The sequence below is a fragment of the Trachinotus anak genome, unplaced genomic scaffold (assembly GCF_046630095.1).
Source record: "Trachinotus anak isolate AG129_WGS33_773 ecotype Australia unplaced genomic scaffold, CSIRO_AGI_Tana_v1 ptg000032l, whole genome shotgun sequence".
Lineage (NCBI taxonomy): Eukaryota > Metazoa > Chordata > Actinopteri > Carangiformes > Carangidae > Trachinotus > Trachinotus anak.
Window position 1 is genome coordinate 13,286,558 of NW_027273883.1, and position 239,334 is coordinate 13,525,891.

The 239,334-nt window shown below is 41.0% G+C and overlaps 25 protein-coding genes across 56 annotated transcripts in view; 15 read left to right on the plus strand and 10 right to left on the minus strand.

Annotated features, from left to right (window-relative positions):
• Positions 1-4,942, minus strand: part of rundc3b (RUN domain containing 3b) — an 11,293-nt gene extending 6,351 nt beyond the window's left edge. For both annotated transcript variants that reach the window (XM_071469227.1, XM_071469226.1), the window contains exon 1: positions 4,716-4,942. In XM_071469227.1, coding sequence (XP_071325328.1) covers positions 4,716-4,810 — 95 coding nt within the window. In that variant the 5' untranslated portion in view covers positions 4,811-4,942. The remainder of the gene's footprint in view (positions 1-4,715) is intronic.
• A 5,803-nt stretch (positions 4,943-10,745) lies between these two features.
• Positions 10,746-25,874, plus strand: abcb4 (ATP-binding cassette, sub-family B (MDR/TAP), member 4). Its single transcript, XM_071468441.1, has 28 exons — positions 10,746-10,877; positions 11,151-11,224; positions 11,917-12,001; positions 12,657-12,819; positions 12,932-12,980; positions 13,221-13,412; positions 13,506-13,677; positions 13,806-13,930; positions 14,622-14,793; positions 14,966-15,079; positions 16,367-16,477; positions 16,589-16,714; positions 17,432-17,635; positions 17,726-17,896; positions 18,072-18,233; positions 18,366-18,560; positions 18,649-18,795; positions 18,935-19,039; positions 19,631-19,708; positions 19,792-19,875; positions 20,005-20,208; positions 20,292-20,392; positions 20,544-20,684; positions 21,976-22,132; positions 22,233-22,430; positions 23,268-23,474; positions 24,278-24,424; positions 24,594-25,874. Exons 2-28 carry the CDS (start codon positions 11,160-11,162, stop codon positions 24,798-24,800), a joined length of 3,882 nt encoding a protein of 1,293 aa, XP_071324542.1. The 5' UTR covers positions 10,746-10,877; positions 11,151-11,159; the 3' UTR covers positions 24,801-25,874.
• A 3-nt stretch (positions 25,875-25,877) lies between these two features.
• On the minus strand, positions 25,878-35,058 carry crot (carnitine O-octanoyltransferase). Its single transcript, XM_071468442.1, has 17 exons — positions 34,930-35,058; positions 33,572-33,695; positions 32,655-32,779; positions 32,381-32,562; positions 32,158-32,282; positions 31,934-32,042; positions 30,788-30,881; positions 30,534-30,659; positions 30,328-30,429; positions 30,067-30,150; positions 29,861-29,968; positions 29,625-29,755; positions 29,421-29,544; positions 29,253-29,331; positions 28,656-28,749; positions 28,245-28,364; positions 25,878-27,919 (listed from the first exon to the last, which is right to left on the minus strand). Exons 2-17 carry the CDS (start codon positions 33,684-33,686, stop codon positions 27,799-27,801), a joined length of 1,839 nt encoding a protein of 612 aa, XP_071324543.1. The 5' UTR covers positions 33,687-33,695; positions 34,930-35,058; the 3' UTR covers positions 25,878-27,798.
• Positions 35,059-35,685: 627 nt separating this feature from the next.
• acbd7 (acyl-CoA binding domain containing 7) lies at positions 35,686-38,162 on the minus strand. Its single transcript, XM_071468443.1, has 4 exons — positions 38,015-38,162; positions 37,058-37,175; positions 36,900-36,962; positions 35,686-36,216 (listed from the first exon to the last, which is right to left on the minus strand). Exons 1-4 carry the CDS (start codon positions 38,024-38,026, stop codon positions 36,143-36,145), a joined length of 267 nt encoding a protein of 88 aa, XP_071324544.1. The 5' UTR covers positions 38,027-38,162; the 3' UTR covers positions 35,686-36,142.
• Positions 38,163-38,714: 552 nt separating this feature from the next.
• Positions 38,715-41,732, plus strand: rpp38 (ribonuclease P/MRP 38 subunit). 2 transcript variants are annotated; one of them, XM_071469649.1, is made up of 2 exons: positions 38,715-38,836; positions 39,713-41,732. In XM_071469649.1, exon 2 carries the CDS (start codon positions 39,720-39,722, stop codon positions 40,527-40,529), a length of 810 nt encoding a protein of 269 aa, XP_071325750.1. In that variant the 5' UTR covers positions 38,715-38,836; positions 39,713-39,719; the 3' UTR covers positions 40,530-41,732. The 2 variants fall into 2 exon arrangements, with proteins under 2 accessions (XP_071325750.1, XP_071325751.1); XM_071469650.1 differs by having other exon boundaries at positions 38,721-38,836; positions 39,718-40,677.
• Positions 41,562-49,819, minus strand: nmt2 (N-myristoyltransferase 2). Its single transcript, XM_071469648.1, has 12 exons — positions 49,569-49,819; positions 48,956-49,073; positions 47,674-47,815; positions 46,928-47,046; positions 46,744-46,835; positions 46,517-46,633; positions 46,233-46,403; positions 46,001-46,109; positions 45,722-45,892; positions 45,469-45,636; positions 45,111-45,248; positions 41,562-44,481 (listed from the first exon to the last, which is right to left on the minus strand). The coding sequence occupies exons 1-12, from the start codon at positions 49,679-49,681 to the stop codon at positions 44,461-44,463; spliced, it is 1,479 nt and encodes a 492-aa protein (XP_071325749.1). The 5' UTR covers positions 49,682-49,819; the 3' UTR covers positions 41,562-44,460.
• A 1,204-nt stretch (positions 49,820-51,023) lies between these two features.
• Positions 51,024-73,505, minus strand: fam171a1 (family with sequence similarity 171 member A1). Of its 2 annotated transcripts, none has more exons than XM_071469602.1 (9): positions 73,035-73,505; positions 66,472-66,699; positions 65,644-65,736; positions 62,521-62,679; positions 61,678-61,854; positions 57,139-57,255; positions 56,762-56,876; positions 55,791-55,908; positions 51,024-55,376 (listed from the first exon to the last, which is right to left on the minus strand). In XM_071469602.1, exons 1-9 carry the CDS (start codon positions 73,144-73,146, stop codon positions 53,817-53,819), a joined length of 2,679 nt encoding a protein of 892 aa, XP_071325703.1. In that variant the 5' UTR covers positions 73,147-73,505; the 3' UTR covers positions 51,024-53,816. The 2 variants fall into 2 exon arrangements, with proteins under 2 accessions (XP_071325703.1, XP_071325702.1); XM_071469601.1 differs by having other exon boundaries at positions 51,024-55,382; positions 73,035-73,502.
• Positions 73,506-75,532: 2,027 nt separating this feature from the next.
• On the plus strand, positions 75,533-77,184 carry LOC139613665 (H-2 class II histocompatibility antigen, A-U alpha chain-like). Its single transcript, XM_071470476.1, is given in 4 exon segments — positions 75,533-75,590; positions 75,789-76,052; positions 76,135-76,416; positions 76,516-77,184. Coding segments are annotated over 4 exon segments (726 nt in total). The 3' UTR covers positions 76,638-77,184.
• Positions 77,185-77,958: 774 nt separating this feature from the next.
• Positions 77,959-80,680, plus strand: LOC139612966 (H-2 class II histocompatibility antigen, E-S beta chain-like). Of its 2 annotated transcripts, XM_071469174.1 has the most exons (6): positions 77,959-78,043; positions 78,238-78,504; positions 78,937-79,218; positions 80,152-80,262; positions 80,444-80,469; positions 80,545-80,680. In XM_071469174.1, exons 1-6 carry the CDS (start codon positions 77,983-77,985, stop codon positions 80,569-80,571), a joined length of 774 nt encoding a protein of 257 aa, XP_071325275.1. In that variant the 5' UTR covers positions 77,959-77,982; the 3' UTR covers positions 80,572-80,680. The 2 variants fall into 2 exon arrangements, with proteins under 2 accessions (XP_071325275.1, XP_071325274.1); XM_071469173.1 differs by lacking the exons at positions 80,444-80,469; positions 80,545-80,680 and having other exon boundaries at positions 80,152-80,333.
• Positions 80,681-83,007: 2,327 nt separating this feature from the next.
• On the plus strand, positions 83,008-84,969 carry LOC139612967 (H-2 class II histocompatibility antigen, A-U alpha chain-like). The gene is made up of 4 exons (XM_071469176.1): positions 83,008-83,173; positions 83,378-83,641; positions 83,756-84,037; positions 84,147-84,969. Exons 1-4 carry the CDS (start codon positions 83,095-83,097, stop codon positions 84,266-84,268), a joined length of 747 nt encoding a protein of 248 aa, XP_071325277.1. The 5' UTR covers positions 83,008-83,094; the 3' UTR covers positions 84,269-84,969.
• Positions 84,970-85,990: 1,021 nt separating this feature from the next.
• On the plus strand, positions 85,991-90,326 carry LOC139612968 (H-2 class II histocompatibility antigen, E-S beta chain-like). The gene is made up of 5 exons (XM_071469177.1): positions 85,991-86,125; positions 87,529-87,789; positions 88,088-88,369; positions 88,509-88,622; positions 89,067-90,326. Exons 1-5 carry the CDS (start codon positions 86,068-86,070, stop codon positions 89,090-89,092), a joined length of 741 nt encoding a protein of 246 aa, XP_071325278.1. The 5' UTR covers positions 85,991-86,067; the 3' UTR covers positions 89,093-90,326.
• A 3,994-nt stretch (positions 90,327-94,320) lies between these two features.
• On the plus strand, positions 94,321-97,315 carry LOC139612964 (SPRY domain-containing SOCS box protein 1). The gene is made up of 3 exons (XM_071469163.1): positions 94,321-94,834; positions 95,919-96,728; positions 96,866-97,315. Exons 2-3 carry the CDS (start codon positions 95,984-95,986, stop codon positions 97,018-97,020), a joined length of 900 nt encoding a protein of 299 aa, XP_071325264.1. The 5' UTR covers positions 94,321-94,834; positions 95,919-95,983; the 3' UTR covers positions 97,021-97,315.
• Positions 97,316-97,962: 647 nt separating this feature from the next.
• On the plus strand, positions 97,963-109,696 carry msh5 (mutS homolog 5). Of its 9 annotated transcripts, none has more exons than XM_071469146.1 (27): positions 97,963-98,131; positions 99,094-99,195; positions 99,281-99,404; positions 99,567-99,647; positions 99,943-99,996; positions 100,111-100,232; positions 100,353-100,462; positions 100,789-100,824; positions 101,228-101,310; positions 101,407-101,452; positions 102,026-102,164; positions 102,357-102,419; positions 102,514-102,642; positions 102,948-103,020; positions 103,851-103,960; positions 104,157-104,237; positions 104,352-104,439; positions 104,564-104,631; positions 105,431-105,549; positions 105,626-105,752; positions 106,405-106,554; positions 106,801-106,875; positions 107,608-107,670; positions 108,749-108,895; positions 109,145-109,282; positions 109,376-109,449; positions 109,557-109,693. In XM_071469146.1, the coding sequence occupies exons 2-27, from the start codon at positions 99,106-99,108 to the stop codon at positions 109,675-109,677; spliced, it is 2,511 nt and encodes an 836-aa protein (XP_071325247.1). In that variant the 5' UTR covers positions 97,963-98,131; positions 99,094-99,105; the 3' UTR covers positions 109,678-109,693. The 9 variants fall into 9 exon arrangements, 8 of the variants coding, with proteins under 8 accessions (XP_071325247.1, XP_071325253.1, XP_071325249.1 ...); XM_071469152.1 differs by having other exon boundaries at positions 109,376-109,441; XM_071469148.1 differs by having other exon boundaries at positions 103,890-103,960.
• Positions 108,510-118,783, minus strand: LOC139612965 (transmembrane protein 200B-like). 8 transcript variants are annotated; one of them, XM_071469172.1, is made up of 5 exons: positions 117,413-118,783; positions 113,336-116,842; positions 112,773-112,867; positions 110,442-110,609; positions 108,510-110,293 (listed from the first exon to the last, which is right to left on the minus strand). In XM_071469172.1, the coding sequence occupies exons 3-5, from the start codon at positions 112,834-112,836 to the stop codon at positions 110,064-110,066; spliced, it is 462 nt and encodes a 153-aa protein (XP_071325273.1). In that variant the 5' UTR covers positions 112,837-112,867; positions 113,336-116,842; positions 117,413-118,783; the 3' UTR covers positions 108,510-110,063. The 8 variants fall into 8 exon arrangements, with proteins under 8 accessions (XP_071325273.1, XP_071325272.1, XP_071325270.1 ...); XM_071469171.1 differs by having other exon boundaries at positions 112,773-112,870; XM_071469169.1 differs by lacking the exon at positions 108,510-110,293 and having other exon boundaries at positions 110,479-110,609; positions 112,773-112,870; positions 117,482-118,783.
• A 1,260-nt stretch (positions 118,784-120,043) lies between these two features.
• Positions 120,044-135,253, minus strand: l3mbtl1b (L3MBTL histone methyl-lysine binding protein 1b). 4 transcript variants are annotated; one of them, XM_071469144.1, is made up of 22 exons: positions 135,231-135,253; positions 129,489-129,623; positions 128,939-129,134; positions 128,607-128,805; positions 128,378-128,507; positions 128,155-128,206; positions 127,520-127,614; positions 127,291-127,395; positions 127,035-127,170; positions 126,821-126,912; positions 126,552-126,703; positions 126,170-126,273; positions 125,691-125,776; positions 125,440-125,550; positions 125,232-125,346; positions 124,903-125,002; positions 124,058-124,252; positions 123,803-123,904; positions 123,630-123,694; positions 123,356-123,528; positions 123,046-123,108; positions 120,044-121,499 (listed from the first exon to the last, which is right to left on the minus strand). In XM_071469144.1, exons 2-22 carry the CDS (start codon positions 129,597-129,599, stop codon positions 121,371-121,373), a joined length of 2,511 nt encoding a protein of 836 aa, XP_071325245.1. In that variant the 5' UTR covers positions 129,600-129,623; positions 135,231-135,253; the 3' UTR covers positions 120,044-121,370. The 4 variants fall into 4 exon arrangements, with proteins under 4 accessions (XP_071325245.1, XP_071325246.1, XP_071325243.1 ...); XM_071469145.1 differs by lacking the exon at positions 135,231-135,253 and adding an exon at positions 131,105-131,245 and having other exon boundaries at positions 126,197-126,273; XM_071469142.1 differs by lacking the exon at positions 135,231-135,253 and adding an exon at positions 131,105-131,245.
• Positions 131,466-137,038, plus strand: LOC139612969 (putative transmembrane protein 244). The gene is made up of 6 exons (XM_071469178.1): positions 131,466-132,465; positions 132,850-132,935; positions 134,730-134,803; positions 134,892-135,017; positions 135,110-135,154; positions 135,249-137,038. Exons 1-6 carry the CDS (start codon positions 132,268-132,270, stop codon positions 135,341-135,343), a joined length of 624 nt encoding a protein of 207 aa, XP_071325279.1. The 5' UTR covers positions 131,466-132,267; the 3' UTR covers positions 135,344-137,038.
• sgk2b (serum/glucocorticoid regulated kinase 2b) lies at positions 137,026-141,006 on the minus strand. Its single transcript, XM_071469162.1, has 12 exons — positions 140,709-141,006; positions 140,265-140,340; positions 140,082-140,151; positions 139,944-139,969; positions 139,414-139,471; positions 139,224-139,307; positions 139,003-139,134; positions 138,577-138,689; positions 137,992-138,211; positions 137,745-137,900; positions 137,569-137,658; positions 137,026-137,475 (listed from the first exon to the last, which is right to left on the minus strand). Exons 1-12 carry the CDS (start codon positions 140,773-140,775, stop codon positions 137,314-137,316), a joined length of 1,254 nt encoding a protein of 417 aa, XP_071325263.1. The 5' UTR covers positions 140,776-141,006; the 3' UTR covers positions 137,026-137,313.
• A 4,071-nt stretch (positions 141,007-145,077) lies between these two features.
• On the plus strand, positions 145,078-159,403 carry ptpn3 (protein tyrosine phosphatase non-receptor type 3). 3 transcript variants are annotated; one of them, XM_071469139.1, is made up of 27 exons: positions 145,079-145,256; positions 145,976-146,045; positions 146,566-146,707; positions 147,697-147,831; positions 147,990-148,032; positions 148,223-148,304; positions 149,035-149,079; positions 149,187-149,239; positions 149,431-149,548; positions 149,665-149,752; positions 149,888-149,976; positions 150,056-150,119; positions 150,499-150,701; positions 150,795-150,920; positions 151,285-151,446; positions 152,015-152,108; positions 152,200-152,277; positions 152,433-152,489; positions 153,183-153,339; positions 153,452-153,627; positions 153,930-154,020; positions 154,277-154,338; positions 154,452-154,598; positions 155,323-155,451; positions 156,670-156,815; positions 156,958-157,093; positions 158,723-159,403. In XM_071469139.1, the coding sequence occupies exons 3-27, from the start codon at positions 146,639-146,641 to the stop codon at positions 158,795-158,797; spliced, it is 2,625 nt and encodes an 874-aa protein (XP_071325240.1). In that variant the 5' UTR covers positions 145,079-145,256; positions 145,976-146,045; positions 146,566-146,638; the 3' UTR covers positions 158,798-159,403. The 3 variants fall into 3 exon arrangements, with proteins under 3 accessions (XP_071325241.1, XP_071325240.1, XP_071325239.1); XM_071469138.1 differs by having other exon boundaries at positions 145,976-146,041; XM_071469140.1 differs by lacking the exon at positions 154,452-154,598 and having other exon boundaries at positions 145,078-145,256; positions 145,976-146,041.
• A 1,610-nt stretch (positions 159,404-161,013) lies between these two features.
• epb41l4b (erythrocyte membrane protein band 4.1 like 4B) lies at positions 161,014-180,280 on the plus strand. Of its 2 annotated transcripts, none has more exons than XM_071469160.1 (23): positions 161,014-162,139; positions 164,500-164,604; positions 164,691-164,733; positions 165,181-165,259; positions 165,530-165,574; positions 167,106-167,158; positions 168,059-168,179; positions 168,763-168,850; positions 168,943-169,031; positions 169,862-169,931; positions 170,041-170,210; positions 170,888-170,997; positions 171,507-171,540; positions 171,837-171,870; positions 172,007-172,110; positions 174,317-174,456; positions 175,383-175,504; positions 175,586-175,699; positions 175,795-175,850; positions 175,942-176,094; positions 176,281-176,401; positions 176,538-176,671; positions 178,046-180,279. In XM_071469160.1, exons 1-23 carry the CDS (start codon positions 161,858-161,860, stop codon positions 178,107-178,109), a joined length of 2,331 nt encoding a protein of 776 aa, XP_071325261.1. In that variant the 5' UTR covers positions 161,014-161,857; the 3' UTR covers positions 178,110-180,279. The 2 variants fall into 2 exon arrangements, with proteins under 2 accessions (XP_071325261.1, XP_071325262.1); XM_071469161.1 differs by having other exon boundaries at positions 161,016-161,368; positions 178,046-180,280.
• A 611-nt stretch (positions 180,281-180,891) lies between these two features.
• esrp1 (epithelial splicing regulatory protein 1) lies at positions 180,892-193,377 on the minus strand. Of its 5 annotated transcripts, none has more exons than XM_071469155.1 (16): positions 193,020-193,377; positions 192,386-192,544; positions 192,124-192,240; positions 191,662-191,773; positions 191,000-191,143; positions 190,510-190,564; positions 190,274-190,384; positions 190,001-190,133; positions 189,797-189,839; positions 188,669-188,988; positions 187,493-187,717; positions 187,151-187,403; positions 185,730-185,907; positions 184,228-184,369; positions 183,630-183,719; positions 180,892-182,186 (listed from the first exon to the last, which is right to left on the minus strand). In XM_071469155.1, the coding sequence occupies exons 1-16, from the start codon at positions 193,149-193,151 to the stop codon at positions 182,052-182,054; spliced, it is 2,349 nt and encodes a 782-aa protein (XP_071325256.1). In that variant the 5' UTR covers positions 193,152-193,377; the 3' UTR covers positions 180,892-182,051. The 5 variants fall into 5 exon arrangements, with proteins under 5 accessions (XP_071325256.1, XP_071325257.1, XP_071325259.1 ...); XM_071469156.1 differs by having other exon boundaries at positions 187,163-187,403; positions 193,020-193,376; XM_071469158.1 differs by having other exon boundaries at positions 183,597-183,719; positions 193,020-193,376.
• Positions 193,378-194,404: 1,027 nt separating this feature from the next.
• virma (vir like m6A methyltransferase associated) lies at positions 194,405-209,008 on the plus strand. Of its 2 annotated transcripts, none has more exons than XM_071469490.1 (27): positions 194,405-194,543; positions 194,984-195,096; positions 196,598-196,684; positions 198,120-198,168; positions 198,255-198,417; positions 198,561-198,680; positions 199,366-199,614; positions 200,174-200,904; positions 201,230-201,367; positions 201,456-201,682; positions 201,808-202,335; positions 202,451-202,605; positions 202,685-202,767; positions 203,341-203,434; positions 203,618-204,006; positions 204,103-204,258; positions 204,347-204,582; positions 204,663-204,912; positions 205,011-205,228; positions 205,366-205,498; positions 205,735-205,878; positions 205,960-206,114; positions 206,334-206,430; positions 207,306-207,472; positions 207,597-207,946; positions 208,355-208,501; positions 208,596-209,008. In XM_071469490.1, the coding sequence occupies exons 1-27, from the start codon at positions 194,481-194,483 to the stop codon at positions 208,823-208,825; spliced, it is 5,472 nt and encodes a 1,823-aa protein (XP_071325591.1). In that variant the 5' UTR covers positions 194,405-194,480; the 3' UTR covers positions 208,826-209,008. The 2 variants fall into 2 exon arrangements, with proteins under 2 accessions (XP_071325591.1, XP_071325592.1); XM_071469491.1 differs by having other exon boundaries at positions 199,366-199,584.
• A 228-nt stretch (positions 209,009-209,236) lies between these two features.
• Positions 209,237-212,956, minus strand: rnf41l (ring finger protein 41, like). The gene is made up of 7 exons (XM_071469493.1): positions 212,824-212,956; positions 212,476-212,733; positions 212,142-212,348; positions 211,843-211,982; positions 210,727-210,889; positions 210,502-210,622; positions 209,237-210,146 (listed from the first exon to the last, which is right to left on the minus strand). The coding sequence occupies exons 3-7, from the start codon at positions 212,345-212,347 to the stop codon at positions 209,742-209,744; spliced, it is 1,035 nt and encodes a 344-aa protein (XP_071325594.1). The 5' UTR covers position 212,348; positions 212,476-212,733; positions 212,824-212,956; the 3' UTR covers positions 209,237-209,741.
• Positions 212,957-213,833: 877 nt separating this feature from the next.
• Positions 213,834-227,064, plus strand: rad54b (RAD54 homolog B). 2 transcript variants are annotated; one of them, XM_071469876.1, is made up of 16 exons: positions 213,834-213,948; positions 214,769-214,919; positions 215,058-215,253; positions 220,980-221,228; positions 221,902-222,201; positions 222,549-222,711; positions 222,861-223,086; positions 223,552-223,638; positions 223,731-223,851; positions 223,931-224,070; positions 224,145-224,435; positions 224,608-224,771; positions 224,926-225,187; positions 226,085-226,151; positions 226,248-226,445; positions 226,531-227,064. In XM_071469876.1, exons 2-16 carry the CDS (start codon positions 214,773-214,775, stop codon positions 226,752-226,754), a joined length of 2,835 nt encoding a protein of 944 aa, XP_071325977.1. In that variant the 5' UTR covers positions 213,834-213,948; positions 214,769-214,772; the 3' UTR covers positions 226,755-227,064. The 2 variants fall into 2 exon arrangements, with proteins under 2 accessions (XP_071325977.1, XP_071325976.1); XM_071469875.1 differs by having other exon boundaries at positions 213,842-213,948; positions 214,766-214,919.
• LOC139613324 (fibrinogen silencer-binding protein) lies at positions 217,880-220,663 on the plus strand. Its single transcript, XM_071469878.1, has 2 exons — positions 217,880-218,581; positions 219,167-220,663. The coding sequence occupies exons 1-2, from the start codon at positions 218,175-218,177 to the stop codon at positions 219,720-219,722; spliced, it is 963 nt and encodes a 320-aa protein (XP_071325979.1). The 5' UTR covers positions 217,880-218,174; the 3' UTR covers positions 219,723-220,663.
• A 7,768-nt stretch (positions 227,065-234,832) lies between the features above and the next one.
• Positions 234,833-237,617, plus strand: gem (GTP binding protein overexpressed in skeletal muscle). Its single transcript, XM_071469879.1, has 4 exons — positions 234,833-235,692; positions 236,081-236,157; positions 236,323-236,527; positions 236,621-237,617. Exons 1-4 carry the CDS (start codon positions 235,338-235,340, stop codon positions 236,902-236,904), a joined length of 921 nt encoding a protein of 306 aa, XP_071325980.1. The 5' UTR covers positions 234,833-235,337; the 3' UTR covers positions 236,905-237,617.
• The last annotated feature ends 1,717 nt before the right edge of the window (positions 237,618-239,334 follow it).

Sequence of the window (239,334 nt, forward strand, 5' to 3'; positions counted from 1 at the left end):
TCTAAGCATCCACAATGATAAACTACTTTCTTTGTTGCTGTCTGATCACAGACGCAACAATGTTAAAGACAAACACGCACTCAAACTGGTAATGTACATTTTACCAAATGCACACGAGCACAAACAAATGAAAAAAAGAGGAATCATCCTAATAAACATAAACTCTGTGGTATTATTATCACCAATCACAAGCGAAAGGAAATAAACACATCTGGTCTCTATGGTTGTAATGAGTCTTTGATAAATCTCCTGTGATGAAACCAGTCGTAATGTGCAGCCCAGTACAATAGTCATGTGCACCAACCGACTGCTTAATCTGGTTTCAACTAATTAGGCAGGAAGGAGAGTTAATGGACGAGGCTGCAATGTGTGCCAGCGCGTGTGTGTGGCCTTGTTTTACTATATTTGTGGAAACTGAGAGCCCACTATACTTGTGGGGTCCAAAAGCTTTGTGGGGACCAAGATGATGGACCCCACAAGTGGTTATGGTTAGATTTAGGTTTTGGTTCAGGGTAGGGTACGGGTTAGGCATTCAACTGTGAAGCCTACAGTTAAGGTAAAGGTCTGGGAAATGCATTATCTTAATGATGGGTCCCACAAATGTAGTAAGACAAGAGTGCGTGCGTGTGTCTTAAAGTCAGTTAAATAATGTGACTTCATATCTCACTCCACTATCTCGTTGCTAGGCAGCAGGGTGACCACAGTGTGTGCTTCCTGTGAATGAAGCCAAAAACCAAAAAATGTCATCTTATTTCCATGAGTGAGGGTGATGTACTGTTGTTTGCATGTATGTTGTATTAGTCTTAGAAACTATGTCACTGAAGATAGTTTTTAACACAAAGGGTCAAACCAGTGGATCATTTCATTGCATTGCATCAACTGAATAAAGCATTCGCTGTAGGGTCAGACAGCCTCGGATCTGAAAACATCTTCAGTAATGACCACCCACGCAAAACCCGTTGCTAGGCAATTGACCACAATAATTGACATCAGCTTGTCCTCTTCTAAAAAATAGTGAATGATTTGTTTTCTGAAGTTCATGCTTCTGAATGAGAGAAGTGACTAACTTGTATATTTTAAACTCCACAACAAATGATTTTTTCTCACCAACAGTAAACAGGACGCTGCCTTACGGCATCGTTATTTTAGCTGATTTTATTTCCTGTCAGGATGGGCCTTCGTTACGGAGGACATTTTGACATGTCACAGCAGGCAAAGCATAGGTGTTAATAATGAAATTAATGATGGCTGAACGCCATTTAGGCTCACTGGGACGCTGTCGAACAGCGACACTAACACCTGTGCCTTTCCTCCTATGATAAGTAAGAAAAACTGATGTGAAAAAGACCAGTTGTGCAGTTGTGTTGAAACTGTGCTCAACTCTCAGTTAACCATGTTTCTTTCTGAAAACCATGTGCTTGGATAGATGTAATTACAAATCCTCTTTGAGAGCATTACTTCATGTTGCTGCTCTCTCTTCTGCCTTTAGCAGTCTGGAAAACATATACACACATATAGACATATGTATCTGTCCTTTTGTTTTTATCCTGATTCTGTTTTGTCAACTCATTTGTTTGAATGTTTTAACCTTGATTTAAAAGCATCAATTTAAAGCAGGGGCGGGGGCTGCAAATTAGTGTCAGCCAGACGCCCTACATACATTACATCTGTTGTACTGCTAATTTGTACATAACAGTGTTCTGTAAGGTCTCTGGTAAATAAACAAACAAATAAATACACAACAGCAGCAGCTTTTTACCACTGAAGCAGTGTTTTTTTAGGTTTCCTCTGTGGGATGGAAGAGGAAGATGCTGACTTGTCCGTTCAACACTCAGGGGGAGAGATCGTGGCGACTAACATCAATAAAGATCAATATTAATTTAAATAGCCCAATATCACAAATCACAACTTTGTCTCAAGGGGCTTTACAATCTGTACAGCACGCAATACCCTCTGTCCTTAAACCCTAAATTCAGATATAGACCCACAAAATCAAATCATTTTACCAGTGTCATATAAGAGAGGTCACACCCATTAGCACCATGAGCTCGGTGACGTCAGTAAATTCCCAGTACAGCTCTGCCCAGTGTCAACTTCAGAGGAGGTGTGATCAACCAGAGTAAGCGAAAACAGCTATGTGGGTGTGTTGTGTATTAATATACGGAGATATAGTCCAAAACAAATTACAGAAATATTGCAACAAAGCCTTTGAGAACTGTGTCTTAAATCATCGAAACTCCAGTGGAAGTATGTCTGGCAAACCACCAACACATCTCACAGCACATTGTGACACAAGGATGATGTATTGTGAAATAGTTCAGAAACATTTATCACAGCGTCGGAGCAAGTGAAGATACTTCCATGGCTAAAGACACGCTATAAATTCAGGCCATTTCCAAAAAACATCTGGGTCATTTACAAACAAAGTCAAACATTTCTTAGCTGACAACCTTCTGTGCCTTACTTATAATGAGGATGATTCAATTGTTCTATTAATTTTAACTGGTACAACAGAGTGTGTGTCCCAGACGTCTGACTGACAGTGTATACAAAAATAGCAACAGTGATATTTACGGTTAGAGCAAACACTAAAGCCTGCAGGGTTTATGATGAGGTATGAAGACGGTGTCTTCAATCACAGCTCCTCAGTGTTAAAAGTGAGCGATGAATCCACTTGTGAATAATGTTCCGCTTAATGTTTTGACCCCTAGTGGATCCCTTCAGCCGAAACAGAACAGAGCTTCTAGAGAAAATGAGATCAAAAAACAAGTGGCATCTTTTTAATGGCAGATGTTGCGTCATTATGTTGAAGGCTACTATGACAATAACGTCTTGTCTTCCCTTTCACACTCACTTCCAGCAATGATCTGTTATTTCTCTGTGGCAGCCTGCCGCTGAGCCAATCAATACGAACTCACACTGTGCGGACAAACACTGTTGAAATCCACTCAGCTCTAAATCATACTGAAGATCTAGTGAAGTTTCCAGAGACACTGAATAGTTCGCATCAAGCCGGAAAATATTTCACTCAGTGTTAAATATCATACGTATATACTTTAAACATAAAAGACCTGGAACAAGTCAATGCAGAATATATTTAAATAGATTTTTTTCTTTCGAGATTAATCATTTTATCTATAAAACACCAGAAAAATAGCATAAAATAATCAAAATATCCCAGAGCCCAAAGAGCTTGTTTAATCCAACTAACAGTCCAAAACCCAAAGATATTAGAAGAAAATCATCAAATCTTTACATTCGAGAAGCTGGGACCCCAGAGAATATTTGGTATTTTTAATTGAAAATAGTCACTGATTAAATATCTGTGGATTTACTAATCGACTAATAATTTCAGCTCTAAAGGATACTGTTAGACAGTGTGGAATAAGATGACTTTTAAGAGGTAGAAACTGCAGGTTTACTCTCCTTCACTTTTCTCAGTGAAATACTTCTGTCTTCTCTTCAGTCATTCTGCCAGTTTGCCATCCCTCCTCTCTCTTTTCTCTCCTCCACTTGTGCCAGTCGGCGATTAGATGGCTGATGTGGAGGCAGAGGGAGGCGGGAAAGGACCAGACTGATCAGCCAGGAGAGCTTTCCACTTCACATCTGGTTCAAGTTACGGAAATGAAGGGAGATGCACCACACACAGTCACACCTGACCACGCTGAATGTTGCAGTTTCATCCCCAAGAAACGACTGAGCAGGAGGTGCATTATCAGTTTGTTTTTTGATCTGTTACACTCACTTGGTGCCAAAATAGAAGAAAAAAAAAACGACACCTCCGTCTCTCCCCTTTTCTCTGACCCTTTCTACTTGTCTGTTTCAAACGCACCATAGGGACTGTCAGTCAGCACTGAAAGGACCACAAATCAATACTCAGAGCAGAGAGTTCTTCACTTCAGCTGACACAGAAACAAGGACAAACAGACAGGCCACATGTGTGTACACTACATTTCACCCAAGCTCCAGTATACTATACAAGTATACTTTGAATATTTGTTGTATATTCTACAAAACTGCCTGATTTATGCAGTGGTTTCTAGACTTCATATCTTTACAATTTTGTTTGAGGTTAAAAAAAAGTGAAAACAAACAAGCATTTAGTATTTCTTGACTTAAGTTATAGCTTACTCCTGTAAGTGTTTTTACACCAACGCTAAGAGAGATGCAACAGAAATTACAGAACATGAATATAAAAATGAGAAAAATATAATAAACAAAATTTTTTACAAATGGTTTTTTTGGTGACTTTGGACTCCTGGTCTCAGTATTTGTAATATCCTGACCCTAATTCAAACTAACTGAAGGTAATTAAAACTGAAATGTAACTGTGTGAATGTTTAATGGAGGGCTGTGGAGGCTGCTGGTGGTGGGGGTAAATGTCAATGTGTGAGAGTGAATTAAAGAGATCATTTTAATGTAGAAAAATACACGTGACAGGAGCATTTAGTTACCTGGGGGTCACCCAGCTGGTTAAATCCCATTTTGATCAACTACACACGGAACTACACTTTCATCTGTGCGCATGAGGTCATATTTTGAATTAAGGATGGAGTCGGGGTCGCAGTCCTGCTCCTTTAAAAGCAAACCTCGGACACACGCTTCCGTCTGAGATGATCAATTAAGAAATCTGCCGTCAGAAATTCAGCTGCAGACGCTGTTTCACCCCCCCCCCCCTTGTCATAAAAAGAGAGATCGGTGTGAGGAAATCCCACCTGCACACGGTGAGCAGGTTCCTCCTCTCCACCGCGGCGCTCCTGCCTGCTAGCCGCTTTCGGATGAGATGCAGCCCCACGCCGAGCGACGCCATCCGTGGCAGCGGCCGGAGGGCGGTGCGCTGCAGTCCCGGCTCCGCTCCCTCTGCGCCAGGCAGGGCAGGACCAGCCGTCTCCGTCAGCCTGCAGGAGCGCACGCTTCAACAGCCGGAGGAGGGGATGGGGAGAGGTTTGTGTCAAGTCAGACACATGGAGCAAGTGTTAAAGGGACTTCCTGGTGGAACTTTTAAAATAAGAGCTCAAACATGCCTCTGCTAACAACATCCGAAATATTAACAGTTGTTAAAACGTATTCCTGAATTAACACTGGTTAAAAAAAAAATAATTTGTGGTTTCGCATATGCCTCTTTTAGGTAGAGGCTGCTTATGTTGTTTTCTCTAAAAATGAATTGAGATTATGTCCCCTGTATCTTTTAAATTGACAGTTTTAGGGATATAGTGGTTTATTTGTTCATTTCTACATGTATTTATATCTTTTTCATTGAGAAACTAAAATTATTGAGTAATAATTATCTAATTTCTTTCACTTTTTGTACATTGTATAGACTTATTTATTTATCTGTTTATTCTGCTTAGACTTAAGACTATCGAGTGTTTCTACATGTTTCATGCACTAAATACTGAATTTTATTTAAATGTTTGGTCTAAACTGACGTGCTTTTATTTTGAAGCTAATTTCGTCCAAACGGTAGTGTGAGTCTGTAAATACAAGAAATTGTTACTGACAGTAGAGGCTGCTGTCATCAGTGTGAGGAATTAAATAAAGGTGTGTGTAGCTGCCCATCATCCATACACAGAGGATGATTCCGGTGTAAATGTAAAAAGCTGATTCATCCAACAAAATGAATGAAGCCTTTCTGTTTCTGTTTACCTCCTCTTGACATTCACATTCAAGAACACTGATGTTGAAAGCAAGCACATGAATTATAAGTGTATCCACATATGGTATTATAGGGTTTGAGTTATAGCTTTATCAAGAATTTACCCCTGTGTTAACAAAACATAATGCTATAATCTAAACCCCCAATCAGTAAACAGTAAGCAATTGGGGTTGTTTTTTTATGTGCATGTCAATTTAAAATGAGCTGTCTATCATTAAACAAGAGACTGACAGTGTTACCATGTTCCAGCCCTGTGGTTTGATTTTGGTCAGTTGTTGTTTACAGTGGCTGTGGACCACTGATTGTGCCCTTTGATCCTTTTAAATTCAGTGAGGTCATCATGAAGGAGAAGAGCGCCACCCAGTGCTCTCAAATAAAACGCCTGGGTTTATTCCAATATCAGATTCATGCATCATTTTCTCCTTAACTTGCATCTCCCCCTCCTCACTCCTTACCAAACCACAGCTGTATGAAAGTGGTTGCTATCGTCTGACATCTGAGTCTGTTCCTGTCATACAGCTCTGGACCCCTGAGAAGTGGACAGTAGCAAAGTACATGTAATCTGCTGTATCTAAGTCCACTTTTAAAGTGCCTGTGGGCTACTTGAGTATTTTCCGTTTTATACTTTAACTCCACCACATTTTGACAGGGAAATATTGTACTTTTCACTACAGCATAATGACAGTTACTTTTCACAAAGAGATGTTACGGCAAAAAAAAAAAAAAACAGCACATGCTTGTAAAACACGATAGTTTCCTAAAGATTACAGTGGTTTACAACCTTTCTTGCTTGTGAAACACGTGATTATGAAACTTGGACCCTTGTCACGTTTCATATGTCTGAGGTTTTAGCAGTTCCACCAAGGAGAGATTTCCCCTTTAAACCTCAAAGATGATTTAATTTAGATAATGCAAATTAAAAAAAAAAAAAAAAAAAAAAGCCCAAGGTTGTGAAGCCCCGGGCTATACTACCAAAACTCCATCTCAACCAGCTATACAAGTAAAATGCTACATTCACATTGGTACATCTAATTGTATCATATATATTTAGTATGTATGTAGTAGTTTAGTATTTTTTGACGCAGGACTGTTAAGTAAAAGGATCAGTGTCCTTCCACCACTGTTAATCAGGCAAAGTAAAGATGAAAACACCCATGTGGTCAGTGCACTATCTTTAAATTTGGAAAATACACTGCAGTGCAATGCGATCAGTCCTATACAAACATTTTCTTTTATTGTGAAACTTGTTTATTATTGTTGACACATTACAGAGGTGCCGACTGATGCTGTAGGTTGTAATATTGTTGTGTTTGAGTATATAAACTGACATGAACATTTTGAAAAAACAAAGTACGCAGAAATTCACACACCTGTTGAACAGAACAGAAGTGCCTTACGTTCACGAGGTTATGATCTAATGACAGGAAACACGTGCACTCTGTGAGACGTGAATCAAACCACAGACAGACCACAGGGGTGACAGTTCCCATGATGACTCTGTCAAAAGCACTCTTTACAGATAACACGTGAGACAGTTGCACTTATGATGACCTTTAACACATGAGATAGAGGTTTCGTTGAAGATAAAAATAAAAAAAACACAAAATGAATGTGAGGGATTCAAAACTAAACACCAGTACTACTTTAGTTACTCTAGAAGGAAAGTTACACAAAGGTGTGAGTGGGAGTAAATTATGATAGCATATAATAGGATGACAAGGTGAAATCTGTCTTTATGGTCCTATATCAATGAGTCACACGATGTCAGAGTTCAACAGGCGATTGCAATCATGGACATAGCATTGTTGAAAATATAAACTCCTTTTAAGGTTTCGCAAAATGAGGATTTTAATCACCTGCTCAGTGATGTCAGTGTCTCCCGCGTGGTTTCCAGCCGCGGTCTTGCCTTTGGCCCACACTGAGGCAGCATTATGACCTCATGAAATGTAGTAATTTGATCATTTGACACCTAACACACACACAAGATTCAGCAGTAATGTCTACTGTACAACACACGCTTTTCTTCTTCTTCAGACAGAAAGCGGAGACTTTTTGAGATATGTCTTGTCATTTTAGTCTCTTTAATAAAACAGAAACCCTCAATAATATTTTATTGCTCTGCCTTCAGAAAAACAACAACATAAAAGGACAGGCAATAAAGCACTTTATTTAATTAAAACATGGAGAGAATTTACAAACATTAAATGGATACTAAGTATCTGATTTCACAACATAATGTTCCTAAAATAACTATTACCAATAAATTATAATTACTGTTGATAATATTGTTACCAATAAATTATAGTGAGATTACAAACACAGTGAGTATCAAAGAAGTAACAGATCATTTTTTGTGTGTTATGTGACAGTTGCCCTCAAAACCATCATATCTGGTATTATTATCCTCAATAGCCCTGATTGGAGTCATATTGCCTTAAGTTTTAAAATTAATAGGAACACTTTTTTTTTCAACTTTCTTTTTGTAATGAAACACTGGACAATTTCACCTCTATTTGATCCACAAACAAATTTTAAATAAAACCACATGAGAAGTTTAGAGAGGAAATTTGATGGAACTATAACAACTCGTAGACATCTATATCATGACAAAGGCCCAAACCAGATGCTGCGAGCTTAGCTCTAAACAGTAGAGAGGGTCATCAGTTGATCTAACTCGCTTTTTACCCCCAGGCTATAAAAGCTGACCCGCCCGTAATCATCTTCTTATCACTTTGCACCAATCAGCAGCTCCATGACACAGAGCTCGTACAACCTATTGCTTTCATTGTTTGTGCCTGCTGATTTCCATCCCATAGTTTATTTATAATAACTTTGTTGCTCTTTGTTTAAGTATATCCCTTGAGGGGTATAAAACAGAGAAAAGTAAATATTACTAATGACATTCCTTGATCCAAACCAGCTTGTATTTAGTTACCAAATTAATTTGCCTCCAGATGTAGAAACTGGTCAAACCTGTGGATGACTGTACCAAATATATTTACTGCCTGCCTGAAGCTGCCTGTTTACTGTCTGTCACAGTTTTAGTTACTGTCCACGCCTTTTAAAACAACATTTAAGTATAGACAAACAGAAGATAATGGGATATACCTAATTCTTCTCCACAGCCTATTTTGAAAAGCTTGGGTCTGTTCTATTAGTTCTGGAGGGAGTGATCAAGTTACAGATCAACAGATCAAGTTACATATTAACATAGGAACCCTTCTTTGATATCACCTTACCAACTCTCTCATCCATTGAACTTGTAAGTCCATGTGTAGTTTCTGCCTGTTTTCCTTTCCTTTGGAGGATGCCAGAATTGCCTCCCAGAGGTAAACTGCCACCCACCCTCTTAACGCTTCCTTTAAATGATGCTCCAGTGGTCTAGTAAGGTTGAAGTCAGGGTATGATGGTGGCCACACCATGATTTTTTTCTCCCTTTATGCCCACAGTAGGCAAGACCTCAATGGTACTTTTTGCAGCAGGGATGGTGCGTCGTTTTGCATGAAAATGATTTTACTCCAGAAGGCATGGTTCTTCTTTTTATACCGTGGCAGGAAATGGTTAGCTGGGAACTCCACATATTTTGGCAGAGTACATTTTGACACCTTCAGGCACCCTAAAGGGACCTAGCAACTCACTCCCCATTATTCCAGCCCAAAACATCACCTCCTTGCTGACGTCGCAGCCTTGTTGGGACATGGTGGCCATCCACCAACCATCCAGAACTCCATCCATCTGGACCATCCAGTGTATCACGGCAATCATCAGTGAATAAAACAGTTTGAAAATTAGTCTTCATGTATTTCTGAGCCCACGTCAATCGTTTCTCCTTGTGGTCATTGGTTAAGGGCGGCCAAAATACAGCTTTATGCACAACTGCAAGCCTCTGGAGGATCCTGCATCGAGAGGTTCTTGGGACTCCAGAGGCACCAGCAGCTTCAAATCCGTGTTTTCTACTCACCAGTAGCACATTTGATGTATTTGCCTGACAGTAACTTTTCTTGATACGCCTTTATCTGAACAAACCCATCTGGGCTCTAAATCACACACAAATCTTTTTACAGTACGATCATCTCTCTCCAGTGTTTTCATACCTTTTGCAAGACATTGCACTATGTCACACGTTTCATATTGCATGAAACCTGTGACTCGCTTAATAATGTGGAACAACCTCCTTAAGTAGTTTCCCTTTAATTAGGCTCACCTGGCAAACCAATTGCCGAACCTGTCTGTGGAATTGATGCCAGTGATCTAAACAGACAGGAGAAACCGCACAATTGAAAACTTTCATTGAAAAACTAAAAACCAAATGTTTGTTTCACCGAAATCCTATTTGTGATGGATTTTCAGCTGTTTAACTCTGCATTTGACTGACTTTGAAATTACTGCAGAGTCCCCCCCCCCCCAGATTCTTTCCCACTCTGCAGAGGTGAGTGAAGTCCCGCTCCCATTGCGACTGAGTCTGGATGTTGAGATTCAGAGGAGTGAATCAACATCTTGCACAGACCTGAGACAGTACCTAATGGTAGTAGTAGTAGTATAGTATCTAATAAAGATCTGAATTCTTTATCTGTTTCATAATTATACTTACAACATTATTTGGAAAGTTTTGAGAAAACATATTTTAATTTTTAAAATGAAAAATAGTATCCACTTTTAAATACCTGTAAATCCCCTTCCTCTCTACAATTTGTGATATTTCCGTAATATTCTCTTGATTTCCTGCATCCTGAAAGGCTGTACTGTGACATAATGGATAGGAGGCAGTCTGTGCCTCTTTCTTGTTATTTTGTCCGGTTTTCATTTTGAGGTAACTGAGCTTCATCAGACTCACACTAGAAAAAACATTACCACTCATTTCAGACGGCGGGCCCTGTGCACAGACCCCTTGCACCCAGAATCCTCAGCCACACCCCGGACACAAAACTCGCAGACTCACATTTTCCAGTCAGTTTCCAGTGAACCGTCTGAGGCCAGAAGAGGGCGACCGCCGGGACCCGCAGTCTGGCTCAGGCTCGTCCCGTCACAGCGTAGCTGACAGGAGGCAACGTGAGGTGGGGAGAGGGGAGGAGGGGGAGAGGGGCGGGGAGGAGGAGGAGGAGGAGGAGGAGGGCGAGGAAGGACGGACCGGACTGCGTCTGTGTGCGTTTGATCTGCGCCTCTGTCCGAAAACAAGTCCGGCAGAGTGAGAGGGGTCTGGAGGAGCAACAGCAGAGAAACGGTGAGCCTTCACCTGGCTTTGAGGCTATTTCCGATCTATCTCTATCTCTCTCCTGGTCTATTTTTAAATAATACCCCTGCCCGTGTATGTCATGACCATGTTTACCCTGGTGATGCACTTTAACCGCTGATGGAGTCCACCAGCCTGGCCTCATAGGGTGTTTGAGCGTGTGAATAAGTCATTTTTTCCTCTGAGGTTTTATTTCAAGAAATACGTTTGTGAGCAGTTTAGATTTAACTGAGAAATGTGAACAGGTTTTTCTGGCTCTGACAGGATCCAGACATGGATGTGAAGGGCGAGATGGAAATGCTTTCCACAGGCAAACGCGAACAAAATGGGGATTTAAGGTAAATATATTTGTCCTAAATGTTTTTTTTTTTTGTTTTTTTTTTTGCCGTGAAGCACCATTGTGTTTGTCACATGTAACAGGTGTGATATAATTCAATGCTCCCTTTTTCAAAAAAATAAAATAAAAATAATAACTCAAATTGATGGTACTTGGATATAGTGTATTTGGATATTAATACTTCTGTACTTTTACTTTAGTTTAAGATCTGGGTACTTCTTTCAGGTGTCTCAGTTATTCTCTTATGAAAAAAAAAATAATTTAGACTAAATTTAGAATTTAGACTCATTTACTCAAGTACTGTACTAAAGTGTAGTTTGAGGTACTTGTACTTGAGCACTACTTTCTCCTCTTCTGCATTTCATAGGGAAATATCGTACTCTCTGCTCCACCACATTTTAACTGGTTTTTAAATGTTTTTTTTTTATTGTGAAGCACCATTGTGTTTGTCAGATGTAACAGGTGTGATATAATTCAGTGCTCCCTTTTAAAAAATAATAATAAAATAAAAAATAATAACTCAAATTGATGGTACTTGTATATAGTATATTTGGATATTAATACTTCTGTACTTTTACTTAAGTTTAAGATTTGGGTACTTCTTTCAGGTGTCTCAGTTATTCTCTTACGAAAAAAAAAAAGAATTTAGACTTTATATTTGACATCGTGCTTTTTTAACAATGACTCGTCTAGTGAGAGCAAGAAGAATGGCAAAAAGTCTAAGAAGAAGGAGAAAGAACAAGTGGAGAAGCTGCCCATGGTCGGCCCCATTGCTGTGGTAAGCTCAGACATCACACTGTGATCTCTTTCTCTCAGGAAAGTGTGTGTATGTGTGTATGTGTGTGTGAGTCATTATGCTTTCAAAGCAGTTAATGTAGCTTAATCATTCACTTTCTACAGTCTAATTATTTCCACTGTTTTACATTGCTATAAAGTGCAACAGAAGCGGCATGTGCTGAATGTATATATTTGTATATGTGTGTGTGTGTGTGTGTGTGTGTGTGTGTGTGTGTGTGTGTGTGTGTGTGCGTGTGTGTGTGTGCGTGCGCAAAGAACAGAAAACAGGAGGTGTCTTTGAGATTAGCCTGAAGTTAAAGGGTAAAGACTGATGTCAGTAGTTATGTAAGAGGTAGGATTTTACAAGCATAACAGCAAAGTGTGTGTGCATCAAGGTTTGTGTGAATGTGTGTGAAGTAAAAGGGGAAGCGCTGAGGGAGGATGCGAGTGCGGCACATCCTCCTGTTGTTTGGGTGGACTCCACCAGTCCCCTGCTGTGGCAATATAATAGCTGCTTAGAGTTTCAAGTTTTTTCCTGTTCTGATTTCATAATTCAAAATTCTCACACCCAGAAAATGATCAGGTGCATCCACCAGACACAGATACTGATTTCTGCTGCTCTCTCTCTCCACACTCTCTCTTTTATGTGTGTGTAGTTCAGGTTTGCCGACAGCTGGGACATTGTGATGATCCTCGTTGGGACGGTCATGGCCATGATCAACGGGGTAGTGCTTCCTCTCATGTGCGTCGTGTTTGGGGACATGACAGACAGCTTTGTAATGGACTCTGTAATGTCCCAGATCAACACCAGCAGCCCCAGTGAGTTTTCAGTTACAGGCATTGGCACACGTTAATTACAGTGACTGAAATAAATAATTAAGAAGCAATATAATGCCCTTTAACGATGTATTTCGTTACCTTGTGTCTTCAGATTTCACCTACCCACAAAGTAACAACACCCTGCAAGAAGACATGAAAGTGTAAGGCTTCATATGCTCAGCACAAACAGAGCAAAATGTTAGATATAACTCTGTTTTAATGTTGATGGTCATGTTTATTATGTTTGTAGAGTTTCATAATAACTGCATGAAGGTCAGACAATTTCAATCAAAATCAAAATTTGAGATGCAGCAGCTTTACTACAGAGATTACAGTTTTCCTCAGGCCAAAGCAGATCAAGTTTTAAAGTCATCTGTGTCACAATCTTTCTCCTTTCCCAGCTTTGCCATCTACTACTCCATCATGGGGGCTGTCGTGCTGGTGGCAGCCTACCTGCAGGTGTCCTTCTGGACACTGGCAGCCGGGCGGCAGGTCAAACGCATCCGCAAGTTGTTTTTCCACCGTATCATGCAGCAGGACATCGGCTGGTTCGATGTCAACGAGACGGGAGAGCTCAACACACGTCTCACAGAGTGGGTGACAGCGAAACCACATGTGCTTGTTCCATTCATAATTCATAAATGTTGAGGATCATTGGTGGAAATGTTTATACTTTGCATGTGTAGTGATGTGTATAAGATCCAAGAGGGTATTGGCGACAAGGCTGGGATGCTGATCCAGGCCTTCACCACCTTCATCTCATCCTTCATCATCGGCTTCATCAAAGGCTGGAAGCTCACTCTTGTCATCCTGGCTGTGAGCCCTGCACTGGGCATTTCAGCTGCACTTTTCAGCAAGGTAAGCTCACATTGTCTTTGTCCTTATTTCTGCCTGTCTCTTACTAACCATTTATTTTGATGTTGGTCATAAGGACACAGGCCTCTGCAGGCGATCTTAATAATATCATGTCCTTCTCGTGTGAATAGGTGCTGGCCTCCTTCACTAGTAAAGAGCAGACTGCATATGCCAAAGCTGGAGCTGTGGCAGAGGAGGTGCTCTCTGCCATCAGGACAGTGTTTGCCTTCAGTGGTCAGGACAGAGAGATCAAGAGGTGTGTACACTGTGTGATATAGCATAATGTGTGGGTGTATTTGCACCTGAACTGCACCTGTACTGTCACATTAAAACAGGTTCAGGTTCCCTCGAAAGGTGAGAAAAATATTCAGTTTTTCAGTTATACATAAATCTGTGGGTATAATCATAAGTATTATTATTATTTATTTGTATATCACATTTCATACAATGTGGATGGAATATAATGTGTTTCACAGAAGATGAAATGCAAAAAGTACAGGCATTAAAAACCAAGAGAAGCAGAAATTATATTAAAAAAGGTTAATGGATTAATAGTAAACAAATAACAGTTGGATGCGGATGGGGTAAAACACAGTTAAATCACACTGCTGGAATATCCAAATCCAAAGAGTAGCCCTAAAATTATAAATAAATGTTAATAATGTACAACTGTGAAGGAAAGAGGAGGAATGAATGTGCTTATTTCCTACTAAACTAGAACAACATCTCTGCAGGGAAACTAAATATTGCTCTCTAAAGTGATTATAGTCCCATGAAAAAGCACAGCCAAATGCTGCAACTGAATAAAACCCATAAAAAATATTGAATTTCTACAGACGCGAACGTTACATTTGTCTTTGCCAAAGGGCCCTGTTGTCATGGCAATCTAATTTCAGTGGTACAATATGTTTAATCCTAACTTTGCTTGTGTGTGTGTTGCACCTCAGATATCATAAAAACTTAGAGGATGCAAAGAGAATGGGAATAAAGAAGGCACTCTCTGCTAACATTGCCATGGGCTTCACCTTCTTGATGATCTACCTGTCCTATGCTCTGGCCTTCTGGTACGGCAGTACACTCGTCCTGAATAGGGAGTACACCATTGGGACTGTTCTTACTGTGAGTAAACACACTGTGACTGAATCTCTAATTATTTCCCCCTTTGAAATTAAAGAAGACTCTGAAAAAGGAGTTTGGTGCAGCTAACACTGATATGTGTTTGTGTGTGTGTGTGTGTGTGTGTGTGTGTGTGTGTGTGTGTGTGTGTGTGTGTGTGTGTGTGTGTCTTCAGGTGTTCTTCGTTGTGCTTATTGGAGCGTTTACGGTGGGACAGACCTCTCCCAACATCCAGACTTTTGCCAGCGCCCGTGGAGCTGCACATAAAGTGTACAGCATTATTGATCATGTAAGGAATGCAACACTTGCTACCCAAAACATCCTCATGTCCGCAGAAAATACCAGTGATTTTTTTAAAGATCTCTTTGCTGCTGGACAGTTGTCAGTTTGTATTACTAACATGTACCGCTGTACTCTGGCACTGTGGGAAGTCGCTTTGATGCAGCCGACAACCTGGAGTCAGTAATGAGATGTTGGATTTTGCTCTAATTGGAGGCCCTGCTGCGTGAATGAGGATTGCAGGTCATTTGGTTGATATTGCACAGCTGTAGCTCTCCCCTTCCTGAACTAACTCTAAATCTACTTCCACTGACTGAATTAAACTCATTTACTGAAAATAATTTCAACTTGATATATAATATAATATAATAATAACATGAGATTAAAATATATGTAAGTTTTTAATATTGCACTACTGTAACACACTGTACAATGTACAGAGGCTTCTTTGTCATGGAACTGACATCTGTGTCATTTTAAGTGGTCTCTATACTTGCATAAACATGTAGCATAACCAGTCTTGCCTCTAGCTATTCAGGGAAAGGCCTGTGTTTAGCTTACAGTGCACCTGTTAGTATTTCACTAGGACAACACACTCAAATTAGTTATACCCCAGTTATAAACACAAGACAGGATGCTACTAATGACTAAGTAGTACATCTGTTTGCACATGAACACAAATTAGCATTCACACAGCCTTGAGCAAAACTGAAAAAGTATGAAATCTCTTCTCAGGGCTCTTAGCTACTCCGCACTCCAAGCTCAAACCTGCAGGAGACCTTTGAGGTCATGATTCCTTTTCCTAGTGGACTTAAGATCTTTGGACACCGCGGACACCTTGGCTTACATATTTATTTTGATCTGTAACTTATTTATGGCTTTCATATTGTGTTGTGCCTTTGTCTTTGAATGTGAATTACTTTGTGACGTGAAACTTTACTGTCCAGTCTGAAATGCTGCAGGGTGAGGCCTTCAACAGAGACATAAAACAGTCTCAAATTCTGTGTCAACATGGAGCTCAACCTTTGTCAGAGTTTGAGAGAGAATAACGAACATGTGTGTTTATGTGTGTTCGTTCACTGAGAGAAGCAGTGAAAACACAAAGAGCTGTGGAAATAAACATTAGCCTTGTTAAATACGCTCACCCTAAGCTTTAGGGCTAACAGCCTTCCTCCCATTGTCTGTTTGAGGTTATGATAAGAATCAGGTCCTTTATCTCACTGTGGCCAAACCAACACACAAGGAGAGAGCTGAGTTTTAGAAGAAAGTGAAATATGATTGACTCTTGTCTCCACAGAACCCGATTATCGACAGCTATTCGGAGGCCGGCTTCAAGCCTGACTTCATCAGAGGAAACATAGAGTTCAAGAACATTCACTTCAGCTACCCCTCGAGACCGGACATCAAAGTACGTGCCCAACAGACACCTACAGACATTACACTATATTACATCAAACTGTATTAAAAAGCAACCTAATTATGTGTCAACTGTCATAACTGATACTGTTATCACTTGTAGATATTAAATGACATGTCTCTGAGCGTGAAGAGCGGACAGACCATTGCCTTAGTGGGCAGCAGCGGCTGTGGTAAAAGCACCACGATCCAGCTGCTGCAGAGATTCTACGATCCTCAGGAAGGATCTGTAAGTGATACCTCTGAAGCACTTCATTTTTTTAACTGACTGAAAAGAGTGCTCAACTGATTTAGCATTGCACTCCAATAACACCGATGGACAGTTTAAAAAACCAGGGATCGCAGTTGATTGCTATAAAGCCATAAAAGGCTTTATAGAACTTTGTTCGCACATGCAGTGGTGCTCCCCAACACCTGTCAACATAAAATATCATAAAATCAGTGGAGTTCCCCTTTAAGGTCTCTAATTGTTTTAGTTGATTTGTTTGATTTTTTTTATTTTCCTTGTTTTGCTTTTGGTAATTTTATAGGAGCAAATATCACATAAAGTGAGTGATAAAGTGTCTGTTTCCACCCATTTACTGCACCTCATATATACACTGTGTCACTGTTGGATAGTTCTCAAAACGCACCATCGTTTTTTCCTGCTTTAAAGCCATTGGTGTCCATTCATTTTACAGCAGTATGAAAGTAAGCTTGTAGAGACTTAAAGCTGCTGTGAACTGTGAATATTATGTCAATATAAAGCATACGGAAATTATAGTAAATGAACCATGGGACAATAGTAGTATGATGCCTTACAGTAAATGGACACAATGAGCTGCAAGAAACTGAATAAGGGTAATTCCCAAAATATGAAACTGTTCCGTTAACGAGAAGATAAGGAGATAATGTTTCAAATATGCAAGGCTGTGTGACTTAAATTAGGTACTGCGTCTCGTTGTAGGTTTGTATTGACGGTCACGACATCCGCTCTCTTAACATCCGCTACCTGAGGGAGATGATCGGAGTGGTGAGCCAGGAGCCCATCCTCTTTGCCACCACCATCGCTGAGAACATCAGATATGGCCGACCTGATGTGACGGAGCAGGAGATCAAACAAGCAGCCAGGGAGGCTAACGCTTATGACTTCATTATGAACCTTCCCGATGTACGAATGTAGTTATGGCTCCCTCTTGTTTGTGCTTATCAAGAACTCTGTTCACCACTTGCTAATACTGAGACTCTTATCATTGAGCAGAAGTTTGAGACGCAGGTTGGAGACAGAGGGACTCAGATGAGTGGGGGACAGAAGCAGAGGATTGCGATTGCTCGAGCTCTGGTCCGCAACCCTAAAATCCTTCTGCTGGATGAAGCCACATCTGCTCTTGATGCTGAGAGTGAGACCATTGTGCAGTCAGCGCTCGACAAGGTACAAACACACAGTCACATGCTCTGCCTCATTCACAGTTTCGGAGGTTTCTTTACACTTTGACACTGATGCAGGTAAGTACAGCTAACACACTAATATTAGAACCTGCCAATTGCAAAAAAGGTGTTATGTACATAATTTCCTTCTTGACTCAGGCACATATCTTTGTATGCAGGTCCGACTGGGTCGTACCACCATAGTTGTGGCTCACCGCCTCTCAACCATCAGAAACGCTGATGTCATCGCTGGTTTCCAGACAGGTGAAGTTGTAGAGCTGGGGACTCACAGCCAGCTGATGGAAAAACAGGGAGTCTACCACACACTGGTCACCATGCAGGTAACATACACACACACCATTTGACACATAATCAGGTTGGACTGGAATTCAATGGGGAACTGTGCAGATTCAAAATGGTCTGTCCTTGACGGTGTTTGTGTTTGTGGTTTCCTCCCCTCTCTCCCTCCACAGACCTTTCAGAAAATCGAGGAGGGGGAGGAGGCAGAACATGAGCCGTCTGCAGATGAGAAGAGCCCATTAGTCAAGTCCTTCTCTCAGTCCTCTCTGTACAGAAGGAAGTCCACGAGAGGCTCGTCCATGACTGCCTCAGAGGGAGAGAAAGAGGAGAAAGAAAAGTTCAAATATGACGAGGACAAGACAGAAGAAGTGAGCTGTGGTACAAGATCTCATTGGAACAAACAGACTTTGTAATATTTAGGAGATGTGACTCAGCTCTTTCTCCCGCTTTCTGCAGGATGAAAGTGTTCCCCCGGTTTCGTTCCTTAAAGTGATGCGTCTCAATACTTCTGAGTGGCCGTACATTGTAGTGGGGACCATCTGTGCCATCATCAACGGAGTAATGCAGCCACTGTTCGCTGTCATCTTCTCCAAGATCATCACTGTAGGTTACTCTTAGTATCTGTGTGCCATAAAGCTTATTTTAATGTCTCACACCAGGTACAATATTTGTCGGATTTTGTAGACCGCTACAAGTTGGGTGTTTTTTTTTTTAATAAACACTAGTCCCTTTTCCTTCTCAGGTGTTTGTGGAGCAAGATAAAGAGGTGGTCAGGCAAAAATCCACATTCTTTTCCCTCATGTTTGTTGCTATTGGAGGAGTATCCTTTGTCACCATGTTTCTACAGGTAGGCACGTATATACACACAGACGCATGCATGTTGACTCACACTAATTTCCCAGCTGTGTTCACTGGCCTCAAAGGAATAGTTTTACATTTTGGAAAACAAGCTTATTTGCTTTCTTACTGAGAGTTAGATGAGAAGATTGATACCACTCACATGTTTGTATGATGCAACCAGGCTAGCTGTTTCCCTCTGTTTCCAGTCTTTGTGCTAAGCTAAGCTAACTGGCTTCTGGCTGTTGCTAAATATTTACTGGATAGACATGGGAGTGGTATCAATCTTCTCATCTAACTCCCTACAGAGCAAATAAACACTAGTCCCTAAACGTTGAACTAAACTGTTGAACCTAACCATATGTGTCTAATACAAAAAATTACTTTAATTTTATTTCTGACCTAATACTAGTTTTAAAAAAAAAAAGTGGAATTGTTGATATGTATGATATTACGAGAGTATCACCTGCACACACGCATGCTTTAGACAGATGACAGTGTTGCAGGATAAACACATGCAGGTGATTTGACAGTTAGTTACAAACATTCATGTCAATGTCCAGGTGTGCTAATGTCTTCTGTCTGTAAATGTTTTTTACAGGGTTACTGTTTTGGTAAATCTGGAGAGATTCTGACCCTAAAACTGAGACTCGGAGCTTTTAAGTCCATGATGAGACAGGTGCGTGCAACAAACTGAAATTAGGTGCGCCGGTTTTGTATTATTAATAATCCAGAGGTTGTAATATGATTTCATTTTTGTAGGACCTCGGTTGGTATGATGACCCCAAAAACAGTGTTGGAGCACTCACTACGAGACTGGCCACAGATGCTGCCCAAGTACAAGGGGTAAGTCTCAGCAGCGGTTGTACACACACAACAAACAAAGCTATTTACCAAAGGCTGCCACCACCAAACGTCTAATGAAATCAGTGATCATGTTCTCTGCTTTGTTCCCCATCTTTCTCATTCCCTCAGGCTACAGGAGTACGTATGGCTACACTGGCCCAGAACTTTTCCAACATGGGCACCAGTGTGATCATCTCCTTTGTGTACGGCTGGGAGTTGACCCTGCTCATCCTGGCTGTGGTGCCCATCATGGCAGTGGCTGGAGCTGCGGAGATGAAGCTGCTCACCGGACACGCTGCCGAAGACAAGAAGGAGCTGGAGAAGGCTGGAAAGGTGAGGATTCAGTGCCAGAGTAAGACTCGCACGCAGTTTTCTTTTATTGCCGTTTGTTGAAACACTGTGTTGTGTCTCTGCAGATTGCTACAGAGGCCATCGAGAATATCCGTACTGTCGCCTCTCTCAACAGAGAACCCAAGTTTGAGTCTTTGTACCAGGAAAACCTCAGAGTGCCATATAAGTACGAGAAGTGACATTATTTTAACCACACAGATTCACCATCTCCATGGGATACATATATGAAATTGCTTTAAATTAAATTATAAATGTATTTTATCCCATTTGATTAATTTGAAGAGTGGTCTCCCACCTTTCTCTCACTCTCTGTACAGGAACTCCCAGAAAAAGGCCCACGTGTATGGTCTTACGTTTTCCTTCTCCCAGGCCATGATCTACTTTGCTTATGCAGGCTGTTTCCGATTTGGAGCTTGGCTCATCAAGGAGGGAAGGATGGATGTTGAGGGGGTATTCCTGTGAGTAAACATTGTCCTGTCTCTTAATCAGTGCATTAACATGTCAGAACAAGTTTTAGTTTATGACAGAGATGATGCCCAATAGCAGTTTGTGTGCACTGATAGGTTACAGTAGATAACATCAGACCAAAAATATTCCTGCTGGGAGGAGAGGCTGTTTATTTGGCTTTTAATCATTACCCTGGCCTGAGGCATGTGAGAAGCCACTCTCAATCCAGAGAACATGGTCACACAAGTAACCTGTACCTGTACACGTTTTAGTACGGTAATGTAATTCATTGTCGTTGTTGGGAGGAGCCACCTATCACACAAATAGATAGTCCAAAGTTCATTACACCTCAAGCTTCTGACCGACCATAAAACTATAAAACACAGAAATATTACCTCCTCAACCCCTGTAGCATTTTATACAAACCTTTACACTGGCAGTGTAAACCATCACATGTCTATTTGATATAATCATACAATAATATATATTAGATATATATATATATATATATATCTAATATATATAGATATATGTCATCAGTGTTGAAACAAGACTCATCCAACGGGAAACATGAATGTCTGCACAAATCTTGTGCCAATCCATGTGGAGGTATTTAGATATTTAACAGGATAAGTGAAAACTTTGACCTGTTGGTGGTACCAGGTGAAAAGTCAGTAGGATTCATCCTCTGGGGACGTCTGTACAAAATTTTAAGGCAATCTATGCAATTATTGTAATTCAAACTGATGGTCCAGCAGAGCAGCATTGCGTCTCTAGAGCCATGTTTAAAAAATGTTCAATCTAACCTGGAGGCGGGCTAAGCGTAACGTAATGGGAATGTTAGGTGGCTAAAATTTGAAAGCAAATCTGATCTGTGTCTTCTCACTAGCTAATCTATGCAGTTTGGCTTCATTAAAAAAAGAGAGTAAAAGAAAAAAAAACACAGCTGATGAAAGTTTGACAGCATATGAAATAGTCCACAAGTCCGATTATATGACATTACATTATGATGATGTCCTGTGCATCTTTGATATTTATTGTTTTTTTAAAGGTGTAAACACATCAGCTAGTTAATCATCTCACTTGTGCAAACTGAAGTGAGAAGGGTGACTTGGGTAAATACAGAGTGACAGTGGTCCATTAAACATACCCACATCTACAAACACACTGTACACACAAAGGTTAAGATGTCATTGCCTCATGTTAGCTTAGCCTTATGCAATCTCATTTAACACTCCACCGACTCTTAAATATGGAAGGTAAAACTGGTGCTTATGTAATTCATTTGACTTCCTCTCCCAGTGTTATTTCGGCTGTTCTGTACGGTGCCATGGCTGTAGGAGAGGCCAACTCCTTCGCTCCAAACTATGCTAAGGCCAAGTTGTCAGCCTCCCACCTCATGATGCTGATGAACAGAGAGCCCGCCATTGATAATCTTTCACAGCAAGGGGAGGCACCAGTACGTAACACAGAGCACCACACGCCAAACACAATAGTTCCAGTACAGCTCTTTATGCACATGCTGACGTATCACTCCTCTGTCTCGCCCAAAACTCCAGGACAAATTTGATGGTAACGTGCAGCTTGAGCATGTTAAATTCAACTACCCCTCACGAGCCGACCTGCCCATCCTCCAAGGGCTGAATCTGAAGGTGAGGAAGGGAGAGACGCTGGCCTTGGTGGGGAGCAGCGGCTGTGGAAAGAGCACCATTATCCAGCTGCTGGAGAGATTCTACGACCCCAGAGAAGGGAGAGTGGTGAGAAGACAAACACACGCCCATGCCTCTTCACCCACTGTCACTTAGCTAATAGTTAGCTGCCCAGAATGTTTATGGCTGCTTTATTGCACTGTACTGATGAGACAGGGACCTAGAGGCATGATGAGGCCTGTGTAGCGTGTGTGTTTTTATCTAGATAACACTAACCAGTTCATTTTATCATGATGGGATTACTGACAGTCCATTTGCTGAAAGTCCTGCGGGAGCGGACAGAATATCTCGTGGTCTCCCATGTTATCACAATAGTGTTATGACTACTTTCTTTGGCTACTCTTCAGGAAGAAAAAAAATCTGAAGTCATTCAATGAAATAAATGATCAGTATTTTTAAATCAACAATGGGTCACAAGATGACATGTATATGAAAGGGGTTTCTCTCAGTGACGAACTCACATTATTATCCTTCTCTGCAGTTCCCCTCAGCTCTACAGAGCATTTAAGCATATTTCAGCTCATTGTTTTTGTTTTGGTTCAGTCTCAATACTCTAATTAAACTGAGGCCACTTATTTTAACCTAAGGGGCACCTATTTTCAGCAGAAATGCCTTAAAAACCCCTCTGCACACTACCTTCTCAGCACCAAACAACAGGCAGACAAAGTTAGTGGTGAGCTGGTCGACATAGTGGGATACTTAGCAGCGTAAGAGCTAGATATTCCCCGCAGAAGGAGATAGAGAGAAAAGCAGAGCCAATAATGCTAACAGGTGACAAAATGTCGGACGTAATCAGATAAATAGAAGTCAGTCAAAAAAAACCAAAAAAACAATCAAGCTGAACCACTTCTGCAATAATAATTCTGGTGCTATTTACTCCTTCAGGTGCTGGACAGCGTTAATGTAAAAGACTTGAATATCCACTGGTTGAGATCCCAGATAGGCATCGTATCCCAGGAGCCTGTGCTGTTCGACTGCAGTTTAGCTGAAAACATCGCCTATGGAGACAACAGCCGCACTGTAACCATGGAGGAGATAGAGGCAGCGGCTAAAGCGGCCAACATTCACAACTTCATCGACAGCCTGCCACAGGTATAACCACTGTGCTGCCCTGGTGTTTCATCAATGCTCTATTGTCAGTGATGACTAAGCTAAAAATCAAATGAACAGGCTTTTTTTTTTTTTTTATTACCACATTTCTTTTTCATATTCATATCAGTTATTATCTTTACAACACCTCAAGGCCACCTTTGTCTCACAAAAAATATGGTGGTATGGTGTTTGTCCACATGCCAGTGATTGTACAACAGCAACAAATGCAACAAAGAGTTTCCATGTTTCATCCACACTAAAAACAACAGCAGTTTGGCTGTATTTGTCCAGGTTGAGAGATATCTGTCTCTGGGATGTCTCTATACAACAGGGGTCGTGGTGCTCACAGCATTAAAAAAATGACATTCAGGATTTCAAGAGAGATCTGTCTTTTCAGAAGAATTGTCCATGTTACTCTGAATATCCCACAGGACATGCTGTTAATAATTTACTAGGAAGTTTTTGGAATGAAATTTGTTATTTGGTTCTAATTATAGGTGAAATAATGTAGCTACATTGGGTCTGTTTACAATTCAACATATACTGTATGTAGAATAAGGTTTCAATGACTAAATTAGTCCATGATGAATGTTTACTCTGAATTGAACCGCTTATGAACTCAACTAAATCAATCACAGTGAAACAGTTTCAGACCTGTGTCTTTAGTTTCCATTACTTTCCAGGAGACTTCCTAGGAAATTTCAGAGATGTGTGGATTATAGGATCCTTCTGTCTGTATTTTGGTAACCTACAGTAGCACCATTACATGGCCTCTCTCTGTCTCTCTCTGTTTGCATGAGCAGAGGTACAACACTCAGGCAGGTGACAAGGGAACGCAGCTGTCAGGTGGACAGAAGCAGCGCATAGCCATAGCCCGAGCCATCCTGCGCAACCCTAAACTGTTGCTGCTGGACGAAGCCACCTCCGCACTCGACACTGAAAGCGAGAAGGTGAGTGACTCCTTCCCCCAAATGATGCTAGCACCAGTAAGACCGATGAGCAAGAAGAGGGGGTTTACAAAAACAAAAATGCATTAGTTTGCTGAAACTTCACTTGTATCAAATTACTTGTTAAAGCAGAAACAAGTAAAGTGTCACCGTTGTCTTGCTCTCTCTGCAGGTGGTGCAGGAGGCGCTGGACCAGGCCAGTAAGGGGAGGACGTGTATCGTGGTGGCCCACCGTCTGTCCACCATCCAAAACGCAGACCGCATCGCTGTCTTGCAGAAAGGCGTTGTGGTCGAAGAGGGAACACATCAACAGCTGCTGGCCAAGAAAGGAGTCTACCACATGTTGGTCACCACACAGATGGGCCACGGGAGGGAATGAGAGGACACAGGGAGCAATACTACACTGATTATTTTTAGGCTTTACGTTTCCAAGGCTGGATTAAACACCTGTGCCTTTGTGCCTGTGCAGACTGAGCAGCTTCAGTGAGACAGTCGGGGAGTGGATGTGCTGACTGCATCCTGGCTTGTTTTGGAGATGTAAAATTTCAGCCTTTCATCTTGTGGCTGTGGGCTCACTGGATCATGCAGTTTGGCCGTGTTAAAACAAGTCAAAAACCAAAGTCTAACTTCTGCACTGCTGTTCATTATTTGTCATTTTTTTAATTTTTCTTTTTCACAGAAGACATTTTGTCATGTCACAGTCAGAAAAGCACTGGTGTAAATAAAATTAATGATATAATTCAATTTAGCTGCACCACCTTCAGGGTCCTGGTATTGTCCACGGTGGCTCACTGTGTACACTTATTGGGACACGTAATTTTATTAGTAACACCTTTTCCTATATTGAGTAGGAAAAAACATCTGCTGTGAAAAAAGCCAAAGTGTATTGTACCCTCTCGTGTTCATGTGTTCGTTGTTCTTATCCTTGTTAGAAAAGATCCATTCAAGTTTGTACGTTGTAAACTGGGACGTTTTTGGCCAGTATTTTTTTGTCTGAGATGGAGCTATTGGATGCAAACAAACCTTGCAAACCACCCTAAGTGTTGCTGATTTTTCGTGCTCCTACTGTTAAGTGCAAAATACCTTTGACAAATACGGAGCGATAAAAGCTAAGATTACACTGAATTTATGATATTTCATCGTATGTGCCTTTGACACAGGAATCATCATCACAAATCACTTGAGTTCTACAGAAAATGTATTTAGGAAAATCTTTTGATGAATACATTATTGATTGTTTAGTTTAATAATATTTTCTACATACTGAGTTAATAATGGAGCTGAAGTGCCTGAACAATTTTACCTAGGAAAATGCACAGAGGTGTGCAGAAGTGATTTCACATTCATACATTGCGATGACTAAGAATCCAACTTTGTTTCTGTAAATGCAGAGAATTACTAACCTTTTTGGAGGACATGCTTATATATTAAAGTTTTATATGCAATTATTGAACCATTGACTCATTATAACATTTATTCATTTAAAGGATGGAAGTCTCTCAGCTTTGTCAGAGCATTCATACTGTAGGACACTTCACTACATTTCAAAAGTCACATACGTATATGTAGTGCCTATTTTCAACATTTATGATCAGCATTAAAAATATTAAGCTACTTTCTATTTGGGTATTTTAAAGACATTTACAAAAGTCAACAATCACAGTTACAGATTAGTGCAAGGCTTTAAATGCAGAAGAAATGTGGTCTTTAAGGCTCAGTGATGTTAGTCATCCTAATATACAACTGTGTGAATATTAAGCCATTTTAACATGATGTGAAAACACAACAAAAAAAACCTGCATAGTGTGCAGAACCCATAAGGTGCAGCGACCAAGTTATTAAGGTTTTGGTTCAAAGAAAGATGCAACAATGAGCAAAGCAACAGTTTCACTGATGTACTGAAGTAATGCAACACAATGAGCAGTACCTCAGTGGAAGGGAAGGCAACAGTAAGTTTTTAAAAACTGAACTGAAATTTGAATTTTAATCAAATTAACATAAATAAAATGTATATTTTTTTCTTTTTGTAAAGTACAACCTCGACCATGTATGTACACAAGTCAAAACTAATACCAAGGATACTTACTCAATTCTTAGCAAAAATGAATTTTAATTTCAGTCCTGCTTTTAAAAGTTGAGTACTGTTGTTGCATAATTCTGTGGATTTTCACAGCGAGACCAAAGCCTAAAACAAGGCCAATCAATCTTATTTAACTTCTATCCAACCTAGTTTTTGTAGGTTTTATTGGAATGCCCTTTATTATATACCAGCAAAGTCTAAGGCCAAGAGTCATAGCAGCCAGCAGTCATCTAATAGTGCACTAATGACTACTGAGTACTCATGGGTCAGAGGTCAACATGTTGCCGGGTGTCGAGGCTGGTGTGTGATCCCATCACAAGATGGTCTCTGGTTTCTACAATTATCCACCTTAGAACAGCCTCAGGCTACGTCCACACTTTTTGAAACGGCGTTTTCAAATGAAAATGTTTCCCGTCCAGACTAGCGTGTCCGAAATGAAACCACCGCACCTGAAAACGCAAAACATGACCATTCATGGACACTGAGCATGCGTGAGCCGGTGTAAACAGGAAACCCACTGTCTACTCTCAAGTGTACTCAACTGATTATTCGCTACTACAAAAAGAGGAAAGAAAAGGCAGTTGTAGCATTAATATACAGGATTTCAATGAACAACAGCTGCTAGCACAGACAAGAAAGTGAGTGAATTCATGTTTTCACTATTGGTAACCGAGGCTGATAAGAGCCAATCAGGGAGCGACCCGGTGTGTTATGTCATCGTTTCCATAAATCTCCCTTTTTGCTCGTCCATCCTACAGCACAACCCCGGAGTTTCCAAAGTAAAACGGAGCCAGCAGCGTTTTCAAGGATTGAAAACTCCGGAGTAGTATGGGCGGGAGGCGAAAAGGTAGCAGAAGTGATGCGTTTTAAAATGAAAACGTAGTAGTGTGGACGTAGCCTTGGTTTCTGTTAAATTGTTACCCACTGGGAGCAAACATCATCAGCACAGCTTAAATGTGGTATAAACCTGTCAACATTCTAACAAATACTAGAATCGTACAAATCTGATCATCAGGACAAATATATACACCCATTTACATTGAAAAAAATCTTATTTACTACAAGAAATGGAAAGCTTCATTGATTTTTTGAAATGCGAAAATCAGTGAATATCACATAGAGGTACTGATTCTTTGCATTGATCTGTGCTAAGAATAACCATGACTATCACCAGCTGTCGGTTATTAACTGAGGGTTTGTGAACTGTATGTGCACTGATGTTCAAATAGAGACAGAGGTAAAAGGTGAGTGTGTAAATTAGCCTGCATTAAGCTCCTGTGTCTCTTGGTGTGGGTACTTATAGCTGGGATGTGGTGGCCAGGTGGAGCATCTCATGCAAGGAGCTACAGAAGTTGTTGAACAGTGACGCAGCATCTGTTTGATAGCAGGATTTCCACGCCGAGATGGAGATCACAATCCTGGAGGGAAGAAAAATGAAATGAATGAAATTTCAGGGAAGAGGCACATAATGTCAAACATTTAACTGCTTGATGAATTTAAACCATGCTGTGGAATATCATCTGAATGCAACAGGTACAAATCAGGCCAATAAAAACAGCATTGTCAAAATACAAAACTGATTTCTTTATGATGCTTTTAATGGTTTATTTTATTATTCTTCTGCCAGAAGGTTATAGGATTTTGTAATAATTTAAGTGTTAACAGTCCACACAGAAATCATGAGCAAAAGGTTTTCAGAAGGCAATAGCTTTATGAAAATATGTTTATGTCTTGTCTGCTCACCTGTCGTCTCTGATGCGGTAGAAGAAGCCATAGCCATGGTGCACCATGGGAGCCACGGCCCCCAGAACTGTGGTGTAGCCCACCAGACTGGACGACAGTACAAAGTTTCCACCTCCACCACTACAGACACAAACACAACCCAGTTGCAGACTGACAGAACAACCTGGCAAGAACTTTTCAATCTGATGCAATGTCTTAAGCCTGCTCCAAACGATCTGTAATGCACTGCAAATTATAAAATTTACCATTTATCAATATGTCCATTTCGCTCCAGTAATATTTTTAACATACACATACACACACACACACACACACACACACACACACACACATATATTTATTTATATATTAAAAGTAGATCTTTGTGCAGGTTGGGACAGAAAAGTAGTTTTACAAAACAGTCTACTGTACCTCTTTGCGTAGAGGGGATCATTGAAGAGCTCTGGAGTTGGACGTCCCTCCTCTTTGGCGATAAGATACAGGCCAAGGAGATGCCTGTCAAAACCTGGCAACAGTGTCACAAAATACCATGAGCTGATATCAAAAACACAAAGTTATTGTACCATTCAAATAGAATGGGGACAAACATGTAAAAACTAGTCCTGCTACTAGTAGTCAAAAATAGTAGTCAAGTCTTTCACTAGCGATACAATGTGCAATACTTAAATTGACAGTTACTCTATACCTTTTGAGAATCCAGTTTTCCTCTAATTCTGATTTTTACCTTTGGTTTAACTCTTGTTTATGTTATTTTATCCTTTTCTGGTTTTTAATTATGACTATTTGAGTTTGTTGTGCTTTATCCTCTACTGTTTTCACAGTTTCACAACAGTTTCCAGTAAAAAGTGTTTTTTAGTGTTTTTAGTTTATTTTCATTGCACACCTACACACAGTGAGGATAGAAGAAAAATAATTTCCATTATTGGAATAATGAGAACTTCTTTGAAAGCTATCTGACTATTGAACAGTGATATGTAGAAATATCATCAGATTGTTAAATAAACAAACCTTTTCCTTCCTGGGCTTCAGCCATTAGTTTGTTGTGTTTATTGAAGGCCAGCAGCATGGCTTTCCTCTTGGCATTAACCTGAGAGAAAAGTGTTCATGCACCATGTCAAATAAGGACTGCATCCACCTATTTCCTTTGTGAGATTTATTACAGCCATACACACTCACATCACATGTTGGGTCCATCATCGCTTTACACCAGTTCACAGCCTCCTGAGTGCAGGGTCGCATCGTTTCCGTCCTGCCGTGATAGAACTTGCGAGTCATTGCTGTCTCATAGCAACTACCTGGCCTGAGACAGGAAAGAGGTCACTCACTTCATATACTGCAGATATCAATAAAGGCATGGGCAAATTTTTAACCGGTCCATACCTTTTGTGTATTCTGTAGAAGGCCAGCTGCATCGCCAGTTGAATAAAGGTGTCAGGATGCAACTTCTTCTGTTTGATGACTGCTTTCCCAAATGCAGTGAAGGCATAACACACAACCTGCAGATCCTGTGTCTGTAGAACCAGAGACAGAGTGGACAATCAAACAGCTGTGACAATGGACATGTCTTTTTGCATTAGGCTTTTTGTAGTATAGTTTGGTGTTTAATACTGGCTCACCGAGTCCAGGTATTGCTGTTTGGCGTGGCTGATGTCACTACGGACTTTCTTGTCCACAGTAAACACCAGTTCCTCAGGAAGGGGCATGGATCTAACTGCGTCTGAGCCCTAAAAAGCATGGACATTAAAGTGGAAGGACACATTTGAATATCAGTATAAAGAACTATTTAAGTTTATGAATAGAAGCAAGAAATAGTCATGTTTACCTTCCATTTGCCTTCTGCAGCTTTGATTTGCTGGTCAATATACCAACACATTGACACCAGTACCATGGCATCATATGGGGCATGCTGCAAAACAATTTAATTGTTTTTAATCAAGTTGTAGCACTGTAGAATTGTTTGCTTTTGGACAGGATCTATCCAAGACACCAAGATGAGCAGCATGGAAATCTTGAATCTCAAAATGTGTCTTATATATATACACACACATCATCAGTTTCTAGAATGACACACATACAAACTCACATCACAAACGGATCCAAAAGTGCCATCCGAAAACACGATTGAGTTGTACGACTTGTCTCCCCAGCGGATGGCAGGGTTGCCGGTAAGGGCTTCCCGGGTCATCTGTGTTCAGAATTATGAAGTCACAAAATAAGACGCACTGCTCTTTTCCTGTGGCCAGAACACTTACAAAGTCATAAATAAAGTCAAATGTGTGCAGCTAGTACATTTGTGTAGTTCTCTGGAGTGGAGTAGGGTTTCGTCTCGTCCAGAGATATGACGAACAGGCTGCTCTGGATGGTCTCCAGTATGGTCTTATTGTGTGGATCAATGCTTATTAGATGTTCCCTGGCCTGCAGAGAAAGTAAACAGATAAAGGCTGACAGTGCTGATCCTCAGTTATGCTTTTGTAATGTGAGAACTTTTTCACTCTGTGTTACACCATGTTCACCGCGATGTCTCCAAACCTGGTTTCCCTCACCTTCGCCCAACGAGTCCTCTCCTCTGAGGTGAGAGTAGCCACTCCGTCTCCCTCTGGCTCTCTCTCACAGTGCTCCTTCACATAGCTCAGCTGCCTGCACAGGTGAACACACACAAATACACACAAAATATAACAAAGTAACTTTGAACTGTGGGTGCTTTCAATCAGGCCAAATTAAATTTAAGACTCTTTAAGATCACATGCAATTGAACAGCTTAGCACAATTCATTACTAAAACTATCTTACTTTTAGTTTATACTATCTTCTGGCAGCCTATACTGCAAATTAAATTATCAAAGACTTAAAAGCCCTAAAGCCTGTCTAAGAAAAGTGAATACCAAGCTTTAGACTTTTCAAGACCTGTAGATATAATATTTTATGTATGACTGCAATATTGAAGATCTGGCAAACTACCCATGGAGACAGGAACAACAGCGGCAACATCCAGCGGCCCAAATATTGTTAGTAAATCACAAAATCAAAACTTTGTCTACTTTTCTTCATAAACCAAAGACTTTTCTTGTTCTTAGCTTCTATTCTGTATTAAGTGCATCTTGTAGGTGTAAAATTTATTCACTTGTTTATACAGCTGCATAGTCAAAGCTATTCTTGAAATATCAGCCTGGGCCTGAAAATGACAGACACACTGCACCTGCTGCCACCTCCACAAACTAATTATAGATTGTATTTTGGTTATTTATAGATGTTCCTATTGTTCCCTCAGGCCTGCTCTATTCTTCCCACAATAAAATCATTTTAATTGTCTGCTGGGGTCATATTTCATTTCATATCAGCCACATTCTGTGCCACAATAGATCTACACTGTCAAGTGTTTTTATTTAAACTGTTACTTGATTATTTCCACATATTAGGAGAGTAGATGTGCTGCGTGTCATAAGTAACTGCTGTCTCACTGAAATGATGCTGAGACACTGGTGAGGAAAACACACACTGTCCACCCCCTGAAGATAATGTAAATATTGCGCCCTCTTTTGTTTTATTAGTGGAGGACTAGCAGCTTTCACTTAGCAGTGTCAGTGGAAATGACTCCATGGCCCCGGACCCTCGACAGGAGGTTTGTTCTCTTGGGTACTAAGCTTCATCGTGGGATTTTAGTCTTGAGGGCTGTTTCTACTTGATAACTACCTGAGAAGTTCTGGAGGAGTGAGGATCTGTCCATCACAGAGTGCATCAAATGTGAAGATCCGTCCACGACACATCACGACCAAATGGGAGGGGCATGGACCCTCACGCTCTGTGACACAGTCGAAAATGCACATTATGTAACAGTGATATGTGAGCAGAGGAAATGGGCTAATGTTTATACAGGTGAGTCTAAAGGTTAGAGATAATAACCAAGTTTTTTCCACCTGTCTTGAAGTAGTTGCGAATGGTGTCCTTCTTCACCCCAGGTACTTTGCAGGTGCAGAACAACATTCTGAACTGGTCCATATCTAATGCTGTTTTGCCAGCTTTTTGAGGAGCCAATCTCTCCCTAAAACATCCAAAGTTACAAAAAAAATCCAATATAACATATTTATGTGATGTTGTGTAAAAACACAGCTTGTAAAAATGTGTGTGAGCATGTCTTACGTGCGGATCAGGTTCCAGTACTGTAGTGTGTGCCATGTGCTTATACTGGCCCTCTGCAGATGAATTCCCTCTGCAGGAGGCCAGTAGTGCTCCAGGTAGGGTGCTGGGCCACCAAAGTTCACATTCAGCTGAGAGGGGATGCGGACCTCCAGATAAGCTGTGTCTAACCACCATTCTTCCAACTAGGGAACAAAACAACAGCTAAGTTAAACACCTGGGACGAAAGAGGACAACTGTGAGACAAAAACAAGACATTTACAGCTGAATTACACACCCAATTCCTCTTTGTTTTGGCTCTCTGCAGTAGTTTCTGGTGCAGCTCTTTGCCAACACCCTCTTGGAATTTCCTCACAATGTCAGCTGTAGCCTTAAACTCTTTCTCTGATGCAAACGGATGAACTGATGGAAAACATGGCAATACAAAATAAATCACTCATCAGTGTTAAACTGTCAAGTAAGAACTTCTTTGTCATTGAGAACATGAAGCATCTTCTGCAGTAAAAACAGTGTCTTTTTATTCAGCCAATGCACATGTACAAAATACTTATATACAGTTATCATGTTATCATTAACACATGATCATACATGTATACTATAACACTTACTAACACACTTGCATGTGATGATAATATTCAAAATGTAAGACCTTTTAAGTTTGGTATAAATCAAAAGCAGAGATCTGAGGAGTCAGATCCAAACGAGCTGAGGTATACTGATACATGCTACTGCATAATTTTAATTGCAGTATTGATGTTACATTTTAATTTCAACATTAATACATCCTTTCATTTTCCAAAATTTACAAGGCCATCTTTTGCTCTGATCCACCAATTTCCAGGAGGGGTCAAGGTCAGTGAGAACATGATTATTTTCTTGTCTTAGCTATCGGCAAAGTCCACTAGGAACCAGTTTGAAGCCAAAGATAAGTTTTTCTAGGCTAAAGGGCAAATTTAGTTTAGTAATAGTAGAGTAATGTTTCACACACCATAGTGTGGTTTTGGTTTTTATTAAAAAGGAGTAGAAATATTTACATACAGACCAGTAGCAGCAGCAGTGAGCAGTTACTGTCCTGTCAAATTTTCTTATTTACAGTCTGTTTTAATAAATATTAGAATTTTGCATGCTAAACATTTACAACCTGAAACAGAGTAATTCTATGACACAGCCGGTTGCACAGAGCTACTATCCTACCTGAATCCAGGTACTTGGAAAGGCTGCTCTCTAGTGATGGCACAGGCAGGGGAGGCAGGCTGTTTTGGTACTGGAAGGTCTGCTCTGGCAGAGACTCTGTCAAATGATTGGCCATTTGTTCTCCCTGTAAAATAAATAAATATTGGACTGACATGAAGCTGAGGCTGACATTGTTTCGTATCACTGGTATGACAGGGTAAGACTCACGTAAAAGCAATTTTTGTTCATGTTTTTTTTTTTGGTGAACTTCCTACCACTTTTCATTGTAATGATACTGATCAAAGCACTTCTCAGAGCACTTTTCATTGTAATGATACTGATCAAATATTCAGGATTAGAGTGAAAGCAGATGAAGCTCAATTTTTCCTTTTTTGATTGAACGGGGAGGGGGTCCCTCAACAATTCGTCATCTGTCTATTGACTCCCTTGGATTTCTTTTTTTTAATAATTACATCCTTTCACCAAAACTGTACTGTTGTGCATATGATTCGTTGGCCCAGTTGCAATACCTTCGCGGCCCACCAGTGGGCCCCGGCCCACAGGTTGGGAACGTGGACGTATTATGGGACCCCTTATAATGCATCCATGGTTGGGGAATCCCCGTTTTAGAGAGAAAAAAAATCATATTCGTAGTAAATGATCCAGATCTATACCTTTAAGAGGTTCTTCCATTCTTCAGAGCTATTTGCATAATCCTGATGACTAACAAAGGGACACTAGTGAAAACATAACCTCCTGGCGTACGTGAGAATTGTTGGGTATAGCTCTACATCATACAGTCACTAATCATTCAAACCAAACAACAGTAATGTTAAAGCCTGAGCTACTTCCGCTGAGGTTTCTCTGTTTGCCCGGTTAAAGAGCTTTAAAATCACTATGAACAGTCTGGTTAGCATTTGAGGAAAACCACATAACAATATGTCTTTCGTTTTAATATCTCACAGTTGTTTTGTTAAGCATTTCTAAATATACCCATGCTGTGTTGATAACTGTATCAAAGCTATTTTAATTGATAAAGTCTGTTTACGACCACAGAAGTTGATCCGCTGTTAGTGTAACTTGACTATCAGCAGCCCAGTTCAACAGAAACAGAGACAAACTGCTCAACTGCTCAATTTCCGCAGATAACTAAGAGTTTTACTCGTTTATTATTGTGTCAAAGGGACTTCACCGTTTTCCAATAAACAAACTAACACTACCTAACACTAACATTAAACTGTGACAAATTAGCTCATCTCGGCTGCCGTTATCGGCTAATGCTACAAGAATAACAACAACAACAACAACAACTAATAGTAGGTTTAACTTGATTGAACAGTTCCTATATTTAGACACAGCACCTGTCAGGACCAGCTCACCTTCTTCAGGATATGTTGACTTCAGCTTGACGTCCAGGCACAACAGAGATATTGCGCTTCGGTCGTGTTGTTGCCCTCAGAGGCAGTTCCTCACCTTTACCCCACTGAACCGCTGCCCGAGTTCCCCAGGAAACGCCCCAATGCGCATGCGCGGAGAGGCATTTGACCCATAAACTATCTGATCCTAATGAAGTGAGTGAAATAACGAGGTCAGGCTGTCCGCAGTGTGAGAGAGGTGGAGTGATTCAGTGGCTGTAACAGCGACCAAACAGCGATGGAGTAAGAATTTGGTGAAAGTACAATGTATAATCAGGAAAAGCTACTTAAATTAGTGAAAGTACTAAATGGAGAACTGTCCCCCTGACTGTTTCACTATGATTATTACTACCTGTCTTTCTGTTATTTAGTCTACCCTCACTGATATAAATGGGCTTGAGAAAATAATGGAAACACTTGTCTGTTTAATGCAGTGTAGTTCAACAGCACCACAAACTACAGCTTCCAAAATGTTCTTGCAGTTGAATCAATGCCTCTCTAAAATAATTTCAACAAAAGCTAAACATGATAACCTTCATAAGGACAGGATTTAGAGCAGGAATCTTGCATTAGACTGCATCAGCTATAACTAGGCGTGCCTAATAAACTGCCAGTTGAGTGTATGTTAAATCATTACGTAACTGTCACTGATGAATAATAATGCAACTCTACTAAATGATGAATTCCCAAAAGAGAAGAATCACAAGTAATCGAAACAAAAACAGTCCATAAAGGTTTTATTTTCTAAAAGTGTGCAGTCATTTTGCTCACATTTGTGGGATTTAATCTGTCCTGTTTTGATTAAACTTCAAGAAACATACAAAAGTGCACAGGTATAAAGTATATTGCTGTGTACATGTGGATTACGAGCATAAACTACATAAAGGGCGTGACAATTAGCAAGTTTAATATCTTTACCCTTAGAGGATGCATAGATGTTTCTCAGTCCTATAAATTAATGGGAATAGTCTATGTAAAAAAAAGACATATCAAGGAGAAAGAAATCACAGCAAGTTAAAAAAAATCTAAAATTACACTTTATCCTGCATAATTATGGCCTCTGAAAGCAGAAGGCTACTTGTTAAATAGGCAGCAGCATTGTTTCAGTAATGAAGTTAGCAGTCTTTTGTTTGTTTGTTTTTTGCATTAATTCTGCCTATTCAGGTTATTGCAGGTCTTACATCCCATATTTGCTGATGATTTCCTTGGCAAGGCTGATGTAGGCTGACATGGCATCATCCTTGGACATTCCTGAAAGAGTGCAAATTACTTGAATAAAAAACACAGTGTCAGTTTTTTGCAGTTTTTAGCCATGCTAGTGACATGGCTCTAGGGAAGGCAGTGTCAGTCTTTCTGCCAGTCCACCACTTTACATCAATTGCCATAAAATCTGGTACAGATGTCCATGGTGCCCACTTTTCCCTTAGCGTCACCAGTGGGTGACGCTAAATGTCTGAAATGTCTCAACATCTGTTGGATTGATTGGAACAAAATACAGTACAGACAACTTTGGTGATCCTCTCATTAACATTTGTGGTCTCAACAACTGTTGGATAGATTGCCATTTAAATTTTCTACACATGTTCAAGCCCCCATCAGGATAAACTGTAATAACTTTGGTGAGCATCTAACTTTTCATAAAGCTCCATCATCAGGTCAAAATTATAGTTCTTCCATAACTTTGTTTATGACCAAATACTTTGAGACCACTCACATTTCTATCAACCTGTATTCTGTGTTTATTTCTAATTAGCAAATGTTAGCATGCTAAACTAAGATGGTGAGCATGGCATAAATATGATATGATGCAAATGCCGTGTCTAAGTGCGGCCTCACGGTGCCACTAGTATCTCTGTATACTCTTAGTTTTGTTTAAACTTGTACTGTGTAACAAGTCTCGCCTTTCCATTCCACAAGCATCTTGAACTTGTTACCTTTCCTGGAGTCCCAGGCGTCCCACTTGGCTTTTCCTTTTAAGTCCAACATTCCAGGCCGATCTACAATATCGTAAAAGCCCAATGAGTGGAGGAAATATTCAGAATTTAGGGAACATTGTATTGGAGTGATTCTGTTATCCTGCAGCAAGTCATACCAGTGTTAATGTCTCCAACAAGCGTCTGCTTGTAAAGCCCATAGAGGTCCAGCAGCTCCTGGTCTGTGGGCCTCGTCTTCACCTTCTTCACATCCTCTGCCAACTTCTCAAACTCTGCCTGCACGTTAAAGTGGTCAGAAAAGAAACAATCAAGTCAGTCTTTTTGTGTCTAATAAATTCTACATGACTACAGCAGTTACAGTTGGTAAGCAACGGATTTTTTTTTGCTCTTCACAAAGTCTGATGGGTGACCCAGGGTTAAGGTATTTGGTGCACTGGGGGTTTATAGTAATCACAGAATATGAGAATGTGCATATTAATTGGTTACAGACAACACTGAATAAATAATCTGAGGCTAGTATTCCAGTCATGGTGTGGAGCCCGGGAAACTCATTGTTGCACAGGCTGGAGATAAACAATGGGCTTTTATTCAACACTCCAGGGCTTTTGTGTCTACTTGAATAATCTACTTTTCAAAGGATCTGGGGCATTGCACAACAGATAATTATGGACCATAGAGGGACGTTTTTAGGATAAACCCTATGGACTCTCAGTATATGAATGTTACTCCGTCTTACCAAGATTAATCTCTGAATTTAAATTATTAGTCAAAACGGCTATTACATGGGCCAGTCAAATATTTGTAATCTTCTCGATTCAGTTAGAGCCCGATCAGGTTTGTTTTTCCTAATCCTGCATGACAAGCAAACTTTATGAAATAAGTTAAGTGCAGCTGCACATCTGAAGGACCACAGAACCAGAGGATGAAGATGTTCAGACCTGGTTTTCTTGCATGTGCCTCTCACAGACTGTCAAAGATGGATGACACCATATACAGTAGAGGGCGTGAACACCGGACCGCTACACCAGCTATATTCATTCCGGAGCGATAAGAGGAACCTCGGGTAATCGCTCTTTTATGAATAAAATGGAAACAAAAACAGTAAAACATTTTACCTGAAGAGACATTTTCGCAGATGCAGCCCGGTAGTCGAGATGAATGTGTTTCTCCTGCTTTGCGCAGCTGTAATTGCAGCACAGCTGATCAATGCGTTATTGTCGGCCAGGGATTGGCCTGCAGGGAGGGAGCAGAGAGCTGCAGAGGAGCTGATTGGCTGCCTGTCACCCTCACTGCGACACACACACACACACACACACACGCACACAATTATGATGTAGGGAAATGTACATTTCACTCTACCACATTTATCTGACTTGATCTGAGCTGTGCAGAGTATGAGTTCAAACACAAAAACGTATTTATCTTGGTGTCTTTACTTAAGCAGAGGATTCTTCCACCACAAAATAAAAGCACCAACATCAGCCACTTGTTCTGTTTCCTCTCATCGATTTTATTTGTTTTTATTTGTTTTATATATTTTTTTTAATTATCTTTAATATATATTTATCTAGTTATATTTTATTTTTTAATTACTATTATTTTCAATCATGTATTAATTCGTCAGCCATCTGTAAAGCTCTTTGAATTGCACTAAAATGTACAAAATATGCAATACAAATAAAGTTTAATCAGGTAGACTGTATTAGAAGGTAACTATATCTGGATAAAAAAATACCTTTAATTTATTTTTAATAGTAACGTTTACTACTGCCTATTGAACGCTGGTCGGCGCTGTTGGTGTTTTTAAATAAAGTTATTTAGATTCAAACAACATGGCGACTCGCTGTGGTACATCCATGCTGTTGGATTGAAGATGTGAAAACTGCAGGAATTTAAAAAAAGAAACGTGATTTTTTTTTTTCTGCTCGAAACATCAGGTAAAGTAACGTTGAATGTCATCTTGTTTGTCACGTCTGTGGTTGGTTTGTAATGTTATCACCGGTTTAATCAGAGAACGGAAGCTTCAATAGTCACAAAATGTTTTTCCATCCGACATTCACGGATCATAACTATTGATGGATTAATATGCACATCACTTAAATGTTGCAGCTGGTCAAGACGGGGCTGATTTAATTCAATCTATGATAATTTACCATAATGTGTTGATAATCTGAGAGTAGAAAGTACAATATTTCCCTCTGAAATGTTGTGTAACAGAAATGTAAAAGTAACTCAAAGTTTCTACAAATTGTACTAAAGCACAGTACCGAAGTAAGAGTACTTGTTTTCCACCGCTGTTGATAAACGTGCTGAGTCACAAATATAACACTAACATCTGTAATATTTTTATATTTGTTCCCTAACATGAACACATAACATACAAAACATTGTTTGTCAAATGTAGTTACAAAAAGAATTGTTACTAAGGAACTATACATTTTATACTTTTTGCCACAATATTAAGTTCCCCTTCCTATTTCATAACCATCATATTTTCTTGTGTATGTGCTGTAATGAGTTTTAATTATTTTGTCACTGATAGAATTCCTTGTATTGTTTGGTAAGCATTTTGTAAACATCTGTTCTTGAATAGAGTTAAACAAATATTCATTAATTATTACTATATGTTTTGAGCAGGTGCTCTCTGCAGGATATATCATGTAATGGAGACAAAATTATCCTAAAACTAACCTTTGGTGTTTCTGTACTACTATTTCCTGTAACCATTTTATATTGGCTGGGCTCCATGTGTAATGTAATTTTTTTTTTTTTTTTTTTTTTTTCACCAACTGATTTTGTTTTTATAATTTCAGAGCAGGTATGGCCAATTCAGGGAAGCCAGTTAAAAAGGAAATTAAAAGGCAGATTCCAGCCAAGACCTCCTTCACTTCACCCTTCACCCCAACATGGAGCGCACTCCCCCAAGAAGACATGCATTTCATCCTGAAAACCTTGACGGACAAGCTCATCTCCATGGGTCTTGAGAAGAAAGAGATGAAGGTGTATCGCCCGTGGAGGACAAAGAAAGACCGGAAAGCTGCTGCGGCCTCACCAGATCCGGTTCCCCAGGTGCAGGATACTCCCAAAAACGGCTGGACAGATGTGGCAGCCAGACGACAGCTGGCCATTGGCATCAATGAGGTTACAAAGGCTCTGGAGAGAAATGAGCTCAAACTGGTGCTGGTGTGCAAATCTGTCAAACCAAAGCACATGACCTATCACCTGATAGCGCTGAGTGCAACAAGAGGCGTGCCGGCCTGCCAGGTGCCTCGTCTGAGCCAGAGCGTGTCCGAGCCGCTGGGGCTGAAAAGTGTCCTTGCACTGGGATTCAGACACTGCGCCTCCAAGGATGAGGAGGTCTTCACTGATACTATTGATGCCATTAAACCCAGAGTGCCTTCACTGGATGTTGCATGGCTCCCAGGTGCAGCAGCCACTGTAACACCCAAGGACCCTGCTGACACGGAGGAGGAGGAGGAGGCAGGAGAGAAGAGAGGCCAGAAAAGGAAACCGGAGAGTGAATCTGAGGAGATCACGGGGTCTCCCTCCTCCTGCACTTTGCAGCCTCTTAAAGTGAAGAAAATAGTTGCAAACACTGAAAAGAAAGGAAAAAAGAAAGTTAAAACATAGGAGAAACACCATTCCTGTGTTTGTGTACGTCTTAGCCCAGTGGGTCCCAACACTCTTCATGTGACCACGTGAGACTGATTTTTCCTTTTCAGATTGCTTCATTTTAAGGAATTTTACAGGCCTGAACAATGTCCTTTTGTCTTTTTTGTCCATTAATCATCTTGTCAGAGTTTAAATTTATCTTGGGAACTCTTCTGACCTCCGTGTTAGGATTCACCCTTTGTCCTCTCTGACATTTCAGGCAGCCATTAGTTCATAATCATGTAACGGGTTTTGCGAAGCAGCTTACTAAGACTTGAAACTCGCTTGACGTAGGTTGTCCATTACAGTGAACTACAGCCGAAACACATATTTAATTAGTGAATCAATAGAACATTCTTTGGATCCAACTTCCCTACTGTGGGGATTAACTGCTTTTCTATGTCATTTTTAGAAAGTCAACTGAATATCCTTAGGTTTTGGGTCAATGGTAACATAATAACAAGCCATTTAAAGATGTCACAATGCGCTAAGAAATACTTGGTATTGCATTGCATGGTAAAGCAGCTGACTGACTTGCCAAGATGCCAATGCATTAATACAGAGAAATAAAATTTAGTAAAAACCAGGAGCAGACATGAGTCTACCACTTTTCTTAAGCAAGTAAGTCCCTTTTTTTTTTTTTACTCCTCACTCCACTGGCCTGAATGGAAACCAATGGCCGCAAAGACTGTAACAAGCATGGTGTGGTTTGGAGGATGATCCTTGATTAACTACTTGGTTAAAAATTGTAAGGACCATGACATGAGTTTAGAGTTTATTTATATAAGATGTAATTTAATTGACCAGAAAGAGGCACATAATGTTATTAAGATTTTTATGTGTCTGAATTAAACCTGTGTGAGATGATGGGATTTTAGGAAAAACTTTTTCATAATTATTGGTAAATATGACAGAAAAGGAAACTCATAGAAACAAGCGTTTCTGATCCGCTCTGTGTTTTTTTTGGTTCGAGTTTGTAATAAACACATGAAAAGAAGTGCATCACTCATGTTCCTTTTTATAGTGAGTTTATTCAATCAAACATCCATGCTGGTATAGCTGACGTGTGTATTGAAACAGATTGTTATTTGCATGGGGTCATGTCTAAATGATGCTGGTACAAGTTCTTCAGCTTTTTCACAGCTTACAATGGATCTGAATAAAAATATTGTTCTTCAGTTAGAGAAAGCTGTATGTCGTTTCAAAAGTACACCCCCCCTCACCCCATCCCAAAATCTTAAAAAAAAAAATCTTTTAAATAAGGCAGGTACTTCGGGTTGAGTTCTCACTAAAGGGTGTAGCTAGTAACATCAACGCTAAAATCAACACGGCAGAAAAACTGACATGCTCAAAGTTCATTCAAACAGCTGCAGGCAACACATCATGACAACATCCATGAGGCACACCGTTGACTCGGTAACCGATTATCAGTGTTAAAGTAATCCCGGTAACTTCTCATTCAACCTTTCAATGGTTAAAAAAAACAATTCTTTGAACCCTGAAGCACTCACTGTCCACTGGTTTCTCTTTTCTTGCTAATTTATAAAGAGATGAGAAGAAAATTACATCACATACAGAAAAATCAACGACAAAAATGGCAGCAGCCTTTACCTCTTAAGTTATGCAGAGTCACATGAACAAGAACATCGAACATAAAGTAAACTCAGAGCAAAGAGACCATTTAAAAATATTAGAACCCTTCTGAGTAAACCACCACGGAACAAATGGCCTGACAACAGTTTTTCGAGCATGGGTAACTGTCAAATACTCTAAACCCTCAAAAATCAGTTTTGAAGTTGCCTATATTACTGGAAATTTTAGGGAAATACTGGAAAGAAAAAGGATGAGAATTATGTCTTAAGACATTTTGCAAAGCACAATTATAAATATCAGAACAGTTCCACGCATTTAGCTGCACAACACACTAAAAAAAAAAACCTACAGTATATTTTTCAGACACACAAAATACAGTACCATTACAAAAAACAAATTGAGAGAAGTCAATAAAAACGGACCTGGAAAAACAGGAAAAGCTCACATTTCAAACTGATGTGGTTACTGATACAGGCTTGTGTTGTTTCAGCCACTGTACTCTGACTGCATGCTGTTGTAAATGACTACTTAAGACCCTTTGAGTGTTGTGCTCACGTCTCTTGGTTTTATTTAACTGACAGTCTGATTAAGAACACATCTAACATCCTATTACAGGCGAGTGGGTGGATGGTTACCTACACATATCATAAATGCTTACAACCACAGTGTTGTTACTTCTGCGGTTTTCGAGAGACAGCTTATTTTCTGCTTTGCAACTGGGTACTTAAAGTAGGAAGTGATACATTACTTGCCAGCGATCTGAGTGGCAATGACTAAATTAGAAAAGTAAAAATAACTTTGGCTGTTTTAAACGTGACTGAACTGGGCACATGTACTCTTTCAAAGCAAATCAGCCATTTCTACACTATAAAACTATCTCTTGACAGAAATACTGACCATTTTCAAAACATTCTTGTACAAAACGAATTTCAAATTTACTTGACTATGGTTTAATTGGTGTCTTTTTTTTGTGTGTGTGTATGTGTCTCTCCCAGCCTTTGGTACTATAATTCTCACTGCCCTGCTTGTGCAGTGAGCACATCTTCCTGAATTTAATTAATTTCTTTTTCCCTCTTATTCAACAGCCTTGTTAAGTGGACAGCACACAACTGACATGCAATGAATGTATCAGTGAATATAACCAAATAACACACTGTTTGAGTGCTTGACTGTTAAAAAAAAAACCTGTTCTACAAACAGATTTATAATGTGAAAACAGCCCATACCTTTGTTAAAAAAAAAAAAAAAAAGTTATGTACCACATTATGTACCACAACCCATCTGTTTTGAAACCTGGGCTAACTGACCCTTTAAGGACCCTTTTGCTTGTTTAAGAACTCATAAATTGTGCTTCATCGATGCAATACATTCTTCATCAAAAACCATTTAAACCCACACTGTCTGAACAAACTCAGTGACATCTACACTACTTATGAGGAAAATACTTTGGATCAGCCCTCCCAAACCCCAAACTCACACTACAGGAATAAATATGATCTGGCTTTAAATATACAGGTAACTATATATTTTGAACAAAAACATGTATATCAATGCACCGGTTGGATGAGTCCTTCTTTTGCTTGTGTATGTTTTATTTAACAGGGTTTGTGTTTCTATGTGTGTACAAATGTTTGTTGTTTGTGATTTAAAAGTTAGGATATTCGTCTCCAGAGCGCTTGAGGGGGAAAAAAAAAATCTCTTTATATGTCAGCTATCAAAAGAAACACCTTGTCAGCATTTCTAATTCTACTGAGGCTCCAAAACAGCCAGCAGAGACACTTCAGAACACAATGATATCAGAACAGATGGGAATAATAATTGTTTGGACAGAATGAACATTATTAGAAAAGTTGCTAATTATATCTAGCCATGTTTACTTGCTGATTATCATTTACATTACTTCCATGTCAGTGAAATTAAATGACACGTCCATCCCTTGAAACAAAGTGTCTGATGAGGAAAAGCTAAACAAAATTCACAAATGTCAAGGCATCCTCTTGAATGTCAAATTGGTGTGTTTTTAAATGTGAGTGTTCATGTCAGGAGCATTGTACTGTATGAGTATCTCAGGCATAGCATGACTTCATGACTTCACATTCAGGATGTTGATGATTTAAGAGTTTTCACCTCCAGGTGAACTGAGAATGTTCTTGATGACACAAGTGCCGGGTGAACCGCCTCCCGGTCACCAGGTTGGTTTTACGGTTGTAGTTCTCATTGTCTAGCTTGGGCTACCTGTATGTCCAGGTAAAGAATAGGCAGAGGTCGCTGAAAACCTCTCAATCAGTATTTTGTGGAGCAGCCATGAAGAGACCTGCTACTGAAGGACAAGGCCAACCTGAAACAGAGATTCACCTGTTGTTAGATGTTTGACAAAAAGAACACAAACATTTTGGAATCTATGTTGGAGCATGTTGCGCCAACTTACATTTACATTTAGTCATTTGGCAGACGCTTTTATCCAAAGCGACTTACAAGTGAAGGACATCAGTAAGCTTCAGTGCAGTAGGAAACCTTGGTGTAAGTATTAAGTACTATATCTATTTAATAAGTGCGAGAATGTATAAGGAAGTGAAACTTCTCCTAGATTCAAACTAGTTATAATATGAGTGCTTACAACAAGAATAACAGATACGCATGACTGCTAATATATTACTGCTACATCAATGCCTGTCAAATAGTTACTTTTATTCAATGTACGATGCATGATTGCTCACAACTGAGCATTTATGGACTGGGACATGAACTTAACCCCTTTTTTATACAATATTATAAATTAACTTGCCTATAGCATTTTAGTCCACTTATTTTTAGACTTATTTTAAAGTCTGTGGCATAACAAGCACCAGCTTCATATAAAACTGAAACGTTAACTACAGACAACTTGCACTACTACATAATATATACTAAATATGTCATCAAGGATGGAGACTGATCGCTGATGTGGTGACAAAGCATGCTGCTGACCTTGTCAGGGTCCATAGGGGGACACTTCCAGTTGTAGAGGTAATACTGCAGATTTCCATCTCCTATGCCAAATTTGAGCTTCTCCAGGAACACCTTATTCTCCATTAGATCCAAGGCATTGAACACATCAAAACCTTTCTGTTAAACAAACAGAATAAAACATCACAAACTGAATGTCATAATGAGTTACACAGTAGCAAGAAAATAATTCATATATACCTTAAGACAAATTCTTTGATTTTTTTTATAGAAGGCCTGGATCATGCATCTTACTATTGAATTTAAAAGGTAAAACTTTTAATAACCATTTACATTTCTTGGTAGTGGCATATGTTCCACAACAAGAGAGTAACATTACCAGTTTAGCCAGGATCAGTGCATCATTCATTAAGTCCAGTAGCGGGGTTTGTGTATGAACGTTGTAAAAAGAATAAGCAGCCTTCAGGCTCCTGTGGAGAGGGTGATGCATCACAGTCGAGGGCAGAGTGTAGAAACTAGTGAAATCTGTTAGTATACCACCAGCACCCTGAGAAGAGAGAGAGATCAGCTGTTTAGAAGAATCAACAGACGGACACTGAGTTAGTGTGAGGACAGAGCCTGATTCCACATACCTCTACTACATATGTGTCAATTATGTTGTCCTGTGGCAAAAACCAGTGAGCCACCTCCTCTTCTCCCATAGAAGGTGCAAGTTGGAAACGTTTCAGGTATTTCTGTAGCAGCTCAGTGACCTGGCGGATGTCACGCCTCTCCATCAGCCGCAGACCTGGAGTCTTGGTGCTCTGTATGAGGTGTGGAGAGAGAGAGAGAGAGAAAAAGTCACTTTAAGTTCCTGCCATTTATAAAATTTGTAAAGAGAGATCCCAGATTGACAGGTGTTGTGTGTTTACATCTGGTAATCTGTAGAGTTTCATGGTTCTTTGCAGCGTCATGTTTCTGCTCAGGTGGGAGAATTTAACTTCCACAAGCTTTCTGGGGTTCAAAGAACGATGCCAATACCTAAACAGAAAAAAGAGGGGAAGAAAATCAGAGAAAAAGCATTCAGAGAGTATTGGTTTATATTGGTTGGACTTTCTGACACAGTGTTCTGTGTGTTTCATGTTTGCATACTGCAAAGTATACCTGCATGTGGACACAGGTTTGGGCAGTACGACTCCTGCTGTGTATACAGCCTGAAATATTCCTTCTAAGTTCACCCTCCGTGTGATCTCTCTGATTAGCACAGGAGCAACACGCTTTGAACGCAGCTTCTTATGGACACACAGGAAGTTGATTTCTACCATCCTCTTCAGCCTGGAGCAACAGAGAGAAGCAAGATGGCTTGTGCATTAGAGTAAAAAGGTTTCCATTAACTCTTTCAATGCACAATTCTCCAAAATGTATACGATCAGCTGTTGAGTGCTCACGTGTCATAGATGCGTATATCTGCAGGGATGGCACTGATGAAGCCAACAAGCTTCTTATTTGAGGAGACTCTCACTCCACAATGCCACTGTGGTAACCAGCCAGGTGGACGCAGAGCCCTGAGAGGGGAGGACATGCTTAGTCGGAGAGCAGATGGTTCAATATTGCATATATTTATATATAGGTTTTTGGTGAACAGTTGATTAGAACAACTGAACTGAGAGCTTACCATTTGAGAAAGCTTGGGGAATAATCAAATCTGAACATGTTATCATCATCCTCCACATAGTTTTCATTTAACAGTGTGTACAGCTCCTTCAGCTGAAAAGGAAACAGCAAGTTATTCATTTTGTGTATCATTGCTACAAGATATATTTATTGTTTTAAGTGTATGAGACAAACACTGTACTCACTACATCTGCATTGCTGAGATCAAGAGTGTCCCACATAAAGCCTTGAGGTAAGGAATATGGCTCCTGTCTGATGTTTTCTTTGTCAGCTTCAATCGGCCCATGACTCGTCACAACTTCATCTGCAAAAATAGCACAGAAAGATGTCAAAGTATTTTTCCAATCACCACATTTCCAGCAGACCAGTAAATTTCCTCCTCTTGCATTTTGCTTATGTAGCACTGATCCCAAGCCAACACCAAACTAAAGCATATTTTTAAAATAGAAAAAAAAAAACACAAAACTGCTGAGAGCATCACTTAGACATTTATAAAATCTACTTCTATTAGTCTCATATTGACCAGACTAGTTAATGGCACTAACTCTCCTGCACAGACATGACTCTTTGGCCAACAGTTGTCATGGTAACGGCTCAATATAATGCCACTCAGCATGCCCAGTGTGTATGCCTGGACCCCCACTGTACTTCACAGCTGACACTGTTTTGGGACACTGGGTTCAAGCAGCAAAAGCTAAAACCAGTAGATGGCACTGGTGCATAGAAACAGTGTTAAGGAAAGATAATATATAACCTTCTATTAATAGCAGAGATAATCCTGTTTGAGTTAGGGATACACATTTTAAGCAATTTCAGTATTCACCTATTGCTCAAGCAGTAGTAATTAAACCATTAAGAGCATATGAGGTACCAAATGAATGATTCCAATATCAAGTAAACAATGTTCTTGCATTGCTCTTGCAGTACTTACTAAGCTTCGGCACAGGCTGAGTATCCCAAAACTGGTACTTGTGCTTGGCTGCCTCGTCGATGCTCTTTGCAGGACCTTGGCAGGAAAGCAGTTCCATGGCTCTTTGGATGTCCTGCAACTTCTGAATAGGCAAGCCAGGGTTCTGCATATAGAAAAAAAACAACACATGCACATGAGAAAAAAGATAGTGAGTCGTCCTTAGTACTCAAGACAACACAAATTAGTCTCTCCCCTCAGTATGTGACCTGACATACAGTGACATATAAGACACGCAGATGATGTATATGCATCATCTGGCTAAAAACAGAATGTCTTACATAATACAAATGTGGCCAAATACAAACAACAGAGGGCCTATAAGAGATTTAAAGCCCTTTAAAACAAAAACCTAATAAGGAATACTGAACACAAGTTCAAGCCATATTTGACCATTCACACCAGACTGTCCTGACTCATAAGTACTGCTACTTATAAAGCACCCATGTCCGCAACTCTAACTCTGTAAATGACCCTGTCAAACATTGTTATCGTGAGTATGTTTACATGCACAACACTATCCTGGTTTTGAGTCTTGTCCTGGTTTTGATCTTATTCAGGACATGACATTTACACTGAACATGGGGGTCCTGGTCATTAATGTCCTTGTATACATGATTGAATAATATCCAAATCTGTGATAGTAGAGTTCTTTTTTTTTTTTTTTTTTTTTTTAAAATAGTATTTCTGCAAAGCCATAGTGGTGTGTGTTTCTGCTATATGTGTCTCTCACTCTCCAGGTTTTCATTTGTGAATGAAATCTGAAATCAGTATGCCTGTGTATTTGATTTTTTCAATCTCTCTCACTGTGTCATTTACACAGAGCATTTACCATTTTGCTTGCCTTGCCTTCTTCATCTTCTCTGCATCTTCTCTAAAACCAGGATATGATGTGGACATGGGCAAAAACATAACTGGGATATTAATGTCCAAAGAATTGTGCTGTATTTCAGGGTTTCTTTGATTCAAATACACTATCATTGTGAATTATTGTAGGCCATGCACTTGAGTATAGACCAAGGCTGGCCCGTATTAACCCATTCACACTGATGGCAAACAAACAGATTTTTCTTGAGTTGTTCATTGTGTGCTAAGGGGCTATGAGGCTTTTCCCCTCACCTACGCGTAGTATCCCATCTACCACCAGCCTGGCAAGTGACTCCACCAGGTCAGTGGGTCATGGTTTTGGATTTAAGCCCCTGTCCTGACAGTGTGTGTGCATATTTCATTTGGGTCATCGTCGCACCTTGATCTCCTGAGAGTCAGAGGCAGAGTCAGACTTGGCTCCCCCCGAGCTTGGCTTCTCTTTCTTCCTCTTCTGCTTCTTCTTCTTCCTCTTGGCCCCCAAATCTCCCCCTGGACTCCTGCAGACATGATGACAAACGCACAGTACATCGTTGAACCGGGGGCTGACTTTGTTTTGACTCCTAACACACACACACACACACACACACACACACACACACACACACACACACACGGCAGCAAAGCTAACGTTAGCTACCATAGCAACGAATGACAGCTGAGCTAGCCTCATGCTAGCCACCTAACGGTTCGCGTTAACGGATGGCTGTCATCATGTCATTCAGCCATGAAGCTAGCTGCATTTGTACGTGAAGACACACACGACTAAAAAGCCCAAAAAGACAGTGACACAAAGGCTTCACATCAACATTCCCCGTTAGCTTGAAACGACGGCCTTGTGGCAAACAGCCTTGGTGTGTTAGTGTCGGCTAACGTCGGCTAACTGCGCTAGCCATCCCCGACCGAGCGCACACATATAAACAGGCAGCGCACAAACAGGCTGCCTGAAATAACGTTACTGCGTTTCCCAGCCGTGCCGGACAGGCCATCCTCACCCCTGCATATGCTCATTCTCCTCCTCGTTGTCTCCGTCTATCCCGCAGGTGTCCTGGTCGTCCAGCTCCAGGCTCTGCTGACTGGCCGCGGATTCACTGTCCTCCGCCATCATAAAAATGTTTTTTTTTTTAAAAAATAGTCAGCCGCCTTATGATAGAGATCACGGGCAACGGGCGAGAGATGGAAAAAACAAAGAAAATGCCCAAGGAAACCGCACCACCTAGAGTCCAACGGAGGGAGGACACTCCTACTTCTTCGCATGAAATATAGTCCAGTGGCACCCATGGTTATCTGCTTTTATAATAGAAGAACTCACAGTATTAACATGTACATGTGTAATGTAAAATCTTGAAACATTTCTTCAGTTTCCTGTAAAATTTGTACAAGCCCCCAGCACGGATGGATTCTGCGTGAATGGGCCCCTGGGAACAGGCCCAAGGCCCCCAACCCTCAAACACAGGTCGCATCATTTGCAGTCGTTTTGCGTCTGCTCGTGGTGATTTTGTGCCTGCACACTTCTAACACCACTTTATAGTAACGCCATGTCTCTCTGCAGTCATTTTGTGTCTCCTTGTGGTGATTATTCCTCTCTTGGTGCTTGTTTTGTCTCTTTGTTGTCACTTTGGGTTTTCTTGTGGTCATTTTGTGTCTCTGTGTGGTGTTTTAGCCTGAAGGCCCCTACAGTAATCCATCTACACCTTCCAGCCTCTGTTCCCTCCAAGTTCCCATGAAGCACAGTGCGCACAGCAGACCCCATGATAGCATCAAAGCATGTGGTACACCAACAATGGAATAATACTACCTGGCCCCCAGGTTTTCTGTGTCAGTTTTTGGTGATTTGATTAAACACATCTTATTTAGTAATATGTGCCATGTGAGCAAAAAAAAAAAAAACTAAAAGCAAATGGTCTTTAAACATCAGGCAGTATTGTAGTGGTGCAATCCAATGTTGCTGAAACACAACTGATATTTTTTTTTTTTATAATGGAGTGAAAATAAGAATGAATCAAATGCTTGTTTGATCACCATGATTCCATGGTATGAAGAATAAACAACGTACACGGTACAATAATGACAAAACAATGAAATCTGGCAGTTATGAAGTGCAACGTCATTGACTTAGACAGAGGTATGAATTACTTCAAGAGGGCATTTAATTTACAAATAACTTAGCTTTTGGTTTTAAACACAGATGGGCAATTTAAATTTTATTTGGGCAAGTACTTTTCCTATTGATAACACTTTTCCCTTTTTATTATATCCTTTAAAAGCACTGCCATTACATTAAGTTATTGCAACGGACATATTGAGATGTTAGATATTGCAGCATTCAATCATGACAATCTCTTTGGAAAGCTTCCTAGAGAAGACGTAATTGTAATAAAAAGGGGTCAGTGTAAATGACTTCTTACACATTTGTTCAAGTATACGCACAGAGACAGACACACAAATCCTTCCAGTTTGGCTGTTTATTCAGAATAATAGGCTTCAAATATAATGCAAGCAACCAATTTACACAATCAGGGTGCTGTACTGTAACTCCACCCTCCAGGTGGAGATTGGTGTGGGATACTAAGAGAGAAGAGGTCATTCACAACACAAACTCACACAGGTAGAGGAAAGGAAAGAACTATACACACTCAATAATGTGATTGCTATGACTATATGATCCTTGAGTGGATGTATGTTGATTATTTCTCAGCACTCTCACGTGGACACAGTTTGACAACACAAGCTCACAGCCGGCAGCATCGCAGATGGACACTACCACCACCCAGTTGCACATAAATCATTTGAGACAAACATTCACCCTCGAGAAACTCAAAAATAAAGAAAATGCACTGAAATGACCTGCAGTTTAGCTTCACATACAATCGCACTTAGCTTTATGTATCCTGTGCTACACTGAAAACGTCTGCAAATCCTTAACTGATTACTCTAAGAGAGGTTGGTGCCTTGTTGATTGCTTTAGAGGATTTTACGATTGCAGCAGCTGGTAGACATTTTCTGAGATGTCTGCAGTGTAGCTTGTAGTGCTGAGGAAAGTTTACTGCATGCTTTCTTTCACATGTGAGAGAGAAAGGGAGGGCTGAGGTAGAAGAGGAAAGCTGAAGGCAAAAGAAGGTGAGAAATAAATAAAAGGTCATCTGTTCCACAAATTTGTTGTAGAGTCAGGTTGTTCAAAAGGCACTTGGAACATCTGGAAATGGTGAAGATTAAGGTTAAACAGCAAGCAAAAACAGTTTGGTTTCAGGTAAAAGGTGTGTACTCGTATGCGTGTTAGTTTTTGTAGCTCTAACAATAAGGCGGGTGAAGAAGAAAAGCCCTTAACATATTCGAAGATAAAACAAAAAAAAAAAAAAGCCTATTTTCGGATAAAATACTTCATGTTGGCAATTAAAATTATAGTGATTAAAATTACAAAAAAAGGCATCTCAAGCAGACGTATAAAAGTGATGCATAGCCTTCAGAGCAAAAAATATGCCAGTCAGTGGTTCAACAATTACAAAACCCTTCATATTATAACACCTCACAATTATTTTGGGCAGAACTACAGTTTCGTAGTGGTATTATATCCTTACCCACCATCATAGTGGTGTGTCACATTATCTGATTGCGCTGTAGAGCAGATAGTGGTTTCATTTCTTTAGTCCAAAAACTTCATCCCCTGTGGAGTTCATGTAAACACCCATACAACTTTCTGATGAGCTAGATTCAATTCTAGCAAGATACTCAAAACCATTTAAAGCACAGGATTTACATGTTTATATCAGTGATTGTTGTGCAAGTGCATCCAACACCACCTGTCATACTGCTCTCTCTAAACCCAGGAACACATCAAAAGACTTTCAATTTCCAAACCAACTGTGAAAAAAATCAGTCAGAATGCCTAAATTTGTGTTATAATCTTGCTTTCAGTGAGTGTAGTGTGTTCCCGGCTTTTGCCAGTTGATTGAGGCCAATATGGCTCAAGAAAAAAAGGTTCCTGTAGTCTGTCATTTGTTAGAACCACCCATCATCTGTTTCTACTACAGTTCATTTACACTTACAAGGCTATTTATACAAAAGGCATATATTTGTTGTGCATAAAATATTCTCATTTCTTGCCAGCAAAGTCTATTTGTCTCCCTCATGATGTCTACATCATGCCTGATGAGTGGTCTGTTTGTGTAGTGCCTCGTGAGGATGACAAAGTGGACAGTGGTCATTTGATGAAGGGGAGCTGGAAGTTCATGAAGGTTTAAAGTCGTCCCCTCATGTTCAGGACTAGAAGGGATCCCAGTGCTGAAATATTTTCTCAGTGCTATATTAAGAACAAAGGGCTTCAATTTAAATGGTCATATCCTTCACGTTATGATCTCAACAGCGGGGGAGTCATGGTTAAAGGATAGGTTCACTTTTTTTTTTTTTTTTTTTAAGTCTATCTCAAAACACATCTGACATTCCCATATGTACAGTCGAACAGTTTCTCCTGTCCATACTGGCCTCCAAGTGATCTCTTCCTAAAGTGATTTCAGTGTAAGAGATGGGGGACAAAATTCACAGTCCTCGTTCTGTGCAAAAATTATTTCTTAAGTTTAGCTGGAGCTAAAACGGGCCAACTGGGACCACTGACGGTATAAATTAGCTGTTCCTTTTTTGCCATCTACCCATGGATTTACAGGCTGGATAACATTGATACTGAAGAAAACTTAGATTCTTTTTTTCCACTTCCAAGCAGATTTATGGACATTTCTTCGTGATGGACATCAGAGATAATGATATCAGGACAAGGAGTACAAAGTTTTACTTTTGTATCTAATGCAGTATCTTTGTCTTATTTCTCTCCCTCTGTGCTTCCCCTTAAAATGTCCCCTGCCTTAATCACAGTTCGAAATTGTATATAGTACAGAGTATGGTCCTGGTTTTTAGTTTTACCTTTTAGCTAAGATTTTTCTTATTTGTTTTTATTACTCTACTTTTGCCTCTTTTTGTTTTTGATTAACATGCAACTTGAAACAGCAAATTTCCTATTGTGAATGATTAAGTTCTGAAATTCAGACTCAATTTTTGCACAGAACAAAGACTGCAGTTTGTCCAACATCACTTACACTGAAAATACTGTGAGAGAGGAATCCTTCAGGGCCAGTGTGGACAGGAGGAACGGCTACAGCGACCAAAAAGACTTTCAATGTACATATGGGATGTGGGTATTCTATCACAAACTTGCAAAATGTGAACCTATCCATTTAGGGGCCATCTGTGGATCATTTCAGGTTGAAGGCCAGCAGGGGTCGCTCCTCTCTCCTCTGCCATGGACTCTTCTTTTCCTCCTCTCCATCATCGTGTGCCGCATCATCATCTGGAGAGACTGACAGCAGAGCATGATCAGTCCTGAAAGTCACTCCCTCTGGTGTTGGCAGGGGAGGAGGAGAAGCAGGGGATGAAGAGGAAAGTGAGGGGGGTTCCTCTTGTATTCGTACCCCCTCTACTCTTTTTCCCTCCACGTCCCCCTGCCCCTGATCCCCTCTTTGACCCTCTGCTTTGTCTGACAGGACCGGTCCTGTTTTGCTGTCCTGAGGGCTGCACTTGGGTGCCTCCTCCTCACTGCCTCCCCGATCCAGATCATCCACATACACCAGCTGGGTGTAGGGAATGGCTGCTGTTGTGCCCTTCGACTTGTCCTTCTCAATTTCTCTCTCTTCCCGCTCTGCATCTCTCCCTCTGCGCCCGACTCTCGGCTCGTTCAGGTCCACTCCAGAGTCCAGACTGGCATCATTGCCATTGCCATGCCTCCCGCCGCTGCCATTACCTTGCTGTCCTCCTGATGGGTTATTTTGGCACCCCGCCCGCTGGAGGTCGATGTAGGAGTGGCGAATGTGAGCGTTGGAGCGTCCATCCAGTGAGACAAACCAGGCTCGTGGGTGAGGAAGAGGCTTCCCTCCTCTGAGCTCCATTAAAGTCTTTTCAGCCAACAAGGTGTCCTCACTGTTTATTTCTACTAAAGCTGTTTCCCCAAGAGCTGCGGGGATAGACAGAGACTCTGACAGGCCGAGCCCCTCTCCGTCACTCGGCTTGGTGGGACCTGGGGAGCAGTCTGTAGGGGTTTGCCCCAGGGGCTGCTGGGAATGTGAGGCATTGAGCTCAGCCTGGATGGTCTCCAGGTCACTCTGTTGGTCAGTCTGCAGCAGGAGGGCCTGACCAGACAGAGGGTGCTCCCCAGGCAGGCGCATGTAGTGTGCTGGGATCACCAGTGTGGGGCGCACCCTCGGGTAGCCTTCTCCCCCACTCAGCAGGTCCACAGATCCACAGCAGAGCAGCTGGCCCGGCCGGGAGAGTAACGGGGGACTAGGGCGCTCCAGGTGGTCCACAGACCGAGACAGAAGGTAGTCAGGAGCCCTGCACTCGCCTGCTTCCCCTCGACTGGGAGAGTGAGGAGGAGAGGAAGGGGAAATGCAATCAACAATCCCAACACTGCTCAGCTGGTTAGCTGACATCTGACCGTGATTGGCTGATGACAGTGCATCTGAAATCTGGTTGCTGGATGAGCAGACCGAGGTGTATGATTGACGGTAGCCCCGGTCTGTTCCGGATGAGAGGGCAGACTTTAATTGGAACGTTTCCACAGACTGCCGGTAGTCTCTGCTGCGAGGCGTCAGATTGCCAAGAGATGAGCCGTGGTGGCTGTTGTTGCCGAGAGACGAGCGGCTGTGTTTGCTGTGATGGATTAGGCTGTGTTGACGCTGATTGTCTTGGTGCTCATATGAGGAAGGCTTCAGCATCGGTGTGGTCATGTCAGGCTCAGTTGCTGTGGAAACAAGTTCCAGCTGCACCTTAAGAAAACAAAAATTAAGTGTAAGGAATTTTTTAAATATTATTAAATATTATATTATTTTCTTTTAAATATTTTCACTTACAACAAGATATAACAGAGTCAAACCAAGGAAAGTGTTGTAATTTAACCACAGGGACAAAACAGAGAGAGACAGTGCTGACAGTAGTTTGAGAAATTCATCTGTTTTTTCTGCCAACCACAGGGTTGTGAAACACCAGGGTGAGCTTCACTACAGCACTTCCCTGGAACTGGGTGGGATTTTGTCATGCTTCAGCTGGACACGTTTGCCAACATAAGAAGCTTGAACCAAGCTGCCCAGGTCTTAATTCTAAAGGCAAGTGCTTCCGCTGTTTGATATTTTTATTACAGCCTAGCAACTGAACCGTTCTCTGAGTGTCCGACAGACCTCGTTGCTGATGAGGTTCAGGTGGGACATGGAGGTGGCTTGGTCCCTCTTACTGCTGTCCAGGCCAGAGGACAACGTGAGTTTGCGGTGAGACCCTCGAGGCTTCAAACAACGACGCCTGCACAAGAAGAAAAACAGCAGACGTTATGAATCAATCAGAACAACCAGTGTGACTTTGAGATTCTTCCATAAACAAACATTTTAACAATTAACAAAAACATTTGTTTGGACCACTGGGACAAGCTGACAAATTTCCTTGAGCACTTTTTTTGCAGTATAAAACTGGAACAAGTACTAGTCTGCTTTGTTAACATTTAGGGAACACAAAATCTGCATTACACCATTTGCGCTCCAACCAAGACGTGGTGAGACTTGCTATGGACAACTTTGATTTCCATGTACATTTTGTACTAATATCACAACTGAATGAACTGTTCATGTATTAAAAGAAGGAGCCTGTGGCAGAGGAAGACAATGAACTCTATATTCATTATGTTAATGTTACTAGGCAGACAACAGAATCAGAGATGGGGCTAGATGATCTTCTGTAGGTTACGAGGCTAAATGTTGATAAGACAGGATATTTTTAGATATGATACAGGATGGTGTAATAATGCAAAGAGGGTCACTTAGCAAGAAGAAATTGTTTTTTTTTACTTAGCAGAATTTAGAATAATTTCGTCAAAACAAATTCTCTGGGTCTCCATCTTTGATTTAGCTAATGTTATATATGAGCTATACTCCTGTTCTTCATATAACATGATACTGCTGCTAATGTGATGATTTCATTTAACACGGTCAAAAACAAACAGTACAAAGCCTAAAATAAAGCTTAGTACACGTTCCATATAATCATAAGAACTGACTCATATTATTATATAATCCTGATGAATGTAGAGGCAAGTCTGGCAGTCTCGGACAATCTTAAAGACGCAGCATATTTTTGTGGACAGGCAAAGTGTTTCACAAACCTGCAGTAGTACAACAGGAGGCAGAGCAGGCAGAGCAGGATGAGAGCCATCCCTCCCAGTATGGCCAACAGAAACACAGTGTGGTATGTGCTGATGTCCTTCGCAACCACCGGACCTGTTGGAAGGATGAGAGGTGAGGAAAACAGAATCAGCAAATTCTGTGAAAGATGAGTTTACAGAGAAACAGAACTTAATGTGAAATATAAAACTGTCAGCTATCAAAACAACTGCTTGCAAAATGAATTCCTGCAGTATCAATTAGGATTATAACCATCTACAGCTTTCTATGAGAATATCTACAGTTTGTGTCATTGTGCACATTATCTGATGTTACAGTAAATACAGTATATGTAATCAGTGTCAAAGCAGTATCTCACCTGAGTGTAGTGGGGACATGGCGGCGACCCAGTATCCCAGCTGAGGAGCAATGTAGGTCAGACTGAGCTGGTTGCCCTCCCTCTGCACATGACCCCAACTGCTCTTTATCCAGGCGCCTGCACACACACACACGCACAATCACAGAGCCTCAAATCAAATTTCTCCACAGTTATTGTCTATTACAACCACCTTCGTTAGTGACAGCTGACATGACCTGCAGCAGCATCCCACCTGACTCTCATTAACTCAGTAAAGATAAAGAAGCACTCCACTTAGCTGCATTTAGACACGTGTGAAGCGTAAATTATTTCTGTTTAAGGCCCCACAATTGGATAGTGTGACAGAAGTAAACTGTAGTAAACAGGGTCTCTGCACTATTAAAAATATGTTCTTAATACTACTAATAATATTATTACAACACATTTTTCAGTCGCTCCTAGTGTTACTTGACAAGAGGACAACCTTTTGAAGTGACTTGACAACTAGTTTATTGGTGACAGCCATGTTTCATGCATAACAACATTAATGACACATTATGATTCTTCACTCCAGCGCACATATTAACTTAACAACCAGCTGTATATAACATTAAGTCCTCATAATACGATTAATCAAATGAATTCAACATGGATCCCGATAACAAGCATAAAATGAATGAAATGATAAATTAATTTGAGTTATGTTTTTGCTAAAATTGTCAATTTCCCATTATAAGCCCACATAGAAAACCCACAATCCCACTTTTAGTTTACAATGTCTTCCAACAGATCACAATTGGATACTAAAACATTATATAACTACCGTTACAGCCTTCAGCAGGAAAGAGAAAATATTTTAGGCGTTTAATACTGTGTATGTGTGTGTCATATACATATAGTGAATTCAATTCATTTTTTTGTGACTTTTTAGGACCTGCAGATATCCTGATTACTAGATGGTGAACCACTGATTCAAGCACTTTAGGAGTAAGGAGGGGAGAGAGTGTTTTGGCAGCACCTCCCCACAGGGAGGCAGCACGCTCAGTCAAATATCAGTGGGAGCCTATGAATAGGAGCACAATAGCAGCTTCAACCATGCCAGTACCAAAAACCACAACAAAGCCAAAGGCACTGATTGATTGGCTCACATTAAATCTGCTCCAAGAGGAAACATTCAGTTGGGCCTTTACACTTCCCCTCCTCTCAGGGTCTCAGGGCTAGCATGGTGAGAGCTACTTTGTTCCTATGTTTATTTGTAGTTATCAACATTGAGTTGCCAGCAATCTGCATCGATCTTCAGGAGGAAACGAGACAAGGAGAGGATAGTCAAAGAAGAAAGATAAATATGTACGAGATGGTGAGAGGGGGAAAAACAAGGAAACAAGAGCCGACAGATGGGAGAAATGGAGGGAGAGATAAGGGAAGAGGCACAAGAAACAGAGGCAGAGAGAAATGAGAGAAGCTGTGTGACTCAGCACCTCTCTCTCACACACACACACGCAAACATACGCACACACACACGCACACACATGCACACACAGACACACAGAGGCCTGAGCCCAGCCCTGCCCGGATTCACCCTGGTTCTGTTTGAGTCGTTTCCACAGGGGACTCCTCTCTCTGTGATTGACCTGTTTAATCACGACATTTAATGGTCCTGTTCCCACGCTTCCATACAGAAGACTGCTGACAGACTGACTGCTCACACACAATGCTAACATTTATAATGTCAATGCAGTTTGTATATAACATCTGCTTCTCGCCCATCCGTGCAAAGTCAACACAGCTGACAGTGGGTCTGTTTTGGTTCAGTTTTCGTTTTTCAAAGATATTAATCCGGTCTTTCTTTATTTGCGTCATCACACTCCTCTCAGGATGAAGGTGTTTCTGTTTATGAATAACACACATATACATACACAAACAGAGGAACTTGATCTGTCTGCACGTGACATCATTTTACCTCATGCTCACTTGACATTCAACAATACATGAAAGGTTGTCAGTTATACAAGAGAAACAGGTTTTTTGTGTGTGTGTGTGTGTGTGTGTGTGTGTGTGTGTGTGTGTGTCTTGTCCATGTGCGCTCTTTGTAAACAAAACTGGCTTCATTGTGAGAGAGCTTTTATTAGCCTAAAGTATTCCTCCAAAAGGCACCAGACAGATTTTTGTTCTTTGTTTGAGTGTGTTTTTTTTATCCTCAGATCAACACATATATAACCACACACACACATACATACATACATATGCACGCACGCACGCGCACACACACAGACACAGTTAACCACTCAGTGAAGAAACTCAATCAGGAGCCGGGCCTTTCTGTTGTGTGACTTATTTGGTGCGTTGCTAAGGAACAAGAGATGTAGCCCTGAGAGGGGTCTGGGGATGGCTTCTGTTGTGGAAATACTCGCCGCTACAGGCTGTGTGTAGGCTACAAGTGTGTGTGTGTGTGTGTGTGTGAGAGTGTTCTTTGAGCTTTTATCAAAGCCCTTTTTATAAGCTCTGGATGTTGATACTTTGGGCACTTAAAACTCAGCCCTGAAATCCTTAAAACTGTCACAAGAGCAAAAATGGTTCAGATTCTAAACATTGATTGGCCCAATAAAATTTTCCTTTCTTAACAGGAATATTTTAAGGGTAGATTTAGAGAACTGGTGGTCTCATAAAACATGTTAGGAATAAAACATGTTGAATGTAGAAGGCATTTAAGCCTCTGACAAGTGGCCTGTTATTCTTGTGTTCATGTAGTCTGACTCAACATGTGGACTGCAGGGGTAGGCCTCAATCCACTCAGCAGATCTCTTACAGCTTACCTTCTAATTGACACCAATATATTTAGATCATTTTTTCATATTAAAAAAAAAAAAAAAAAAACTCTTGTTGAATGACAGATGAAAATGTTCAAACATAACAGTATCTACCAGCCTGTTAGTCAAGGTCTCTACAAGTCTAGAGGCATAGAAGCAAACAAACAGGTATTTTCAGTATCAGCTTACATGCTATTTCATTACAGTTAACTGTTTGGGTTATAAAATGTCAGAAAATAGTCAAGCATGCCTGTCACAATTTCTCAAAAGAAAGTCACCTATTTGAATAGATTTTTTTTCCAGTCAACAGTCCTAAAGACAAAGGCATTCAGTCAATAAACATTCAGTAAATATTCACATTTGAAAAGTAGTAACCAATGAATTTTTGACGTTTCCGCTTAAAGCAGCAATAGTACATTTTTTAACAAAACACCGCTTTTGAGGGATCGCTCATAGCAATGAACCCACAGAAAATTATCACTCGACTGTGCAGCTCCTTTCAGCTCTACAGAGCTTTTTTTGTGGTTTTACAGCCCGTATCTGGTGTTTTGGTTCACTTTCACTGCTCTCATCCGTGTTGTTTTTAGCTGCTGCAGACAGCTAAAAAGATCTAAAAACCCACTATACACTACCAGCCCAGCACCAAACAGCAGACTGACAAGGTCAGTGACTAGCTGGTGAACATAGTGGATCACTTAGCAGCTAAAAAGCTGGATCACTTCACTTGACATGAACATGACTCCTAATGAATGCTAATGTTTCCTTATTTGTAACTGCCTGATATATAAATAAGCAACTGCTTGCTAACAATTTTGCCATATAGACTTAAGAGCTGATAATGCATCAGTATTATCCCCAAAGTGTCCAAACAAATCACTTACTGCAGAGTTTGAAAAATAATTAAACTATTTATTGATTACCAAAACTGCTGCACATTTTTCTGTTGAACTACAAGGCGATTAATTGACTAATCTCTTCCGCTCTAGATCAAACAATCCAGGACATTTTGTTTCAACAGAAGAATTTTAATAGGTCCTAACAGAGCTTTCCCCTGCACCAGCACAGCACAAATGTAATGTAGACAAACAGTAGATCTGGAAATGTGATACTAATGTACACAGAGAGGGATGTTTTCTAGTGCGGACACATCTGACTCAGCTGATGATCTAATCACTGTCTTTCAGCGCAGCCTGTCCAAGAGAAGCTGGGCGTGTCACAATGTGGGATGTCTGACAACACAGATTTAAGACTGCTGAATTAAATCTTTGGGTCAGGAGAGACTTGAAGGGTCTCTGCTGTACGAGCCAGCATCACAGAGCTTTTTGCTCTGGTACAAGATTTAACTGAGCTCGAGAAGATTATGCATCCATGGTCCAATCTCGTGATCTGAAGCAGTACTTGTGTTTTGATTTGCAGATTAATGTGGCACCGTATGTTGGTCATATTTTTTTTTTTTTTATGACCTTATGAATAAATTCATTCATTTCTCTGAGCACAGAGCTACAGATTGTGACCTGGCTGGACTGTGTGAATGTGAATGCAACTAATCTGGCAATTTCACAAATCATTTACTCATGGAAGTAGGCCTCATTTACGTACAAGTAAATAAATTACCACATTGCACTTTGATAACAGTCTAGGTTATTCTCAAGAGAGCTCAGTGGAAGAACAGATACAAAAACAGATATGTAGAGGAGAAAGCTGCTGATGTCTAGAAAGTCAGAAAAGCCTTTGTTTTTCTGTCAGCACATACCCAAGCGCGGGTCAAATCTCCAAGCAGGGATGTGATCATTTTCCTTCAGGCCGCTGTCAGCCGGCAGTGGAACGGACACCGTGATTGGCTCATTCACCTGCAGCTCCGCACCGTCACTGGCCAATAGATGAACAGAGATGGCTGCCACAGGAGTCAATTCAAACTTCTTCTCAGTGCCTGTGAGAGAAGCAGGAGAGTGTTAAGAGGGAAACACGCAGCAAAAAGGAAAGGGAGTGGGAGTAAGGTGCACGGGAGGGGGAGCAGGGAAAGGAACAGACAGCAGGAGGTGGGGAGTAACATAAAACATCGTAGATAAAAGAGAGTTGTCAGGGGAAAGACAGACAAGAAAGAAAACAAGGAAAGACAGGGAAGAAGGAAACAGGATGGAGAGTGAAAAAACTGAGTGACTGAGGTTGGAAAGCGTCACAAAGCACAAGTATGCTTGTGTTGCCCTGAGGACACAGATACGTGCTGTGGGGAGGGGGAGCTTTTGAGGGGTATTCAACCTGAAGGAGAAAGAAGGACACACAAAAATCATATGACACACACATACACATAAACGCACACACCAAGATGAGGACGCCTGAAAGCGTGTGGACACGGGGTTTGTGTTATAACAAGAGCACACACAGGGGTTATTGTGTTTCAGGAGGTCAGATAGAGAGGCCTCTCCAGGGAAGTGTCTCTCTGATGTACCACCGCTTCTACTCCTCACTCCCCACCCCCACCCCCTCCCAGCAGCCTTCTGCCCTGTCATCTGTGCCCGATTCTCCTTGGCCCTCTTTCTACTATGGAGTCTTAAAACTCCTTTGTGCTGTCACCATTTGTCAGTTCAAGTCTCACCTGTGCCGTTGCCGCCGAGGACCTGCAGGTGGGGAAAGTGCTGGATGTGTGAGGGGGAGCTGGCCACAGTGAGCAGAGCAGTCAGGTTGGCATAGGAAGTGTTGGAAGGAAGACTCAGAGCTCTGCGCTGGAAATGAACACTGGGCTGTTGTCTGAAACCTTGTAGAGTAACAGACAAACGGATGACATCTTGAACACGTATCCAGTGTTGTTAGATTTTCAGTATTCAAACTACTTCAATTTTTTTTTTTTTTTTTTTTTTTTTTAAACATGACACAAACAAAGATGAAATGATCAAATGTCACAAGTCAAAATCAAACTGGGAATGTGGCAATTGACTGGTATGCATCTTAGACCGCAATGCCATGACAAATACATTTTTAGTCTCCTAATTTTTAAGATCGCCCTGATGCCCTAGTGTGCAGAACATGACTCATGACGCCCCTGGTTTTAAACCGGCTGGACTTCTGTTGCGTCTCGTTTCCTGTCTCTCTGTCCATTTGTTTCCTGTCATCTCTCTACTGTGTCTGTGCCTTAATTATAGAGTGGTCAGCTCTATAATTAAGGCACAGAATTCCCAAAATATGTTATGTTATTATGTATATATGTTAACAATAGTTTTGGAGAGTTTGTTCTGTGGGTTATAAATAAAACTAACATTAGTTATGTATTTAAACTGTTTCCCCTGTATTTAAACTGCATATTCAAGAATGCAATCTTCATTTGTGATTGAATTATCACTTCTCTTGCTAGCCATTGTGAAACTTTGTTGCTGCATTGGTTGGAGATGTTTCTCTAAAACGTGTATTGATTTGTCGTCATCAATAACAAGGCCAAGGCACATCTTTTTAGTAGATCTTACAGTATTAGGCTGGTGATTTCTTACAGTCAAAAAATTTTGGGCCGATCCCAGAAACACCACTGCATCAACAAATGTGTCTTGTGCAGCAGCTAAAATATTTTTTTACATACTACAGTATGTATGAATAAATGTTGCACATTTATAAATGTTGAACATATATAAAACAAACTCAACTTTCTAGTTCATTAACCATATTAAATTAAATCTTAACTCAAAACTCCAAAAGTCCCATCATAAATGCAGGTTACTCTGGATCAATACACTGAAGACAGTGCCTCGCTCAACTTTTTCTCTCAATCAGTGTGATGCCTCTTTCTGCTATTTTACCGTGCAATCAATTGTTTCTTTGTTATTTTTCCCCACCCCTGCATCCATCCGCTCTCTGCCTGCCATTAACAAATTATGGATAAAGTGCAATAAACAGTAAAAACTACATGTGCTCAGCAAGGTGAAGTCATTGTGGTCCGACTATGTGGAGCACACATTCCTGAGCAGTGAGACACAGATCCAGCTGTGTACGAGTGTTCGCTGTGTTTGTGTCTCCAGTTGTACTCGACATGAATTTTGGCTCTGCAGTACGAGTGAATCTTTTAACTTCTATGCTTCTGTCTAAAAGCTTGTTCTTGAAATTCAGGTGTGACTGTAGTTTCCCTCCTGTTTTTGTGAAAGGAAACGACCCTGTTTCTGTTCTTTGTGTGTTCGCTTCCTCAACTCTTGTCTTTTTTCCCTCCACTTTTCTTTCACCTCATCTGTTCCTCCTTCTGTTGGACACTGCTCTGCCCATCCCCCTTTCTCCCCTATTCTCTCAAACTACTCCACCCACAACCCCACTTCCCAGCACCTACTGTATCACCCTCCTCCTCTTCCTCCCCTTCTTTTATTCTCTTTTCTTGTGCCACACGCCAAGGTTTATCACTCCCCTGGGCGCCCAAGTTCACGACATCATGACAAACACAGTGTGTCGGACAGAGGGGAGAAATAATTCTCCTCTCAGGCACGAGCTACAGGCAGTGTGTACTCAAGAGGTTTAACATGTTAATGGTGTCTGTATATTTATGTGTGTTATGTCTGTGATGTTTTTCTTAGTCAGGCAACACAGCTGACACATTAAATTACTCCCTTGTCAGTCACAGACACACAAAAGACCCAGCAGACAAAAAGACTAAATTGATTTTGCCTGAGTGAGAGAACCCTAGCTAATATAATTACAGACACCTTAACAAAGAGGCTGACTAACAAAGACAGATTTGTGATTTATATTTGTCTATGTGTGCACGGAGGAGGGTGGATTTCCAATAATCTAATCTATGAGATCTTTCTTGACAATAGGCCCTTTAATGTATAGGTAGGACTAATTATCTTAAGTTTTAATTAAAAACAAATGAATGCATATGAATTTATCAGTGTTCATTTTGATGGGGATGTGAAAGAAGACTAAGAGTCTGAAGTCATGCTAACTAACATGCAGATGTTAGGTCGATAAAATGTTTGCCATCTTAGGATAGCATGTTGACATGCTAACATTTCCTAATTTACACTAAACACAAAGCCCAGCTGAGGTTGTCAATATTTCTGCAAGTGTTGAACTTGAATGCAAGAAACCAGATGACGTTGCCATCCCTAGAGCCACATGGCTAAAAGTAAATAATACAGGACCAAGAGTGAAGCTTTTATTTTACAAATACATTTTGCTGCATAAGTAGTTTGTTTTCTACACATAGAATATGCATTGCCTTTCATGTTCTTCCCATTGTTCTCTCCACTGTCTATTTCCTAAAGCCTACTCTGAGCAGTCCTCTTTGCAAGAATAGTAAACTGTAAACTGCAGTGATCAATGTCTTCTTGCAGCTAGAAACTCTTGGATGCGTGGAAACATAAAATCTGAATGAAAATTTGTGAAAGCGGGCTTTTTCACAGCAAACATTTTCACTTGTTACAGTAGAAAAAGCACAGGTGTTAACATGTGATAACATTAACAATGGCTCTTTTCCATTCAAGTGTCCCAATGCGACATGACAGCATGACAGTGATTCAGCATGCACAACACCAGGACCCTGAGACTGAAGCGGCTAAATGGAATCTAGCCATCTTTAATTTCATTATCTGCACCTGCACTTTTGTGACTGTGACATGTCAAATTGTCTCTTGTGAAAAAATGTCTATCTTTTAAAAGCAATAAAACTGCGCAAGTGGTATGTATGATAAATATGCACACACAGGCAAACAAATTTATTACTACATATGCAAAACACTGGATTTACCTTGTAAGCCTGACACTATCTCCACAACATCCTCATAGACCATCAGAGTAGCAGCTCGCTCTGGTAGCAGGACCAGGCTGATGGAGGAAAATACTGCAACACAAACAAAAGCACACAGTGCACACACTGCATTAACGGACAGAATAAATTCACTATCAAATAAGAAGCAAACTGCAATCTACCTGACCACTTTACTGATCACTATCAGACATAACAAGTCATTAATCCATCTTTATACATTTTTAATCATCCTGCTTTCATCCTGTCTGCTGTGCGGGACACAAGTCTGACCCAGCAAACTGCACTTCTCTCCTCTTCCTTCCTTTCTTTCACTCCTCCATTGTTCAGAGCTGGTAAGCGTGATAATCCAATTGGCTGCCGTTCCGTTGGCTTGTAATAACCCCCCCTTCAGTTCTACCCCCCCCACCACAACACACACACACACACACACACGGTACTGCAGCCTCTTGGGAGGTATTTTGTGTGTGAGTGTGTGTTAGTGAAAGGGAAGCTTAAGCAGCCCCCTTGCTGGGTTTTGGCATCTACTGTAATAAATTAGTAATGGAGCACTCCACTTATTAGCTCACACACCTGGCACAAAGTCACACTATTTTTATTTTACGCACACAAACACACGCACACACACACACACAAAACTGGCAGCACACATAGAAATCAATAATCTGCAAGCCAATTCCCAATCTAAATGCGGATATTTCATAACATCCCCTCTGCATTTGTCCTAATATATCCCTCTCTCTCACTCACACACAGAGGAATACAAAGACACACATAAACACACAGACACACACTGACACACACACCTACCAGGTAATCTGGAGGGAGTCCAGGGCACAGAGTTTGGCACATATCCATGTTTTGTTGCGGTGACGACCAGTGGTGTCCCAAGGCGGTAGGGGAAGCGCAGGTAGGTGTTGCCATCAGCCGATGAGGTTTCCGTGGTTACAGATGTGTGGTTAGCGAAGAGCTGTATGGTGGCTCCTCCCAAGGGCTGGTGAGTGCTGGCATCGCTCAGGTGAACCTTCAGAGTCACCTCTGTGGACAAACAGAGCGTTTACTGAGCCTCCATACGGTATCTGTTAGTGTTAGCGTGAAGTGACAAAGAAAAACTGAACCACCACGACAGGGAGTGAGACCTAAGAAACAGCGGTGTTATAATTACAGTCGTCTAAAATACAGTCATCTCTTTAACTGGGTTTCGTGTCAGTGCCAGGCCCTTTGCCTCAAATCCACAGAGACGACATTCCACATCTCGGCAAATCACAAAGAGATGGCCATCTGACCATTTCCTGGACTCTTGCCAATGGCACTTCCCCTCTAAAACAATGGGCCATTTCCCTCTCTCAAAGAAGCCTTGGACCAGAGGGGAAAAACAACTGTACATATGGACACCTTCTCTAATGGAGATGAGGAACATAAAAACATAAAACAGACTGCCTGTTGACTGAAGAAAGGCTCACATAGACACTTTAGACTTCAGGATTACAACAATATTACATCCATTGCCTACTACACTGAGCAAGATGGGACTAATAAAAGCTTGGTCACTAATTGTGTGACTTTACAATATCAGTTTTGAACCATCTTAGATGGTGGAGTGAACGCCTGGTGAATAGTAGTGCTACCATGTCAAAAGAAATGAAAATGCAAAGCATTAGTCAATTTATCAATTAATTGTAGAACGGGAAATTAATCTGCAACTATTTTGATCATCCATTAATTTTATTTTACGAGCAAAAATGCAAAAGGTTCCTCCTTCTCAAGGGTGAGGATTTTACAGTAGTTCTGCATAGAAACAGGCAGCTCAAACACATTGTGAGGTTCAATATGTCACAAGCTGAAAAACAAACAAAAAGTCTATTTCTGCTTCATATCCCAAAGGTATGAGAAAAACAAACTTGGTACATAAAGAGTATAATTTAACAACCACACAAACCCACGCTGACCCTTTTTGGAAACATGACAACGTGAACCCTGTTTGATCATTGGCTGCTGGCTGACCCATGGTGACCTTTCAATTAAGGCTAAAAGAATTTCCACCTCCCTCTCCCTTGACCTAAACATACCCACCTCCCCCATTCTCACTTCAACTGAATTTCGTTGTAACTCTTTCTTGTAACCCCACCCACCGTGACACACGCTAATACATACATACCCATGGCTCGACTAATCCCCCTCCCCCCACCAACTCAGGGATCCTGCGGTCAGCGAGGAACCACTCTGACAATATCTGGTAAGATAGAGAGTTGGAGAGTTCAGCCTGAGTGCAGGCTCCACCTAAAAACAAAGCTGTGCACCAAATGATACCTTTGAATGGCTGGAAGTTTGTAGGCGGTGAGGTTCGGCAAGGCAATGTGTCAGTCTCAAACCAAACACATCATTACCCTGAGAGGTCGGGTGTGAAGATCTGCTCTGACCCTTCACTTCATTCCTCCTCTTTATTATATCAGTACTGTGACAGCAGAGAAAAAGAAAGCTGAGTTTCTCCTCGTCAGAGACTCTCCACTGCATTGAGATTTGGTGTGTGTGTGCTGGAGAGATCATGACCTCACTTCCTGTCCCACTCCCACTGATATGTTGTTAGGGGTACCAGCTGTGCTCACTTTAAAAGAACTCCCCTGGGAGACTCCAGACTGACATGTACGCACACACAAATGCAACAGTCCCCTCCCAGTCCTCATCCAATAAATCTGTACTATGGTGACATCATTGTTAAACAAGCTAGGAGTCTCCTCTCTGCTCCTACACGCAGGAGAGAAGATGATCTGCCAGAACGATGACAAAGACTTCGATTCTGCAGTTGAACCAGTGTCTCCATAACTGCCTCTCACTATATTGACCCCTTATCTGTGTGTATTGAGTACCATATGGAGGATGAAGGCATCAAAGGGAGTTCTGCCTGACTGACGCTGCGATCTCAGACCAATTATCTCAGGCAACAGCAGCCAAAGCAGCAGGGTGGTTGTGTGTGTTTGTATGCAAGTAGGTATACCCAGTAGGAGAAAACAGTGAGGACAGACTTGTGTGCGTGCAGCCCACTACAGCTTGAATTAATGCGTGTTTGGTGTATTAATCAGAAATTACACAGAGGCAAAGTATTTCTGCTCCATAAAAGTGAGGTGTGAAAAACTGGAAATGCGTGGCATGGCTGGCCTCCACTGGGTGTGTGTTCAGGGCTTTGGTGTTCCTCCAAACAGAGGACGAGGAAACAGATGCACACGAGCCTGAGTGGAAAGCTTGCGTGTACACAACACTTAGGATTATAGTTGCAGTCACATTGCTTAATAGAATCAGTGCTCTGTCACAAGTTACGTGAGGTCAAAGTGATGCCAATGAGAAAAGCCCAAAGCGTTCAATTCATAACAACATTAAACAGTGAAATACACAGTTCACGAGCTGTAACAGGCAAAACATTGGTTTTTTTTTACTTAATAGATGATTAAAATGATATCATTTCACGTTATATTGTTTCTGATAATACTGGGTCATGTAGGGTTGCAGCTTACAATTATTTTCGTAATCAATAGATCTGATTATTATTTAGTGCAACTAAATACAACAACTTCTTGAGTGACATCTTCACATGTCATACTTTATCAGACGAACAGTCCAAACCCCAAACAGGCTGGGACCAGAGAAATGTAAGCTACCTATCGATGATGAAAATATTTGCAGAATACTTTTCTGTGAATATAATCTTTTATAAAGTGATAAACTGTTTTGACTCTACTATCTTGATGTAACTCACATTGTGATATGTTGATGCACAGTATTTGTATCATGTTTACATACAGCAGCAACAAGCATAGCTCAAAGCAAAACAAACATTGCTAGCAGCTTATTTATGCTGCATATTGGTTGAATCATATGCTGTAGTTTTCAGCTACATTGCAAATTCCTTAGTTTAATTCTATGCAATAACTCCACAGTTACGTTGATATTTACTATCGAATTTGGTAAATAGTATAAAATTTTCTAGGCTGTTCTTGGAATTGTCCTGGTAATTTACAAATAAATACCAGCTGATTTTTGGGGAAATAATGAGGAAAGTCTCCAGGAAATGATCTGGAAAACACAGGACCTGTAAAATAAAGCCTTACCCAAGAAGCCTGTAACAGCAAAAGGGGCAATGTTACCATCTCAAGCAGAAACACATGGTTGATTATGAGAGGAGACAGAAATCATGTGACAAAGAGTGAAAGAGCTGAGGTCTACACAATAAAAACAAAAAGACTACACAGGCACAGCCTCGAATAGCCAAAACAGTGTGAGAGTTGTTTTAATAATTAAGTAAACAAATAATAAAACAATTTTTAAAAAAGGTATTTTCTGTATTTTATCATAGCATTATGAATATTGTTACTGCAAAATATCCCGTTTCATATTTCATATTATATAAAGGCAATATTATCGATACCTGCTGTGGAGCAAACAATCAATTCACCGTTACAGTGCCACAAACACAAAGCAATTGAGTTCAGTGTTCAAGACTATGAGAACTACATCATGCTTTTCAACCTTAAGCACCAACAGACTGTTGTTTGTGTTTCTGGATTTAATAACTTGTTCAGCCACAGCAAAAGAAAACACAGTGACTGGTGCTATTGGTTTACCATTCAGATGGATAACAAACATCTGATTTTCAGTCTGTTGATCTTACGAAAAAGAAAAAATAGACAAGAAGAGACAAGATAGAGTATGAATCACCAGCGGGGACAAGGGACACAGAATGGCAAAACAACCACTGAACATGCCACAGCATGAAACACACAGGTGTCAAGGCAAAAATAAGGAAAAGTACAAGAATACACACACAGACTCATATCTATTGAACTAAAGCTCTGCTATTATAACCAAAGAAACAAGCTATCAATAGGTGTTCAGTCTGCTATTTTACCTCATGTGGATTAAAAGTAAGATTAGATTGCACTGGTCAATCCCATTAACTCAGCAGGGAACACAGCAATAAGGTTACATCATTAGGCTGAAGAGCAAATGGACTCTCTTTATCTTAGCTCAGTAAATATTCCAGTCTAAATACTGCTTAGCATTACTGGTTCTGCTCTTTGGCTAAGGAGCTAGTTGAGCCCGTCCCTAAATGCAATGCTTTCTGTTGACCCAACGTATCTTCTTCAAAGTGGGCTGCTGCAGGCGCTCGCACCAGCACCTCATGATTAAAATTAAGCTCGGCTAGCTGGTGACGATATGATTTGACTAGTCTACTTCCTGGCAGCCTTTGTCCAGCATCAGCTGAATGTTTGTCTGTTGGAGATGCAGTGCCATGCCTATTATGGGCAGCAGTTATGCGAGTGAGATCTATATCTGCGGGTAGATTTCTGTCTGGCTCCACTCATCCATACTGTCTGCTGGACAGACCAGGAGAAATCCTCAGTATCGACCTGAACACACCCCCCTGGGGACAAGTGAAGGTCAATCTGAGGCAAAGCGAACGCCAGAGAAAGAGAGAACAAGAGAGGGAAAACAGAGAGCACGCAGAGGCCGGGACAGACTTCAAAGCATTGAAATCTTGTGAATTATCAAGGCATTTATACCTTGTTTTATACCTAAACAGAGCTTCTTCTTGTGATTTTAGCTCATTTTCATGCCTGATAACAAGGCAATTTAGAGAGTCAAAATAAGTGTCCAGTGTTTCAAGCTCTGGCTGATTTACAGTGATAGTTACAGCATGTTTACATTCATACTCCTACTGTAAACACAGTCGCAGCGTGAGGACCAAATGTGGGTCAGCCAAAAAGTAAGCGAACACAGACAACTGAGCATGTGAGCATGTAAGTGAGAGATAAAAGTGATTGATAAAACAAGTGTGGCTCCACTTTAGTAGTGCCTGTGGCAGAGGAGCTTTAAAGTGAGTGACTGAATGAGATGCAAACAGATTATTGTGATTCATGCTGGCTTTCACAACTTTGCATGTGTCTGCTGCTGCTGCGGCGACGGGATCCCCTCCGACAAAGTTCTGCTCAAATCTCCAAAAACTTGGTGTAGAGACCTGACAGAGGGGAAATTAATATATTCACTCATCATGTCCTTGTTTTAATGGCAACTTCTGTGTCTTCTCACCATTTCTGACTAAAGACTGTTTGTAGTTACAGTTCGTGTTTAGTGCATAATACTGAATCTTTAATGTGTATAATATTTTGTTTATTGTATAATGTATATAGCATCTTGTACTTCTGCTAGTGACACATTTTCCTGCATGGGCTCGATAAAGTTGATCTTTTGGGCTGCAACTAAAGATAATTTTGGTTATCAATTAATATGATGGTTATGTTCTCAATCAACTGATTAATCATTTTTCCTCTGTCAAAAATAGAGTGGAAAAAGTCTGTTAAAAAGTACCACAGCATAACGTGGCCTATTTCAGTACCTTGTTGTATTCAATCAATTATGCAAAACCTAAAGACATTCAGTTTACTGTCATACATAACACATACGATATGACACAAGAAAACAATCTAACATTGATATAACTATGACTAAGACAAATAATATATTTTCTAAACAGCTCTAGAGTTCAGTGGAAAAGATTAGTCAATTACTTCATAATCAATTAACAGAAAATTAATTGGCACACGTTTTTTATAATAAAGTCATTTCTAAAATAATTTGTAATGCAAAAAAATGAGATGGTAAATTATTACAGACACTTTAAACTATTCTCTCACATTTTATAGGCCAGATAATCGATCAACAGATTAACAGATAATGAAAATAATTATTTGTTACTGCCCTGGCGCAAATGGCACCAATGAAGTGTGACTTTGTTGATATTTATCTACTCGGTGTGGGACACCTGAGCAAGGTGGATGGTTGCAGTCATCGTGGCTTGAACCTTAAATCAACGCACAGACAAAAAGCAGCCTTCCTCCAAAGAACATCAAGTTAAAATTTGACACAGTGCTAGCTTTGCAGACTAGAGTAGCTGTACATGTGCTGACCATGGTCATCGATGTTGGCAAACGGACACAGAAAGAGAGAAAAAGCGTTTTCTAAACCGCAGCAACGCTGAAAATGACAAATCACAGCAGCTGCTCAGTTACTGTGCACAACATTAGCATGTTTTCAGTCCCTAACAGCCCGTTTTTTTTGGTTGGTTTTTTTTTTTGCACATTTAACCAAAGCAGTTTGAAAAGGGGTTGGAAAACCAGGTTTTTATTGCAAACATTTCAGAGACGGTGAAGTTTTCGTGACCTCCCTCTCTCTGTGACAGCAGCTAACTCGCTAACGCTAGCTAAGTTCAGGTCGCATCAGCATCCGAGCTGGCTAGCGGCTCCATTAGCCACCAGAGTAGCCGCTAACTAGCAGCTCTCTCGGACTGTGCGGGCAGACAAAGACATTAAATGTACTTTTACCTTCTGTCACTGAGTCCTCCGGTAATGTTTTGGTGACAGCTTTGGAGACAAAGTATCCCAAAAGGCAGAGTACAACCGCAGCGGTCCTGCTCCAGTCCACAGCCCGCATCATTGCAGATGTGTGTATCAAAGCAGACGTTAAAAAAAAAAACAAACAAAAAAAACAAAGTAGAAACCAAATCTTTTGCTTTTACTAACTCACTGACCGGACACATCAGCGTACAAACGGTTTATTCCACAAAGGAGGCCACACTCCATGTTTCGCAGCTTCAGCAGTCCTGATTTTAGCCTGTGAAGCTGCGTTTCCTCTGTCCCGTTGTGCATCCCCAGCCCTTCACCGACTGGCCGGGGTCATGGAGGAAGACGGCCCCACTCCTCTGAGCCGCATGCCCCAGAACAGCACCAACAGGCGGCTTCTTCCACACGCAGCACCGCTCACATCTGAAGACCTCCAGCGCCCCCTGCCAGCCAAATACAGGAAAGTTTCTCACAGCTTTTAATTGGTGTTTTTGGATCAACAGTGTTTCAATGTGCAAAATTGTTAAAATAAAAAATAAAAAAAGTTTATTTGTAGTGTAAATATGGATAAAACAGTCCCACTTTACAGTGAAGCCTTCATTCATACGAGCAAAAATTATGATTGTGACTGTATTTCACTTATTAATTTAAAATGGGAAAACAAACTGCTTAGATCCAATTAAGCTACTGAACAAGGGGCAATAGACCAATGTGCAATAAATGTTCGCATCTAAGCACTTAACACTTACTAACATTTCCACTTTATCTTCCTTTTTTATATCTCTTTTGTTGCTGTTGTTGGTGTTGCTGCTATTTAACATTATATGTTTTGTAATGATTTATGTAGCAACCATGAACTGTGCCCAAGCCAAATTTCTCCATGGGGATAATAAAGTTTAATTCAACTCAATACCAACTCAGTACCATTTAAAAATATATATATTAAAAAATAGAATGCAGTGGATTCATTTTCTTGTCTCTTTTTGTTTTTATTTATCACAGTTTGCTTTATGAGTCAGCAACTCTCATCAGTTTAAAAAAATGAATAGATAAATAAAATGAAATAAAATAAATTACAATCCAATATGAATTCCTCGTAGTCAAATGAAGCTGAGTAGAACAGGGCCATTGTTAATGTTATTATCACTTATACTTTTTCCACTATGACAAGTTGAAATGTCTGTTGTGAAAAACACTGTGTTATTTCCTTGGCACGGCCAGATTAAGATCTCCGACCTGTAATGTCACAGTTTTATAAAACTCCAATTAAAAGAAAATGTCCATGTTTTGTTTGACTATACTGTGTGTAGCATTAGTGATTTATCCAATTTATGTTTATTTCTTTTTGCACATGCAAGGATCCACTGACATGCTTCTGGACTGAAAGGCCCTTGCCTCCATACCCAGGACCTCTTAATGGCAATTGTGGCCATTGGTGAACACCAACAGTCTTATAGTAGCAGATGCTGAGAAATGTTCCCTATAAGACCCTCACATAAGTAGATAAATGATCAAATGAAGCAGTGTCTACCTGTGACACCCCCACCTGCATATGACCAGGTTAACCAATTTAGATTTTTCTTCCTTATTTAATATCTGGTACAATTATCTAGTAATTCACATCAAAAAAAGCAAAGAAAAAGTAAAATTTTGCATAGTGGAAATTCTGCTTGAAATGATCATTTATGAGGGCCCTGGCACTCAGGGTGAAAACCATTGCTATAGTTTATACCATTTTATGAGATTAATTAAGAAACATGTCTTTTAAAATTTTTTTTTAAAGAAGGTCATATTAGAGACTATGGAGCACAATAATAGAAAATGTGAATTTTTATTCATGCTAGCAGTGTGGCTCTAGGGATGGATGGAATGATTTTACTGGTGATAGCCTAACTTTGGTATTTACTGCCTTGATGTGTAACACCACCTGCATTCATTAATCTTTCCTATTTTTAAGAAAATACTTCCTTTCATTCATGATAATGGTGATGATTATGTCATACACTCTTTTGACGGAAATGCATTGAACAATTCAACATTGCTATTTAAAGAAAAAGTGTTCCATCTTTATATTGTCATTCAGTAATCTGCTGTCCCCCATCTGTGTTGAATTTCCTCATACTGTGGAGTTATGGCAGGTATTAAAAACTTTTTTTTGTGTATGGAGGATTAAATGTCGTAGCAGCAAAACAGGTTAGACTACTGTTTTGACAACCACATTTAGCTGTGGCCAAGCTCTCCTCTTGAAAAAGGTTTTTATTTTAGATTCATATCAGTCTAATCCTTTAACTAAATCGTGGTTATATGGGTGCAGATTAATGACGATTCACTTAATACCACAAATCCACTGAATTTTCTTTACTCAGGCTCAGCACCTGATTTGGTCATGTGATTGGATGTGAGTTTCCTTATTGGCTAGAGACATAACAAAGATACAAATATGTTTCCCCATGAGTCTACATTCATTCTGCTGCTCAGATATGAAGCGCTCTACTGTTATAATCCTGGTGCTCAACACCGTCTGTGCCTTCTCACAAAGTAAGAATGACATTTAAATTTACCTCTTTTTGTTGTAGTTTCTAGTGTTAACAGTAATTTATCGAAACATAAAAATACAAGGCAGGTTGGAAGGAAAATGAAAAACTATTAGAAAGCAGTTGTTTTCAGCAATATGATCACATACATACATTAGATGCAGTTTATTCTGTTAGAATATTTTTGTTTTTGTTTTTTCAGTTCCCCATGAAGTTCTCTACATTCTTGGCTGTTTCGTGAACGACACAACTGAGGTGCAGTTTGAGTTTGATGGTGAGGAGCTCTTATACGTTGCTTTACAAGAAGAGGAGGTCGTATACACTGTGCCCACTTGTCTTGATCCTGGCCCAAGTCAGGTTCTGGCAGGTCTTTCTATACTTAGAGATGCTCTGGCAAACAAGCAGCTCTGTTTAGCATTTACAGCACTCGCCACAGTGGAAGAGAAAAATCCACCAGAAGAAAAAGGTAAATTATCCTCAGTGTTAATCTGGTGATATGATTGATGAAACGCTGACAAATGATTTAATTGTCTTTTGACCCACTAAAGACCCTCCTGAGAGCGTCCTCTTCCCCTCTGAGGAGGTCCAGGTGGGAGTTGAAAACAGCCTCATCTGCTTTGTGAATCATTTCTACCCACCGTCCATCGAAGTCAGCTGGACTAAAAATGGTCGTCCAGTGTCGGAGGGGGTGTCACTCAGTTGATATTATCCCAATAACGATCGGACCTTCCACCAGTTCTCAACCCTGACCTTCACACCAATGGAGGGGGACATTTACAGCTGCACTGTGGAGCACTCGGCCCTGGAGAGGCCTAAAACAAGATTCTGGGGTGATTTTTTTTTTTTACCTTATGAATGCATTTCTTACAAGTGAAAATTAAATGTTTAATTGTGTCTGTAATCATATTCTCTCTCATGTTTGTCCACAGAGCTTGAGCTGAGCCATCAAAGTCTCACACCGGATATTTTCTGTGGAGTGGGCCTTTCTCTGGGCTTATTAGGAATTGCAACTGGAGTATTTTTTATCGTCAAGGGAAATAATGGACACTAATTTCTGATTGAATCACTGAATATCATCAATATTGCAAGTGAATGCAGTGATGCATCCATTAAACAAACGCTGTATGATTCTGGACTAAACCATTTATACTCTTCTGAACCTTTACTTTGATTTAAAGAGAAGTTGTTCTTGAAAGCAAGAGAGGGATAAATAAAGGGGGTAGAAAAGTAAATGCCTCTTTAATGTGGACATTCTCCTGTCACTTACTGTTGTAAATATACAGTACACATGGCAGACGACATTCAACATAAAATAGTCATTAAAAATAGAAAATTGTACCATGTCGTCATAAGACACTCCAGTCCGCCTATGTCTGCAATTTATGTTGTGTTTACTGATTTAAAGTGCTACTTGATTTAAAAGAGGACAAAGAAGAAGCAGTTTGTGTAAAGGAGCTTTAAAGGAATTAATGCCTTTACTATTAATTTACTGGCGTTTCTGTCTGCTATCAATTTTTCATTAGCGTTAGTGATGGATTGTAGAAAATCAGTGCCTGGGTTATAACACTATCACCTACTCAAATATTCAACCTGTAATGTGTTTGGTTCTGTCTTATTTACCATTATTTACCATTTTGATTTTGATAAAGCATATAAATAAATGTGATCTATGTACTAATTCATTGAATGTATGCTCAGGATTTGTCCTGAGCATTATGAATAAATAAGATTTTATACTGTGCAGCGGATGATTATCACTCTTATAGCCAACCAATGTATCTGACTCAAACTCCTATTCAGAATTTATGAGGTGCATTATCTATGAAAAAATATGCATCACTAAATAGATCAAATTATGCATAATTTCATTCATTTATGTATAATAGGACAATATCAAAGGGAGGTTAACTTGTAGGGCATAACATAACAGCATGTGTGGTGCTATTATAGAGAAACAGGACACCAATATGCAATTTGACTCAATAACATTTAAAGTTAATTCAAGTTTTAATTGTCAATAAATCAATAAGTTTAGTTCATCGCAATTGTTAAGTAACTCTTTATGGTTTAGTTTCCCCTTACCTAACGTATTACAATATCACATGGGCTTATTCTAGCCAGACTGAATACTTCACATCTTTTCTATTTCCAGTATAAATGTATATTTTACATGCATTTTTTAAAAATGTGTGATTAGTCTGATTTAGTGTCTCAATTATTTAACATACCTTTTAAGTCAAATTCAGTAATCCAGACATATAGTACAGTTTAACTTATTTATATCCAACACTTAGAACAACTCTCTGCCAAAAATACCAAGATGGATGTGACCTATGTAACATATCCCACGACATGACATATTTAATAAGTTAGGTCTCTCCTTTTTACCTGACAGCATGTCTCATGTTCACAGCTTCTTTGCTTTCCTCTTGCTGTTTTTGACATTTTCAACAGATGGTAAGTAACAACTAATATTGTTTATTTGTATCGTTCATGTAGATATAATAGTCAAACATGCACTTGCTAGAATATGAAGGAAAAAGTAGTTCATATCAAAAGAGACAAAGAGCCTCTGGTAACTTTCTGCTTAATGTGATGTGGAAGAAAAATCTATTAATATTAACATATATCTGTTGGGATTCATTTTTCAGGTTCTCTCTATGGTCAGTTTTTGGCCCGTTGCCAGTTTAGTTCCTTCGATGGTCATGATGCCCTGTACCTGGAGCAGTATTACTTTAATAAGGTGGTGGCAATGCAATACAACAGCAGTTTGGGGAAAGTGATTGGCTACACAAAGAAAACAAAAGAAATTGCAGATGGCCTCAACGGTAATCCATCTTTTTTGAAACATGAGATATGGAAAACAGAGCTTTGCAGAAGAAATTACAAACTGGCAAATGAAGGGCTTTTGAACCCAGGTGATTATCACAGAGCATAGTATAAAATTGCCTTAAAGCCAAAATTCAGCATTTATGAAGGAGAATAAGTTTTAGATCATAAGATCCATACCACCCTCATATATGTCCATTAAATATAAATCTGCAGCAGTCTGGCAAGGGGGGAAACAGCTTGATAAGCAGATCAAACTACAGTACCTACCTTCCTGTTGTTATTAGAACACCTGCATATAACTGGGAAAAGTAGCTCAAATTATAACAACCTACAGAAAACTGTGCAGTCTGGCAACTCCAGGAAGTCACTATATTCTGCCCAATAAGAATATGTCCCAAAATGTTGAACTTTTGCTTTAAAGGCAACTTGAGCAACATTAATAAATGCATAATAGATACACTAGGTAAGGGCGTGTTATTTTATGCCAAAACTCTGTATTTTGGTTCATTTTCCTCTAGTCAAGCCCTATGTCTGGCTGAGGGCAGCTGAAGCAGAGAGCAGCAAACATCCATGCATGCTTGTGTGCAGTGTGTACAACTTTTATCCCAAACAAATCAATGTGACATGGCTGAGGGATGGAAAGATGGTGACATCTGATGTGGCGTCCACTGATGAGTTGTCCAATGGGAATTGGCTCTACCAGATCCACTCCCATCTGGAGTACACACCTAGACCTGGAGAGAAAATCACCTGTATGGTGGAGCACGCCAGCCTCACGAGGCCTGGACTTTATGATTGGGGTAAGAGAGTGAGGGAGTACGTGGACAACTGAAGTAAAATTATTAGTTAAACCTCAAGCAGTGAGGGATTACCAAGAGTGGAATGAAACTAACAAAATTTAATCAAGTACTGTGTTTAAGTATTGATTTTGAAAAAATCCTACTTTACCTGATTTTTACCATTTTATGCTACTTTCTATGTCACTAAACTTCAGAGAGAAATATTGCACTTTTTACTTCACTACATATATTTCATAGTTTTAGTTAATAGTTACTGTGTGTATTAAGATATTACAAACAAATATCACCTTATTATCAACTTAAACATAAAAGTTGTTATAAAATATTCTACCAAACTGTATTGGCTATAAAATAGTTATAAATAGTTATCTCCAACTTCACCAACTACAACAGTAAAATGGTAAAGAGTCAGTAATAATTATCCAATAATATGACATTTACTTTTCATCATTTTTCTCCAGACTTAGGACTTTTGATACCTTTAACACATTTTGCTGATGATATTTCTGTACTTTTAAGTACAATTATGAATGCAGGAGGTTTAATTTGTAATTCAGCAATTTTACACTGTGTTTCTGCTACTTTCAATTAATAATCTAAATACTTTTTCCATCAGTTGCTATTACTAATATTTTTAGCTATGAAAGGTATGATAGCATACTTACGTTGGCATTGACGCACAATAAACTAGAACCCAGGCCTATTTGTTATAAATGTAAGAAAAATTGCACAGTTTGATATATCTTAAAATACAATTGCATTCTATGCACATCTGCATCTTCACATGGCCACAGCCTGAAATTAAACTTTAATCATACTACTTTAACTCCTAAGTCTTGCTGATGCTGCAAGACTAGGTAGAGAAATGGAGGAACTTTTGTTATATCAGTGAATGTAAATATGATGCAGTGTTTGTGATAATTGTCTTTTCAGAGCCCGCTCCAGACCCAGGGACGAATAAGATCGCTGTTGGGACAGCAGGACTGCTGCTGGGTCTGGTGTTTTCAGTTGCTGGGCTGATTCACTACAAGGTGAAATCTACCGGTGAGAGATTAATTCTAATTAACATTAAAATCAACATTGAAATTTTAACTGTAATGATAGCAGCTTAGATGCCTTGTAAACAGATGAACAAGTTCTTTTAAGAAACTGTTTCCTGGAAACAGGTTTTTTTTTCCTGTTTGTGGAACCTCAATCTCTTTTTATTACTTTTCTCTAATTGTAGTGCGTGTGTTGGTGCCGACAACTGAGGTAGGTGTTTACATGTAACAGTAATCTTTCCATCAGTTCATCTAATCATGTACAAATAATCAATCTGTTCAACAGGTTTTATATCAAGACAATACACTTTAAGAGAAAGAAGTCTGGGGGAATTCACCAAGAATATTTTTCTGATCTGAAGTCTGTGTATTCCTCTCTATACTGTACTCTTATACTTATAATTTATTATTTTCTTTTTTTGTGTGCGTCTATGTACAAGTCTAAATTGTGTATGTTCATCATAAAATTGATGGAAAATAAAACATTTCATTGAACAGTTTTCCTTTTTTAAATCTTTAAAATGTATAACATGCTGTGAACTATACTTCAGCTTTTGCTCCTGGTTGTTTGTGTTTATAAAGACAAAGAAAATACACCGGACTTCACTGAAAAAAACTAAAATTCATAGTAAAGGATTCAGATCTGCCCCAAAATATAATGGGTTCTTCCCTTTCTCATGCCCAAACCCTCCACCAAGTCTGATGCAAATTAGTTCAGTACATTTTGCATAATCCTGTTGACAAAAAAACAGACACAGGTAAAAACGTAACCTCCTGGCAGAGGTAATTATTGCCCACCGCTACACTTCCCTCAAACTCTACAGAGCCTTTGAGCCTCTTTTAGCTTGTTTCTAGCCTGCAGCAGCTGTTTTCAGAAAAAAACTTTTAGAAACCTGTAACAGCAGATTAGAGACTAGCTGGTGAACATAGTGGAGAATTAAGAAGCTAAAGAGCCAGGTATTTCCCTCAGAAGTTGGTTGAGACTTGCAGAGCTAAAATGAGAGCGAGTATTAGGCTTAAAGAAGAAAAATCATGGCCATTTTTAATGTTCATCATTTTATTCGCAGTGTCTACTATTAGAATAACGTGCTTCAGTGTACCAGAAAGACATTGGTTTTCTCACACTGTACTCTATTCACCCTCTGTCTGAAATGTTTAAGGGCCTCCTGCCCTCTCTGAACCAATGAGAGCTCAGTGTGCCCTGATTGGTCAGCTATGTCTTGCTTTCTTGTGCAGCTGTAAAGAAACAGTTGTGGCTATTATAATGGCATTGGTTCTGTCTTATCATTTTAAGTCAGGGTTCTCCTGCTCCGTTAAAAATGTGAGTTAACTGAACTAAACCTGAATATTCTGTCCAAAGTCTTCTCATGAGTTATAAGAACATTAATGTTAATTCTTCTATGATGTTTTACAGTTTGCTAGCCCTTATTCCTACAGCTAATGAGTCACAGTCTAGTTTAATGTCAAAAAGTATTACATTAGTTCTGGATTTATTTTAGCGCCAGTATGAAGTAGAAATGATCAAACACTGTTCCATTTTGCTTTTCAGTGCTTGGGTCTAAATACCCTTGCTGACCAGAACTGGACCTGGGAATGTGGGAACGTGGGAACATGGGAATCAAGGAAATCATGTTCCCTGTTCTTATGCAAGCTTCTCTTTTTGTAACTTTTTATAATTTATTTGAGGAAACAAACAACTTATATTCATGACTGTTTCCTCTGCAATAAATGAGATGAGTTTCATTTATGGCTCATATAAATGAACCAATCCCAACTGTAATTTTCAGTAAACAAAAGAAAGTGGTCATATCGTTATTATGTACTTCTAGGTTTACATTTGTGCCCCAGCTTTTCAATGTGATTGATTTTATTACTTTCACTTTCTCTTTTAATATGAGAGGGCCCATTGGCATGTTACAAGGGCACACTTACAGTAGAACAGTGTGTGCTTATAGGGTGTATATAAAAACTCTCTCTCTCTCAGCAGATGCTGAGGGTTGTTCATTTTAATTAGCTGAGAAAACAATACAACCCTCAGTGCTGTGGGTTAGGAGTTCCCAAGCGAGAAAAATATTTCTGCTTCACAAAATTATGTCAATTTTTGCTTTTTCAGTTGTTAGATACTGGATAATTTACCTCATGTGGCTTTGGATGAACTGCTTGCAACTGATTATGCAATACACAAAGATGTGCACTTTAAAATTTTATTTTGAAACTCCAAATGGAACAATGAAACAACAACACTGCTAGAAGTCTAAAGGCCAAACATATTTTTCTGCATACTGTGCATTTCTCTCAACAATCTCTCTACTGCAGTTAGATTGGTTCAACTGCTGTGTTAGAATCAACATTTACACAGCACAGAAGCTGTGATCCAGCTCTTATTTCTACAAAATGGTTGGATACAGGTTCGATGATTCACTAAGGATCCAGAATCTTTGGACAGTGATTGGATTCATTTTGTTTGTCTGTCAGTAATCAGTAGGTTAGTTAATCTTTTAGATTTTTAAAACACTTTTATTGTGATAAATATGCTCTTTAATTTAACTGGTTTGTTTCTATTTTGGTGTTTAGAGTTTCTCACTTAAATAAATTCTCTTTATTTTTCACACACTACAACCTTGCCAAACTTAAACAAAGGAGGTGCTGGTTAGACACACCTGTTCCTCTTGTTAACAGAAGACTTGCCTATGGGCGGTACCTTCCCCGTGGTGCCACCACCACTCACCACATTACTTCCTTTGGTTAGTTTAGCACGCGATCTGGTCATGTGATCTAAGGTTCTAACAGGAAACAGAAATGAAGATTGTTATGTCGTGCTGAGAGTCTCTTATCAATGCTGACGATCCTCTGCTCAGACATGAGACGTGCTGCTGTCATAATCCTGATACTCAACCACTGCGCTTTTTCAGAAAGTAAGAATTAATTTCAATTTACTGCTCTGTTCTTCTAAGGATTAATGGAAACATCAATAAGAGAGTCTTTAAAGTTTCTGTTGAGAATACAAATGCTTGAAAGAAGAAAGAAGCCACTTGATTGTCAGACAAAATCTACCGTATAGATTTCTTTTATATATCAACATTTATCATCTTCTTCATTTCAACTTTATTCTTTTTCAGTTGCCCATGAAATTGTCCGTTTTGTGGGCTGCTTTGACAATGGTACAACTGAAGTGCTGTTTGAATATGATGCTGAAGAGATTTTGTACGTGGACTTTGAAAGACAGGAGCTTGTATACACTGTGCCCCCATTTCTCGTATCGGACCCAAGTGAAATGTTTGAGGGCTTACGTGTATACATTGATGCTGTGAAAGGCAAGAGAGTGTGTTCAGCAGTTCTTACATTCTTCAAATTGGAGGAGAAAAATCCACCAGAAGAGGAAGGTAAAGGATAAATTGTATACTGTATCAAGACAAAAGGTCGTTTAACCTCAGGATTGCAGGTATTGTTGATGAGATACTGATAAAGGATTTCATTTGTCTTTAAACCCACTAAAGATCCCCCTGAGAGTGTCCTCTATCCTGCTGAAGATGTTCAGCCAGGAGTTGAAAACAGCCTCATCTGCTTTGTGAATCATTTCTACCCACCTTTCATCAAAGTCAGCTGGACTAAAAATGGTCATCCGGTGTCGGAGGGGGTGTCACTCAGTCGATATTATGCCAATAATGATCAGACCTTCTACCAGTTCTCAACCCTGACCTTCACACCGACGGAAGACGACATTTACAGCTGCACTGTGGAGCACTCGGCTCTGGAGAGGCCTAGAACAAAAATCTGGGGTGATTGTTTTACCTAATAAAAGCATTTATTGAAACAATACGATGATCTGTTGTAAAAAAGAATTCCTTGTCTCTGTAACGATGCATCCTTTCTCATGTTCCTCCACAGAACCTGAATTTAGTCACCAAAGTCAAGGACCAGATATTTTCTGTGGAGTGGGCCTGACTCTGGGCTTTCTGGGGGTCACAGCTGGAACAATTTTAATCGTCAAAGGGCACCATGGGTGGTAATTTCTAATTCTTAACAAGATTATACACATGAAATTGATGATGATGGTACACATGAATTTTATACAAACAATAATTTTCACGTGCAAGGCAAATTTGCACCACTCATTATCTAATAAACCATGATTTGGTTTGAGAGAGGTATGAATATCGGGCCTGTTGTGGCTCATTCAAGAACAAATTAGATGTGAAGTCTTACAATGGGAAATATTTCTTGAGCACACATGAAGAAAAAAGACACAGCAAACCGGTTCATAAAATTAACATGTGGACTTAAAACAAAGTACATATGACAGATTTATACTGTCTATTTGGTTTGCTGGTATTTGTAACTTTGATATCTGTAAAGAATATTGAGGGTTCACTTATACACTTTTTTGTATTTCTTATATATGTATAAATTGTACTGACACTATTCGACTCTAAGTATGTAGAAAGCAGTGGTGGGATGTAACTAAGTACATTTTCTCCACTGGAAACTGGATTATTCCTTGTATGCATAAATATACTTAACCATGAAAACTGATTCTTTGTTGTGCATGTACTTTACTTGATGTTTCTGGTATTTCTTGTATTTTTACTTCATGAAATTTCTGAGGTAAGATTTTTATTCTACTACTATAGCCAGAAACATGTGCCAGAAACTGAATCATCATGTTTGAGTTTGAATTGTTCAACTTGAATAAATGCATTAAAAAACTGAATTTGAATCACATGATTTCAATCTGTATTGTTTAACTTGAATAATTACATTGAAAAACTGAATCTGAATAGCACATATCAAAATTTAGTTTATTAGTTTGGAACTGAATTACAATAAACGTGAAACCGAAGTAGTATGAAATTGAATTAATGTCCTCTGAAACTGTATTTGAACCTCAATGAAAATTCAGCTCTCTATGTACTTCCACATACTGTTCTCAGAATTCAAATTCACTTCTCCTAATAAAAATTCAGTTTATGAATATCAAACAATAGACCCATTGTAGATTCAAAGCGGCAATTATTGCAGAATTTTGCAACCCTGAATGAGGAAAAAGGCCACATCTAGCCATGAAACCCATGGCCAGTCAGTTGTCCAATTACTTCTGAGCCTCCGAAAATGGAGGGACTATAAACGGCTCTAACTCTTAAATATTTCTGTAAACCCCTTGAATTAAAGTTGAACATAAAGTTGATAGGTCTGTTTCAAATTCATTGTGGTGGAGTACAGTGGCAGAATTACAAAAACTGTGTCACTGTCCAAATACTTATGGACCTAACTGCATTTGGTCTTTGAGAACACAAGTCAGAGGGATTGGTGGACCAAAACAATGACGCAACCATTCCACAACTTTGACCCACAACGGTTTCACTAATGTATATTCCCATATACAATGTAAGGAAGTTCCCACTTCCATTTTTTTTTATTCCCAACACAAATGATTCTTCATCAGGTTCATTCTGTGGAAACTTACTTACTTATGATCTACACTATGTACGTATTGTGTAAACTTCCCTTAGGATTCCTTTACATATATTCAATGTATTCAGGTAGCCTATCTTCCCTGTACAAATCCTTCAGTGAATCTTTTAACTGTCACTTAACAAGAAGAGTCAATAGTCAAGTTAATAACAGTGTTGTGTGTTAAACCAAGGCTGTGTGTACAAATCCAGCACAGAAATATGAAAACAAACATGTGCCACGCCTGCTTACAGTAATTAAATTTTGGGCAGTCTCTCCTGTGGCTGCTTCACTTCCTCATGCTCTCTATGTGAAATCAATATACTTCCAGTTTTGCACTTCTCATGTAAGACCGACCATGCATGTTCGCAGCTTCTTTTCCCTGCTGTGCCTGTCATTGTTATTTTTAAGAGCGGGTAAGTCACATGAAAAACAGCCTCTGTCATTATTTCGGGGTCTTGCTGGATCATAGACAAGGGTGGATAAAGCCAAATCTGCGGTTGCTGCTAAGAGATGTTGAATAGCCTACATAGGTATGTGAATGACACTATCAATTCATTTAAAGTGATCTGATTGCACCGAATTAACACTGTTAAAAGTGACAAATGAACACTGTTAAACTTATGAACAGTGCTCCTATTTACTAGAATAACAGCTTGGACTAGGCTATAGCTACAGACTGAATTTACCGGTGCAGTAACTAACGACAGTCTGAATCAACTACCGGTAACCGGTGATGTGTCCAGGACTGTTTCCCTGTTTACATGTGTTTCACCTCATTGGCAAATAAATACTAAATCAGACGAAGTTCCGTCGAGTTTCGCTGACTTGCACCTTATTGCATTGTTGTGTCAGACCGGTGAGGAGGTGGTCAGATGCACAAGAATGCCCACCTGAGAAGCTCACTGTGGCTTCCTGATCGAGATCATGCAGATTGGGGTCAGGTGGAGTGGAAGGGCTGGGATGGAGATTTGGTTCAGGTAAAGGTAAAGATGAGGCGAAACAGACTTCACTTGCAACATGTAACGTCGAGCTTGTATGAGCTGAGCTGCGTTCACTACTGTTGTTGATATACAGTGAGGCTTCTCACACTGCTGTACTTATTGAAGTGCCAAGAGGTGAAAGAACTGCTCAATACTGTAAGTGGCCAATGGTTGAAGAAGTAGTTAGAGCTATCACTGAAGGAAATGCAGACATATGGCACCTTAAAAAAATAAGTATGGCACCATAATAATAATAATAATAATAATAATAATAATAATAATAAGACTATAAATGCATAATTGGCTCTTTAAGTGACACATTTTGTATAATATTGGTTTACTATTACTGATGCATAATATGTTGCAAGATGTGGCAGAGCAACTTCGCTCGCCTCGTTTCCTGAACCATGTCTTGCATTGATGCCTTGCAAAATCTTCATCTGCAAAGTAACTAGAAACTACAGCTGTGAGATAAATATAGGCTAGTAGAGAAAAAAAATACAATATCTTCCTCTGAAATTGAGTGTACTTGACATATATAGTAGGCTAAAGTAGCCGAGCATAAAATGAAAATGCTCAAATACGGTCCTGGAACTTCAGAATTGAACTTAAGCCTGTTCATATTCTTAGTTTATTTCCACAGCTTTCAGTGTCAACAAATCTTTGAACCTAGTGAAAGCATTTGAATCAGCAGTGTCATGACTTTCTACCTTTAATTACTGTAATAAAAATAAAATGTTAGTACACATCATCAGAGTTTTAAAACACAGAGTATGTGAGAACATCATGAATGAAAAAAAAAACAACTTATAATCCTTTGTGGCTTTATGTTACAGGTGCTTTCTTCGGTTATGGTGTAAGTCGTTGCCAGTTGACTACCACTCATGAGGTTGTTTATCTAGAGCAAATCTACTGTAATAAAGTGCTTCTTGGCCAATATAACAGCACCTCAGGAAAATTTATCGGCTACACAGAAAAAACAAAGGAACTTGCAGACGACCTTAACAAGAACCCATCTTTTCTGAAACAAGAACGAAAGAACGAAGAGACATGCAAAACCCATATGCCACAGGCAGTTGAAGTCCTTTCAAAACCAGGTGATTTTAAACTTTGGTAATGCTTGAGATTACAGCCTGGAAATTACACTGTAGTTATTTTGCATGTATGTGGTATCAATAAGATACTTATGGGGTACCTATAAAAATACATATTTAAGGTCAGGAAATACCGGGGTAGCACACTTTCTGTGTTTAAGAGTGGCTGTACATAGATGCATATGTAGCCTAAATATTATTTATTTAAAAATATTCAGACTTGAATAATTATGGTATTATGTGTATTAATACAAGATCTGTGATTTCATCATCTATTTTGTCTATTTATATTTTCCTCCAGTTGAACCCTATGTCTTGCTGAGGTCAGTTAAGACAGAGAGCAGCAAACATCCAGGCATGCTTCTCTGCAGTGTGTACAACTTTTATCCCAAACGAATCAATGTGAAATGGCTGAGGGACGGAAAGATGGTGACATCTGATGTGACGTCCACCGATGAGTTGTCCAATGGGAACTGGCTCTACCAGATCCACTCCCATCTGGAGTACACACCTAGACCTGGAGAGAAAATCACCTGTATGGTGGAGCACGCCAGCCTCAAGGAGCCCAAACTTTATGACTGGGGTGAGTTACAAGAGGTGTTACCAAAGCAAAATTGTTTTTGAACGTCATCAATAAAAAATACTCAACGAGTTTGTTTGAGTACAGTTATGACAGTTATGTAAGAACGTAATGTACAGTATGTAAATGTATGTGTTTTCAGACCCCCTGGCTGAGTCACAGAGGAATAAGACTGCTGTTGGGACAGCAGGGCTGGTGCTGGGGCTGGTCTTTTTACTTGCTGGTGTGGTCTACTACATAAAGAAGAACGCTACTGGTGAGAGACAGGGCCAAACTAACCAGGGAAAAAAAAGAAAATCGTAGTCTATAGGCCTTCAAAGTTAACAGCTGAGACAAAAAGTGTGCAGAGATAAATAGGCCGTGTCAAAATCTGTCACTGAATCTGTCACTTGTGTAATCAGGTGTTAATATAAGAACTAACAGCACAGAAACAGAGAGTAGCACAGCAGGTCTCTTGGGACTTTCCGAAACCTAAACTCATAGACGTCAGTGTATCGATACAATCCTGTACGAAATCATAGAGCAAGAGGGGCAACCCCACCAGTGATTATTTGTGTAAATCTGTTGGATTTAATGTAACACTTGTAGTTTGACAAGGAAGCAACCTTTCTTGATTTTAACATGTCTCAACTACCCAATCATTTTGACTCAAAATCAACATTGCGTGACTGCTTTTCTTTCTTTTTTTTTTCTATTCTAGGTCGGGTGTTGGTGCCATCAAGTTGAGGTAGTCAGCCACTTTTGGTTGAAATATTTGTAATACAAGCAACAATGTGAAATCATCTAAGCCAAAATGGCGGTGGATAAAATAAATAAGAAGGGTTTTATGTGGAGTAAATCATGCAGTTCTCTGTGGGCAAAAAAGCCTTACTCAATTCTTGAGGATGTTGATAGGCTTTATGTCTGCATCTTTTTTTGTAATACATTTTTTGTAATTTCATAATTATTTAATAATTATGTTGATATTAATTTATTAAAAGTAAGCTTTTCTTGAAATTTTGTTGAAAATATTTTGTCAAAGCCTAAATTATGGACATATATACATGAATCAAACTGCATATATCAAACATAAGTTTTGCCCTGAATCATATATAATATCTTGATTGAACCACAATCTTCAAATCAGTCTTTAGTTTTACTGCTAATTGAGGTTGGTAAAGTTGAAAATATTCAGGTGGAAAACAAGTTGTGTGTTCTGCGTCAGTGGAAAGTACGTCCCATTTTCTTTGTACTGTATAAATTACGATGATTTAAGAGAGCTATTTTTTCATGAAATGGCTTGATTAAACTGAAGAAGGTAAGATTTACTATTTAATTTTTATTTACTTGGATTTGTCAGGGATTCGCAGATTTTGTTGTAGACAATGAGTTTGAGGATGGTATGAAGATTTGACTGTGAAGGTTGTTTTATTATTTGAAAATGTTAACACTACACTCTTGTTCCTATTAACTGCTGGTGTCTTGCAAGGGCTTGCAGGCTGGGGATAGCTGTATGCATGACAAAATAATAAAACTTTTACTCCTTTATAACATCAAGTTATTATAGTCACATGATCTGATACCCATGAAATCTGTGTCTCTGTCTTAAGGACAAAGGTAAACTAGACTCTGATAGTCAGCAGACTCTAGATTATATTAAAGGAAAGATACGACGGATGCGTGTGTTATCAAGAAAAACAAAGGCACTCCACCAGAAGACAAATGAACAGACTCTAGATAAGCTACTTTTTTTTCCCCAGCATTGCCATGTATCTTATTAAGGAGATCATAACCTACTTTTACAGCACTTTTATGTTTTAATTTTTATATAGTTGCGCATGTTTTTGTCTTATTTTAGATTGGTGGGATTGCTGTGAAACCAATCACACTATATGGTTTCTCAGGTTCAAAAGTTCTTTATTATTCCACCATTTTTTGATTTGTATCTCCTTCTAGACACAACATAGAAACTGTATTCAAACTTTAAACAAAATTACAAAATCCCCTCATGGGATTAATGAGGTTCATCTTTTTTTTGTCTTGTCTTAAAACCTCCATTTGTGTTACAATGCAATTTAAATATTTAATATTAAAATAGCATATATTAAATACATAATATGTTTTCGTAGGGATGCAAGGAACCACCTCAGGCCAGTACCACAAGAAATGATAAATTATGTGCATGACTACACCTAACTATGGGGTCAAATTAGGGTCAAAATGGTTTTGAACTTAATGTAACATAAAGTGATGTTCACAAATAATTCCAAAGTGTGTAGTTGTAAACCAACCATTGTAAACCTGTAAAATAAATCTGCATGTGAAAAAAATGTGTGTGTGTAGAAGAAATTTGAATTGTTAAAAAAGACTGGTCAGTGTCACACTGGGAATGCACGCATGAGTTTTACAGTTTTTCTATATCTGTACACAGACATCTACAAAAGCATTTGTTCTTTCATCGTGTCTTTGTTTAACCTCACGACTGATAATGTGTTCAGTTTTGATTCACATAGTCTTTTGGGGGTTTTTGCTACAAATACAAATCTCTTTGACACAACCACATCTTTTTTTCAAATGCACAAACTTAAATTTCTCGTGCAGATCTATTTTACAGGTTTACAAAGGTTGATTTAAAACTGGACACTTATTTGTGAACATTACTTTAGAAAAATCTAGATCCTTTTGACCCTAATTTTGAACTTATATAGAATTGAGGGAGTAAGTTCGGGCAGGCAGCTAGCTTGCTGGCTGGGCACATGGCCTTCTGGGGGCAAGCTAGCCGCTTCTGCAGATATTTTTGAGGTTGTACAATGCTCTTCGAAGCCCTGTGTTGTAATAGTTTTGACATTAAAAAAAGGCTTTATTATTTAAATTTGAAAATAAGTCTGTTCAAGTGGATGACTTTGACACATTAAATATTTGTTTTGGTATTTTTTGTTACACCCCGCTCCATCAAACTTTCCCGGTCTCCTTCAGGCGTTTGTGTTCCCTGTGAGAATCTTTCATTTATCTGGAGCCACAATTACAGCGAGATGGTGAGAAACGCACAAAAACACTTTGTTGGCAAAAGGTGGATGAATTGGTTTTCTTCCCTTGAAGGGGTATAACCAGAATCTGTGCAGAGCAGCTGGGAACGAGGTGCTGGACTGAAGCAGCATAAGGGAGCTGGTTTGGACGGAGCTGGAGCAGAGCAGTTCACCAGAATATCCATGAGTGGGAGAGGGCTCGGGTCGATCCGGGGAGAAGACAAAAACAGAGCTGAGCGTGGCTGACAACACGAGGACTGGAGACTGGATCTGAGGCACAAGGAGAGTTCAGTTTACAAAAGTACAAATTTGTACCACAGTTTGCATTCCTCATCCCTTTTGCCTTTTTTTCCATCTCTTAATACTACTTCAACTGCTTCTACACACAAAGCCAGCAACACAGTTCAGCATTAGATATCATATGATCATATTATCGTATCAGATTATATTATATATTATATTGTATTATATCACACTTACCAAAACAAAACAGTTATCTGCTGACGTTAGTTTTGATCAGTTTACCAGAATTTAAATTTTTTATAATGTCTTTAAGATCAACAACATCAATACTAGACCATCAGTTGAGTTTTCTTGTTCTTCCTTATCTCTCTCATAAACATCTTAACAGATCTCCTTAACCTCTTTTTTTACTGTCCTGCTGGTTTTACTGTCACTGTCTAGAGAGGGTAAGAAACATTAAAATTTCAAGAGGCTGTCGTTGTTTTGCTGCTCAAAGTAGGACAAACATTATGTAACCAAACCAAAGGCACAAATACCAAAACAGCCCAGCGCTTTTCAAGCACAAACATGATGTTTTGTGCAATCTGGATCAGATGATCTCTTTCAGCTAATTCACTGATTATAAGAATTTAAGTTAAGGCATTATATTCAACCATCTTATCCCATGTGTATACTGTAGCTAATAGTAAACAGCAGTGTTACGTCTTGGCTTTGTTCAGTCTTTTCACTTGGGATTTGTTTTTGCCCTGTATAACAAGATATAGTTTGGCAGGTAAATTGCTTTATAGTACACCCACACCAGTGGTATTTGCCAAAGTAAACAAAGAAGAAAACTAGCACTCCCTGACTTTATTTTGCAAAATTCTCTCTTTGATCACACTACAACACACTGTCAGTTTAATTCCAGTGAAGGTCATTAGGCTGTGTTTCTGAAGCAGTACTACTGTGACGAAACATTAATACAGCAGCACTTTGAAAAAATTCACTGGCAACATACAGAAATGCTAGAAGTGCTGGTAGGTGGATTTTATTACTTTTGGACAAAGCCAAGCAACTATTTCCCCTCATTCTCAGTCTTTATGCAAAGCTAAGCAGCTGCTAGCTTTATCATTACATGAAAGATAAGTGAGGATGGTGGTGATACATGAAATTAACTTAAATTATTACCACAAGGAAATGTGTGCTAGATCTTTTGCCAATCTTTTTCAAAAATGTTAGACACGAAAAAACTATTTCATATATGATGAAATTTTATGAAAGTGTTATGTAAGTATAAGCCTCTGGAATATACCGAAACTGGGTAGAGAAATGTGATTTGTCTCATATTAAGCAGCACTGCCGCTGGGTCTCAACTTTTCACTTGCTGGGCTGATTCCCAGCATGCAGGAATCTGCTGGTAAGAGATGATATCAAATTTAATCAAATTAATGGCTGAATTTAAATTTGCCTTGGTGGCAACAGCTGGGACGCATATACTCTAACTGACTGAACATCTGAATCTGTTGCAGATGTTTTCAAAACCATCCAAAGCTGTGTTCAGTTTCATCTTAGAGTAGATCTTTAATCTTTTAGGTCTCAGAGAAATACTAGTGTTGTGACTCAGAGCGTCTTGAACACAACAGAACAGACAGACTATCCAGTAAAACCTTTTCAAATTGAGACAGAAATATCAGCAAATACTAGAAGATTTTAGTACAATACACAATGTATATTGTAGTTTTTCAAATTGCATGATTATTAAATTTATCTGCCACAATTATCTAACGGTCGTACAGGTTTAAATACAGAGCAGACAGCAGAAGCCAGAGGAAGTCAATGGCAATCCACACATGGAAATTGATGTAGGCCTACTGATTACATTTGTTGCATGTGGCTTTAATTAACAGACCTGAAAGCACAGCAGTTTTAAAGAATTAAAATCCTGTTCTTTTTCTGTACATCCCTACAATACAAAACATGATGTGACCCACTTTCATCTCTGCTCTCCTCCGCTGGGCTGTTTTGGTATTGAAGCCCTCAGTACTGTCTTACAGTTAAGAGATAAGGTTGCTGGGTTTTAGCCTCGACAAGACTGGACAGATTGGATGCATTAGCCTTGTTCATACTCACAAGAAACATAAAGAGGGGAAAGATGTGGGAATAGGAATCAAGGAAGCAAACAAAAGCAACAAAAACTGACTTCTTGTTTTTTGTTTTTGGGGTGTTGCACGGGCTTTCTTCTACAATGTCACACTACATGGGACAGGTCCCATATTAGAATTGGACCACTATTGTGTTCATATAATATAACTTATTGACCGACATAACTTTAATTTTTTTAATTTTTTTAAAAATGTTTTTTCTTTCCTCTATGATATTAGACAGTAGCCTATGTATTTCTGTCACTAGCCTATATATGTCTATATAGTTTCCCTTTTTTATAAAACAAAGTCTTGATAAATTGATTGAAGAAAATATAAAAACATAAACTAAAAGGTTAATCATTTAGATGACTTAAAGTAACATGATTTAATTTGCCATTTCACAGAACAAATGAGAGACAGCAATCAACAGATTATTCAGTACTACAGCCCACAAGTAATAGGTTTCCATTACCAAAATCATCTGTCATTATATCTATCTACAAATCTAATTCTGAACTGACCAGTACCTTTTGCATGTGCCTGTAAGACAGGGCTAAGGGCTAAACCACCCCCTTGTGCGCCTGCGCTCTCCGGAATAATGAGCCGCTTCGGATTCTATTGTATTTTTATCTTCTTATTGATTAAAAGCCCAAGTTTGATTCTCTTCTTATGTTTCGCCATTTATGTTTATATTCATTACAGAACGCGATAAAAAAAAAAAAAAAAAAAAGGAAAGAAGATCAGAGGGTAAAATCAGAGAGGTGTGACAGAGATAAACCGGGCAGTGGATGCGCTGCAATCACAGCGTGGTTCCTTCTTAACCTGCCTCATCCAACAAACGCGTCATGGGATCTCGTCCTTGTCACTGCGGCTCTGGATGGCGTCAGTCTGGACTGTGCTCTGTGTTCTTGCCCCGGAGGTCGTCCCGGAAAACCAAAACACCGGAGCAGAGACACAGAGCAGTTACGTTACCGAGCTGCGATAAGACGTACGAGATGATAAGAGTGTCTTAAAAACACTGATAGGGACACTGAGAGGGGGTGTCTGGAAACAGCTTCTCTGTGCCGACCAGAGGGAAGGAGTCGCCAAAACAGCTGGTAAGACTTTTATTACTATTTATTTTTACTGACCTGTTCCAACAGGTGAAATAACCTGGACCATCTTTACATGTGTAGGGACTTTCTACCTTTTGCTCAATTCTAACTTACCATATTTCTCCGTTTTACCTTATTCTAACTCTACTTTACCCATTGCTGGAAATCAACTAACAATTACTGTTCAATTCTTGAGGTTTTGCTCTCAGAGGGAAATACTGTACCATTTACCATTAACACTGCATTTATGTGACAGCTGCTTTACAGATTAGGATTTTTAAAACCTGTAATGAGCATATAAAAATTAGGTGTATTGTATGTTCAGTAAGAGTAAATTTAAACTTCCAGCAGTATATATAAAATACATAGAACTGGCTTGGGCGACACCAAAATTAAAATGCTGCTTACATGTCATCAACAGATACTATAATTTATTTCTGAACATTGGGAATTCTTACTTGTGAACTTGTGTAAATTTAAATGCAAAACTTTTAAAGGAGTATTTTTGTGGTTCTGTAACTTTTCACTTTTGAATCAATACTCTGCTCAACTCCATTTTACGTTCAATCAACTGACTAATCAGTTACTTCTTTAAGCTCTACTGCTTTACTCTACCATCCCAATTCTTAACTCCACTCCTCTTATTCTAGTCGCTCCCCTTTGTTTTCTGATTGTTTTAACTTTCTTCTGCCCTAACATTCAAATTCTCTACTACCTGCCTCCCTCTGCTCTGCTGTCCTCTGTTCAACTTTTCCTTACTGTATTCTGCTCTCTACATTGTTCTCCGCTGCTTTACCTCACCTTACTCTACCTTATCATTTGCTATTCTACACACGTCACTCTCCTCAACACCACTTAATCTACTTTATAATACCTGACCTTACGTTACTTTGGCATTCTCTTTTCTACTTCACCTTGCTGTCTGCTACTTTAATCTGCTCTCCACTCTACCTTATTCTACTCTGCTTTACCAAAGCTTACTCTTCCCTACCTTATTTTATTCTCCTCTACTCTAACACTGAATGAAAAAAGTGTATACACTTACAACTTTTATTAACTTGTGTCTTGTTTTCTGTCTTCTCCCCAGTTCCTCTCGGACAACACTTGAGCACCGAGCCTGCCTGTGTCCAGCTCTACTGACTGTTTGTTCCAATGGGTCTCTCGCTGTCAGCTTGGTCGTACAGCAGGGCAGCTGACAGCCCTCCCTCCTCTTCATCAGCTTTCCTTCCACTGGCTGTCCCAACCTGCTCTCGCCTCGCTGTCACACTGAATTCCTCACCAGTTTGTCCAGGAGACAGTCGCTCACACTGGAGCTCAGTCCACCGATCTCCTCACTTTGTGCTCTCTGCCTGCAAACAGAAAGTGACACGTTCACCGGTCGAGCTTAGCAGCGATGGGGTGAGAGCGGAGATGGGGGTGAAAGGTGGGCTTCATGTCTGGGAGGTTCTCTGGAGCCCCGACCACAGAGGGAGTCACGCTGTCGTGGGCATTTCCAGGCCGGATTGTCCTCTGCAGGCCTCAGGGTACAACGTGCTGGTGGGTGGAGACGTGCAGTCCTGGGGCTGGGAACTTAAAACCAATCAGCTCTGGCATGGAGGACAGAGTCTAGGACTTTACCCAGGAAGGAGGAGGAGATGTCACTCTGAGGCTGCAGAGGATTTTAAGCCACAGTCTTCCACTTCACCAGACACACAAGTGGCAGACAAACCTCTCCCCATCCCTGAGCGCGTCCTGCTGGTCCTGGACGCCGATGCAGGGACTCTTGGATTCATTGTTGATGGCAGTTTTCTTGGTGTAGCTTTTAAAGACCTTCCTCGTGGAGTGGAGCTGTTCCCAGCGGTGAGCAGTGTGAGAGGTGGAGCCAGCATACGACTACGCTACCTGAATGGTGCAACACGTGAGTATCTAGTCACTATTAAGCAGATTTGAATTGGATAGAATAGCAATGACAGGGACAATTGGGGTTACTGTAACTTGGCTCTTATAAAACACATACTGTAAAACTAATACTTTTTCCTTCTCTTTCATTCTCAGGTGATCCCCCAGCACTGATGGCTTTATGTGGACTGTCAATTCGGCACTTTTTAGGGCAGCAGAGGCAAAATCAAACTGACAAACTGCCTCTACCCCCTTTTCTCCAGAACTACTTACTTTCTAGTCATCAATTTGCACACACACGGACACAGTAGGAATGCTTTTGTCAATTATTGTACAGTGTACCAAGAACTTAAAATGCATTCTTATGAAAAATTATGTAAGTACGTGTGACATTATGGCAAGACATGTATTTATTATTCATCTTATTTATTACAATGCGATATAAGCATAGTTCATTGATAATATTTTGAAACACTTTTGAAACTGTGTTTAAAATATAAACAGTGAACTGGATTGTGAGAAAGCACTATCGTTAAATTAAGATGTGTATCTTTAATTCTGCACATTTCTTTGTTTGTGTATAAAATAAATGACTCCCAATTTAAATTGTCTGTATTTCTGTTTTACACTTTCCATTCATTTGCATCAGGATACTTTGGTAGTGTTTTTAGAAAAGGAGAAAGGAGAGAAGAAGGGGGAAATAACTGTTATGAATTGTTGTTATCAAAACAATCCTGAGCTTCCTAAAAAATATCACACAGCCAGATCATTTTACTGCAGAGGGTCAATATAAACTTACATCTGCTTTTAATTACTTAAAGCCTGCTTGGTACACAGATAGAGGTGACACTAAGAATTATTAGATCATATTGATGCCTGGGATAATATGGTTGTTTACTTTACTAATAAATTACAAGCAAAATTTGTTATTGGTGCTTTGAATGAACATATTTGACGATTAGATAGAAGCAAGGGTTTTATAGAAAGTGAGATATGAGATAAAGATTTCTCATACAAATCATATAATCTTTTAAAATATGATGATGTGATGATTATAGATTACACTACTCAACAGTACGTAAAGAAATTGCAATTAGCTCCACATTAATAAAATGCTGCTTACATGTGTGTATATTAATCAACCGCTAGAAAATTAACAATAAGATGATGAAATAAAGATAAAGTCAAACAAATATCCTGACTATATTTTGTTTAGTTAGGGTCTTTGGTCCCATATTGGGCCCGTTTATCAAAGTTCACATCACTGTTGCCATGACAACGGAAGGACGAAGATTGCGGTAGCACAGAAATAAAAACGGCCACGGATAAGACATTTATCAACCTCCTTTCCGTTATAAATCAAGTTTTACTTACTATAAATAACTGTTGTTGGCTTTATTGTAAAACGTCTCAACCCATCGTGTGAGTATATGTCAGCTAACTAAACGCAGACTGCAAGTAATTGTACTTTCGCTAAACGGGGCTAACTAGCTTACGTTGGTTCACTGAAGGTTAGCTAAAGGCGGCTATAACATTAATCAGTTTTTTTGTTGTGACAGTGTTTCAGAAAACATCGTGAAAGGTTGTAATTACAGTGGTGAAAAATAACTAAGAATATTTACTTAAGTACTGTACTTAAGAACAATTTTAGGGTGTTAGTTCTTAATATTTGGGTGTCAGCTATTTCCATTTGGTACTACTTTATACTTCTGCTACATCACATTTCAGAGGTATATATTGTACTTTATACTACATTTATCTGACTGATTGACTTAATAGTCACTTTTCGGTTTAAGATTTTACATATAAAACGATTGATTGATTTATAAAATATTACGGATTATTATAGATTAAATCACTTTACTATATGAAATTGTTCAAAAGAGCACCACTTTGACTAACTACACCATTGAGTGCCGCTTATAGTTCAATATACGAATAATAGTGATCCAGTGATATAATTATCTATATAATTTACTTGTAATGGAGTATATGTACACTACCTGCCCAGCACCAAACAGCAGACACAGATAGTGACCAGCCGGTGGAGGCAATAGACTTCTGGGAGCAGGAGTTGGTAGAGACCAAAACAGAGCTAAAAGAGAGTGAATTGCACTTACATTCATCAGGTGGACACAAACACGACACAAATGAGTGATAATGTCCCCTTGTGCTGCGTGTGTAAATAAGCAACTTGCTAATAAGCTAACTCGTTCACTATATCAACTTAAAAGGCCATGATATGCCAATGTTGTGTTCACAAGTTGTTTCCAGTGGCCACCAGTGGGCAAAAAGCATTACTGCAGGATTAAATATCATGCCTTTTTGTATAGTCAAATAACTGATGTTGAGCATTAAATTCCCTTAATTTTAATGGTTCGTAGACTTAACTCTTCATGGCAGCACTGGAAGGTCTGAGAGGAGGAGGGCTAGTTTTTGATCCCCCAGGTATAAATGGAGATGAAGAGGAGGAAGACTCACCTGCAGTAAGCTGCCTTACACTCACCAGCAGAGTTGTAGATAGTTGCAGCAGTCAGATGCCCACTATTGCATTTACATTTTTATTTCTAGGTTTTATTGAGTGTTTTGGCCCAGCATGGACAGGTGGGTCTCTGCTTCTATGACAGTCAGGACTCCTCTTTACACTACATGATAGACACTCCTGACAACCATGAGCTTCACCTGCTGGCCAGAGGTAAACACTACACCTGTTACTGACACAATATTAGTCTCTTTTGCAAAATAATTAGGTTCATGGTTTTTATGGATTTAATTGCCTAAATATTAAGATCTTGTCTGTAAACTGACTTATGTTTATCACACTTGATATACGGCTCATCTAATTTCCCTTGTTTAGTTATTCAGGAGGTTAGTCCCGATGTAATCATTACCAGTGCAAAGCAGGAGCGCTGCATGACCCGCTTCCTGCAACAACTGGGTGAGCTCTGGGACATAATTATCTATGCATAGAGAATGAGAAACAGAAAAATGTCACAGAAAGTTTTGTTTTGATATGGTGTGAGACAAGTAGTTTCTGGGTCAAGGCAATGAAATGAGATTGGGGACACTGCAGCCAGCTAGTTGTGATAAGGGAGATAAGTGATTGCATGACTGTTAGAACTGCTTTTCTTTTTCGAGCACACCGTAGTTACATATAAAATAAAACTTTGACAGTAACTTTTTCTTCACAGCTATTTTTAATTTTCTTCAAACACTTCTCTGATATATCCCAGGTTCAAACCCAGACTACAAACCAGAAGTGGTTACTTATCCATATGTTGACTTTGGTAAACAAATATCCACCTATAATATCCAAATATTCTCATCAATATTTGGGCAGTCTTTTTGCATGACATTTGCATGATTTTGCACAATAAATGGCCTAACTTTGAATGTTGCAGGTCTGGAGGTTGGTAAGCAGAGGCTGCTATCTGCCCATCTACCTTTCCTTCCTGCTTCTGTTTCCGAGAGAGACAAAATGTCCTACCTCTCCTCCTGTATCTCCTTTCACTCTCCCCTGATGGTGAGTCAACAGTTTACATATCATCCTCAAGTGTCAATCATTTTCTTGTGCTTTTCTGTTCATTTTCATTGGGGTATGTGTGTGTGTGTGTGTGTGTGTGTGTGTGCATCCGTTACGTAGCTGAGGACAGTGGGTGCTTTGCTAAAATGTCTGGACAGGAGGAGAGTGGGAGTGGAGCTGGAAGACAGTAGTGTTGGAGTTCCTATCCTACAGTTCAACACCTACACACTGTAAGACACACACACAGACACACATACACACACACACACAACATTGTGATCACACATTTTACATAATGAGGACACTGAAAGAGTTTTCTTCAATGAAGAATGACTTTTTCCTTCTCTGTGTTAAGCTATACCAGTTTTAGTCTGTCAAACATGCAGCAAAGAGCCATTTACTTATAGCTCACATTTTTCCCATTCCGTCTATTTCTCTACTTCTCTCTTGTTTATATAAGAGCAAACCAAACCTCTCTTTTGTGATGCAAAAGTATCATGAATGAAAATTGTTGCTTAGAACTCATCAAAGTGCAATTGGCTTCATCTTAATACAGGAAAGGCGTGGTGTGTATTGACCGAGACACATACAGGTAAGAGTACAGTTTGAAAATGTGTCCAAGGTTTTGCCATGGTTATATTAATGATCTCTGTTAAATCTCTAAATATCTTGTCAACTAAAACCTGCAGTGAGGCTCCTAGTAATTGAATATACTGAAACTGTCTACCAATAGATTTTAAGTTTGACTTTTCTGACTTTCTTATGTCTGTCATTTTACTTCTGCTGTTTGTATTTGATATCTTTTATAATTTTTCAGTTGTATTATATCTTATTTAATGTTTTGTGGTCTGGTATATTTTATTATGTACACTATGTATTGCATCATTGTATGAAATACCATGTTTAGATCAGGTTTATCATTAGATGACACAGACGAACACAGACAAAAAGAAGTGGATGAGAGAGAGATCACAATGGATTTTGAATTGTTCTAGTGTCCTGCAGATCTTCAAGTCAGAACTTCACCCATCAGTGTACAAGCTGCATTCAGGCGAAAAAGAAGGACTCAGTCTTTATGGTAAGCAGCTCAGACAGGTGCATTTCAGGATTGTATCTTTGTTCTTGTTATTGTAATGATGTGACCACTAAGTAATTGCCCTATCGTTTACTACAGGTATACTAAACCGCTGCAGGTCTAAGTTTGGCTCCAAATTGCTACGGTGAGAATCACCTCAGGCCACAGAATAATGCACAGAATAAAAGTATTTAAGGGTTCTTTACGCTCTCAAATGATGGAGTCAAATATATGTCTGTTATTTCTTTAGACAGGTTTTTGTTTCCCTGTTAAAATAAATTGATGTATTTACAACCAAGCTGTGTAACAGCCAAGTTTATTCAGTTTGTGTAGCAAGTTGCTGTCAGATACCTCTAGTAATGCTGCAGTACTACCACTACTACTACTAATACTGACATTATGACTACTGCTAATAGGCAGGGTAAGTTTATAGCTAATTTATATACTTATCATATACTTACCAACAAATTACAAGATTTATGTTTGTTTACATTGTATTGATTGCAACAAGACAAATATGTCGACTTTTCCAACAAACTGCATCATTAATTCCATGCTACAATTATGGGAATGGACATTCCTGTAAATCTGCCATCTTTTTATACACGTTATTTTTTTGTGCACACATAATATTATTTTTAAGAGACAGGATAGCAAGTTTTTACTATTTGTTTTATAGAGGTACTATAGGTGTTAATGATGTCTTCTCTCCTGTTAGCCAGTGGTTTCTGCGGCCAACGCAGGACCTGGCTGTGTTACACAGGAGACAGGAAGTGATACATTTCCTCACATCACCTCGGAACTCAGATGTCCTGAGTACCCTGCAGTCCTTGCTACGCAACATCAGAAACATACCAGTAACAACTGTGGCCAATTACCTCCTTTTCTTCACATCTGTGACCATTTACCACTTTACCTGACATGTCTCCATCTGAACATTAACATTATGTCATCTGCCTACAGCCAGTTTTACGTGTGTGTGTGTGTGTGTGTGTGTGTGTGTGTGTGTGTGTGTGTGCGTGTGCGTGTGCGTGTGTGCTGCGTGGTAGACTCTTCTGCACAGGATGTCTCTCTCTCACACCAAAGTGGGCGACTGGCAGAGTCTCTACAAGGTTGGAGCTACAGTATTATCATGCCCATCTTTTCCATGTGACAGGTTCTTTTAAATGTTTATAAAATGTTGTGTTTGTGTGTGTTGTTTTTCAGACAGTGTGCAGTGCAGTGTGTATAAGGAACATAGTGCGACACCTGCCTCAATCCATTCAGCTCTTTCATGACATCAGTGAGGGGTTCTCTGATGACCTTCACTATATCTCCTCCATCATCAACCGAGTTGTGAGTTCTTCCTATTATGTTGTGCCCCCAAATCCCACCCCAGTATATACACAAAATATGTACAAATTCATAGAGATGCTAGCAGCTGTTATGACTTACATTTATTGCTGTTTTTGGTTTGTTCTTTCAAAACAGTGTTTATAGGTTCCCTCCAATCCCCATTATTGGCATGACCATTGTATTTATCTTTTTACCATTTTATGCTTATCTCTTATCTGCAGTGTATGGATTTCTCTTAATATATGGTAATATATGTAATGGGAAGTATTTATGAGAGTGACTCATCTCTGATCTGGGACATATAGGTGGATTTTGAAACCAGCATAGCCGAGAACCGCTTCACCATCAAACCAAACGTGGACCCTGCAATAGATGAGAGTAAGTACAGAGAAGTGTCAGTTTAATTTGTGGGCTGATGTGGGACGGATGCCCCAATCATGGACCAGATTCTAAGTCTTGAGTCTTATCAATTGTTCAAAAACCTTCAAAGTCTTCAAAAATCACCAGGAGGCAGAATTCAGTGCACAAAAGTTGATCTGAAAATCTAATATGTGACCTCTTCTTTTATAGTCCAAAAATTGCCCACACCCCCTATCATATTTCACTATCATATTTCTGTATTCTCCCTAGAAACTGGATGTCTACCGAAACTTTCCATTTACACAGAAACTGGCCTTTCACGCACCTGTGCCTAGGGCACACAGCTCTATATGCCTAGGCCATGTCTATTTTCTTCTAATCAAATATCATTCTCAGTATAACACCTGGATTATTATTTCTCAACACTCTTAAAGCATAAATCTTATATAATTATGTTCATAAGGCTTATCTATTTTCTTTTAGTTAAATCCATACTCAGTAGACACCATTATATTCTGATTCTCTTCTACTACATTTTTTAAAAACCATATTCTCATCCAGGAATACACCATTATGTTCTAACTTTTTCATACTGCATTTTTAAAAAATAATATATTTGCTTGCACATAATTAGTGATACACACAGTTTACATATATTGTGACATTATTCTTCACACTTCAATCATGTTTGTGATGAGTATAGTAATCATAGTAATCATTATTGTAGACACAGTACATTTAGCAGATAGACAAAGAACTTAGCTTATAATATTATACTACAGGGCCTGTGTGATTTTTTTATATTCTGGTTTAATTGAATTCTTAATTACACTCTCTTCCTCTGTCAGAGAAGAGGAGGATGATGGGGTTGTCTGACTTCCTGACAGATGTTGCCAGAAGAGAGCTGGAACATCTGGATGCCCGTATCCCCTCCTGCTGTGTCATCTACATCCCTCTGGTCCAATCTTTATGTCTATACAGCTACTGGCTGATCTGATATATTTTCCAACAATTAGATTTTTATTAAGTCATCTGGCTTGTGGCTGCAGGTAGTATATTACCGGAGGAATTCATACAATCAGATATGGAGAAAACTGTCTCTCTGGAGCAAAATACATTGTATATGAGTGCTCATTGTTTAATTGTCCTTACAGATCGGATTCCTGCTCTCTGTCCCTCGCCTTCCCAGTATGGTGGAGAAGGAGGATTTTGAGATAGGGGGGCTTGATTTTATGGTGTGTTTGTGATCTTGTCTTTGTGTGTTTTTTAAATGACAAAATTGCTCATGTTTTTATTATCTTTATTATCTATGTGTTTGTACCGTGTGTGTGTGTGTGTGTGTGGACTAGTTTCTGTCAGAGGACCGTCTGCACTACCGCAGCCAGAGAACCAAGGAGCTAGATGACCTCCTCGGAGACTTGCACTGTGATATCAGAGGTTTTTTTTTTTTTTCCCCACTAACAGAAAACACTAACCTGAGAGCTGTGCATCTGATGGTTTTACAACAATTACTGTGTACCTCCCAAGATATTTTCCTGATGGTATGTTTCCTTTTTCTCAGACATGGAGACAGCAGTAATGACACAACTGCAGAACACAATCCTTGAGAGGAGCAGCTCCCTCCACAAGGTTGGTGTGCATTAATGTGCACCTCGAGCTTTCAGTGTTAAAAACATGACTCCCACTCTGATGACATGACTGCTGGTGTGAAAGTAATGCCGTTAATGTGTGTAGGTGGGTTTTGTTATGATTAACTATGTGTTTCCTCTGGTTGGGATGTGTTGTTCATTGTGATTATGAAACAGGTCTTGATCCCATTACAAGTTCTTTTCTAGTGCTGTGATATTTGTTTCCATGATTGATGTTCGGATATTGCATTCTGTAACTGTAAATTGAATTGTTATTTTTGAGGGCAGAATGAGCATTAAGGTCAGCAGATGAAGTGTTTTGTTTACAGTATTGTAGCTGTGGTTAGAAGTCTCTAGCTATTAGGCAGATTGCAACTTTGCAATTAAATTAATCTTAAAGAAACACTGAGCTTTATTAGAATATATACTTGAAGGGTTTCAAGCTTTGTTAAATACTTCACCCAAAATCCTTTTCACCCACCCTCATAGTGGTTACAATAATTTCTTAAAATAAAACGTTTATCAATTATCAAACATCCAATGAGAAATTGTGAACCACTCCAGTAGCATAACTGTGTTGTGCATTTGCTCTTTATGTTCCAAATGCTCATATTTTTAACAAATATGATTAGATACACTGCTTCCAAATGAATGCTCATGAGTGAATACTTTCATCACCATGTCAAGAGTGAGAGAAGGAGCATGTGTCTGTGCATGTAGAGCATATGGCACCTGCTTTATAACTGGTAAAGAGACCTCTCTTTAAGACATTCATTGTGTTTAATATGTGTGTTGTGTAGGTCCTGGATCTCACTGCTGAGCTGGACTGTCTGATGGCTATGAGCAGCGCCTCCCAGGAGTATGGTTATACCTCACCCAAGCTTGCCAGCCATAGGAAGATAACAATCACACAGGGCAGGTAGACACTCATTCATGAGATGGAAACCATTATTGCAGTACAAGATGGCATATTTCTGTATTTAATCATTTTCTAGACACCCGCTATTGGAGCTGTGCTCTCCTGTGTTTGTTGCCAACTCCTTCCAGAGCTCAGAGTCGCAGGACAGAGTTAAGGTCATCACTGGACCCAATTCATCGGGCAAGAGCATCTATCTCAAACAGGTCAGGACAGTAAGAAAAAACTGTCTGTCCCTGACAAGTAAATACCAAGTTTTATCAACTCAGTAACAGGTAAAATAACAAACTGCTTGTCTTGACTCGCTCACTCATACTCAACCTTCTGTGTCACTTTGCTGCAGAAATAGTGACACTGTTTTGACTGGTTTACCTGAAATAGGCCTGTCATTGACGTTTGGAAGAGTCTGGGGCCAAACAGACTTTTTTTTGCTTTTCTTTTGTGACACCCAGTGATTAACTGTGTTCAGGCAAGCAGTTACAAAAAACTAAAAGTTACTGTATGTAGAGACAATACCCATTTAAAAAATGCATACAGTAATTGCAAATAATCTGCCCTCAACATCTGTTTCTTCATTACCAGTAGTTACAATAAGGATACTAGTTATCTCGGCATGCTGCTCGATAATGACAGTTGTCATGACGCACAAGATATAGATATATGAGATATATAAGGTGTATTTTACCCTTCCAGACTGTTTAACTTTATTATTTATTAGAAAAAGCCTCTCCAGAGGGGGAGTTTTGACCTCCAAGCTGACATGACTTCTCTCTCCCATTTGGTTAAATTTACACCACAGCACAAGTTATTCAAACCTGCACTTGTAATTCAGCTTTCTTTCTGATTTGACTTTGGCAGGTGGGTCTGATTGTGTTCATGGCCCTGATTGGCTCAGATGTGCCAGCGAAAGAGGCAGAGATCGGTCTGGTGGATGGGATCTTCACCCGCATGCAGAGCAGAGAGTCTGTGTCTGTGGGCCTCAGCACCTTTATGATTGACCTCAACCAGGTTAGGTACCTCACCTACCTCACACTCGCACACTTTAACACACACAAGCTTCTCTGTGTGTACAGTATGCGTGTCTTTATGTGTGGGTGTGTAAAAGACATGGACTTATAACACTTCTGTCCTCCACTCCCACTATCCACCTGTCAAGACATTTTTATAAAACAACTGCTGCCTAGAACCGTAACACAGACACACAATAAAACAACAAAATGTAGTATGCTGTAACTGTTTGCCTTTATTCTCCAGATGGCCCAGGCTCTCAACAGCAGTACTGGCAGCTCATTAGTTCTCGTCGATGAGTTTGGAAAAGGAACTAACACAGTAAGAGGGTCTTCTTCCAGCACCTGGCGAATTGAATACATATGGATACTCATAACGAGGACACCCAGTGTCATTAATGTGAGGCACCTGAAACCAATTCCAGCCAATATTATCCAATTTAGAGCTGCAGCATGAACAGACCCAACACATACCACCTATGAGCAAGAAAATTACAGCAGCTGTTCAGACCTGCAAATATAGACGTGTTAATGTGCACCATCTACAGGCAAGGGAAATGGTAACACTTACCTTTTAGCATTTATTAGCACTATATGTACATTTGATAAATAGTGTTTAGGCAGATATAAGGATATTTTAAATGTTTAATCCTTTGTTAATGTTTCATTGTAATTTATTATAACTTATTATAACTTCTCCTATGAAGATATATTTTATATTATTACAACTGTTATTTACAATATTGTGATTCATTCTCTGTTTATACACCAGTCTCCACTTGTCGGTGCCTACAGGAGGAGTAATAGTTGGCAAATACATTAATAATCACTTATTAAATTTAAGGCTGTCGGCAATCTGCATGTAAAGAGTGTTAAAATAGCTATTTTTAACAGCTGCTGTCTGTGTGCGTTGGCTTTTTAATATATTCTGTTTATATTATATATTTTACTTTTGGTAACTGGAGCATACTTACTGCTGAATAGTTGGAAGAGTACAGAGTTCATATTGTTCTGAGTTTCATTATGTTCTCTGTGCTCCATCACTGTCTGACAGGTTACTCTGGAGAGGGATGGAGAAAGTCCAAACCAATTTTGTTTGACTAAAGAAGAAAAAGAGGTGTGGGAGGCAGAAGCCAAATAAAAAAACAAAAGAAAATTACCAGTTTAATTTGAATAAGTTCTGTCTGAGGTCCTGCTTTATGGATGTTAATAACAACAATTTAAAGTGGCTATAATCTATATTTTCATAATATCAATGAATGCAATGATGATGTAAACACTGACGATGTGAAAGGGTTCACTCATTGTGATGAACCTACGGAGAATTTCACCTGAATCTGCAGCTTCCGTCAGCTTTACAGAGCTTTATAGAGAGTTTCAGCTCACAACTTTCACCACTCTCATTTGTCAGCAGGCAGCTGTTTTCAGAGAAAAAACACACTACCTGCTGATTACCAAACAACAGACAGAAACATTTAGCAACCACTGGTGAATATAGTGGAGTATTTAGCAGCTAGCGGGCCACATATTTCCCTCAGGAGTTGCCAAAAACCTGATTGCCATTGAAAGATAATGTTTCTAACATTAAAAAGCTGAGCTGTATCTCTGTTTTGTATGAATATTTACAGTACTATCTGCTGGGGGTTAGTGTGACACAGTGCATGTGTAAAAATCTAAACAAATAATATAACAACTCCAAAAAAGAAAAGACTTCTGTTAAAATTGCTGCAGCTATTGCTTTCCTTTCCTGAAGGTGGTGACATGTATTGTAAAAAAATACAAACAAAAAAAGATGTCTGCATCTGCAGATCGAAACTACTGCTGTTAATTTCCATTCCTTTAGGTGGTTCAAGTGGCCAGACAATGACAGTGTGCAACCTATTTATAAAACAAAAGTTTCAAAGTAAACTTACAATGATTTCCGTTATTGTAAGAATTGGATTCATATACATGTCGTAAATCAATACATTTAATCAAGATACCTGGCTTGCTTTAATATTAATTGGGTTACTGTGGCATGATTATTACCAAAGATGTAAAGAAGGCTAAGGACCTGTAATGTTAGTATCAATTAAGTTACCATTTTTCTTCTAACATAATGTTGCTCAGTCAGGGTATCAATGGATTGTGTAAAAAGCTGAACTTGAATTGAGACTGAGGAGTTTGAGCCGTAGGAGTATGATGTTCCTCTTCAGGTAGATGGACTGTCCTTGCTGGCTGCATCGATTTCTCATTGGCTGAGAAAAGCTCCAGAGGATGTTCCTCATGTTCTGTTGGCTACCAACTTCCACAGTTTGCTGCAGCTGGGCCTCCTACCCTCCTCTGTCCTGCTGTCTCTTCTGGTACTGAGAGTTACTTCAACTGAACTTGCACAATAAGCAAAACATTTGTGTGAATGTTCAGCAAGGTTTTATGCTGGTAAACTAATGTGCTGCAGAATAATGCTGACAGCAGAAACTTCCAAATGACCAATTAGCTAATGAAGCTCCACTGCAGATACTGTATGTGTTACCTCAGTAGATGTTTATTTTGTAAGTATATGATTTTTGTGTTTATGCGGTTGTGTATTTTTGTGTGTGTGTGTGTGTTAGACTCTAGAGACAGCAGTGGATGGGGATGAGTTGGTGTTTCTGTACCAACTGAAGGAAGGGATCTGCCAGTCCAGCTATGCTGCCAACATCGCTACACTGGCAGGCCTGCCAATTAGCCTTGTACAGAGAGGGGTGGAGGTAAATACACACACACATACACACACACACACACACACACAGTGGTAAACAGAAGCATGCTCACATTGACTGACTGTGGGTGGGTTTGGTCAGGTGTCTGAACTGTACAGGACAGGAAGGCCCATCAAACGCATTGACAAAGCATCATCGGATGAACAGGTGAACAGGTTAGCTAAACTTTAACTGCACAGAGAGACAATAAAACCCCACCCTAGAAAGCCGTGGGTGTGTGTGTGTGGAAGCAGACAGGTGTTTATGTGTGTATTACTGACAGGTGCAAGTCTGTGGTGGAGAAGTTTCTGAACCTTGACCTGGAAGACAAAGATTTGGATCTGCATCGCTTCATGAAAGAGGAGCTCTTGCCCTCTGCTGGAGAGCTGTTGAACCGCAGCTGAACTGTTCTACTTCTTCAGCAAACTTCTTTTTGCTGTTCTGTGGTCAGTCTATCTTTTAATTCCTCAGTGCTATCAATCGCTTCTGGGACCGACCAGGCTTTAGATGATGTTCTACCAGGACAGGATACATTTATCTACACACGACCACAGTGCTGTTACTGTAACACCTAAACATTTAATATCCTGCTTGTGTTACAAAGGTTTAAGCTGTAGCAAAACAAAATACCCAGCTCATTTTTTCTTGTGTTGAATTTAAATACCGTGTACATTTCAAGATATTAAATGTGACGAAAAAACAGATTTTTCTTCACCATCTGGTTGAAGTCCTTTCAGCATCACTTCACACAGTCTTTCTTTTTTGAGATCAAAAAATAAATGCAGGTTCTTTATTGTGATCCCGTTGAGGCTTCAGTGATGTGCCAGGTAGTTAGGAAAGCCACAGTGAGGTACAAAAGAGTGTAAATAGGAAGTTTGTGTGCAGAGTTGCAGAATGGTGTGTCGCAGCAGTGTTTGGTCATGACAAAGATGGTGTTGTTAGGAAAGAGCTCCACTGTGGTCTCCACATCGCACTCTTCTGCCTTCGCACAACCCAAAGTCTTAACATCCAGAACATCAGCTAGGGAGACAAGATGATGGCATTCAGTGTCAACATGTTTAAGTGCATTAAAATAAAATAAGGCAATCCCGATAACCTGTACACACTGTCTAATGCTTAGATATTAATTACTATTATTAACTTACACTAACTAAACTATCCAACACACCTGCCTTTCCTCGGCCCGTATAGCATCGCTCGCCGAGGCTACAGTTGGTTTCAGTGGTGTAGCAGGCATCCCAGAAGCCCAGGTCACAACGGAAACACTCCAGCAACTCTTCCTCCTCCGCTAATCCCACTGACTCCATGTGCAGCTCTAACTGCTCCGTCTCTTCACCTGAGCCCAAAGAACATTACAAGCACAGCACTGTTTAAGACAGGAGACTGTCTCTAATAGCAAAATAAATGCTGTTCTCTATATTGAAACCTGACAAACATGAATGTGACATACAAATGATATGAGTTTATTTGATTTAACCATTATTTAACCTAATTATTATTATTAAGTCCCCCTGAGGTTGGAAGATGGCAGGATAAAATGTTGGAGATAAAAATATACAAAATCAGGACACAGATAAACAATACTAAAAACATGACAATATTAAAAACAATAAAATAAGCTAAGACCGGAGAATATATAGTCATAAACAGTGTAAAACAGTGTACAGTGGGTGTCAGATTCATGAATAAAATGCTTTTTATAATTCAGATTTATGAGGCATTTATGTAATAGGTTGTTGGACACATTTATTATTCAGGGGTTGCTTAATGTGTGAACTGTTGGAGTGCTGCTGGAGGATATCAAGCCAAATTGATGAGCAGCATTCTGCCGCGTTCTCAAGCATCTCAGAAATATCTTGTTTATTCTGCAGCAGTCTGGAATTTGTTACTTGGAGTGGATGACTTGTGTTATTGAGAGAGTGCTCCAAGTCTTGGGGCAGTATTGTGGTTTTTATTACCCAGACAGATACTGGACCTGAGAACGCAAGATAGCGTGTTTGGACACAACAACATATTAGTATCCAAGTAGTTCTGGGTGTCTCTTTCTCCCTGTCTGAGATTTAGGTTTCAAGTTCATTGTCTGAACACGCGTCAGTGCTGCTATTGGCTGCTGCTGGAAAAAGGACTAATCTGTTCATTAGGGCCTTGAGATACATTTCAGTGAGACTCAATCCTTATCCCCTTTCATCTTGTTAGCTAATGCTAGCTCAGATAAACAAGCACACAAAAGAGTAGTACAGTGGGACTCATTGTCAGAGAAGAACAGACTTACTGTCTAGTGTCTCTAACTTGTAATAGTCATTAAAATAACCTTTTATCTATACTCAGATACCTCTTCATTAGGCACACCTTGTCTAATGCAGTCTAATACAGCAGCCCTGCATTAAGTCCTGCTTAAATGAATGTTATAATGGTCTTTGTTTAAGATGTTGATTTTGGAGGATGTACAGTAGTATGGGCTGTTGCATTGTGTTACGTAATATGTCTATAATATCTTGAGTGTCCTATTTATATCAATGAGGCTCTACAAAACTAGAGCCTCCAAAATGACCATAAAACAACTCTTTTAAAACACTTTCAACTAAAACATTATAAGCTTCACGAAGAGTGGATTTATTATAGAGCTGCAATGATTAGTCAATTAATCAGCAACTACTTTGATAAGCAAAAATGCTTAATAGGGTTACAGCTTCTCAGATGTAAAGATTTGCAGCTTTTTCTTTTTTTTTTTTTTTACATTAAATTAAATACCTTTGGGATTTGTCAGAAAGAATATACATTTAAAACAAACCTTTCACCTAGATAGAAATTGTTCACTATATTCTGAAGTTTTATAAATGACTGGATTAACCAGGAAAATAATCTACAGATTAATCGATAATGAAAATACCCATTAGTTACAGACCATATTTATTGCAGGGCTGTTGTATTACACAGTTGGTTAGTTAGACCTTAATGTCCCCAGTGGGAAATTCTTTTTCACAGCACTGTACATCACAGAGAGGATCAGCATCGCACTGCATTGGATTTATTTGGCCAATTTACCTAATAAACTGTGTGCTGAGTGTATGAAATAATATACAGTGTTTCATATCACCTCTCAGTCAAATGCTGTTAAATATGGAAAAGAAAAAGTACCAGAATATGACCATGGACATTCTACAAAATAGACTCTGTTGATATTTCACAAATCCAGTAGTTAATTCGTTATAAATTAATAAATAATAAATGTATCATTTTGTTGTTACTATTAACTAATCAAACCCTTATATGCACATGATTCATAAATTAGTGAAACCAGCAAGAAACTGTTCATGAATAACTATCAACCAGAAGTAAATAAAATTATAATGCCTAGTGGTATTAGTTCTTGTTGTTGGGACTTTGAGATGTAAAATGAACAAGTTCTAGTAGCAGTAATATCTACTAGATAGAACTAGCAGGATATACTGTTGGGTCTATGGACATCTGCTATAAACCTGGTACTACATCATCTTACCTTGAGTAGGTGCGAGCATCATAATGGCGAAAGCACAGAATATTAGTTTTCTCATTTTCAGCATGATACTTCCTCCATTGACTGCACCATGCACACTGCTGAGGAGACCAGAAGAGGGGCTGAAATTGGATTAGTCAGGAATACATCTGGTCTTTCTCCTGCACCAATCACAGCTGCTGAAAGGCTGCAAATGATCAAATAAGTGAAGTTTTGGGGAATAGCTGCGATACAAGAGAGGTGGGATGTAGAGTTTGGCAGCCAGGAGGGATGTTATGCCTCCCTAAATATTAGAAAATATAATTTGGTTCATTAGCTGTTTTAACAGAAGTTACAACATGAATGTTATATATATATATATATATATATATAAAACCTAATAACTTGTTCCTCTTTTTCTAAAAAAAAAAATTTAAAAACTACTGAATGTCAGTTGTAGACAAAAGTTAAAACTCCTCCTCAGTGGTGAAAAACATTTCTCCATCTGGTCATGAAGACTTTTTAGCTCAACCCCTTTTCCTGCTGTAACAGGTGATAAAAAAAAAAACAAACAAAAAAAAAAACACCTTTACAAACTGGCGTCTTCAGGCTGGCTGATCCTCAGTCTCTCATCTTTTTATGCCAAAAAATGTTGATCACAGCTCCTCTCTCTCTTAAGCAACAGAGAAATTGCATGTGTCCTGAGTCAGCGCAGGGTTAAGCTGCTTACAGCCTCCTATCCGTCTGCTCAGATATGTATCAATGCACACACACACACACACACACACACACACACACACACACACACACACACACACACAGCGCTCTCTAAGAGCAAGGGATTCAATTCAGTTATATTCTCAATGCAGCATAAAACGTGTGTCACTGAATTATGCAACACTGCTGTTCACACGAGAAACCTCACAGATTTCTTGAATTCTCTGTTGCTGCAGTGATGTGTGCAGTTGTGTGAAGATACTGAAATCCCCTGTGGTCAGATCACTGTCAAAGTCTGCAGAGATTTCACATCTAAATGTTACCTAATCATCAGGATTGATGCCTGCTAAATCAAACTCTAATATGTAGCATGTATAATAAGAAACAGGAGCAACATATTCCTGCAACTGGTTTGATTTGCAGCAGTTTTGATAAATTATTAATCATATGAATCTTTTTTTTTTTTTTAAAGCAAAACTTCTGAGATGTGAGGTTTTGTTGCTTTTCTTAGTCTTATGTGTAAACTCTATCTTTGAGTTTTGGACCATTGTTAGGACAGGACAAGCCTTTTGAAGACGTTTGTTTGGGCTCATGGTCATGCACCATTTAGACTATTTCCTGACGGCTTTCATCATCTTGGAGGATGTAGTTTGGTTTCTGTCATTTCATCTGCTCTCACTGATATAAATTGGTTGCATAAAATAATAGAAACAGCAGATCATGCAGTTGAGTCACAGCATCTTTAAAACAGTTTCAGCAAAAACCTTCATGAGGGTCTTTGTTGAAACAGGATTCCAGGAGTGCTGCGTTACACTGCATTAGTTTAAGTTATCAGCAGTACATAATTAATCGGTAAGGGAGTGTAAACGAAAAAACTGACAACAATCAATAAAATAATCTGCATCTTAATCGGTAATAAAGTAATCATTAGTCTCAGCTCTCCAATCCAGCATCATCCCTTCTAAATGTAAACACATCAGGGCATCTCACACTGAGAAGGACTCGCCGTATGTGTGAGAGTGAGGACAGAGCTGCTTCTCTAAGTGGTGAGTGCGAAGGAGGCAGCTTGTTGCAAGATTCAGTCAAGATCCAGACACATCTCCAAATCTCATCCCCGCCTCTGAAATATACATCTTAGAACAGCCCACTGTACCTACACAAATCCCTCCACTGAGCGTGTGAGAGGAAGCGACGGGTGCTGTTTTTAGTGAGAGACATGTGTGGCTGAAAATGACTGTATCCTCGGTCTCAGTCGTCATCTGGATGGCAGGATCCCAGCATGGGCCCAAACAACAAGGAAATACTCCGCAGTCCTAAAGCACCTATAAAAACCTTCAAACTGATCCCCTGTGTAATTAGAGGCTGCAGGAGAAAATGCTGGCGATAATTAAAATCCTACCCCCGTACCTCTCACGACTTTCATACCTGCTCACTTTTAATTGTGCCTGATAACATTTCACTCTGCATTGTTTTGCCCTGTTTTCTGTATTTTGCTGTTTCGTGGAAGACTGAGACTGAGGACGGAGGACTGGAATAAAGCGTAGGAATCAGATTGTGATGAGAGAGGAGATGAAAGGTCGGGATGGTGGGAGAGTGTGGCTTCAGCTACTCGAATCGCAGGACCGCTTTTCTCAGTTGAGCTGCGTCAGGAATAACTCACACCAGCCTCACCAGATTTTGCTCTGCTTTTTATAAGTCACTGCTCTTCCTTTTCATTCGATCCAAATTCTTTAAGATCTCGCCTCAATGCACTTGAAAGCTAAAACGGAGCCTCTGACACTGAATTAAAAAAAAAAAAAAAAAAAAAGTTGAATTACAGTAAAAAATAAAATAAAATTGAACTCGAGTCCACACTTGCATGTGTACAAAGCACCAGCTGGTATTTATAGCGTGGCTGTAGGAGTCGAGTGAGAGGAGTGTGGCCTTGTGTGCTTCTCTTGTTTATACCGAGACGCAATTTCCTCAGATAAAGAGCAGATTACAGTATGTGTGAGATTAGATAAAGACTCATTTGAGACCTAATCTGGCTCATCCACTCAGCTGAACCTCTTCAGCGAGGAAATTTAGACGCTGTTCTTCTACAGATATGTGTGTGTGTGTTTGTGTGTGTGTGTGTGTGTGTGTGTGTGTGTGTGTGTGTGTGTTAGAGAGAGGGAGAGGGGAAGCCAAGACTGAGTATGGCACCCAAATAACTTTTCAACAATCCTCCTCACGTCCAAATATGGTCAAACAAGCCATGGCTTTGAGGATTTTTGGGCATGGGTGAGTTCAAAGACAACAAGATGGCGAGTTGACATCAAACAACATAGCTCCAATCTTTCAAATGTGGGTGAGTCAGAGAACGATGTAGGACAAAAACACCCTTCACAGACAGTGAGTCAGAGCCTCTGCGCCACTCAGAGGCACTAAAACATACCAACAAACATTTCATCTGTTTATTGAGGAATGCATAGTCTTTACTGTCTTTACTGTGTGTCGGCACGTGAAACTTTAAAAAAATGTATCTCATCATGCATATTGTATGAGACAGTAGAAGTGGAGCCAGCAGGAGGTTCAGTGTCGGGGTTGCAGAGGAGAGTCTGTCCGTATGTTGAAGTGGATCTCACTGGAGTTGCAGGAGTCTGAGTAGACGGAGGAGTGAGAGATGGACAGGCAGGGGGAGGGAGGGTGAGGAGTTGGCTCCTGGTGGTGAAGGACTTGGGCCAGTAGGGTTGACCCTCCCTCCTTCGCCCCCTCCTTTCTGTCCACTTTCTCCTTATCTCCACCTCCTGCATCCAGAGGAGGTGGCGGTGAAGGTCTGCTGCTGATGTTGTGTTTATTCATGTGAGGCAGAGAAGGAGGGCTGCAGTTCTGGTTTGAGAGGGGGAGCGTGTGGGCTGGAGTGGCCCAGGATCCCCGCTCTCCATTTTTACACTCCCACTGCTCCTGGCAGCCGAAGCTGGACTGCTCCTGCGAATCCTCCCAGCCGTTCCCTCCCTTCAGATCCTCAAGATCATCAGGCGTGTCACGTCTCAGGACTTCGCGGTCCCGGTTCTCGTACAGCAGCGTGGCGGCGCAGATGAAGATGAACAGGCCCACTCCCATGATCACGGGCCCGGTCAGTTTCATCTTCTCAGCGTGGGTGCTCCTGCGGCCACCCGCAGGTTTTGGTGCACATACATAACCTGCCACTGCTACACTCATCCCCACCAGGACCACCACCACACCTAACATGAGCCAGACACCCGGGGCGGAGCGCAGGTGCAGCTTGGTCTGGAGGGCTTCGCCTTTCCTCAGTTGTCTGTGGCATGCCGGGAGGCAAACAGGTGAGGACTGGGTGGAGCGGGAGGTGGTGGGGCTGCAGACTGGACTGGCTGCTGTCATCCTCTGGCTTCTGACTGGACGGAGAGAAGAAGACACAGAAAAAAAGAGGACTGAGAGCGGGAATATAAGAATTGCACAAGAATCAGTGGGTGGGTGGGGGGGGGGGGGTACAGGGGGTGTTGGAGAGCATTGCACACAACAGGAAATAGCAGCTTTAATAAGACATGTGGCTGAGTTAATGAGATGCCAACCCCTCCGCAGCTCCTCCGCTGTCTCCGTGGAGCAGCACGCTCAGCCCCGCCGCAGCCCCCCTGAACCCGGGCTGAACTGTCACCGAAACACCCGCTCACCATCGCGGATACAAAACACAGCTGACCTCTTCCAGGACCCTGCGATTTCACTTCACGACCTCACTGCGGCCGTGAAAATGGAGTCCCATTTCCACGGCAATAGCTCCGGCTGAACTCGTAATTTCATTTCCTCCGAAGGCAAGTGAACACAGCACGACTGAACAGGACTCAGACGGAGGTGTCAAATGTGGTCAGGCTTCACAAGTGCTTTTTAAACGTGCTTGTTTCATTTTGCGTTTTTAATTCATTGCTTGTTTTAACGCAGCCAGTAAAAATCAAAGATTGGGTACTTGCCTTGTTTTGGACGTCAATCCGAAGCACAAACTGGCTCCTCAGCATTATAAAAAAAAAAAAAAAAATCACCCGGAGTTGCGTTGTTCCTCCCACTCCTCCGTGTGTCTTCTCCACCACTTTGACTCGCGGGTGAATCCACACCTTCACCTGATTCCTCCTCGGATCGAGACGCTCTTCATCCTTGTCGACAGCGGTCCAACTAAAAGTGGTGCAAAGCTGCTCTGCTCCCCTGTCTCCCCGCTGCCTGCGCGCCTCTGCAGCCCGTGTTTTGGTTTGTGTAAGTGTGTGTGTGTGTGTGTGTGTGTGTGTGTGTGTGGAGGAGGGGTCGTGGGAATCTGTGGCTGGTCCAGGCCAGTCCCACGGTGATCCCAGTTATTCTTAGTGATCACCAGCCAACAAATGCTTTTTTAAAACGAGTAAAGTTTGTGAATGAGCGGCCTCCGTCCGTAAAATGTCAAAATAAGATAATAAGGTAATAATCACCTCTTACTCATTGGGGCCATATTAGTATTAATATTTCTCCAGTTATATCGCATTTACTCATCCTGCACACTTTACGTGTTTTGCTGTCTATTTACATCAGTCTGTAAGTCTTGGGAAGCACAGGAATAAGTTGTATTAAGTCTTTTCTGGCTCAAGAAGGACAACATCTGGTGGCCTCAGGTGATGTCACTTGAGTCTGCCAGTCTGAAGCATGGGCGTATGAGAGAGCTGGACATGTGGTGGCACCGCCTCTCAGCTCAGTTTGTCCCAGTGGCCACTCATGGTATAACAACATCCAAATCCCCATTACAACAGAGACATCTGTACATGATGTTGATGGGACCCAGAGCCAAGAAGAGTGGGTTTTATTTTGATGCTGTTGTCTCAGTGTAAAGTCTAGGGGCTGCGCTGGAGTGTGCAGGCTGGGCTAGTGAGGGAAACGCTAATGAAAACAAGCCCAGAAGCTAGTAAAGTTTTGTTGCTTTTTTTTTTTTTAAAAGTCTGGCAGTGTTATTGGATTGCAATATCTGATCGGTGAAGTGATCTTTTAAGTTGTGAAATCTACCCCAATGCATTTCAAATTTGTGTTAATTTTCTTCTACGCTAAATTATTGTTTACTGGCCCACATGGCATACACATGTGTTTCAGCCTGTTCCCTCTGGGCCAGGTGTAGTTAATACACAGCATGGTGGTTTCATAGCGGCTGTTGCATACAGACCAGATGTGGAGCCCACACAGCACACTGGTTTGTGGGTGGGTTTTGTCTATTTGCATACGGGTCATGTAAAAGCAGCACACAGCAAACCAGTTTTCAGTTACATGATGAGTCGTGACCAAGCTGCGCTGCTGTCTAAAAAAATGCCAACATACTATCATTTCATTGTGAATGTGGGTCACAACCCTTGAAGTGCTCCGTCTTTTTATTTTCACAAACATTAGGACTACATGGCTCTACTGTATGTCAAGACAATTTTATTTATATAGCACCAATTCACAACGGAAGTTATCTCAAGGCACTTTTCAAATAGAGGTGTAGACCTTCTCTGTATAGTATTATTTAAAGAGACCCAACAATTCCCAACAGGAGAAAGCACTTACAGACAGAGGCAAGGAAACACTTCCTTTAAGAGGCAGAAACCTTGGGCAGGACCAGGCTCAAGGTGGGCAGTAATCTGCCTTGACTGGTTGGGTTGAGAGAGACACAGAGAGGGAGACAGGGAGCGAGTGAGAGGGAAAGAATGAAAGAATATGCCCAGGTGTTCTGATGTTACAGATATTAAAGTATACTGGTCCAATATTAACTTCCCATCATAATATTTTGGAGGTGAAAAAGTCTATGTCTAATGTTTTAAAAGTTTAAATTATTAAAAAGTGAATGAAAGTGAATGTATTTTGTTTGCTGAATTATTTTAGATTATTGCATTGACTGAAATCCAGGTACCTATACTCTAGAGGTGTGGATTTAGCAATTGACAGTAAATGACTAAGGACACACACAAAAAAAATCCCCATCCATTATACATCAGCCTGCAGAGTTTGTACTGCAAACTTTATCTTGGGTTTGAGTCATGCTGGGAAGTTCAAGTGCTGATTGAAGTTTAGTGAACGATGTTCAGTGCGATGGATTGTGCAACATGCATCAGTGTGCAACATAATTTTCATAAGGTACAGAAATTAACGGACGTCAGTGGCTGAACATCAGAAAGCTTGGATGGTATTATGGCTATTGCAGTTTAAATGGTAACAATACCACAGTGTAAAAATACTCCACGACAAGTAAAAGTCTTGAAAAACATCACAGACAAAAAGTCTTATGAATTAAATTTTAACAGCTTAGTGAGCTAATATGTTAACAGATATATCTTAAAGACTGCAATACACGTGAAAGTTCTGAAAAAGGCAAGAAAGTTCACCTGAGGAAAACTGAAGAGGAAACTCCATTTGCTTTTGAAGTCCATGATACGGTAAAAAGCTCCAGAAAAAGCCTGGTGAACCCTGAGGTGTGACTGTTTTGTTAAACCTTTGTAACTCAAAAATATATGAAATATGGTACCTGCTGTAAATGCGTAAATGTATAAAGACCACATTTTCATATTATCTGTGTCAGCGTTTGCATCTGTGTGTGGTGAAATGACTGAGGACAGTAGTCAGTGTGCATCTCATTTATTTTCACCCATTCACACATTCCATCAAACAGCCACAGCTACCTCAGAGCCAGAGCAGCGTACCATTACCCCTTAAATTAGAATACATAAATAAAAGCTGTTTGCATATAAACAGTTGCTGATGTACACATTCCAACTTGCTGAAGTACACGCTGATTTACAAAGACACTGACAATGTTTCGTTTCTTTTCTCAAAATCTATGTATGAATTGAGGCTCATTTTTCAGTTCACTGTCACAATGTCCTTCCCTGGAGACTGACGTCAAGGCTTTGCATAACCAAGCAGGAGTAAACCCTTGTAGGAAGCAAGGACAGTCCTTTTGTAGCTGTAAACTATTTACAATGTGAACGACAAGTTATTGGAACCAAACAAGATGATCAATATCAACAAAACAACTAAAAGCCGTTTTTTTTTTTTTTTTTAAACATTCATGTTCATGTGCCATTCCCCAAAAGAAGCTGATAGATACAAACAGAGCTGGTTCATAGTTTCATTCCACCTTAAAAGACTGCAAGTTTCCTTGATTTAACAATTAGCCCTTAGCCCTGCTCATCATGAAACAATCCTCTGACCAGTAAAGCAACACACACGGGCTGGTGGAAAATTACATCCTCATTTCTCAAACACACTTAGTCACATCTGGACACGCAGAGACACACAGACACACACTATTGTTACCACCCCCATTTGATCTCCAAACTAACCGACCTCTCTTGCCTTTGGGCCTGTGGAGCGGCCCACGTTCTCCATCTAGAGGAGAAACGCTGAACTACATAGTGCTTTTGCTCCAAATTTCACATTTAAAAACTTCTCACCACCTCACGATTGTATTTTGCAGCTTTAAAAAGTTTTTCTGTTGCTGAGTAAAAAGCAACAAAGCACAAACACGCTTGTTCCATCTGCTCCGAGCTCAAGCACCATTTCATTACAGTTCAAATAAAACAACAAATGCAACAGAATTGAGACACTAAATCCAATTCATAAACTGTACAATGTTAAGAAGCCTTGAAGGTGCTGTAGTTTTTTTATATATATAATTCAGTAAACAAACACAACATAAGTTAAGGAATCCTCATGGTTTCATGTAAAACTCTCCCTCAGGTTGACCAGTGCTGTCCATCACAGGGAGAGGAGATGGGGGACAGATGGACGTTTTTGAGATGATGGCTTCCTCTTCTTAGCTGCACTGTCGCAGAGATCGACAGATGAAGCTCGCTCAGGCTGATTTTGTCAAATGTCTTTAGCTGAGTGTTGATGAAACCGCAGCTGAGGGACCTGTGAGGGAACAACTCCCCATGGAGTCAGGTCTTACTCTTCATCGGCATTCTTCAACATGAGGATGGAGTTGTAAATCTTCAGGGCAGGTCCTAACTTGATTGACAGGATCTTGACTATGTCCGCTTGGGTAAGTAGCAGGAAGGCCTCCCCATCTATTTGCTAAAGAGAAGAAAAGATTCAGCCCCATATCACTGTTTTTTAGAGACTAATACAGAGTTGGATACGTTTAACTGGAAAACAAAGATTCTTCTAGCCGAAATCACTGATTCATATTAACCCATCTTCAAACCTTTTTGACAGTTACTCATTTATACATTCAGCACTTACAAGGCAGCATTATCATTCATGTGCAATATCATCTCTCTTTTAGCTCTGTTTTTGGTCTCTAACAACTCCTGAGGGAAATATCTGGCTCATTAGTGGCTAAATGCTCCACAGTGTTCACTGTCCCCTTTTAATAATAACAATAAAAGGTCTGATTCAATCCTGCACAAAGAAAATATTGCAAAAATATAAAACTTGAGAAAATACATGTGGTTGCTGTGCACACTGATGTTGCCTGGTAGAACTTTAAGATGACTTTATAATCATATGAAAACTTATTGACCTAATGAGAATGAATGGGGGGCATAACGACACTTTTGCATTTCTTGGGCTGTAGTGAGTTTTAATATATAACTTAAATCTTAAAAGTCATTATTCTGGGCTTGATGGGGAAATTTGAATGGACTTTATATTGTGTATCTACAAATATTTTTGACATGAATCATTTGGAAGCATTAAAACTGTGGGTGAATAGAGTGTCTTTAAGTCACATTTTTTAGAGATGCCTTCAGAATATGAAAATGTATGCAAATTCCAAGAAAAACGCAGGGGAACTGCAATAAATTACGCACAGAAAACATTGTGTGTAGACACTTCAGGCCTTTTTTAGTTTGCTTTATGTCAGACAGAGGACCAAATACAGATGGCGGCAGCACACACTGAATTGATTAAACCATTGCTATGTATATTGCTGCCACTTGGATTTCTCTGCTTATGAATCCATTTTCAAGTTCTAGCACCCATGCACTAAATTTAAAAAACCTTAAGCCTCACACACACAAAAATATTTTCTCTCTGACTTTACCTTCAATGATAAAAAAGGGTGATATTTTTTGACAAATAACATAAGACAGAATTCGTGAGGCAGGAGGCAAATCAGAGCCAGTTCTTTCATGATTTAGAGAATTACCTCTTTCATGTTGAAACATACAAACTCACAGTCATTTCTATAAAAAAAACAGGGCTGAAGTATCAGAAAATTAATACCGGTTGAACACTAGATAGCTAGACATTATTGCACAAATTTCAAGAAGTGCTTGAAGTGATCAGTAGAGTATTCAATCAGACTACTGACAAATGATCCAAGTACTGACTCAGAAAAACAAAATGATCTTTAACACTTAATTTCTTGTAAAATACAGGTACCAGTTTAACACCCAAAACAAGCAATCTGAAGACATCATCCTGGGCTCTGGGAAACTGCAAATCTTTGACATTATATAGAATAAACAAGTAATTAAGATTTTGAAAAAAATAGTCTTGAAAGTAAGATTTCTAAAGAAACTACATGGTTGGCTGCTGATCTAATCTTAAGACAAGATCTCACTAGATCTCGAGTTTGTCAGTAGATTGAAATCCTGGTTAGTTATCAAGTGCTCACCTCTGTTTTAAATGTAGCAGCATGTTCTTTACATCCAGGGAGTCCTTTGACAAAACTGGCCACCTGATGAACAAAAAGAACAACATCCAATGAATAGCTCCAAAAAGGCTGCCAAATATAATGTTTATCTACGAATCAAAGTTGCTCACAAGCCTTTATTGAATCTCAGTTGTTAACCTAACAGGCAGAAGGAGAGCACCATGGCTGCAGTTTTTCGAAACAACTAGATGCCTTCATGTTGGGTAAGTGAATGAGGAGAGTGTCTGCTTTTCATGTGTCGACATAGTGTGAGCGAGTAAGCATGTCTGACCTCCTCAGCGCTCCAAGTGGCCACTCTCTTGGCAGTCAGCCCCAGGACCTCGGGCAGCAGCTGGCAGTGCTTGTCCCAGCAGAGAGCCACCCGGTGGGGGGGAGAGGCAGAGATGCCGGGAGAGAACACAGACTCGTGGAGGGCTTGCTGGAGAGAGATGGCATCTGGAGAGGCTGAGGAGAGGGAGGAGGAGGAGGAGAGACAGCAGTCAGTGGGGTTGAGGTGGTGATTTACATGTTTTATCTCATCCCAGTTTACACATATTCACACGCACCTTTACTGTCACCACTTTCCTCTTTAACATAGTGCATTTTCAGGTATTTAGGAACTGGAGCAGTCCTGAAAAAGACATCAACATACAAATTAGAGGTTACTCAATAACACACGGCAGCATCCTCTGTACTGAACTTCAGCAACACTTTCTTGTGATGGTCTCAAAACTGCTACCGTTTAGGCCTTGTTCCATTGTGGCTCTGCTCACTGGCTCCACTCGGTGGCTCAGGCTGGTTGTTGCGCCCTAAACGCTCAGCTTCCACTGTGGCTGGTTTCCTAGCAACACAGATAACCCGCTCTCAGGTACTGACCACTGGATAGAGTTGCATGCAAAACATTGATAGGAGTCCTCCTGGGAGTGTTAGTGGCTGTTTGTGTGTTCATGCTGTTTTTGTTAAGTGTCAGCCTTGTTCATGTTCAGCAGCGAACCTGTTCTGGGAGTCTTCAGCTCCTTCAGGATGCTCGGGCGTTGAGGAGGTCTGTGTCGTAGTGATGGTGTGAGGATCAGGACGTCGCCCACGAGGATGAGGTCCGCTGAGGGTGAGAGGTCGTTCTCCACTAAGGCGGTCAGGCAGCAAGCCCTCCTTGTTCAGATTCATCTCAGAGTAAGGACAGCTCACCTGACTGCACACATCAAGACACAAACTTTCTGAACCTTGAAATGAACCTTTCATAGACAAACATTAATTTCATTACTGTGAATGAGACAGTTAAACAGGTTTCAACAACTAGGAAGGAAAAGCAGCTAAAAAAACAGCTTTAAGACTCAAAACTCCCACCCACACACACACACACACACACACACACACACACACACACACAAGCAAACCCATTTACACTACTTGCAGCCCACACAAGTACAAATGACATTTAAGAACACACTGAAACTGAAACTCTATCTTCTACTCCTGTACTTATTGTATGTGTACAGAGTCCTCAGACCACTGATAAAATATGAAGACATGAAACTGAGAGCAGAGCATGAGTGATAGGAAATGAAATGTAGAGAATTTGGATCATTTTCAAAAAATGTAGAATTTAAATTACAGTTTATTAATGAATTCTATTTAAATGTAGGACTGCAGCATTAATGGTGCAAGAGGTAACAGTGGTTGAGTTCACTGAGACAAAAACGTATATATTATACAGTCACTGAGAAAAGGGGGGTGGAAAATATATATACCATACCAAATGAAAACGGCGAAGTAATATGAGACAGAGTAAGAAATGAAAAGGAGACTGCGAAAGCACAAAACTGAGTATGTGGCACTGACGTGTAGTGGGTCCCATAGCGAGGTCCTCTGATGTGGCCAACCCCGTTGCATCCTGGAGTAGGACATCCTTGTCCTGGGGCAGTCAATAAATCACTGGAGCCTGAAATATACACACACACAAGGGATTGTTAATAAAACTATGCAAACAACTGCAAGACCATTTCCATTTTGAATTCATTATAGATTCCTCCCACCACCACATCCAGAAGTTAAATGAAGGCAGAGACAAACTCTGCTGACTCATCTGTTGAAATTACATTTTGGATCCCTCTTCTAAGAAACCTCAACTGACCTCACTGAATATCAGACAGGACAGATGGGTTTCTCACCGTTAGGGTACTGTAGTGGGTGTCCAGTTTTCTGACACCACCCTACAGGGTGCAGATCGGGGCAGTCCGTCTCCACCCAGTAGTCATACTCTGAACTCCAGCCATCAAAATGGATCTACATGAGAAAAAAGTGGAAAACAGCAAATAAGACAAAAGCTGAGATTAAGAGATGAGTCGAAGAACATCTTAATGAGGAGACGTGTCATACCTTCAGTCGGTGGTCCTCTGTGTCTGATATAGTTGCAACACGGATGAGCATGGGGTTCCTCTTATCAACAGCTTCCACTTTCATCCCAATCTGAAACCCATGTGGGGGTCGCTGAAAACAAATAATAAAAATCACATGGCTTTATACAGACTACTGCAGTACATACAGTACTTTAAATCTTTGTGTACTGGTATACGTGTGTGTGTGTATGTGTGTGTGTGTGTGTGTGTGTGTGTGTGTGTTAATCATACTGGTTTGAAAGCCCGAGCAGGAGCTGCCTGTGTTCCTGTCTCTTCCAGGTATTTCTCCCATGAGAAACTCTTGGGTTGCTTATATTCTAAAGAGATGAAATAAAAGACCCATTACATCCATCAATCAGTGAAGACAGTCCACATTATCAGACACTATTATGGTATCATCACTTAAAAAGTAGAAACAATCTGGGCATCCACAGGAAGTGACAGTTGCATGCATTTCACCTGTACTGTAAAATTAGCTTGAATATATTTACTTAAAGAGTTTTCTGTCATTTCTTTCTTACAGCAGTAACAACATTTGACAAATACCAGAAAAGTGTAGAATACTTTCTATAGAAAAATGCATCTATGGCACAAGTTAGAAGAATCAGCTTTATCAGTAAAATCAAATTTTAGTTAGCAAATATTTCTGATAATGTAATATTAGTGGCATTAGTCGGACCTTACAGTATATTAAAGTAGTTTATACTGACCCACATGTGTCTTGGTCTGTGTCTTACCAGCTGGAGTGGTCAGAGTTAGCTCAGCCTCTTCACAGTACCCCACAGGATGGATATATGGACTGCTGGCATCACACCTTCACACCACACAATACGCAGGTGAACACACAAATGGATTATGTATGTAATTGTGTATCTGTCCTAACTTTCCCAAGGTTTTGTTCAAATTCCAAACCTTATCGCATGTATTTCCAGTATTTTTTCAGACTCACTACACTACATCAGCATCAGCATCACCACGTAGACGTTTTACTACAAATTATTTCACTTGATTTCTAGTGACAGTAGACCTCCAAGTGGACTGGGGTATATCTTTGGATCACCCTGTTCTTTCAGTCTTACACCAGGCTCTCACCAGTAATCATATGTGTCATCCCAGTTGTCAAAATGAATGAGCAGGCGGTTGTCGACAACAGCAGCGATGGTTGCTACACAGATCAATGAAGGGTTCTTCCTATCAACTGCCTCCAATTTCATCCCTGCTCTGAATCCAGATGGAGTCACAGACTGAAAGAAATACATTAAAATACATATTTAACCTGTGTATACAGACTGCATATGAAGTCCCCGAATTAAATAACCATCAAATGGCAGAGAGAGTGTGGTTTTGTGGTTAATACTCACTGTGTTTAAGCTCTTGAAAAGGTGTTTTGGGGCCAGTTGACCTCTACAGTTCTTCACATACATGCTCCAGTTAAACTCTCCATCCTTACAACCTACAAGACAAACTTTGTCGTGAAAGTTGCCATTAATATTTAAAAAAAGGTTTCATAGCCAATTTTTTTATTAATTTGAAAAATCATGAATACAAAAGGTTTGGCCAGCATTTTGTGGCTACCTTTAGGCAACAATAACTTGTGTCCATTCTTCTCACACCAGCCAGCTGGTTTCAGATCCCACGAGTCAGCGTTGGCCCAGAAATCATAGCATTCTGGATAACCATCAAAGTGAAGCCTTAGCCTGTAACCTTGGATCTGATAGGAAGAGAGACACCGGGCACATATTTAGGACAAATAATAAGAGTAAGATATTCTTAATTATAAACAGCAATAAAGACATACACAGTTTTCATAAACACCCATTAACACACGTACCTCTGCAACAGTGAGCACACAGAACAGAGATGGGTGACACGGGTCCAGTCCCTCCAGCTTCATCCCCACCTTAAAACTGTTCCTGCTTTGAGGAAATGACTGGTGCTGGGAGACCAATGTACATAACAACACAGTTCAGTTTAACTCACACTAAATAAACAAAACAAAAAAAACATCTGGTTACACTAAACAACATTAAGGTGGCAGGTGTATATATAGAGAATTATACCTCTTTAAATAGTTTAACAGGAGCAGCGATGGCCCTCTCCTCTTCAAGGTAAGCAGGCCAGCTCCATGCTCGCTTCTTATTGAGAGGGGCAGCCACTGAGAATAGGTTAAAAAACATTATGCAAACACTATATACCTCTTCACCCGTGGCATTAGAGTGCAACAGATAATTAGGAATGGGAAAAAACTATATATAACCATAACTATACGTAAATAACAATATATTTCAGGTACATGTCAAATTGCACATAATATTAATATGTGCAACCTAACCCGGTGTATGTCATCTCTCATTCATTCTACTGTCACACTTAGATGTGCAGGGTTAAATTAGAATTAAGACATTTTAAATGCCAATTAGAAAATAAGACTAATGTTTATCTATGCTACAATATTAGAAAACAAAAGCTACTGGTGATACATCAGAGGACAGCCTTCACTAACGGTTTAATTTCTCACCAGAACAGTAAACAATAAATTGCAACATTGTTTTTAAATGTGTCCAAGAACCTTTAAGGCCTTGAACGCAGATAACAATGTCAGACATTTGCAGATTTTCATAGGAAGTAGAGACTCAGAGGCAAGAAAACAACTCTCTCTCTTCCTTCCCCTTACAGTGGCAGCAGTCTAACATACCCAGTTTTGCAATTTTGGCACCTCTCCTGCCTTTGGTAGTCTTGGCCTTTTCCTACAAAAGATGAATTACAGAAATATGTCAATAATCAGCACCACCAACTTAAAAGATGAATGATAAGAATGGAAAGATTATACTTTGTTTACAGAACGGTTCTTAAGACTGTCAGTAGCTCTGGGAAAGAACAACAGTGGTGACAAATCCTGAGATTATCCTCCTCCTTACCTCAGGTTCCTCTTGGTTGTCCTCCTCTTCATCACCAGAATCCATGTAGATCTTCCTCTTTTTGCGCACACGTTTACCAAGCCTCTCTCCTTCAACTGCCTGACTCTCCCGCGCTTCCCCTGGAGATGATCTTTAAAAAAGGAAGCCTTCGCTCATGACAAAATAACAAACCACAATAATTTGAAGGACAATTTAGAAGCATTAAAGAATATAAAGCCTGTGATTTTACCTGCCACTGGAGGGCTGTGCACAAATGGAGCTACAGAATTTACCCTGAAAGAGGGCATCCCGGGGAACACGGCCACCACAGGCCCGACACCTTGACAGCTCCCCATTTGGGCCCATGTCAGCACTAGAGCCAACTTCAACACTGGGACCAACCTCCACACTGGGGCCCTCCTCTAAAGACAGGAGCACAGGACCAGGAGCTAGAGGACAGAGAAGAGGAAATAAAGGGGATGAAACAGAGGCTGTTCACTGTACAAAACATGGGTATAAAAAATAATCACTGAAAGTCTTTATAAAACCAGTGTTGTAAGGGTTAAACACGTGCTGTCATACCTTTAACTTGAGACGACCCTGGCTGACTCTGATTGGCTGGGGCTTTGGCTATGCTGGACTGTGATTGGCCCTCTGGAGGAGGGGTGGGAGTGTGAGAGGGAGCTGGGTCCAAGGTCTCACGGTTAGGCTCTGCCTCCTGCCCTTTCACCTCTAGGTCTGTGACAATCTCAAGGGTCCCAAACTCTGTCATACGGAACTGAAAGACACAAAGGAAAAAACAGATAAAATCATCAGGTTTCCTCCGAGGAAATTGCTGAGCCGAGATGGTAAGCCACCATGATCCAGATGACAGCCTAAGCAACAGTCGCACTCCTTAACATTGGCATTTTTTTCTCTTTCCCCCCTCAAGGTTTACGTTTTATTTTTTTAAATTGAGTTAATCACATAAGATGATTACAGACATGGTCTTTATTTCAAGCAAAGTGGCTCACCTCTACTATGAAACACTGCAGGTGACCCTCTCTTACAAATCTGAGTGTAATCAGAGATATATTAACATGTAGATAGTGAAGAATGAGCTTGGACAAGAACACAAACTAATCCCTCGTACCCTGATGTCACTGCCCGGCAGTGTGGCAATACCATCCTTCCAGTCCAGAGCACCCATCATGTCGAACTCCGCTCCCTGGGAGGGGCCATCACTGGGTGGAGTGTCAGTCATTCCCACTCCTCTAATATCCCCAACCTGCAAAAACATAACAGTCAAGACGCCGTTATCACCTATATTGACACAAAGGCTTTGCAAATCTTCAAAAGATATAACACAGGTGAAATAACTCCACAGCTTTTACTTTAATTATGATACAGTCTTTGTCTATTGCGTTGACCGGGTGTGATTATCACAGCGAAGCAGACCCCCCCCCCCCCCCCCCCCCCCCCAACCCAACCCCTGCCTGGTGTTTTACCTACGATGTGCTCCCAACTACAAATGCAGTTTCCTCCTGCACTTGTAAACAGCATCGCGCAGCATCACCGCCAGGTGGCGACTGTGCGCTGGCTTGCAGCATACACCATGCACTTCGATTTCAGACAAAACAGTCAATAATAATATTGTTTTGCTGGTCAACTAACCGGGAAATACGTGCACAAACGGCCTCATTAGGGTGAATCTTCATCAAGATCATTGACAAACATGAGGAAAGATGTCTCAACTTTAAGTTAACCACACAAGTTCATCTTTTCCTTGTTTTAACAGTATCTCTTAAAACCGGCTGTTTGCCTGGCCATGAACAAGTGAGGGGGTCATTTCTTTATCAATTTTAAGGAGAACACTGTTTTCTGCACTGACTGGCCAAACTTAAAAACGTTTTAATCCGACTGAAATTACGATATAACGTTTTAGTGTTGACGTATGATCAACAATGAATTAAGGTGGTATTTTCTGTTTGCACGGTGGTCATAACCACGTGAAAAGTAAACAAAAGCCCGAGCTAATGGATCTTGATTAAGTCTGACTTTGCACCTCATACCTCAGTTTTATTCTGGCCATAAATAAAGTGTATGTAAGAGCGCCCATGATTAGCATTCGTCTTATACAAAATGGCGGAGCATAGGAAGAGGCCACCAACACGTTTAAACTATGTAAATTACTCAAGTTACCAATTAAAACAAATCATGCAAAGAAGCTACGCGTCGAACAAAACCAAATGCGTGCTGTGTAATTTCCTGACTTGGTGTTTTCCTTCACTCTGGTTATTTTCTTCACTTTCCCCTTGTCACGGAATGTCAGCCCAGGTTGCTAGCTAGCGCTGACATGAAGCTAACAGTCAGCTAGCACCACTCCGTCCAGCTGAACGGAGGATAGCTACACGGCTAGCCGTAGCATTGTGACTGGATGCAGCCAGCTAAGGACAATCTGTAATAAATAAGTTTCCCGGTTAATAACAATAGAAAAATGCATTTTGCCAAACGCTAGCGTTTCGCAGAACATGGCACACACTGGCAATAACACGACGCTCCTGTTACGAGCTTCAACATTGTTGCTTGATTAATTTCTTCAATAGAAACTTGAAAAAAAACGATTTATTCTCGCCGTTTTAAATCAGAGTAGAAATAATGAGAACTAACCCCAATTGACAAAACGAAGGTCGGTTTTTCAAATTTCGCCACTGTTAAGTGCAATAAATGAGTATTAGCTCCCGTATTGTTTAAAAATGTGGAACTCACCTCGTTTCTGTTTTAACTCTTATTTAGAGCTGGATAGAAGAGGGATGCGCATGCGTGCAAGATGCGCTGCCTGACAACTTTGGGTCTCGGAAAAGTTCAGTACACTATCGGTGGTCAATACCAGGCCTGTGTGCACTCATAACACGCCCAAAACTCAGTTCACTGCCGATATAACCAATACTACCATCGGAGTGGGGCTCATGTTTCACCCTTTGGCCGTTACAGCCTCAGAAGTGCCCCCCCCCCAGAAGAAGAAGAAGAAGAAGAAGAAGTAGGAGTGTGTATCAGTGGAGCGCAGGAACCGCAGTGTCTCCTGAACGTCCAGGAGCGGCCGCCTCATCTGTGGCTGAACCAGCTGCCCCCCCCCCCCCGGTTTACGACCCCGTACGATCGTTGAACGGACACTTTATATACACAACCATCAGAGAACAGGCGATGTTCAGCGATAAGTGTAGGATTAAATACTCAGGCCTGGAAAATCACCCGAAGTGACATTTTAAACCAAAACCACCGAACACGTCGCCACACGGGAGTCTGGACCGGTCCGGACCTCTCACCACAATTACAGTTGTGTGGGCTAATGTGTAGGGAAAAAAAAAAAAAAAAAAAAGCAACGTTAAATGAAGTCGGCTAGAACAATCACGCACGTTTAGTTTATTCTGATCTAATGAAACCGAAACACAACGTCGAAGATGCTTAAATGCGACATCACGGTTTTATTTTGGCCGCAGTTCATCAGACGAGATGCCGCTGCGCCGTGGCACCACCTCTTATGGCACTTCAAGGCTACTTCATGTATGGTTCATGGTTTTAATGTGACACCTGATCCATTTAAAGTCAATCGCCGAATCACTCTAGGCTACTTGTTCCTTTTCTGGTTGATTTCAAGTAATTTCTCGGGTCCATATACTGAGTGTTCAACCAAATTATCTCCAGCTAACCTGCAGTGTTCAATCCCTCCCACATAGGGCGGCTATGGTTTCTCCGGCAATAACACGCTACATATCTAACCGATTTCTCCCTAATTTTCCTGAGAATAAATAGCGCCTGAAGCACAGCGTTGCTGCAGCATCCGCGGCCATGTGATCGGTCGCCGGCTAACAGGTTTATGTTGAGGAAAGTCTTTATTTCAGTCAACAAAGGCCCCCCGTGTACGGGGTGAAATGAGTTCAGACTCGGCTCGGGAAGCGGCGGCGCTGGTTCGTGTCCTGCCTTCGTCGCTAGATGGCAGGAGAAGTCCAGTTTCTGAGGGATTAACCGGGTCGTCCATCCTGCTGCAGCCTGGATTAATTTTTTTTGTGGTGTTAACATCGAGTGCGGACCATGAGATGGCATTCAAAGGCAAAGCGGTCGATTCGAAGGTAAGAGGACGAGGTAATGTGTCGGGATTTGACCCGCGTCTCAGCGGAGGTCTCAGTCTGTCAGCGGGTCGGGACCGACTGTGGGGAAATCATGTGCGATTAAATAACCAAGAGGGCATGACAGGCTAGTGTTATGTCTGAGAGCTGTTTTTAATAATATAAAGATACATAATATGCCGTGTCTTGCAATCCAGACGGCATGCAGCAGGTCAGGTTTAGCAGCAGATAAGAGCCCCCCCCCCTGCAGCCTGGTAGCCTATAATATGTAGGACTGCACACAGCTCCAGGTTAGTGTTTGGTAATTGTTGAAAATATCTGGTGTTGTCCACTAGATAGATTAGATACTGTATTGTGAAATAATGACCTCTTCTTCTCATCCCACAGACCGTGCTCTTCAACCTGCTGCTGTGCCTGCTCGTGTTTTACTCTCTCTTCTACATGATAGGGAGCGTGTGCTTCGGTGCCTTCAGGTGTGAATCCCTCACACGCATGCGCACAGGCACACTATACAGGCAGCTGTACTTTTCAAAGCATCCTCACCCCTCACTTCATAGTTTACCAACACTTTTTATACAAACTGTATGGTGAGAATATAAGGCATTGTTAGAGAGATTAAATAACAGCATACAAAGTAGTGAAATGAGCAGTAACACTTATTTTACAGGTCATATTATTTCCCAGTAATTTAATTGGAATTACCAGGATGCATTTATGTAATTTCTTAGGAATCATAGGAGATTATAGACAATATTCTGTGGCATTTATTTCAGGGTTTAACAAATTGTGTTGAGTTTATGAAGACGACTACAGTAAAATCTTAATGACTGATTTTAACAATATCTGGGACACACAAGCAGTTCAGTGGAATTAATTAATTGGAAGTATATCAGTTAATCATTGTGCCTGTTCTTCTTATAATTATGAACAGATAACATAGTTATTCCGGGAACCCTCAGATAAATTTGTGGAGGTGTCAGTTCCTTTCGAAGAAATTACAGGAAGTTGTGGGACCTGTACAATCCAGTGGTACCAAATAAGCTACAGCTATAGCTAGTTACACTATCGCTAAGTAACTATCTGACCGTATACAACAGTGTTTCACTCATGTAATCAATTTTCTGTGTCAAGTACTTACTAATTGATACTTCTAGTACAGTTTGTTGATAATACTTACGTACTTTTACTTAAGTACCACTTTTTACTTGTAATGGATTATTTTAACAGTGTAATGTTGCAACTTTTACTCAAGTAAATGATAATGTATACTTTCTCCACCACTGATTCACACATATAGGTCTGGCAGAACTCAACGTAAGCCTCTTCAGTCAACTAATAGAGTTCCAAAGAGGCCTACATTTCTGTGACCAAATTTCAAGCGCATCAATCAAAATAACTGCTGAGTCTAACCTAATAAATAAATAAACTTTCTCAGAATTTATGATGTGCACCAGATTCTGCATTGACACACACAAATTGAAACTATTTAAGGCAAGAAACTTAATGTGATGATGAGCATAACCCTCAGGGGCCCTGATTTCTCCAGGTTCATTCTATGTCAGAAATTCATTAACTGCAATTTTGTTTTCCAAATTCTGGAAAATGTATCCCCAAAACACAGTATGAATGGAAATGATAATGTTTTTTTACATGTGTCCTGCATCTTTCCCTCACTGCGATGCTCTTTGTAGGGGGTTCTTCTGTCATAATAAACTTTTATAAACTTAATTTATTGTTGTCCTCACATAGTGAATATTCTTAAATAAAACTGTTAAAAAAAATAACACATACAAACCAGGGAAGCAAGTGGGGTTTTTTTGTTTTGCTCTTGTGATTTTTTTTTTTTTTTTCCCTTGATCTACTGGCAAAATATAAGGTCATGTGTAGCCTGTGGTTTGTATTTAATGGGTATTTAAAGATAATGAGATTCATACACAGTGCAGCAGACACAGGGGCTAATAGGAGCCCAACATCTTATTTTTGCTCCGGGGCCCCACTACCAGGTTAATCTGACCATGGGAGCAGCTTTGCAGCACTGTTTGACTTGACCTGAAGACAGCTCTGGTGTTTACAACGGAGGGAGATTTCGTTATCTCTTTCATGAGTGTTTGCATTACTTTGTCCACATCCTGTGGCCTATATATTGAGACTCCCTTTACCTGAAGCCAAGTAGATAATACAGAAGCTGAGAGACATTTACACTAAACACTTGTTGTATTTTCATTACATTGCTGGCCTGCACCAATTAGTCATTTCTCCTCATTTAGGTTGGATCACTTTGACGGACTGATTCCATTTGACTTTAAGACCGAACCTGCTGAGTCCAACTCCAAATACTTGGGTGAGCACACTAAATGCAGCCAACATGATGAATAATTAGTGTGAACTTTGACTGTACAGGTAATATATTGTCTTGCTGTGTTGGTCAGTGAACCTCCTGTCCTTGGAGCTCACCTACTTTTGCAGTGGCCTTTTGTTTGCTGCAGTGGTAAGGAGGCGGGTGTGGGACTACGCCCTCACCGTCACACTTCTCCATGTAATGATCACCAGCCTTGGTGAGCAGAAATCTAGCAATGTATCCACCCAGATTGCTCACACATATTACTCCATGTGTTGTGAAACTGTATGTTTTGTTTCGGTGTTGCAGTGATGTTGGAGTTTCCCATGGTGTGGCAGTGGTGGCTGGCGTTAGGTAAAACAAACATGACTGGCACTTTACCTTTAGGTTATATCTAACTTTGTGAGCTCAGTTCTCTTTAATGCTCTACCTTTTTGCTGTTCCATAGGTAGCGGCTTGTTTCTGATGATCTGCAATGGTCAGCTGATAGCTTATTTCACCTGCCAAAGTGACCAGAGCTACGCCTCCTTCAGCATCTACTGACACACAGAAAAGTAACTGTGAATAAACTGTTTCAGAAACAGTCTTGTGAAGTGGGGTAGAAAAGATCAGGCCAGATGCGCTCTTCTTTGAGACACCCATTAGATTCTCCACAGTGATGGGCTTTTTCTGTTTCTGTCACTAAAAAAAGACTCTTCACCATCACACACAAAGTCAGAGCTGGGTCCAATTTGCGTTTGAGGGTTGTCAACAGACTGCCATCTGATTCTTTCATGTAAATACAGGGGTTGGACAATGAAACTGAAACACCTGCCAATGTAGTGTTGGAGATTTCATGGCTAAATTTGACCAGCCTGGTGGCCAATCTTCATTGATTGCACATTGCACCAGTAAGAGCAGAGTGTGAAGGTTCAATTAGCAGAGTAATAGCACAGTTTTGCTCAAAATATTGCAATGCACACAACATTATGGGTGACATATCAGAGTTCAAAAGAGGACATATTGTTGGTGCATGTCTTGCTGGCGCATCTGTGACCAAGACGGCAAGTCTTTGTGATGTATCAAAAGCCACGGTATCCAGGGTAATGTCAGCATACCACCAAGAAGGACGAACCACATCCAACAGGAGTAACTGTGGACGCAAGAGGAAGCTGTCTGAAAGGGATGTCCGGGTGCTAACCCAGATTGTATCCAAAAAACATAAAACCACAGCTGCCCAACTCACTGCAGAATTAAATGTGCACCTCAACTCTCTTGTTTCCACCAAAACTGTCCATCGGGAGCTCCACAGGGTCAATATACACGGCCGGGCTGCTATGGCCAAACCTTTGGTCACTCGTGCCAATGCCAAACGTCGGTTTCAATGGTGCCAGCAGCGCAAATCTTGGGCTGTGGACAATATGAAACATGTATTGTTCTCTGATGAGTCCACCTTTACTGTCTTTCCCACATCCGGGAGAGTTACGGTGTGGAGAAGCCCCAAAGAAGCATACCACCCAGACTGTTGCATGCCCAGAGTGAAGCATGGGGTGGATCAGTGATGTTTGGGCTGCAATATCATGGCATTCCCTTGGCCCAATACTTGTGCTAGATGGGCACGTCACTGCCAAGGACTCCCGAACCATTCTGGAGGACCATGTGCACCCAATGGTTCAAACATTGTATCCTGAAGGCGGTGCCGTGTATCAGGATGATAATGCACCAATACACACAGCAAGACTGGTGACAGAGTGGTTTGATGAACATGAAAGTGAAGTTGAACATCTCCCATGGCCTGCACAGTCACCAGATCTAAATATTATTGAGCCACCTTGGGGTGTTTTGGAGGAGCAAGTCAGGAAATGTTTTCCTCCACCAGCATCACGTAGTGACCTGGCCACTATTCTGCAAGAAGAATGGCTCAAAATCCCTCTGGCCACTGTGCAGGACTTGTATCTGTCATTCCCGAATTGATGCTGTATTGGCCGCAAAAGGAGGCCCTACACCATACCGATGAATTATTGTGGTCTAAAACCAGGCGTTTCAGTTTCATTGTCCAACCCCTGTACTACAATGAGACATTCTCTGTATTTCTCTTGTGATGCACAATGCCTCTGTTACTATGCAGGATTTCAAGGCAGCCTGTACCTTTGTAAGCTGTGAATGTAATAGATGAATGGGAATGTTGCAATACATGTTTACGGTATATTTTAAAGATATAAACCTTAAGTGTTAAACAATAAAACTGCTTTGAATTAAGTGTTTATTGTTTCATCCCCTTACACATTAAGGTTGCAAGGACTTGTGAAATAGTGACCAGCCTATTTCACATTATGAACTGATACCAATACTTAAAATAACAGTAATATAAATATACATACATATAATTTAGTGTAACCAATGAAACAGCATTAGATTGTAGCATTAGAGTAAGATTTCTTTGCTTTAGTGTTTAAAAATAGACTTTGATTTAATAATTTATGACATAAAAAATAAATATTTGAACAAACATGCTGCCAGAGGATTTGGTGTGGTTATGAAACCAGTTGTGCTGTCATGTACTCCGCTGGGTTCATGAAGGAGAATCCTGGGAAGGCTTCACTGACTCCGCCCATCTGACACCGCTCATTCACGGAGGCAGGGACAGGTTGCAGTGTGAACACGGGGTCGATGTGGCTGATATCACAGGGACCAGTCTGGAGCAGGGAGAGGAATAAACACACACTCAGGTATAATGTGCATTCATTAAAAACAATAGTGCTCTCCACTCGTTTCCAAATCACTCATACCACTTTTGGGATGAATGGGGGTGTCACTCTCCTGGCCAGGAGGTCATCCCAGTTGATGGAGGCAAAGAAGGGATGTTCCTGCAGCTCCACCTGCAAACACATCTAAATTAAATCTTCTGTGGTTATTGTGTTTGTGTTCATTACAGTTTGTCTCTCTGTTTTATGTGTACACTTACAAAGTCACAGCTTCCCCCTAAGCGTTTGGAGACATCCCTCTCCAGCAAGCCCTCTAACAGTGAGTGTGCAGCCTGAGACACCCCACCATTTAGCTGCAGGGGAGCATGGAGTATATTCTTAAACATGTCTGCTTTGATGCGACTGTAAAATGGAGGCTGGGAGGGAGAACAGAGAGATGGAGTAAGGTGAAGTTCCTAAGGGAGGTGAGATGATGAAGATGAAAAAGATTATTTCACGATTACTTACCAGTCCATGGAGCATCTCAAAAAGCACAGCGCCGAGCCCCCACCAGTCCACTGCTGGACTATATGGGTGGCCTTGTAGCACCTCTGGAGCAAGGTACTCAGGGGTCCCACAGAATGTATGCATAACCTCACCTATGGCCACACCTTCTTTACAAAGCCCAAAGTCAGTCAGCATCACATGACCCCCACTGTCCAGCAGGATGTTCTCTGGTTTGAGGTCTCTGGCAGAGAAACATGGGAAAAAAAGAGTGGTATTAGTCTATGTGTTCCTAGAAAAATCTATATTGCAGTAACCGATCTTGCTGTTTTTATTTCAGTTTCCTCTTGTTTCGCATGTGCTTTTTCTTTACTCTTTATTTTTTAATATGACATTGGTGGCTGGTGGTATTTTTGTGAAAACATTTTCTATGCAGTGCTCTCAAAGTGACATTTCAGTGGGATTTCCCGGCATGGATAAATTAAACATGCAGAACGTGTTTAAATCAAACATGAGCAAAGAAAGTGAGCAAGCAGAGAGCCACAGAAAACTTGGAGGAGTGTCTCTGCAGCAGCTTATCTATATTCATGTATATGTGAGTGTATGCACCTGTAAACAATGTCAAGAGAGTGGAGGTATCCCAGCGCCATAGCCATCTCTGCAGCGTAGAAAGCAGATCTGGGTTCAGGAAATGACCCCTCTCTCTGAAGGTGGTAGAAAAGCTAAGGACAAACAGATGAGTGGTTAAATACACAGATTTTTTTATAAATGACAATGACATTCAACACAACAGCAGAACCATGGAGAGAGTGGTTACACCCAGTTGACCCCAGTTTTGGTGACTGCTGGTTTCAAAATTACTTGTAACATCTTTAAAATTAAATTTTAAATTGTATATGTAGTCTCAATAAATATGTATCTAATGATGTTGTTTTTATTCTCGAGATTTATACAGTCTACTCAAAGTAACATTCTGTTTGAATTTTCATTAACCATCCCACAGTTGACAGAGAGAAGTCATTTTCATACACGTACCTCCCCACCATTAACATAATCAAGGACGAAGTAGAGTGTATTTGGTGTCTGGAAAGAGAAGTGGAGTCCCACCAGGAATGGGTGTTGCAGTCCCTTCAGCAGGACGCTCCTCTCAACCATCACATGCCTCTGCTGCAGAGACACAGATACAGTGAGTAGGTACACAGACAGACAGACAGTCAGACAGTCAGACAGACAGACAGACAGACAGATATTATTACCTCTTTCCTCTTGACAATCATCTCTTTCTGCAGCACTTTGACAGCATAGTAGCCTCCTTGTTTTCTATGTCTTGCGAGTAGCACCTGCAAAAGTTTGAAATATGATATTTAATGTACCCATTGGCCAAACATTTTTCTTCCAAACTCTGAAAAAAATACACCAAAACTTACAAGGATAGAAAACTCCTACCTTTCCAAAACTTCCTCTACCAATAACTTTGAGGTAGTCAAAGTCTGATGGCTTCATCCTGATTAAAACAGGCAATAGGAAACACTCAGATATAAGAGGCTGCAAAAGCAAAAAATAACTTGAAAGTTCTGTCCTTGTGATTTTTACATAACTATCTGACTACTTAGTGCAGTGGTTACCAAGCCAGGGTTTAGATAAAGTTTGGGGGGGGGGGGTCATAAGGTGATTAACGTTTTGCTGATTTTTGCTTTTTTGGTGAACTATTAGAAAAGGTTTTAAAAAGGTTGTAAGAATAAAGTAAAACAATTTGAAATTGAGACCATAACTCGTGATGATGGATCACAAGCCCAAAAGGTTAAGGGATCACTTAGGGAGCCTTCTCATGGACTGTTTAACCACCTGCCTTCAAAAGCAATTCATTAACTTTTAGTAGAGAAAAATTATAGACAGACTGCTATGGTAATGTGAAGCAAAACAGCTTTTCCTCTGTCACAAAACATTTCTGGTCATCAGCAGGAAAAATAACTTACTGAGAGGTTTCTGTGTTCACTGAGTTCTGAGGAAAGAAAAGACACAGAGGGACAAGGACAGTCAGGAGATCAGATTTAGTTTCATCTCCTGTCAACACTCAGCACAGTCTTCTCTCAAAATCTCCTTTCTGTACTCACCACAGCGCTTTTCTTGTCTTTCTCTTTCCTCAGTTTGCTCTGCCGCCGCAGGAGTTTCTGGGTGTCCAAGCTTCAATTGAGAGGTCAAAAACAGGATATGTTACTTTGAATGTCTTTTTTTTTTTTGAAACTGAACACAAAGTAAGTAAGTAAGTTTTACACATGATTTTTTGCCTAACTTACTGTTGGCAGAGTTGCTGACTGGAAACAAGTTTGTGTAAGAGGTCACTGAAGCCCACTTTCCTCCCCTTGAGCAGAGCTGTGAGACAGACAGAGGGTTAGTAGTTCAACAGCTGTATGTCCTGAGTAGGTCAGCCTTATGACTTGGACATACTTTAATGAAGTTATGAAACTAGTAGAACACAGGTTTGGGTAATGTTTTAATTTAAAAATATATATATTATAGTATATATTATATTATAGTAATATATATATTAGAGTAATCCTTGATAAATCACTTAAAAATATTATTTTACACTCTTCTTGTCCCTTGAAGCAAGGTTTTTGTAAGGTAACTTTCCTGTATCTGTCTATGCTGTATGATTTGCTAGCTAACAGTTAACGGTTTGCCCAACGTAAAAAAAAAAACCAACAAAAAAAAAAAAACGCCGGTTAGTTGAACCTTACCTGAGAAAAACGACACAAGCCCTCTCATTTTGGAATAGGTCATCGGCCGGTCTTGAGTCACAGTCATCTGGATGAGGGGTGACTGTCTAACTGAGACGTTTTGTGGAGATTTAAAAGAGGAGACGCTGGTTACCAGTGAAGATGGACCGTCCTGCGGCAGAGCCGTCCTGCTGTCCCCCACTGCCAGAGTCCTGCTGCTCGGTTAAAGACCGTTGACGTAAAACACACGCAGAGTGCGTGTAGCGTTTACGTATCCTCGGAGAAGTTATAATCGTGGTTTGTGCGCTCATAGCCGACCATAAGTGCCCACTGTCCCAGATGCTGACATGGAAAATTTAAGGATGTCACCCCACATAGCCACAAGCCATTAAGAACACCTTTTGGGTTGCCATGTTGTAGAAAATCCTTCCCCCAAGAAATATAATTGCTTTGGCATTTATATGTTACTTCATGGAGCTGCAAGCCTTGTGCTGAGTCAGGTGGAACATAGAACTTAGCATCAAGACACTTTTTTGTCTCTCAAAAACCACTGTGGCTTAATTGTACCTCATTTGTATGTCAGGACTTTGGCCAAACACATTGGTCAGTTGTCAGTCACCTGCAATTAAAAATGTAAATAAATCGTTCATACAAAGTTCCAGAGTCCATGGAGTCTGCAGCTGTAAAGTAATAAACAGTAGGTTAATGGATTCTGGTCCTGCAGCTCCTTTCCAGATGATAGGTGGTCAAACCATTGGAGAGGTCTTCCTAATAATAAACACACTTCCATCCCACAAACATGAACTACAGACAGACACACACATTTTCAGTTTGCTTTTGAAAGTGGACACAGGTGTCAAAGATCTCCAGAGAACAGAGCCAGAGTAACGGCAAGCACCTATGCCAGACGTGGAACTTATTTAGGCTCAGTTAGAAGACTGCTAGCTGATGTGACTGAAGGGTACTCAGAAATGTACTGGGGACTCAATAAGTGTTTGAAAGACAAAATAGGTATAGGTGGTAAGAGGCATGAAAGATGAACTTCCTTGCATGGTTGCGCTACTTTGTGTCACTTTCTGCAGTCAAAAGAGAGGGATGGAGAGGTAAAAAGTGCTGTCCCTGAATGCACGGAAGTAGTAAAATACTTCAGCTCTTGAGGAGACGAGCTGCTGGCACATGAAGGTAGTATAGTGAGTGCATGCTACCCTTTGAAAAGCGGAACTGGGTGCTCATGAGCTGACAGTGCCCTGTGACCATGTGGTCGGCAAAGTAACCCCGCTGACTTTCTTGTCAAGGGAACTTTTTTTATGACTTTGTAATGCACTCATCTTTCTTTCTTTCTGTATCTGTAGGTCTATTTATTACGGGTATGGGTTTCTCCTCACATATTCCAGTCACAGGTGGTTAGAGGGAGGGCTGCATACCACCAGCAAGTCTGTGAGTGGGTGGCAACACTGATAGTCGGACTGAATTAATGTGTGTGCATGTGTGTGTGTGTGTGAATTAGCTCATGGGTCATTTAAGTAGAACAAGAGAAAATAAATCAACAGTTAATAGAGAGCACATTCACAGACTGGTTCATGAAAATTTTTGGGCATTTCACACACACACACACACACACACACACACACACACACACACACACACACACACCATCATACATAGAAAATTAGTATCACTTGTTATGAGGGAGGTTTTGTGGCACACGTTCCTCTTGAAGCTAAGGATAGTTAATGGGTCATGGAAACTATACTAGTCTGTTCATTCATGACAGCATTCCAGCACATGACAACTCTTTATATGTGCCTTCCTGTGTCATGTGGCGGCTACACAGCCTGCCTGAGAAATGTCATGGCCTGTCCACACCAGACCCAGTTTTATGCTTGTGCTATACGACCAAACTCCTGCAGCATTTCACATACAGTTATAGTGGCCTGTCATTTTATATCAAAGTAGTTCATACATTCCAGTCATCCTATGACAGTATGAGATTACATTACATAAGCACAAATTTATATGAATGTATAATTACATAAGTGGAAATAGAATATCTTGAGTCTGGCACAGTTAGTGGTAAACAAATTCTTTGGAAAGAGATGGAGTGGAACAAAATGTATCTCATGCTTCAGTGAAAACAAAAGAAGTTATAGGTAATACACACATATGGGCAATAAAAGGAGTGACTGGGCTTTGTTACAAGATAAAATAACCCCAAAAGTTTATCAGGAAGAACCCTCATAAACTGGAAATGAGTGCCAGAAGAATTCAGTGTCAGATCAGAGTAAGCGGCAGTGAATCAGATTAATAGGACATGAAGTGCAGATACTGAAATAATGCCAGGTTTGTCCCTGTGTCACGGTGTCTAAATTTGGAGCCGCTGGGTTCAGGGCAGAGTTAGTACAGGGTGTCTTGGTTAGTGTAGCAGAAAGCTGATCCTTGGACAGCAACAGGGGGAGGTTCCTCTCTGTTACAGTGGTGGTGGGGTGGGAGAGCCAGAGCCCCTGCCACCCCAAAGGGAACCGGTCTCTGCTAGTCTGACTGCCCGCCCTCAGACCGCAACGTCTTGTCCCATCACTGACAGCAGGCAAACTGGTTGTGGCTGGTTTTTGGCTTCAGCAGGCATGCAGCAGGTGGCACTGAAGGCAAAGCAAACATCTCATCAGTCAGACAGTGCTCAGGAAAGCCATCAAAAGGACAGCAGATAACCCAGTGGTGGAAGAAGTGCTCAGTGAAAGTAACAATACATTAATATAACAAGCATACAAGTGGAATACAAGTAAAACTTCTGCATTTGGTATTTTTAACTTTTTTCACATATTTTATATTTTTTTATTTATTTAAATTGTCAATATGAAACCCTATGACAAATTTTTTTCCACATATATTTAGATATACAGTAATTTAATGTAAACAAAGGCTTGTGAAGGAGATATAGAAAACTAAAAGTACAAAGATATCTCCATAAATATAGCATGATTATGAGTATAGAAAATTAATATGAGATCTAATTTAAGGTGTTCTAGTGTTAGTGTTAATAGTGTTGTATATTATATATATATATATATATATATATATATATATATATATATATATATATATATGATCCCTGGTTTCCATCTGGCTGGGGACCTTTGTTGCCTCTGTCATTCTTCATTTCTCTGTCTGCTCCTTATAAACTCTCTACCACAGACTGTGCAACAAAAACATATAGAATGTCCAGAAAATATATTAAGAAAAGAAAGAAACATGCTTTATAAAATAACAACACTCTAATCAGCTTGAGATCAATAAAATAATTGGTCGTTATTGGAGTTATTAGTGGTCCTTGAATAGCACTGTAACACATCTACAGTATATACAGAACAGTAGATTCTCTGTGCTGAACACACGGTCTTGGCAGCAGTAGTACTCCATCTGTCCTGTAGATGGCAACAGCAAACCAGAGGAACTTTTTCTATTTTTTTTCTTTCTGTGGGGATTTTTATCTATATATAATTGGACAAAACCAGCACCTTGGCCTCCACCTGCTGTTTGTGACAGCTTTAACCCAGATCACAATATCAGGAAAGGAAAAAGTATTCCCCTCTCCACATTTCCGTATATCTTCTCCTGATCTGAAGCTGATGAGGGACTCACACACTCAACTTTGATTTTCCATCACTAGTGCTACTCTATCATAAACTAGATAAACTATAAATAATAGAATAAAAGACAAATCAAAATAAATACTGTATGGTAAACTACTATTTCTTAAAACACTGAATCAAAATAAAGGAAATAACAACAATAACCACCATGTTATGTACATTTACTCACTTACATATTTGATTAAGTACAGTATCTTGATTATCATCAATTATAAATTATCTTGATTATTCTCTTTTCATGCCACTTTATACATTCACTTGGCTTAACTACAATTCACAGACAAATGTACTTTTTGCTCCACTACAATTATTTGAGAGCTGTAGTTGCTTGTTACTTTACAAACTAAAACATGACATATCAATATCTAACAAAATATGATACCATGTTATAGATTGAACGGAACAACTACATGTAGTGATGAAACAATTGGTTGATTAATCGATAGGTTAACTGACATGAAATTATTTTTCAACTATTCTGACAATATTTCATGCAAAATGCCAACATTTCATGGTCCAGCTTCTCAGATGTATTTACTGCTTTTCCTTTAAATTTTTTTTTTTTTTGGTTTTGAGGTACTTACATAATTTCACTTAACATCTTCAATGAAGGTCTTTCACTTGTAATGAAGTTGTTTTTTTTTTTTTTTTAACAGCATGGCACCTCTACTTAGAAGTCCTACTTCTTCTTTGGTTTGTATTTTCTAGGCTTTGCAGCGCGCCCCCCCTGTAGCGCGCATCCCACCGGGAGCGCGCCCGCGGAGGGGCGGGGCCGCGCAGAGCCAGCAGCGCAGCCAGGGATGAGAAACTTGTCCCGGATATTTACCTAACTCTACCTGGCTCCACCGACGCGCCCCGTCCCGAGGCTTTCACATCGGACAGTCTGAGGAGTATGACCCGTCTCTGAAGCGGGACGACTGAGGTAGACATGTCCTTTTCCTCTTTTAAACCTTTTCTTCCCACCAAAAAAAACAAAAACAAAACAAGAACATTCAGTCGTAGTTACGAGGACCGCCGTGGTTGGAGGAAAGTTTGCCCGTGTTCAGTTCCTCCTTTTGGGTGTAGCTGTTGAAAACTTCAGGTTGTCAACAGGTTCCTTGTTCGCGCTATGGCTCGAAGTACAGCGAGATCACAGCAGGGTTTATTATCGGCAGGCAGGGGCTGTCGGAGAACAAAATATGGGCCTAATACTCAGAGACAGGCCCTGGTTATTCATTAAATGAACAATTTGGTGGAGCAGTAGAGACGCGGCTTTAGATCTGAGCTTTAAAGTGGGCGTTTTTATATCCTCCACTGTACACTTTTACCTTGTACTGATTTGGCTATGACAGCAAAGTCTTTATACCTGTTAAAATAAGATAAATCTACCCTTATTTCCTCATTTGTAACTCTTATGTGGGCACACACTTCAACATATCAAAAAATAGTTGCGAGATGCAGAACACCCAGTTTAGTCATAGCCTCCACATCATACTGAATCTGCTTTTACATGTAGCATTTATTTCTAAGTTCATCAGAGGCCGGCCTGACAAAGAGGTATTATGGAAAACCAGTCATCAAACTGGGAGCAGCTCTGTTTTAATGTATTCAGAGTGTGTTGCTGTGTTCAAACATTAACTCAAACATCGTGTGTCCTTTCAGAAACAGAGTGAGACTGGCCAGCCTGGATCCATTAATTGTTCACCTGGAAGTCAACACATGACACATGTACGTACGTATACTTTGATGCATACAGATGCTCAGACACACTCATAGACAGATATTCTCAAAGTTGGGGTAAGTTTTAGCGCATATGTGCATGCATGCATTAGCAGTGCATGTGTGTGTGTGTGTGTGTTTATGTTCATGCATTGCTTCCAGTGGCTGATCTGAGATCAGTTGCAGTGCTGTAGATGGGCGTGCTCAACTTAGAAAATGTTTAACATTCTTATCATTCAGCTGCCTGCAAAAGGCGGAGAGATGCAGAAGGAGAGCAGCAGGGAGAGGGAAGGGACATGTTCAGACCCAGGCCAAATAATAAGGAATTACACAAACACACACACACACACACAGTCACTCCTTCGCATTCACGATGCATTACTCACTGCAGCCTGATGCTCCATCTAGCACATATATTAGTCACCACACAATGTCATCCTGAGGGAGGTGCTTTCATTGGAAGACAACAGCCTGGAAACATCTGACACTGTTTTTGTGGTTGTGTGTATTTGTGTGTGTGTGTGTGTTTTCAGGTCCCCTCTCAGTGACAAGCTGAGGGCAGGGTGTTTGTCTTGAGAGGGAGGCAGAGTTACCGTGGTAACAGACATGCCAAAACCGGACCTGCTCTGCCTAGTTCAGCTGCTGGACGGCACTATCGAGACCTTCAGAGTCAGCGTGCGTAACACACATTAACACAAACACACTCAGACACACACTGTTTCCTGTCTGTGGTTGAGGAGATCATATGTTGCTGCTATCTGTCTCTGTGCTGTGCTAATGATCGTAATGTCAGTGCATGATATAGTGGCAGACTATTCTTTCCTACTCGCATTGATCCACTTTTCTTGTTCAACACTTTGACCTTGGTTTGAAGGACACGATCACCTACTGCAGCTCACAGAGCTTGTCACACTTGGGAGCCTTTTGCATCATCAGCCTTTCATGTCACAGGTAGTTCGACAAGCATATACCCACATGCAGAAAGACGGTCACACTGCTGCTTTCTAGGACAGCAGCTGTGCAGCATCTTTATGTGAACAGTGGGAGAGCAGGGAGTGCGCTGTGGTTGTAATGTAGGAGAAATTCCAATATTAAACTCGTCCGTGCTCTCTTTACACGACACCTCTTGCCTTCAGATGAGATTCAGTGTTTTCTTTTTTCTGCAGATCTACACTGAAAAAGAACAAAAAGGGTGGCAAAGTCAATTTATTCTGATCTTCACCCAGATTTTGTGCCCACACACATCAAAAGTAATTGTGTTTATTGCTGCAAGAACACACTTTTTACGGCAGTTTACAGTAAACACGGTCCTCTTGTGATGTGAATGTTTTTCTGGCAACAGAAAGTGGAGAGAAAAATGCAGATGAGCTGCGGGTTATCCCTCAGAGTGATTAATAAAACAAGGAATAGTTAAAATACAGAGTATTATACTGCTGATAGTTTTTCATAATCTGATTCTTACCTGGATAGATGCCTTATTGGTTATTTTGTAGAGAAATTCACTGGTTTTTGAAACATAAAAGCTTAGATAAGTAGCCCTATCTATACATTAAGCACTACAGCAGCATATGGCATGGTATAATTACATGTGCAAATAACCAACTGTTAAATGTCACTCACAGCTTTGGCTGGTAATAATGTTGTTTGTTGTTTCCATCTTTCAGAAGCAGGATGAAGGTGTGGTACTGTTGGACCAAGTATCTGACCACCTGGGCCTGCAGGAGAGGCAGCTCTTCAGTCTGCAGATCAGAGAATCCAGCACAGCCATCGCCTCTACCACAGCCAACACACACTCTCCCGTGAGCTCACTGTTCATTTGCTGCACATTTGGGCTGAGATTGTAATGTATTGCACTCGCTGATTGCTGTTTAGACGATGATAACCACGGGGTATACTTACATAAATGCTTTTTTTAGCCCCAGTTAACCATTACACTTAATGAATTTCTTTCTCTCAGAGGTGGTTGGAGCCTGAGAAACCCTTGAAGAAGCAAATAAAAGGTATTTGACTCCAGAAAGTTCCCTGCCTTCACCTAGAATTACCTTTTTTGTCAAATACATAAAAAAAAAAAAAATCTTCAAATATTGCTTAAGAAGAGGTGGAGAAGGAAGTGGGACCGTAGAGGATTGAGGTAAACTTGCAGCCTTAAACATAGTATGTCATGTTTGACGAGATGACATTTCTCTGCAGGTCTCGTATCTCCCTTTTATCTGAACTTCAGAGTACGATTCTTCATCTCTGATCCCAACTCTCTGCAGCATGAACAGACAAGGTGAATTTGTGTGCTTCTCTTTTATGTAGCGGACATACAGTATATCACTATGTATTGATCTGGAGAAGTTGTGTGACACAGAAAACTTCTTTGTGCTGGGGTTATGGATAGAGACAAAGGATTTACTGTATGGTGTCTATTTATTTTTGACATTTTTTAGTGCATTATCAATGTGTGGCTCAGTCCTAGGCCGACTGAATAAATTCCTGTTTTTGTGATACAGTGGCAGCTCTAATTGAAAGTCACACAGGGCTGCGCTGTGAGGCTGTGCTCATGCCACGCTCATGTCATATTGTAATTATGAGTTCCTGACTTGCAAATGCTAGCACTCACATCAACTTCTAAGTTGTAATTGCAACCTAGAAACATAGTTTTTTTTTCTGAAAGCTTTGATGTAACTGATTTGGGATTTAACAATACAAAAGTGACTGGAAACAAAACAAATATGGATGCCTCTCATCAGCTAAAGACCAGTCTTCGATCTATTTAACCCAGATTCAATGGATATGGTGTTATATTGTCAGTGCACAGGATTATTAATTTTCACACAACCAACTCTGTAATCATACAGTCATCTTGATGATATGAACGCTCGCAAGTCATCAACATGGGAATCATGCGCTAAGCTGTGCTACTAGCATGATTTAAAACACCAAAAATAATCACTCTCTGCATGACATACGCAATACAGGTATTGGATGTTTAAGTTCCCATTGTCTTGTCCCTGCAGACACCTGTACTTCCTCCAGATCAGGAGCGACATCAGAGAAGGACGGTTAGTCATACACAAACACAAAAACAAGCCCAAACTCAAACCGCCCATCCCCTGTGCACCGTTTGTGTTGAGCTGTTACAGTGTGTAATCATGGAGTATGATTGCAGGTTGCAGTGCCCGCTGAGTGCAGCTGTAGTCTTGGCCTCTTACGCTGTGCAGTGTGAGTTCCATCTCTTAGAAACAAATGATTAATGACTTAATAATAACTGTGTGAGTAATCACTCCTGTTGAGGATGCTCTCAATTAGCAGCAGCTCTCTTACAGCACCCCAGATGTCATTGTATGCGTATGTTGTGGATCTGGTTATTTGTTTCTGTTTGAATGCTCAGTGTCTCTTTCCACCATCTGTAGCGGAGATGGGGGATCACTGTCCGTCCCGGCTCCCTGGTTACCTCTCAAAGTGTTACTTTATCCCTGAACAAGATGAAGACTTTCTGTGTAAAGTGGAGGATCTGCATCCACAGCACAAGTAATTCAGTTTATTAAATCTACAGTAGCTGCATCTGAAAAACAACTGCTTTGTTTTGCAGTTGGTTCCTGTTGTTGCGTGTGACTGTGTGTTTATGTGCGTGTGTGTGTTCCCAGGGGGCTGAAGCAGAGTGAGGCGGAGTTGTGTTTCCTCAACACAGCACGGACGCTGGAGTTGTATGGAGTGGAGCTGCATGCAGCCATGGTAGCATTGTTTACTTACTATATCATGCTCCGTTTTAACTTCCACTGCATCCTTTTGATTCATCTTTTTGTCATTCCCTCATCTCTCTCTCTCTCTCTCTCTCTTTCTCTATCTCTCTCTCTCTCTCTCTCTCAGGACATCAACAATGCCCCTCTGATGGTGGGTTTGGCCTCAAGTGGTGTTGCAATATTCTGTAATATGATTTGCTCCAGTTTCTTCCCCTGGTGAGTGATGCTGCTGCTAATTATATGGCTGGTTCTTGTATTTTCTGAGCCTCTAGCTGATTGTATTCTCTGTATTCAGGGGGAATATAATCAAGATTTCATTCAAGAGGAAACGCTTTCTTATACATCTGAAACGTAAACATGTGAGTCCCTCTACCATTTGTTTGGTCTTAATAGTTTAAAGATCTGCTAAGAACAAACTCGCTTTTAATTGCTGAACACACTTGGCTTGTAAATTCACAAAAAATGTGGAGTCAGTACAATATTTTTTTGATTGTTTTTATATTGAGCTGTGCATCTGAAGAGCTAAAATTAGATATGTTTGTTTTTCTTTGTGGGACCTGCGGATTTATGCACAACACTTTCATTTTTCAATAAATTCTGTGTGAGACAAGTAATAAATCATTCATGAACAATATGAGAACAGGCAGTTTTTATTGCCATCAACAAAGCAACCTGAGCAGCTTATAGAGATGATGCATTGTAATGAATCACAAAGAACCTAACATTTGTATGTTGTAGGGGGAGACCCAGGACTGTGAGGTGTCTCTGATTCTGCCTTGCCCAAAAACCTGTAAGAACCTGTGGAGGTCCTGTGTGGATCATCACTCCTTCTTCTCCTCCAATCGGACCGGCAGGAGCCCCAAACACAACAACAGTGCAGTTCAGTCCTACACAAAGCTGATAACACAGCATCTGGGCCTCGGCAACAGTAAAACTGAGAGGTTAGCCTGACCCTGTACGTTTATTTTCACATATTCTTGTCAGAAATACTGAACTTTGACAATTTTTTTGTGTTTCACCTCTTAAATTGGCAGTGGTCCAGTGTGCCAGCGGGTGGTGGGAGGGATGGTGTGGAACCCAGTCCTGCGGAGGTCGATTTCATCAGAGCATCTTGAGACCAAGAGTCTGCCCTCCAGATCACCCCCAACCACCCCAAACTGGTAAAAGCTGCAGCTGCCCTCAGACATAAATCTATCATCTATCATTTTCCCTCTCTTGAACTCAGACTGTGTCCTGCCATTTAACAAAATCTTATACTGACCTGGTTCTGAGGAAAATCAGACATCTGCAGGTCTTAAAAAGCACTGATTTCAGTTTCCCCAAAAAACAGCTTTCAAAGGCATTAAAAAAAGTCCTAAGTTAATTTATAAATGTCTCTGTCTAGGCAGTAACATTAGTTATAAAATTCATATTTTGACTGCTATGACTGTGAAAGTGGTGTTAAATTGCATCCTATGTGTCTTTAATTCAACTTGTTGAACCTTGCAGAAACCTCTGAAAACTGTTGTTTTGTGTCTCTGGCAGGCGGAGTCCTCGAGTCCGTCATGGCATCCGTAAACCCCGTCCATCCTCAGTGGAGCTGGCCAATGACCTGAAAGAGATGTCAGAGGGGGAGGATGTCTTCTACACTTACAGGGCATCTGTGAGCAGCAGCAAGGACAGCGAGGGAGACAGTTCACCACACAAGTTAGTATCAGTTACAACAGAAATGGTGTCTTTGTACGCTCTCAGTCTCTTCATTCAGCTTCATTCGGCTTCAGGGGCAGGATGTATGTTAGGACATGGTTTAATGGTTTGTGTTGAAATTGTAATTGGATCTTTGTTTGAATTGAAAAAGCTGTGATTAAATCTCAGTCTCTATGTCTCACCAAGATGTATGAGGTTAAAGTTGTAGTTGGTGTCTGTTTAACAAGGTTATACTGATACTGAGCTTTAATTTTGTGAGTTTTGTGAGAAGCTTATTCTGTGTGTGCCTTTGGCTGAAGATGATTTATTCAAAAAGAAGAAGCGGCATTTAATACCTGTGCTTAAACTCACAAGAAATAATAGCCATTTAAATCACAGTCACAATATTGGTGTAAAGAAATCCAGGTAAACATTTTCTTCAAATCATTCAACCCTAATGTGTTCATTTAAGTAAAACATGGGCACAAAATGATTAAGATATGAGAATCGATAGAATTATATTATCATCACGAACATGTATTAAGTGACAGATCAGAGCGAAACAATCTCCTTGTTTCATCTCTTACAGCCTCTCCGGCAGTTACACCCGAGGCCCAGATGAGGCTTTGTTCCAGGCTGATGACAGTATAGGAGAAGAGGAAAGTTCACACCACTACGACAAGGTCAGTTATCTTATCATCAACTCTAAATGATTGTGTATCCATTCATGTGTGTCGATGTGTGTGTTGATTCAGAGTACATGTGTCTATGCAGGGTGCTCTCGGCGATGGTGACTTGATGCTAATATGCATCACCCCTGATCATGAGGGCAAGTTTGGCTTCAATGTTAAAGTGGGTCTCTCTCTCTCTCTCTCTCTCTTAAACTCTTTCTATGCCACACAAAGCAAAGTTGAATGTTGTGTTTTTTGGGGTTTTTTTTGTACACACGCATTGTGGTTGTGATTAGTCTACTATGACTCGATTCAATTTCTCCTAACTCCTCCCAGGGTGGGGTGGATCAGAAGATGCCTCTAGCCATATCGCACGTAAAACCAGACTCTCCGGTAAGAAGATGTGTTTGTGTTTTGACAGTCTGTTGTCTCCAGGTTGTTTCAAAATAACTGTGTGATGAAATGTGAGCTCAACGTGGACTGATGGATAGATGTTTAGTCAAACATACTGAACTGCAATGATTAGTGGATTCATTGATTATAAAGTAAATCTCTTTGGGTTTTTGGACTCTTGGTCTCACAAAACAAGCAATATGAAGGTGTAACTTTTGGCTTGAGGAAATTTTTCACTATTTTCAGATTTTCAGACATTTTTTTCTCATAACCACACAATTGATTAACTAAGTCAGATTATGATAATGATAATGAAAATAACTATTAATATGTCCTGTCCAATAATCTATTTTTGAGGCTGATAATGTTATTGATATTTGGGAGATTTAAAAATTCAGTGATGATATATTGGATGATAAGAATTTCCAACAAAAACACAAAAAGCAAACAAAATCTCTCTCTCTCTCGTTCATACTTGTTTTGTTTTTTTTAATGTGAACAAGATACACAAGTGGAAAATGTTATAATTGAAAAATCAATGATCTCTGGTGGACGAACTATGTAATGCACACACTGTTTATAAATTGCCTAAAATCGAGTTTGGCATTTCTGTTTTGTGATTTCTTATTTATGGGCTGACATATATACAGATAGTGATATGTCAGGTGTTAAATAACCCTGTGTTGTTTGTAGGCAGGTCGATGTGAGCCCAAACTCCTGGAGGGAGACCTGGTGGTCCTCATCAACGGTCGAGACATTTCTGAACACACACATGACCAGGTTGTCATGTTCATACGAGCCAGCAGAGAGTCGCACTCCAGAGAGCTGGCTTTGCTCATCAGACGTAAAGGTGAGTGTGTAGCTGAGAAAAGTGCTGAAGCAGTATGTGATCCAAGCGTGCACTCTGTCTGTCATGTTTCCATGAATATTAATGACAGCCTTGAACCGTCCTTGCATTCCAGGTCCTGGCCGGTTGGCACCCCTGCTGCAGTTGCCTCCCGCCCTCACACTCACCAGCCAATCACAGGGAGACAAAGTGCAGTCACCTGGCCAGTCGGAGAGGGTCACGACACTAGAGGAATCAATGAGACAGCTGGAGAGAGGAATACAGTCTGGCACACTCTGTTTCCATTTTGAGGTATTTAAAATGCAGATGGGAGCTAAACAGTGAACCAGTGTTTACAGTGTATATACGTAGAACCCAAACAACCAAATGGGCGTATTTGTCTTTAGTTTAAGCAGGATTTAGTGTGGATCATAATGAGCCCTTTAAGTGCTGTTTTGGGACAGATGTTGGCCCTAATCTTCACTTGGACTCTGTTACTGACTCTAAAACAAAGAGACAAGGCCTGGAATTTGTAGTTTATGTTTGTATATATTTCTCTGTGTGTTCATGCACATGTGTGTGTTTGTGTGTGTTTGCATGCTTGTCATTTCTAGAATTTATACAGGAGGAAGCCTGGTTTATTACTGAACTGTGCTCGGCTCTCTGAGAACATGGACAAGAATCGATACAAGGATGTTTTGCCTTGTAAGTACTGCTTATCCTGACTATCTGTTTGTCTGTGCCCTGTTGTTTGCCTCCTTTCCACCTGGACCCTCCCCCCTTACCCACCCACCTACCTCCCACATCTTTGTTCCCCTCCACCCCCAGCTCTGTGCTACCTTTCTAGCATTTATTTGGAGCACACCGCTGTGGCACCTCATGAAATTTAATTGGCTGAGCCTGCGGTGCATGGATGGCTCTGTTATGACCCCCACACGCTGCTGTGCCGCTCTCTTTTCAGATGATGCTACCAGAGTGGTGCTCCAGGGCCAGGAGGACTATATCAATGCCAGCCACATCACGGTGAACATCAGTAATATGAAATTGTGTGTCTTGTCCCTGTCTGAAATTTGATGTAAATTCATCCGCTGTGTGGTGCGTGTGTGTGTCTGTGTGTTTATTTGTCTGTCTCTTAGGTGGCGCCCCCAGTGTCTGGTGTATGTTTACGTTATATTGCGGCTCAGGGTCCATTGCCACAGACCTGCACTCACTTTTGGCAGACTGTGTGGGAGCAACAGACACACACCATCATCATGCTTACAACTCTGACAGAGAGGGGACGGGTATACATACTTCTGCACCTTCATACCTCCATACAGTAAACATCCACACACACAGAGGAATGGAAATGAGTAAACAGCGAGGGAAACGCTCGAAATTACACAACCCAGTGTCATCTTCGAATTAAGACAGTGATTACTGCAGCAGCAGGTTATCCCATGCTGTTTCATGTTTCATTTGATGGTGATGTTTGGACACAGAAATAATCAATTGGCACAGTTTTGAGTAATTACAGGGTTTCACTGTGCAGAGAATAGCTAAATGTAAAGAGTATGTGTGGTGCCAGTGATAAATAATTCGAGGGTGAAGTCACATCCACACAGAGACAGAGGCAGTGACATATCAAGGTCTTGTTGAATGAAGATGTTTCTGTCTCCGTTTGCCTGTTGCTTGGTAACCAGATGCTCTCATTAATTGATCATTTTCCTGATATTCGTCAAGTGCCCTGAGTTTCTCTCTACTTGAGGATCTCACACACACACACACACACACACACACACACAGGTGCATAGACACACATATATTGAAAATCAGTTCACATCCTGCTTCTGATGAATTGCCTTTGTTCTTCAGACTGCAAGGTTGAACACACCATGCTGTTGAATATGGCTTTGATTTCATAAGAGCAGAGCACAGCTCCTGTAGCAGCAGTAAAGAAATTGTATCCCGACTGATGACTCATGTCAGAAGTAATGTAATTTGTTGGTGATGTCATACACTTTGCAGACCAAGTGCCACCAGTACTGGCCGCATCCCCCAGAAGTGAAGGATTACGGGCACATGCGGGTGAAGTGTCACTCAGAGGAGTGTAACCTGGCGTACGTGACACGACAGTTCACTCTGACACACACACAGGTACAGTAGCTAACAGAGCTGCACTGATTAGTCAATTAATCAGTCGACTGCAAAGTACAAAATCTAAATATTCTCTTGTTTCAGCTTGTCTTATGTGAAAAAAAGCTGTGTTTGCATGTCTTGATGTTAAAGTAAATTCAGTGTTTTTGGACTTTTGGTCAGACAAAACACTTTGACATCAATAGGGTGTTTTTTTTAAAAACTGTTTTCTGATGTTATATAGACCAGACAATCGATCCATCAAGAAAATAGTCAACATATTTCATATCCACATGAAACATGAGCAATACATGAGCAAAGCATGACCACAGTCACACGACACGATGCTTTTCTGTGTGTATGTTTGCAGTGGCATGTCCCATGTTTGTGCCATATGTCGCATCACAGAGCTCACCACAGGCAGCAGCCACTCCTGGCAAACTAACTGCAACTAACATACAGTCACTTCCGTGTGGGCAGCATGGTCTGTATATGTGTGTGGGTGGGCATGTGCATTAGTGTGTATTAACTCATTCTGAGGCATGCCGGTGTGGGTGGGCAGGTGCGTTGGTGTGCGGGTATTTCTGAGAAGTTTATCTGATTGAGTCTAAAACACTCGATATGCTAGATGATCAGATCTAAAGGAGCTGTTCCACATAAACACCCATCACAAATAGGTAAATAAATAAATAGATAATGCTCAAGGAGGCATGAAGTATGAACGCACACACGTGCATACACAGATACTGCTGTGTGGACCCATCTGTTCCTCTGGCGGAGCGAGTTAATCCCTGCATGGAGTCACAGGCCACATGCCCATTATAAACTCTAAACTCTGTCATTCTCCACCCCGCCTTCACTTTTTTTTTTTCCAACTCTGGTCTTTTTCCTCTATCATCTCTCCGCCCCACCTGTTTTTCTGTTTTCATCTCTGTGTCCCTCTTCACTTCCTAATCTCAGTGTCACTTACTGGTCACGTGCATGTTTTGTTCCCCTCACCTGCTCTGTTTTTCCACTACACCCTCTCACATACTCAGTAATGTCAGTGTCTGAGCCAGGATCGCTGCAGTGTTCGTCTCATGTGGGTGATACGTTTCCCAAAGGTTACATGTTTATCATGTTAACTAGTGGTGATGCAGTACTCTAATTGTCTCTCATTATCTGTCGCTTTTTGTCATTTGTGTGTTTTTGTACTATATGTACGTGTGTGTGTGTGTGTGTGTGTGGGTGTGGGCTTAGCGAGGTGAGGAGCGTGCAGTCACACACCTGCAGTATGTTGCGTGGCCAGACCACGGTGTACCTGATGACCCTTCAGACTTCCTGCTATTCATCAGCTCAGTGAGGGAGAGGAGGAAAGGCGAAGAGCCACTAATGGTACACTGCAGGTAACACACACACACACACACACACACACACTCACTCACACTCACATACACAGGTTATACTTTAATTGAACACCACCAGCATGTACTGTACCCGCCTCTGCAATACACCTAATATCGTGTTTGTTTTGAATTACATTTTCAGTGCTGGGATTGGACGGACAGGTGTTCTGATCACCATGGAAACGGGCCTGAGTCTCTTGGATAAGGGTCAGCCAGTGTTCCCACTGGACATTGTCAAAACACTGAGAGATCAGCGAGCCATGATGGTTCAGACCACGGTACAAAGAAACAGAACATGATTTATGCTTTGCTCGTTGTTTTATTTTATGACATTATGATATTTGTTACATTATGATAACCCATAACCTGCTGACCAGATTTTATGGCTATTATCTTGTCGCAGATAGCAAGACAAACTTTGAATTATTGCAAGGTCCAGCTGATTTGTCTTTCTATGCGTCATGTAAAACATCTTTGCAGAACTTAGCATCTTGTTTTTGTTTGTTTTAAAGGAAAAGCCATCAAGTGGAGACATCTTTTCTCTCACATATGGCATATTGACATATGGCAGGATGTGACCGCAGAGAACATTACGTGTGGCATGTTGCATGCTACAATTACATCGTAGCCACATGCTTTCTCTTGATTCAGTACAGGCTGTTCAACTGCGCGTATGAATTTAAAAAAATAACGTGTTGGTTTTTATATTTCATTAGGGCCACTGCGATAAGTTTGAAATTTTAGTAATGTGGTTTAATAGAGAGCTTCTGAAAGAATAAAAAATGAGTTGCATGCTCAAACTTTTTCTGAAAATGTCATCTAAGTAAGCAGAGAGGAGACCAGAATTACTTTGTAAAAGCCAATGTCACATATTTTGACATTTGTAGAGTCCTGTCATCTGTAACCTTCATTTATTCATACACAGAAACCTGACTGCCACAGTCTTATACTGATGACTGACAAGCCAGAGCAGGCAAGCTGAGTTTGGAAGCCGTGCTCTGTGGCACCTACGTGGTAGCTGTCGAAGGAGAGGAAAGTGTTACTGCTTTGTTAGGAGGTAGTGCTGGGAATTTGGCAGCCCTTAAGTCACATGCCCGCTTCTAGGGCACTGCTGCTACCACTATCACCCTCATTTTGAAAGGAGATCCGGTCCTTTAGGCTTCTTCTCTTGGATGTTTTTGTGCTGATTTGCAGGTTTCCCCTCATAAGTTTGTGTCTCAGTAATGGAAACACGGAAACATGCATAGTCAGAGGACACACCCTCTTGTCAAGGATCCATGTGGTACAGGATAAGGCTGGCATTATTCTGTCTTTGTCTAATCGCCAACAAATCCCATGAAAACAATGTATGAGTCCAATTTCATTACTTTATGAATAAGTTCATATAAATATTCATATATGGAGATATTCAAGGCTCTTTAGCAAATGTTTGCATGCTACCATGCTAAACTAAACTACGAGCCTTAGTAATTTACTAAAACAGCTGGGTACTGCAGTTTGTAGAAAATGTTACACAAATAGTTGTAAAAAGTGCATTTTTTGTGGGACTATTTTCAGCCACAAATGTGTATTAATCTGTGGTAGGGTGGTGTATGTGGGATTGACTTAAAATACACCACAGTGCCCTTGTTGTTCATAGTAGTGAAGGTGCACATCACCCAGCACAACCACATGGCTCAGACTTGTGTTTTTAATAGTTTTCTGACAACAATGGAGCTCTATTACACAGAGTAATATGATATATCAGCACACAGACAATACTTGTTTGTGGACCAGTAAATTGTCGGTTTGTTCTTTTCATGGGATCCGTTGACAACAAGAAAAATCTAGACTATCTCCAGTGTTATCATTTAAAAGCAGCACTGTTGAACAATAACTAATAACACTTTGTATGTTGTGTGTTTCAGTGTCAGTTCCAGTTTGTGTGTGAGGCCATTCTGCGAGTGTTCAAAGAGAAACACGGAGGATCTACAGCACCTTAAATCAGCAACAGGACCAGAACAGACACACTTACCATTTCAGCCTCATCTCATAGAAAGCAACTTCCACAGAAGGACTTACGCAGCTATAACAGATTAATCTCTGTCATTCCTATGGGACTGGTACACAGACTGGAGAATGAGAGTATAACCAGCTTCAGAGCACATCTGTCTGTCATCTGTGTTGCCTAGATTCAATGTGAGAGTATGAATCTTAAACCTAGTAAGCCTTAGTTTTTGCTGATCATGCATTAAGCTTCTAGAGGCTGTGGTCTCCATAGAGACTGATGTAAGACTGACGTGAGCTGCTAATTTCTGTCCACGAGGCCACTCAGGAATGATGCCTCTAATTATTAAGCTATGTGTGCCTTAGACTCGTGCCTCGCAAATGATGGATCGAAGAGGGCAGCAGAGGCAGACCAGGATCGTTGTAATCTGTAGCTTATCTGTGTGTCCAAAGACGAAGAGCAAGGCAGGCTTTAGATCACTACAGCAGATACTGTAAGGTCGTGGTGGTGCAGCACCGCAAGCTCTCCAGCAGAGGAGCACCAAACCCACTGTTCATCACTCTTAAATTATTAAGACACTAAATAAACACACTGATTTATACCGATGTGTCTACTTTGTCATTTCTTCTGATTGCGATCTTTATGAATTAGATCATTAAAAGAGGATGGCACTTCCTGTCCAAGGCTCAGTGATGTTTTTTAGGCAACACAACCCTTTTTCACACTTCCTTGCAGAATGAGGCTGCTCACTGAAGCGAAGCGTAGTCTGCTTGTTTAACCTTCAGCTGAGCGCCTCGAAAGCTGGCATCATATCAGTGAAACTATCTCAGCATCACAAATCAGCTCAACATGTCTGGTTATGACAAAATATTGGCCTAAGGAAAGACACTATAATAAAATGTAATATTGCAGGGTCTCTGCAGGTTTATGGTGATGATATTCTTGTAGGGTGTTGTGTATAATTCACAGTGTTGTTATATTTGTGCACTCCTTATTCTGCGGTTCTTTTTTCATGAGGAAACGGTGAAATGCAGGCATGTAGAGTAGGTAAAGTATTCCCAATGTACCCACTAATGCCAATAAAATATGTGAGAGAATGCTACAGAATCTCATCACCTCACTCCAGTTAAATTAATCATACCCGGAACCATCCACTTTCTTGAGAAGCCTCACCCAGGAAATGCATCTGTGAGGGTTGAACTGAAGATAAGGAGCAGGTTGGTAGCTGCACAAAGGTCGTGCTCTGAGTATACTGGTGAAAACTTCCACCTGGAAACGAGCCAGACAGCAATAATGATTGTACAGAAAATTAATCTCAGGACCTGGGAGACACCCGGAGAGTCTTCTTTTCAGGACTGGCTGAAAGAGTTAGCAAAAGTTGCTGAATGTGAAAAAAAAAATGTCATATAGGATGTGGAATAGTACAGAAAAATATTTCTATTGCAAGTGTGAGGTGAATAGATGAGTTTGGAGAATTGGTTTGGCTCCTTCTGTTAGAATTGTTTCTTTTTTCTTTCTCTTAATAAGAAAACCACTCTTACTCGGTTGTTTCTTGTTTCAGTGTGTGTGTGTGGAAATGGAACAATGGGAGAGTTTTGTGTTTGGAAATATGCTGTGTTTTTTCTAAATAAACAGTACTGATGTTTTCTTAACAGCTGATTCCAGTATTTGCGATCTCAATATATTGTAATTTGACCACTTTTAGCCAATAGAAGAATAAAGGATTTCATATTTCATTCCTGTCAGTGTGTTGAGGGCTTTGAAGCCTTCATGATGTGAAATATTTTGCAGAAAATGCAACTGATCAAAAATTCAAGGAGTTAAATAAATGTATGATGAGGGTTGTCTGACTCATGATCTTTTGAAAACCTACCTCTTTAGCCTGGTCTTTGATTATAATGTTTTATAACCATTATATATTACAGCCTATTTAATCTAAAGTATTTATTTGTGTTTTAAAATGTTTTCGTACCCTCTTATCTTTTATTTTAGTTTCTGTTTTTAATCTATTGTATCGGTTTTATCATTTTATTCCTTATATGAGTCTCAAATGGTTCACCTGTCTTATTATCGCTTTCTCAGCCATCTGTAAAGCACTTTGGATTACATTAACGCGTATGAAAGGTGCTACACAAATAACATTTGATTGAAAGTTTGATTATCTCAGTATTTTTAACTTCTGAGCATGACTCTGATAAAAAAAAAAAAAAAAAAAAAAAAAAAAAAGTGACATAAATCATTGATGTTATGCTGGGACCTCCTGAAAGTCTTAGACGACCTCAGGGGCACCCCAGACCCTACCTTGGGAACCACTGGTGATCTGCTGATCTATATGTTCCCTGTAGACGGGCGGGGTCGCGACAGACAGGTGGCGCTGGTTGACCGACACTGATGGGTCGGCCAGCCGGCAGGAGCAGAAGTTTGTTCTGCGCTGTGTGTTTTCACGCAGGCGCAGATCGTGCTGTTTGTCCAGTTTCGCTGGTTGACTTTTACCTGTGAGAGACTAGTTTCGGTTCGCCGGTGGGAATAAGAAACAATAACCTCCGAAGTCCGCTCCCGTCCAGAGGTGATAAGACCCCCCCCCCCCTCCTCACACACACACACACCTCCTCCCTTCTCCGGCTCCCGTTGCGGAGCGTCGGACGGGATTTCTCCTGGATTTGGAGTCGGTGCGCAACAGCGAGCGAGGCAGGAGGCAGGTGCACGGGAGAGGACAGGACAGGACGGGGGGAGCAGGAGGAGGAGGAGGGCTGCCTGCGTTTCCGTGACTGAGTCCTGCCGGATGACTGGAAATCAACTGGTTGGCGCCTCGGTGGTTCAATCCGTGTTAGTTTGATTAGTATGCGGCTGGAGTCCCCCCGCTGCTGCCGACATCCAGCCTGAGTGAGCGGCCGCCCTGAAGTCTCCGCCGTGCCTGCTGAGTGACTCCTCGCCCCGGGGAGGAGGAGGAGGAGGAGGCGGCGGCGGCAGAGGCAGGACCCGGGCTGCAGCGACTGCTGTGTGGAGCGGTCTTCACGGACAAAGCACGGACCTCCTCGCCTTGTGGATCGGGAAGATGATGGGCTTTCTGCGCCGGACGTTCAGCCGTCGCTCCCGGAGTCGCTTCCAGGCGAGGGACAGGGACGAGCGGGACGGTAAAGGGGGAGGAGGAGGAGGAGGAGGAGGAGGGGTGACCGGGAACCCCCTGCTCCTGGCCCATCAGCAGCAGGTCGTCCACGCTCCCGCCGTGGTCACCGGGGGGGCGTCGGTTCACATCCCTGCGGCCGGGACGGCGAGGACCACCATCACCTGCCGCGTCCTGCTGCTGGACGGCTCGGATGTCAACGTGGATCTGCCTGTGAGTGCGCTGAAGCCTGTCCGGTGTCCTGACGGCGGCTCTGTGTGTTTACACTGGCCGGCGGAGTGTGTAAACAGAGTACATGTTGCAGGTGCAGGTGGTAGCCAACACCAGTGTGTGTCAAAGTGTGGCCCGGGGACCCCGTGGGGACCATAAGGTTCCTGGTGGTCCCCTGCAAAGATGACAGGGATCCTGACTTTACTGTCATTTGTCCAGTTTAGTCTGGAGCCAGGGTTGTTTTCAGCCTACTCTCAACCTCTTGAATCCAAAATATGAGGAGAGACTGCAACACAGGACGGTGTGAGCACCGTATACTTAATTGTATTTTGTCCTGTTACACCTTTTCCCCGTTCATTTAGGAGACATGCAGTTAAAATTAGGGCTCAAACAATTATCCTGTCCCTTAATTGATTAATAGATTGACAGCAAAGTTTAATGCCAACTGGTTTCAGCATCTCAAATGTGAGGATTTGTTACTTTTCTCTGTCTTATATCGTGACAACTGAAAAACCTTGAGTTTTGGGCTTTTGGTCAAACAAAATGAGCAACTTGAAGATTTCATCAGGGATCTGGGACATTGTTTTTGAGATTTGATGGTATGAATAACTAACCAACAGATTAATCAGTAATTCAAATCACCAGTAGTTGCATCCTGAGCTTAAATCAACATGTATCTGAAATGGGTCTGTTTGGAGTTTGGCACAGATAAGTTTGCCTTTACCAAAGTTTCATAGCCTGTAGTATCATAGTGGCCTATATAGTATGAGTGTGTGTGCGTGAGTGTGTCTCTGGTCTGTGCAGTGAGAGGTGCAGCTCCAGATGGTGGTGTGATCAGCCAGTTCATCATATTACTTCCCCATACTGACTGTAGGGAAATCAACAGACCTAAAGCTGCCCCCGCTTGTTTGCTCTTTTACAGCATCTTTCTCTCACGTTCCTCTCTCTCTCTCTCTCTCCCTCAGCCTGTATCTGATCTCAAGCAATCTCCGCTCTCCCCCTGACTCTCCTTCCTAATCTTCTTTTGCACTCCCTCTGAGGCCTTCTCCCTTGCTCATCATCTTACTCTTTCACACTCTGCCTCCTCATCCTCCCTGTTCTTCTCCTTTTTCCCTCCTGTGCTCCACGTCTCTCTCTCTATTCCCCGACTCCCTGATCTGATTTATCAAATGTGGGGACTCTGTGTCACAGGCGAGTGCTACGAGTGTGCGAGGGGTAGGTGGGATGATGAGCGAGTATGTGGGCACTCGTGCGTAAGTGGCTCCTTGTAAGATGTTTTCATTTTGAAGGTTGTGTGTGTCACTGAAGCTGTTGCCTGCATGTGTCACCTCCGAGGTGCTCGGCCGGTGAATAGTGGGTTATCAGGGTAGAGAGTCTTTCTCTTGTCCTACAGGGAGATTATAATGCAAGGCTACTGAGGTATTACAGCTCCACCAACAAAATGACACATGGCTTGTCAAGCTGGCGGCTTAGTCACAGGTGTGTTGGAACAAGTTTGCTCATGTCCACTTGTTTTCCCACAGGCATCGGTACTGGCACCCTGAACAGAGCTGAAACTCGCCTATTAAAGCTTATTAGTCTGTCACTTCAGGCTGAATGCAGCCAAGACAAAAGGTAGAAGAGGTGCAGCGAAACATTCACTTCACTGTGTGTGACCATGTGAGGTCATTGCTGCTCGTGCATGTGCAGCCATGTGATGGAGGCTGTGATTTCAATCAGCCTCTCTAAACTACATGCGGCAGAACCAGCAAGAGCATTTTTCTGTCCCCAATCCCTTAATACCACTGATTTCCTCACACATTCATACACTCACCAGGAAGTTTAGACTGGTTATCAGGATCCAAAGTACAAGGCTGTCATCTTTCTGCGCACCCACTGTGTGCTACATGGGTGAGACGTGGGTTAGGTCTTCGTACGAGGCGATGACACACATCTGCTCGTGAGCTGTTCAGATAAAGTTTGGGAGTTGAGTTAAGTGCACTGGCTTGTGTTCTTGGTTGTGTGTGTTAATGACAAAGGCCTGAATAAGGGCCTTTCCCTCAGAGGCTTGTCCTTCTCTTTTTGACCCAGATGCACACACATGCACGCGCGCACACACACACACACACACACACACACACACACACACACACACACACACACACACACACAAACAGCCACTTTTACATCTACTAGAAGTTATTTTGCCCCTGTTAGAGACACCAGGTCTGCTCCTGAATCTGTGAGCCACCTCAATAGTGAAACTCATAATTCGGTTTTGAATTCATCCAGACAAGATAATGTTTGTGCAGCAGGAGAAATAAAGCAATAAACTCACCTGCAGCTCAGCTGAAAATAATTAACTTCTCGTTCTTTTGTTGCAGAGCAAATCCAAAGGCCAGGACCTTTTTGACCAGATCATGTATCACATAGATCTGGTTGAGACAGACTACTTTGGATTGCAGTTCATGGACACAGAACAAGTCTCAGTGAGTAACAAGTGCTTACTTCTATCACAGTAAAGCACAAGGTGATATAATTCACTCTCACCTTGTTATCCTTCTCTCTCTTTTAGCACTGGCTGGATATGTCCAAGCTTATAAAGAAGCAGATCCGAGGTAAGTCCCGGTGTTTTTCTTATTAGGCCTACTTGTGCAGGAAAGGTGCAGCGTGCATGTGGAGGCAGTTAAGTAGGGAGCAGGTGGCGCATTATCAGATGTTGACATGGCAATTAGTATGTGCATTAGAAGCCGTACCCTTGTTTGCTCTCCAACTCGTAATGGGAATAAATGACACGGCGTGTGTGTGTGTGTGTGTGTTTTGGGGGGTGTGGGGGTGGGGGGGCTGAAAAAAGTCTGTTGAAATGAAGCAAGAAAGAAATAGAGATTCATGGCCGTGGTGACAGTGATAGATGAACTGGATGAGAAGAATAGAATGGATGGATGAGAGAAAGATTTGATTTGATTAAATACATTTTCAGTTAATTAGAGCCCACCTCTCTCCACCGCTTTCTCTTCCTGCAGAGTCCTTATTCACACTTTTCCCTCTGTCTTCACCTCTTTCAGACGGGCCTGCTTACAGACTCTTCTTCAGAGTGAAATTTTACTCTTCAGAGCCAAACAACCTGCGTGAAGAATTTACGAGGTAAGAAATCGCGCATCCAAACCAAGCACACACGTATACACACACATGAACACACGCAGTTTTCTCTGGAGCCCAGTGTAGAGGTCCAAAGGGGATGTGAGGCTAATTACTTTGCTGCTGTGGGCAGATTCAAATCAAGGCCAAACGGACAGAGACTTGTTAAAGCAAATTATGTGTCAGTGTTGAGGAGAAGCCTGTGATACATCAATTGATTTATGGTCTCCTTCAGTGTAAGGCTCTCACTCTGTTTTTGTTTTTTTACACCTACAGGTATCTGTTTGTGCTGCAGCTTCGGCAAGACATTCTGTCTGGCAAGTAAGTTTCTTTGTCACTGTTAATGCGCACAAATGTCACATGCAGAAATTGAAAACATTGTGACGGATGTTTATTTACAGACATGTAAATACACGATACACAAACACACCTACACTCAGTATGGAGGTGTCTGAGCATATTATGAGCCCAAAACAAACAGTACCTGTCTGGACAAAAGAATCATGACAGTCCATCCTGTTGTTGTCGAGACATTTGGCACAAAACCTCAAGGTTGTGCTACAGGTAGAGGCGTTGGATCGCCAAAGTCAGTATGATTCATCGTCCGTAGACGTCTGTAGATGTCTGTGTAAAATTCATATCCATTCATCCAATAGTTGTTGGTCAACATGTCAGGTCATGTTACATAACCAATGTTTGTTTAAAATGATTCTCAAAAGTAAAAAAAAAGATGATAAACGGTGGACAATATGAAGTTCATTGAAATCTAAGAAGCAGCCCTTCTGTATTTACTGTGAAGGGAACTTTGACCTTGTAAGATGAAGATGCTCTGGCTGCCTGGTAGAGTATGACTGAATACATTTGAAAGAAGCTCTGAAAAGTCTAAGCTACCAGTGAGTACTGACATTGTTTTGTGAATACATAAATACACAAGTCTGTAGTGCATTAATAGCAAAGACAGTTAAAGCATTAAGTTAATGAAAAGTGCAGAATGAATGCATGGCTTTTTATTCCCAAACTGTAACCTTAAATTCTCATGTATATAAATGAACCCACCTTAATTGAAACAAAGGAGAACCTTCACCTTGAATTATGTTTCTCTCCTCACGAGCACAAAACAGCTCCCTGTAAGTCATTTTCTGGTAATTCCCTCTCATTTGTGAGCACATCTGGATCTCGCAAGTAGCATTAAAACTGATATACACACACCCACCCGTGCAGGCGTACACACAGGTCACCTACACTAGAGTTTGGGGGACTTCTGTGCAGTGGAGTCTGCTTCTTCGGCACAAACAAAAACCTGTGTGCACAAGCACACACTCAGACAGTGTGTTACCCCTCTCTCTCTCCTCCTGGCTCTATCTGGGCCACAGATCCCCAGAGTCCAGCTCTATTATAAAGCTCAAGATCAGGAACAGCAGAGTGCTGCCTATTTTAGGAAAAGGGTTGCTCCTCTCCTCCTTGACACACACACACACACACACACACACACACACACACACACACACACACACACACACACGCACACACACACACACATACACACACACACACACACACACATACACACACACACACACACACACACACACACACACACACGCACGCACACACACACACACACACACACACACACACACACACACACACGCACACACACACACACATACACACACACACACACACACACACACCATGCAGGTCATTCAGACACTATTACATCTTTCTAACGCATGATAACATGTACACATCACTCCATGGATAGGACAGTGTGCTTGATTTGGTAAGTGTGTGTAAATGCACTCACACAGAAGACAGCTCATCATCTGTGTCTCTTTTTATCACTCTTCAGACTGAAATGTCCGTATGATGTCTCAGTAGAGCTCGCTGCTTATTGTTTACAAAGTAAGTAGACTTCACTTACTCGTTTATATTATTCTATGCAATATATTAATTCATATTTACAGTTATAGTCAGAGATTTGTTAACAATCCCTCCTCTCACAAGACCACACTCATAGTGTTACATATTTAGCCCAGTAACTACAGATAATTCATATCACTACCTGTTTTCCCAAAGCATATCCAAAGCTTTTACGTTAATTATGTTAGATTTTAGTTTTCAGGAAGTAATTGGTTTCTATGCATTTCATTTTGATATGAAAATCTTCCAGATTTTGAAATTTGAAACCTTTATTTACTGCCCTGCTGGTGCGACATACTTTCCCACTAATCTCCAAGATTTGAGAGACAGCAACCCAAAATTAAGACATTTATATATCATTTAAATGTCAAATCGAACCCAGAAGATAAAAGATAAGCAAAAATGAATAGTGTGAAAAGTACAGTATGAGTTTGGTGGTTCCTTGCATGAGAAAGGTTGCCTTTCTGTGACTTATGATCATTAAATCACATTAAATGCACTAATAAGGACATTTTTTCAAAACAGTCACTGTTTTGAAGTAAAATCAATTAAATATTCAGAGCAGATTAGTGACGTCAAACATGTCTTCAGTCTACTTTAGATGTTCATATACTGTGGTGTAGCTGTTTGAAGGTGCAGGAATTTGCTGCTTTAAAGCAAGACTTTGTTCCCACTGCACAGCCACTGTGGCCACAAGTGACAACTGTTGAATAATGGTAAATGGTAAAACATATTGTAATAGTGGCACAAGTAGAGAAGAGCTTTATAGACCTGCACGTTGAAGGCTTTATAAGTTCGACAGCATGTTCTGTGCAGCATCTGTATTCCTGAATGTCTGAATGTGTCTATACTTGATATATTTTTGTGTGTATCCTCCTTCAGGTGAGCTGGGAGACTGTGATCCGTTAGATCACTCTCCTGAGCTGGTGTCTGAGTTTCGTTTCACTCCCAAACAGAGCGAGGCCATGGAGGCGGACATCTTCAGCAGGTGGCTGGAGCTCAGGTGAGACATAACATGTCCTCACGTGCATCTTGACTAGCTGCAACGATACCTCTGCTGTTACTTACTGGTTCGACCTGAGCAGGTTTCTCTCCTCCCTGGGGAAAAAGACGAGGACGGAGCAGAAAAGGAAGTCTGTCTGCTGTTGTCTTTCAGTGCCAGTGTTTCCACCAATGATGATGTCTAAATTTCACTGTCCCTCCGTTCTCTCCTCCTCTGCCTTGGCCTCGCTCTCACTGGTCTGTGTGAAGGATTAAAGGATTAATCCCTGGAGGGTCTTGATTGATTCCAGGCAGTATTTAACCCAGCCGCGCTCTGATTGCTCCCATCTCGGATTAGATTACATACACATATGCTGCGCTCTACAGAGCCACACAAGGACGAACCCCATACTGAGTTCACAGTCATTCTTCCACAAAAAAACAAGACATAGTCAATTTAACAGCCAGATAGTTACTCACTGTTTCCCTCAGAGCTAACACCAATCACCATTGGAGCGCTGTTGTTAGTTTCCTTTTTCAGGTCGAGCTGTGAGTGATATTTTTACTGTGAACAGTCAACATGGTGTCTTGTTTTAAATCTTCAGGGGAAAGAGTCCGTCTCAAGCAGAGATTTCTTTTCTCAACAAATGCAAGTGGCTGGAACTTTATGGAGTAGATATGCACTTTGTCAAGGTGCGTGAGTGTGTCTTACTGTCACAAATATCACTTAACATGTATCAGCACATTACACGAGAACTAAAGGTGTGTGTCTGTTTTGTCTTCAGGGCAGAGATGGAGGAGAATATGCACTAGGTCTCACTCCTACTGGTATTTTAGTGTTTGAAGGCTCCAACAAAATCGGCCTCTTCTTTTGGTAAGTACATCAAACATATCTCATCTTGTGATTCCCAAAGTGGGCTGACTTAAGGACAGGAGATTTCCAATTTTCTGTACACTTAAGTAAAAAGAAAGGAAACTGTTTCATTAACCACATTATTATGTTACATTTTCAAACTCATCACACACAATGATAAAAAATAACCAATAAACCTAAGAATTTTATTAATAAAAAAAAAAAAAGAAATGTTGCAGCTAATAACATGACAGCGTGACACAGTTAGTGGCTGGTAGTTAGTGTTAATATTGTTTTTGCGTAAATGAGTTACAGCTGAAATGATTAGTCAATTAACCAATAATCACAAATATAATCAGAAACTATTTTGATAATTGATACATTTCTTTTGCCTTTTTTAAAGCAAAAATAGTTATGATATCTGCCTTGAACCTGTCAAACTGAAAAACCGCTGCTGCTTCTGTTTGTTTTAAGTCATAATCACTTTGTACTCTTTTTTTTTTTTACATTTCATAGATTAAATTATGTATAATTATATTCTGTAATAATTGTTTGTTTCAGCCTTAATATAAATAAGTTCAATATCTATGTGTAAAGCAACATAGCCTAAAACAGCCGGTGTTTTGTTTTGTTTTTTTGTCTGTTTTTGTTTTTTTTATGGTGATTCACTGATGTTAGTTCATATATGTGTACCTGTATGTTTGTTGGAGGCAGACATGATGGTGGGGTACCATGAAAAACGTATGCACTTTCGATGGGCACAGCTCTAATCATCCCAACTTCTTAAAAACACACTCACGCTTAAGTCCTTGGTCTTCTTGTCTGTTTGTGTGTCTCTGTGTGATATCTAGGCCCAAAATCACTCGGCTGGACTTTAAAAAGAGTCGACTCACACTGGTTGTGGTGGAGGACGATGATCAGGTTTGTATCCTGCCACCAACAAACATACAAACATCCCCAGGCACTCAGCTGAAAGGCCACTAACAGTGTTTGTTTGGTTTTTGTTTCTGTTGTTTTCCTGACCGTGCAGGGTCGGGAGCAGGAGCATACGTTTGTGTTCCAGCTGGCCAGTGCCAAGAGCTGCAAACACCTGTGGAAGTGTGCCGTGGAGAGCCACGCCTTCTTCAGGCTAAGACAACCAGCCACAGGCAAAACCAGCCGCAGCGACTTCACGCGACTCGGGTCCCGCTTCAGATTCAGGTAGAGCACGGCGGCCAGCTCCTCACCAACTGAACAATACTTCGCTGACTGCTGATAACTCAACTGAAAAAGGATAATACAAGTTGGCTCGCTCAGGGAGTTGTGGCCAGCACTTGTGCCAGCATATGGGGAATAGTGTGTCACATAAAACAGAGCCTTTGTATCTATGGTTACAGTGTATCTATGGTTACATGGATCAGTTCCTATGGCGACCAAGATATTCCCTTCATATTGTTTGTTTTCTTCTGACTATTATCAGAGATGGTCAAAGCTAATTCTCACACTTGAAGGGCACTTCCTGTCATTTGTTGGAGCAGCTGAGCAAAACAGTGAGTTAGAGAGAGTGGATAAACTCTCAAGTTACAGGTGGCAAAAGCAGAAGAAGTAAAAAACAGGAAGACTTGTACAATAGCTAAAAAACAATAGCTAAAAAGTAAGAAATTTAAAGACTCAAAATAGTTTTTCCTGATGGTGGCACAATAATATCTGTTTACATATTAAAACCTTCAAAGTGTATATTTCTTCACATCCTTAAACTGAGAATGAATTATTTTAGCTTTAATTCCCTGGCAGAGAAATCTAAACAATCAACCCTGTAACTGCAGTCAGCCTGCAGCGTGCTCACTGTGTAGTGATAACTTCTATACTTTTTACATTCTTCTGTGTTTTTGTGTCAGTGGTAAAACAGAATATCAGGCCACACACGGAGGCAGACTGAGGAGAGCCAGCACGTTTGAGAGAAGGCCGAGCAAGCGATACCCCTCCCGCACACAGTCGCTGGGCAAAGGTGGGGTCTTATCAGCACATATAAAATGTTGATGACTAACAGCACATGTTTTGTCCTTTTCGTGCTCGCGCATGTTATCATAAAGGTCACATACTGTTTTAATTCAGTATATTTTAGATAACTTACATTTGCCAAGTCACGATCTTTCTTTCATCAAAAGTGTACCGTAATCTTTAGTCCTCTATAATTCCCACCGTCTGTCAGCTGCAGTCGCCTCACAGGCATACATACATAAATGATCAAGTGCAGACTGTATTTACTCTTAGACTGTCAGTGTTGATGTCCAAACAGCTTTTATTTAGTCGATATCCAAACAGCCGTTCAGCCCTGGAATACAAAAGTGTATAAAGATTGAAGTGAGGGCAACGAGTCCAGGCTGGAAATTCATTTATTTACACTTCATAACCCCGGTTACAAAATACAAATAAATAAAGTTAAGTGACAAACTTACAGTGCTGTTTTCCATTTATCTACTTTCTGTGCTAACTGATGTTGTGTCTCCCTGTCAGTTTCAATTTCTCCAGCCAAGCCCCCACATATCAGGTAAAACAACACACACAAAAACACCCATGAATATATGTAATATTCACATGCTCATTCATGTCACCGTACTTGTGAGGACATTCCATCTATTTCATTCATTCCTTATCCCCTAACCTTGACCTTAATCCACATAACAGCTTGGATAATCTTAACACTAACACTAAAATAGCCCTTTGTAAAAGAGAAGTAAAACGCCCTCACTTTGTAGCTTTTTCCACCACCACTTCAGAAACAAATTAAGGTTTTCAGTTAGTTTGTTAATCTGCTATCAGTGATTGTTGTCATTCTTTTTCCAGCTCTCACGCCAGCCCTGATCCCAGCCTACATCCAGTGAGTGACCTCACATAACCCACTTTCATGCAAACGCACACACACATGCAGCAGCCACTGATCTGGCTTCGCCCTTGTGACAACATTTAATTTCAGCATCTCCTCAATCCCTCTCTTCTCCTCTCCTCCCCTCCAGTACCAGCACAACATTCCTATTGGTCACGAGCCGTGGCACACGCCCCACCCAGCTCTCACACCTCCAGTTTACCTGCAGCCCTCCGGACACACGCCACCACACAGGTAAGACGACTGACCACACACACAGGGGAGAGAAGAGATACTCGAGGACGTGATTGTGAAATTGCTACAGGATGATCTTAGGGGTCCTTGTTCAGAAATTGACAGGAGGGAAGGTCTCTATTTTTAGACAGTCACTCATCTCATGGTCTCTGTTTGGTAGTCCACATTATCTGTGTTTCATCACACTCCATTGTCACTCATACACCTCATGAGCCTGTTTGTCTGTCTGTGTTTCTTGTCTACCCCCATGTTCGTGTGTGTGTGATGTCCATCTCCTTGTCATGTTCAGGCCTTCTGTTGAGGCTCCGAGTCCCGTGTCCAGTCATCCTCCCATCCCAGAGCGAAGCAGCAGCACCTTTCGGGGATCCATGAGTGTGGTTTACAGGGACAAAGTCATGACCGCACTTTGACCTCTGTTTGTTCTGGGAATCTGTTCCAAACTCAGACTCTTTATGCTAAAGCTGACACAGACCGGTGCCCCAAAGAGAGAAGCTCTGTTGATGGACTCAACAGAAAAAAAGTTGTCTCCATCCATTTGTGACATTCTTTCCTTCTTAAAATAAGGACAAAAGACCTTATCACATAGACCAGAGCTTGGTTTTCAAACTGTGAGGCAAAGGGTGAGACATGAGCCAGAGATACTGCGTGATGTGAAAGGGACAAGTGTGTGCATGCTGCTGTTCAGAAATCAACGGGAAGTTATTTATTGTAATTTGGGCCACTTGTGAACATGCAGCAGTGGCTGTGATGCACAGCTCTGGGAGGCAGTTAAGGTACTTTAAAAACCCAATTCCTGCAATTTGCACCAAAAGTCATACTCCTTCTCAGGGTCATGACTCAACAGACATAATACACTAACATTTTTCTGAGGATATGATTATCTTTGATTTCCAATGCGAATAGAACATCTATAAATTCGCAAAGAAATTGAAGAAAAAAATATGCTCCTTTTAATGCCAGAACTTGCCTGAGAAAGTTTTAAGTTTTCTTTAGTATCAAAGTAATCTAGTGATAGCTATATGTACATTTATGGGCACATTGCAAGCATGATCTTCAAATTGCTAATTCGGCATTATTTAATGGTGCCAGTTTGCCAAAATGTAAACAAATATAGACTAAAAAAAAACTATGCTCATGATGTAGCCAACAGCTAACTCACTAAGTATGCAAATTTTCCAAAACTTAGAGTGTAATCCCCCAAGTTGTCTACAATCTTTTTTGGCTCGATTTATTATGGCTCATTTTATTATGGCTCAATATGTCTCAACAAGGTTTTTATATCTCTCAAACACTGACACTCTCCTCTATCCATTCACAGACAGCTACACCACTCAGCCACAACATTAAAACTAGTAACTGATTTTAATGCTGTGGCCGGTCGATGTCGTACTTTTAAAACTTCTCAAATAGACTAAAAGACAACACTGGGACACAAATAAGATAAATGAGGTTTAATAGCTTTGTGCCTTTGTTTGCTTGTGAACATTTTCATGTAATTGTGATTTGTATTTCATTTGCTCAATATGTTTACTGCAAGATATCAAATCTGCCAGGAAGATTAAAGTTATCCTCATGCCTTAGAAATCTTATGACAGCTAATTTATCCAAATCACTTTCGGTAGAGTGGGATCAAGTGATATGAGTGATTAGGTAACTCTCAACAGGTGAAAGGGGGTGTCCAGTTAGCACATACTGTATGCTGGTTTAGGGATTAAGCTGCTTTATGTATAGTATGTAGATCAGTGTGAAATAGAAGCCTGCATATGCTGTGTTATGTTGTCAGGGTTGCTGAATAAACTTAATGTTAATTTTATATCAGGTTATGGATTAACTAAATCAGCCAACTGTTTACAAAAATGTGGCCAAGGTTTTGCTGTTATACTGTGTTGCCTTTTATCCTGTGATGTTTACTCGAATCACATGATGCCTTTAGGGATGACTCTTCATTGGTTTTCAAATAAACAAAATGTTTATAATTGCAAAAAAAATCCAAAATGTGCAAAGATCTGTTCTTTAATGTTTTATAGTTTAAGCCCAGCATCTATAGTGGGATGATTTCTGTTGATGAAGACTTAAAGACTTGAGTCATGAAGTGGAATGATTAGAAGTTAGATATTAATGATTTATTTGAACTATTATAGTTGGTAGAAAAATGGCATTTTGCTAGGAGGGGGTTTGTTTTGACTGGCCTGCATGTCATCTTTAGTTTCCCTCTGAGTGGTCCCACTTCAGACCATCAGTTCAGCGTTGAGGAGAATGAGACTTCGTATTCTGGAAAGATCCATCACCATCACCGACGCCACACACACAGCCACGACACGCTCTGTCACACACACACCAAGAACAGTGAGTACTCTCAGCCTGAAGACGAGCTGTCCAAACAGTGTCTGTCTGCAAATCTGTCATATGTCTAGATTGTACGCTAATGCTCTTTCCATGTTCAGGGCTGCATATTGGTCAGCAGCACCCTGAGTCTTGTTTAAGGGTCAGCTCCTCCAAGTCACAAACACGCCACAGTTTCCCACTGGAAGGACAGAGTCACATTTTTTAAAGTCTGTCTTAAAACAACAGTCATGTGCCCAATATAACACTGCAACAGGTTTTGCTTGCTGTTATTATCGCTCCTGTTCAAAGTGGCCATTAAAAGATCCCTCCCCAGTGCAACACCAGTGTAAGTGATGGGTGGATAAAATGCACATATAGTGGTTTTAATGGTCAGTATGAACAGGGGAAATGATAACAGCAAAAATGTGAATCCAGTTAATCCTGTATCCTTTGGTGGCATCTAGCCGTGTAGATGGTTTTGGTTCTCTTTTATACGACAGTATGAAATATCCACCGCTTTGACTTCTGACATTAATTCAATTCAGTAGAGATGGATGTAATAATGTAATGATGATTCACAGACATCAGTGTGGACAGTGTTCAAAGTAGAAAAGTAGCTCTGTGTATTACTCATCTGGGAAAATGTGTCTGCATAATAATGTTGCTGTTGAGTTTTTCCATTCATTGTACTGAGGTGGTGGTAGATACAGTATGGCTAGATACCACAAGAGTACAGTGGGAAAATAAGTTTTTGTGATCTGAGTGAACTGTCCCTTTTTCTTTCTTTCTTTCTTTCTTTCTTTCAAGGTGGATGTAAAACATAAAGCATAAATATCTAAATAACACAATGAGTCTAAAGAAAACAAAGTTACCTATAAAATATCCTGTCTGTAAAATGACAAATCCAGCCTATGGTGCATTTTCTCATGAAACATTGTGTGTATTAGAACGTCGAGCTCCTCCCTGCCCAGCGGATGAGTTGGACATCTCTCAGTCTCTGCTCAAGGCTCTGGAGTCAGACAGTGATTCTCCTCCCTGGCCCTCATTGCACGTCAACATGGACAACAAGGTCAAACACATTTCCAACACACTGTTACATAAAGAGGTGTTACCCAGGTCTTCTTACTGTTCTCCTGGTTGCCCCTGGCAGGGAGAGGAAAAGCAGCTGTCTGAAAAGTCTCTGCACCCTCCTGCCTCCCCAGCGATGCTCCCTGACCACCTTAAATGTAACATCCTCAAAGCCCAGATGGAGGCAGCTTTCAGGGTGAGTTGATGGAGCCCTGTGTACTTTTCTGGGCATCTAACAGCAATGCAGGCTAGAGACTGACTATTTTCATCCTTCTCTCCTCCAATATGAAGAAGGAAGCTCCAACAACGCCCAGAGGAAAGAACTCAAATGAGACCCTCAATGACAGGCCAGTGGTCTCACACTGCCTTCAAGTGCTTACATATGTTTCTACACATTTGTAGTTAAGACTAACTCTCCATGTAATAACTGGGCTTCAGGTACCAGAGCTCGTCCCAAGACTCAGCTGCATCCAGTCTGACTGCAGACAAGACGCCCCACCGGCAAGACCGCAACCCAACGCCAGAGAGACTGCAACCCAAAGCCAACCCAAGTACCAACCGCAGAAAACGACTGGTCAGACAGTTCAGCTTGTGAGTACAGATCACCTTTGATTACTGCTGAAGGGACATAGCTCCCAAGCAACACTTAAGCCTCTGTGAGTAGGAAATTGCGCTCTTGAAACGAAGGCTCCACAGAGTACTTGAAGCAAAAGCAATGCTATCTCCGCTCTTTGAAAATGTAAGTCATTCAGTCTCTCAATTTATTTTGCTCGTTAGTAACCATGAAGATGAAGATAATCTCCCAGAGGCACTTGCAGCAATCTCCTCCCAGAGTACAGGGAAGTCAGGCTCTATCAGCTCATTGGACAAACAGATACAGCCCTCCATATACCCACAGGTAATACACACACACACACATACATTTGTTTAGTGCATTACACTCCACTTATGGGTGGGATTAATTCAGTCTCTCGGCATTATCTGTAAGTAAACAGATATGTCTTTTTGTGTCTATATACTGATGTTTATTTCAGGTGGATAATATGCCAGCACTGGAGCTGGGTAGTCCATGCTGTCCCTCTCCTTCACCTTCCCCGCATTTGTCCCCTTCTTACTACCGTAGCTCCATCCCTCACCTGGCCCCTTACCTTGCTGCCCATAATGACAGGTAACACATATCTATTCTGCTCTTTGGGACATGTTTATACAGTGGCAGAAAGAAACTATGTACATTTCCACTTGCATTTGCATTTTATGCTCCTTTATACTTCTACTTCAGTGCATTCACTGCAAATGGAAATGTTATACTTATTACTCGACTACATTTATGAGACAGTTGTAGTTACTTTTCAGATGAAGATTTTACCAGTTCAACCTCCAATGATCTCACAAAAACTATTTGAAAAATGTATAGTAAGTCCTGAAGGCTTAGTGGGGAAGATATACCATCTCCCTGTAAAATTCCTGGTTTGATCGCCATGTCTTAAATCTACTGCGGATGTTCAATAAGGACAAAAAATAGGCCTATTCTCTAAAAATAGAAGAAATCACTGTATACAATCCTTAGTCTAGGAGAAGAGGAAAGATCTTGGAGACCTTACAATAGTAGCACTCTTGGTCTGGGCATTTGTTTCGAAATGTATAGTTTGTTTCATCATTTTAGATTTAGTGTTTTAGAAACTCATACCAGTTTCTTCATCTTGACTTGATATTGTTTATAAAATTCATATATAAGTCCTGCCTTACCAAGCCAAAGTGAAGTTACTACAAAACTGAGTAAAGACCAAAATCTGACTGTCTAACATCTATTTTACCATATACAAATTATTATGCCATAGAAATGTGTAATAATTTTGGGCAGAAAAAACAATACTTAATTTGTTAGAACTAGAGAACAGAGGTAAAAGCCAAACTTACGCTAACACTCCAGCTAGTGGCTATGGCTAACTGGTGAGATAGCGTACCTACTTATTCCTGTTTCTTGTGACTTAAAAATCAGTTTTGATGCTTCAACATTTTAGTAACTAAGTTAGTTATAATCTAAATAAGACAGTGGCTAAAAAGAAGAATTTGAAACAAGATTTACTGGTCCTGCTAAAACCTAATAGCCTAGCTTAGCAAGAAGAAACAAGAACGTAATTTGTTTGTAGATGTGTTTTCCCTGAAGCATTTAGCTAGTACAAATGTAAATTGCAGTCTCTAAATGTTTATTAAGGTTTTATGTAACATCTGTGACAATGATTTATAACCAGTCTAAAAAAGGTACAAGTAAGGTTTTACAATTTATAATCCGTTAGTCAGTTTGGCTTTATATTTTACCTTTTTACTCAACTTCAGTCTTTAGTTAATGTTTACCCTTTCTTACCCTATTGTTTGTATCATAGCTTTTGTTGTAAAACTGCTTTTATGCTGGCATCTTGACCCAGTCTCCCTTGAAAAATGCATTTCATTCCCAGTGAGACCACGACCAGGTTACATAAAGGAAGCTGAATTTTTCAAACTTGTTATAACGATAAGTTTGCATGCTTGTGTGTTTCTGTAGCGGAGAGGAAACAAGGTTGGACAGAGAGAAGATACTCAGAGCCCTCCTGATGACGGAGCTCTGAGACCTTGACCCTTGACCCCTGTGACGGATAAAAACAAGTGTTAACTGGAAGTGTACAAAGAAGCCCCAAAGTCGTTGGCTGCAATCAACATTTGTATATTTGCATAATACATTCAGCAGTTAAAAATATATATTTGCATAAAGGCAATTGTTATATTTGCTTAAATGTTATTTTAGAAGGATTGTTCTTTATATTCATCAAACTGAAACTGTTTAAGCTATAAGTGAGATAGAATCAAATGGACTCACTAGTTAACTGACTGACTCACACACACACACACACACAATACAGACAAGCTACAGATATGATTGGTGCTGCCTGCATGATAACTATATCACAAGATGAAATGTTTATCTGATTTGCTTTGAGGTTATGTTTAGGTTTTCCATGATTTCATCATCACTGTGTCCACATTGATGCCTAAACTGTTTCAGACAGCGACTGTTGAAACATCGAGCTCTACACTTTATAAAAGCACTGCTGAAGTGAAAAGTCTCTTCACTTTCAAACCAGTTTGTTCAAAATGTAAATAGACATTGTAATAAATATGCTGATATTGTAACAGGAGGCACTGTAAATGCTTACTTCCTTATTGTATTTATTCTTATGTCGGACATCCACTTTGACATGCCAAAACATGTGCAGCAGTTAGGGTCGAGGGAACCTCCTGAACAGAGTGAAAGTGAATTGTGAGTAGGTGTGGAGGATGTTGAGACTGGATTGTACTGCGATTGTGAAGCTGCAGCCTCAATCTGTCCACTAGAAGGAGACAGCCACTGCTCCTGTAGCGGCTGATGACACTGGTCCTGTGTTCCAGGTTGTCATGAGGAACAGATCATGGATCACTTTGTGTTATGTTTTTTTTTTTTTGTTGTTGTTTTTTTTTTTTTACATCAAGTTTGTGTTTTCATTACAGGTCAAGTGCAAAATTGTTTTTGAAAGTCATGTTCCTGAAAATTTGGTATTAGTAAGCATAACCTGCTGCGCAGCAACTTTTCAGCCTTCCTTTTATCACAACCACGTCTGAGGCAGCATATAATCTGCTCCAGTACTGTATGTGTTGAGTTGTTCCTACCCTCAGTTGGATGTTAATAAAAACCACATCATCAGTTTGACAGTTTTGTAGCAGCATCTTTAGTGTCTCCACTGACATGGGAATGTGGATCTGCCTCGCCCTGCATGCCTATTTGTTCAGAGTGTACGCAGGCCTAACCCACCCAGTGAGGGAATGTTGTTATAAAGAATATAACCAATTTATCTGCCTCTTCACACCTGTTAGGTACAGTACAATGAGTCAGCCTGTAATTGCACCTCTACTTTGTCCTTCAGTGAACCACTAAGCACTAGATAATTCATCTTCAAGTCACAGTGCCGCAGCAGACAGGCTCTGGTATTAGCAAAACAATGTGCTGCAAACGCGTTTATATCTGAACAAATTAATGTGGATTTAACAGAAATACATACATGAGCAAGACAGTAAATAAGAAAGCACAATCACATCCTGCTGTAAGTGTTTGTATGTAACAAAGGATTGTCATCATTAACATCATCCTCCCTAATTTCTTAAACCTGATTTCAGGCTTAAATGTTAATGGAACAATAATCTTCATTACACTGACCAAATCACATATGAGGAGTAGAATAAACAATTACCAAAATGATGGTAAACATCATAAGTGGTGCATCTTTTTTCCCTATTTTTGAACCTAAAGCTACTAAATTAACATTTATAACCAGTCACTGGTTAAGTGACTGGTTATAAAGCTCTGCTGCTGCTGATTTGTATTATGTTATTTAACAGCTAACAGTATTTGATACCTTTAACTACACTGTGTTCTGCTGTAACTCAGCATAAAGCAAAGGCAAGAGTGAAAAAAATGGTGCACACTTTTAGAGAGACAGTGTTGAACTCGACTACACTTTCTTTAGCAAAAAGAAGGAATACATAACCTTCCCCTCTTTCTGTCCAAACCTCCCCCAAAGCCCCTAATATCCTTTGGATTATACTTTATCAAAGAGGCAATTATTTTCTTGTACTCTGATTCTCAAAATCTCTAACAAACTCACTCCAATTCTTTAGTGCAAAATTTCATTTTAGACAAAACAAATGCTTTCAACTAGGCTAAAACGGTTGCACCTATCCCAGGATTAGCACTTCACATACAAATATTTTTTTTGAAACAAGAACATAACATTGAGATTATGAAACAATAACAATTCAGACGGCTTTTTTCTCTTACTCTGCCAACAAAATGAAAAGTTAAGGACGAAAAAAGTATTTTGGGCTTTGTTGCACGGATACTAATGGTGTTGCTATGCTGGTTTAGACTGTGTTTTTTTGAGTAGGAGAATGAGTGAGTGTGTTTAAAAGGGATCAAGTTGGGTGGGGTGCACAAGATTGTATTACACAATGCCAAATCTGCCCTGAGGGGGTCTGACATGGTTTTGTCTGCCTTCCCTCTCTCTCTCACCCCTTCCTGCACTTTCTTTGCTCCACTTTTCCACCCTTTGAAAAAAAAGTCTGAAGTCTCACATGTGTTTAGTGTGTCTGAGTGACAATGGTTTCTTTGCCATAGCATGCGTGTGAATGTGGGAAACACAGTGGTAATCACTGAGGACAGTGTGAGATCCCCCTATTTTGCCTCAAGCCACATTCTGTCATCACCAGCTCCACCTGTGTGTTTGCGCTGCTGCACTTCACAAACCCTCCCAAAGAACAATAAGTACACTGCAAAGTAAAATGAATTGCACCGAAGGCAAATAGTGACATCAAACAGCTGGAGACGGGAAGACTTCACGTTATGTTTATTATTTTTTCAGCATGGCCGCAGCAGGACGTCCTGAGCTGGAGTTTAAAGTCCTACTGTAGGACGTCATACAGCAACATGGAGCCCAAACGACAACTTTTTGGGCTTCAAATGGCAATTAAATCCACAACATACATATCAGAGGTATCCCTCATTTCCTTTTCCTTTCAGCTTTCCATCTACTTTCCAAAGGATTTAGTTAAAAAGGCAAATGGCAAAGGGATGAATCTTTTTGGTCCTATCTGAGTAAAATATGTAATAAAATCTGTCAGAAACCACCTCTGGCTCCTGATATTCACTTAGTAAAGTGATAGCTTGTGACACGAGTATTCCTGAAGAATGCAATCCTGTGGTTAGGTTACTAGAACTGGCTGTCCTCTGTTCAGGTGTGACTCCAAAACAAAAGGCAAGACAACATTGGCATTACACAACATAGAAACAGACCCACATAGAGTGCCTAAAGGACAAAACAAGGGGGCTAATGAAGTGTGAGAGGTCACATTTTTGTAAGTGAAGTCTGATGCCAGGATCGGACTATTTGACAACCTCACAGTGTAACATATTGTCATTAAAAGATACTGCTATTATATTCATTAACTGTCTTATTGATTAGCAGTGCATTGATATTTGGCATTATGTAAACATCTTAAAGTTTTACTAACTTCTTCATGCACTAAAGCTTCCAATACAATCACTATGTACTGTATCAAATGTATATAAACAAAAAATATATTGCATAAAAAGATTAAGTATTAAAACAGATCAACACAGCCATGCATAATACTCATTCTCATCTTTTTTCCACGCTCACACACTTTCATTCTTCACAGAAAAGCTTAAAGAAAGATTTAGCTCAGTTGCTACTATGTCATTCTTCTCTAGTTTGGCTAGCAAATATATCATAGTCAATAATAAAATCATAACATGTTAAAAAAATCTCTATAAAGCTTTTAAAATACACACTGTGCAATATAAGACAAAACTGCTATTTTTGGCTAAGGCCACAATGATTTTGGTATAAAATACATTAATTTCTGTTCTTAAAGATATAAATAACACATCTAAAAGACTATTTTTGAAAACCTAACAATACATTACAAGTCACTGTCAGATGACCTTTGTATAATGTGTGACCCTACAGCAGGGTCAGGTCCAGATACTGTCCCGCCGGCTTGGTCATGAGAGAGGGGAGGGACATGAGAGGAGCATCACCTCCACTGGACTGACCAATCAGACTGCTGCTTAGGAGAGACACAGACTCTGCGGGACTCTACAGGGGGACAGGAGAGAGAGTTTGGGGGTAAGGAAGGGGGAGGAGAGCAGAGAGGGAGAGACAGAAGAGCATTATCTCACAGTAAAAGCAACAAACACAGAGCCCTTACACCAGCACCAGATGTTACCCATCACCTTCTTAACTGATTGAGGGCTACACCTGTAATTACCCAATAATGTACGCTACAACACCACCAATTGACCATTCACTAAGCCACACCCCCTTAGTTACTGTTGCTATGCTTGTCAAGCTTCCATTTTCGCACATAGGCAGTTCACACTGATAACAGATAACAGCCGTTAACAAAAGCCGACATCTCATTTAAAGCTGACAACCCTGGCTAAAAAGACGACTGTTGCTAGCAGATTTTATCAGCAGCAGTTTGCTAAAATAAACTATTGCTGACACTAAAACTCTGCGAGGCCATTGAAAAGGTGAGGACACGGAAATAAAAATCATTTTGGCAAATGTAACGCTATCTAACACACATTTGGTGGGAGTTACAGGAGGCTAAACTTCTCAATACTTTCTCTGAGAGCTTTACAAAAGCAAATGGACTTGCTTGAGGCTCTTATGTTTCACCTCTCATCCAAAAGGCTTCTTCAGTTCTGCTCTTCTAGCAACTGAATAAACAGCAGGATGGAGCTGCCATCATTACTCAAAACTTTGCTAGCACCTAGTTCCCACATAGTAGGTGCTCAAGTTCTGAATAAGTATTATATTTTTCTCATGTGACCTGTAACCCCACACAATAGATCTCTCATTACATGCCCTTTTGGAAGTAATGCTTGATTACTGCTACTGGTAGTAAGCTAGTTAGTTTGAATAAATCCAGTTTACGTCAGAGTAGATACATACATAGTTCAATCCCTTCCTTATACTTTTTCTCTTGTTTTGTTTTTTAAAGTGATTAAAAACACAATCATCCAAACTCATGAGGCACAGAGTAAAGCTGACACTGTTTTGGCATATAGATAAATCCTGAGCTTGACAGGTCTGCCATGCCTAGTTCTGGTTGCTAAGCTATGGCTGTACGGGGCAGGGTTTAGTGAAAGGTAACCTGAACCTCTTAGCTATTGACTTCTTGAGATGACAGTAATGGTAGCCAGTATTTGATAAAGCAGACTTCCATAAAAGGATCATACAGTTGGTGAGAACAGCATCCCCTCAAAATGATTCAAAACAAAACCCAAGGATTGACTGAAATCCACGAACATCCCTCTAACCACTCAACTCAGTCAGCCATCATTGCTACTGTGTGCAGTTAGTGGAAAACTTTCTGTTTACACAAAAAATATCAGTCGTGTCGAGCCCTGTAACCCACGGGGACCATTCAAGACCCAAGCCACAGCTACAATCACTGTCTAAACTAAAACCCCCTTCACTGAGCCCTCAGCCAATACTTACCTGCCACCTGTCTCAGACACCTTAAATACACACCCATTCTTTGGGCTGCGTAAGCAATGTCCTGGTCGGGTCGTGAGCGTGCACGGGCCCATGGGCGTGCACAAGAGCATCCTCTGGGGCGTACTGCGGTGTGAGGAACGGGGAGGAATGACAGAGACATGGGGCTGAGGTACAAGCAACCACAGAAACTAACCTAAAGACCACATGGACTCCATCATGGAAGTGAAAGAGTTTGTTCATGAGGAAAAAAAAAGAAAAAAATCAGTCGAACTTTGTCTCTTGATTTAGTATAAACTTGGTATAAATCCACTTATTTGTCATATACCTGGGATTCTTCACTCTCTTTCAAGTTTAAATAAGTTTTGAGTTCCTCCAATTCAAGTCTAAGCAAGCAGCAGTGCATGAGTGACAGAACAGGGAGAGTAGACAGGATAAACTAGTTTGATAGCCTCTGGGCAAACACAGTGGATGCCTGACAATATACACCCACAATAGACAGAGATTTGAATACAACGCATGGATTTTACAGTGAATGTGCATGTGAACTCTGAAGGCACAGAGCATATATGGGAACCGGATTAGTGACTAGTTACTGAGATACATGCTATGTTTGTAGAGAACTGTCTCTTACCTGGTATCCCTGCACTGCATTAATGAGGTCTTTGACTCCATTGCTGCTGTAGGTCAATCCTGGCATGCGCACCAACCCCCCTGGGGAGGAGAGGGAGGAGGGGGAGGGGAAGAAACCTAGGGTGGTAGGTGAGCCAGGTGGACTAGAGAAAGAAAAGAGAGAAGGTATAGACAGACTGTTATCCTGAATATCTCAAAAGCAACAAAAACAATGTTTTGTCAGCTGCATATTTCTGGGCAAACAAAGCACAGATGAATCACAAAACTGGGAGTAACTCTGGGTGTTGTCTATAAATGGCCTGTTTTCTCAAGGACACAGGACTGACAAGGGAGAAACAGAGGTCACTGCTGTTTACCAAGTTCTCTGATACCACAGTGTTCAGTTATTAACTACCCTTGTTCCAGTCTCTCTCCTTGGCAAGATGCATTTTAATCAAAGGCAAACTGTTCCTCTTTTTCCGCTTTCAACAAGAGTCTATTCTTAATATTCAACAATGCAAACAAAGGGATGACGAAAAACCCCCACTAATCTACAATCTATTTCTCACCCTATATTTAACATTGCAGCTAAAATTATTAAATATGCAGTAGTTTTTCTAAAAAACAAAATGCTGATCAGTTTTGGACATCCTTTGTGTTATTCTGCACTAAAAGTCTGGGATTGTTTTTAAAAAATTGCAAGTGAGCAATGACATTATTTTTAGTTTTTAAAAGAGCTCAACAATAGATATTGTATTAGTTCCAGTGAATGCATATTGAAATGTTTTAGTGCACTCACTACAAGTTACCATAATAATACCAATGCAAACAGAGGGCTCAGAAAATCAAACATGTAAACAATACTGGTTTAGTTTCTTATTTGATTACTCAGCACCACACAGCCTGCGAGTAAACACTGTGTGGCAGGCTCAGTTTAGGCCATGAAAATCTGTTGGCTCTTTACTCTATTTGTGTTGGTTACGGTGTGGTTCATTTTATGTGGGAAAGTGTGATTACCATGAACAATATCTTTGCAAACACCTCTACACACGCAATTCGAAAATTTTATGTGACACTTTTTTGAACAAGATCAAGCGTCACAAAGCAAAACAGATATTTAATTATATTTATCAGATTTTTATATTTTTGAGGACGTTAAAGAGAACAAAATCATGTAATTTTCCAAAGCATTTAAGATTTCGTGCTGTGACTGATCTTGGGAAAATTAAACTTATCATTGATTTATTATTATTATAACTATTAACAACAATATTACTATGGAGAAATTTGTCATGATATTATATGAAGAGACGATTAACACTATTATTGAAATACTATCTTAACCTATCACAAATAATGTGAGGATTGGTGAAATTTTTGAGATGGCGAGACTGAAAACTACTGAAAGAACTTGACTAGACTCAGAATCAAAGTCACTGGACTGTCGAATCACGTAATTAACATGAATGGCTGTATTTTAATGTAACTGTCTGCCTCTGCTCGTCTTGAATGATCACTGTTTACCTGGGGTAGTAGGCTGTGTAGTTCATGTATAGCTGAGCTGTGCCGGGGTAGTAGGCATGTCCTGGCGCCAGAGGGCGAGGCAGGAGCACCTGACCAATGGGAGGGTAGAGGGCAGCAGCAGCCTCTGTAGGCAAGACAGATGGTGCAGGAGTGAAGGAGTAGGATGGAGGAGATAAACCTGGAGAGAAGAGAACAGAGGGAGCGACACAAGACTTAGAATCAGACAAGCAGTAACAGAAGTACACAGAGTCACGATGGTGAAGTCTGGTCATTGTTTGCTTCAGAACGAGATGCTCATGCAAACTTGCAAACAATGACCACTGTTATGATTACTCAGCACCTGTATGCTGTATGGTATGTATGTACTGTATGTGTTAAAGAGTGAAAGCATCTTAGTGCAGGATACATTGAACCAAACTGTGGATACATTCTGCAGAAAAATGAGTTATATGAAGTAATACTTCATACTTATACTTCAAGTAATATAATATTATCTCCATGCCATTTTAGGCCTATGATTAGTTTTTGGTCTTGCCATCTTAACACTTCCCCCCCTGTTCAAAATACCTTTCTGGCCACAGTTTGTTGTTTCGTGGAACAGTGACTTCCTGTCCAATGTGTGTTTCTGCTTAAGAATCATACTACCTCACTACTAGCCACACACGTCTAGCCTTGAATCCCTGTGCTGTATCCTTTTCACTCATGTGTACATCTGCTTTTCATTTCAAACTATTCAAAGTAAATTTTATCTTGTTTGGTAAACTAGGAGTGCACCAGCGCACGTTTATAGTGAAGGACTACAGACACGGAGAACAAAGCACATCTACGCACCAGCGTTCAGCTCTGCCCACCTTTCCCACAGCTTCTGATTGGACAAGCACACACCTGAGGTGCGTCAAGTTTATTGAGGCTAAATCCCACAACCACCACTACCAATCTGATAAGACTGGAGAGTCGTAAGCCATTTTGCCATATTGTAGGCTAGATGATACTGAAGCTGTCTTGCTTACACTTTTCCAACCCTTTCAGATCTTTATGAATTACTCAAGCAGTGGTAAGGGAATAAAATTAAGAATGAGTAACAAACATGCTGCTGAAAAGATCAACTACAAGATTCAATCAGATTGTGTGAACACAGGTGAAAATTGAAAGTGTAGAATAAACTGTTACCCATGAGGTTTCTCAGTGCATGCAGATGGGTGATTTAATCACACTAAATTACAAAGAGGTACCACACTCTCACAAACGCACACACGCCAACACACACTCTCACACACATAGTTTTGAATCCTCCTAGTGAGACCAGATGTTCTCATCCTCCCATAGTACTAGATTGGAGAAAACCCAGCAACCCTGCCCCCACGGCAGGAACCCACCTACCCTGCAGTCCCGAAGCACCCCCAGCTCCCAGCAGCACTTACGTCTGGACTTACATGGCGGCGGGCTGAGCCCTGTCCCACTCCTGCTCCGGGTATGTGTGTGTGTATATGTGTGTGAGAGCGAGCCCCCCATCAGCACCAGGCCCATCTCCTCAGCGCTGCAGGGGAACACCTCCACATAGCGGCTATTCGCACCACGCTGGCAGGGCATCACATGCTTGTGGAGCCGCTGTGAGGCCTGAAGTGCCCGCTCTGCTGAGGTCATCTGGATGAAGCAGTCACCTGACGGACGACCCTGGAAACAGGCACAGTCAAAAATTACTGCAACATTGTGTGAGAGAGCATGTTAGTTTATGGGTGTGTCAGTGTGGTTACTGCATGTACCTGCTGGTTGAGGACCATGTGCACACCATGAGGTCTGATATCGTGTGTAAACTCGCCCAGGAAGGTGAGGATATCCTCTATAGTCGCTGCGTAAGGCAGCCCTCTCAGCCTCAGGCAGTCCCTTAAACTACCAGGAGGGGGAAGGAGTGACACCGAGGGCAGCACTGACACCAAGGGGGCAGGGGCGACGGGGATCAGAGGGGCCGATGAGTACCGGTTCAACACCTAAAACAAACAGTTACAAATGATGTGCTCTGTCTATAGCAAAGACTGTCAAGGAGAAGAAGTGCTGTCTTTGTGACTTTTCCACTGACTCTTTTAGAGAGTCGTTTCTCATCTTGCTCAGAAAAAATTTAGGAAAAACTAAATTATACACTTAAGCACTATGATACATGAATGCTTATCCATGTTTTAATTTCAAACACACACACATAAGCCACCTTTTTACAGACATCTTGTGTACAACAAAGACAAGTCCGCATTGTGTTTAATGTGTTGCAGTGTCAGACCGGAGCTGGCTTGGTATCAGCAGGACACCAGCATGTTTGCATTTCTGGAGAGGACCAATAAAACTACTAAGTCTGCCATACACAAAAGCATGACGAAAGGCCTCTGCATAGATATGTATGTGGGTGTATGCTTATCAGTCCGCAAAGATAAGAAAATTAGCCCACATGTGGTCATCTCATGAGAGAGGTGGTGGAGCAGTGGAAGACAGGAAAAACTAGAAGAATTAATAAACTATAGAAAAGACAGAAAGAAAGAAAGAAAGAAAGAAAGAAAGAAAGAAAGAAAAGAAAAAAAGAAAGAAAATCTAAAGTAACTGTGTGTACCTATCTATTAAAGGGAAATACACACAGTCCTCCTTGTTATGCAGGTCCCCACCCTTAAGCCCTACTCCAATAATTCCTACAACTAACCGTGGAGAAGAGAAGCACACCCACACATTGTCACTCTCTGCTGTGCGCACACAAACAAACAGAGAATTCCTAAAATCCTTCTATTTGTCCTAAGAAAACAAACAAGATAACAAGAGACAGAACAAAAAAGCTTAATCCAAAATGACGAGATAATGACTGAAAACATTTTCTAAATTAAAAATAAACACACAAATGATGCAAAAGTACACACTGTACAAAGAAGTGCACCCACACCCAGGCAAACACCCTGACATACCTGTTGGACCTCTGCTGCTGTACTCTTAAATAGCTCAATATATCTTCTCCCAAGGATTTCCTTGTGTTTCCTAAGAGCACACTGGGCGTGTTCCTCACAGGCAAATAAAACAAAGGCATCTCCAGTGGGACGTCCATCCGGGTAGTGAACGAATAGGATACCATCCTTCCCTCCACTGACTGGACACGTCTCTTTAAGACCATCTCCCGGGGAGAAGAAGGCGAGCACCTGCTCGTGTGTGGCGGTGAAAGGAAGACCTCGCATCCTCACGATGATCTGGTCCTCACGGGACAGGAACATCGCTACCTCATTGGATGTACCTGGCACACACACACACACACACACAAAGACAGAGAAATGCCTACTTAACCACAAGCAAATAAACAGAAAAGGTCACACTGTAGATTTCAATTAATGTAGATTTTCAATAAAATTAAGTATTTCTTCTGTGAGCAGCACAGGTAATGGTTTGGAGTGTTTTCAATGGCCTTGACGCTAAACTTGACTTTCATCCCTTCATGACTTTGAGTGTCAGTCCAGACCCTCCATTTTTACAATGATAAACCTCCTAAGCCTGATAACTACACTTTTTTATATACATGCAGGGTGAATATCTGAAGAAATAGAACCAGGTCAGTATTACAGTACATCTAAAAAATACAGGTCAAATGAGTAAATAGCATCTGTGCATTCTTGAAAAAGTGTTCACCATCCTTTGAAATAGTCATAGTGAAGTTTGGTCATGGTAGCTAACTTCGACTGAAAGCTGTACAGCTCCCTTAAAGACAGCTGGACTGATTATCTCTTAATGGATGTACGATGTGCACTCAAAATATTCCTTCTGAAGCATTAAGAATTGTGATCTAAATCTAAATGTATTCATGAAAATAGATGAATATCAACTCCTACAAGCAACAAAACGTCTGGGTGATTAGTTTGGGTGACTGATTCAATCAGATTGTGTGAACACAGGTGTTCATGTCTTTTTAATCAGGTGAGCTGAACATGGTTCCAGGAATTTCACCTTTAAACCAGAGCATGTCAGTCATGTGTAACTGTATTCTGTACAAAACACACACAGGTTAATGCTGGTAAGGAAGGCCAGATTAGGTAGTTGTATTCCCTCACCTCCAGCTATCTTCAGGAAGTCCTCTCCTGTTGCTTTGTAAACCTGCCATTAGAAGGAAAGGAGTTAATGGCGATTGATTATCATTATCAGTGGAATATCGTCAGTTGTTTGAAGGAAAAAAATATAATTAAATATAAATGAAATCTAGGTAGTGTGGCTGAATGACTTCATGTGTAACAAATAGCTGGGTTCAAACAGGTTACCTCTATGTATCTGGTGCCCATATGGTGTTTGTGTCTCTGCAGCGCCAGGTCTCTGTGTTCTTCACTAACAAAACGAACAAGAGCTTCTCCGTTCCTCCTCCCCTGAGCATTAAGACACAGCGCAGCCCCTCCTCTATACAACACAACATACAGAGCGTTACAGCACTCAGCAGCAGGCCTCAGAGTATCATCAGTATATCTGATGCTGACTAATGAAAATCAATATGAAAAATCAGTATACATGAGCACGCCTTTAATATACCAACTACGTACTTGGCAATGTTGAGTCCTCTGAAGAATCGAGCAATATCCTGGTCAGAAGACTGCCATGGCAACCCTCTGGCTCTGATCACCGTGTTGTCGCACACTTTCTCCATCTTACTGCTGCACACACACACACACACACACAAACAAACAAACACACACATTAACTCAGCAGGAGTCAAAGAGGGGTTGATTTCAGAGGCAGAGAACAAAAAGAATATTTATGTCAAGCAAAATCTACTCACCAAGTTCCAGACTCAAACTTCTCATTAACTCTCTCAGGGTTAGAAAACGCGTGACCTGTAATGACAAAGCCACAGAGTTTGATTCACAAAATTAGATATCTGCCGTTTGAAATCACAGTTGATAGCACATAAATATGTAATTGTAACCAACATGGTAGCTGTCTAAAGACTTGGGCTAAAATTGAGACTATATTTTGGATTTATGAACTGAGAGTTTCCTTTTACAATCATCATTTCAATTAATTGATCTATTGTTTGGTCCGTAACACGTCAGGAAAGACCTCACGTTAGAAAGGACCATCAAAAACTTGGAATTTTTGCTTGAAAACTGATGATAACATCGAATCAGATTTTAAATAGCTGCCAATTAATTTTCTGAAGTAGCATACCATTCTGATTTAAACACACAATAGGTATATGTCGAACCAACTAACTCATTCCCAGTGTTTTACTCTTGCGCTCATAGTGTAAAATCAAGTATGGTACTCACAGAATGGCTCAGAAAGCAGTGCAAGGACAATGCTGGCCATATTCTTGACCTGCTGTACTGCTATTTCTGCAGGCAGTATGGCTGATGGATCAGGAGTTGCTGAGGGATCCCACATGGGGGGCACATCAACAGGTATACTAAGAGCTGAGGAGGAGGAAGTCAAGGAACGCAAACAAGGAACAGCCAAAAACATAAAAACAGGCAAACGGTGAAAAAAAGTATTGTTACATGTGTGTAGATGACTGTCTGAGAAGGTTTATGCGTGTATGAGAGAAATAAGAAGGAAAAAACTGAAGAAGAGCAGAAAAAAAGAAAACATAGCAAATACACACAGAGCGAGATGTTAGTTTTCCTGTTGCAGAGGGTGTGTGGGGTTTGCTCCGTTGGTTAAACACACACTCTTTCACTAAGCACTTGGTAAGGTGCAGCCATTGTTTTCCTATTTGCATTTCAAAACCTCTAGTCTTGCAGCCAACACCCTGTGGCTTATAAAACTTCTAACATGTGTGTTGTGTGTTTTTGAGTGTTATATGTGACACATAAGCTCACACAGAAGAGTAAACAGAATAAAAAAGGTAAAAAAAACTGTCCAAAATACTAAGTGCAGCATACACAGAGACACTTGCACACCAAATGTAAACAGGTGACATATTGAAGGATACACTCTGACATGTTGTATACATTCAAAGCTTTGAGGTCAGATGTGGGGAAGTGCTTCTTGAATTCTTTCCGAAGGTCAAAGAAAGAGTAGAAACTGTCCGGCACCAGGATGTTCTGAAGAGGGAAGAGATTAAGTGAAAGGATGTGAACATGTGGCCCATCAACAGCTGCCATTTTATTGATCTTATATTGCTGTTTGCTCAAGCCAGTAGAGTAGTAATTTCATCAGCTTCACTGTGTGGCTATGTTTTATGTGTACAGGTACGGTATGTGCACGGGCTTGTGTCATTAGACAGGTTTGCAGCACTGGCTCTCAACTCTCACCGTAACATTAAATTGAACCGGGAGCAAAGTGCTGACATGACACATCACTTCTCTGCTCTGTGAATGCTGAAGGCTCCTGCAGCAGTGAACGAGTACCCACCCTGGCTGCAAGGCATTCACCCACCCAGCTCCTCACTCACCTTGCTCGCAGCCTCAGGGTGAATCACTTGGCGGATGTGGAGCTGCCCGTCTGTACACAAACACACTGACGTGCCTGCGCCCGCACTGTTCACGTCGTTTGTCAGTTGTAAATGAAACTGCAACGGGAGACATAAAAAGTTAAGACAAGAAATAAAAACATTCATAATCTCGCCCCAGCACCTCAACCAGCTGTGTATTAATAATTTCTGTGTACCAAACAGCTAAAAAGCTTATTTCAGATGACTTCAGAGACATTGTTACCAGGTTTAAGGCTGCCTCAAGACTTGCAGCAGTGGAGGCACAATCTGCTCCGGATCCATTCTCGTCTTCAACGCTCTCCTCCACCACATCCTCCTCCTCTTTTTCCTCTGTCAAGTCTGAGAGGTCAGGCTTAATGAGGAGCTCGTGCACCTTGCCCAACTGGTTCACAGAAAGAAAAAACAAGTCAATCTTGAAACAGGCCTATATAGAAACTCACTGGCTGTAGGACATATAGTATAATAGCGTAGTGACACATAATACTGTTAAATGGGCATAAAATAGATGTTTAATACAAAGACATTATAACACGGAAGAGCAACAAAAGCATGGAAGCTGTTTACCTTTCATATCATTTGTCCTCCTATATACCAGATAACTTATGAGCTCATATTCGACTTGTGGATGGTTTCAGAGAAACTGTGTATGAAGAGGAAACTCATCTGGCTCACCATTTTATTCACAATTTAATAAAGATTAACATTATTATTTAAGGCTGTTGTTTGCATTTGTGCCTATCTCCGACCGGGGTTCAGTTTACCTGCTCACTCCTTTATTTTCCGCCACATTTCCTGTGTTAGAATAACGATCCATAAGTATAACAAGTGGTGTATTAATTCAGTTTTTTTTTTTTTACCTTTTTGTTCTTTACATCCACCAGCTGCCAAACCAACCGCAGGAGCTCCTTCTCGTCAGATCCCAGTAGCTCTCCGGTCGCGCCAGATGTGGCGGTGAAAACCACCACCAGGTAGTCTACCTGCGCCGTCATCTGAGCACAAACACCGCCAAAACCAATCTAATACTACTCAGAACCAAAGGACAGTAAGTTCAGCTACACCGGAGATAAGACACACGCTGGAGGCGAGAGGTACGAACACCTTTACTTTGACACCTGAACGCAAAGGTGAGCTCCGTGAAGTCCAGGCTTCGCTGCGTGTGAATTATCGCGCTGAACCTCCCGCAGTCACCATTCCGGAGTAATGGCTGAACGTCCCCCGGTTTTGTAGCGCATCTACCTGTGTGACCACGTGACTCTCTACCTGCCCCCTCCCTCCTCCAGGTGGTTCACACAGTAGGACGTGGCAGACCGCGGAGAATAGAAAAATATGCACTTTTATTTATTTATTTTTTATTTATTTTTTGTATAATACATTTTGTGTAGTTCGATGTGCAAATATGTAGTAACATGACGTATTGGGGGTCACTCATCTGAAGTTTAATGATCAGCGCACAAAACATGAAAGCGTTTAGCTGTGAGCTACACAAATTTCTCTTTTTTTTGTCAGCTATTTCATAAAAAAGATTTTGAAAGGTTAAAGTATATTAAAACAATGACATTCGACAATGAAATAATACGTTTGTATTTTGTCTTAAAATAATAAAATCAAACAAAACAAACAAACAAACAAACAACAAAAAACAACAACAAAACACCCCAATAAAATCCATGCAGAAATGAAAATAGGACAACCTAAAGGCGGAATGATTCTAAACTACTTTTACGGTTTCATTTCGATTAATTAGTTAATTAACTGATACAGTTTAATATGCTATTATTCACTGAACCACTAAACATAGCTTAAAATGATGTACTAGATAGCTAAAACAAACAAACAGCAAATTAATCATCGCAACTACGCTAAATAGTAATGTCTTTGTGTCTTAACGTTTAACAGATAAAAAATATGTATATTATGTTATTATCATTATTATCTTATTACTTACCCTGTAATTGTTCTTCACTTTAACAAAAACAACAACAACAACAACAACAACAACAACAGTAATAATAACAATAATAATAATAATAATAACAATAATAACTTCTATTATAATTGTGTCAAGAAAAAGGTTATCTTTTTGCTTTTCACTATCTTTTGAATAATATACATGTAAATAATAATAATAATATAATTAATTTACACATTATTTGTATTTGTGTGCATGTTTGTTTATGCATATGTGTTTGTTCATGTTTATGAGTATTTGTTTGTACGTTTATGTTTATATCAGACCAATTTAGCTGCGAGTGAACTTGCTCCGGAAGTGTTCACCGAGCCGGAAGTTTACCCCTGGCTCGACCCACAGCAAGACAGCGATGGCGGGGGAGATGTCCACGGAGCTTCTTTTTCTAGATACGTTTAAACATCAGAGTGCAGAGGTAATATATCTGACGCCTCGGCATGCTGTTGTATATTTACTTCAGAGCTGCTTGCATTCAAATCTTACAAATAGTTTATTCTGGATTTATGGGTAGTGATGCTCAACTTCCATGCTAACGATGCTAACCTGGCTAACAGTAGAACAAGTGTGACATGGTTATTTTGGTAACGCTGCAGTTCACAGCTTTTATAGAATCACACTTTTGATAATTTTACACTTGAGACTACCAAACACATACCTTAAACGAGATGTTATTAAATCATTTAATCATATAACTGTGCTGCTGTCTTTTGCATCCTTGTTTGTTTGCTAGTTAGCCAGGTAGCTAATGCTAAAAGTCTCAACCTGTCCATGTTTACCTCAGAGAGGGCAGCAAAACTGAATGCTCTAGTCAGTTTTACCTAAATATGTGCACTAATTATGATCAATGCACCTTAGTTAACCAACGTGGACGTGGTGCGGTTTCCCTACGGGGTGCTGATCACAGAGGTGCGGGTCATTCCTCCAGGGATCAAAGCTCACAGCAACTTACCTGACAACAGAGCATTTGGGTAAGAGCAAACAAAATGCACTCATACACACTCAACTCAGATGTATTGGTCACGCCTATCTTGAATTTATGTAGTCTAATCTGACAGCCTTGCACTAAATTATGACTGTCAGTGGTGTTGGTCTTTGTTGAGGCTTTAGAGAGGTGTTGATTCAACTTTATGGTGCTACTTTTGGAACTGATGAATTATACTATGCCATACAGAGAGGTATTTATAATAATATATCCATCCACTCAATATTAACAAGGGTACACTGCATATTATTTAGGTGTTGGCATACCTAATTGACCAGAAACTGAATATTCTGTACTGTGCAAAAGTTGTAGGTACTCAATGTAAAATGAGGATGCCTTCAAAAATAATGCCACAAATAGTATGTGTGATTTTGTTGTCATGCTGCAGAATGAATTTGGGACAGTTCAGAAGCGTCCCTGATGGTACTGCATGATGGGTAAAGATCTAAACATCTAAAGGCCCAAAAGCTTTTGCACAGTACTATAGATACAGATAAAGATGCACCAGTCCAAAATGCTGGATTCATGTCAGTGTTTAACTCCCCAGCTCATAATAGATACGTAAATACGTTGTTATTATGAAGTTTAATGTTTCCACAAACTGTTACATTTATTCTTAGTATTTAGCACCACAGCATTTCCTGGCTTAATATTACCTCACTTAAAATGTATCACTACAAAGTCTGCTATACAGATTTAAAATTTGGGAAAATGAGAGCACTGGAATTGGAGCCACCACCCTTTGTATTGGCAGATACCCTAAGACCAAGTATCAGGACTGTATTGGTGCATCTCTAGTGGCCGGAAATCCTTAACCTCAGTGATAATGATATATGGCCTCGAGAGATGTTTGTTTGCTATAGATACCTGAGATATATGTGTGCCTGTAGGAAATGGAGAGACCCTTGGTATGAATGAGTTTGACACCTGATCTCCATTGTTGAGGGAGCCCTGATTCTCACTGAGCCTGTTGGGTAATGTGTGATGCAACTGAATGAATGGTCTCAGTGCTTAATGTTGAGACTGGAGTAGATCAGAGCAGGCCGCTGTGTGGTGTTGATACAGAGATGAGCAATACAGACACACGTCACTGTATATTGTGATGTGAATAGAAATGGTTGTATTATAGATTTTCAGGAAAATTAGTTGAGAAACTGATTTTTAAATCAGTTCGGCTCATTGATTTGTTATACATTTAGCTATGTTAAACTATATCCACTAAAGCATAAACAGTATTGAAAATCTTGTTTAGTTTTTCGTGACACTATCACAGAAGTATTAATTGAATTATGTTTTAGCACTGAGGTCATAGTTAGTGGTGGTGTTGTACTAGACTGCATTATATTGAGAGGTCTTTCTAATATTCAAATAAATTTGGAAGAAAAAAAAAGATAAAAACATCTCTCACACCTAGTGAAGCCTTTTGGATGAAAAGGGGACTGAGCCCTAACTGTTTCATTACTGTATGTGTGTGTCTGTGTTCACAGGGAGACATCCCCTCACGCCTTCCAGTTGGAGCTGTTCTTCAATAATGTCACCAAACCCAACAGCCCCACCTTCCACAGACTGGGCAGGTCGGAATGATTTGCACTCTTCCCCCCTCTTGTTCTGTTTCTCTTTTCCTTGGAGCCTCTCCTCATTCTCCATCTCCATATATCCATGTCAGATCTTAAAAGTGCTGAAGTCTGTCTCACCTGTAGAACCAGTCACGGTTCTACAGGCCCTGTTCTCTGAGGCCACACTGCACCCACCCATACTCATGTCTCTTTGTTTCTATGCTGGCTAACTGGTCTCTCCAGAAACTCAACCCCACCCACACAGTTGCTGAAAGTGACACAAAAACTTGGAGGTCGCAGTGAAATAGATGAGTAGTGGAATGTCTGAGTCAAGCATTTTTATTCTAACCTCATAATAGCAGAGGTGTTCACAGTAGCACCAGAGCGTAATGACACACCCAAGTTATTATCACTGCGGAGCAAGATGGGAGGAGATTTCTTTTCACTTGTCTGATTGCTATTAGGATTTCTTATAAATGTTGTAAGCAGACGTGAATTAAACGTTTTTCAACAAATATTTGTTAAGAATCAGTTTGGTCAGATGGTGTGGTGATCAGGATCTGGATATTCCACATTACCAGGATAATACTGTTTTGCTTTTCAATTCAATTCAATTCAATTTTATTTGTATAGCGCCAAATCATAATATACATTATCTCAAGGCACTTTACAGGGCAAGGTCAAGACCTTACTTTGTTACAGAGAAAAACCCAACAGTTCCCACAAAGAGCAAGCGACAGGGGGGAGGAAAAACTCCCTTTTAACAGAAAGAAACCTCCAACAGAACCGGGCTCAGGGTGGGCGGCCGTCTGCCTCGACCGGTTGGGTTTAGGAGGAGATAAATAAGGGGGGGTGGGGGGAGGAGAGAGGAGAAAAGAGAGAGAGAGAGAGACCAGGAACAGCTGTGTAGGTAATGGTGCTTTGTTGAGAGAAGAGTTTTTATGACAGAAATTACAATAGTAGGGAAGAGTCAGATGGCAAAATTTGTTGGCCAGATTGGAACCCAGGATACTACAGTTGCATCGTGTGTTAGTAGGACCAGTGTTTCCCAGCCTTTGTGATTTGTGAGCCCTTAAAACTTGGTATACTTGGTATACTTTAATTTTATACAACTCTACACCAGGTTGAGATCACAGGACTGAATCTTCCTTCTCAGATCATTTTATCTTGATAATCTACAGAGATCTGTAGAGGTAAAATTGTACTGTAAAGCAAAAGAAAATCCAAACTAAAACAAAAAATTTCTGCACAGATGTTTTTTCTGCACATCATGAGGTAGTGCTTTTTAGACATAATTACACAGCACTTATGTGCTGGTCAGAAAAAGGTTCATCTAGGACTTAACAGATGACTGCTAAAACATGCAGTTATTTTAAAAATAAAATCTGTTCAATAGTTCAGTTTATATTTGCACTGATATTTTGATCTTCCCTTTCTTGCTCTCTACCCTCAGTCTGGAGTATGACGAGAACAAGTCTATCGTGTTCAGACCCAGTGGAAAGGTAAATGGTTGTCTGCAAACAGTCATTTCAGTGTGTTTTTTTTTCCTTCTTGATTTGTGAATAACTAAATGGGTTCGTGCATATAGGTGAACACAGATGGCCTGGTGCTGCGTGGCTGGTACACCAGTCTGACTGTGGCAGTGTATGGTACAGCAGAACGCTCACATGGACATGACCAAGACTCACCCCCTCCCCCACCACCTCCACCCCCTCAACAGCCAAGTGGGCCCAAGAGGATCATTAAACAAGGTGGGCATCATTAAGCTGAAACTACCCTCTCGCCTTCACACCCTGCTTCTTGAAACCGAAACCATCCAATGAATAGTTCATCTCCTCTTTTCTCAGATTTGTTTGTCACAACCGAAATCTATTGCACCTTTTGTCTTTTTAAGAGTGGGAAAAAGACGACCAATACAACGGCAGCCCACCCAGACCAGCACCCAGAGGGCCTCGTACTCCACCCGGACCTCCACCTCCGGATGATGATGATGAGGAGCAGGTCCAAGTGACGGGTCAGAGCTGTACATCTGTTCTGTGCTATCACATCATGCCAGCCACTGTGGGATCCTGACTTATCAGCAATGACAGAAATGCTGCTTTAGTTTATTAATTAAATGTGAAGGTTACATTCAGTATTGGTTACCCTACAGTTTCCTTGTCAGTGTTTTCGTTCAGATACATTCATTTAGTGACAGTGTGCTGCTGACTCTGTTTTTAGCAATGTCTGATGAAGAATCATTGTATTGTTTTCCATGTTTTCCCATTTACTACAATGTTTGTACTTTTTACTTTTTGTAGAGGCGGGGTTTTACTTTGAAAATCCTACCAATGTGTTCTTGTACATCTAAAAGGCACATTATGTTCACTATGATAGGTTTCATATCCCAAGCAAGTCCCTGCATGCTGATTATCATGATGTACTGAAATTGTTGAAAGTCAGTGGCTGGCTGCCAGATGGGAAAACTTAAAAAAGAGTTTTGTGCTTGGGAAAATGGTTGCCAGTTGTGTAAAGCATAAGACTTTTTTTTTTTTTTTTTTTTAAACTGGTTAAAACATGCAACACCAGCATGATTCCTAAGCTGTCGTGCATAAGTAGGCTTTTATTTTTGTAGATAAATACATAGTTTGCATGTTTATGTGCCCCAAGGGTACATTGGTTAAACTGTCCTTCTCTGGTTTGTGCTGTTACGTTTGCAGTGGGCGTGGTCAAAGATGAGCCATGCGAGGGTCGGGATGACTACCTGGAAGCCGTGTCACCTGAGAGATCCCTGCCTGCTGATGAGACGTACTCTGATGCTGAACAAGAGGAAGAAGGTGATGAGGAGGAGGAAGAGGAGGAGCAGGAGGAGGAGGATGCCCGTACAGAGGGGAGCGCTCCGGAGGAGGAGGAGGAAGAAGAAGAGGAGGAAGATGAGGGTGAGGACGAGGAAGAGGAGATGGAGGAAGGTAGGGGAGTTCTTATGTGAGAGTAGGATAGGCTACATTTTCAAATGGACTCTTGGCCCTGAACCCCTTGGCGCTGCAATCTCATCAGACTTCCCAGGGGGCCACGGGAGAAGGGTCCATTTGGGACTGAGTGACAGTTGGAGAGAGAGTGTGCTCTGGCATGCTGCTTCCATCCACAACTGCTGGATGCTCCAAACACTCAGCTAGGCCGCCCCGGCCTACTCTGAAGGCTTATGATCAAGATTCATAAGCTGTCATGTGCAGGCGTACCTCACACGTCCTCACAGCCATGTCTGAGCTTGTGCTGTAGTCTCATCCCGCATGTCAAACTAACCCTGCATGTTTGGAGTGATGCTGCCTTGTGTGAGTAGGTTTGTCAGAGTATGCATTTATGAACAAGCAAGGGAATATGAAGAAGTCATTGGCCTCCTCATTCTCATTCATTCTCAGGCATATCTTTATGACCCAGATAATGTTTGAAGCATTTTTTAGAATTTCTTTGCAGTGAATTAATTTTGTCAAATTTGCTCTCTCTCTGCTGTCTCTCCCATCCTACCAGGTGATGATGGCTATGAGCAGATTTCCAGCGATGAAGATGACCTGGATAATGGTAGCTTCAAGTTGCCCACCTTTGACATGGACTACACTCCTGAGGACCTGGCGTCTGTCCCACCTGTCCAGTATGACCCCTTTGAGCGAGAACTCAGACCCCTGCTCTACTTCACCCCTCCTTACAAGACTCGTTTTGATACCCAGTTTGAGAAGGCTAGTGTGGAGGAGCCCAGGGATGCGGGTGGTACAAAAGGGCCAGCAGTTGGAGAAGACGCTGAGGCTGTTGCCCAGCTGAAAGAGTTACTAGCTAGCATTGGTGACGACAGGGATGCTCGCTGGGTCACTGCTCTGGAAGAGGCCCCTGGACTGCTGGCTAAAGGGTTGGCTTATTTAATTAAACATGGAGAGGGTGAGGTGGAGGATCCTGTTGGAGTTTTAGTTAAGTGGGCTCTTCAGGCTCTGAGTATGGAGATTGCTCTCACACAGCCCATTGCTCTTAACCTTAGACAATTGAAAGCTGGTGCCAAGCTAGCATCACACCTGGCAGAATGCCCACAGGGCCTCAGAGCGCTGTTGCATGAGGGGGCCCTGGTAGTGCTATTGGAGCTCCTCCATGCAGACCACGTCTCCTCCACACTGAAGCTCAGTATCCTGAGAGCTCTGGACGCTCTGACTAGTGCTCCTGATGGGGTGGAGGCTTTTCTACATGGAAAAGAGTCGGAGAAGAGTGGTTATCAGGTTAGCAACACAAGTACACAAACAGAACAGTATACAAACATTTCTTTTTGCCCAGAGCTAGAGAACAAAAGTGGAATGAAAATTCTTGATCTTTGATTGCATTTCCACTTCAAAATAAAAAATGTAATTGCAAATGAGACAAGTGTCTGCCATTTTGTCATGATACAAATGAGAGCCAGACTGTAAATACAGCATATAGTGAACCGATCCTGTTAATGACCCAGAAGCTTGTCCACCTCACAGAGTCAGGACTTGCAGCCCATCCTTCACATTGCAGAAAAAAATTAGGAATTTTAGTCGTCACAGAGCTTTCTGTCTTTTCCAGCGTCTAGTCCAGCTGTTCCTGCGTGAGGAGACGGTGAGGGTCATAACTGCCGGCAATGCCATACTACAGAAAGGTCACATGTTTGAGGTACTGGTCGACCTCCAGCGTACAGCATCTGCATGGAGTGAACCACAGCAGGTACATACGCACACACAAACACACACACACAGAGGTATGTCTGTAACTTCAAAGATTAAGTTTTTTTTTTTGTGCTGATCATCCACAGGAGGAGATGGAGGATGCTGAGAGCCCCATGGAAGAGGAACCAACGCTGACCTCCCCCCCTGTGAGCGAAGCAGAACTTGATAGGTTGGCGGGGGTTTTGGAAGAGTTACATCACCTGCTAGAGACGGCCCCTCACTGCATGGTGCAGCCGCCTGGGAAAGCCTTCCCAACTACTGCAAGAATAACAGGACCACAGGAGAGAGATGATCCATATCCAACACTGTATAGGTACATATTCAGACACACATGATCTCACACCTCACACAAGGTAGAACGACAGACAGAAAGTTGAATGTAGTTGAGACTTATTGATTGGATTTATAATATAATGTTGCACTTTTCTCCTTTCTCAGGTATATGCATGCGTGCCATTTCCTGGAGAGCACGACAGTGGTGCTGTCGGCTGCTGCAGCGGCTGGGCACTTAAGTGTCATCCAGGCAGTCAGAGAGCTCCTGCGCTTCCTGTCGCTCACTCAGCCAGGTCTGCTGTTCCTTCTCGCCCAGCCTGCTTCCACCAACCTGCTGCTGCGTCTTCTTGCATCGATGGCAGAGACCGAGAGCGAGGAGAGCACATTGACCGGAGGAGAGGGGGCTCTCTCAGGGCCAGGGTTTGGTGAAGAGGGCTTTGGCGTGTGGCTAATGCAGGCGCTGCATGCTCTTCAGGGGGTGTCAGAGCTCATGAGCCATGTGGCCACAGGAGGAGATGGGGGAGCTGGGCTGGAGGAAGGTGACAATGCAGAGGTACTGGGCATGCTCCATGCACTCTACCTGATGACCTTCACTCAGACTGGTCGCAGTGCTGTGGCCCACATTTGCAGCCTGGACAACAACCTTTCCTGTCTGGTCACTCTGCTCCAGCACCACAGCAAAGATGGACAGGGGTAAAGCTGTTGTCTTCTCCTTTTCTTCCTCTTTTTATATCACTTGGCTTTATTTCAGGCAACCTTCCACTGAGGTCTAAGCATGTTTTTGCTTTTTTGTTCTCCTCTCCTTCAGTGAGGCGAAGGCTCGCAAAGCAGTGACATATAATTATGCCTGTATGCTGGTGTTACTGGTGGTTCAAAGCTCTAATGATCTGCGGATAATGGAACAATTTGCTGCTCCACTACTCTCCTTAGCCAAGGCTGATGACACCAATGCCAAGTTACAGGGTAACTATTACCAGTGCAGCATTTGCATATCATGTCATGTAAAAAGGTTTTGGTATGAATGTGTGTTTTTGTTCTTCAGAGCTCAGTAAATGGCTGGAGCCTCTGGAGAAACTTCGCTTTGAGATTGGCAGCATTCCCACCCTCATAGACTACATTAAACAGGTACAGATCTCTCACTCTATACACTGCTGGGGTAAAGCAACAGTTCACTGTTTTCAGTTTGAGCAACTTTGTCTTTCATCCTCCTATATTACCTGCAGGCAATCCTTATAACTCTTGAGTAACCGTGGGTGATAAATGTCTTCAGCTGCCAGTGATTTGTCATTTAATTCAGGGAGCCTGTTAACACTTTCAGTTAAGCAATCTGAGTCTCTCGTCCTACACTAACCAACAGGGACTGGCCTCTCAGAGTGAAACTTTATGTTTTTTATTCAACTGATATTTTATAGAGCTGATTCAGTATCATAATCAGAGGAAAACAGTGCAATGTTGTTTAGAACCAGGCCAGTTGACAAGGTGGCTTACAGCTCTGAAGAATGCAAATTTTATAAGCAACAAAACTGTTAACAAAGCAGAAAGTATTTGGAAGTCACACACTCAACTATGTGTCCTGCAGTGCTTCACTGACAAGTCTGAACTGCTCAGCCATATACCTGCTGTGTAGCATATTTGAAGCTGTATGCAAATAAAGAGTGCTGTATGTCTTTTTAAACACGTGTGTTCACTTGAATTCAGAATGTGGAAAATGTGTTGACCGCTGAGGGAACTGGACTGGTCACTGCGCTCAGGGTCCTCTGCCACATTGCCTGCCCTCCTCCTGCTGTTGAAGGTAAAAACACAACTTAAACTGAAAAACCAAATGCTGTCACTGCATTGTCCTTTCTTTCTTTAAAGGTTTATTTTAGATTTTTTTTTGTAATATTAGGCCGAGGAGTATTCATCACACAGCCAAAAATTGAGTCCAAAAACAGGCAATTATAAAATGTTGCGCACATCTTCCTCACTTCTGTAGGTCAGCAGAGGGATCTTAAGTGGAGTCTTGCAGGGGTCCAGCTGTTCTCAGGTGAGGGTCTGGACACGTGTGTGCGTGTCCTGCAGAAGCTCTGCAGCATTCTGCTGCAGCCATGGCGTGTACACGGACACATGGGGCCCACGCCGCAGCGCTGCATGATCCTCAGCATATGTATCAGCACACTCAGGTTGTTGCGCACTATGCTGACAGAGCTGCTCCGTGGGGGAGCTTTCCAGTTCAGGGACACTCGTGTGGCCAGTGTGTTGGTCACGCTCCACATGATAGTTTGCTCCATCCCTGCTACTGGGCGTCTGGATGGGGAGGAGACCAGAGTGCAGGCACTTATTGTTGATGTGCTGCTCACCTTCACGCAAGGTGTTAATGAACAGGTGTGTGTTTAACTAATGTTTGTTTAGCCAATAAATGTGATACAGGAAGTTTTACTGGTGGTCATTTTTCTGAGACAATCTGTGTGTTTGCTGCAGGTGACCCACACGGAAGAGACTCTGGCCAGTAACACTTGGTCTCTGATGCTAAAGGAGGTGTTGAGTTCTCTGCTGAAAGCCCCTGAAGGTCTGTTCTCTGGCCTGACGCTGCTGTCTGAGCTTCTGCCTTTGCCACTGCCAATGCAGAGCACTCAGGTACCTTAACTCACTAGCTATGTTGTACTTTGTGTCACCTGAAAATTATTGTCAGGGTAAACATGTTGGCATACCGCTGTCTCCATAGGTGATATCAGTCCAAGATGTGGCTGTAGCCTTAAACACGAGGAAGCTGTGGAGCATGCACATACGGGCGCAGTGGAAAGTGTTTTCTGAGGCCCTGAGGTGTGTGTGTGCAACCAGCTGCCCTCCTCTCTTAGCCATGCTGAGGAGAGTGTGTGTTCAGCTGGCAGACCTGTCTTCACCCACTGCAACGCTAATCATGAAGACCCTGGTGGAGCTGCTGCTGGAGGAGCTGCAGCCGTGAGTGAAGGACACCCACACACTTAGTTATTTGTGTTTATGCTGTAAATTGTATTTATTGTATTGTGTGCTAACTGCAGGGCGGAGGGTAAAAGCGTGTGCTGGGGCCAGGCCCTGCGTCTGCTTTCTTTGATGGATGCCCTGGTGTCACAGAGAGCTTGTAAGAGCGCAGCGTTGCACCTGCTGTCAGGGTCTGTGTCTGGAGATGAACAGCTGGCTGATCTGTTCCCCTTGCTTCTGTCCCTGTTGGTTCCACCAACTGACCACTCCTTACAACAGCAGCAATGCAGCGAACTAGTGGGGACAATATTACAGTCACTGTGTGACCAGGTAAGAAATGAAGCGCACATAAAGGCAAACAGCACGTGTAAACATGTCTGTACATGAAAAGGGATAAAGCCTAAAATGGGAATCTGTGTCTTCGTCAGGACATTTCTCTGGTTGTATCTCCACCTGGTGAAAGCTGTGTGTCAGAGGCTGAGCAGCTGGCTAATGCACTTCCTGGGCGAGAGATCATGTCATCAGTGTGCAATGCATTATTGGAGGTTTTGGGAAATGCAGAGAGCAGTGTCCCGCTTCTCCTCACCTGTATCAGGACTTTGACATTCCTCACAGAGCACGACTATGGACTGTACCACCTCAAAGTGTAAATAACTGTTCTTCTTTCATTCTTGTTTTCTGGCATTACCGCTGTCTCCCTCTATGATCACTTCTTTTTCTAGTGGCCATAGTGTCTTTCTCATAGTCAAACAAGACTTTGATTACACTGTGTCTTTGTTTCAGTGCTCTGAAGAAACATGGCGCGGGTCTGTGCTCACTGTTAAAGAGACTGGTGTTTTCATTTAACAAGGACTCAGCAGATCTGCTCTCAGCTCTGCTTGACTTCCTCAGACAGATCCTCAACACAGAAACAATGGTAAGTACCCGGTTTTATGGCTGGTTCAGGTTTTACATTGAAATAAACAACATAATACCAAGAGTGTACATGCTGTTGAAGTAACTGTGGAAAGCTGACAGCTGACTTTTCACGTTTTCATGCTCACTAATTGTGTATAAGGAAAAAACTTTGGTAGTTTCTTGCATCTCTTGCAAAGTTTCATGCAGTATGTGATAGTTGATTTTACTGTCCAATCTGTCTGTGTTCTAATCCAGTGTGTTGAGGAGGGTCAGGGGTCTGGAGAGGAGTCCTCCTTCTCTCCTCCCCCACGGTTGCTGTCGGGCTCTGAGATGAAAGCTCTGCTGCAGTGGGAGGAGTCTGAGTCACATCCACTCCCTACTTTGGAGAAACAGATTACGGTACAAACGAGGCACACATCGCACAGATAAGTGCTGGAGCTGCCTTGACATTCAACTTACTGTGTGTGTGTTTGTCTGTAGAAACTATGTAAAGAAGATGAGTCACTGGAGACCATGTTGGAAAATGTGATTGTTCTGAGGCAGACGCTGGAGACAGCCACAGACACGCCTCCAGCAGCTGATACTGAGCCCACTCTGCCAGCACCCGAGACACTGGGGGCACAGTTTAATCACAGGTACGAGTAACACGGATTAAGATTTTTCTCTGTATCCATTCATCCTTTTGCTTTTCTGTATCCTTTTTGTCATCCACACTGGTGACGCAGTTACAATCCCAGTCAAGTCAAATGTTAATTGAAAATGACAGAGTGAGCTAATCAGATATTCATGATGGTGTAAACATGACTTGGCTGTGAGATAAATTAATTATTACCTGTGTGCATCGTTATCTGTAGGACAGTGTTCATTCTGTCCGAAGCTCTGGATGAGCAGCTGAAGGCTCTGTGGTTCTCTCCCTTCCAAACTGATGACATAGAAACAGACCTTGACATGGTAAGTGTGCATGTGTACATACATTTCCAAGAATCTGAGAAAAAGCATTAGAGCTGCACAGTTATAGCAAAAAGTATCCTGATTATGTTGTATATTTTATCACTGTTATTATTCTTGTTTTATTACCACTACAGTATTTTGTACACCTTTGCACATTATCTTTTATTTGTCAAAATAATGGCAGCCCTAATGATAATAATCATAGTAATATTTTTAATTACATACTACTTTTCGAAACGGCATGGTTAGATGTGATTACAACATGAAAAACTATAATTTAAGCAGAAAATCAGACATTTACAATAAAATAAAATAAAAAATGAAAATACCCCAAATATAAGATGAAAACAATAGTCAACAATCACAAAAAAATAGATGAATGGCTTCTTCTCTACTACTACTCAATGTTATTCTTACAAATTCAAATAATGAATAATTGCTACATAATTGCTGCATAATTGCTACATTACAAGGCATGTGTTCAAACTAAAGCATGTCCAAATGTTAGACACTTATCTGCTTTAAATTAAACATTTTCATGTTCCGACTTGACCAGACTCCCTAGGGTCATAGCTTAGTTTATAACTATTACTATATTTTTGCAAATTGTTTATATAAAGTTTCTGTATTTCTGTGCCAACATAGCTGCCATTGTAAATGTTATCAAGCCTGCGTAGCAAAAAAGCTTGATAAATCTTAAATGGACCTCAAGGTCAATAAGAAACCTTAAGAACATTTCAGTATTGGTTGTTTACACAGCTGTTTATTTTAGAAAATGAAATAGTTACAGACGGCCATCTGCAGCTGTGAAGCTCTGCATCTTATCTGTTTGTGGGTGCATGGTATGTAAAAACTCTTCTCTCTCTGTCCGACAGATGAAAGTGGATCTGGTGGGTCTGGCTCAGGAGTGTTGTCCAGAACTGGACCTGAAGGCAGAGCTAGAGCGCTCCTTCCTGTCTGAGCCCTCCTCTCCTGGTCACACCAAGACTCCAAAAGGCTTCAGACTGGGCAAACACAAGCATGAGACGTTCATTACATCAAGGTACAGTTTCAGTGTTGGCTGCTTTTAACTTTGTGGGCTTCTATTTCATATCCGTACTGTATACTTTTCACAGTATCTTGTTTCCGTAAACTTACTGGGTGTCATCTCATGCATGTCCCTGCAGCGGTAAATCAGACTACGTTGAGCCTGCAAAAAGAGCCCACATCATGGCTGCTCCCCGCGGCCGTGGAGGCCGAGGAGGCTTTGGACAAAATTTGTCCCGACCCCATGATATCTTCCGCCAGCGCAAACAGAACACTTCCCGTCCCCCCAGTATGCACGTGGATGACTTTGTGGCGGCAGAGTTTAAAGACATTACCACCCCTCTTGGGCTTTTGCCCCCTAAACGTCCGCCCAAGAGCTCCCCCAAACCCCCCACCAGAGGACTGTTCACCGGCAACAGAGGCAGAGCCACCTTCCATAGCCAGACTCGCTTTTTCACTCCTCCACAACCTAAAGGTGTTCTGCTGTCTGGTAGGTAGACACAGCAGATGCACATATTCAGTCATAGACACACACTTTCTGCAACCATCATTTATTAAAACATTGTCTTGTGTTTTTGATTATGTAAGTTTGTGTAGTTACAGTACTAAACCACCTGTTATGGTGGCAGATTACATTTGCTCAGTTGTCATGGAGATAGCTCAATTGTCATTGCCCCATATGTTGTGTATATAAGCACCTGTTAGTTCCATACTTTGGTGAAGGTGACATGTGGTTGAAAGTTATGGAAAAGGTAGTAAGGGGACATCAGCTTTTATGTTGAGTGAGTAGTGTACTGCACAGTAAATAGTAGTACTTTGGATTATTTACACACAGCGCAAGTTGAAACCACTTCTCGACCACTAGAGGGTGACAAATCTTTTCTTTTTGGTTCGGTAGGTAACTACGCACGAAGAGAAGGAGGCAGAGGTTCATCATGGAGCGGCCAAGTTCCAACTGTCACTCACAGAGGAACCTACAGTGAACCCCGCGGTGGCCAGAGCAACTTCACGCGTGGACCGCTGCCCTCCAGACAACCGCCAGCGAGTATGAAGAACAGACACCTTTGTAACGAGTTTGCAGTATGAACTTCAAAACACCTGGTTAAAAATAATATATGCTTTTGTGCTCTTCCTCCCAGGTGCGTATCGCCTGGCTCCACGAGACCGAGCTCCGCGGGGCAGAGGAGGCACCGGGCTGTCATGGCTCAGCGGGGGAGGAGGTGGCAGCAGTGCTGGAGGAGGAGGCGGAGGAGGTGGGGGAGGTGGAGGAGGAGGAGGTGGGGGAAGGGGATCTCAGGGGAGCAAGTTCAGTGGCGGGGGAGGGAGTGGAGGTGGGAGGGGCAGACATGTTCGCTCCTTCACCAGGTAAATTCACCTGGGCCATGACTGCAGCCTTTAATGGCAACAAATGGACCAATCAGGATATTATATATACTGACTCCATGGAAATGTGGCGGGATGACGTTGTCACAATGACATACAGACTCTGTGTTGATGTTTTATGTTTTGTTATCTTGAGTTGTGTTCAGAGAATAAAGGTGATAGTAATTGAGTTGTTTTACTTGTGTTTTTAAGCAAACACCTAATGTGCTGATGCAAACAGTAACCATGGTTACCTGCTGTAAGTATTGCAGACAAGCTTTCCTCAAAGCTCGTATTACCCATATGTTGCTTTAAAAAAGTGACATTTTTACAGAGGCACATAATGTACAACATGAGTTGAAACTAAAATGGCCTTTACCAACCACAACACCAGAACATCCATGAAAGTTACACCGGCTGTCCTCCAAGAGTCGCTTTGTATTTTTAATATTTTAAGTAAGCATAGGCTTAGAAAATATAGAAGTTTTGGTGATGCCAAGTCTTTGAAAGAAACTCAAAAAAAAAAAACTCTGCACAGAAAATAATCCACCTGATGCATCAGTAATGAGAAGACTAGAAATAATTTGGTCCTGAGGTGAATTACTTGAAGTAACAGTTTTTAACTGGAAAATGATGAATACAAAATCCAAGGGACATTATTATTGCATAAAGGATAATGGGTGAGCTGAGCATGAGTCTGATCACTTTCACTTTTTCAGTTCACAGCATACCGGTTTCTTTCTATTTTAACTAATTCACACTCACATTTGATCAAAAAATCTGAAACTCATCCTGCCAGAAACTACATTACTTACTGCATGTGCACTGTACTCCTTATTTTGTTGACTAAACCTTTGTTGGAAATTATTTGCCAAATATTAAAAAAATAAAGATTTAATCTTTCCTGATCTGGTCCAGTCCACTCAGATGACTGTCACCTCCCGGCTCTTCCTCTTGATGCAGTCCAGAGTCAGGCTCCGGGTACCACCCTTGCGCGCCCCCTCACCCAGCTGTGGTGATGGAGGTGGACCTGATGCATTTATAGCCTGAGCTGAATGTAGAGATAGACTCGAGGCGTGTAAGGATGCCTCCCTCTGCTGGTGTCTTGTCAGCTTGGTGTGTAACTCCCACCCAGGTGTCTGCTGCGCTCCCTGATGCTGGTCTCTGGCCACTTCTTCGACAGGATGCTGACTCCTGGTCGGCTGCAGATCTTTGAGGAGCTCCAACAGTTCCCTCTTCTCCAGCTCCGCTTCTGCCAGCTCCTGTCTCCTCAGACGCTCTGCTCCTAACAGGGCTCGCATGTCACACATCACACGGGACAACTGACCCTGCATGGACAGGACACAAGATTATCAGTGTATAAAGCATTTAGCAGTTATGAAGAACTGTCATTTTGAAGCATTAAATAAGTGATGTCATTAACCTGACAGAGTATACCAACATAGGACTAACAAATAATGTGGTTCTCATGTTTTGAGTGTAAAATCTCTATTGCTACAGTATTAGATATAGTGAAGAAATGAGAAAAATGCTGGATACTTCTGTAAATGTAATGTAGAAATTCTCGCTAACTGGGAGCTTAAGTAATGTGCCAATACCTCAAATCTTTGCTTCACTACAGTTCTTGAGTAAATATACTCTGTCTTTGGTTGTTATCTTAAAAACTGAGGATTGACAGGTCACCTTGAGCTCCTCCACCTCATTCTTCAGCTGCGACTCTTTCTGCACCATGTGTCTCCTCTGTGAGTCCAACCGAGACTCCATCTCTCGCCTCACCTCATCCACCTTGCACAGCATCTCAGCCCTATTGCGAATGTCACGAGACCAAAGTTATGACCTGCAAAGCTACCTCAAACTGCTCAGTTAAACTGCACTTTGTGCTCAGAGTACGAGTGAAGACATACACACCTGAGCATCTCCACTTCGGTGCGCAGCTCTGCTACACAGTTATGTTGTGATTGATCCGCAGAGAGAAGTGTGTGGCCACAGCCGTTGGGACACTCTCTGCTGCGGAAGTTACATTCTGAGAGGTGAGCCTCCAAACCCCGCCTCTCCACCTGCACGGGACAACCTGAGAAGAAGGAGGTGGAGGGATGCATAAACCTCACATGAAACTAAAGTGGGTGTACCAAACATTTTACAAAAGGAAATGGTGTTTGAAGGGGACAGCACCAAAACACTACTCAAATAGAACTATCAGTTGACTTAATCTCAAAGATTGATCAGATATGATGCACACATCCAATATGAAGATGCCAAAAGCTGTCTCAGTTTACCTCACAAGGTTAAAAGGTAACTTAATGTGAGTGGAATATTCTCCTGATTTTCTAACAACGTAATAGTTGGCTATTCTCTAGTTCTCTCAAGGGAAAATCATCCAAAATCCAAATGTTTTTTGTGTAAGTGGGATGATTTATTTTACCATGTGCACAAAATAAAATAGAAATAGAAAACTAATTAACAGTATAAAGAAAATACTGTAAATATTTTACAATAACACTATTATTATTTTAAGCCTCATCTTTGACCAAAAGTAACAAACTCAGAGATCACAGCAATCAATAGACAGTTGCTGTTACTGCCTGTAGTATTTAACACTGCAAAAAAGTCACTCTGCATGCACACACTCTGTCACTGTACCTTACCACAATGGTAACATATGTATTCTCCACCTGCCAATGACAGGTCACGGTCACAGTTTGTGAGCACAAGATAACATGTTTGCATACACTGTAAATACACACACACGTTTAAAATGCTCATTAAAGAAAGATGGGAAGTTGACCCTCAGTGCACTATGTGTGTGTGTGTGTGTGTGAGGTCTGCGGGAGCTTTGAGTCCCATCGGTGCTCTCGTTTGTGGAGTAGCCATGACAACAAAAGAGCCACCTGTTGCTCCCCCACACACAGGTGTCACATTACCTTTGTACAATTTGATTTTACAATTACAATCAAAGCAAGAAGTAAAAAAAAAAAAAAAAACACATTAGATGAGCAGCCTTTTAGTCAATGTGAGCTGTCATACCCGTGTTGGAGCAGGATATGAAGGCGAACTCACACTCATCCTCATGTGAGTGCAGGCTCTCCAGGGAGCAGACCACCTCACATCCCTGCCCTGCATTCACACAACGGATCTGCAGACTGTTCAGGTCATTTCGCATGTACCTGTCATCGAACACACAAAGACGGCAATACTATCAGAGAGAGAGAGAGAGATGAGCAGGATACGTTCACGATGCTATTGAATAGTAGGAAAACAAGCTGTGAAACTTCAATATTAATTACAAAGGACAAAGACACACAGCTGCAGAGATGGAGTCACACCTGTACAGTGGTTTGAGACTGCCCACGTCCAGCGGCAGTCTGTCCTCAGGACAGGAGTGGTGATGGACCAGCCAGCTGCTGATGCATGCACTGCAGTAGGCATGTTCACAGGGTGCCTGAAGAGGGCGTTCCAACACGTCCCGACACACACAGCACAGCAGACCCTCATTCACATAGCCCACAAACCTCTCAAGATCATAGCCCATCCTGCAACCACACAGATAGATTGCACAAAACATGACTGAAGTTGGGAAGAAAGTCCAATTTTGCCATGGTCGTGGCTGATTTGGTAGTTCCTTTTTTTGATTACCAGCTCTGACACTTATATCCCTACCTGGCACGTTAACTTTCACTTCATCCAACTCTCCTGTCTCCTTTCCTTCTGTTGATTCCCACTCCACTGGTTCCTCCACGGGTCACCTTCCCTCTTAACGCTCTACTACTGCAGCTTTTCCCTCTTCATCCTCTCTCTTGACTTGCTGCTCCATCAGGGTGAGGGTCTCCTCTCTTTTAAAGCCCTCCCCTGCAATTGGGACTGTGTCTCCATGGAGAGGTATCCCTGACAACAAGGGTTCAGGACACAGGCGGGCAGCTGTCAGACGAGATCAGATCAGAGAGACAGAATTACAGGAGAAGAAAGACAGACAAATTCTGCAGCAGTGTGTTTTGCTCACCGCCTTACCAATAAAGCTGGGTTGTGGTGTAGCCTTCAGAGATTACTGCTGTCCTTCAAATGTTTCCGTCTCTTTTAATGGCAACCCTATCCTTGGTTTCTCTTTCTGCCCGTCCCTCTCTCTGGATGTGGGATTAACATGGATTACACTCTCTCTCTCTCCCTGATTGGATTACAGACTGCACGACATCAGATGACACATACTCTCAGACCACAAACATCAAACAGCAACCCAAACGCCTGGACTCATCCCAGTCCCTTTATACTCTGTTAGGTTAGACTCGATTATGAAAGAGCAGATTCTTTATGAAGTAAAAATACTCAATTACAAGCAAAGATCTTGTATTTACCATACATTTACCAGAGTTAACGTGTTTGTATGTTTTGTATTATTGTACTATTATTAATTTGGGGGCAGCATTGTAAAGTCGCTGCTGGTTGGAGTGAAACTGATTTAAACTGTTCAATATATTATTGTGGAGCTTAATGCATAGAATAACAATGTGTCCTATGTTTTTATGCTCATGATACACGCTTTTTTCCTCTGAAGTCCAGTGAAATTGAGGTAGGCTATAAAGCAGCAAATTAAAATACTGCAGAAAAGCACATGTACCCTACCTCAGAAAAAAATTATTTACTTATGTAAATGTACTTAGTTACTTTCCAACAATAGAAATTGTAAAACTGTTTTGATTAGTTAAACTAAACATCATAAGTGTCTCCTTTACAACAATTTTGCAAGGAACAGTGAATCATAATCACATCCACTACAAACTCCTCTCACAAATTAATTCTTCTGGGTAAATTACCCATGGTTGTTATTTAAGGGGTGAAGTGAGGTCAGTCTCTGAACATGCTCGGTGAGCTCAATTTATAACTCAGGGATCGGCGGGTTGCAGAAAATGCAAATGCAAATGCAAAGCATGTCAGCGCTGAACTCTGGTGACATTAGATACCAAACGCATCCGACTCTGCTCGGCCACGCCCCTTGAGGAGGCGCAACCAATCAGGTTCTTCAAACGATTCAGCGGGAGAAACGAGAGTTAAAGGAAGGACGAGTCAAGACGAGTTTAGCGGGTATTAAGGGAAAATGTGCGACCTGAACTGATTTTATCAAACTTTTAGTTCGTCCAGGTATGTACGACAAGTTGTCACACGTTACCCAGCATGACATTACAGCCGAGTTTAAACCGTGTCAGCAGTGTCGGCGAGTGTTTGTAGCTAGCGGGTTAGCTAGCTTGCTAACCTGCCTTAGCGATGTAACAGGTTGATGTCGCCGCAGAGCTTGATGGGTTGAGAGACTGATTGTTAACCAGGGGTCGCCGGCTCCCTTTTCTACGTCGAAGATGTTCAGAAATGTTAAAAGGGTCGAAAACCATCGTATAGAAACTTATACAGATATGTGAGAAGACTAAGATTGATGGGTCGCATTAGTTTTATCTCCAAAAAAATCACTGGCTCACTTCGCTGTTCACATAGTACAGATTTTATCTTGAAAAAAGTAAATTTTATACTTATATATCTTATGTGTGTCCACTATAAATCTGTTTACAGTCATTTTTACATGGTGTCATATACTGTATGTGTTAATAAAGTGTTAAATGTCCAACACAAGCTATCAAAGCCAAAGTCTACATAAATCTTACATAGTGACATGAAATAGGAGGGAAATTGTGATGGAAATTGAGATGTATTTGTGCAGATGAAACTAAAACAGGGTTTGGTATATGTGTGTGATAAGTTGTGAAAGACATCGAAACTGTGTCGAGGTTGTAATGAATTAGTTTCTGGGTGTTCCTGGACCACTGAGTTAGCAGATGTGATTATAAGTTTGTCATGATCTAATTAGCTGCTACATTTAATTTTAATGTTGATACTCATTGCTTTCTATCTGCAGGAGATAGATTATTGTGGTTTACATTTATGTTGTTTTATTGTTTTTGTTTGCCAGTAGAAGAATGAGGCGCTCAGCAGCTCCCAGCCAGCTCCTGGGTAATGCAGTGAAAAAGCCTCGATTTATGCCTCCCGGAGTGTCTACTTCATGTCTTGTGGCTGAATCCAAGCCCCTGATCCCTAAACCTGTACTAGGCAATGCACTGGAAAAGGTAAATTATTCACCACGTTTTACCTGCAGTCTGATCCCTCAGTATTCATTTGATTCCCATCGTCTTCATAACTTATCCAGTGTCGTTTCAAATTTCCTCAGATTTTAAATGTTCTTTTCTCTTCCTTTAATCGAGCAGGTGCAGAGAAGTCTAGCAGCACCAGCTCCGAGTAGATCAACGTGTGATGTCCAGCCCAAAGCAGCACAGGCTACTCCAGCCCTGTCCAGGGCTCTGGCTCGAGTTCTCAGTGCAACAGAAAGTAAGGAAAATGAGGCAGAGACGGAGTATCCTGAGACTGGCATCAGAGACTGTGCAGAGGACAACAGACCAGCAGGTAAGACACAAAGATTTATGGCTGAAACAATACGTGCTGTGGGCAAAAATAGCAATTTGCAGAGTGCAATGCACCAACAAGTTGAGGCCTTGTTGGTTGGTGCTGGATACAATAAATAGCAGTGAGAATAGAAAAGCACCTGCATGCTGAAATCAGAACTTCTTTATGTTTTATTGAGTGGCATTTTGTCTCAACACAAGTCTTCTTCAGGCAAATAATAATGCAAAGGAAATAAAAGCTGTGTACGTAACAAAATAACAGTCGCAGGATGATCACTTTTCACATTTGTATTTGCCGGAAAATCCAATACCTGTTACAGTAATACTGATATCATAACAGCCAAGTTTGTATGAAGTGCTGTTTGTGAGAGTTAGGGGAATGCATATTCACTGCCCTCATTGATACAATATTGATACTCAAAATGTCCTCCATAAGCTGCAATCATTACAGGAGAAAGGTCTGACTGATCTCATGTGTGCTGCTGACAATGTAAATATACTTTTTAGGTCTTAAATTTCTCAAAACGTTTGTATATTCTGTCACAAGCTGTTGTTTCCCTTTCATGGTGGCTGCTGAGTGTCTTCAAGTGTCCAAGCATCAACTATAAAATTGTTTATTGCTACAGTTAGCCATTTAGAGCAGTCAGGAAGTAGGCCATTTCTAATTAGATGTAGGTCATTTAGTCACTATTGTTTCTCAATTGATTTATTTTTTTATCAATTGTCTTTTTTAGATTATTTACAATGAGTGTACACATACATTGTTCAAGAAAAACCCAAATATACAATATAATACAGAGTAATTAATACATTTTATTTACCTATGTGTCTTCCTTCTTCTCTTGTGTAAAAGAAGAGAATATCAACGTAATCATTGGTGTGATGTATATAATGAGTAATAATAATACATTTAATAATATAATAATATAAGTGTTTGCCCTGTTGCGTTTACTGCTTTACTAAATTCCTCATGCAGCTGATCCATCCTGTTGTGATAACTTAAAAAATGATATCCATCTTGGATCAGGAGTCCAGTGTTGTGCTTACTTTGATGCACCTTGTAGTACCTCCTTCAGTGTTACATGCATTACCCGTCATTATTTCCTATACAAAAATTTAAAAAAAGTAAACAAGCTGATGCAAATCACTGCATACATTGTAGAGACACATCTTTACAGAATCAGAGAAATGAGGAGGCAGCTTTAAACATATCCTTTATATGCTTTACTTGATACTAGAATCCCCTGAATGGTAGTTTACTCAGTATATTGATGAACAATATATAAGCTGATGTGGGGAAAATTATGGAAATGTGAAAAAAAAAAAGAAAAGAAAAATGCATCTCCTATTCAGATGCCAATTGAAAAAACTGACCATTAACAGACTGCATATAACAACGAATTAATCCTCTCTGCAAAAATATAATATTTCATTACAAAGGGATTTTATCTCAGTCATGAAAGATGATTTATATGAACCTAGACCTCTCAGATGTTGTTTCTGTTGCCTTTTTAGAGACAGGAGTGAGTCGTCTCTAACTCACCACAAACCCTGGTAGTTTTAAATGCAGAGCCACAGCCTACTTCTTGCCATCTTATTTTTATTCTCACACTTACTCAGATTCTTCTGGTAAACATCAACTACACGGTCACAACAAGACAGCGTCGAGATCTGACCGCAGGGTAATTACGAACCGGCATTCAAGTGCAAATATAAGACCTGTGTGCTCCAGTTAAATGTCCCTCGTTTCCCTCGTTTGTCACCATATTTCTTTTCCCACATATAACCGTGTTTTACTGACGAGGGTGAACCGGAGTGACAGCGCTCTCTCATTTGTACGGTGCTTCACTGTCCCGTCTCTGTGGCTAATAATAACACACACACACACACACACACACACACACACACACACACACACACTGAATATAGATGTTAAACCAGGCGGGCTGAGGCTCGGTGACAGCAGGTCCAGCATTATGCAAATTAGCGGGGTAGTGCGGTGGCAGCGCCGGGCAGATTAGGACTGTGCTCGGGATCAGTGAGCCACCGCTCCCCGGTCTGCAGGAGCAACTAGTGCCGCTGTTTTCCTCCGTGGAAACACTCGGCTCACACACTCTCTCTACGCACGGCTCGGCACGGTTTCCACACACTATCAGAACACGTGTTTTTGTGATAATCTGAGTCGGTGTTTGTATCGCAGAGCTGAGGTTTATTGTAACCATCCACCATACAGTGTTTTGACGGACATGCGCAGCACGCTCCCAAAACCCCCCTCCCCCACCCAGTTAGTTAAGCCAGCGCTATTTCAAAACCTCACTCACTTAAGGAAAATAGACTCCTGACCCCCCAATAACCTGTCACACGCTGTTTGGAGACTGTTTACCCCATTTGTACAGGGCACGGAGCCACAGCTGCCGTCTCTCTTTATATTGTAGAGGCAGTGTGCTCTGCTCTGTGCTGTGCTCGGTTTGGGGTTTACAGAGACCGAGCTGTAAGTAGGTCGGGCTGGGTTTAAGCGGCTTAGCTACGTCAGCCTAAGCTGGGAGGAATTCATCCGAAGCCCTCCGCGGTAGGCGGGGGCCTAAACGAGGCTGGCCTAGTTAAGCCTGATTCTTATTGTGTGCTGCACAGCCTGTTTTTGTTTTGCAACGTAGCTGAGAGGGAAGCCAGAAGTAGTGTATGAATCCATGCACATGTTAGACACAGCTTATGCTTGATTTAGAGAAGAAGGGGAGAGGGCAGATGAGACATGCATGGGAGTTAGACCAGTGGTAGCTTTATCACCGTGGACCAAGAGAAGCCAGCAGCAGGGACAAAAAAAGACAGGTGGGGAGAGTGGAGGACCACAGTACTGAGTGTGGTTGCTGAGGGGGTGACAGCCATAGGCCTGACTTGGTCTGTGTGAGTCCGCTATGCTATAAGATGGCGTCCAGCTCTGTGTTTCTGTCCAGTATGGTGGGTAAAGCTCGCTCCTCCAACTTCACCCTCTCTGAGAAGCTGGACCTGTTGAAGTTGGTCCGTCCTCACATCCGCATCCTGGAGGAGCACACCAACAAACATGCAGTCATCGTTGACAAGAACAAGTGTTGGGACACCGTGGCTGAGCAGTACAACGCCTTGGGAGGGGACAGACCCCATCGCACCGCTCAGGGCCTCAGGACCCTCTACAAGAGGCTGAAGGAGTCAGCCAAGCAGGAAGTGATGCAGCGGAGACACGCCCAGCCAGAGTACAGAGCGAGCATCTCTGAACCAACCAGGAGAATTATGGAGATGATCCCTCACCTGTTTCAACATGTGCCCATCCACGAAAAGGACCAGGCACTGCGCAGGTACAATGTGATATATGCATTCAAAGACAAGTGCACATTTTAATAAAGAACGAAAGGGATAACACAACAGTCAGGTTGGAGTTTAGTAAACACAGACATCCATCCTTAGCTCCAAAACAGAATGTAGTCATGACACTGTTTCAACTGTTGGGAGAGGAGGGAGGGGAGGGGCTGAACTCACCCTTCCCAAGCTCACTCAGAATACACACACTCTGTTTATCGTCAGGTTCAATGGTAAATGCAGCATGTCCCGCCATCATTTACTGGTAGTAGTTTGTGCTTTGGTTGGCATACATTCACACAGAAAATACTCAGCATTTTGTATTGATTAATCTGTCAATTAGCATTTTTTGTTAAGCTGTTTTGAGACAAATACTTATCTCAAAACAGCTTGTGTTTAGAACTTGCTTACCCGCTGTGACAAGCAGCCAAAAAAAATTGTAATTTATGCGTCTGCTCTGATTAATAAGATAATCCTACGATTGATTTATTTAGTGTGCATTTACACCAACAGATGTAGATGCTCAGTAAATGTAGTTTAAACACTCTAGTCTAACTTATTTTTATGCTTCTTTCCATTTGTAGATTAATATACAGCAAACACAACTCTCCAATTGAACATCCTGGCAGCAGCTCTTCTCTGGCTGGACTCCAGGATTACTCAGCAGCTGTCCCAAGTATCCCCCATGAGGTGGTCCAGCTGGACCCTGAAGAGGATGTAAAACCACCGCCAGACCTCTCCATCCTCTCCACACACACAGGGCCAGGGCTGGATGAAGGCCAGGAGCGGGACGGAGAGCAGGACTTGGGCAGCGTCCACGATTACGAAGCATCCCTGTCTCCCACCCCTTCCTCTGTTAACATCCCACTCTCCACCTCGCCGCTGCCCTTACGCCACGACCTCTACCCTAACGACATATACCCCCACCATGAGCCCGACAGATTTCGCCCTCTGCACCTTGCCAAAGAGGAGCACGAGCTAGTGTTAGCCAATCACAGGAAGGTTGCCTTGTACCTGGAAGAGAAAAGGGAGGGGCTGAAGAGGAAGCAGGAACTGGAGGAGGAGCTTCTGAGAGCCAAGATCAAAGTGGAGAAACTAAAGGCTGCCCGACTGAGACACGGATTGCCAATTCCTCTATAACAAGCATGAACACACTCATTTGTTGCCGGTGTCGAACAGAGAGAGGCTCTGAGCAGCAATCAAGCTCATTAGTTTTGTTTTTGAGAGCTGTTTCAGAACTTGAATTTCTGTTAGAAACATAGTGCCTCATACAGACACTGATAGCCTGTTTCATATTGAAGGATAGGGCTGACTTGTGTTGCCATCGGTCATCATGTTGCTCATCAGGGTTAGATAGCCATCATCATTCCTGCACTTATTGACAGCAAAGGCAACAAATCTTGTAAATGCTCACATAACTAACACTGTGACGGGCCAAAACAGGTAAAATAAATGTTGGTGTCCAGATTTTGGAAGGGAATATTTGTAGTAGTGACTGATCTGTACCTTGCTGGTTCTTTTTCTGCCATCAGTATGTATCTATGAGGATGTTAGGTTGGCATTAATGATCTTTATTATCCAAGATTGTCAACATTTATTGTGAAGGCATTTATTGTAATGATATTCTAGAGAGACAGGTTTGTGACAGTCTGCTGCCCAGATCATATCAAGGAGATTGTTTAGTGCCCTGTTGAAGATGTCCACCTAATCTGGCATCTTTAGAAGTAAGATGTGATAAACATAAGCATTTCATTTTAATTTTGTAAGTTAAGAAAACAGATCAGTGGAGAAATTTTCAGACATAGCTGGATTTGAGCACAAGTTTCACTTTCAAAGGCCTTAATGTGTTATGCTAATAATGACAAATTCAGTGCATCAAGGTCAGTCAGAAATTCATTTTGGTTGCTGAATTGATGGCCAGTTGAGTGAACAGAAGAAGGGAGATGTGGTACTGGTTTTGTGATGTTACTGTTATTTAAAGTATGTAATTGATTGTATTGTAATGTTAGTATACAAGTATTGTCAATTTCTTTTAAAGTTTGTCCATATGTTTGCTTATTTCTATTAAAAAAAATATGAACGTATTCTACTGGTCTTGTGTTTTTTCCGTCAGACATCCCTAAAGGTTAGTAGTAAAGGATCACATGGTAACCAGATAAACTCACATTTGCACTGTTGCATGTTGCTACAGCTGTCTCAGCCTTGTGCATGTCAAACATGTTTGTTGCATTTTCATTCTGAGCCGAGGAGCACTCGAGGTTCCAGGTGTGTGAATATGAAGGGGGACTGTCATCCTGGTTAAAGGTTTAGTATGATGTGTAGACTCAGTGCAACAGTGACCTCTGCTGATGTGGCTCTGCTGATTCTGTTGTTTTTTCCACTGTCTTTGTGTTACAGAAGTGAATAGTTATCTTCAGGTGACTCCCAAGTCTCCTCAAACCCTGCAGCCTCCTGTAAGGTCAGCCTGTGGTAATGGAACTGCAGGTTCAGACTCTGCCCGCAGTCAGGATGGAGTGCGTTACCTCAGTGTGATGTGGTGTAAGGCCAGTAAGAAGAAACACAAGCGCTGGGAGGGCGATGCAGTCTTGGTGACAAGAGGGCGCACAGCCACACTTAAAGACATGGAGGGAAAGGATATCGGCAAAGGTGAGACCTTTTTTGTTTGTTCAGTCAATCTGTCAAATTTTGTGTGATGGATGAAAAAGCAGATCTTGTAGTACAGTAGAAGTAAGTAGTGTAGGTACCACTGGCAACTCTTTTTTTTCACGGTGGGAATTTTTGAGGACACTTATGGTATAGTGCATAAATTTCACACTAACTTGATAAATGGCTGACCGTAAATATTATGCACTACATTGTATTGCGATTTTTGGATTTTAAGCTCAGTCTTAAAAAGTAGCTGACGGATCACATTCTCTATAAAATGTAATCTATAATCTACTGTGTTATGTTATTCATAGCATTATTTGTTTGGTTGTAAGTTTTAACTTATTTAAATCTGATATTTAATTGTTCAGTTGTGCTGTTGTCACTCTTGTAGAACTGCTCTGCTGGTTTACTGAACCTATTACACCGTTGAGACTAGCAGTGGAAATACATGTGACTGTTCTATGCCACTATTAATATTTTCTCCATGGCTATCTGTGTCTATGACTGTGCTCTAATAGAACTCGTGGATATGGAAAATAATCAGGCAATTAGTTTAACCCTAATTTAGATTGATATAATTTACTTAAGTTGTGAGAAGTGCAAGAGTAGATAATTTCTTCCAACATACAAAGTCAATTCAGTGAGTATGTTTTTGCATGTTTTTGTGCAGGTAGTGGCTACAAGGTGTCAGAGTTGGCCTCTCTTTCTGAGGGACAGACCCTGATGATTGGTGGGAAGGAGGTGGAGGTGATGGGGGTCATTTCTGCTGAGGACTTTGCAAGGGGACGTTGTTTCCAAGAGGTCCAAATAGAGAAAGAGGAGCCACACACAAAGTCAGCTCCACCCCCTCCTCGTCGTTTTGCATCCAAACCTTTCTGCCCCCCAACCCAGGTAGGAAGAGCAGAGCATCCAGGAACCAAACCAGAGGAGGAACAAACCTATAGACCACGCCATGATCCCCTAGCACCAGGTATATAGTATAAATCAGAAACTTTACTTCTTGGAATAGAGGTCATTCTAGATGAATTAATTATTCTGGATGCATAAACTCCCATTTGTGGTTTTGCATATATGCCTTGTAAAGTCTTTCTCTTCAAATGTCCAGGACAGTTAATAAAATGCATACTTTGATTTTCTTGTTTTGTTCATCATAGTGTTTATTTGTGGTGTTGCAGTAATTTGATAGACCATCTGACAGCAACATAAAATAGTTCTACAGCAAAATGACACTTAGACTTGATCAAATATGTCACCATATTTTGCTGTGATACAAAACTTTTCATCTAGAAATGTTGTGTAAACACTGTACATCCTCAGGTGCACTTGTGATGCCTCGTCCATCCCCCAACCACCAGTGGTCTAATAACAAGTCAGGGCTTCCTGTAGTGGATGTTGTGGTTGACCCATACCTGACCACTCACCTGAGGCCTCACCAGAGAGATGGCCTGCTCTTCCTCTATGAGTGTGTCATGGGCATGAGGTGAAGGAGCTGCTCCTGTAACGTGTTTTGTCAAATGCTGTTAAAAGAACATCTTAATGAATCAGTTTTAGCGTCACAGCTGGACGCGTAATCACAGCCATCATCAAGATTCCTAATAGATTGTGTTCATCTGTGTGTGTGCGCTTCAGGGCTGTGGGGCGCTACGGTGCTATCCTGGCTGATGAGATGGGTCTGGGGAAGACCCTCCAGAGCGTGGCACTGTCCTGGACCTTGCTTAAGCAGGGGCTGTACGGTGGGAAACCAGTTGCTAAGCGTGTCCTTGTGGTTACACCTGGCAGCCTAGTGCAGAACTGGGGTGCAGAGTTCAACAAGTGGCTGGGGCGTGAGAGGATATCTGTTTTCACTGTGGATCAGGTGGGTGGGGGGGGTCTATTTTTTGGATTTACATGAAGCTCAATCTTTCCAAGATGACAGTGAGCAGCGAAATTTCTAGCATATCAGAAGTTCTACCGTATGCATATAGCACATTTCATTATGAGTAAGCTCATTTTGCTTTACGTGTAAGAGAATATAGCAAGAACTAATAAAATAATGTACTAATAATAATAATAGTAATAATCACAATAATGGTAATACTAATGCCCTCCCTCCTGAAGATGCTAAATAATCCACATGCGCATTCTTACTTCTGTCTTCTTCCATTTAGTGTTTTGTTTTATGTAAATCTTAATTCACTCTGATCAGGTTTTTCTTGTTTTAATTTTTTGACTTACTCTTGACTTACTTTTGAATACCTTTTTATAAAAGCATCAGAATCAATCATTTACATTAATCTAGCATATATGAAGTCATTAGTATACATTCTTTGTTGACATATAGGACCACAGGATAGAGCAGTTTGTGTCTTCTCCTCTGCACAGCGTTCTAGTGATCAGCTATGAGATGCTGCTACGCTGCCTGGAGCAGGTATGTTTACTTCAAGTCCCGCTTTTAAGCATAATGTTTCAAATGCACCAGTTGAAACGTGGTTTTATATTTTATTTTCCTTCTGTCTCCAGGTGCAAAAAGTGGAGTTTGGTCTTGTAATTTGTGATGAGGGTCACAGATTAAAGAACAGCAGCATCAAAACATCCTCTGCTCTCAGTAGCCTCAGCTGTAATCGCAGGGTCATACTTACAGGTACATGCTTGCTGTGTCTGAAAGAGATGGGAGGACTTATTGTAAAGGTTTTATAACAAATTGTCTTTGTGTTTTGAAGGAACTCCAGTACAGAATGACCTGCAGGAGTTCTATGCTATTATAGATTTTGTTAACCCAGGGATTCTTGGGTCATCAACTGGCTATAGGAAAGTGTATGAGGAGCCAATTCTACGCTCCAGACAACCGTCCTGCACAGAGGTAATGCTCCCTCTGTCTTTCTGTGAATCTGCATCCCTTGTATAGAGAGATCTCATGTCTTTCTCTGCCAATAGGAGGAGAGAGTTTTAGGAGAAGAGCGAGCAGCTGAGCTCTCCCGCTTGACTGGCATGTTCATCCTGAGGCGGACGCAGGAAATCATTAACCGCTACCTCCCTCCTCGTCTCGATTGGACGTTGTTCTGTGACCCATCCCCTCTCCAGCTAGAGCTTTACAGGCATCTCCTGTGCCATCGAGTCTTCAGAGCCTGCCTTCAGAGCGCCACACAAACTCACACACACCTTGCCTGCATCACTGCACTGAAGAAGCTCTGTAACCACCCTGGTCTGCTCCACTCCACTGTCAAGGTTACATGTTTTTTATTAGTTGGTAGACGAGTGTCAGCAGTCTCACAAACAAAACTCTGAGCATTATTGTGGGCAGTATGTTCTGTGGTAAAGGTGTGTGTGCCTGGAGATTTGGCCAAATCCCAGTTCAAACTAAGTTCTAACTGTGAGGACTTTGTTGTCCTTTTTTCAGGAGAGAACAGACCATGGATCAGTGGAGAATTCAATATATGACGGTCTGGTAGATCTCTTCCCAGAATCCTACTCTTCAGGAGGATTCAGCACTGCTGATTCTGGAAAACTCCTTGTTCTGTCAGACCTGCTGGCTGCCATCAAACAGCTCAGCCCTTCAGACAGGTGCGTGTGTGTGTGCGTGTGTGCGTGTGTGTGTGTGTGTGTGTGAGTGAAATACCTGCGTTTACCTGAGTGTAGTGTAGTTTTGTCTGTATATGTATATATGCATGTATGTATGTGTATCTGTAGATTTGACAGTGTGTCTGTGCCCCTGCAGGGTGGTCGTGGTGTCCAACTACACTCAGACGCTTGATTTGCTCCAGGACTTGTGTGTGCACATGGGCTACACCTTCTGCCGACTAGATGGACACACACCCACCAGCCAGAGACAGCGACTGGTTGACAGTTTTAACAGCTCCTATTCTCAGAACTTTGTGTTTCTGCTGAGCTCTAAAGCAGGGGGGGTGGGGCTGAATCTGATCGGTGCTTCCCACCTGGTGCTGTATGATATTGACTGGAACCCTGCCAATGACATTCAGGTAAGAAACACACACACACCCACCCACACCCACAAACCCACACCCACAGACAGCCATGACAACAAAGTTTAAAGTCCATAATGCAATTTTCTTTGACCTTGCTACTCTTCTCTCTGTCTTTCCTAAACACAAATGTGGATTGGGCTGTCACAACTAATATGTCTGGTTTGATACAAAAGAACTCTTGTGTGTTTGCCTGTTTAGCAGGATTTGTTGGGCTGTCATGAAAGCTGTCATTTGAAACAATCAAACTGAAACCACTTGTAAAGGAGGGTCTGGATCCACTTCAGGATATTATCATTGTAGATTGAGATGTGATTTTAGCATGAGTTCAAAAGCTGAACTACAATTAAATCATCTGCTGAACATGAACTATTAAGGAAGCAATCTTATGAGCAATCTGTACAAACAACATATACATCTATACAAATAATTTGGTAACCATAGCCACAAGTATGTGCCTCACCTGGTTATGGGGATTTTACATGATCAGTTAGAAAATTGAAAGAGGTTCAAATACAGGTGTGTTGTTCTACTCCATGTCTTTTGGAAGCTCCACATTAAAAAGTGAGTGAATAACAAGCTGTTTATTACCAGAATTTGATTCCCCCAGGCGTGTCCTGATGATGACATTATCAAACTGTTCAGTTAATGAGTTACCGGACTTCATACTCAGAGCTGTTGATATCTTCGATGTCAATATTCAAAGTCGATGTGAATAACGTCAATGTGAACAACAGTGGGTCTTTTTCCTTATTCCTAATCAACCAAACTACAGGTGTGAAAGCACCCACATACTGTACAGTAACACACTGATATATATCTCTATCCACCAGGTGGTACTGTGTACATGTGTGTCATTGTCCACTGCAACATTTCTTTCTGTACTGTGTATAGGCCATGGCTCGAGTATGGAGAGATGGACAGAGAAAGACTGTGCACATCTACCGTCTCCTCACTGCAGGTCAGAATACACGAACACACACAATGAGCCAGAAATTGAACATACTATAAAACTGATATGCAGTTTTATGTCTGGGTGTGTTCTACTTCCTCGTAGGTACCATTGAGGAGCGTATATTCCAGAGACAGGTGTCCAAACAGGGGCTTTCTGGGACTGTGGTTGACCTGGGCAAAGGGGCGGAGCACACCAGCTTCTCCACCAATGAACTGCGAGATCTTTTCAGCCTGACGGACACGCCATCTCTGACTCATGACCTGCTGAACTGCAGCTGCAGCATGGACGGATCAGTCCAGGGTAGGCCCATACACATCCCCCACGCAATAGCACCACTATTTGACTTCACTGAGACTCATTAGCTCACTTTTGTTGTCATTCTCAGCTGTCGTACAGGAGGAGGACCAGGTGTCTGATAGGTCATGCCAGCTCGGTCGTCAAGGTGACCGTAGAGAGGGGACAGCGCAGAAGCATCTCAGCATGTCCGAGCTGATGCAATGGAGACATTTCTCTGGTGACACACACACCTTCTCAGACCCCTACCTCGATCACGCACGAAACAACATCACCTTTGCCTTCCAGACCACCATCTCCCACACAGCTCAGTAAACACACACTAGATTACACTTCAGATAGAGACACACACACATATTTCTTCTACATGTTTGTCTTCAGCCTCTCTGGGATTTGTCTGCAGCCTGGATACAATATGTGGCTAAACACTGAACTGCTGCACGTGTAACAACTTGCCAATAACAACAATACAGTTTCCAACTGTTTCAAACGAAATGACACTGTTGAGATTCTGTATCTTGTCATGAGTGTCTTTGTATTTTCTTTATTTATTCAAAGAAATTTCATTTAAAAATGACATTTAAGAAGGATGTGTGTGTAATAAACAGGTTTTTAAAGAGCTGAACATTTGTTATTGACTGAAGAATTTTTCTGTGTTTTTCTTCATGTTGTATAAATCTGACAGATTGGAAGTGTTTCTGTACCAGATATGTTTTATACCCGCGTACTGTGGATAAATATGCAGGAGAGGTACTTCTGTGTGCATCTGGAGTGATATTATCTGTGTCAGACGATTTATGTTGTGACACAGATGATGGGTGATAAGTAGAGAAAATGTATAAGAATCTAGTTCATGGCTGTCTGCATAGTGAGTATGCCACCTGAATGTGAATGTTGTGATTGAGGAATCAAGGCAAAAAGGACAAGTGTGTTTTTACCTCACTTTGTGTGCTTTAATGTCAGTTTATTATCTAACGACTTTTCACATTAGTGTCAAGTAAATCAGCTGGGCTTTAGTTATGGGACATACTGCAATCTGTTCAGTCTGTTATTTGGATAACACTAGTCTGTTCATGCTCTTCAACACAAACCCGCTGCGTGGGAGTTATGTAGTTGTGTGTTGCTATGTGTGCATCTGTGTGTGCATGCCCTGAATTCACATATGATTTGTGTTTGGGTCTGTCAGATTGACTGAGCGCCAATACAATGTGTGTCTTTACATAAAAAGGGTAATTATTAGTTATTGGATGATCACCGCTCTGTGTGATTGTTAAGCAACTTTGTTGGGTAATAACTGGGTCTCGGATGTTAAACTTTCCCTTTATGCTGTATGGCAGTTGAAGCTCTGCTCCCGATCATGGTGTGCACCGTGCTGGAGACAGTGTGGCGATAATGCAGACACCCGCTGTTTCTCTGTGGGCAAAGTGTGAATTTAAACTGTTAATCTAAGTTCTAGACCAAGCTTCAAAGTTTTCAGCCTCATGTGAAGTTAGCATGCTAGCTCGCTAGCCCTGGCCTGCCCCAGCTCATAATACTGCTTTGCAATAGTGAGTCACTGTAGCATCCAGTCTGCCCTCAGTTCAGGATGATGAGGTAGCTCTGATTGGGTTTATTCTAACCTCTTGTCTTGCAACAATGGCTGAAACCCACATTTGGCGGCAGACAACTGAACATATAGCACTTTTAAATATTACCTATTGTATTAATAATATAGTTTTCTGTGTGGGATTCAGTGTCGGCCTTTTGGAAGCTCATCAGTTTAGGATAGTAAAAGTGGATAAGAGTCTACAGCCAGGCTAGTGGCTCTGTAAGCTTGTACTGGGCACACTAATACTTTGAGCTAAATGCTAACATCACCATGCTAACGTGCTCACTGGCACTGCAACTAACTAGAATTTCCCCAAATGATTAATCAAATCAATCAGTTCACTTGTTCGGTCTATCAAATTTCAGCAAAGGAAAAAAAAGCCCATTGTAGTTTCCTACAGCCTGAGGTGATGTCTTAGAAATGTCTCGTTCGACCAAAAATTAATATTCATATTCATTTCACTATCATAAAAGCCCAAGAAAAACATAATATAGTCGGAGTTGTGAAATTTAACCAGTGCATGATTTTTTTTAAATTGTTTGTTTTGTTAAAAAATGTCCTACAGATACCACATGATCATGTTCAGGTCCTGCTGGGGATCTTTGCTGCTTGTCATTCCCTTATTTTTCCTTTTCCTTTCCTTTCTGCCTCTTCATTATGAGCTGTCCAATAAAAAGGTGACAATGCCACAAAAGAAACTTCATTTTGCAAGAATTTAAAAATTTAGGTATTTTTGTCTGGTAATGGTGTAGATGAAAAGTAAAGGGATCATCAAATTGATTACAATCATCCTCAAGGGGACATAAATGTCTGTAACAGATTTCATGACAGTCCTTCCAGTCCTTCATGTAGAACCACAAATGAGGACCCCATGAGGCAATAGGGGAAATGTCAGGGATTCATCCACAGTCATGAGGATTCGTGCTCTAGGCAACATGAAGCACCATGTCTGTAGAAAATCTCATGATAATCCACCGGATAGTTGTTGTGATATTTCAGTCTGGACCAAAGTTTTGGACCAGCTGACTGTCAGACCATCCCTCGAGCCAAGCAGCTAGCGTGGCCAAAAAAACACATCTTAACCACAACACACGTCAATGAGTCCAAACATTAAAGAGGCTCAGACTGAAACCAGTGGTGGCATAGCAACTGTCACCAGGCAACTTACTACAGCTACTACCCTGGCTAGACTTAGGCAATGTAAGAAGCTGTTTGTTGTTTCAGGGCAATCACATTTTGTGTCTCGGCTCTTTGGTATTGGTATGGGACACGTGTCTGACAGACGAGCGTCACTCGTCCAAGCAGGATATTGATCCAAATCACTTCTCTAACAGTATCAGAGGCCATGTGCTGGTGGGTGCATGAGGCAGAATTTGTCTGTCTGTGCAAAGCTCTTAGGAGCCGCCGCTGGCCGCATTGCCAATCCCTCTTTTAAGCCGTGCGTTCTAGCCCCGTCAGCTCAAAGACCTGGTGATGGATTGAATGAATGACTTTCCACTGCCGGAGGGGGAAAAGGGATACAGTTGTTTTGATGGAGAGACTGAATTGAACAGATTGGAAGTTTATTCCCTGTGATCCCAGGGCCTCTGTGGAAGATCTGAATGTACTGTAGATGGTGAAACATCTGGTATTAACCTTCACTGAGGTCACGGTTCTTATATTTCATTCAGTATCAGTCTGAGAATCATTGATGCTCAAGCTTCACAGGCCTTGAGCAGACCTGGTGTTTCTGTACTTTAGGGCTTCCATGTAGCCTCCAGGATTGATAGCACTAGACTGGATATACTTGAGTGTCAGCAGATTAATCTAGCTGTTCATTAGGGACAGAGAGTTCAGAAATCCTCAACAGCGCAGAGGATTTCATGTCTAACATCATGTTCTCTCCTGTTCTGCTCCCTTTATGGATAGTTCAGAGGTTTAGTGATAGAGGGCATAGAAGCTGGAAAATCTTGACTAAATTTACTCTAAACCCTTGCACCTCCATTTCACTGTAAAATCTTATCTATTAACATGTGCTTTTCCAAAATAAGCAGAGATATTTTTATTGGATTGATGTGTAATGACAACATTATCACCTCCTTGTGTGGACAAAGACAAACATTAAGATTACTCTCCCTTTGTCTCACTACTTTCTATTTTGACGCACGTTTTATGATTCCAGATTCCAACGGAATATTTTTGGGTTTTATATTCTTATGTGGACAATAAAAGCAAATTGGAGACATTTATTGATCAAATTATAAATCGGTTAATCATATAATTGCAATAAAATGATAGAGAGTGAGGAGAGTGTACTTTTCGTTTGCTTTGGAATTTTCTTGCCTTGTTCACTGTGTACAAAACAAAGTTAGGAGAAGTTAGGTTTGATGCAGATGAAGCAGTGTCAGGCTGGGTGTTGGTGACGCAGAGGAAAGACATCTGGCCTGGTATTCAGCACAATGGTGGTCATCAATAACTGCAATCTGTTGCCTGAAATGTGCAGCAGCTACAGACGATTTAGATCTATGTTAAAAATACATAATTGAAGGGCTGTGGCATAAATACCCACAGACCATTCTGTACTGAGCTAAATATTAAAGGCAGACATAATATAGACTGTATGTCGATATATATTGTATAGGTGGGCTTGGATTGACCTTGACCTTGCTCTCTAATGCTCTTTGCAACTGTGCTGTTAAAACAGATCTTCTTGCGCTGACTATGCTTTGACTTGATTGTATAATAAACTGCTTGGCCCACATACGAACCAAAAGAGATCTGAACCAGGGTCACTGCCACTAAAAGTTAAAGGCCAAAACACAAAGTTTCTCTGCCTCTTCTGAATGTTGCTGTAGTAGCCTTCAAATGGCCTCTGTCTCCAACTTTCTCTCAAACGCAAACTTCTCCAGCAGGAGACTGACGTCTGGCTGCTGAATTTTGTGTTTTGAGGCCAGATGAATGTGAGCAAAAGGACAGACTCTTGGGTGCAGTTTCTTTAAAATATAGATTCATTTAGCCTTAACTTATTTACGAAGCAACTGTCAATTTGAACTGAAGTACTTGACAAAATTATATCAAGTAAATTAAAAACATTAAGTATGTGACCAGTTTCTACTCTTCCTTTGAGAGACGGTGCCAAAATGTAGCATTTTTTCTTGCCTTACACACCATCTGAATGGCATTTCCACTGTTGAATGGGTCTCTTTAAAAGCTGTGAGAGGTTTATCTTACACAGAAGAGACTATCAGATCAGAGTGGGGTTGTACTGAGCAGCTTCTGGGTGTGAATGTGTAGGTGTGTGAGTGTGAACAAGTCCAAATCTTGCCCCTGGATAAGTAAAGCTAGGATTTCTGCACTGTGTAATTAAATACTGAGCAAGCTATTGTGTCTGCTGTCCCAGCAGCCTCTTAGTTGGCAGTAATGTGGTTGTTAGGTTGGATAAGCCACTACACCACATGAAGTTGCAACAAGACAAGTATACTTATTTTTAGATCTTGTGAATGGTCTTTATAAATCGCAGAAAGTTTAGGGCACTTCTCACTCTGCTGCCACCCACAGCCATCAACATCACCCAGCCAATCTATAGCCGGTCAGAGCACAGCCATCCCGCCCCCCTCCATCCACCCATCCCATCCTCCTGACCCTGGTCCTGCTCCAGCACTTAACAAGGATTTAATGTCGCCCAATCATCTGTCAGGCAGATCAGATCAGAGCTGTAATGCACAGCAGCAGGTCCCGTGGGTGAGGCCACAACCCAATACAGAAGTCCTGAAAAACAACAGCCGAAAAAGCAGCATAATCCCACAATTACTGTAATAACTCTCCCTGATCTCAGTCGCTCTTTCTCTCACACACACAAAGTGCTTTGGCAAATGAAAATCTGATGTTTGAGGGAGTACGTGAAGTGATGCACGGTCGCAGCCACTGGGAATTTGTGTACATTGTTAGATGGGTTATTCATAAAATACCGAGTGGTGGTTTCCAACCCATTAACAATATACTGGTGGTGCTGACAGTAGATATCAGGCTTACGTGTTAAGTCTCTTCTCCAAGCTTTCATTCAGTAACTCCTGATAGGAAGCTATGTTTAGTTATCCTCTGATAGTGAAAAGAGTAACACATGGATATCAGGCATAATAGATTTGAGTTTTCACTCCCAGCTATTAAATGTGCTATATAACGTACCCATGTTGATTCATTTGATATGAATCTGTTATCAGCTTTGTGCCACCTCTTGTATCTTTTCCTTCAGGGCTCTGCCTGATAATGCTCCATTCACTTCAGTGTTGGTGACACTAAAATCGGAGCATGTCTTCATAGATCGCATATAGATTTGATTATTTTACATGATTCCAACCACAGTGAATATATTGTTTGTGTATCTCTGAGATGTCTCTGAGATGCTCCTGGAAGTTGTTGCTTGTGTCCTTGCTGAATTGTTTTGTATTTATTGAACCTTTCTATTACAAAGGTTAAAAAGTGTTCAAAATTAACCGCCCTAAATACTACCTCCTAATATGTGATTTTTAGTAGCTTTATGTCAAGGTAAATATGAAGATTGGATTGAAACTCTGGCCTAAATTGTAATCTGTCATGTCTGTTAATCATTTGTCACGCTGAACAGGCAGCAGCAGAGGTTTGGATTAGTTATTTTCATCAGCTCCCACACAGGACTCTGCCAACATTTATAAATTTGTGTTTGTGACAAGTTTTTGAATAATGCATATACAAACTAAATCAGGCTCTAGTTTGAGCAGATGGGAAGTGAATGCATGTTCCTCTTATATTGTATTGACATTGAAATAGGGCTACAACTAATGACTATAATTATATGATAGCATCAGATTGCTTGCTTGTTCGTTTTGTTAAGCACCATATCTGACAAAGAAAAGCAGAAAATCCTTACAGATAAGGACCTGTGAGCAGGGAATGTTTATCATTTTTGAAAGACCGAATAATATTTTAGACCTAATGATTAATTGACTAATTATTTCAGCTCTAGGTTGTGAGATTAAATAAAATATCCTCCTCAAACACCCTGAAGCACAACTCCATAGCATGTGGTGTTCAATGCATCCCAGAAAGTATTTTGTTGAAAGTTTTGTAATATCTTTTTATTGGTGTATCCACTTTACCTCAAACTCTTTTTCTAGTTTAAGTCATCGAGTGATTTCAGAGTTCCTCTTTATACCTCATGTTGCATTCAGCTGATCTTCCAAGTGTAGGTGGACAAAACAGTGCCGGTAGCAAAACAAGAGCTGTTCCACCTGTTGCTGAATATTGCATCACAAATGTGGAGTCCAGAGAAAAATCATGATGTCTGTGTACAACACTTTTTCTGCAGAAAAAAAGAAATTACACTGACACTGAATTTCAGTGGAGCCTCTTTCAAAAAGGCCATATGTCTGAACTAAAATGCCTTTGTGTAGATGTGTTTGCTTAAACATGCCAAGAAAATAAAATATTGAGAGTAGTTATGTTTTATACAGCAGCCTGTGCAAAGTAGGTGTTTTTCCCACAGACTAAAAGCTGCCCTTTCACTCCAGGGAACAGCAGATACAAGATGTCAAGGGTCCCCTCTTTATCTCTGTCTCCTTCTGTCTTCCTGTCATGATCATGGTGATCTTTTATGCAAACAGCTATACCCAGCCTGCATCAGCTTTCATTACACCACAAATGAATATAAACAACCTCCAGAATGCTGTTCCTTCCCTTTTCAATGGAAAGTAAAGAAGCAAAATAAAGAAAGCTAATAACACATAACTTACATGGTCATATTTTCAGCCATTCACGTCTTCAGCAAAATTCATAAATTACAGATGAAACATATTCTATAATATATAATTAATGTTTACTGGAGTCATCAACAGACAGCCTGATAAAATAGTCTGTCTCTGTCTCTGTCTCTGTCTCTTCTCTTCCAAGCTTTTGAGACAAAATGAGATAACTTAGATTATATGTTTTGCTATTACTACATAGCATTACATTAGCATTAACAGCTGTTAACTTACCAGTCTTGCCAAGTGCTTGAGTCATCTTTGCATTTACAGTACAAGAGGTCAGTATATGCCCTCTGAGAAGCTGCCTTGAAGCAGCCTGGATGCCGGTGTCAGAAAGCGATGAGACAACAAGAAGGATGCTTTCCACTGCTGGAGATTAAAGTAAAGGGAGTAAAGGAATGAAGTTTGCTCCTTTGAATTCATCAAACTTAATCAACCATTCCACGTCATCATATTTCAGGGTAATGTATGACAAATCATCAGCTAGTACAATATGGGACAAGACCTCCTGAAAAACATGTTGTTTTAATATATCATTTTAAAAGATAGAGGAAGAATGCCAGGTCTTAATTATGTAAGATCTGTGGCTTTTACATGAGTGAAATGTGGGTGTTGTGTGTAATTATGTAAATAAAAGTGTCCTTGTGGTGCATTTGGTTCCTTATAAATTCAACCTTTCATTTCTAAGTGGAAGAATGTCATTTCTTTCAGAAGTCACGAAGCCCTGGTTCAACCACAGCACTTGCGTAAATGCAGTTTCAAGTATCCAGCCCATGTCTCCCTGAACTTCCAATATAATATACACTCAGAGCATATACCTATATACGAAATTCTCTATACAGTCCTCAGTTTATCCCTGTTGCACAATTCAATACTCTTGTGGTGTAAATATTATCCAAGCAGTAACCCATCCCTGAGCGCATGTAGGCTACATGAATCACATTCGTAAATACCCACCACACACCACAGTAAACATCCATGCTCCACTTATGACCCCCACCCTCCTCCTCCTCTGTATATAAACCGCGGGGAAACCCCATCAGAGCATTAGAGACACACACTCAGCTGGAGATCTCCACATCAAGGAGACACAAGCTGTAACTGTGGCTCCGGGATCTACCCATCAAATGTTTAAACTGTGGTTTTAATGCGGGCTGCGCGTCTTTGCGCCTGAACGTGCGTCTGTTGTAGAGAGAGTTTGATCTGGTTGTGTCAGCCTCTCTGAGGGCGCACTGGCGAACTGTTGAGGTATAACTGCAGTGGGAAACTCAGACGGACTTTGCTGTTCTCTACCATAATTCCGGCTCAGAGTTCAGGCACCTTTTCGGTTCAAGGTTTTCGGAGGGAATCAGAGGGACATTCATAATGTTTATCCGCAGTGGTAAGAAGGCGTGAAAGCGACTTTTAAGGAAGAAATCGACTCATTTTTTTTTTACTTAATTGTGATTTTCTTTTCCTGTGGTGAAGGAGGTCAAAGACACGACTCTGCAAAACGGTTTAATTCCTCCGTTGCTGGTTCATCCAGTTCATCCTAACTGTGTTACCGGCACCATGCTGTCCACAGTGCGCAGGCACAGCCTCCGCCTGCAGACCGAGCTCCACCGCTGGAGCATCTGCGACCCGGGCAGCCACCTGCTCCCGGACAGCCTCCTGGCCCGGGTCCCCGCCTGCATCTCCCGTTCCAAGTCGTGCAACAGCTCCGCCGGGGAGTCGGACAGCAGCCGCGGGAGCTGGTCTTCCTCAGACTCAGTCATCTCCACCGACTCCGCCGGGGAGCCGACTGAACCCGGGAGCCCGTACCGGGTGGTGCTGTTAGGGGCCAGCGGAGTCGGTAAGACGGCTTTCGCCAGCATCTTCGCCGGAGCAGCAGACAGCATGGACAGTGATGACTGCGAGCTGTGTGGGGGTGAGAAAACATCACAGCCTAACTTTACTGAAGCATTATTGTCCGACAGGTCTTAAGCCTATTTATTTTATGATACATAAATGTGCCAGCAGTCCCTGAGACCACCTCTCTAGACTATAAAACTGCATATTATTTAAATATAAATATAAATCAAATAATAATACATAATAAATAAATAAAATCAAATAATAAATAAATAAATAAAACGATGTCTGACCATAGTCTCTACATATTAAGTACCACACGGTTAAAAATACAATGATAAAACTAAAAATGTTGATAGTATGATTATGTCCAACACATTGCTGTCAGCAGGACTGTGATTTCACTCATGCAAAAATGTTCTTGTGTTTGTTTCATTTTCTTTGTATATGATGTGTAATTTCAGATGAAACGTGTGAAAAGACGGTGGAGGTGGATGGAGAGGCTGCCACTGTGACTCTGCTGGACACCTGGGATGCAGAGGTGAGAGGAATGAACAGACTGATGAGGAGCGGAGGAGAGAGCACATCACTCTGAACGCACACACACACATATATATATATATATATATATATATATATATATATATATATATACATCCTTTCTTGTGTGTGTGTGTGTGTGTGTGTGTGTGTGTGTGTGTTTCAGACTGGCTGTGAATGGGCTCAGGAGTGCAACATGCAGACAGGTGATGCCTTCCTGTTGCTCTACTCTATCACTGACCGGGCGTCGTTCCTGCGAGCCTCCGAGCTCCGGATAACGCTGCGCCGCTTCCGTCCTGCTCAGCACACGCCGATCATCCTGGTGGGGAACAAGTGTGACCTGGTGCGGCGCAGAGAGGTGTCAGCCAGCGGTGAGGAGAAACAATCCCTTTGTGTGTGATGCACATTAATCACTGTGAGTTTTCCTCCATATGCAAGCACTGATCTTTGACTTTCTGCCTCAGAGGGCCGTGCCTGTGCTGCTGTGTTTGACTGCAAGTTTATCGAGACCTCTGCTGCCATGCAGCACAACGTCTGGGAGGCCTTCCGCGGCATAGTGCGTCAGCTGCGTCTGCGCCGAGACTCCAAGGAAGCCAACAAACGTCGCAGGCACATAAGCTGCAACACACGCCGCGAAAGCCTGCCCAAGAAGGCCAAGCGTTTCCTCGACAAGGTGGTGGCAAAGAACAACCCCAGTGTGGCCTTCTGGCTGAAATCTAAGTCCTGCCATGATCTGTCTGTGCTTTAGGGACCGGGCAGAAATTTCGTTTTAGCTCCTCACCAAACCTGTGAGCAGGTGAACAGCCAGGAGAGCAGAATTAGAGGCCATGGGCTGGAGAGAAGCCTGCTTCTCAAGGGCTGAAAGTTGGGTGATTCAAACCCGGTCCTCACTGTGTTCACATCCAGCCTCGGCACAGCCGGGATGGTGTGCAACACATTTCTACACTGCCGTTTGTATGTTGCAGTCAAAACTGGACTGACCGAGTGGACAGGGCTCAGTTTGTCAGCCTTTGTAGTGGACGAGACAATCAGCTAATGAAGAAGTGTTTCCTGCCGAGAAGACTTGCCACGCTTATGTGGCAGAGATGTTGGAGGTTTGAGATGAACTGACGGGTGGTGATGCTTGTTCATTTCTGTGTTTTGAGCAAAGACATTTATATTAGCTGTTCCTCTTTTCCCTCATCCTTTTGCTCTTATCCCTGACAGATTTGTTGACTGTCAGTCCCTGAGAGCTAAGATAACCAGTGGAAAGCTGCGGATGATTAAGCGTGATTAATGTCTCTATTGTTTTGTATGATGATCATTGAGTTGTCCCTTTGACATTATTTATAATGTGTTGTATTTTGCACTTACTGTAAATAGATACCAGATTGATAATGTACCGTATTTTGCTACTTTGACGTAGTTTCAGTGTTGCTTGATGAAATAAAGTGACATCATCTGATTTGGGTGGAAAAAAAAGTTCCTTTTGTCTTTGTGTCATTTCAAACCTCATTACTGAGCTATCACCATGTGTGACTCAGCTCTGACACAAAAGAGACACAGTTACACAAACAGGGTTTAACAGCAACACAACTGAGCTGATGAAAGATGAGTCAGGTGGTGACATTAAAGCTGAACTTGGAGAAACAAAATTAGTCCACTGAATAAGTGTGTTTGTGTGTGTGTGTGTGTGTGTGTGTGTGTGTGTGTGTGTGTGTGTGTGTGTGTGTGTGTGTGTGTCTGTTAGCTGATTGGGCACAGCGATTTGACTGCTCAGGGACTGATCAGAGATTTGGGTCACAGTGTGACACCACGCTCAGACGCTGCTTGGATCCACAACTCAGTTTTGCAGGAAAAGTGGTAAAAAGCAGGAAAATGTGTTGCCAAGGTAACATTTTGCGCAGCCAAGGAAGTGTGTGTGTGTGTGTGTTTGTGTGTGTTTGTGTGTTCAGTCCCGGGAGCATCAGGCAGATGGTGATGGTGCATGTTGGACACAATATCTCTCTGGCTGCCTGCACACAAGATCAAGGCAGAGCAGTGTGCATGTATGGACTCATGCTTTACATAATGGAGCCACTTCCATCTGAATTAATGGCTCCGTCCACTGAACCATCAGCACTGCAGTCACAGGTTGTGGTTAAATAGTGGACCTGTGAAACAGTGACTCATTCACAGCCTGTTTGTCTGCAGTTTCAGATTCATACAAATCTCTGCCTTGTTTCCAAGCAGCTTTCTGTAGCTTGTAAAGCTCGCTGCTCTCAGCCCGGGATGGCAGCGTGTGCATCAAGATGTGTGGATAATAATCCCAGTTGTATGTGAGGCTGGGGTATGAAGGTAAGGATAAAATTCAATGACAAAACAGACTTACAGAAAGGTGACGAATTAAAGGAAAAACCAGCATCAAGTGTCTCAGTAAGGTGTTGGGCCACCAGCACAGCTTCAGTGCTCCTTGGCATTGATTGTACAAGTCTCTGAACTCTACTGGAGGATGAACATCACTCTTCTAAAAGATATTCCCTTATTTGGTGTTTAATTGATTGTGGTGGAGAACGCTGTCAAACACAGTGGCTCAGCCCTCCCATAGGTGTTCAGCTGGGTTGAGATCTGGTGACTGTGAAGGCCACAGCATATGATTCACATAATTTTCATGATGCCTCATGCCCTATAGATGGGGGCATTGTTATGTTCCTCCACTAATTTTTCATTCAATTCATTATTAACTCATTCATTTTAATGTGGCACCTGTCTGTAGTAAGTCACCTTGAAGTCATATTTTATGACTGAATGTTTTCTGAGAGGTGGGAAACTTTATCAAGAACCAATGTCATGAGCAGGGCTGGAACTTGCTGTTTAATATTTTCATGCTCTGTGCTTTGACCTGCTGAATAACCTTAATGACCCCATAGCTTTGCATTCTTGTGAGGCAATGGATTGTCAGTGTAATCTGTTAGTCCCATTGTCTACACACACACAGCGCCTTATCAGGCACAGCTACTAATGGAAAATCTGACAGGAAACGATGCAGAGGTCAAAGTCTGAACTGACATTAGAAACTTCAGTGCTGAACAGCAGATTTCTAGAGAAATTTCTCCCATTATTAATCCCCTTTTTGTTCAAATTTTTCTTCTTCTGTTCACATTTCACACAGATGCAGCCTAAAAAGTACAACTCTCGACCAATACTGTGAAATTCCTTC

Excerpts from the sequence above, each read along its gene's own strand:
- rpp38 (XM_071469649.1), top strand. The coding sequence starts at position 39,720 with ATGGCCAATTCAGGGAAGCCAGTTAAAAAGGAAATTAAAAGGCAGATT.
- fam171a1 (XM_071469601.1), bottom strand. The coding sequence starts at position 73,146 with ATGATGCGGGCTGTGGACTGGAGCAGGACCGCTGCGGTTGTACTCTGC. Across the intron at positions 62,680-65,643 it reads GATAGTGTCAGGCTTACAAG|GTTTCAGACAACAGCCCAGT; the intron begins GTAAATCCAGTG and ends TTACTCTACAAG. Across the intron at positions 57,256-61,677 it reads GAGATTTGACCCGCGCTTGG|GCGCCTGGATAAAGAGCAGT; the intron begins GTATGTGCTGAC and ends GTGTGTGTGCAG.
- abcb4 (XM_071468441.1), top strand. The coding sequence starts at position 11,160 with ATGGATGTGAAGGGCGAGATGGAAATGCTTTCCACAGGCAAACGCGAA. Across the intron at positions 17,897-18,071 it reads TGCAGTCAGCGCTCGACAAG|GTCCGACTGGGTCGTACCAC; the intron begins GTACAAACACAC and ends CTTTGTATGCAG. Across the intron at positions 20,209-20,291 it reads AGCTGGAGAAGGCTGGAAAG|ATTGCTACAGAGGCCATCGA; the intron begins GTGAGGATTCAG and ends GTGTCTCTGCAG.
- LOC139612968 (XM_071469177.1), top strand. The coding sequence starts at position 86,068 with ATGCATGTTCGCAGCTTCTTTTCCCTGCTGTGCCTGTCATTGTTATTT. Across the intron at positions 86,126-87,528 it reads ATTGTTATTTTTAAGAGCGG|GTGCTTTCTTCGGTTATGGT; the intron begins GTAAGTCACATG and ends TTTATGTTACAG. Across the intron at positions 88,370-88,508 it reads GCCCAAACTTTATGACTGGG|ACCCCCTGGCTGAGTCACAG; the intron begins GTGAGTTACAAG and ends ATGTGTTTTCAG.
- nmt2 (XM_071469648.1), bottom strand. The coding sequence starts at position 49,681 with ATGATGGCGGAGGACAGTGAATCCGCGGCCAGTCAGCAGAGCCTGGAG. Across the intron at positions 46,634-46,743 it reads TCCCCAAGCTTTCTCAAATG|GGCTCTGCGTCCACCTGGCT; the intron begins GTAAGCTCTCAG and ends CTCCCCTCTCAG. Across the intron at positions 44,482-45,110 it reads CCCCTATGGACCCTGACAAG|GTTGGCCTTGTCCTTCAGTA; the intron begins GTCAGCAGCATG and ends TCTCTGTTTCAG.
- acbd7 (XM_071468443.1), bottom strand. Across the intron at positions 36,963-37,057 it reads TGTTGGAGACATTAACACTG|ATCGGCCTGGAATGTTGGAC; the intron begins GTATGACTTGCT and ends ACGATATTGTAG. Across the intron at positions 36,217-36,899 it reads CGCCTGGGACTCCAGGAAAG|GAATGTCCAAGGATGATGCC; the intron begins GTAACAAGTTCA and ends GCACTCTTTCAG.
- LOC139612966 (XM_071469173.1), top strand. The coding sequence starts at position 77,983 with ATGTCTCATGTTCACAGCTTCTTTGCTTTCCTCTTGCTGTTTTTGACA. Across the intron at positions 78,044-78,237 it reads TTTGACATTTTCAACAGATG|GTTCTCTCTATGGTCAGTTT; the intron begins GTAAGTAACAAC and ends TTCATTTTTCAG. Across the intron at positions 78,505-78,936 it reads TGAAGGGCTTTTGAACCCAG|TCAAGCCCTATGTCTGGCTG; the intron begins GTGATTATCACA and ends ATTTTCCTCTAG.
- ptpn3 (XM_071469139.1), top strand. The coding sequence starts at position 146,639 with ATGCCAAAACCGGACCTGCTCTGCCTAGTTCAGCTGCTGGACGGCACT. Across the intron at positions 147,832-147,989 it reads CAGCCAACACACACTCTCCC|AGGTGGTTGGAGCCTGAGAA; the intron begins GTGAGCTCACTG and ends TCTTTCTCTCAG. Across the intron at positions 153,340-153,451 it reads TTTGCTCATCAGACGTAAAG|GTCCTGGCCGGTTGGCACCC; the intron begins GTGAGTGTGTAG and ends CTTGCATTCCAG.
- LOC139613324 (XM_071469878.1), top strand. The coding sequence starts at position 218,175 with ATGGCGTCCAGCTCTGTGTTTCTGTCCAGTATGGTGGGTAAAGCTCGC. Across the intron at positions 218,582-219,166 it reads AAGGACCAGGCACTGCGCAG|ATTAATATACAGCAAACACA; the intron begins GTACAATGTGAT and ends TTCCATTTGTAG.
- rnf41l (XM_071469493.1), bottom strand. The coding sequence starts at position 212,347 with ATGGGCTATGATCTTGAGAGGTTTGTGGGCTATGTGAATGAGGGTCTG. Across the intron at positions 210,890-211,842 it reads CATATCCTGCTCCAACACGG|GTTGTCCCGTGCAGGTGGAG; the intron begins GTATGACAGCTC and ends CCTTCTTCTCAG. Across the intron at positions 210,623-210,726 it reads ACCGAAGTGGAGATGCTCAG|GGCTGAGATGCTGTGCAAGG; the intron begins GTGTGTATGTCT and ends CATTCGCAATAG.
- LOC139612965 (XM_071469169.1), bottom strand. The coding sequence starts at position 116,828 with ATGACAGCAGCCAGTCCAGTCTGCAGCCCCACCACCTCCCGCTCCACC.
- epb41l4b (XM_071469160.1), top strand. The coding sequence starts at position 161,858 with ATGATGGGCTTTCTGCGCCGGACGTTCAGCCGTCGCTCCCGGAGTCGC. Across the intron at positions 162,140-164,499 it reads ATGTCAACGTGGATCTGCCT|AGCAAATCCAAAGGCCAGGA; the intron begins GTGAGTGCGCTG and ends CTTTTGTTGCAG. Across the intron at positions 165,260-165,529 it reads CTGCGTGAAGAATTTACGAG|GTATCTGTTTGTGCTGCAGC; the intron begins GTAAGAAATCGC and ends TTACACCTACAG.
- gem (XM_071469879.1), top strand. The coding sequence starts at position 235,338 with ATGCTGTCCACAGTGCGCAGGCACAGCCTCCGCCTGCAGACCGAGCTC. Across the intron at positions 235,693-236,080 it reads TGACTGCGAGCTGTGTGGGG|ATGAAACGTGTGAAAAGACG; the intron begins GTGAGAAAACAT and ends GTGTAATTTCAG. Across the intron at positions 236,158-236,322 it reads TGGACACCTGGGATGCAGAG|ACTGGCTGTGAATGGGCTCA; the intron begins GTGAGAGGAATG and ends TGTGTGTTTCAG.
- l3mbtl1b (XM_071469144.1), bottom strand. The coding sequence starts at position 129,599 with ATGACTGACACTCCACCCAGTGATGGCCCCTCCCAGGGAGCGGAGTTC. Across the intron at positions 127,396-127,519 it reads CTGTTAAACTATTTAAAGAG|CACCAGTCATTTCCTCAAAG; the intron begins GTATAATTCTCT and ends TTGGTCTCCCAG. Across the intron at positions 124,253-124,902 it reads CGCTATGGGACCCACTACAC|TCAGGTGAGCTGTCCTTACT; the intron begins GTCAGTGCCACA and ends TGATGTGTGCAG.
- virma (XM_071469490.1), top strand. The coding sequence starts at position 194,481 with ATGGCGGGGGAGATGTCCACGGAGCTTCTTTTTCTAGATACGTTTAAA. Across the intron at positions 202,606-202,684 it reads CACCAATGCCAAGTTACAGG|AGCTCAGTAAATGGCTGGAG; the intron begins GTAACTATTACC and ends TTTGTTCTTCAG. Across the intron at positions 204,913-205,010 it reads TACAGTCACTGTGTGACCAG|GACATTTCTCTGGTTGTATC; the intron begins GTAAGAAATGAA and ends TGTCTTCGTCAG.
- LOC139612964 (XM_071469163.1), top strand. The coding sequence starts at position 95,984 with ATGGGTCTCTCGCTGTCAGCTTGGTCGTACAGCAGGGCAGCTGACAGC. Across the intron at positions 96,729-96,865 it reads CTACCTGAATGGTGCAACAC|GTGATCCCCCAGCACTGATG; the intron begins GTGAGTATCTAG and ends TTTCATTCTCAG.
- crot (XM_071468442.1), bottom strand. The coding sequence starts at position 33,686 with ATGGCCAATCATTTGACAGAGTCTCTGCCAGAGCAGACCTTCCAGTAC. Across the intron at positions 30,660-30,787 it reads AGAGGACTCGTTGGGCGAAG|GCCAGGGAACATCTAATAAG; the intron begins GTGAGGGAAACC and ends CTTTCTCTGCAG. Across the intron at positions 29,545-29,624 it reads TTCTACAGAATACACAAAAG|GCCAGGTAGTTGCTATGAGA; the intron begins GTATGGACCGGT and ends TTCCTGTCTCAG.
- msh5 (XM_071469146.1), top strand. The coding sequence starts at position 99,106 with ATGGCAGCACTGGAAGGTCTGAGAGGAGGAGGGCTAGTTTTTGATCCC. Across the intron at positions 103,021-103,850 it reads GGACCCTGCAATAGATGAGA|AGAAGAGGAGGATGATGGGG; the intron begins GTAAGTACAGAG and ends TTCCTCTGTCAG. Across the intron at positions 109,450-109,556 it reads TCGGATGAACAGGTGAACAG|GTGCAAGTCTGTGGTGGAGA; the intron begins GTTAGCTAAACT and ends TATTACTGACAG.
- rad54b (XM_071469876.1), top strand. The coding sequence starts at position 214,773 with ATGAGGCGCTCAGCAGCTCCCAGCCAGCTCCTGGGTAATGCAGTGAAA. Across the intron at positions 223,087-223,551 it reads CTGTTTTCACTGTGGATCAG|GACCACAGGATAGAGCAGTT; the intron begins GTGGGTGGGGGG and ends GTTGACATATAG. Across the intron at positions 226,152-226,247 it reads CTACCGTCTCCTCACTGCAG|GTACCATTGAGGAGCGTATA; the intron begins GTCAGAATACAC and ends ACTTCCTCGTAG.
- LOC139612967 (XM_071469176.1), top strand. The coding sequence starts at position 83,095 with ATGCTGACGATCCTCTGCTCAGACATGAGACGTGCTGCTGTCATAATC. Across the intron at positions 83,174-83,377 it reads CCACTGCGCTTTTTCAGAAA|TTGCCCATGAAATTGTCCGT; the intron begins GTAAGAATTAAT and ends ATTCTTTTTCAG. Across the intron at positions 84,038-84,146 it reads GCCTAGAACAAAAATCTGGG|AACCTGAATTTAGTCACCAA; the intron begins GTGATTGTTTTA and ends GTTCCTCCACAG.
- esrp1 (XM_071469155.1), bottom strand. The coding sequence starts at position 193,151 with ATGACGGCGCAGGTAGACTACCTGGTGGTGGTTTTCACCGCCACATCT. Across the intron at positions 192,545-193,019 it reads TGGATGTAAAGAACAAAAAG|TTGGGCAAGGTGCACGAGCT; the intron begins GTAAAAAAAAAA and ends TCTGTGAACCAG. Across the intron at positions 182,187-183,629 it reads TTACGCAGCCCAAAGAATGG|AGTCCCGCAGAGTCTGTGTC; the intron begins GTGTGTATTTAA and ends GTCCCCCTGTAG.
- sgk2b (XM_071469162.1), bottom strand. The coding sequence starts at position 140,775 with ATGACTGTGACTCAAGACCGGCCGATGACCTATTCCAAAATGAGAGGG. Across the intron at positions 139,970-140,081 it reads AAGACAAGAAAAGCGCTGTG|AACTCAGTGAACACAGAAAC; the intron begins GTGAGTACAGAA and ends TTCTTTCCTCAG. Across the intron at positions 138,690-139,002 it reads ATTATGTTAATGGTGGGGAG|CTTTTCTACCACCTTCAGAG; the intron begins GTACGTGTATGA and ends GTTTGTCCTTAG.
- LOC139612969 (XM_071469178.1), top strand. The coding sequence starts at position 132,268 with ATGAGTTCAGACTCGGCTCGGGAAGCGGCGGCGCTGGTTCGTGTCCTG. Across the intron at positions 132,936-134,729 it reads GTGTGCTTCGGTGCCTTCAG|GTTGGATCACTTTGACGGAC; the intron begins GTGTGAATCCCT and ends CTCCTCATTTAG. Across the intron at positions 135,155-135,248 it reads GCAGTGGTGGCTGGCGTTAG|GTAGCGGCTTGTTTCTGATG; the intron begins GTAAAACAAACA and ends GCTGTTCCATAG.